At 46.0% G+C, this 241,346-nt stretch overlaps 3 protein-coding genes across 6 annotated transcripts; 2 read left to right on the forward strand and 1 right to left on the reverse strand.

Annotated features, from left to right (window-relative positions):
- The first annotated feature begins 33,078 nt into the window (after positions 1–33,078).
- Positions 33,079–58,618, forward strand: Cycy (cyclin Y). The gene is made up of 7 exons (XM_077687497.1): positions 33,079–33,266; positions 34,017–34,188; positions 35,059–35,133; positions 35,246–35,277; positions 40,641–41,036; positions 46,738–46,971; positions 56,921–58,618. The coding sequence occupies exons 2-7, from the start codon at positions 34,059–34,061 to the stop codon at positions 57,041–57,043; spliced, it is 990 nt and encodes a 329-aa protein (XP_077543623.1). The 5' UTR covers positions 33,079–33,266; positions 34,017–34,058; the 3' UTR covers positions 57,044–58,618.
- A 6,604-nt stretch (positions 58,619–65,222) lies between these two features.
- On the reverse strand, positions 65,223–191,583 carry LOC144155827 (uncharacterized). Of its 4 annotated transcripts, XM_077687498.1 has the most exons (20): positions 191,264–191,582; positions 180,447–181,535; positions 174,035–174,319; positions 171,714–171,880; positions 169,861–170,639; positions 161,724–161,848; positions 152,458–152,611; positions 147,644–147,867; positions 145,715–145,867; positions 108,716–108,924; positions 108,555–108,614; positions 104,547–104,600; positions 99,764–99,820; positions 99,547–99,585; positions 83,247–83,321; positions 83,096–83,164; positions 82,946–83,020; positions 82,786–82,854; positions 82,580–82,705; positions 65,224–65,479 (listed from the first exon to the last, which is right to left on the reverse strand). In XM_077687498.1, the coding sequence occupies exons 1-20, from the start codon at positions 191,381–191,383 to the stop codon at positions 65,461–65,463; spliced, it is 3,948 nt and encodes a 1,315-aa protein (XP_077543624.1). In that variant the 5' UTR covers positions 191,384–191,582; the 3' UTR covers positions 65,224–65,460. The 4 variants fall into 4 exon arrangements, 3 of the variants coding, with proteins under 3 accessions (XP_077543625.1, XP_077543624.1, XP_077543626.1); XM_077687499.1 differs by lacking the exon at positions 145,715–145,867 and having other exon boundaries at positions 65,223–65,479; positions 191,264–191,583; XR_013319650.1 differs by lacking the exons at positions 65,224–65,479; positions 82,580–82,705; positions 82,786–82,854; positions 82,946–83,020 and adding an exon at positions 84,995–85,056 and having other exon boundaries at positions 83,139–83,164; positions 191,264–191,580.
- A 7,318-nt stretch (positions 191,584–198,901) lies between these two features.
- On the forward strand, positions 198,902–229,089 carry Prim1 (DNA primase small subunit). The gene is made up of 10 exons (XM_077687501.1): positions 198,902–199,324; positions 199,397–199,551; positions 199,625–199,796; positions 205,953–206,089; positions 211,000–211,062; positions 213,841–213,949; positions 214,832–214,929; positions 220,590–220,786; positions 223,380–223,531; positions 228,950–229,089. The coding sequence occupies exons 1-10, from the start codon at positions 199,213–199,215 to the stop codon at positions 228,967–228,969; spliced, it is 1,215 nt and encodes a 404-aa protein (XP_077543627.1). The 5' UTR covers positions 198,902–199,212; the 3' UTR covers positions 228,970–229,089.
- The last annotated feature ends 12,257 nt before the right edge of the window (positions 229,090–241,346 follow it).

The raw sequence follows: 241,346 nt of genomic DNA on the forward strand, positions 1-241,346 counted from the left end.
TGTAATTCGGAGGGTTCCTTTACGCAGTGAAATTGTTCCTCATACATTGCGACCATCCCATTGTCCACGGGGAACTGGCAAACAAGCTAAACGTGCCTCGTCTTGCCGAAACCCAGACGGATTACACCGTTGCTGACAATAATTCCTCTACACATCTGCATATACCACCCATATCTTCCTAAAGGGATAACCCGAAGGTTTTCTGTTAAAACTTTTAGATCCGCCGTCCAGCGTTACCAGAAAAAAAAATACCAAGAAAAATATCGAGCGCACGTGAGCGTGCGCCTCGTGAGGAGCTCCCGGCGTCGTCCAGGCTTGCACCACGTGAGGAGCTCGCAAAAAATACCAGAAAAAATACCGAGCGCACGTGAGCGCCCGGCTTGTGAGGAGCGCCCGGCGTTAGCCAGCTCGACCTTCGAGAACACTCTACCCAGAGTTCGTGGCGTGACCTCTCGCGTGCTCTTCTGCTCGCCAGTTCACGTGGGTTCGCACTTGAAGTGGGGAGCACAGACGCCGAGTTCGCAAAGCCGGTTGCCGGGTGTTCTAGCGCGTGCTAACGCGGTCCACTTTGGGAGAGATGTGAAAGCCTGGGGACGAAAAGATCCGGGCGTGCCAGTCATGGAGAACTTTCAGCGGCAAGTTTGGAAATAAATGTGAGGTGCAACATCCCGGTCTCCTACGAAGGGAGAGAAGGTGCCAGCTCTGCTTTTCTCCAGCCTTAATTCATGTAAATAATTGCATTAGATGTAAAAATGTGGAGTTATAATTGGTGTTCTTGTCAGTTGTTCACAGAAACGCCCCGCTCATATCCCCTTACCAATCAGGGAGTGAGTGGGGAAGAGGTACGCGCCAGATGGGCACCAGTCTGTAATCGCCAGCCGTCTTAGCGCGCCTAAAGTTCACAGATAAAGGCTTCATCCAGGGACTTTCAGCGCGTCGGCAGGGTGCGGTGCGCGTATAAGGGGATCGCCTATCGCCCCGCCGATCTGAGCGCCCCAGCAATATCGCATGATAGCTAGCGTATTTAGGACTCGCACCCCGTTACTGAATCAAGCGTTACCTTTTTTTTTTTTAATGCGAAACAGTGCTCTGCACTGGGGCATCATACGGTGGAGAGAGAGAGAGAGACAAAACTTTATTAAACTGAGCCTGTCTTTAGCGTGCGAAGTTGGTAATCGTTGTACCTCCCTGTCGTGGGATGTCAGTGCTTCTCTCCACTGCTCAGCCGTGGTGATTCGGGGATAGGGATTTTGGGGACAGGCCCACAGAATGTGTGGTAGGGTGGCTGGGGCTGTGCAGAGGGTGCAGTTTGGGGATGGGACTTGGGTTGGGTGGATTAGGTGCACGCGGGTTGGGTGTGGGTATGTGTCTGTTTGTATGAGCCTCCAGTCTTGCTCTTGGGCTGTTGTGAGTCCCAGGTTCGGGAGTGCTAGCTTTCGGCGGCAGAGGCGGTAATGTTCCGTAATATCAGTATAGCCAGAGTCCTTCAAAGCATTGAAGGACTCTGGTATAGTTAAGGAGACTGTCTCTGGATGACCTTGCCCCTTGGTATGGGTCGGGCTCAACTCCAGCTCGGAGGGTAAGATCTCGAGCCTGAGAGAGTGCGGTTTCATTCCCTTCCTGTCCCGCGTGGGCCGGTGTCCAGAGTATGTCTACTGGGGTGAGGGGGGGATTCTTCTGAAGAATTTTGAGTGCCAGGGATGAAATGTTGCCCTGGGCGAAATTTTGAATAGCGGTTTTGGAATCTGATATAATTGTGGGTGGCGTGGGGCGTTGCGTCAATGCTACGGCTATTGCTGCCTCTTCCGCCTCTGCTGGGTTTTTCGTGCGGATGGATATTGCATGCACTGGTGGTTCGTCTGTGCCTTTCGTTACGACAATGGCGAATGCTGTTTTATGTCGGTATTCGGCGGCATCCACGAAGAGGGTGTTTTGACCTGGAGGGTATCTTTTTTGTAGATATTGTGCCCTAAGTTCTCGTCTGTATTGATGTGTTGGGTGCATATGCTTCGGCAGTGGTTTGATGATTAGGTTGTCTCTTATTTGTAATGGAATGGGCTATTTCGCAGCTATTATTGCCGGGGGGTTGATTCTGAGCTGTTTTAGTATATGTCAACCTGTGGGAGTTTTGGTCAGACGGACTGATTGATTAGTTAAATGGGCTTCTGTTAATTCCTCGCAATTGTTGTATATGCCTAGCTCATCGATTATAGTGTTAGATGTACTTAAAGGTATTCGTAATGCGGCTTTGTATGCTTTTCTAATTAGTGTATTTATTATTTTCATTTCTTGGGCGCTTATATCCTCCTCAGACCTGGTGGAATGTGTGGCCACACAGGGGCGAGAAAAGCACATTTTTGGAATGTCTGCAGATAGTTTATTGCACAATAAAAAAATTGCACTTCTAGATAAAGCGGATGTTGCGCATCAGGGTGTGCATTATAATGCACACTGGGTCTTAAAACATACTATTTGTACAACACTCATGTACAAAAGAATTCAGCTGCTGCTCCTTACAAACAGACCTCTTATTTCGAGTGGAACTGCTTGTAGCAGTTTCGCATTGCTGTTACGCACAGGAAAATGTTGCACGTTGTGCACACGATCAGCTTCTTTATCAGTGAGTCCTAGGAGAAATAAACACTAAATTTCACACCCAAGAGCAAGGAACACATGAGAGTGTAAAGCGGATAGGCATGCAAAAACATAAATTGAGACCGAGAGTGCATTATAATGCACACTGCAAGAAAACAGCTTGCGCGAACAAAAATGTAGGCATTTAAAGTTACAGTTCGTGCGGCAATTACTCCTAAACACTTTGCGAGTAGATTAAAACAATAATTAAAAAGTATTACCCGAGAAGTATAGCGTAAGTTGCAACTAACTTGGACGCCTCGAGTAGAACGTTGATGTCGAGAAAGACGCCATGTCACAGAACAGGGAGGATTTTAGAGAAGCAAAGGTCTAGCTTTGCCTGTAGTGCCAGAAAAAGCGTAGTGGCGGCGTCGTGAACTACCCAGTACGCCCGCTTGATGGCGCTGTAAACACGGCTTTGTAAACATGGCGGATGCTTTTTGCACAGGCCGCTTGAGCTCCTTAATAACATGGCTGCCCTCGCACGGCGGCCGCCGGCTCGCTGCTCCACGGCCGGACTCGACTCTCCTCCTCCCGCGCGCGAAAGGGGCGTCGAGTCCGGCCGTGGCTGCTCCTGCTGGCTCCTGGCTGGCACGCTGGTCGCGTGTTTACTTGCGCCGCGCTAGTGAAGTGATGTTACGCCAGGTGACCAGATGGCCTCGACTGGCACAGACCACAGTGAGCAGCAAGTGAGAACAAATCGTTTATTGACATCCGCAAGTTTACAGAGGCCAGGACATCATTTCATTTCGATCGCTGCAATTGTACGTCGCTTTCGTGACAACATTTTTTTTTTTTTTTTGCCATAACAACTCGTTCACTTGCGCTAAGATTTCGAACGAAGGGCACAAATGAAGTATTGACGGCGACAACGGTTTCCTTTGCACCGTCTTTCTAGCGGAGTGCATAACACTCACCTTCTGTTGGAAGAATCGAATATTCTGGCCTCGACAGCTGCCTTCCGATGCGGAATTTCCCACATTTGTCATTCCACAAGCACTCAATTCCCGTGTTTTGCCAGTCCTCTCAACAACTGATGGACGCAAAAGCACATAACAGCAATAAAAGTCACGAAACCGGTGCTCCGCGCACATTGAAACGGTCGGCCGTTGCAGCGGTTTCAATTTGAATTGGCGGCTTTGTGGTTGCGAATTCAGAAACGAGGTGGTGCACCAGTCGGCTGTTCGTAAAAAGTTGCGTACATTTTTGCTCAACGGATGTTTGATGCGGAACTTGTTAATAGTATTTTTAAATAACACATTGTAAGCGAACTGTGTGGGCTCTTTGAGTCACGGAATGAATGTTTTGTATTCTATACCAAAAGTAACATTTTGCCTGCGCCGTCTGGTGGGCTTGATGGTCGAAAACAGCGCTTTAGGTTGGTCACTTGGGGCGTCGATTTTTACGCCGCCTATAGGGAAGACAGGGAACGTCCAAGCTTGAGAGGCCTGCGTTTCTAAGCTCAGAACGGCGCTCCCGCTGCGGTGCGCTTCCTGAATTCGTGGGCAGATGGCAGCACATGATAGAGGATGTGGTCGCGCGCGCGGTCTTTGCTGCAGCAGTGGCGCGAAATTTAAAACCGAGGTTGAAGCAAATGTGCATTTTAATGCACGCGAGGTCTGAAGAGGATATGGAGGTAGGGGATGGAGTAGGTAATTCGGCTGATTACAAATGCTTGAATCAGGCGAATTCGGTCTCGCTCCTTAAGTCCTGCTCTTCGATTGGTGATTCTTTTCATAAGGCATATGGTTTGGTTTACATGTGTTGTGAGATTATTAATGTGTATTGTATTTGAGCGATTCGCTTGTATGTGCAATCCTAGTATTCTGATTGTTTTAACTATGGGTATCTGATGTTGTTGAATGTGGAGTGAAATCTGTGGAGGTGTTTTCTCTTTCTTTCTTTTGGGTGGGAGCAGGAGTAATTCTAACTTGTGAGGTGAGCAGGTTAATCCTGCTTCGTTTGCAGCTTTTGAGACTGCCTCTTTTCCTTTTTGAAGGGTGTGTTCTATGTGAGCGTCGCTGCCTCCATGTATCCACAATGTAATATCATCCGCGCATAAAGTGTATTTCAATGTGGGTATTTTGGTTAATTCTTTTGGGATGTTTAGTATTGTTAAGTTAAAGAGGAGTGGTGACAGCACAGCCCCTTGTGGGGTACCCTTAGCTGGTAGTGTTATGGTGTCTGACTGCACATCTCCTACTGATAGTGTTGCTGTTCTATTTGAGAGGAAATTTTGGATGTATCTGTAAGTTCCTTGTCCGGGGTTGGTTGCTTGTAAGTTGTTTAGAATAGCTGAGTGTTTAACGTTGTCGAACGCTTTGTGGAGGTCTAGGGCTAGGATTGCTGCTGTGTCAAGGTGATTTGCCGGGGTGATTATTTATTGTTTAAGTTTCAGTAGTATATCTTGTGTGGAAAGTCCCGCTTGAAAACCCATCATGGTCGGTGGTATGATTTGGAGTCTGCTTAAGTGCTGTGTCAATCTCGCATGTATTATGTGCTCTAATAGCTTGCCCAGGCATGACGTTAGAGATATTGGTCTGATATTCTCGATTTTGAGGGATTTTCCTGGTTTCGGTATAAACGTGACCTTTGCATGTTTCAATTCTTGGGGTAGTGTTTCTGTGGTCCAATGTGCGTTAAAAAGGGCTGTGAGGGTTGTTATTGAAGTGTCGTCTAGGTTTCTGAGGATTTTATTAGTGATTTTGCCTGGTCCTGGTGCGGACTGTGTGCGTAGTTTGTGCAAGGCTCCTCTTTGTTCCGATTCAGTTATTTCTTTGTCTAGTTCGTGGTTCACTCCTCCTCTGTATGGGTGGATTGGGTCCGGTGATGCTTCTGGGAAGTATGTATCTTCAATTTGGCTGATGAGATTTTTCTGTCCTCCTTTACGGCTTTGTACTAGGTGTGTTATTCGGTTTGTTGTTAGAGTTGTTAGGTTCAATGAGGGGTTTTAATAAATGCCATGTTCTTTTCGTGCCCAAGTTTCCTTGCATTTGGTTGCATATGTCATCCCATTGGGTTTGTGCTAGTTGAGCTGTGTACTTTTGTATTGTTTCGCCCAGCTTTGCTAGTTTCCTGCGTAGGCGATGGTTGAGTTTATTTTTTCGCCATCTTTTTTGGATGCTGTGGTATGCCCCTCTAAGGTGTAGGAGGTGGGGGTCCATTACTTCATCCGGGAGGGTTTCATCTGGCGTTTTCGTATGCAGCTTGACATCCTCTAGTAATTGCTGTGTCGATTTCTCTAGAGATGTCGTTTCTTGTGATTCCTGTTGGTTTTGTCTATGAAGTCTGAATTTCGGCCAGTCTGTTATGTTTGGTGATTTGCGTAGTTGTCTTAGCTTATTACCTATGGGTATTGTTATTTGTATTATGTAGCGGTCACTATTTAGTGTGTGTTCTGTAACTTGCCACGTTGCTTGTTTTATGCGATGGGTGAAGGTGAGATCGTGTGTAGTGTCTCGCTGTACGCTGTTTCCTATTCTGGTGGGTGTCTGGGGGTCATTTTCAAGTGTGAGATGTAGTTGTTGTACCTGTTCCCATAGGTTTCTTCCTTTTGCTGTGTCTGTAGGGTAACCGCAGGCTCGATGTGGTGCTTTGTAGAACGTCGCCTGTTATAATTAGAGGTTGTGACCCCGCTACATTTTTAGCTAGTGTGAAGAGGTTCTTAAAATTTTGGTAGTGCGCTTTTGGGGGTGTTGCAACCGTCTGATCCCACCGCTGCCACCAGTTGTTGGGACCGGGCGGGGGCACCCGATCCGAGCTCCGTGGCCTCCGGCATACGAGTGGTAGCGTGTATGATGCGAGCGGCCAGCCGCTGCTGCAGCCGTGAAGAAGTCCAGACGCCGTAGGCTAACGTAACTGTTTACTTCATAGCGAGAGGTGAGCCGAAGCCAAAGAACAATGCCCCGACGGGCGAGGTTACAATACAGGACTCGAGCAGAGCGACAGCATGGATTCGCTGCTCAAACAGGAATGAATTACAGCGCTTGGGCGGCCTCTATTTATACCCAAAAGCCGCAACGGTCAAAACGCCAACAAGTAGCACAGACACACACAGCGCTCTTTCCACAGTTCGTGAGTCGTCGGTAGCCTCGGCGCACGTTGAGTCCGAGAGAGGGGAGAGAGGAGGATTCCGCTGCGACTGACGGGGCCTCTGTGTCCTTGAAACATGCCTGGGCTTGTTCAATCGGCGCGCTATCGAATGTTGATCGCGCCGATAGCGAAGCGTCTGAGCCGGGCATGTCGAGGCGTGAATGTATGACTCGCCGACATGCTGGCGCCTGACAGCAGAAAGGCGCACGCCGTGGTTTTCACCGCCCAGCCGAGGAGTGATGCGGGAAAATACGGCGGCGCTGGCAGATTCGTAACAGGGGGCTGTATACGTTGAGTATGTGGAGCGTGTCTTCTTGTTTTTGGGTGGGATGAATTGTAACAAAGTCGTGTTTGACGTCTGTGTTTTCGAACTGTTCCCTTACTGCTGAGATGTTGCGGTGTACCAGTATTGCTGTGAGTGGACTGTTCCTGTTTTGAAATGCTCTGTACCCAGGGAGCGAGACCGTTTTGCCTGTTTACTGTAGCGTTATAATTTGGGGAGGGGATTGCTGAGCTTGGATAAGTAACTGTAGGCTCTGCTTTTTTTTAGAGTATCCTCGGCAATTCCACTGCCATAGCGTTATACACTTTTTAGGGTTGGCCATTAAGAGCAGGGAATGACATGTGATCTTGGCCCGTTATTGGTTGGATTGTTTCAAGTGGTTAAATGTACTGGAACGAGTTGTTCTTGGCAGCAAATCGCACCTCTCAATTCTAACGTGCTTGCCATCAATTCTAACGTGCCAACAAAGAAACACATGCCCGCAGAGGGAGATTGCCCAAGGCTTGGTAAAACACCTGATCATTTATATAATTTCAGCGAATCGATAACAATCAATCAATCAATCAATCAATCAATCAATCAATCAATCAAGAAAAACACGCGTACGTCTTCTCTAGAAGAAATAGTCTAACGAAGAAGGAGCCCCCGTCCAACTGCCAATTGTGAGCGTTAGAAATCGCTAGGAAGGCATGTCCGGCGCTTCGCCTATATATAGCGCATTGTTTTTCGCGCGCCTGTAAAGGGAGTCGTGTGTATTATGTCGCACCCGCCCACGCATACCGTGTGCATTCTCGTCTGTCGGCACCCTCTTGTTTGGCTTCGCAGGGAGGACGCCTTGTCACCATGCGGTGAGGTGCAGCGTCCCAAACGCGGCTTTTCACGCGCCTCAGCAACACCCCGCGGGTTCGTCTGCGTCACCAAACACTTTACGTATGCATTTCAACGGAATACGAAATGCAGGGTCCGCGGCTGAGGATTGAACGTTCCATTCAACCATACCAAATGCGTCCTCTCGCCTATAGAATTATGGATTCAAGAGCGAAGGCCGGTACACGGCTAGGTTGGCAAAACTTGTTGCTGAGCTAGTTGGTGCATAAGAAGAAAACGTGGCGCAAACTAGACGTGGACGAAAAACAGAGGATGCTACAGTATCTTCTCTTCTTCGTTCACGTCTAGTTTGCGCCACGTTTTCTTCTTCAAGGCTAGTTTAGTTCTGGTGTTACGGCGGCAGCTGTCAATCCTGTATTATATGGGAAACATTTAAAGCGAAAGCTTTCATAGTGGGATGGCGTCCTGTAAAAAAAAAAAAAAAAAAAAAAAAAAAAAAAACTAATGTATTTCCCCAAAACCGGTTGGTCGACCGAAAAGCTCTGATAATTAAGATCTCCGGACACACGGCGCATGCGTGAAAACGGGCTTCTAATATGGCAAAACGGTTACCCGAAAATCGCGAAAAAGGAAGGTTTCTATGGATAAGACAATACGCGCATCGATCATGAAGAAGGAGCACAATAGTGTACCTTTATCTAATAAACCACGTATTGGTGTGCATTTAGTTCGTTCGTATAGATGCGTTTACTTGGTGCGCGAAAAATGGTCGCATGGGTTCGTTCTTCGTTTGCGATTTGGGCATTTGAAGGTTGGATGATCGATTAGACGCGCTTTCAGCGAAGGCTGGGCGCACTTTTAGAGACGGTTTTGGCGCACATTTGATGCAGTTTTCATGTGATAAAGCTTTCGCGCTTCTCTCAACTTTCTTTAGGGAGGGATCGTAAAGTTTTTTTCTCGGCGTGTGTCTGTCGCCGTGTCTCTTTAGCCGGTGTACCACGGCGCATGCCCTGCCTATAGATGGATCGGAAAAAATTGGCGCATCCCACGCATATATGGGAATCGACACAAAGGGACGCTCTTAAAATGTTTACATGGTCATTAATGTCAGTGTCCTGAACTGCAAATGGAGTTCAAGTAGCACCGTTTGAAATGATTGCAAAGATGTCATGGCTGGGTTGCTACGAAAGTGCGCGTGCGGCCTTTTTGTTCCGCTCGTCGCTTCTGGGCGTTGTTCTCACGACCCTCGTCGTCTTTCCTTGCCGCACGCATTGTTGCCTTGACTCACATCTTCGACCCAGAAATACATTCGCGGTCTGCGCCACGTTTCGCGAAGACGTTCCTGTTCTGCGTGACACTTCTTTCAGGCCTGGATGTTTGAGAAAGGGTTTTGAGAAATTTTTATGGCGTGTTCACCTGCTTTTTTTTTATGTGTTCACCTGCTCTCCAGGAGCGTCGGCGGCGGGAGAACATCATCATGATGATGAGATGATGATGATGGTGGTGATGGTGATGATGATGCTAAGGTTTTCCTTTTGTATCGGGGCGTCGATTGTCAACAATCGACTTGCCTGTTTTACTCAACTGATTTGTACTACCCATAAAAATTTTATCGACTTGATTCTTCCTTCCCTCACTCTCGCCCCTCTGGATAAAAATTATCCATAGGGATAATTTTTATCCCCTTCCCGCTGTTCTAAATTCTCATCTGTCTGATTACTCCTCCTGCGCCCTCATCTCTTCTCCACTTTTCTTCCAACACCACTCCAGCCGCCTCTTCGTCACCTCTATGACTTTGTGTTCAGGCTACTCCTCACCCCAAATCCCAAAGCCTCCGTTAATGTCGTGTCCTCATTGTCCCGCCGCGGTCCAGGACAATATGCCTGTATATTAGGGTTGTTCGCTTTCGGGTAAAAGCCGATTTTACCCTATTTTCGCACACCGAACCTGTGTCAGGAGAACCGAGTTAAACCCGATTCGTCCCCGAATGGACCTTTCCAAACTATGGCGACGTGCACAATCGTGGGCTGACGGTCCGCCGTTCTCAACCAGTACTTGCTGGAAGCAAGCCCCACAAACACAGCTTTCAACCTCATTGAGTATTGGCATGACTGCACCGCTGGCTACACCGGGCTGGCAGATGCAGCACTGACATTGTTGGGCGTAGCTATTGGTCTCCTCGATTTGGCTACACTTTCTGCACCAGTTCAGGCGGTGCAGCACTCGCGCACTCGATTTGCCAGTGCACCTTGCGCCACCTGCACTTCGGCCCTCGATTTGACGCCGTGCTGCACCAGTTCTTCTACACTTCTGCACTAGCCCCTGTGCGAGTTCTCGTCTCGTGCAAGGTGTAGCGTGCGAAAGAACTGGCGCTGCACTTGCACGGCACTTTTGTGAACTAGTGCAGAAAGTGTAACCGAATCGAGGAGACCATATAGCTGAAATACGATCAACGATCAGACAGGCCTCGAATGGAGACCGCCATGTTGCGCACGCAGATGATAATGTATGTAAACAAGAATGTGTAAAAAATCGATGACCAGCTTTTCGTTAATAGAATTTTTTTTTCCTTTCTTAGACGTTATCAATGCTCTTCTGTAACCCTTGCCGATCCATTTCCAAACAAACACCAGAATTTGGAGAGTATTTGCTTGAAAACCCTGAAATCCCCCCGATTACCAACTTGAAACAAACACCAATTTTAACGCGCTAAAGTTAAAAGGCTCGTGATACCTACTGATAAAATAAAGTGAGTGTATTATCAGTAGATTTAACCCGAAAAAACACAAATTTCCCAATGGCCTTAGAATAAAACCTGATTTCTCCCCGGTTACCAGTTTAAAAAATAGCCCCAGATTTTGACCCCCCATTTTAAAAAAATATAAAAACGAAAACGAACAACCCTAAATATGCCGTATGGTTTCCCGATCCCTGCCGCAGCGTTCACGTGGGGTGCCTCCAGGATGTTCATTCTCGAGAAACACGCAGACACCCTAAACTCACGGAGACCAGCACGTCATTTGGTGGTTTTACCAGAAAGCCAGGATACTTCTCGCCACTGGAGATACATTTCGCTGTACCGGAGAGGCGGGCGAGGATGAGCCACAGGGCACTAGCGGCGCATTCGGGGAACAGCAGCAACAACATCCCTCAAAAAGACGCGAGAGATGCAAGTGAAGCTTCGCTTTAAAGCGAAATGCTTTTGCCGCTGCGGAAGTTTTGGGGATCGTGCCCAGGCCCTTCAGGGGCTGGTCCATGGTAGCATCGACGGGGAGCCCTCGCTACAATTGCACAGCAGAGAACGGGAAGGCGCGGAGAGTGAGACTAAAGTTGCGCTTGAAGAAAACCACGCAAATGCTGAATTTCTTTAGTGCCGTTGTTCTAACTTTGCGTGCGTCATGCATGCTGGTTGTAAATGTGCAGCAGAAAATAAACCGCGCGGCGCTAGATAACGGTTTTAGAAATGCGAAAGGCTATTTTTGCCTGAAAACAAGCACGCAGTGTCTACGTGCGACTGGTCAGTTACAGCCGCAGTGTGAGCACGTCGGTCATGATTTCTTTAGGTTGTAGTGAGCTGCAAGTACAGTCTTGCGACCCAAGTTAAATAAGAATTTACTTTATATATGCTATGTATAGGAATGAACAGAAAGCAAGAAAGAGTTAGTATACTTTGTTGTGGTAGTTTATTTAGCGCAATATAAGCCCCGGCAACTGAACCACAACGCAAAAAAAAAAAAAACGCGCAAACAAAAATTTTATTCTGGCATACGACATACTTTAAGACAAACATGAAATCGCTCAAGCACCAGATGAAGTACATGTGGTCATGACTTTCAAACGAGAGCTTATGACCGCATAGAATGAAGACGTCCGTTAAGCCCAAATAAACATTTCGAATAAATTCCTCGGCTTCTAAACAAAAAATTATGGATGTGAATGACGAGAAATATGCATAAAATATCGCACTCTACACAAGAAATAAATCTACAGCTATTCGTTTTACCCCTGTAGACGAATTAGAGAGAGAGAGAGAGAATAACTTATTACAGCAACAATCAGTTCCCAATATGAGCAAATCGCTTATAATTACACTTGGTATCTGTGTTGAGTACGATTTATGGTTTGCGAAGCGGCTCCGAGAAAGGGAATGTGGTGCGTGTATTCCTTCGGCAGCCATTGAGGCTTTCGGCACATGCGGCAATGACATTTCCCCGACCGTTCACACTCCAAGTATGCTGCCGATGGGCGTTGAGACAGAAGAGGGGTGCTTTTCAACTCTTCGTGACCGAAGACGTTGATTCGGTCCGGTGTGTGCGAAGATAGATTGTTAGGACTTGCTTTAGTTTTGAACTGATTGAATTTTACGATGAGTGGCCGATTATGGCCTTCTGTATGGCGTCCTAGGCGATGCGCACGTTCAATGTGATTCGGGTCAACGGCGAACTCCAAGTGATCATTACAATGACGGATGACGATGTCTTCAGATTCTGCGAATGTTTCTTTAGGGTTTGGGTCGGGAATGTTATAAAATATTAGGTTATTCCGACGTGACCTGTTTTCGGTATCATCCATCTGTGCAGCAAGACGGACGATCTGGTTAGCCATTTCAGTGGTATCTGTTTTTATAGTGTCCAGGTCGGTTCGGATGGTTGAAATGGCTTGATAATGTCCTTCTAAATCAGTCATGCGTTTATTTAGGTCCGACAGGGTTTTGTCTGTTGTCAGTAGCTGGTTTTTAATGTCTAGTATATCTATAATCAGCTTAGACTGACCAGCCGATAGCTTTCCTAACTCGTTCATTACGTCCTCAATACTGGGAGGGCCAGGGTTAGATTCAATATCTCCCGCCAAAAGCAAAAGAGACTGCATGGCATGAACACATTCGACAACAATTGTAGCGCAGCACCGTGGGCTCGGTAGCTGTATAAGAAAGTAATTGATAGATTTTTTTTTCAAAAGAATGATACATTCTACTAACCTGCATGGCGAAATGAAACGGATTAGTGGTCTGCGCTGAAGCACAGCCACCGAGCCCACAGAGCGCGCGAGACGACAGGGGCGGTTTTATAGCTGACATGGCGGATGATGTTGCTGACGATGCCGCTTTCCAAGGTGATTCGGCAACCAAAGAGGGTAGTGGCGGCGCTGTTGGGCACGATGAACCGGTGAAGTTAAGCCCTCGCACCTAGATTGAGCTCCGTATCGATAGCGAAGCTCGGCTGCTGTCCCAGTCCCACCACCGCGGAGTAGGGCCCAGCAATTGTCCCTGCAGGAAAAATACAACTTATCTGGCTATTTCGTTCATGGAGCTTCATACATGTCCTCTATCTAAACTTGCGGAGAAAATTTCCCAAAACGAACCGTGGAATGAGTAGTTTTGGACTATTTAATTGCGCACGTAACGCTGTCGTGGGGGGTTTTCGTTGTCCAGTAACACGATACCTCCCATTCTAGGCTAAGCTGTTACACATCTTTATTTATCCGCCGTATCTAAATTTACCATTGGTACTTGACGTCGTTCACGTATGTAAACTTGTTCTGACTGTTTATTTTGTTGCCCAATTGCTTGAAAGCGTACGCAACTCTGCGGTGATATCAGCTGCAGGCTGTGCCAGAAAACGCCCTTTTATAGGAGGCTAACAGATATTATTGCGTTTCCCAAGAGCGTGAAACGCCCAGGGAAGGGGTCACGGCTCATGCTCCACACGTCAGTCTGTTCGTGCAAGAAGCTTGATCATGTCTCTTCGTGTCCGTTTCTTGCCCTTTTCGCCTTTTAAAGGCTATTCACCATGAAAATAGGTACACTTTTAGCTGTGAAGCACTTTCGCTTATACAGTTCAAAAATAAATGCATAAAAATGTCTTGTTTTGCCTTTCACCTTCTCCATTCATGGATAGTAAAAAACTAGGGAAACATGCGGTGTCGAAATTATGATAAATTCTTTTATTAGGAAGGGGAGGACCGAAGGTCGGTGGAGGGGGAAGAGGGGGAATAGGGAGGGAGGTAGACGCCCACTAAATCACGCTCGCCAGGCCACTGGCAATGCCAAACTGGGCTAAGGTCACCAGGTGTTGAGGATGCTCGAGAATGTCCCTATGTAATGCTTCTATATCTGAATTTTGAAAAAAAAAAAACATTATGGTTCAGTCTATGAATAGCAAAAGCGGAGCAGAGCCAATAAATACTTAAACTGAGAATTAGTCCCGTTCACATTTTGGAGGAGGTGACCTCTGCGCCCCGCGTATACGTCTACAGGGGGCGGGGTGCACGTGGTTGTGGAATATTTTTAGGTGGGTGCCGAAATCCTCCGGGGGGAAAGGGGGGGGGGGGTCTTATTGGGGTGTATGAATCCCTGTGATCGTGGACATCCACATTGTCCAACAGAGGCCCATAGATGCAGTATTAAGTTCGTCCCGAGCAAGCTTGTCGTTTTGGTGCCCGCTGCAAGTGGAGATCTGTTCCGGTCTCCTCATCGAGTGCAGTGGTCTCGTTAAAAATGGTCCAAAATCCGCTTTCGCTAAACCGTCGCTCTTCCCGCAGTCCTGTCACCACGTCTTGTACAGCGTACTAACATCTATCGATTACTTTTTACACAACTTGCTGACAGGTTTAGTGTGTGCCAAAAGATCACTTAGTACCCCCAAAGCAATAACGAAGTGGCTATCAGATATCCCGGCCAGAAGTGGCGCAGCTCTGAAGGCACTCTGGCGCGTCCTCCAATGGGCGGTATTACCTAACATTTCGAAAAATTTCGGGAGAGAGCTGCGGGGCTGCTGAACGCTTTCGTTGCTTTCGGCCCATCGGGTTTCGTAGAATCCTATAGCGCTAACCACATGGAGCGATTTTGCAAGCGACTTGGGGAGCGACGCGACTAGCGACGAACTACTTTTCGCCGCGGACCAAGTCGCTCATCGAATCGCTCGGTTCTGGGTCGCCAGAAACAGTCGCTCGCCTCCCGGAAGTGGCCTCAGCGACTAGCCAATAGGAGAGCCCCTAGGTAAGTACGCAACCTCTGGTTTTGGAAGAGAACGGGAGGGAGATTTGTCGCGCGCGCAAAATCCGCGCAGACTGCGTTTGCGATGCAGCGGCAAAGAAAGCTTTGCATGGCAAAGCTTGTGTACATGCTGAAGCAGAAGCAAGAAGACTCCCGCACACACTGGGTGAGACCCGTGTGGCAAAAACGACGTCAAGAAAGCGAATTCTTCACGGCGTTCTGTTGGAGCCAAGAGACGAGGCGCAGAAGGAAAAGCGCGCGCTATCGATAACCCAAACCAGTTTTAGAGATGCAATGAAGTGCAAAAAGCAAGGTAGAAGGGCGTAATACTTTTTAGTCATGCTTTTATGACAAATGAACAGAAAAAAATATTTGTAAACAACCAGCGTACCAAGCGCGTTACTATGCGCAGTGCGGCAACATTGAAATCGCCGTCCTCAGTTGCTCTAGCCGTCGCTGTCATGTGGTTGCTTCGGCGACCGACTTCGGATCAGCGACTGCGGATCCTATAGTCGCGTCGCTCGTCGCGTGGGTGAGAAAATCGCTCCATGTGGTTAGCGCTTATGAGGTGCCCTCCAAACATTTGTTCGAGAGCGAGAAAGAGAGAAATAGTTTATTGTTTGCCCAGGATGGGTTCAGGGTGGTGGTGGTGGTTTGTTTAGAAAGGACGGAAGAGAAAAAAAACTGGAGATATTTTTGAACTCAACGGGGAGTTCACCTTCGTACAACCCAGTCCAGGGAAGGGGAGTGGCGGTTTCAAAGGATTGGAAGAGCAGGAAGAAAGAGGAGAGAGGGAGAAGAGTGGGGGACAGTCTATGTCGCGTTCGTCAAGGCTCGACGGCTACAAACGCTGCACTAGTCATGTCACGACCAGGAAGTTAAGTGCTGGAAGACCTCCCGTCGGATGGCGTCCGGTCCCGTGGGGAACAGGAAGTCCTCCAGCTTGTGGCTTGGCGCACCGAGTCGCTGGAGTGCGGCCCGGAGTTCATCCCTCGCGGTGTCATGCTGGTGGGGTAGGCTGGAAGTCCCTTCCCTCCCTCCTCAACCATCAGCCAGGAGCCCTTGCTCCTTGCGGCGGCCTCGGCCATCCGGACAGCCCAAGACTGAGACTCGGCGTCCGAGCTGAGCAGTATCGTCTCCCACGGCTCCGGTGTAGTTATCATACTTGCTTTATCTGTGGCGATGATAGCAGGGCAGGCCCAAAGCATGTGTTTCAGGTCCGTCTTTCCTGTGTAGTGTTTACATCTGTCGCTGTGCAGTTCTGGATAATAGTGACTGCACAGTACGGGGTTGGGGTACATCCCCGTGTGTATTAGTCTCCAAGCAACTGATTGTCTTTTATCTAATGTTTTGTGAGCCTCTGGGTATTGTAGCCTCCCTAATCGGTAATGATCTATAATTTCTTTGTAAATGACCACGCGTTAACTGCCGGTTCTGGACGAGGGCTGCTCCGTTGTGCTTCTTGCGCAAGCTCGGCCGGTTAGACCTCGAGCTACGTTGTGCCACGTCCTCGTTGCCGGCTAGGGCTGTGTGAGCTGGTGCCCATATTAGTCTTCTGAGCCTTTCTCCGCTATATCCATTCATAATTTTCAGCGCTTCAGCAGATATGAGTCCTCTCAAGAAGTTTCTGACTGCCGTATTGGAGTCACTGATTATATATCTTGCTTGGGTTGTTGCTAGCGCCATGGCAATATGACAGCGTCTTCCCCAGTCTCAAGTGTGCTTGCGCGGACTGAGCCTGAGATTACCAGGTGGCCGTGCTGGTCAACCGCCGTTATTGTCATGGCAGTGCGGTCCCAGTATTCAGCAGCGTCAATGTATATCGCGTCCTTGGTTTTTTTCAAAGTCCTTGTGGATACCTTTGGCTCTTTCTTATCTGCGTTTTTGGTTATGCACTGCAGGTGCTTGTTCCTGGGTGAAAGAAGAATGTGCAGATGTGCTCGTGCTTCGAGGTGAACGTAAACTTTATTTCCGTGTTGCAAATCATAACCAATGCTTAAGGATCGAAGCCCATGTCTTCCAGTCTGCCTTTTGATGAGACGCTCCAACTGGAGATTTGTTGGGCTTTGATTAGCTCGTCGAGCGAATTGTGCACCCCTAACGCATCGAATTTGTTGGTCGGCGTTGTTATGGGTATGCCTAAGGCCTGTTTGTATACTTTTTGAATCATATTATTGATCTTTGTTCTTTCGTCTGTCTTGAGTGAGAGGAATGGTGCTACGTAGACCACCCTGCTGAGGACGAAGGCCTGGATCAGTCTGATTAGATTGGCTTCTTTGAATCCTTGGTGTCTATTGGCGACTCTGGAAATCAATCTGGTCGCTGAGGTAGGCTTTTTTCTAGTATCCTGATGGCTTCGGTGTTATAACCATTCGCTTGAATTCGCAGTACCGGGACTTTGATGATCGGCACTATTGGTATGAGCCCACTTCTTGTTTGTAGAATTATATATCTCCCCCTGTTTGCCTGATGTAGTAGTACTTCTAATTTTTCTGGCGAGCATACGACACCCCTTGGTTCGGCGTATGTTTCTATAATATTAATTGCTTCCTGTAAGGTGTCTTGTATTACGCCATCACTGCCACCGGTTACCCAGAGCGTGAGGTCATCTGCGTAGATGCTATGGTGCAGGCCTTGAATTTTCTTCAATTCCGCAGGCAGTCCGATCTAACATTACTGAATAAGAAGGTGGAGAGGATAGAACCCTGCGGTGTACCTTACTCACAGTTCGAGTTCGTTCGATTCAATGCTGCCGATTTTTATTTTTGCCGTTCTGTCAGAGAGGAAATTCTTCACGTAATTGTGCGTCATAGACCCAATTCCTAGCATCCACATGGTATTCTAAGATGGCGCTGTGGCGCACGTTATCGAAGGCCTTTGTTAGCTCTAGGCCTAAGATGACTTTTGTCTCTCGATGATGTGCCATTTCCGTCTACGATCTGATGTTTGAGTTGTAATAGGACGTCTTGAGTCGATAACTCTGCTGGTTTAAAGCCGATCATACTGTGGGGATATAAATCCTTGTCTTCCGTGTATTTATTAAGTCTTCTGAGTAGAACGTGCTCCATAAGCTTTACCATGCATGAAGTCAGGGAAATGAGGTTCTCTAGCCCTAACTTCATTCCTGGCTTGGGGATCATGATGATATTGGCCGTTTTCCATTGCTTCTGGATTATCCCCATTGACATCTTAGATTCATTTACTGTGTTAGCGCTTGTACGGAATTGTCATCGAGATTTCTTACAATTTTGTTTGCAATCCCATCCTGTCCCAGTGCGGATTTTATCCGAAGGTCCTGGATGGCTGCTTCCCAGACTTCCGCTGTTATAATGGGGCGGTCGAGTTCGGGGTTTGCAGTTTCTTCGTACGCTTTGGTGTTCTTCGGGTTTGATTTCTTCTATGAGGTCCTTGTCCGATCTCGTATAATCATGTATGATATTGCTGAGGTTCTGTCTCTGGGTGGTCTTGCATTTCTGGGAATCTATCAGGCAGTGAAGTAAATTCCAGGTTTTCCCAAGTTCCATTGCTGTACCAATTCTGGCGGGTCAGTTCGTTTGCATACTCTTCTATTTCCCTGCTTAAATACGTGATTTGCCTTCGTAGGTTGCCGTTTAGCTTCTATTTCCTTAGCTGTCTCTGAAGGCTCTGTTTCGCCTCCCACATGTGCAAGAGTTTGGTGTCGGCTTGCTTGAGCTCGCCTTCTTCGGGTATTGTTTTCGTCGCTTTTTTTGCATGTGTGTGCAGCTTCTCGACAAATTCCTCAATGTCTGCTATGCTTCCTGTCTTTTCCGATATATGCCATTCGGCCACCCTGACTCTTGTGAATTCATCTTAGTTTGTAATCTTGATTAGGTTCCCCCTTTTGGGACGGGCTGGGCCCGAGCCGTGTGGCCACTATGAAGTGGCCCCTGCCGAGGTGTTCCTTCAGGTTGATCCACTCTGCGCCATCGACCATGTTTTTTGTGAAGGTCAAATCCGGCGTCGTGTCCATGCTGACGCTGTTGCCTAGTCTGGTGAGGTACGTTGGGTCGGTGGTTAGAGAGAGGCCAGCTTTTTGGGCGTCTTCCTTGGCCGTCTCCCGTTTGCAGCCCTAGGCGGAGTGGTGTGCATTAAAGTCCCCCGTTATGATCAGGGCATTTCTCTTGGTTATGTCTATCGCCTTGCGAAACAGCTTTGCAAACTTGTGGTTACTACGGGGGCTGCTGTACACGTTGAGTATAAAAAGACTTCCTCCCCCTCTTTTTTTGGTTGAATGATTTCTGTGAGGACATGGTCGATTGCTTCTATGCCTGTGTCGTGTTGTATTACTGGTAGATTGCGCTTGATGAGGGTGGCGACCACCGTTTTCTTATCGCTATCGCTAGAGGAGTGTTCATTTTGTGGACCGAAGGTTTTATAATTCGGTAGTTTGTCTGGGCTTCCCGTTTCTTGCAGGTAGATTACATCGGGTCTTTCCTCTATGCAGTTATTAAGTATGAATTGATCTAGGTTTCCTCTCTTCCGCAGAAAGCCCCTGCAATTTCATTGACATATAACGTATTTGTCGTAGCGATCATTGGCCATAAGTGATGTCTTGAGCGTCTTCAAGGTTGCTCCTGGTACTTTCTGTCACAGGTGGCCTGGCGTAGGGCTTGGTCGTTCTGATGGGACCTATTTGTCCGCGGTCTCCTTCAATGAAGAGGGCATTTTCCAGTGCAGAAATTCTCGCTTTTATGCTTCCTGCAAATTTTTTAAGCATGTTCCCAATCTGTTCCTCAAACTGCTGTGGCCTAGTGTCAAGAATCTTTCCTTGAAGTGTAATGTTGACGTTTAATTCTGTTTGCTTGCTATGGGTTGTGGCCCTTGTCTTCTGAGGGGGAGACTCCGTTTATGGGTTCCCTTCCGTCGTATGTATGAGCCTGTGGTATCAGGTTGCTTGGCAACTTCCATCTTTGTTCCCTTTTCGAAAGACTCAGTTGCTGGATGGTCCTTGTTGGCTTGTTTAAGGCTTTGTATCTCTGCCTTCAGTGCCTTGTTTTCCTCCTTTATTATCTCTGACATTTCTCGAATTTTAGCGATTTCCGACTGGTTATCTGGTGGCTTTGATTATTGATGTGCGTGTGCTGTGTGGAGCCGTGAGAAATGACACCAGCCCAGCTCACCTTGTTTTGTTAGGGCTCTTCTTTTTGTCGACATCCCTTCTGCTGCGCCCTTGGAGGTGTCTTCAGGGAGGAGTAAACGATTCCTTCCCAAGATTTTATTCACAATGTCGATTGCATCACGAGTTAAAGCGCTTGAAAAAGCAGTTCGAATGCCACGCCGAGAGTACGATTTCTCTTCCCTAAACGAATAACCCTACTTATTCCATTATGTTCGATCTTCGAAAGGGACAAAGCCGTGTTTATTTATTTTTATTTATTTGTTTATTTATTTATTTATTTACAGTGCCCCTACGGGCCCCCAACAGGGGGCATTACATGGGGGCTGCCTAAAATAAATGATTTTTGACTGAAGATTTAGTTCCAAAAGCCAAGGCCGACCTCTGTATAAAAAACTTTCAATTTCATCATTACCACCACCATCATCGTAACCATCATAATCATCATCAGCAGCATCAGCGCACTAGGTCCACTGCAGGACGAAGGTCCCTCCCATTGACTTCCAACCACTCCTGTGCTGCGCGGCTTGAGTCCATTCTTTGCCTCCGAAATTCCTTATTTTGTCCCTCCATCGAATAATCGGCCTTCCCCTCCTTCAAGACCCGTCCCTCAGTACACATTCTTTTTCAGAGGAAAAAAAAAAACACTACAGTTTCTATACCCACAAAAGCATCATCACCATCGTCATGATCGTCGCCGTCGTCGTCGTCGTCGATCGCCTGCGTGTGTGTACGCGTAAGTGAGGAAAACACGTGCGTTTTCCTCGTGAAAGGAACTCGGGACTTGCGCCCGAGCGCGGAACACGCCACGAATGCGTCCAGAACGCATTTCTTTCATTAATGCCACTTAACCTGCAGGAAGGCGTGCCCAGAGGGCAGCACACACATAGGCTAGGCTTCCGTGCATTTTTGTTCTGCATGTGTAAAAAACCTTTGCCGCAAAGCCAATTTTATCGCGAATGCTCAGCAGAAACGGCTACTATAACTGGGCGCGCCTTGCGCACCTTTCTCGTAAATTCTGTAGAACCTCTATATCGTGCGATAAAAAACTTCGCTGATCATCCACACTCACGGAATGGGATGGATCACGACTTTTAAATTTCTTTCTGACATTTTTCTTGCCTATGGACTACGCGATGAGTTACGGAGTCAGAAAAGGTCCTTGTGCAGCTTTCCAGTACATCTCGAGCTCCCTGGCGTTTCCTGGCTTGTTCTCTGTTCTTTGAAAAAATGTGGTTGATCCTTCTTTCATAGGAATCGGTAATACACGAAAGTGAAATATGCCTTCACAGGAGCATTTGAATGTTTATTGTGCATTAATATGAACTTGCACATCGCTATTTATATTTCGTCCGTATGGCACCGTTAGACGAATCAACATTACACACTGGATTAGACGCGCCGGAGCATTGCGTAAATCCCATTGAAACTCCAGGCGCTCGAAAACCGTGCGAACGAAACCGAACGGGTTGTCAGCGAATCGTTTAGTGAAGCCACAGTACGCTACATCGAAAGGAGCGTGATTTGCCGGTCGGCAGCAGTCTTGTGGGTGTGCTTGGCGAGCGACGTCCTGCTGGCGGATTGCTTAGGCAAAGGTGCGACCACATTGGTCCTTAGGCAGAGGCGCTTAGGCAGAGAGGCGCTTAGGCAGAGGCGCTTAGGCAGAGGTGCGACCACATCGTGGCGTGTACGCCAGGCGCTTGCGTTGTGACGAGCTCAGCTTGTGCAACGCGGCAGCGGCGTTCCACAAGCTGAGCGGCGTTCCACATTTAACGAAACAGTGCGATGCACAGGACAAAAGGAAGACAAGACGCCACAAGCGCTGACAAACAACTGTTTAGCGACATGCGGGCGACTGCCACACCGGAAACGCCGCAAGAAAGCCGCAAGAAAAAAGCGGTAATTCCATACATTCATGGCGTCAGCCACAAGCTCAAAAAGATAATGGGACGGTCGGGTGTGCATCTACTGTTCTCTGCCCCCAACAACCTGGGCGGGCTCTGCAGAAGAGTTAATATTGAGCAAGCAGCGGAGAAAGGATGCCAGGCAAATCACACCAAGCCCTATGCCAAATGTCAGGAAGCAGCTGCTTTACGAGATCCCCTTGGTACCTTGTGGCAAGTCGTATACGTAAGACAAACCGGGCGTAGCATCAACGACAGGTTAAACGAGCATGCAACACACTGAAGACCGTCACGGGCAGCATGCTTCCTCTACACGTCAAGGCTTGCCGATGTACACCACAGTTCGAGAAATGCAGTATCTTACGAAGATACAAAGGCCAGAGCACGCGCGAAATCTGTGAAGCGTTTGCGATACACAAGAGAGGAACCTCGTGTGTAAGCACCCCTTCAGTAGCACACCTGGAAAAATAAATATCATACTTGTCATGACTGTGTCTTCCATTGAATGTAACATTCCCTCCGTTTGCAAATAACCTAATTCGTTCACTGACCATGCGCATGGCTACTCCTCGATAACATTTCGCCTCTATATTCCGTTCTTTATTTTCAAATAAACAGTTGTTAGTCAGCGCTTGTGTCGTATTTTCTTCCATTTGTAGCCGGTGCATCGCGCTGTTTCGATAAATGATGTACCAACTTGCCCAACTACAAACACTGCTGCGTTCCACATATATGCGGCGGACGGGTAAACACAGCAGCCTCCACTGCTACACGCTGCCATATCGAGGCGCCAACTATCGGCGCTCATTAGCGTCATGACGCACTACTTCGCTTCACCTCTCCTACACGGCAGCAAGTTAGAGGGAATGACATAAGGCGCGTTCGTACAGCTACCCGGGCATGATGGTATCGCTGTTTTTTTGTAGTGATAGGAAAAGTGTGAGTGAGGTGGTGAATGATCTAAAGCGATTTTGCGAGTTGTCTGCCAGTGCAGTTAACTGGAACAAGTGCATAGGATTTTGGCACGGTGACTGGCAAAGTAGGCCAATGTTTTTCGAGAACATGCCTTGGACGACAACTCCGGCCAGGTATCTGGGCATCCCACTTGAAAACTACCAGGACGCTAGAGAGTACTGGAACGGAGAAACTGATAGAGTTAGGGAGAAATTAACACAATGGAAGGGGGGGGGGATCTGTCAATGTTTGCCCGTGGATCAGTATGTAATGTGTTTGCCGTTGCCAAGGTATGGTACGTCCTACAGGCGATTTGTATGTCAAGAAGGAACATAGAAAAGCTGCATAGAGTTTTCGCGGTGTTTTTGTGGGGCTCAAGTTGAAAGCGCATGAGTCGAACTAATTTGTTTCGCTCGGTGAAAAGTAGTGGATTGGGACTGGCACATTTGTTTATCCGACAAATAGTTTCTAGGTTTATGTTTCTGAGAGAGCAGAGAGATTGCTTTCTACGTACTGTGGTACAAGTCCGACTACGTGATGTTATTCCAGACTATGTAGTTTCAACTTCTGAAATGCGATGTGTACGTGTGCGTGGGTTCTTGCGTGAAGTCGTGGATGCTTTTAGGATTTTAAGGGCTAGGTTTTTCGCGGAGTATTTGAGTAGTGTACCGCGGAAACGTTTGTACAAAGATATAATTGATGTGTGTCTACCTGTTCCGGTTTATCGTCAGTTGTATGCAGTGGGTTCAGGAAAAGATGTTCCAAAAAGAGTAAAACGAATGCCAGTACGTTCATCTGTTAAATCTTTCTTCTTTAAACTTCGTAACGGCACGCAACCGGTAAAACCCTGGCTGCAGGAAAAAGGACTATATGTACACCTATGGACACTCAACTGTCGATTATGCAAAAAGCTGGAAACAATTGAGCACATATTTCTAGACTGTTGGGATTCGGTATTCCACTGAGGCATCCTCCAACGAACCTTGAAAAAAGACTTACCATTAACGCCTTATGGCATTCGCTTTTTGCCCGTAAACAATGATGGAGGCGTGCCCTATGATATGTTCATGGCACTTAGTCTGCATTCTGTGGAAAACTCGCATGGCGGTTCAAAATGCCGCAGAGGATGCTCGCACAGTTCAAGAGTACTTCATTGAAAGTGTTGCTTATATAAGAGAAGTTTATAGAGTCAGGTCGGAAGAACGTGAGTGGTTACCCATTCTGGATGTTCTAGCGCAATTTAAGATGTTTTAAGTCATTCCCTTCAGCCGATTGGTGGCTGGAGCTACTAATTTGTGTACTGGGCAGTGCGTTTTGTGTTGTCGCCAAGCAGGCAATAAAGAAAAAAAAAAAAGACTTTGTGGCTCAGCCGGTAGAGCGCTTCACACCTCCCGTTGCGGCCGGAGTGATCGTAGGCTCGAAACCTAGCCGCGCCAATGGAACTTTTTTTGGTGATGTCATTTCCGTGACCGATATGACGTCGGTTAGGATTGTGTACCCCGCCATAAAACACTTTCGTGTTAAAACAAACAAACAAACAACGCCGTCGCCAGCGTCATCAACACGAGCGTAATATCTCGTGACAAACGTCAAAAGACGGCGAGGAAGAAAAGGAACCTGCACGCGCGCTGCGTTGTTAGGGTCCGCCATGGAATTCGATGACTTGCCTCCGGAGGTGATTCTCATGATATTTTCATATCTACCTAAGAAAGTCCTTGAAGAAATCATCCGGGTTTCCCAGCGATGGATGCAGCTGGCTTCGGACCCGTCCTTCTTCACCGTGCTTTGCATCGACCCATGGCTTACCGCCCATCCGCAGCGAGTGACGAGAACCCTCGAACGCGCCACCATGTTGCACAGCCTGCAAATAACCACGGAAGTCGTCGACTGGGACATCATAGCCTCGGCGTCAACTGGATTTCGGGTCTTGAAGCACCTGGTGATACCCGGCAGTGGACTTTCGCATCAAGCCGTGCCGGTCATCCTTGAACATTGCGAGTCCCTCAGAACCATCGTGCTCTTGGGCCGGTACAGGCTGGCCGCAAACGATGTCCGCAGGCTGGAAACGCTTCATCATCTCAAGAGGCTCGTGACCAGGGATCACCTGCAGATTCACGACGATGCTCTGCACCAGATATGTTGCAGCTGCCCTCAACTTGAATGTCTCGAGCTTAACTTGCAGCAAATTTCTCGCAGCAAAAGCTGGACCTGTATCAAGAGGCTGGTCCACCTTCGTCATTTATCGGTGAGTGTGATCTCCACCGCCGGATTAATTCAAGTGTCAAAGAGCTGCCCGAGCCTCGTATCGCTAAAAATCGGCTCGGTTTGGAACGAAAGCAACGTCAGCATGGCCCAGGCTCTTCAGGGCTTCCTGCGACTCAGGTCGCTGCGCGTGATCGACCATTGTGGAGAATGGTTGCGAAACCGGCAATTCCGCACGCCACCCTTACTCGAGCATTTGGAAGTTCCCGGTCTGGTCATGGGCACGCAGCTATTCACGCAGCTGATGTTGAGCTTCAGGGAGACACTGCGGCACGTCCACATCGACGTAAGCAAGCTTCCGGACGATTCGCTTCGCGTACTGCGAGCCTGCAAGAAGCTCGAAAGCTTGCACGTGCAGGGCCTGGGAGGCAACACCGTTGTTTGCTCAATCTTACGTCACCTGCCGGAACTACTTCGTGTTTCTCTTCACATAGTGGCCGACCCCGCCGAAGCCGTCTGTCAGCTGAGGTCAATTGTGGACGCTCAGGACAGATCCCCGCGAGGCAAAACCCGGCTGCTGTTAAACATACTCTGCGCATCTCGTGATGCGCATGTCAGGATAAGGCACGCGGCAAATGCATTCGTCGACTGCCTTACTCTGAACACCTTCATGACCACGCGGCACATCTTGGAGTTTGAAGGACAGTTTTCGACTGGTGGCGAGCTCTCCTATCTGCCCTGGAAGCTGGAGACCTCATTTCCGACTGTGATCTCAACTCTGAAGTACTTCACCCTAACGTTGGACGGCGTGTGATTAACATCCCCTACCGCGCCCTACCAGTCTTCTGGCGAATAAAAAATGATGCGAGTGACATTCTGTGTAGAGGAAGGCGTTTGTTTACTTCATCGCACTTTGTGCGCACCCGTTCCTTTGGCCTGTCGTCGTGTCTCACCCCTCCCCTTCTTTCGGGAACTATACGAAGGTACAAATTAACGACAGCGAATAAGGGCCCAACACATATACTCTGCCATCAGAGCTATTAGTCGTAGCTGTAAAAACATTAACAGAGGGTGTGGCTTCGTCAACCACAGGATATTGTGCGAAATCCAGCATGCATTCGGGCTTCTAAAGCGTGGCCACTCCCCCCACAGCGGTAATGCTTCTGTGAGCATGTAACACTCTGGTAGGCTTCTGCTGACGCACGCAGTATTTAGAGTGCTGCCACAGATTTCATGTGGTCTACACTCCTAGCGCTCAAAGTAACTGGTGTAGCAATTCGTTGATTGCTTGGTGTATCACATGTGCCACGCTTATAGAGCGCTTTTCAGTACCCGACTGCGGGTACGGGCTCCTCTGTGGGTATGTCTCTTTTTGCTCTACATATAGCAGCAACTGTCGGGTATGCGCCAGCAGAGGCATAACGCCATAACGCGCCCCAAGTTGTCCGAGCGGCGCTGGCTACCATCCTCAAGTGCAGCATGCAATTACGTTGAAACAATTCAAATACCCAAGAAAGAGGAAGGGAGCCAATCCTCCTCCGTAGTATAGTTCTTACGGCATCACAGCGGTATTCTGAAGGTCGTGGGCTCGGATCCCACCCGGGGCGCGGATGTCTTTGTCCGCTTTCTTTTTTTTTTTTTTTTCAAGCATTTCAGAAAATGAATAAGTCGCAGGTGAGATCTACGTTAAGGACTTACGCGATAGCGTTACTCCGGCGTCGAGAGAGAGAGAGAGAGAAATAACTTTATTCACATAAAGGGTTAGGGCGCGGTGGGCACGACCCGGAGGGTTGCGACGACTTCAGCCGCTCGAGTCACGAGCTCCTTCTGGAGCTGGGGGGTCCGAGCGGCCCAACGCCTCCATCCACTGGTCAGGAGAATTAATTGGAGGGAATGGGTCCTCATCACAAGTCGAGGGAGCATTTTGAAACGGTGTTGCTGCATTTAGCATTTATGTTTTACAAGCAGTCAAGTCCAATGACGAGAGCTAGGCTAGGCGCAACTGTTTTTAATCACCGTGGAACAGAAGCGGCGTAGGCCATCTACGCTTTGTGTGGCCCAAAGTATGAGCATGAAAAGTTGCGGCTGAGTACTGTTACTGGTCAGTTTGAGCGACAAGGCGAGGGTGCCAGGGTTTAAAAGTGTTTATTCTGAACCGCCCTGGCCTGACTGCACGTTCTGGTTTTACTGCTCTAATCCGCCAAGGAGATTTTCGTGTCCTCGTCAGCAGAGAACTTCCAGGCTACTACTGGCTACACAAACATACATCCCAGGCTACTACTGCATGGCTACTGGCTACACCCTGGCTACACAATTAAACTGCTGGTACCACCAGGGATCGAAGCTGGGCCCGCGTAGAGAAGATGAGCGAGAGCACGTGGTTGTTTGGATTCAGAGTCTGGGGAGGGGGAGGGCGCTCTTTGGCGGTGACGCATGAAACAAGAGTGAGGGGAAAGCAGTGAGAGATATGGCGCCACAGACGCGGTGTCGCCCCTCGAAAGACGCCAAAAGTGGCCGCCAGAAACGGCGCGTTCCAACTGCGGGGCGCGTGAGCACTGCGGAGGAGGAGGAATAAACATTTATTAACTGTATTAGTTCCGTTGTGGGAGGCCTCCTTAGTCCAGGAAGCCTTGGTCCTTGGCTGCCCGGCGGGCCCTGTCCACCAGTCGTTGCTGGTCTTGAGGGCGCGAGCTGCGAGTGTACAAACCCCTGCTCAATTCATCAAGAGAAGAGTGAGAGGCGAAGAGCGTAATGGGTGGTAGCAGTGAGCGGGTGCCACGTGTGCGAATTCAAGTGACGCCGCATGGGTAATCGTTGTGTGTGTCGTTTACAGCTTTGCAGTCCAACCACCTTCACAGCGTGGACTGGAACCCTTTTTTTTTATACGACACTTGTTAAGTACGATTTAGTAAAAGTTTGGAAAATGGGAGATAAAGAGGTGGTAGTCCCCAAGGTTTAACCCAAAGTCTAGGAAGCCACAGTTATAGCTCACGCTAATCTTGAATTGACAAGCAGCAGAGGACAGCCTCCGATGAATCGATATAACTGCAGTGTGTAATGCTTTAATTGTTCACCCCTGAAAGAAAGAAGAAAACGTGGCACAAACTAGACGTGGACGAAGAAAACAAGGTAAGACATATACTGGCGCCTGTATATGTCTTACCTTGTTTTCTTCGTCCACGTCTAGCTTGCGCCACGTTTTCTTCTTTCTTTAATAAGTATGTACCAACTAGCTCAGCAACAAGTTTTGTTAGTTCACCCCTGAGAATATCCTTGGATAGGACGAGGCTGCGTAGAAGAGAGTGGGTGTCTTCCCGAATTTAGCACAGGGTTAAGTTAATGTCGAACGTTTTCTATAAAACACCTTCGCTTATCTAGATTTGGGGATAGATATATGTGCTGGTTTGTACCCTGCACAGAGTTTGCGATTCTCCGCCGTTGAGATCCCGAGGAAGGATGGGGCACGAGGAACGATGCTGTTCCTATAGATGGCATTCACTGAAAAGTTTAGCGGACGATTTCTTCGCTTGGAAACACTGAAAACCGCCACAACAGTGCACGCTGTGTCGACTTTGCGCCAAAAGTTGTTGCCTTCGTACTTTCCAACGGCCCGACTTGGGCGAATACTGTGTTTTCACGGTTTTGGAACTTTCCACGGAGGCGCATTTGATACTGACTGGTCACCTCTCCTTGCGTGAGTTTAGATCTATGTTTTTCGATGATGAGCACATCCGGCTGCATGCAGGCAGAATACCTAAGTGCTTCTGTAAGATACTATACCTTCCACAATTCAGGAAATTAATAACGTCATCTGGACGTCTAGACACAATGGTCTGGAAGAGAACGAGGCACCGACCAAGAGGAACGTGAACTCACATACTGTGCTCCTTGCGATCCCGACTACCACGCTCCCCTCCAAGAAAAACGCCAAGAATGTCTTCTCATCCTACGACTAGGATCACAATTTTTTTCCCCCTCGGGTCTCACTGCCGAGGAATCGCAAAATCTGTGGAGGATAACCCAACACAAGTATCTACAAATCAATGTGGGCGAGGATGTTTTTTGGGAACATCACACTGAACCTAACTCTGCTAAAATCAGAGAAACGTCCACCCTCTTCCACGCAAACTAGCTATGTCCAAGCGTATGCTCACAGGAGAACAACTCAAACATCACATATTCCACTGCTATCAAGACATGGGAGACAGCTTTGACCAGCTCGTTACCTCAAGGTCAGCGCGAGCTGATTAGAGGACAAGGGGAAAGGAGCTGCTACATCTGGCAACCTAGACTTCAGGTTCCACCCATGAGCTCCCTACCACCTTTATACCCCCTTTTTCCTAAAGCTCAATGATTTCTTCCGTATACATACACACTCTCTCTCTTCGCAAAAAGCAAATGTTCAGTCCGGCTTAAGCACCACAGAATAAACCCTTTGAAACACTGACATAAACACCTTGTTGCTCAAACTGACCAACAATCAATCTACCAGCGCACCCTTTTACGCTTACATCTTAAGCCACAGAAAGGCAAACGGACTTTGTCTTTCCTGGGCCACGGCGATTAAAAACCCTCCTTGATAGTCTTTCTCTCTTCGCTGACTTTCAGTGCTTGTAAGCATATATGTCGTAAATACAGTAACTGCGTTCGAAAACGCTCCCTGGCTGTGGAAGTAACGCTATCTGTCTTACATCTTAAGACCCATACGTAGATGTCACCTGCAACTTTTTTTTCTTTCTTGCCTGCGACAAAATACAGAAATTCAACACAAACACTTCAGCCTAACTTTGGCTATTCCTTCGCACCAAACCTTCTTCAGGCATACGAGTACATCAAGAATTTTCGTCCACTCAGGAGGTTCTGCTTGGGTCAAAAAATATTTCGAATATACGGAATACTTCCAATAGTGTTTTCGTGCACAGGGCGAGCGTTCACATCTGCGTTATTCACAGCCATCTTGGTCTTCCATAGGCAGTGGAGTACAAGCAGCGCCATGTCATAAGGGGTGCCATATGTCATTTTCTATGGGTATGCACCGTATATTATGTGGTGTTTTCGTCAACTCCATTTTAAGTGTCCTTTGTAAGGTATAGCGCAAGATTGGATCCCAACACTCAATGAACACATGTTATATTGTTTCCGGTTTCCTGCAGTCTACAATTTGTGGTACACAGAATAAAAAATAATTTTTCATCCATCCATGTGCTTACTTTCAAAGTGTTTGTGTGCAATATAAAAAGAAGACTTTACAGACGGCCTGACAGGCATCTTTTTAACTCTCTTAACCCTTTATTGTCATTTTTTTTCTCCAAATGCGACCCCCCAGCGTCGATTTTTTATTGCTGATATAAGTTAATAAAACGAATACGAATCTAATCGTGAAAAAAAAATGTCGTACTTTTTTAGGGTGATCATAGAGTGACAAAAAAAAAACCATTTGTGTTGTTACATTCGTGTGGTTTATCCACGAGTAACATAAAAAAAAACATTATAAAAAACTACCATCTCCCCTCGCGGGAACCCCTGTGTAGATGCGACGCATAGGCGGAGCGGCGAAGGGACCGCGTTTTATAGCGCGCATAACGTTGAGGGGACTGCGTAAGCCGGTCCCAGTCGATGACGACGTTGGCGTACTTGTAAAGCGGCGTGGACTCTAGGTGTTTGGGCCAAGCGTGGATGTTGCTTCGCCGGAGAACGGCACACCGGTTATATGCGCAGCGCGCCCGAAGGGGAGGAAACCGCGGAAGAGAGAGTACTGCACATGCGCCGGCCCCAGCGCGTCTGCCGCGGTTATGACGCAACGTGCCGCGGCTATGACGCAACACAATCCACTTTAATCAAATCCAATCCAATCCAAATCCAATCCAATCCAATCCAATCCAATGCCCCTCGCGAGAGAGTGTTCGCTATCAGAGAGGAGAGGGGGTGAGCGGCGGAGAGCGCAGCTGGCGCGGCGAGGAGAATGGCGGAGGGGTGGACAACGCCGACGACGACGACGACGACGCCGGAGGGACAAGGCGAGTGAATCAGATGCTCTGCATCTAAAAGTTTCGCGGGCGCAAGAAGTGTGAGAAGCGCACAGAGCGCATTAGTTTCGCGAACGCAAGAAGAGGGAAGCGCCCGGAGGACGAAACCGAAACCAACCGCCGCGCGCCCAGCTAGATAAGGCCATTATCAACGTTACTAGAATAAACTAGTAACGTTGGCCATTATTCCCCCGCAAGAATGCGACTGGCGTTTATTGCGACCAGCACAGCGAAATCCTCACTGCTAATGTATTTGGGTACAGCGTTGTAACAAGACCAGTGACTACGTGCGAAGGTGGATATTATTCATCTTTAATTAGTATAATTATGGAAATGAGACTATAAAATCTGTAAATGATGTGCATTTTTGCACTAGCTAATCTCTATTTCAATTGATACGTTCAAGTAATTTGTCGCGCATATGTACGTTACTGAATTTATTTTGTGCATGATTTCCCTCGTTATGTTTTATTAGTGTCGCGTTCATTGCAATTATTGTTTTTCGTTGCTTTCATAATTCCCAACCATGAACAGATCAAGCCATTTATGATTATACGTGCGTGATTTACTCTGAGTTTATTTGCGAATAAAATTTGCGTTTATTTTATTCAACCCCTAAACCTGGCACAACTAGGTCAGAGGGGGAGCGACAGATAGCATGTTGTTGTATACGTGGTCTAGCGGACAATACAGACACTAGAGTGCAGCAGCACCTTTACGGACCATTTATTCAATATGTATTTATATTGCTGCGTTAAATGCTTTTTTAAGTGCCTTGTTTGCGTGTGCCATTTACAGTTTGGCAGGCCACAGCCCCACTACCGCATTGTCCCTTTATTTTCGCACACAGGCCAGTGCTTACAGCGGCAATAACAATTCATGCAATAGAAACACTGCAGCATACAAATTACACCGAAATAAAGTTTCAAAAATTTGTTCTAAATAGGTCCTCAAATTCATGGCCTCAAATTTTCTGAAATCGGCCATTTTAGCCGAGCATGAACTAGTTTATTCGGCAATTTAACGTAAGATACCTACTAATTTGCAGTAGGATAGCCAAAACATATATGAGCCAAAATGATGTAACAAGGAATCTAGTCCGTGCATTGCCTTTGAATAAACCTAAACTTTCTTTGTTCTCGATAGGAAAGGGTGAAATTGACGTAGAATACGCAGAAAATTTTTATTTAACTACTTGTAATATATAGTTACGCAGTTGTATTTCCTGCAGAACAAACATAACTTGACTGAGCATGCAAAGCAGGGGCGTTTCCTGCATAGAGTTTCTCACTAATATTGAGAAACTCTATGGTTTCCTGGTCGCCGTCAATGCGGCCGGGGGCGCGGCCGGCCGGAGCTTTCAGTTGCGTTTGACTACAGCGCCGCCACCTTTTTTTTACGCCACCTGCCCGGACCGCCGTTCAAGCTACTAACAAGATTCTAGAGCCACCAACGCTTGTAATCGAACTAGCGACCTCGCGTCTTATATAGCGCGACGCCTTCGTTAGCAACTTGTGCCCTCCGCGGTGGGTAAAAAATGTGCATATATAGCCTAACATAACGGAGGTTATCCAAACTCAGAAATATTTCAGCGCAGATTCGTACAGCTGACGCGCTGCATGTCGAGCCACACGGCCAACACCACCTATGCCGCCTGTAATTTTTTTTAGGGTGTGTGCTTAGCTTCTAGTTGTCCTGAACTCGCCATAAAAGAATTTCGATCTAACAAGGGAAAAAAATAAGTGGCATTTGTGTAAAACTATTGAATGAAATGAGTGTGACTGTAACCGAGGTTTCCAGTTCACGGACACTTTTCAATCCAGCTTTTTTGAAAGCCTGGTGGGCTTTTAGTTCGTCATGTATAGTTTCTCAGAACGAAGTTTTTGCAAGGCAATTTATGGTTAACGATCGGCAATGTTTGGTGCATTTTCCCGACGACAGGCAACCCGACACAGCGCCCCCTCCGCTCATCCATGCCCCCACCACAGAAGAGCATGCTCAACGCCCTCTATTGCTCTAACCAGTACCTCCTTTATCAGCAGTGTTCTAACACATTCGACCTGTCTAGGCCTAATCTCTGTGCTGCTTTCGTAATGGCAACGTAGGAGTGCCCGTGAGTTAGAAGGAATAGTATGCGATTCTGGTCACTATAAGTTAACGGATGACGATTATTATGCCGTTACACATATCAAGCTATCCTCCGTGTGCAAGGGTGAGGAATGTCTCATCGATTGCTCAAAAAGGTTCGGGCTGCCTCCGGCCCGGCATGCATCAATGGAATACGATCTCGCGAATTGTTTGCTTATTTCCGTGAAGCCCCCAGGCCCCACTTCCTTAACGTTCGTCAAGCATGCACCATGTCGCACAGCGCATTACGTTCTTACCACTAGGAAGGACCAGATCGTAGCTTCATCGCAAAAACAGGTGGCATTTCATTGTCGGCTTTTGTTGATGCCGGCTAGGTTCAATCAATGAATGACTTGTCGGCGCTACCCGCATCACCGCGATATTATCCCAGTTTAGCCAAGCGCGTTGCTAGTGACTTATTGCCAATTGGCATGTGACCACATTTTTTTTTTTTTTTTGCTTCGTGTCATTCACTACACATTAGCCGTGAAGCTAAAGCTTCGCGCGAGAAAAAAAATGTCGCGATTGACCGTAGCCGAGTGAGTACCGCAATCGAGTATGTGAAAGTTTCTGATGATCGCTTGCTGTCTACCCAGCTGATGCTTGCTTTGGCGGCGGCGATTGTTTCCGGGAGGGTGTCGTAGCCGATCGAGTACGACAAGTGAGTCAGTAAAGCTGAGGTTGCGATGAGGGCATGCCGTTGACATTGTCGATGCTTTCTTCGGGCGCGGGGATTGTGCCCGAGCGGGTGCCCTGTGTTGTGAAGTCGCTGTAGTGCTCAGACCTCCGCGGCCCGCGTCGTAGGGTGCATAAGTAGCATGTTCGTTCCTCGCAGGGGTGCCATGTTGCCAGTGTTTTGTAGAGAGCGTGATGAAAAATGGGCGGGAGCCTGTCGTGCTGCTCTGCGCCGAGCCCGAGGCCCCATCGTAAGAAGGACAGCGCCGACCCCCCACACTCCGAGGAGAGCGCCTCGAACCTGCAGCACATCAGTGAAAGGGAACCTGAAGGTTTGCACTACACTGTCGCCTTCCTCTCGCGAAACACCGCCACGGCACATTGCAGCGTTAGGAAATAATTGGGCGGGTGGAAACTAGTGATTTCATAGTGACATTATGTGCCTGCCGACAGAACTAGCTGCCCTTAGTAGTCAAAAGGGAAAAAGAGCAGTAACAGCTTTAAAAAAAGCTTTTACAGTACTTTTGTCGCGAAAAATCAATTTTATTGCGGTGTCATTACAGCCAGCATCCCCACTAAGATTATAACCTAGACCGAGTGCAACAGAAGTAACATATGCGGGTAAAATGAAAATAGCTTAACAATGTGGTAAAGCTTGAGTGTGTGAAAAGGTATTGAAATTGTGTATTTCAGTAACCTCAGCAGACTGAGGGTACTGCAATGCACAGCCCCTCAGCAAACTGAAACTCAGTTTGCTGAGGGGCTGTGCATTGCACTGGTATGTTGCAGCCAAAAGAAAATGCTTTGTTTTAAAGCTGTCATTTTCTCGTGTAGTTCTTCGTAATAATGGAATATTTTGCAGTGTTTGCAATGTATGCACCGTCTATTTATTAATATAGCCAACAACAGGCCATCCAAGTATCATAAACTTGTGGGGACTCACTTGCCAAGACATTATTCACTTCTGAGCTCAGTGTATTGTCGCAGTGCTTCTGCTTTGGTTGTGAAACATACGACCTCTTCTACTGGGACTTTCTGCTATGCGACGTTTGTCACAGTCAAAATGCAGTTTCGGCTTGTAGAATACAAATCAGACTGACCGACTGGATGGCAGCTGTTGATGGCTCAACTTCTTATGCACTTGTATCCACTGCGTCTTCAAGCACTGTTTGGAAACTTATTGGTGTTACTTTTTCTTCCAGATTTTGATCAGGACCCTTCAACACACCCAACAGCAGGCCCCCTTTTTATGCAGAGATCAAGGAGTGATGTCAGAAGTATGATCATTAACTAGTTGCATTTTTTTTTTCATTTAATAAGTTGACAAGGTTTACTAATGTACCTACCTGTCTCTTTTTTTTTACTCCCTCGCCCTTTGCTTTTTTCTAGATTGCAAGGAGAAGAGAAGAAGTCAGATTAATGTATGTATTATATTTATTAGCTGTGTTCGTAATGACACAATGTTTTCTGAGCATGCATGCTGGAGGAAATAAGTTTGTATCATAAGTAACGCTATTGTCAAATGCCTGGAGGACTGGTTTGCTCTTTGCTGGGTACTCCAGCAAAGAGAATGCTGGTGCTTCTATTGCAACTTTAGTTTTGCATCAGCTTTAGAGCTTTGCTAAGTTATAAAGATAGCTGCCCAGAGCTACAGGATGTTCCGTGCAGAGGTAAGCTACTACAGTTGCCAAACAGCAGCTTCCCTTTCCTCTGTGCTGCTGGTATTGTAAGTGTGGCCGAAGGGGAGATTGAAGCAAATACTGAATAAACAGATCGAACACACTTTCATTGTGTTTTTCACTTCTGAAATTTGCGTGCGAACTTCGCTGAGTTTTATTTGGCTATTTTTTAACCCTTTTGCATGCTGTGTACGACTGGGTTATAGACAGGGCGACTACCAAAACAGAGAGAGAAAAACAAATACTAGGAAAACTTAGATTTTTCGGGAAATTTTAAGAAGAAATATGGGAAGTTTGGAGAACTTTCTCACCCTGCCTTTTTTTGCCCCATTCAGGGAGAACGAATGTTCTTTTCTTTAAGCGTAAGTAAAAGGTGCATGCTGATGTTTTTACAAGTGCCCTAGCCACTAAGGCCATAGAGTCTCTGCTCAGAGGATCACATTCGGCAGCTTGTGCACTGTGAACAAACAACCTCCTCTACATCTTTCTTCTTAAATGAGATGTACTGTACATATGATGAATGCGTTTTACTCCTTTTAAAACTGGTGAGAATTGTGGATACTCTGTTTGCAAGAGGTATTTTCCTGTGTACTTATTTAGTTTTTTAAGGGGGCAGACTGGTCTTAGAGCTATATTTTTTATTTACCAACCAATATTAATGAAACTGCACTGCGTTATAGAGTTTTTTGTGCTGATTTCAAATCTCCTATTAGATGTTTTGTAAGCTGATTATATTTTGAGTTAATTAATGATTAATTGCCATTATTTTGGGACACAGTTACAAAATAACCACTCTATGCAGAATGGCAATTACCACGTGGCTAGGCAGACAAATGACTAAAGAATACAACATAGGAAGAACTTTATTGATTTAGCTATTTTTGGTCATTTTACAACACAGGGAACTTCGCTTCTCCCGCGCTCTGCCAGAAATGGCTCGCAGGTGGTGCCAATTGAACACAATAATAATTTTCCAAAGCCTCCATTTAAAAAAATTGTTTCCTATATTGTATTCTCCACACATTTTGGTATCAGAAGCAAAAAGAATTAAAGTTGTACCTGCTCTGGGTGCCAAGATATCTGAGGATGAAATGCTAGCTTTGCATTGCAAGAAAAGTGCCGTTTCACCATCGAATTCTGTGCTAACTGAGCTGTAGAGTGCACTTTAAAATGCTATTATAATATAATAACAACAAAATATGATGCCTTTTGATGAAGAAATTTACAGACTGTTAGAAAAATGGCCGTGGAGGCCAAAAATTCGATTTTTGAGAAAACGCTTTTTTTGACCGTTTTTCGGCCCCAAAGACCCAACTGCCCCCTTAAACTACAGTAATCGCCCAGTGCCTATCACAGGCACTGCCCCAAGCTTTATTTGTTGCTGATAAATTAGGAAAGAAGATGTAAACTATGGCATGAACACGAGAACTGTTGCTTAAAAATCCAATTACAGTATAAATACATTATTACAAGTTTTACTGTGCCTCACACTGTCCTATTCAAGGCTAGAGCTTGCTCTAATGCCAAGTAAACTTACCTTGAAGATTCGAGACTACCCTAAATGTCATAGCCAGTAGGCATTGAAAGTAATCACAGAGCAAACATTGTGCTCTATTCCCAATGTAAGCAACTAGTGAAGTTTTCAAAAAGTAAACTGAATGCAAATAATCTTTGCTGCGATAATTTTGCATAGCAACCCCTTTTTATGTTTGTTTTTTTTTTTGCCAGCTTGTCTTTGTTTGCGCAACTTAAGCATACTCCCTTGAGTCAATCCCTGTGACCGGAGGAGTGCATTTAGAAAATGGTGAAGCTGAACATATGTGATTTCCCTCTAAATGGCATCTGCGCTGTGGCCATACAGCATGATGGTGTTTCACAATGCGCAGTGCCACAGTGTGTGCAAACTTTTGAGTCAAATTGTAAGCTTGGCATTGTAGTTGATGAATATTCTGTCAATTGAATGGGTTGGTCATTTGGGGGCGTTGTCAACTTGTGTATGTAAAAAGTGTGTCAAATTCGTATCCATTTAACTGCCATAATATAGAAGTGGTTAATGATAGACTGAATTGAAAATCCTGTTTATTTCACCAAAACTTTATACTCACCGGCTAAGATGTGGGTGGCCCTAAAAGCTGGTAATGTGATTTTCTGGCGCAGTGTGCTGGCTTTCGTCTTATGCCCCTGCTACACTGACGTCCCAATGTCATTCGACTCAAATGCGAAGTGCTGCTCCGCTGGGTTTTGAAATGGCATTTGGCTCAAATGACATTCGAGTCAAACGAGCACCCCGAGAGACATGGGCTCTCAAATGCCATTTCTTGCACTCTTGCGCACAGTGTTCCAAGTCAGCATTAACAAATATACTACTGGCGTACTTAAAACAAACAAAATATTCCTGATTGTGGGAATTTTACTTTTCATTCACTTAAATAATGATATCAAGATGCAATAATTCCATACTCTCAGCACCAGTGCAAGCAAGCAACAAACCAGTGTGGCAAGAGAGCACGAAACATGCACCCAAAAGTATAAAAAAAACTTGATTGCAATTCAGAATCAAGCAAAAACTGTGTCAAAGGTTGCGTTATTTATAATCTGATAATTTTACTGCAAAAGACTGCTGCAAAATGTGATTGTTGCATTATTATGTAAAAACAGAACTCGACAGCAGCAGCGCCATGCAACACGGTGAGTGATTGTTGAAGCTTTTAAATGCCATCGAAATTGTGGTGAAGCACAATGGATTCTGAATGGCATTTGAAGTTCCTCATGTGAGTCAAATGACATTCGGTTCCAATGGCATTCGGACGGCAATGTAGTAGGGGTATTTGGCCTCGGTATTCACTAGTGTCGCAACATGAATGATGATTCCATTTCTAGTTCTGACGTCACGTCTGTTTGTAAAGAATTATAGAAAGCAAATGAGTGTGCCGAGATGAACTTGCAAGGCATGAAACCTCCGGTGTTCAGCAGAGGTTTTATATCCATGAGTTTTTTGTAGTGGAAGTAGGGCTGCCTTCTCTGCGCAGAGGCAACAAAAGATTAAAGCTCTACTGTGTGTATTTTTAATCAAAGAGTAGGATGTTCTAAGGGAACCCTTGTGGCACTCTGCTGTTAATGCTGGTGGAATAGATCAATCTACACAAAGGTTGTGTAGGAAAATTTTCCACATTTCTGCCCCTGGTGTCACATTTCAGGGCACTGGGGATGTGGTACCCGGGGGATCGTGCGCTTGAACTGAAGCTAACAATCCCTTTTAAAAGTGCCACGCAGACAACATACAAGTGTGGAGACGACATTGTTCCAATAAGAGGGATGCCAATTTTAGCACAAGCTTCCAGCCAATTTCTCGCCGGGTCTTAGTGACGTCACAGCAACTTATTCGTGCGATTGGTGTCACCGCCTAGAAACATGACCGTCCAATTGCATTGGTGCCTCTATTCCCATTTGATCACACCACTAATGGGCAGTTAGCACACTGACTCTGTTTTTAGTACTTCCCCTAGTTTGTCACCGCTGACATTGTGTAGCGTGAAATATGAAAAGTATTTTCTTTTTTCTGTTAAAAATGTCTGGGCCTGGAATGGAGTTGAGTGGTTGCAAAAGGCTAGTTCTTTTAAATTAATCAAGTTGTTTTTTGCCTTCATGGCCCGTGTAGTTGGGAAGGGTGTTCTTTGCGTTCATGTTTCAGTTTCGTGCTAGTGGTGCGTAGCACCGCTATTTCATGTTTTGGTTGCTTACACCACTTTCCAACAGGGCAAGGAAAGGGAGTGCTTGTGGCATAGAGCTTGTCTCAGCTTGATGTGCTGTGTGCGTGATTTTTGGGGCTTTTAGAAATCGTGTATATTAATAGCTCTTTTAAGGTGGCAGTCCTGCGCATCATTTTGCAGTGCCCTTAAAAATAGCAAATGTACAGGTGATGAAATATAGTTTATGACACAGTAAGGATCTTCTTTGCTGACAGAACATGTAGTTTCTAGGGTGTCATTGATTTTTTGGTGACTGAAGGTGGATCAGTGAAGGTTGTAGGGAAACTGGATGTGTAGTAGCATTAACTGGACTAGGGAGACATAATGAAAGTAGGGTTTTGTAGAGTAGGAGTGCTATGAACTGGTGTTGGAGAATCTATGGAAGGCATGGAAAATTTCTGCATCTGCTCCACATGGCACCTTACACATTTCCAAGGTGGAACTGAAATATAAAATAGAAGGATGGAAGTGGAAACACACGCAAAAAGCCTTTGCCAACCTTCAGTGTGGTGCTGTCATTCTAGGAAAAAAGAAAAAAAAGATAGTGCAGCTCTCCGCTGTAGTGACTCTTTGGGTATTATGATGAAGATTAAGACACTTGAAAATTAGTTGTGTTAAGTAGCGAAGTTTTAGCTGCCTACAAGTAGCGAAGCTTGCATAACCACATGTGCTGTCAAGTGGTAGCTTTGAGAAACAGGTAGCTGCTTGTATGCAAGAGCTAATGGAACCACTTTTCCGGACCGATTTCTGGCATCCAAGATAGCGAACGCCCGCACTGCATTATTAGCAGTGTGATGCAAGGTGTTAGTGAAGCTCTACTGTTGTTGCTGCTACTGCACTTGGTTCATTTTTTGTTGTTGTTGTATTGCTCCCCCTACATGAGTCCCCACTCCCCTCTGTAATGCTGTTGGCCTTGAGGGAAAAATAAATAAATAAATATAAATTTTTGTTCTTTTGCGATATGCAAAGTAGACACCCATTAGATGAGGCTATTTGCTGAAATGAATCAGTGAAGCAGCTTTGTGGCACTTTTAAGTACTTTTCACATGTCAAGAGACTTACGAAAAAGGATACAAGGTGATAGACACCTCACATGACGGGAGTTTTAAGAAGGAAAAAAGGTGCTGGGCTGGCAATAGGCAATCATGATATCCTGCTACCATTAAATGGAAGGTTGGCATTGCCAAGTGGGCCAATGTATTGTTAACCAATATCCAGCTTCATGTTGTAGGCAGGGTGGGGGTGATAGGAAGGCTGGGGGTTGTATCTTCTTTATAGAACTAATGAGTGAACAACGTTCCATAAGCTCTCTGTGCCCAAGAAAGAACGTGCCTCTTCCTCCCTCTGCTGCCGCAGCTGCAGGAGAAGGCCCCTCTAAAGAAGTCCAACTCGTGCTCGACCATCTACCTGGACGACAGCACAGTGAGCCAGCCGAACCTGCGCTGCACCATCAAGTGCGTGACACTGGCCATCTACTACCACATCCGCGACCGGGGCGGCCAGCAGCGCACGTGCGACATCTTCGATGAGCGGCTGCACCCGCTGAGCAAGGAGCCCCCCGAGATGCGCGACCCGGACCACCGCACCATCTACCGCTTTGTGCGCACCCTGTTCAACGCCGCCCAGCTGAGCGCCGAGTGCGCCATCATCACCCTCGTCTACCTCGAGCGGCTGCTCACCTACGCCGAGATGGACATCTCCCCGTGCAGCTGGCGGCGGGTGGTGCTGGGCGCTGTGCTGCTCGCCTCCAAGGTGGGTGGCTCAGCTGGCTACTTGTCTCACTGGGCCGGCTGGCTGGACTGATCTGTTCTCCTTTTTGAAGTTTTTTGATGCACTAGGAGTGCCCTCTCACTGTCCTCACGATTTTAATACAATTGAATAGTAATTCCTCTCGGTTGGTGGAAGATTTTGAGTGCCTCTTGGGTGCCCTGTTGACCTCCATGAGGACCAGTCAGAAACAAGGCAAAATGGAGGCTTTCAACTGTTTCTGCAGCAACACATAAGATGAATTGATCTTATACCCCTGCTACACTGACGTCTCAAATGTCTTTGAACCGAATGTCATTCGACTCAAATGCAAAGTTGTGCTGCCACACTGGATTTTGATATGGCATTTGGCTCAAATGACATTCGATTCAAATGAGCACCCCGAGAGACATTTGGGGCTCGCGAATGCCATTTCAGGCATTCTTGCACACAGTGTTTCAAGTCAGCGTTAAAGGAGCCATGAAGAGATAATGCAAGTTGGTTTTATTCGAAAGATTTCGTGTTTTATAGTGCCCCCAGTGCTTGTCTGGATACAAACGGTGCTTTATTCACTGAGAAATTAAACAATTTAGGTTAAAATTTTGATTTTCCCGCTCAATCGTGCGTTTTCGTGGTCCCAAATGACATCACAGGAACCGACCGCTCTGCAGCCTAGAGTACCTTCATTCACGCATCCGCCGTACAGGGTAGAGACATGTATACGTATACGTTATTCCATTTTCGGTTGCTCGCTCGCCGCCGAAGCAAGTCATTGTGTCAAAACCGCGCTAAAATTATCGCCGCAACGCAGTTTACTGAAGAAGTTTGAATCATATTGTCTGTTTCGCGTTGCTAGGTCTCGTGGGAAACGAAAAGAATAACGCGTTGAGCCCGTTGGCCCAATCCGCCTCTTTCACAACCCCACTGCGCATGCGCAATCCCCTAGCGGCCAAGTCCCTAAGCAGTCCAGTAGGGGCAGCAGACGACATTCCCCACAGCTACCGCACAAGCGGGAAGGGGTCGTGGTTGTATTTACATCGTTTGATTTTTTGTGTGTGCTCGTTATGCGCGGAACAATGTCCACAACTTGTGCTGCGTTCCGCTGTAACTCGGAGTGCCGAAAAGGGAACGGTGTCGGCTTCTATCGCTTCCCGTCGGCCGCACGCGATCGGCTACGGCGGCTTGCGTCGCTCGCGTCGGCTCGGGTGATGAGAAGTTTAGGCTTAGCATCCTGGCGGATATTTGATCGCTGCTATCTGTGCAGCTGCGAATGACAATCCGCAACACAACTTTTCACTACACTATCACCCCCTTTCTCGCATGTGGAACTGTATTTAAGTTATGGCTGCCGTTTGAGCGATCGGTGACCAAGACATCTGCGTAGCCTGTTTCGATGCTTCCGCGCAGGTATCGCCATCTCTCGGCCGCTCGGCGCACCGCGCGCCGCGGCGACCGGTCAGCGTAGGTTCCATCGCGGCAGATATATCTGATCGCCGCTTTTAAAATAAGCCCTGACAACAATCCCTAGCACAATTTTTCACCACACTAACACCTACTTTCTCGCATGTGGAACTTTTTAGCGATCAGATTGATTCAGAAGAGCAGCGACAAGCGCGGTTGCTACCGTGGTCTGCGCCGGTTCGAGCCGCTGAGTGTGCCGAGCTGGCAGGCGCGGCCGGCGTGTGCGCGGACTGTTTCCGAAGGCAGAAAACGCTTCACGATTGCTTGCTTTATCCATTTCTTGCGAACAAACGCGCAGAATCTACAAATTCAGCTCAGCGATCATCGTAGTTGACCATGGAGCAAAAACAATGGGCGGAGCGACGCCGACGACGCATCTCATGCGCGCATCGGGCCGTCTCAAATTCACGCGTACGACTAGTCGTGGCGACAGTCGTAACGATCAGTCGCATGCGAATCGCGTGTACCAATCGTACATGTGTCCAGCGCTTAAAGGCATTTTGCGAACTACCGGCCTTTGTTGAGCTGGCGATCGCACTTCATGCCAGACGACTCCAAGTACTGCTCGCTCTGCTACTCGGACGGCACACGGATCTGTCCGAGATTTCTCTGCCAGCCCTCATTCAGTGATAAGAAGCCGCCTGGTATTAGGTGATGACCAGGGGCTGTCATCTTAAGGCGTTATAACACCAACACAGAAGAAAAACTTTGGCTGCTCCTCGCCGTAATGTGGGATTGCCGTGCATACAACGAGAATGCAGCCGGGGGAAACGCGGGCTAACCCTACGGCTTCAACTTCCGCTAGGCACGCGAGGTGGCAGCACACCGCAATGAAAGAGGCGGATTGCGGCGGCACGGGACCGTTCAAAGGTTGTCTCCACCCTGTACAGCGGTGTTGGTTTGTTCCCGCGTTTCTTTACGTTCCGTAACCTAGATGGCGCCACCATACCGTGGCAAGCGTTTGGTTTGTTTTTGCCCGCATTTAAACCTGGCTTGTTTTTGTTCTGGGAGAAAATATTCGTTCCCTGAAACAGTGCTCGCTCGACAAATGGGGTCACGTAAGACACCGTTGCTTGCGTCAATCGGCCAGTGTCGTCTGAGACAACCCCAAGCCCCGTAGTGCTGTGCAGCTAAACCAAGCATGCTGTACGCAGTACGAACAGCAGAACGCATCAGTACTTCTATGTTTACATGTGCTTTCGTAACTTCCACTGTTTGTCCCATCATTTTTATTGCTTTGTAAAGAATGTGCCCTAAATTTAAGCGCAAATCGCTCGTTCGTCTAGTTTGTAAGCTCTACCTAATTTGCGTCTGCTTCTGCCAGCCTCCGCCAATCGCAGAGCTTAGATGTGACATCATAGGTTCTGTTGCGGGAAATGAGCTGGTGGGTCGCATGACCATTCCCGTTTTTCCTAATTATGTAGCTTATTTGAGCGAAGTTTATGTTAAAAGTGGTGTCAGTATGATTCTAACGAGACAATCTTTTGAATGAACCAAACTTGTGTTTTCTCTTCATGGCTCCTTAAAGCAGAAAATCTGAAAGCTAGAACGTGGACTCCTTATCTGAGAATGTTGCGCAATACTCATTTTCGTGAGTCTTATAAGTACTCGACAGTTTACTTGTACCCTAAGATTGCAAATAGCCTGTGAGCATAAATTTATAGCATTTTGTAGTTCATATTCTTTTATTTGCACGAGTTTGAAGAATAAGGTGCTTACGCGACAATGCCTTACTAATGTTTCCCAACATACTCGTTAAATTTCAGTAGACAAGCGGAAACAAACGTTGCAAGAGCAGTCGCGGACCAACAGTTTTAATCGTTTATGGCCCTTCTTGTTAATGTGTCAAGAAATGAAATAGTTTAAAAGATAATTCCAATAGTATAATGATGTGAATTATGCTAAACTTAAATCTTGTATCGTTCAGCAGCCTTACGTAATTATCTAGGTGGAATGGCCAGTTAAATGACCTATGTAGACCACGTGCTTCTGCTGTAGTGTGGCTTCAGTTACTTCAGGCACTGTGTTGTGTCCTGTTTTCGCCGGCACCACTGTTGAGAAACACCGACGCCAACGCCACACCCTTGATATTTTGAAGTAAATAAATTAAACTACTTCATTATAATGAAATTTAATTGCTGCAGAAATCTGTGCAGAGCATGCAGAAACATTATCAATGACCTTTCCAGAGTTGAGTACTCGTTCAGAAGACCCTCTATATTTCTTCTGAAGGCGATATGTGACCTCCTGTTGCATCTGTTTTGGTGTTGGAGACGGCCTCACACTGTATTCATAGGTCCACAGGGATTGCAATGCAGCTTGCTGCCCAGTTGAACTCGTGTAGCACCGCAGCACATCAATTGTGTCTTGGGGCCTTGCCTACCTCAACGTCAGTGTCACTTGCTCGGTAGCAGTAATGCTAGAGTTGGCACAGAGAAAGTCCTCCAAAGCGAGATCTTGAGGAACAACCCTGTCGCTTTCCAAGCACCTCCATGCTTATTCTAAGATTGACCTGGTCATCTTCCTTACCACATCCGAGTGCATGGGCAGCAAACAAAGCCTCTTCTTTAGACTGCATGCTGTCACGCCTCCAGGGGCACCTGCAGTTGCAGCCACCTCGAACCCTGCTTTTCGGGTACAGTTCTGTATGATTTCTTTCGGCGTCACTTCCCAGCATGTTTAAGAAACATATCCAAAGCTTGAAAAATGTCCACTTTACATGCCTCATTATATCACGATTAAATATACATGGTTTCCAATGGGTGGTAGGTTACTTATGTCTTGTAACTTCTTTATGTCGAGGTTTTGCTGTACTGTATTCACAAACCTGCATGTAACTGAGTGTACTGATATCATGTGACCCAATACTTACGCACTAACATAATTGTCTGGGATGAAGCACATGTTTGAAAGACAGGGGCACCTGTTAAATATTTTCTTCGGCTGGAAAGTTAATTTATGTTGCATTTTCACTCATGATTTGTGCAGCTAGTGTGGACAGCCATTCAGGTTTGGGATATTCAAAGAATGTTTAGGGCAAGCTGGTAAAATTTGCTGGGTGCAGTGGACCCTGCAGTAGCCCGCGGTACACTGTAAAATGATTTACACCCTGAAGGGGAATTTTCACTGTCTATAACTAACACCCTCACACCCAAGCAAAAAAAAAACGAAGGAAAACACCCTTTAAAGGTGTTTTGTTGTTTATTACACCTTTCTACCCTTGCAAAAAAACAGGAATACACCCTTTTAAAGGGCATTTTATTGTTAATTGCACCTTTTCAAAATGATTTTTTTGTTTTTTTGATAGGTTGTAAGGGCGTTGTTATAGGCAAAAAGGGTGTAAATCATTTTACAGTGTAGGGTCATTAAATAGTAGTTTATTTAGTGGCTTTATATGAGACTGTGGTAGAAGGTCAGAAGTGCAGAGCCTTTCTTGTTTGAGGTGCAGTGCTTTGTAGGGAGCGGCATTGAAAAGCACCCTTACACCCCTCCCTTATACTGTGTGCTTTGCAGGTATGGCGGTGTTTTTGCACCACATAATCTACAGTAAGGGCAAATGAAACAGCAATGCAAAAATAGGGAGCTAAAAGGCTCTTATTCCAAGATTTTAGATGCGACTGCATCTCATTCACTCGCCTTGTCCCTCCATACGGCGCTGTTGTCCGTCCACACCCCTCCCCCATTCTCCTCACCGCGCGAGCTGCGCTCTCCGCCGCTCACACCCCCTCTCCTCACCGATAGTGAACACTCTCTCGCGAGGGGCATTGCATTGGATTGGCTTGGATTTGATTAGTTTGGATTGGATTGGACTAAAGTGGATTGTGTTGCGTCATAGCCGCGGCAGGGGGTTCACGGCACGTTTCATGCGATGGGAGAATCAACCTAAAGGAAACAACAAGGGAACCCCCTATGCGTCGCATCTACACGGGTTCCCGCGAGGGGAGGTGGGAGAAATTTTAATTTATGGAGGTATAATGGGGCTACTTGGGTACACCTGACATGTAATGGCTGCTCTTTGTTGTTATAAATGATTCATCTATTAAATTTGTTATGAAACAAAATTTGCGAAAGTTGCATGCTAAGGTTCATATGTCTGTGTTTACTGTGACACACTCAGTGCACACACATCAGCACTTCTTATGGTGGGTGCAGTTACTAACAGGGATCAGAAGCAAATGCTGTGATGGTGCTGTGCTGTCTGTGCTCTTTGTAGCAAAATGGTTCCGCCTTTGTCGTCGCTCTGCAGGTTTGGGATGACCAAGCTGTTTGGAATGTCGACTACTGCCAGATCCTCAAGGAGATTACGGTGGAAGATATGAATGAGCTTGAGCGGCAGTTTTTAGAGCTGCTCCAGTTCAACATCAATGTGCCAGCCAGTGTTTACGCCAAGTACTACTTCGACCTCAGAACACTGGCTGACCACAATGACATGGCTTTCCCATCCGAGCCGCTAAGTAAAGAGCGGGCACAAAAACTTGAGGTAAGCTTCTGTGCCGTGTGTTTAAAGGGCAGGGTTTGTACAGGTCCTTGAAAACTTTGAAAAGCCTTGAAATTGAAACTTCAGTTTTCAAGGGCCGTGAAACCCTTGAATTTTTTTCCTTCTCTTTGAAAACCCTTGAATTCTTAAGGCAATAGAGAAGAGGCCTGGTTATGTGACCTGCTTTTCATGGCTCATCAGCACACTCCCCATTCAAAACATGCTTTTACAATTTCAAGCCAGCTTGGCAGTACAGGCATCCTGCCTTATACAACTGCTCATACGGAACGGAATCTGCATCGGATGAGGCAGAAATTAGCATGGGTCCCCTTCCCTTATTTTATACTGATTTCTGCATTGCCTTGTCGTTTTATTCATTTTGCATATCTTCCCATTGTTGTGCCCCACCTTAGTTATGCCCCACTACGTTTTGAACTTCAGGGTGAAGTAAAAATGAGCACAGATAAGCAAAACTCTGAATGTGAGAACACAGTGCATCTAGCTCCTAAGCTTTACTGGAATATCTTATTTTGACAGGTGTGATGGTGGGCAGACCCAGTGGAATTGTCATCCCCCCCCCCCCCCCCTTATGAACACAAATTTAGAGAATGAGAATGGCAGGGGTATTAAGCTATGTTCCTCGCTATTTGAGAATGTGTATTAAAAGCATTTTCAAAGCTCAATAAAATTTATGATGGCATGGCTTTTGTGAAGCTCCCTCAGTATAACTGTGGGTGGGGGTAAACTTGTCCACTTCCAAAATTGTGGAGCTCTTCCAAAGAGATGTTTCTTGAGGTCACTCTTTTGAGAAGTAAAGCAGATGTTTAGCATGTGAACAGTACGTAGTGAAGCGTTAGTACACATGCTCCTGCACCCTTGAAAATGCCTTGGCAGGGCCTTGAAAATCCTTGAATATCCTTGAATTCTTGTCCCTGAATCCTGTACGAACCTTGAAAATGGAATGGCTTCCTTAAAGCTCCCTCAGTATTTGGGGGTGACACTAAACTTCACCTCTTCTAAAGGGTGGTGTTGTTGTAAGGATACTTTTGAAGTTATTTTTGCAAACGTAAAGAAGCAAATATTTAGCGTGTGGGAAGAACAGTGGTAAAAAGATGGTACACGTTCTCCCTTGCACCCTTGAAAATGCCTTGATAGGGCCTTGAAAGTCCTTGAATATCCTTGAATTCGTCTCGGAACCCTGTACGAACCCTGAAAGGGACACTGAAGACAACTCATCAAACTTCTGCTTTTGTTTGCATTGCATAGATGGCTCAAATAAACACACTTTTTATCGTTTATCCGGTCAAGGCAGCATTTAATTTATAAAGGCTGAAAGAAGAAAAATTACTATGCGACATTTGCGGCAGCCACAACAACAACTAAGAGCAGTGACGCGTATTCAAGATGCGATGTGATTGGATGATGTCCAAGATTGGAAGCCAAACCAGTTTTGGTTTCAGACGTTATCGTTAGTTGGGCATTCTGGCTGTCAGGTACATCGGCGGTTCCGTTGGCTCCGGCATTATGTTTAGGGTCGCGTGCGATTTCTTCTGTTTCCACTGATGCAGGATGCTTCTTGATGTTATTCACTTGCCACTTTTTTCTTTTCTTGCCATATTTCTTCCGTATATATTTTTTCGCTGAACCAGGCATCGCCCCGCGTTTTCACTGCTGATCGCACACAAGAGAGATGGCGGCGGCACATCCGGGCAACCGATGCATCTGCGCGCAAAGCAAGGCGACCCGCGCTGCACTCCACCAATCCAATCGCGTCTTGGTGTCACGTGCACCCAACATCCAATCAGGCCATGGGTTATACTTTTTTTTTAATGATTTTTTTTATTTTCTCTACGACGAGCGGGTGAAGTGGGACAGCAGTGGCGGGAGTGGCGCAAGCAATAGCGGGCGCACCGCTGTAGTAAAGTATAAAAAAGAAAAGAGCCATTGGCGCGAAAAAATATTTCACGTATTTCCACAGTGTGGCAGCACATGCCAAGCGAGAAAAATGATCGAAAAAGGCGCGCTTTTTAAACATACCAGCGATGACATACATGTACGTCGTTGACCATTTTGAAGGTGTTTGCCGGGGACATTGACCCTGAAAGGGTTAAATTGGGTTTAGTTAAATCGAGTTTTGACTGTATAAAGTATATATCGTATAGCCTGTTTATTATTTTAGACACAGGATTCCCAGCAGCTTAGATGACTATTTATTGACTAACGCTGGTACAGTGAGCATCCCCCAAATTCCCACGTATGTATTATCTCTAGTGACTGCATTCCGTATGCAGAAAAAGCAATCGCAAACGTGTGGTCATGCTGCTACCGCTGTGCTAGTTGCCTCCCACTCCTTGGTTTTTCGCTTTATAATAAAATTGTTGGTTGATTTTAATTTTTTAGTACCAATATTAACATTGCTGACCTTATCCCACCTTTTGCCTTAGGTTTTCTACTAGTGTACCAGTGAGCGAAGTGTCACATGTGCACTTGTGCAGAGGGACTTTGGCTTCAAAGACTAATAATAGTCTACAAACTAACAAAATAAAGGCACATTCTTCCAGGCAAAAATCATGTTGTGGCTTAGTTTTAACCATGTGAATGATTTGTGACGACCCGCCGGTGGCCGGCCGATTAACTCTGTCGGAGGGTCGGCCAGCCTCGCAGTAGTGCACTCAAGCCAAGCCTGCCTGAGTAAGCGTCATACGGAATGTCATAGGAAATCGGCCAGGAGGATACAGAGAGGAGGGCAGCACTTTCGAATTGATATTTTTACTAAATAATGTCGCATAAACGCACTGCGAGTGGTCAAAACATGGCCTAGGGATTCCAGACTACAATTTGCACAAGTAATCTCACAAGGTCTACAAATTACTTCAGTGTCCCTTTAACTAGGGACACGCTCCATGTGCTTCAGCCACAAAGCTTGTTTCAATCGGAGCTTATCGAGCATATGCTACCGTAATATCTTAACTTCGGTGGTAAGCTTTCCATGCTATATATACACCAGAATTTAATTTTCTGGCCATCTCAGGACCCTGCCATTTTATTACGATCATTGCGTGCCTTGCGGGCACTCTGTGGAGGATTGCGAAAAGAGCAACTGTCGCTGCTGCCACAGGCCACTGCTTGTGTTGGACTGACTGCATACCATGGGGTTGTTCAAGTGCCCAGTCTGCATGGAAATGAAAATGGACCTTTTTATTCGGCGTGTCAGCGATTTACAGTTTTAACAGTGCACTATGAGTGGGCGTTCAAGGTGACTGGGAACTTAACTGTATGCCATACATGCATTATTTTATCGGGATCACGGCCTGTAATGTCATATTTTGCTACCCAGCCCCTTTGCTTCACTGGTACATGTCTGGGCGTCACTCCCGGACGAAATTTCAGCTGCCCAACACTTAGTGACTCAGCCACCGTGTAGGTTGCGGGCTGCACACGGGGCTCGCAGCAAATATCTGAAGTGAATAGACCCTGCACATGCAGATGCCCTTCACAACTGTGTTGCATCGAGATATTGCATCTGTGTTAGTTGCCCGAATGAGTAGCAATTGTACATCGCTCATTTCAGCAGGGCACATCAACCTGTGTGAGATTGAAAAGGATTTACCACAAAAAAAGTCTTGTATGGCAAAGCCAGGTACAGCAATCGACCACAAAAAGCTTTGCATGGCAAAATATAACCTCACAGGTGGTTAATCTGGCTTGATCAGTGCATGATGGCAAACCTGGTGTAGAGTCAAACTGTGGATTGCTGACAAGCCGGATGAAAAGGTACCCATTTTCAAAGCAGGTTAGGCGCCCAAACAACCTGCGTGGTATGCAGTCCAACACAAGCAGCAGCCTGTGGCAGTGGTGGCAGCTGCTCTTTCTGCATATCCCCGTGAAGTGCCCGCATGGCAGTATGCCTATCGCAGGAAAGTGGCGGCACCCTGAGAGGGCCAGAAAATTGTGGTGTGCAGTACTGAAGTGTTCACATTTTGATATTTTCATGGATATAACCCACTCCAGGAATTACCCAATCGTAAGAGTAAAGTTGGAGTGTGAGTAATGTGCAAATTTATCTTTGAAGTGCAGCTTCACTGCAATGCTCATTTCACCACATTGTGATGGATGTGTCATCACACCCATCCTTGAATTCTCTCCTTTATCTTGCTGGCTTGCTGTCGAAAGCAAAAGTTTGCTGTTCACTCTTGGACTTAGTGTTATCCTATCTTTATTGTGAATGTGCTTGCCTGTCCAAGGTCAGATGCCACCATGCCTGCGTATCAGATACAGAACATCATGTACACAAGGATGCAGCCAGAGGGGAAGCTTTGGGGGTTTGAACCCCCCACTCCCTGAAATCTTTTCGGCCATCGTGTGAGCGAGTGCTAGTGCTCATTTGGGGAAAACTTCTCTTTTTCCAAAACCTATAACGCCCCTGAAAAATAACTAAGGCGGTAAGTTGGGCGAGTTGGTTACTAACTAAGGAAATCATCGTACTAGCGAACAATAAACAGACAAAGGTAAAAGAGGCGGCAAGACACACGCTAGAACTTCAACTCAGTTTATGCAACAGAAACACAAAAAAGGCTATACGTACAGGAAACGTGGAAAGGGTGAAGAAGCAGCGAACAAATAAAACAAAATAAAAATAAAATAAAATAGTATCGCACTCGTCACACTTGCTCATATCACAAAGCCGGGCACAACCTGCTCCCCCTCTACAAAAAACCGATTTCCTTTGCGGACAGTGCCAAGGATGGTGAACTGATGCATCTTTTCCCTTCTCTGCCTATCATGAAGGCCTCAAAAATTTCTCGTTCTGTTTGCGAGGAAGATCTGTACAGGATGTGCGTCTGCAGAAAATCTGGAGTGCAATCCTTACAGCTCACGTTCAAAAAGTAACAATAAATAATAATTTCATTTCCTGTTGCATTACATCAGGGGTACCCAGGGTCAGTGTTAGGGCCTTTATTATTTCTTGTATATATTAGTGACATTGCGAACAATATAACTTCACCAATACGGTCGTTGGCCGATGGCTGTATAATTTATAGGCAGATCTCCACCCCCGACGATGTAGCTGTTTTGCAAAGCGATTTAAATACCCTAGCGGAATGGTGCAACGCGTGGAAAATGGAAATCAATACAGAAAAAACAAAGGTCATGACAGTTTCAGGGGTGCAACAGCTGCACCGATTGCCCCATTTTGATACAATTTCATATTTTTGAGCCAAGCTGCGCCAAAACCATGAAATCGAAATTGCACCACGCTGCGCCAGAAGACCCGAAAAGGCGCAAAATGTCTGTTTCACTAATTTCAATAAAAGATAAAGGATGCGTTGGAAACCTCACGTTTGTACATCATCCAATCCAATCCAGTCACGCAGATAGCCCTTCATACAGAGTCATGGAGGAAAGGAAAGCTTTCTTTCCTTGATGTATGCAGGCCATAGCCTGTGCTGTCTACGCCTCTTCTAGTTCACTGTACCTATGTCAAAACTGGTCACTCAAAAGAACGTGAAGGGACTTAAACGCAGACAAGTGCTTGGCGCGCCGTCGGTGTATCCGATGAAAACATTCCCCATTTGGAGGTCAGGTGGAGTGCTGTTCCACACTCTGCCTCTTTAGTAGTAGAAGAGCTCAGTCGCGCGGAACGTCATTAATATGTGCCCGTTTTGCGTACTAATGGCTGAAACGCAAAGACTGGTGGACTAATAATTTTGACTTCAGTGGGAGTATTGTGACCCCTGTACTGTTAAATGGGAAAATTGCAAAGGCATATATGACAGTGGGAACCAACGAGCACACCAGTACAGCTTATCTCCAACAACCGGATCTCTGAAGCATCTTAGCTATCTGCTTGGAAGTGCATGTGGCGTAGTGCTGCTGTGAATGTACTGCGCACGTTTAATATGTAACAACCTAAATGTGGCATTCGCTGCCGCCTCCTTGCGCAGGACCGCCAAGTGCATCGTGGAGGCACGGAGTGCCTTTCGTTTGCAGTAACGAAAGCCACTTGCTGTATACATGCACGCGGTTGCGAGAGGAGCGGGTGTGAATAATTTTCCCACGCAAATGCGCTGGTACGGTACATACAGCAAGCGCCCTGGGTGTGACGGCGTGAGCTCAATAGGCGACGCACTGCGCAAAACTAGCAGGCGATAGGAAGCGTTGAGCAAATGCTTCAATAGCATGGTGAACTCTAAATGTCATCTGCACTAGTCATATCTGCTGCTAGTTACCTTCTGATAATATTGAAGAGCAGTTTCATCTTATTTGTATCCAGTGCAGCCAGATGCTGCTCAGAGAACAGCTATTTGATGGACAATTAGGTTAGAGCTGGTCATTTATAAGGGCACTTTGGAGTACAGATAAAAATATCGGGTGCAGTTTTTATACCATTCTCTTTTTATTTGTTTTTCTTTTCTTGCAAATATTGCAAAAACTTCAAGCACTTAGATGAACACGATTTGCACCCGCCACGGTGGCTCAGTGGCTAAGGCGTTGCGCTGCTGAGCACGAAAATGCGGGTTCGATTCCCAGCCGCGGCGGCCACTTTTCTGATGGAGGCTAAAAGCAAAAACGCCCGTGTGTACGAGATTTTGGCACACGTTAAAGATCCCCAGAAGGTCAAAATTAATCCCCCCCACTACGGTGTGCCTTATCGCCTGCGTTGTGTTGGCGCATTAAACCCTGCAATCAATCAACATGCTTTGCAGGTTGGCAGACACGTACCATGCCTTGCAGCTTTCTGTAGAATTCATTGGTCACATTTGCAAGACCTGCTCCACTGAAGCTATAGAGCATATCTGCACTGACTTTAAATTGTTTGCGCATCTTTTGTGTTAAAATGCTCCAAATTTGGGATTTGGTGCTCCGAAATGAGGGCATCCACTTCCCGCCGCTTGCTACAAATTGGGATTTTCCTGCTTCAAAAATTGCTCCAAATCCTATTTGGGCTGATGCACCCCTGCATTTCGTGTGAAACTTAATACATCATCTAATTAGCCAACACATGTTTATGCAGTTCCATAATTGAAAGAACCTATTCTTTCAAATATCTAGGTCTGATCTTTACTCCCAACATAAACTGGGCTTGCATATTGAACACATAACAAGGCACTAAAAAATCTTGGCTTTCTAAAGCGCCATTTGTATCTTGCGAACCATGACACTAGGCTTCGCGCATACATTTACCTCATCCGTGCAACTTTCGATTATTCGTCAATTATTTGGAACCTTCACACAGCTATTCTATCCGACTGTGTCGAATCCATTCAAAATAAGGCTGCCCGCTTCAGTATATGCCTTTAGTTTGTTAATTTGTAGACAGTATCAAGCTCGCTGACTGGTATGCTAGTAGAAAAATCTAAGGCCAATTGAAGGCGGGAGAAGAGTCATCGAAGTTAGTATAGGTACTAAAAAGTTGAAATCAACCGCTACTTTTATTGTACAGTGTAAAACCAAGGTGCGGGATGCACTTTTTGCGCTGGGTGAACTAGCACAGCAGTCAGCAGCACGACCAAACATCTGCAAACGCTTTTCCGCCTAATGAATGCAGTTGCTAGAAACGAGATAGTTGTGGAAATTTGGGGGACGCTTACTGCACGAGTGCTATTCAAGAAATGGGCATTTAAGCTGCTTGGAATGCTGAAACTAAATAAGTGTAAACTGGCTATACTTATATACTATATATTTCCGCCTCTGGCAGTGCTGGCTTGTGGCCGAGTGGTCTTGTGCGTTGTTTTGCAATTTGCAAGTTCGAATCCTCGATAGCACGTTTTTCTTTTCTTTTTTTGCAGTCGATTTATTTGTGTTTGGGCAATGTTTTCTATACCGAATTCACCATTTTTGCGCAGTAAGGTTCATTGCTCCACGAGCGAGCTCGCAGAATGCATGCAGAGTGGCACTGATATGCTGGCGAGTTCTCATTGGCGTGGTGTTGCCATAAGCACTGACTGCTTAAGGGCACAGCCCCGAGTCAGCCAACCCTTGGCCTGGTGCAAACACGCCTCTTATGATGCAGGCACATGCCAGGCAAGCTCCAAAGGTGGAGGAAAAGCGCATCGCATTTGAGCATCTCTGCTGTCGCGGAGGGCGTTCAGCCATTGCGTACACCTCGTCTAGTGATTGTTACGATTCCAAGCCGTGCTGGTAGGCTTACCTGACACGTTTTACAGCCAACAATATGGCAGAAGCGCGGTATGCCGGTTACTGAGATATCGAGAATGTCCAGCCAGTGATAACGTTGGATACCAAGCATGTTGTTTCACAGCACCGAAACCGAAACTGCCGTAAATTGTAATATTAGACATCGTCCAATCATGTAGCACCTTGTATGGACGTCACTACTTTAGTTCGTGCGGCCGCCGCAGACCGTGCATGGTAATTTTTTTTCTTTCAGGCTTTATAAAATAAATACAGCCTTATCAACCAGACGAATGATGAAAAGCGTGTTGATTTGAGCCAGTCCATGCAGTGCAAGAAAAAACAGGAGCTTGACAAATTCACTTCGGTGTCCCTTTAATGCGGCTTTCTTATGCTAATTCCCCCTGAAATCTGTCTGTCTGCTGCCCGTTTATCTGTAATGCTTGACACGATACACTCCGTAGGTATATGCATGGGCCATGTGGGGTATGTAATACAACGCCCTAGGACCTTTTATGTATAAGCGGCTGCTTATTTAATAAAAAGCCCCGTAATAAATAGTCTAGGGCCTCCAAGGCAAACATATGTAGTGGCGTCTGTGCAGATACGGGTGAGAAGAGTGCCTGCGCACTATCTGGGCACTATCTGGAGCTTTTAAAATTTTATACTCTAGTTACCACCCTTTTTTTTCTATGTCTGGTTTCAGGGTGGAGCTTTATTAACTCCTTCGTTACCACACTTATTCAAAATCATTCCATTTGAATCATAACTTCAGTGCACTTTTTCATTGCATTCCAAGCATTTCTGAAACAAGTGAAGCTACTTGGTGGTTAGCTCAGAGAATGCCCTTTCAGAATCAGTTTCATTTTTATTTGTGTGACAAGAATGTGATGTTTTAATGGGCGTAGTTGTTGCTCACCACTACTACCGAAGAGAAAAGCATGCCACTCGTAATTACTGCGCATCAGCATTTGGTTTTTGTTATCAGGGAACCGTTAGTGGCTCTGAAAATGATTTTTAGTTGTCAGATTTGCACTCGGGCGTATGATACCGTATTTACTCGCGTAATGATCACACTTTTTTCCCAAAAAATTTAATGCAAATTTAGGGGTGCGTTCATTACGCAGGGTAAATTTTTCGCGAAAAACTTTTCAGCACAGAAAACGCAAGCAAGTTGCGGGTCAGAATTTTTACGATTGGTCTCATGGACATAATAAAAATAATAAAAACTTAATAAACACTCCGCACACCGCCGCCAGCTGCTTTGCAAAGTGACGCAAAATGCAGTGTTGTTATGAATTAGGGAATGCGCCGGAACGAGTTTGCTGCGAGGTGACAACAGGGCAACCAATAAGTGGCTGCCGCTGTCACAGTGCAGGACATCAAAACAGACATGGGGGCCGACACAGCAAAATGGGCGCATTTTTTTCTTTGTCTTGTGAGTACATTACGTGCATTTAGTGATAGTTTCTTCCTCGTCCATATTGAACGCATGCTTGCCGATATCACTAATATCATCATGTCTGCGGCAATAACGTAGCCACGTCTGCTTTGAAAGGGAAGGGAACAGAGGTAAGCACGATCATCATCAGCTAGACTAGGCACACATGACGTACTGCTACGGCAAGTTCAGTGTGCGATCACTACGCGAGTGAAATCGGCTGAAAATATGTAGTAGTGCCGGATTGTAATGTTAGCTTTTGATCCTAGGCAGTTTTATGGCCACTCTGCATGTTGTTGAACATCGTATTGTAGTTCTGAATGCCACAGGGCCATTCACTGTCTGAGCCTCCAATTTCCCTTGTTTCCACTGCAGGCCATGTCAAGGGTGTGTGAAGACAAGCTGGGTGAACTCCATAGGAATGGCTTCAAAAAGTGGTCCAGTCTGGACAATGTGAACAATATTTCTGTTCGCAGGAGCACAGCCATCCTGTCCTGATGCTACTGTCGTCCATATTTGCTCCTTTTTGTCAATTACTCCTTGCCAAACGCGCCGTAATGTTATGGATATTTTTTATACACCCTTTTTTTTTTTTTTCTCTTTCTTTCTGTCTTCCCACAGCTGGTGCTTTAATGTGCACCTCAGGAACTGGAGTAAGGAAATGAGCACACCTAGGGACAGCTGTTAGGGAATTCTTCGTAAGAGGAATCCACAGCTGTCTGTGAACTAACTTTTTACATGTCTTGCTAGCTTTCTTTCAAACATGTTTTAAAATGTACCTAAAGTGGGATATGGAAGTGACAGCTGTTTGCTGATTGTTTAAAAGAACCCACACTGTCTGCTGCAAACATATTTTTTTGTTGGTTTTTCTTTTACAAAATGTTTAGGAAACTGACATAAGGAAGTGAGCTTGCTTAGTGACAGCTGTTTGGGAAGTCTGCTTTACAGGAGTCAACACTGTCTGCAAATTATTTTAAGGTTTTCTTGCGTGCTTAAAATTCACCTCGAAAGTGGAGCAAGGAAATGAGCATACCTAGTGACAGATGTTAGGCAATTCCTCTTAAAAGGAATTCACAGCTGTCTGCAAACATGTTTTTTACAAGTACTGTTACTCTTCTCTCAAACATATTTTAATGTGTATGTAAAACTGGAAGATGGAAGTGACAGCTGCTTGCTGAATGTTTAAATGAGTCCACGCACTGTGCAAACATATTTTTTGTTTGTTACTTTTTTTTTTTACATGTTTAACGTGCACTTTAAAACCGACGTAAAGAAGTGACCATGTATAGTGACATCTGTTTGGGGAATTTAGTTTAAAGGACTGTCTACAAAATATTTTTTTTGTTAGTGTGAGCATGCTTTTAATGTACGTTCTCCAATGTAATGAAGCGAGCATGCGTAGTGACAGCTGTTTGGGAATTGTTAAAAGGATTCCACACTGTCTGGTTGTTTTGTTTTTTCTATGGTTTAATGTGCATACCTTGAAACTTGAATAAGGAAGTGTTTGACCAGAGACAGCTGCTGGGATATCTTGTTTAAAGGATTACACGCTGCCCAGAAACGTATTTTTACATGTTTTGTTGTCTTTCAACATGTTCTAAAGTTAACATGTTTAATTGTGCACCTTAAAACTAGAGTACGGGAGCAACCATGCAGAGTGAAAGTGGTTTTGGGGAGTTGTTATTGCTTGTTTTTCCTTCTAAGGTGCTTCAATGTGCACCTCAAAGCCTAAGTAAAAAAGTGAGCATGCGTTGTGACAATTGCTTGGAAAGTCTTGTTTGAAGGAATTTATGCTGTCTGCAAATTTACCATGTGTACATGTATTGTTAGTTTTTTATTTTACTGTTATATTGCAACATGATGCTTTTTCCTACGTCTCGTGTGTTATCATTTCACACTGAGGGGGATCGAAAAGCACAATCCGCCACTTTTTATTTTAATCAGGCAAGGGACTTTGTTTTGTCATGTTACATCAATAAAATTTCATTTACAACTGTTTATGCATGTTTTTTTTTTTTTGAGATCGTAATACTTGTACAAATATGAAAATAAACCTGTAAATTCTTGCTTGAATAGTGCCTGGTTCTTTTTGTCCTCATAGTGGATTAAGCATGATTCTTTGCTCCTACTGCTGGAACATATACGTACTTAGGTGCAGGCTTATGGTCGGCACATAATACGCAATTTGCTGGTGGATTATTTTTTCAAATTACCTAAGAGACCTCAATCTCAGACCTCAAGAAAACAACAAACTCGATGCCCTAATCAGTGAAACATGCACGGTGTTATGATGATAATTGGAACAAAAAGATTTTTTTCTGAGCGAACCGCTGCTCGGTTGGCACTCAAACTTCACACGAAGGTCGCATTTTGTGATTTTTTTGTTTGAAGCCGAGAGCGACGACGGTACTTACCTGTTTATTCTGAAAATATGGATTTTTGCCTGTGAGAAAACGGCAGCTGATTTGGATGCGCGAGCCAGTGCAAGCTGATCTTGGAACGACAGCGCCACCAGAGGTATGCAAAGCAAAACGGACATGGAAGGAGTCACATTAGGTAGCAGATGATCAGAAAATCTTTCATCCCTAGTTTACGATGATCGCAAATAGTTGCTTAACAGCTGATACCAATCAATAAAATATCCACGCAGTTCATCATTACCAAACGATGATCGCAAATAGTTGCTTAACAGCTGATACCAATCAATAAAATATCCACGCAGTTCATCATTACCAATAAACGTTGAATTTGTTTCCTCACCTGCTTTCACATTTTCTGATTGTCTGCTACTTCATTTGGCCCCTTCCTACCGTGGAGGGAGCATGAATCCCCATTGTCCGTTACGCTCTGCATGCCCAGGTGGCGCAGTCATTCCCATATCAGCTTGTACTGCCTCCCACATCCAAATAGGCCGCCATTTTCCCATAGGTGCATATAGTTTTTATATATTTTCAGAATGAAACAGGTAAGTACCGTCGTCGTTCCCGGTTTCAAACAAAATAGACCACAAAATTCGACCTTCGTGTGAAGTTTGAGTGCGAACCAAGCAGCGGTTCGCTCAGGGAAAAAAAATTGAAGTGTTCCAATTACTAGTGCACACACTAGGCTTGTTATAGGTGTACAGCAGTCTGGTGCTTTGGGGTTCTCTCTCATGACATAGGCTGATGGTGTAAGCAACACTGTCATACATGACCCTGTTTGTAGAACCCCATGTTTCACAAAATGATTATTACCTACCGTAACAAAAACAAACCAGGTGCAAATATGGTCTGAAACACAGCAAAGGCAGACAGCGGTCCTGTGCAGTATGGTGGCGCCCTCTAGGAGGACTTATGGTAAAAAAGGCGTTCCGCAGTCTGCTGCAGATTAAACAGTGCACTAACATTCACTTGAAGACCTGTCCCTGTTACGTCATTGCGGACGTCGCGTTTTTAAGAACTGTAGGAAAAAAACTGTTCAACAAAAATTACCAGCAAGACATGGATACCAGAAGTTGTGAAGAGAAGCAGTTTTTTTTATTTTGCAATCACATACAAGTTTACGCCAATTCTGACTTCTAGGTTTGAACTACTCCTGCTAACCAAATAAAAAAATGCTAATTAAACAACTACTGAAACACAAAATGCAAAATCTGCTTCCCATATCGCATGGTTTACACATTCAGCTTCACAGTGCAAAATAAATGGTCTTCCTAGCTGCACTACATGCTGGGATGTACCTCTTGAGAATTCTGTATCACTGCAATACCACTCGAGGCGAAAAAGTGGGGAATTATGGGAAAATAATTTTGTTAAAAATCAGGCCTCTATGGCTTTCATAAGTACATGGCACCGTTACACATACAGAATTTTTGGAGGAAAAACTGAAAATAAAGAGAAAAGTGATACCTAAAAAAAATGCTTTTTTGGGCAATTTTTTAGTCCCAGAGACCCATGTGCCCCCTTAGGCGAACTTGTCAGAGTGCAACAAACGTCTCCACTCCAATGTCTGGCACTTACCCCTTCTGGCAGGAATGACCTTCACAACATCGGCCGTTCCACCCCTTCAGCAACCCGTGGACTTCAGTGCATCCCTCCTAACCTTTGCCAGTGGCTTAAACGTTGCCCCATCCCAAAACATACGCACACCATATTCAATAGGGGAAGACGAGAAGCTCGTCTTATAATGATCACAAAGCAAAGGAACAAATGTACTACACTACACCCTAGACATTACCCGCCACCTCTCCACTACAGCCACCTGCAAGCGCCTACCAGTTCACATGGCAAAGGCATGCCACCACCACGCACCAAAAACAGCCCCACCTGACCACCACCACCAATTCCCAGCAAGCATACGAATGGTATCAAGCAGTCCTGGCACCCCTTCAAGCTCTTTCCATTCTTCACGGTCTTCCCAAAGAGACCCAAGTAACAATTGTCTGGACCCCTGGCCACTCTGGCCTTGCCGGGAATCAAGTGGCCCATGCTGCAGCCCCTGCTCTCCATAATCAGGCATCCTTCTTTGCAAGACTAGACACCGCTGGATGGCTGAACTCTGCTGGCACTGATTTGGCACTCTACAGTTCTACAGCTACTTACAGCTCCTTACTTTCCCATTACACAAACAGCGGAAGAACATACCCTCCACCCCATCAAACCATTGCCCCATGTACTAAAACTTACATTTATTGCTGCCTTCAGACACTTTCTAAAATCACGCCATTCTTTTACACATCTCCCCATCCCTTTTCCCCATAACTGCCAAGCCTGTGACCTTCCCCTTACCATTTAACACCTAGTCTCCTGCCTACATCACCCAGCCCCACCCTTGAGCAGTGGGAGTCAGCTCTGACCAGCTCAGCACTGCAGTGACAACTAGCCCTGGTGCAACGCGCACTGGAATCAGCGCATGCTCACGGCCTTCCGGACATGGCAGGCAGACCACTTCCCCTTCCCCCCAAGCTCTAATAAAACGCTTAACCACCTACAAGACTAGAGCTACCATTTAGTTTTCCACCATTGGTAGGCAATTATACTTCAGATTTTAACAGTGCATGGTGCAACTTTGGCTTACTTGCTTTCAACTTGCATTTGTAGTGCTGATGGAAGTGTGAAAAAGTGCATAGGGGTTCTCCCATAATGGAACATTGGCTAATGGCCTCTGCACACTGAAAACGCCATGCTTTTGTGGTCAAAAGGTCCATTGTTTTAACTGGCCAAGGGAGCAAACATTTTAACGTGAAAGCATTAAATTGCGTCGCCTTTCGACATAGTAAGGTAATCGAGTTGAAAAAAACATTACACAAAAATCTGCGACCAGATGGGAATCAAACCCAGGGCCTCTGGCATGCCAGTTGAGCACATCCCCAAGAACACTAGAGCTCCATGGCACCAACTAAAGGTAGACCTGGTGAATGTGTCGTGAACTATGTCATTTGCCTCAAGGCTCAATATAGGCACAACATGCCCACTCAGGTTGGTTGGCCACTGGCAATGACAGCTTCAACCATTCCAGCAACGAACTTTCAGAACAGAACGGCAATTCCTGCAAGCAACTAGCACCATCTACTGGTTCATTTTTAACACTAGCGACATTAGGAGCGGAGCTGTTAACCTCGAGTTCCATCTGTGCCTGGTGTCGCTCAAAACTGCCACAGCAAAGGGAGAGGAGGAAAACGCGAGGCAAAATAGTGAAGAGAAAGTGGTGAGGAGGAAAGGAGCCCACGAACAGGTGTGGGGAGTGGGGAACCTCATGAAAAAAAAAAAAAGCTTCCCATTGTCGGAATCGAACCTGGGTCCCTTTGTATTATGAAACCGGTGTCTATCCAACTGTGCTACCACTCGTGGAATACAGGGGGTTCTTAGGGGTGACCTAGCTAGTTCTCCAGCGTAAGCCACCACGCTAGGTAGCTCCTGGGTGTAAACCACGTAGGACCCTGCATCTACATCAGCCCAGCAAGGTTCGTCGATAAGAGAACACAGTAGACAGTACCGAAGCACAGCCGTTTATTTGGGAACTCCCAAAGCATGCGAGCACAAAGCTCGACGGTGTTCACAAATCACGCTGTCTGGTTGTGATCGCGAACTGGAGGCAGGCACTTACGGCACACGACAACAGTCCCCACCTGAGATACATGTTCCACCATGGCTGCACTGTTTTGCCGATGTTACCCAGAGAAGCTTTCCAATCTTTATCGCATGCACCGTTCACGCAGCCAGTGCACGGAATGGTGGTGCGATCTCTTGGGGCACTGCGGAACCAGCAATGCGCCCAACTGGTTTTCGGAGCATTGCTTCTCTTCATGAAGCGCGCACCAGCTCAGGATCGCGGGTCTCGTGTTTCCACGATTCCCACACACTGCATTGGGGGCGCTCAATATTTCCTTTGGATTCCTAGCGTGGGCGTTGGCTTCGGACTATGGCAGTTTGGATTATGGACTTTAGGAGGGTGGACTGTGGTAAATTGTGCTAGACTAAGTGCGAGAGAAAGTGGAGACAAGGCAAGGAGCCGACGAGCAGGTGTGGAGAGGTGTGCTTCTAGGACTGGCTGCACCTAGTGATGACCTAAGCTCTGATGTGCATGTGTTGTCCTAGTTGAGAGTGATGGCGTGCGCTCGGCAGCATCCGTGTCCAATCTACCAATATGATGGGCTGACCTAAGAGAAGCAAAGTTAAAACTAGTCATCATCAGCAGCTCCACTGTTGCCTCAGTCTTTGCATCTCAAATGCAAAGGTAGCCAAATTTTTTTGACAAACTTAAAAAAGAACTCGACATTCGACCTCCGTCTTTAAGGAGGACTCTGGTTCCAACTGTAACATCTTGTGTTCAAAAGCACACAATGTCAAATTTTTTAGAATGCAGCTCTTGAGTCCCTGCCCCTGTGGTTTTGCGGCGTCCCTCACAGTCGGCTTTGTTGCAACCGAGAGAACGAGGAGGACACCGAAGATGGAGCAAGCAGGAAAGCAGAGGCAGTGAGTACGGTGATAATGTGAAGAAGGCGATATGACGAAGGCGCTGTGCGAGACGTGCTTTGCAGCGGCAACCCGTTATGAGATAATGCCACAGTAATGTGTGCAGGGGTGCGTTCGCAGATGATGTGATCACTTCCACCTGTCACTGCAGCTGAATGATCCACCGGAGCAGAGGCTCAGCACCACTGATGCCAGATTCCAAAGGTGTGTGTCCTGGTGAAACAGCAGCCATACACCATCACAGAGAAGACTGCAGTTCGCGCTGCGCTCGAATTTCGCATCAGGGGGTGTTGTAACAGTCTGCCAATTTTTTCGAAATTGTTTTCATGTAGGTTCTATGTTGCGACTTTTAATGAAAAGGTCAGTGGCCAGCAGGGCAGGGGCATGGGGAGGGAGTGAGGGATTCAGTCATTGTGGAGGTAGGCTTGAAGGATTACTTTAAAAAAACGCATAGACCACAACTAGATTGCCCATACCAGGCTTCTTTCCGTACTATAAATAATCTTGTAAATAACAGTTCGGTTATCTTGTAAATAACAGTTCGGTTTGTTTTATGCTGCTTTAGGTGCAGTGTGCATCCCATCACCATATGATTGATGCTTGTTGTGTAGGGTGCACCAGTTCTCACATACCCACTCAAGGCAGAACTTTAATTAACCTTGGTGATAGGCTCCTCTCTTCTGCACACCTAAACAGACCTAAAAGATACTAAACTGCCCTTACTTGCAAAAATATATGCGTAGAACTGATCTACAGGAATATTTTTTTAACAATTCTTGCTAGAGCTCGAACTAGGACTCTCTTTTTCCAATCCGTGTTTCTGCCATGCAGCATATGAAAGGAGGTTTAAACATCAGAAGCCGTGACACTATTGGCTAGGCCAAAGGGGCTGAACAGCAGGCTTGTTTTACAGCAGTTTTTTACAGCAGTTTTTTTACAGGCTTGTTTTACAGATTACAGCAATGTTCACTAGACTGCGCTAGGTGTAACAGGAAGTGCCCGTCCTGCACCTATTTGAAAACTAAATGTCTTGAGGTCAGAAGTTATTGGACAATTCACTGATTCTTATTGACAGCAACACAAAGAAAACAAACCTGAATTCTCACATATCCGCACTGGAATTGGCCAGTGATGATGACAGGATGACAGCTGCTGCCTGATGCTCCCAGACAAGTCATCAATTTTCAGTTGGACAGTGCTGCTTTCATATTCCCAACTCGTGTAAGGGGTGGTTAGGTGTACATAGGGTTTTTTTCCCACAGACCGTCAAATGTCCGATTAACTGCCACACTCCACAAACCAAAGTGCTGGGTGAGTAGCCCAATAATGTTTTATATTAGAAACCATTTTCAATGTGGAACCATTACCTGCTATGACAAAACTGTCACGCAAAAACCGTTTTTACCTGTACAACCTTTAGGTGCCAGATAGAAAAATGAGCACCGCGAAATGGTGGTGCCTTCTGACTTTTCCGTAGCATCAGGGATCCCGCGGAAAAAAAAAAAAAAAAAAGAGTGGAAATGAACAAGAGGTTTGCTTCTCAAGCACATTTTGATCAATAACAAGGTGACACAACCAGCTAACACAGGACAGAGTTTATTCTAAGAAGCAACTAGGCAGAGTTTATTCTAAGAAGCAACTATGCCCAGCTTCAATAAAAAAATATTTATATTTACAGCCCCCCCCCCCTAATAATTAGCAAACGCTAACAGTCAGGCAAAAAAAAAAGCAAGGAAAAACATGGCTGACTTCCTCCTACTAGGAGGAAAAAACTAACTGGGATCCCAAAAGGGTGCTGAGCAAAATAACCTTAACAAAAAATAAAAAATAAAATATGGCCGACTTCCTCCTTGTGACCAGAGCAGAGAAAAAACTGACTAGGATCCCAAAAAGAACAACAGCCAACTTTCTTGTGACCAGAGGAGGAAGAAAACTGAGCAGGATCCAAGGCACTGTCCTCGTCTATTTGTTCACTTCGCACCTGCGAGTAAGAGCACACAAATGTGCAACATGTTCATGACAAAAATGCCACCACAAATTGCTTGTACTCATGCACAAAGAGCACACAACATCGCCACTCCAAAGCACAATGCGAACCAGGCAACGACGAGAAAGCATGTGTGGGAAAAACAAAGGACATTACAGTGGATTCTGGGAATAAGCGCGAAAAAGACGACACGTAGAGAAGAACACACAGGACGGCACGCTCCTTCTCTACGAGTCGTCTTTCTCGTGCTTATTCCCAGAATGTATCACCAACTCGCCCAACTTTCATTACAGTGACAATTGTTCGGTGTAACACTTGTTCGGTTTCATTATATTCAAGCTCAACATCTAAACAAAACAAAAAAAAAAAAAGAAAAAGCAGGAACAGAGAATTACATCTACTCTACATGGTGCCAGGAGATTACAAGCAGATACAGTATGGTGTTGTGTTTAACTTGGTTGTTAGAAGTCTCACTGTGAATTTACCTTTCTATAAAAAGAAGCAACACGAGTCTCAGACTTCTTTATTGACAAAATTGAAACTTAACAGCATCGCTTAGCTTTCGGTGCGAGTTCAGATTACTTTTATGGTAGGTCAATTAGGTCAAGACAATACCAAAAGTATTAACATTTGGACGAGTTAGTACTGGTTAAGCATCTTGAACGGCAGCGTAGTAGACACAGACACAAGGGAAAGAATGAGACGACATCATCGTCCTGTCTTCTTTCCCTCACATCTGTGTCTACTACGCAGCCATTCAAGATGGTTAACAAATTTAGATAACTCCACACATGTTTAACCAGCTTTATGTATACCATACATACCTCAATAAATCAAATCAAACCTGGTGTTTTTTTCTTCCCCAACTGGCCTTTCAACCACACCCCACTATGCAACAAAACATCAAAGATGCCACAGAATGCACACAAGGCCCAGCCAAGTCCAGGATGCCATCTTTTTCCTCCAGGGAAGGCCCTTCCGAACTATTTCGTTACCACGGGAAATTAACCGATTTTTAGCAGTCTAAAAAAAAACAAATTTTTTCCGCTAAGTATATCGGTTAGGCACTAATTGCAGCAACGTAAAAGGCACACGATTTAACGTCCTTTCAACAACACCAGTTTTTTAAATGTTTTCATACATCATACTTGCGAAAACAATATCAAAGTTTCTGTCAAGTTGTCGTAGAAAATGATAAAAAAGGAGTTGTGTATAACAAACTACCAGTAGAGTAAAAAATTTCGAATGTACATTTTGTCGGGAAACATGTCAAAAACATGTCCTAGAAAAAAAATGTTGACTTGGGCGGCGAAACAGGTAGATAAAATGTTAGCAGACGTGGCACCCGCACCATGCGGTGAAGCCCTACTTTCATTTCAAAATCCGCAATTTTGGGTGGTTCCTTGGAAGAAATCTGGTGGTTTGCCATTTGCATTTATGGCCAGCACAGTATTCAGGACAAGCACGCAATGCAGAAAAATCTGCATGGAGTTGAAAACGAACCTCTGCAGTTGATGCTTGTTGACGTTCACTGTCAGTTACCTCTCAAAACAAACTTGCAGTTTATTATCATCTTTATCATCTGACTTGCTATTGTAGCTCTGCTTGCAGGAATGAAGTGTGATGTGCTAGAATCGTGCCCTGCAAGCTTTCGCTGAGCAGCAGCTGTGCGATGAAAGAGTTCAGCACTTCTGCACTGTAGCGCCAACTAACATTTTCGAAAAGAAAAATACCAAGCCTGTTGGAGACTCCGTCCAAATAGACAGTTCTACTAAGGAGCAACACTAGACCTCCGGAGATACCCTCATATGGAAACGAAACTAACCGGTGAACAGCTGGCGGTGTGCAAGGCCAGTTTGAAGCACTCTCCTTGTCGGAACTGATATCTGGCGACTTGGTGTTATCTTTTGACTTGCATTGGAAGTTCTTATCGCAGAAATCAGGTTAGGGTGGGATGAAATCGGGAGCGGCATGCTGTTTTCGAGGATCAGTAGCTGACGCTGAAGGCACCATGGCAGATAGGCTGGAAGCTGGGTAACTACATAGTAGCGCCAAATATGAATTTTGCGATGCAGAAACGAAACCAAAACTGTTGGAGACTGTTTGTGAATGGTCCTGTGGTAAGTAGAACAACAACACAGCTTCAAGCAATGCGTGCAAAAGAAAAGACTGTCAAGGCAGCCTCATCTTTGGGCTTCGGGTCAACAACGCAACAAAATGCGGTCGAACTTAGACCCAATCAACACCTTCCAGATAACAAAGCCTGCTCCACAGAACCACTTTTTATATCAAATGACGAAAATCTTTTGTCACACTCATTTTTGCAAGATATTTAGTAGAAAAATAACACTTCAAAGTGAGTGTACTTCTATAACATCTAAAAAATTTCATCTGTTCTTGATGCTGAAACGAAGGTGGCAGGCATCTATTACAGAGTCATCTCACCACTTTGTTTTCAAACATTACATCCTTTTGCGAAAACCCACATTTAAAAAATTAAACATGAAATGCCCCAGACACCCACCCCTGAAATCTTTAGGCCTGAAATATCAGATGTAAACCATTAGGAGCAAAATATTAGGCATGAATTTGTGGCCTCAGTGCATGTTCCAAGGCTCAAATTTTTGCATATCATGTGTGTGCGTGTGTGTGTGTAGACATTTGCGGCAGATATTTAAAATTAAAATTGATGCATCGTCAGTACTAATCGGAGCCACAAAAGGGGGGTCATGCCCCCTCATACGCTACTTCCTCAAAATGACAACCTTACGTGAATTGATCTTGACTTCGTTATTGTTAAATGCAAAAGGCTAACTTGCATTTATTGCTTTGCAAAATATCTCCACCCTTAGTTCCTCTTATCATTGTTGTTATACCAACTGTGAAGAGTTCAATCATTACCTTATCTATGTACAATTTCTATCCTTAGTTTTCTTTGCACATTACTCCTTTGTATGACTTGAGGGCACTCCCAAGGTTTTAAAAGCCTGGCCAAGTTCTGCCTCACAGGCATTTCCATATGTCCACTTTCCCTCCTAAAAAAATTGCACAAAATTTCATGACACTACCTGTCACTTTCCATTAGTGTTCAAGGGGAGTGCGATACCATAACTACTAAGAATAAGTTGTCTATCACTTAAGTTAAAATGTATACTCACTGTTGCATTGTTTTATATAACACAAAAAAGGTTTCACAAAGCTCTCGACTCAGCCTAATTTTTTTTACACCATTTACTGAAGCTCCCTTGGAAAATGGTGGATTTCAGTTTTCATGTTAGTGATCGTTGAGAGAAAAAAAAAAAATATCTGCTCACTTCATTGCAAATGTCATCAGAAGACTTGTAGTCTGCCGCCCCTGCCAAGTAAATTCTCTTCTCTTCCCACACACCTCTCATGCTCCTCCTCTCTGGTCTCAATCCTCCTATGATAAACCTGCTAGAGGCAAGTTAAATTTACCGCAAACCACTGCTCCACGCGTGTTCTACGCACCATCTACTGGAACCTTCGTCACTGTTGCCCTTTGACTTCTTGGAATGCCACCAGGAGGGCTAGCATTGCAGGCGATTTTTCTGGGCATATTTTTTTCGTTTATACAAGCAGATAGCCATGTGTTTTTATTAAAAAAAAAAAAAGACTGCAAATATGACTTATGTATTGATGTTTTGCCTCAAATATGCCTAATGTTTCCTTTCAGCTCAACAATGTTCACAAGTATGAACAATGCCACCAGATTTAGAAGTTTAGAAATGCTTCGCCTATATAAACGTCTCGTTAAACAACTTTTAACTTTGCCCGGGTGGCTGAATCACAGGACAGACAGACAGACAGACAAAAATTTCCGCGTTTAAGGGGGACTCACCTGATCACATTTCAATGGGAGTACCAATAAAAACGGTTTTGCGAATTCACAGAAATGCTCCAAACGGCCTAGTTTGCTTCTTTTAGACAAATATATTACTGCTTTACTGAGACAAAAAATAAATGTGACACAGTTTTATTTATACAGTTTTTCTGTTGCCTCACTTGCTTTTTGGTGCTTGCTAGCTGTATAGCAAGCAAGAGTTTTACTTTTACTTCAGTTCAGAAATGACATATTTCTAAAATAAACAAACAAGTCGTTAACACACGCATGTATTGAAAAAGCTTTTCGTATCGCTGCACAATGGTTCTTAAGTCCATCGGTCATGAAGTATTGAGTCGCATAGGAATGTTAACAGGTGAGCCCCCATTAAAGAGACACTGCAGTGAATTTGTGAAGCTCCTGCTTTAGCTTGCACTGCATAGACTGGCTCAAATAAACACACTTTTCATCATTTATCTGCGCGATAAGGCGGTATTTATTTTATAAAGCCTGAAAGAAGAAAACCTACCATGCCCGGTTTGTGACAGCCACACCAACACCAGTGATGTCAATACAAGGTGCTACGTGATTGGACAAGCCTAGAATTCAAACCAGTTTCGGTTTCGGTTCTGTGAAACAACATACTTGGCATCCGACGTTATCATTGGGTGGGCATTCTCAATATCTCAGTAATCAGCATATTGCGCTTGTGCCATGTTGACTGTAAAATGCACCTGATAAGCCTACCAGCACGGCTTGGAATCGTAACAATCACTAGACGAGGCGTACGCAGTGGATGAACGCCTTCCGCATCACTGCAGACGCTCAAATGCGATGCGCTATTCCCCCATCTTTGGAGCTTGCCTGGCTCGTGCTTGTATCGTAACATGTTCGCACCAGGCCAAGGGTCGGCTGATTTGGGACTGTGGCCGCAAGCAGTCGGTGTTTACGGCAACACCACTAGAACGAGAATTTGCCAGCGCGTCAGTGCCAGCCTGCATGCGTTCTGCAAACTCGTTACAGTGCAAAAACGAAAAGAAAAACATGCACTATTGGGGATTCGAACTAGCGACTTGCAAAACAATGTACCTAGGGCGCCAGACCTTTCAGCCATAAGCCAGCGCTGCCAGGGGTGAAAATGTACAGTATACTATAATGTATAGCCAGTTTACATTTTTATTTAGTTTTTGCATTTCAAGCAGCTTAGATGACTATTTCTTGTATAGTGCTCTAGCGTACCCCAAATTCTCCCGTATCTCATGTCTAGCAACTGCATTTCCTAGACGGAGAAGTGTTCGCAGATGTGTGGTCGTGCTGCTGATGACCACTGTGCTAGTTCACCCAGCGCCTAAAGTGCTTCCCAAACCCTGGTTTTACGCTGTACGATAAATGTTTTGGTTTTTTAATCCTTTGCCTATATTAACTTCGGCAACGCTTCTCCCATGTTCTATTGGCCTTCGATTTTAAGTGCACAGCACTTTATGGGCTCACCTTGTCGGCTTAGCTCGATAACGGTCAATGCGACTGCCGGAATCAGGTGGCGCAGCGAGATAACGGATCCAAGTAAAGCCTTCAGTACCGGGGTCAGGGAGTCACGCAAAGGCTTTGAAAACCATGTGGTTTAAATAGTCATAACTGTTCAAACCTTGTGAACTGCTGGCACCTGTCATACATCTCCCCGTTATTTAGCACAAAGAAAACTGCAGGTACATGTCAGGCAAAATCTGTGTACATAACCGGCAGCCCCCGCGTTCCCTTAATTAGGAACGATCGTTGGGTTGATTTTTACGATAGTAAGTGAGAAAAGCGGCCGTGCAAGAAATAAATGGCGTGTTCAAAATGACACAGAAGGGCTCCAGCCACGCAAGAAAAGAATGGTGCGTTCGAAATGCCGCAGAAAGGCTCCAAATCCAGCTGTGCAAGATAAGAATGGCGCATTCGATATGCCGCAGAAGGGCTCTAGCCGCGGAAGAAAAAAATTGCGTTTGAAATGACGCGAAACAGCTCCAGCATACGAAATTAAAGCAAGCGCAAGAAGAACAGAAATCCCGCTGGCGCAGTTTCAGGCAGGGGGCATGTGAGCACTGCGAAGGCGGAAAATTTGAAATGCAGCAGTGAGTAGATAACGGCGCTGCAGCCCATTATGGCGAATCACTGCTCTGCACTTCCGACAATTTTTCTACTAGCGTATTAGTCAGCGAAGCGCCGCATGTGCGCTTGTGTGGAGAGACTTGCACTTACAGCTTGATACAGTTTACAAACTAACAAACTAAAGGCACATTATTCCTGGCACAAACGTGCCGTGGCTAAGTTTCAACTGAGCAAACAAATTGCGACAACTCGCCGGCCGACTAGTGGCTGGGCTGACTGATTCTGTCTGAGGGTCAGCGAGCCGTGCAGTAGCGTAGTCAAGCAAGATATCTTATTTTGACGTCATACGAAACGTCAGAAAATCGGCAAGGAGGATGCACAGAGGAGGACAGCATTTGCAAATTGCTTTTTCTGCTGAATGAAGTCGCGTACACGCAGTGAGAGTGGTCGAAACATGGCCTAGAGACTCAAGACTACAATTTGCGCTAGTAAACCTGCAATGTTTACAAATCACCTCAGTGTTCCTCTATGTAGCCCAAGAAAGACTATAGTCTTTAAAACCACTATTTTCACGCACTCAATAAGGACTGAATAATCGCACGTAGACCAGCTAGCTGCTGGTTTTCAACCCATTTCAGCTACTTTCCTTATCTTCCATACTGGTGTGCGCAGATATGCCATAATGTCCCTGTGTAACAATTAACAGTTCCTCCAACACCCCAAATTTGATTGCCCTTGGGCCTTAGGGTAACTGAATAGATATATAAATACAGGCACGCACATAATTCTGCCTGTGTTGCAAGTGCTGCTTGCTTGGTGATACGTGGTTTTCACAGTACCTTTACCATCCATGTGGCGATCTTGCATTGTCTAAGCATTGTACCTGTTACCACAATTTTTTTTTTTATGAGCATGCGTTTTTACATAATCCCACGAACTCCTGCACGCTGGACAGCCCTCCCAGTTGCCATGGCTGCATATTAGTACACACCAGCAGCCACAGGTGCTCAGTGGGTGCACATTACCGGGCCACAGCAGGGCTGGCCGATGATGGCAACCGGGCTACGAAGCGGGGCTATGAATGCCACAGCCAGGAGCAAAGGTTGGTTACAACCGTGAACAATTAGCTGGGAGGGGCTGTAGGCAAGCTTTGCACCTACACAAAGGAAGCAAAGAAAGAAAGAAAAGAAAAGGAAGAAAGAAAAGAAAGAGGAGGAGAAGCAGAGGAAGACGAGGAGGAAGACAAGAAGGAGGAGGAGGAAGACGAGGAGGAGGAGGAGAAGATGAAGAAGAAGAAGAAGAAGAAGAAGAAGAAGAAGAAGAAGAAGAAGAGGAGGAGAGCAGTGTGAAGAAACACAACCAAAACTCAGGGGTAAAACAAAATTGACGCTCAGAAAAGGAGTGAAAATATGAGGTTAAGAACAAAACAAAAATTTAGGAAGTAAGGCAAAAATAGAGAGAACAAAAGCAAAGGCACAGTTTAGAAACTTTGGTGCAAAAATTTCGTTACAGAGAAGACTGATTTGTTTGATTGATTATGAGGTTTAACACGCAGATGCTACACAGGCGATGAGGCCCACCATGGTGGAGGGCTGCGGATTAATTTTGACCACCTGGGGATCTTTAATGTGTGCCGAAATCTCGAACACACAGGCATTTACGCTCCTCACCTCTACCAGAAAAGCAGCTGCCACGGCCGGGCATCGAACCCACACCCTCGGGCTCAGCAGCAAAACACCTTAGCCACTGAGCCACCACATCAGGTTTACAGAGAGGACAAACACTTGTGTAAGTAAGCAAAAGGTTAGGAGGGGGTTAGGAAATTTCAAATGTTATAGACAAATGGAGTTGTGAAGCAATAGCAAACACAGGATTTAGACAAAAACAAATATTGAGGTTTAGAATTGAACACCATGTCACAGGGCCACCCAAAAGACCACCAAGCCTGCGCAGTGCTACCACCTAGGAGCAAGTGTAGAAATAATTTTTTGGGGGGTGTTTTATGCACCAAAGCTACACCCGGGCCATGAGACACACCATAGTGGAGGGCTCCCAGTTAATTTTGACCACCTGGGGATATTTGAACATGCACTGAGATCTTGACACACGGCTGTATCTCTTTTTCGCCTTTATCTGAAAAGCAGCCGCCGTAGCCAGGACCCAAGCAACCACGGACGTCCGTGGGACGTCCGAAATACAGCCGGACATCCAAGGCCTAGTTTGGACGGCCACTGTACGTCCATTTTCGGACGTACAGTGGACATCCAGAAACGGATGTACAAGTTTGAATGACATCCGCCAACGGGCGTAAAAAGTTACTATGAAGCATCAAATAATGGCGTAAATTGGATATAAAAGCAAAAACGAAAAAGCTACTGTGCTTTTCAATTAAAAAGATTTTGTACATTAACACCCTGGCTTGTAGGTTGCAAGATTCATCTGCATATTTCTAATATTAAGCATAATTTTTTAATTGTTTTGAAGCACTTCACCAACTCCAACAACGATCTCTTTGGCGAAGGATATATAAGTATTGAGAACCGCTAACGAAACGTGAAGCAAGTTCACTGTGTTCATGTATGCCGTCTGCCCGGTAGTGCGCTAGCCTTGCGCGGTGTACTGTACTGTTCGTTGTAAGAACATTAGCTTGTCGTTATGTGATTCTGGAAATTTTTACTGAACATCCAAAATACAGCCAATTTCGGACGTCCGACTGGACGTACAGAAGTGTTAAAACCGGACGTCCAACGGACGTACATGGTACGTCCATCGGCCCTGAAACGGACGTCATACGGACGTCCGCTAGAGCCGGAATGGACGTACGGCGGACGGCCAACGGACGTCCGGTGGTTGCTTGGGGAAATGAACCCGCATCCTTGGACTCAGCAGCACAAGGCCTAGTTAATTAAGGGCAGAAACGGGCCAGCGTGGTGGTTAGCAAAGCTGATAGGTGAAGCAGTCACGTAGCACACTACACTAATACTCTGACTTTTGCCACTAACTGTTACATGCTGGCAGTTTAAAGGGACTTGTAGCCAGTTTAAGGCATGGGAGAGTGGTGCAACCACCCGGCCCCACACTTGTTGCAGGGCTCCATAGTTATGAGCGGCCCTCTGATACATATGGGTTACTCGACACCCCTTGCATGTATTTTGCTGTATTTATATTTGCAAAAGAGACGGCATATCTGCGGCGGCAAACTTCAACCACTGACAGAGAGATCGGAAGCTAACAAGACTGAACATTCTGCCATTCACACTTTCAATTGACTAGAGTTTCAAGTATAGTAAACCCTCATCATAACAAAGTCCTCTTCCGAATAAAGCAAAATTTCAAATACAGTGACTGCGTTTTAATGCTAGAACTCAAATACCCTTCCTTTAACTCTTTCGTTACCACGCCTATTCAAATCGATCACCGGTGATCGATGATTTACGTGGCCCATTTTGACAGGTTGTAGTCGTTTTTGGTACACCTAATGCGGCCAGTGGTTAGTATAGGCACTGCCCTTTTAGAATCAGTTTAAATTTTCCCGCTCCGGCGACACGGAGATTTTTGACGGCATTTTTTGCGAGCTGAGGTGCGTGTGTTTTTGAGGAAGGGGGCGTGGCTGCTGCACTTGACAAAAAAGGATGCAGATCGTGGTTAGGCTGCACTACCATAGTATTTTTTTGGTCAAAAGGCTCCCGGCAAGTCAAATACCAAATAATGTTGTCAGCTTTGTAATCCGACAGCGTTGAGAGGTGCTAATTACTTGAAAATGGCACCAGATACTCACTAATGATCTTTGGTTTCGACAAAGGGCAGGTTTATTCTCCCAAAGCTTATTTCTGATGGTCCCCCGCATGTCTAGCAAGTGTGTCTGGCATTCTCAACGAGTTTCCAGCAGTTTCGGTTTCGTTTTGGCATTGCGAAGTTCATATTTGCCGCTACTACGCAGTTACCCAACTAACAGCTCATTTGCCATGGTGCCTCCGTTGCCCGCTACTGCTCCTCAAAACAAGCATGCCGCTCGCGCTTTCACTTTATCCAAGCCTTGCTTCTGCGATAAGAGCTTCCGCTGAAAGTCAAACGATAACACCAAGTCGGGTATCAGTTCAGACAAGGAGAACGCTTCCAATTGGCATTGAACGCCGCCAGCTGTTCACCGGCCAGTTTCGGTTTCATACGAGGGTATTTCCGGAGGTCTAGTGTCGCTTCTTAGTAGTACTGTCTATTCTGACAAAGTTTCCAACAGCCTTGTATTTGCTTCTTTTCGAAATTGTTAGGTGGCGCTGCAATGTAGTAGGCTGGTAGTGCTGAACTCGCTTCATAGCCCGACGACGGCTTGGTGAAAGCTTGCTCGGCATGATTCTAGCGCATCGTACCTTATTCCTGCCAGCACGGCTGCCATAGTGAGTCAGAAAATGATTATAAACCGCAAATGAAAGTTCTGACTGATAAGTGATCATCAGAACGTCAACAAGCATTCACCAAAGAGTTTGGTTTTCAACTCCAAGCAGATTTTTTCACATCGCTTGCTTGCCTTCAATATTGCGCCGGTCATAATTACTGACAAGGTGCTTTTTACATCACGTGGAGGCTAATTGGGGCCTTTAATAACGTCAAACCACCAGATTTCTTCTAGAGAACCATCCAAAATAGCAAAATTTGAAATAATGGTTGGGCTTCACCACATAGCACAGGCACCACGCGGGCTAACATTTTCTTTTATATCTGACAAATTGTACTGCGCAACTCAATTTTTTTTCTAGGACGGGTTTTTGAAATGTTTACCTACAAAATGTATATTCCAATTTTTTTCTAATATTGGTGGTTCATTATACACAACTTAGTTTTTTTTTTATTTTCTTCGACGCGTGGACAAAAATTTCGTATTCGATCATTTTTTTCGCAATCATTATTTGGGAAAACATTATTAAAACTGGTGTCGTTGGAAAGCGCGTGGAATAATCTGAATAATCTGCAAAGAGTTCAGTCTTTGCGATGTGTGCTTAACCAATATGTATAGCACAGAAAAAATGTTTTGTTAGACCCCTCAAAATTGGTCAATTTCCCGCGGTAACGAAAGAGTTAATGAAAACCTGGTTAGGCAGTCCTCTTTATAAAGTGAAAATTTTATCTGTTGCTGAAAGGTACGTGCATTTTAATTACCATGTGTTTACTTCTGTACCTGTCGGTAGGCTCGCTCATAAACGCACGCGCTCACCACTCCCGAGTTTGTGTGTGGCGGTCACACTATTGAGCAACCGACCACTCACACTCGTGAGTGATCACTCGCCGCGAGAGTTTAAGTGGCACTCACAGCGAGTAGACACCCCCAGCATGTACTGGCACGTACTGGCAGGCCATAGCTTCGAGAAAGCGATTACATTGCGTGTTTAACTTGGTGTGCGTCTTTTCAGGTTAAATTTCAGTCTTGCGGTTTTAAACGGTTTCATCTAAGGATTCACAAATTGCTTGCTAAGGCATCATTGAGAGCAGTTCTCTGGCAGTCTTGCCCCTGTATAAAGCAACCTAGGCAAGCTTTACATGCACACTGTTCTTGCAAGCAACATTTTATTTCTTTTGTGGCAACAACGTGAACAATTAGAGTTGGATTATGCTTAAACTTAAATGCCTTTATTTACTCTTTACAGTGGTTATTACCTGTACCAGACAACAACGATGCTGGTTTTTCACACAATAAGGCACTGAAGCCTTTACCTTCGGAACTTAAAAACAAAAACAAAATCCTAGGCCATCTCCACTAACGTTAAACCTGCGGAGGGGCGAAGCATGCAGTGTATAAGTGCATTCAAAGATTGTAAGTCTCTCTCTTGCTACATGGCGCGCGCTGATTGGGCGCTGGAGAAGCGCCGGTGGGAGCAGCGATTGCGCACTTGCTGAGGCGGTGGCGCCCTCCCTTGCGTCGAACCGGATTTAAGCAATTAAATGAGTGAGAGACAGACTGGCCGTAAGCTGTCTTTGTGTTGCACGCTGCAGCATGCGTTATAGTGCGAGGCGTTGGAGAACGAGTGTCCCAGTGTGTTCTTCTAGTGCGCGTTTTTCTCCATGGAGGTGAAACGTTCTAGCGCGAGGAGAACTCATCAGCACTACCTAACTAGCAAAGACAGCTACTGCTGGGATGCAGACGAAACATTTAAATGCATCTAAATAAATGTGCAGCTTTCATGCATAGGCTCCGTGCGCTGGTATGGTGGCGACACCAGCGCCTGAACAACCAGCGCCACCTACGGCCAGTGGAGGCATTTATCGGATGTTGTTGACATCGCTTGCGCGCTGCGCCGCAATGGCCGTGCTACGCTGCAATGAGAGATTGCTCAAACCAGTGCAATCGTTTAAACGGTTTTAGAGAAACGGAAAATATTTGCACGTTCTTTTATAAGAAAACCGCAAAATCTGGTCGCCAACAACACGCCACAAGCGATGCTGACTGCGTCCGGGAGGAGCTAGCGAGCGCAACGGAGCCGTTCGATGGGCATGGCCTCTGGCTACAACTTTTAGTTAAATGAGGGTACAGTGAACTGTTGTGAGTTCTGTCGAGAACACGCGGCTCACGCATCACTGCACTCTATCAAGAGTTCAGTGAATCTAAGCGAGGTAGGCAGGGCAAGCTGCAGGCGCAAGGCCGAGTGCCGCGGCTCGTGTAAACATGCTGATGCAGTTGCTATGTTCGTCAACTCATAACTGTGAACACCGGGCAGCTACTGCCCAATTTAGCACCCTCTGTTTGAGTCAACGAAATGTTAGACGCACAGAGTTGGCCACACTATCGGCGTCAAAGCAGCCGCCGAGGCTACACGGGCAGAAGCTCAACGCATACATGTAGTAAGGGGTAAGCAGCGGAATAAACCATACAGATTGTTAAAGCATAAGCAACACACAAAACTAAAATGCCGGGGGAGAGGCATAAGCTCAGCGACAAAAAAAAAAAAAAAAAAAAAAGAACGACAGACACCGTCACGGCTTCAACATGACTGACGCGCATATTAATGGCCCATTCGTTTAGCTGCGGTGGTTGCCTGTGGGATCACTGCAGTTTCGGGTCAACCGTTACTTTGCGTCATATTCCGTAGTATTCAGGGAACATTGCTGGGGTGTATGCTAGCGCACTGTTTTTGTTCCCGACGAAGTTCGTTTTGCCTACACAAGTTTCGCCAAGCACCGTCGCAGGTCCCCCCCCCCCTTCCGAAGATGATAGCGGGGGTGCACAGAAACAAGATCCCCGAGTATAAACCACATTCACACAAAACAGCAAAAAAGAACATTTATGACCAGAAGTCGATCGGCGTTGTTTACATTGCACGTCGCACTCTGCGGATTCATAGCTGTCGCCTTTCCGCTTCATTTCAAGAGAACCGAGATAAAACTATTTTTTCAGCAGCCTGCTTGCGACCTTTTTAAAAATGTTGCGGTAGCCGTAGGCCCAGCAGTACACAAAAATACGCAGTACTAATTCGACTTCTTCGCAACGAATGCGGCATCTCTGCCACGCACAGCCGCTCCTTCGGGCTGACCAACATCCGATTTTTCACGGCGCCGCTGTTCGGCGGCGCTGCGGTCGCTCTCGAAACACCAGCGCACGGAGCCTATAAATGCTTACAAGGGCACAGCAGCGCTGGAAAGGGGTACCAGCAAGTAGCGAATTAGCTGTGCACTTAGCAGCCGATGCTGCTAGAGCTAACAATGCAGGCTAATCAAGCACGTGCTGAAATGGTCAGAAAACAGAGTTGCAAACTTACAAGTGGCCTGGGCTTAGAGTAAACGGTAGCTGATACCAGCTACCATTTTCTCTAGGGGGATTGTGCACCATACAACAAATAGACAAAAACTCTACTGGCAGTGGGCCGGCACAGCAGCCCATGGATAAACTTTGCAAATCAGATTCCACAAGTTTTGAAAGTTTTGAAAAGGACAGCGTTGTCTGTCAACCATTTTCTCCGAACAAAAACACCCGTCAAAAGCCCTCCACAGCTGCTGGACATGTTTAGCAACGAAGGGCACTTGACAACTTATTTTGTCGAACAGCTTACAGTAAGAAACAAACTTCCAACACTTGGGAAGCTTCCTCTTCAGCACCATTGCTTTTAGGAACAAAGGAGAAGGATCAGATGGGAAGCTCCACACTGCCAAATCCAGAATGCAAGACCTGAATTTTTCAGCAAGTGCTGGAAAGTTGAACTGAGATAAGCACGCGAGATTTGAGAGGCACGAATGCTGGCTTGAAGCCCTGGCAACTAACAAGAGAGCCACCAGAAGTTGCAAGATCTCCTATGAAGCCAATTTTCTGTGTCACCACACAGGCAAGGAGAAGGGAAGAAATGCATAAAACTGGCCTTGCAAATTGACCGAAATTTAGCGATATGGAAGTAGAGTCAGTGATATAAATGGCTGTTGGTTTTTCCCCTCCACAACGTGCCCATCTATAAAATGATCAATTCTAACATGCATGCACTTATAACACTACCATTTAGTTGCCCAAACTAACTGTCACATACCTCATGCCCATAACAGCCACTGTGCAGGCTGACACAAGTAAAAAAAAAAAAAAAAAAAAAAAAAAAGAAGAAGAAGAAGAAAGGTGTGCCTTTTGTTTTAATCCCAAGGGAGAACTTCAGCAGTGCATATTGAGTTGCAACGGCACAACACTGACAGCTGCAGGGCTGCTGCCTGGCTGTTGGCCCCCGTGCACATGACACAAGCCGTGCGCTTGCACTTTTACACGTCATTCACTTGGTCTCATTTTCGACTGCACTTCAACACCGCTTTAGCAGTGCACCAGGACAGCTGTGATGCCGAAGCGTATCTTCTACCATTTGAACATGTGTGCTCACTGCCTGCCACTTGGCTACACAGTAGTTGGCGCCACTGCAGGGATCACTGCACCTTCCTCAAACGACTGATTTCACCATGCCAAGTGTGCTTGCATGCCATTTCCACTTGAGCCGTGCTGCCAATAATTTTTGTGCAAAATGTGGCCTAATAGGTATTTTAGATAGCCACTCAAACATGCAACTTTTCAAACAAACCAATGACAGCCTGTTTGAACATGAATGTGATGCCAATAGCAGTTTCTTTTGATGCCCAGCAAAAAAAATTATGCCCAAAACGATTGGCGGTTTAATAAAACTTACGGCTGAGCTAGTTGGTCCATAGTATTCACAAGAATTTGGAGGGAACACCACACAAGTGCCACTTGCGCGGTGGAAGGCAGGAGAGCTCTTCTGTCCTCTTCCTGCCCTGTACTACAAGAAACCTAGTTCTAGCTCAATGCTCCATTAAATGTGCTGACCAACAAACAGGTTAACAAATAGCCCCCACCTCCTGGCAGATACATTCTTCAGCAGGCCAGGTGTAGCACTCTCTGCAGGTGCACCAGCCACAGGGTCAAACCACATTCTCCTCAAAGGGGCACTCAGTGACAATGTTGCCGCAGTGCCTACAAAGTTCATTCTGTGGTATTTGAGGGTATCAAGTTTACCAGCTTCTCCTAGCATGCTCAAAAAAAGTTCTCCCAGCTGGTGCTGGACAGCCTCGGTCATCCTTCATTAAGTCTACACTGAAGTCCAGTTGCAGAATTTGCAATGGTTTTTGGTTAATCAGGCCTTTGACTAGCCTGTCGTAGACTAACCCCTTGCAGGGCTCTCCATGGTTAAAAGTCTCTGCTAGTGCATGAAGGGCTGTCGTGGAATCAACAAACTCGCCTTCTAGCTGGCATCCTCGAAACTCGTAATTAGGCACTGCGCAAAAGCTAGCATTAAATGCGTCCTCGGCCTGGGGTCCCATGAGGTAGACCAGTGCGTCGACCTGGCACTTTTCAAACTGGTCATTGAGCCTCGAAGCAACCTGATAGCAGTAAAAGCAAGTGAGTCGGGTGGCCTGATCATAAACGAGGCAGCACACCTCTCCTGGCTATGCTAGTTGGCCATCAAGTACAGGTCATATGGAAAGGCCTCGGGCAGGTTGATAGATGAAGGAAGGCCTCTGATCCAGGCAGAAGCACTGGAGCACCAGGTAGAGGCATAGCCACAATTACAGGATGAGGCTATAGTCCGGGCGTGCTGACATGTCTGCACGCACTGACAAGATTCGACTGATTGATTGATTGTAGGGGTTTAACGCGCCGACGCAACGCAGGCGATGAGGCGCGCCGTAGTGGAGGGCTCCGGATTAATTTTGACCACCTGGGGATCTTTAACGTGCACCGAAATCTCGTACACACGGGCGTTTTTGCTTTTCGCCTCCATCAGAAAAGCGGCCGCCGCGGCCGGGAATCGAACCCGCGACCTCGTGCTCAGCAGCACAACGCCTTATCCACTGAGCCACCACGACGGGTAACTGACAAGATTCGCAGGAGGAAAGCAGTGCCATTCAGTCTGCCAAAGTGTCGGAAGGAATGCCAGAGGCACAATGCGCATAGTGAAGGACAGGAGACTTGAACTGCCTTCTTGCCCTGCGCGATTTACAAAATACGCAGACGCAGGAACACCCTGCAGGAACACCATGCAGGAACTTATGCAGAAACCCACGAATTGGTTTCTAGAGAGCTATGGCATGGTGAAAGCAGCAGTGACATCAGTGTCTTGGTGGCATAAAAAAAAACGTGGGAGCAAAACGAGGGCAATTTTTGCTGTTAACTATATTGACAATTTATGCCTAAACAAACAAAGCATCCTTTGGGCTGAAGCTGACACTGAAAAAGGTATAAAAAAATCTCTCTTAGCACAAACAGTTATTTGATCCTTGAGGTCCCTTAATAAAATTGCCAACAGATGGGAGTTTTAATGTGTATATGCAAGAGCATTACTTGTTGCTGAGTGTTGCAGCATGGTGGTGAATGAATGTTTCACTGCAGCACGTCACTTTTGCACCTTCTTGTGCACTGCAGTGAAGAACTGGCACAGTGGAACAGCAGCTCTGGCCTCCACTTTTTCACGAGGCTCTGTGCATGCCCAGGCACTGCTTAGAGGCGCACACTCTTCCTCTGTGTTTTATTCCCGAGGCCGATAAAAAGAATGTTTGTGCATTTTTTGGCCTTTGGGATTTTGCACACAATGACCCAGGTAATGCTCTTGCGTTTATACCAGTAGGTCTCATTCAGTTGCAATTTCCATGCCCAATACGACACAAACTTTCAAGGCTAAGGCAAGTATACCCACAGTGGAGCCACAGGCATGGCTTGTGGAGGATTCGGCATTGAGGATGGCACAGCGTGACTGCTCCAGGCGAGCACAGGAGTCTGCGGGGTCCACACAAGTGGAGTGGCTGGGGACCACTCGACCGCACTGAAATGTATTCACAGGCTGTACCCACAATTCTTGCATCATACAGCTGGCCTAGGGTGAAGCAAAACACGCATGCGCACCTCTGAGCAGGCCAGCCTTGCATGTCCGTGGTTGGGAGAGGCGCAGCAGCAGCACCGGGACCTTGAATGCTGCAACAGATTGACATTCTGTAACCACAATTCTGGCACCTGGAGAAAATAAAGTGGTGCATTTTTAGGATGAAATGGTATGCAGACACACCCAACAGCCTGCCATTCCTGTCCCGCCGGTGGGGCAAAGTAGGTTGTCATTTGTGTGGTGGTCTGAACAGTGGTCCTGAAACACATTACCACACTGCACCCAAAATTCTTGAACCTGGCATGCACAGAACAAACAAGTATGCATGCCCACCATTGCGTAGACCAGACGTGAACAGCAGTTACTGGTTGTGCCGCAACAGTAAAGCTGGGCCCTTGTGTGCTGCAGTACATTAACATGCTGTAAACATCATTCTGACATCTGCAGAGACGTATTTTTGCAACTAAAATGTACAAGTACGCACCTCAGATCTTCCCATCCTTCAGTAACTGGTGGAGCAAAGTAGGTCGCAGCTTCTGCGGTGGACTCGTACGGCGGCCTGTAACAAACACATTAGGGGGGGACATGACAAGTAAAACAACTTATTTACAGACCAAATCTAATCAAATTATGAGTATTTATGTAACTAACCCTTTTAACAACAAAACTGAAATCGGTTTCAGTATATCTTCTATACTTTTGAGTAACACGAGTAACTACGTAAAAGTTGCATTAAACCTAATTACCGAATTAGGCAAGAACTCACCCTTGAGCTCTCTACTGTCTGTTCACCCCCACTTCTGAACTCCCACTATTTCTTACTCAACAAAGGTGTTCTCTCTCTCTCTCTCTCTGTCTGTCTTCCTCTATCTGCCTCTCTGTCTCCCTCTCTCTCTCCTCTTTCTCCCCCTCTCTTGATCAGGAAGGTCTTGTGTACAAGGAAGTATGTATAGGTTATTGTTTTATATCCTTTAGGTATAAAAGAAGAAGAAAAGTTTCACCTACCTTCACCTCAGATACCTACAGGAAATAAAGTGATAATCTAATATAGCTTACATGCACAAAATAGACCTTCCTGATCACAGTGACAAAATCTTCCGGAGTTCTTGCCTAATTAAGTAATTAATCTTGCGGCAACTTTCTGAAGGTAATTAGCCTTGTAACTCAAAGAATAGAAGATATTTTTAAGCTAATTTCAGATTTGTTATTAGGATAACTAACTACATAAATGCTCCTAATTTGATTAGACTTGGTCCATAAAAAAACAAAAATAGTTTTGCCACAACTCCCATTATTACCACGTTGTACCCACTATTCTTTAATCTGGTGTGAACAAAATTCAATTATTTCAGAGAGTCCACTACTGCGATGCTATCCAGCCCTGGTGTAACGACCATCAGTTGGATTGCTGGATAATTACACTTTTGTTTTTTTGCATAGTTTGTATGTTTTCAGCCAGACAGCATTTTTTAAAACCTGCTGATGGACAGAAGCAACCATTGCCCGGAGGGATGGGTTTGAAGAGATGTGCTTGACAGACGCTCAACTGCAGGCCTGGGCCGAACGACACTATGCTGGAGCTTCACCGGGTTGATCACTGGACGAAGAGTTGTTCCCCCGGAACGCCGCTGGCTTGGTCAGGCAAGCGACAGAACAACACCGAAAACACAACCACATCGCCGGCAAGTGCAAAGACAACCCACACTGAAGCTTTACCAGGCTTTTAGTTGTGACAAAAACACACGATTAACTAACTACACTAGTTGCATTTTAGCCTAGCAGTCAGTCAGTGCCGGTCTTAGAGGCGGGCAACCAGGGCGGTCGCACAGGGTGACGGCGATAAAGGGGTGCTGATCTGCACTGAACCCCCCCACCCCCTTCCCTCCCTGTTCTCTCTTGCCGGGTCTCTCCCGTCCATCAAAAGAAGAGACTTCAGCGGTGCACTTTGAAGTGAGGTAGAAAACGCGTCAGTCCAAATAACCCGAAATTATTAGGCCTATAGATGGTAGTCACTGAAAAGTTTAGCGGGTGATTTCTTCGCTTGGCAACCTTGAAAACCGCCATGACCATGCCTGCTATACCTGCACATGCACTTTGTGCCCTCACCTCGCAGAAAAAAGAAAAAAAAAAGAAAGAAAAAGAAAGAAAGAAAACACCAGCGTGCATTATCTGCCGCGTTTCAACCCGATTCTCGGCGGTGGCGTCTACAGATATATTATTAATCGCACTCACATTATGTGGTGGTGCTCTACTTGCCGTCGAGCACTTCGCATCCCCGGAGAACGAAACCGCAGCTGCGAACAAAAGTGACACAGCGCACAAGAGGCCGACACTGCAGTTGCCTGTGACCACGGATGTCGCAACAAGTTCCGTCTAATGCGTAGTTGAGTACAAAAACTAAATAACGGTTTTGAAGAAATGTGCATGCATACGCTGTTTAGACAATATGGTAGCGTAGCAGCTAGTGCACGCGAGGCCGCCTCCCGAGCCAAGCCATGCTAGCACTACCCAGCCGGCACAAGCGCTGGCAAATTGCACGCAACCTTTCAACAAATCACTTGTTTGGCTTCCGCGCGGCCCAATCTTCGGCAATATTTCTGTTGTCCTTGAACAGGTGACAGACCTTTAGTGGCAATCGGCTTTCACTTGCATACGCATGCGACTCAGTCCGTCACGATACTGCCACGCAGTTGTGCGCATACGCTCAAGTTTTTTTACCGTTCTACCTAGTTGTGCAACAATTTCAATCGTGTCTGGCAACAAGTAGATCGTATAGTGCTGCACATAACAGTATTTGGCATCGAGGTATTACTTCGCGTTCGGTGGTGCGCAGTTTGGAACACAGAACAACTCACTGTAGTCATGTGCTACAGTGTACGAGAAGATACAGGTGTGTTGTGCGGGGGAAGAACCAATGGAGAGCGCACATCCCTTTTGCGATGAAAAAATCTCATGGGGAGCAGGTGTTCCCTGGAGAACTCCTGTTGCAGCCAGTGCTGCCTAAAAGTTCTTAAATCAAGCTCATACCTGCCAGGTTTGCCGGGGTGGCATTAGGGAGATCTGACGGGGGGCTTGTAGCAACAACAGAATGGGTAACCTTAGACTTTTTTTATTTACTTACAACATAGCAGGAAATGAACTGTTTCTTTGTCCAAACTACCAACAAGCTACACCACTTACGTGTTCGACGTGGCTACCGCCGCCCCTTTCAGAAAGTCCTGGAAATAGTACCGCAAGCGCAATACAGAACAGCAGGAACTGAACTGTTTTGTTCTTTCGTCTAAACTAACAACAAGCTACACCACTGGAGAATTGCTAAATCTACAGAACTGCCGTCCAGAACGGCCGTGCTCGTGCGTAAATGAAAGCGGCGGTAGCACTGCGCTTCTATCAACAGTAAACTAACAATGGGACGAACAGGTTCACCGTCTGTGCATGGTTGACTACGCTTTTTAAGCACTTCACTGATAAGATGCCGATTGGTGTCGGGTTCAGGTATACCTCCGGCGCATTGTGGCCAGACTGAAAAAAAGATTTGGCCAAAGACGGGTGCGTTTTCGGGAGATTTTTGTTTCGGTCGTACAATCGTACAAAACCGTGAAAATTTGGGAGTCTCCCGGAAAATACGGGAAACCTGGCAGGTATGCAAACTCCAACAGTTTTTTAAAGAATTTTGAAAAACTTTATGCTATAAAAATATCAAACTCAAACAGTTTTTAAAGAATTTTGTAAAACTTTATGCCACAAAATGATAAAATAAGACTAAGGTAATAAATGAGGATTAATTTATTAAACAAAACTTCTGAAACTAACTGGTAAGCAGCGACCACCAGGGGCGCTACTTACAACAGGAGTTCCTCTGTAGAAATTTTCATCGCAAAAGGGACACCACCAATCGGCCCCAAACGACACACCTCTCCCTTCTAGTACATTGTACATGTGCTGTGCTTTTTCGGGCAACAGCACAGACAAGTACTGCCATCTCATGGAGCCAAACGCAACCAGTGCAGCACCACCTCTGCAACACAGGTGCTCGGGCAAATGCTTGGCAGCGCACGCGCATGGTTGCCCGCATGCATGCCCCACCGGTGAATACAACCTATATCGAGAAACATGGACCCACAATGTCACACCCAAGACGAGGGTGCAAAGGTGCAACTGGCCTTCCGAGAAACCGCCTGAGAAGGCTTCGGGCGAACGTATTCACAAAACTAACTCAAGTGCAACTTTTGTCTTCCAATTTATGCTGAAACAAAAGGTTGAAGAAAGAACAAAGCTTATGCTGAAAAGGCGCCTTGTCGCGACGTTATCAGCCCAAAAAGTAACTATACTTAAAGGAGTACTGACACCAAATTTTGACACCTAAAAAATGATATAATTGGCTTCATTATTTTGTGCAGATGCCTCACAGAAATTTTTGCAGCGATCCGAGGCCGGAATCACATCTAAAATTGATTTTGATTGTCCCGGCCGCGAGCTTCCACAATTCGGCAGCACTAGCGAAATCGCTTTCGGCGTGACGAAAAATCGGCCGGCGTGGCAGGCCTGTTCAGGGTGACGTCATATAGTCGTTTTCGTAACCGGAAACGATATCCTGCGCTGCTGTTGTCGGTGGTATTCGTTTGGGCAGGAGACGTACAGGTGTAGCTGTGTGAGCAATGCTTGTAAACTTTGTGCACGTTGCGTGTTCGACGTCTTTGCTCTTCAGTTCGTGGCCGGCGCATGGTGTTCCCTTGCACTGGTGCCGAAAACTGCGCGGTGCCAGCACCGCGGGATGTTGACGCGCAGCGGTGCGCTTTGTCGAGCTCGCCCTAGTTGTGCTATGGCAAGCTCGCGGAATGCGAAGTACTGCTCGTGGAAGCCTCTCCGAGCAAATCGACGACGCCAAGATGCATTATTTTCCACGCGACGCATTATTTTCCACGCGACGACATGCGGCGCTAAACGTGGACTGAGTTCGTGCACCGCGGCGGCCGCAAGAACTGTCGCCCAAGCCAGCAGGCTCGGCGTTGCTCGCGTCAGCTTGGGTGTTGGGAACTTCAGGCTTAGTATCGTGGCGAATATTTGATCGCCGGTATCTGTACAACTGCGAATGACCATCCCTTACACAACTTTTCACCCCACTATCATCCCCTTTTTCGCATACTGAGCTTTATTTTGGCGATAATTGCCGTTTCAGTGATCGGTGACTAAGACATCTGCCGTGGCCTGTTTTGATTCTAGCGCGCAGGTGGCGCCGTCTTTCGGCCGCTCGCCACATCGCGGTGCCGGCAGTGCTGGGTCGGAGTGGTCGGAGCGCCGAACCTCTGCTGCCGGTCAGCGTAGGCTTACCATCGCGGCAAATATCTGAACGCCGCTTTAAAATTCAGCGCTGATAACAACCCCTAGCACAATTTTTCACCACACTAACATCTACTTTCTCGCATGTGGAACTTCTTTTTCGCGATCAGAATGATTATAAGAGTGGCGACAAGCTGTTGCTATCATGGTCTGCGCCGGTTCGAGCCGCAGTGATATTAAGAAACGGACGACGGCGAAGACACCGCCGGCCTAATCGCCTGGCAAAATAAAGTTGCTCTGTCTGTCGGGTGGCAGCGACTCATCCGAGTCTGACGATTCAGACGACGTGTCGACTGCTCGGGCGAGTGCGGACCATGTGCAATCGTAGCAGACGATGCGGCGAACGTCCCTGACGTCACGGGTGAGACTGCCGTCAGACTGGCGCGCTTGCAGGCTGGCCTTCGAACGGCCGTTTTCCCGCGCGGCGACCGAATTTGAAACTGGTTGCAACAAACGTGCTATAATTGATTCTGTATTGGCCGCTGACGGCTTTCGGTTCGATTTTCGTAATTACTGGGCCAATAGGTATTCTTTACAGCAGTGGTTCTCAGCCATGACTGCCCCGGGGACCCCTTTTGGGCTTGCTAAAGTGATGGGGGAGCCCACGATGGAGCATATGTTGTTTGGTGTCATAACGTCAAACAATTTCTACTTGCAGCTTACGCAGCCTACACACTTATTCGATGCCCGCCTTTTATGGTTGACGCTAATGATGATTTGCACCATGTTAAACAATCTGGTCTTGAATCTAAAATTCTTCTTAACACCTATATATTGCCTCTTCTGTGTATGCTTTTTTCCTTCTCATAGCTGGCTTGTCGTGCAAAAAGCAGTTGTTAAAATAGGTGCTACGTGGAGAAACTAAACGTACATGTAATGCGACAAAGCTACATTTTTTGCATTGCAAGAAAGTGCTGGCAAAATCGAGAAAAAGCTTTGAGTAAAAGCTTTGAGGTAGGCTTCGCGGACCCCTCAAGTGCTCTCGCGGACCCCCATTTGAGAATCACTGCTTTACAGCATAAGAACTGAAAGCGAGAAATTTAGTGTCAGTACTCCTTTAAAGGAGCCATGAAGAGAAAACACAAGTTTGGTTCATTCAAAAGATTGTCTCGTTAGAATCATACTGACACCACTTTTAACGTAAACTTCGCTCAAATAAGCTACATAATTAGGAAAAACGGGAATGGTCATGCGACCCACCAGCTCATTTCCCGCAACAGAACCTGTGATGTCACATGGGCTAAGCTCTGCGATTGGCGGAGGCTGGCAGAAGCAGACGCAAATTAGGTAGAGCTTACAAACTAGACGAACGAGCGATTTGCGCTTAAATTTAGGGCACATTCTTTGCAAAGCAATAAGAATGATGGGACAAACAGTGGAAGTTACGAAAGCACATGTAAAAATAGAAGTACTGATGCGTTCTGCTGTTCGTACTGCGCACAGCATGCTTTGGTTTAGCTGCACAGCACTACGGGGCTTGGGGTTGTCTCAGACGACACTGGCCGATTGAAGCAAGCGACGGTGTCTTACGTGACCCCATTTGTCGAGCGAGCATTGTTTCAGGGAACGAATATTTTCTCCCAGAACAAAAACAAGGCAGGTTTAAATGCGGGCAAAAACAAACCAAACGCTTGCCACGGTATGGTGGCGCCATCTAGGTTACGGAACGTAAAGAAACGCGGGAACAAACCAACACCGCTGTACAGGGTGGAGACAACCTTTGAACGGTCCCGTGCCGCCACAATTGGGCAAACGGGCTCAACGCGTTATTCTTTTCGTTTCCCACAAGACCTAGCAACGCAAAACAGACAATATGATTCAAACTTCTTCAGTAAACCGCGTTGCGGCGATAATTTTAGCGCGGTTTTGACACAATGACTTGCTTCGGCGGCGAGCGAGCAACCGAACATGGCGGCGCCAGCGTATACGTGTCTCTACCCTGTACGGCGGATGCGTGAATGAAGGTACTCTAGGCTGCAGAGCGGTCGGTTCCTGCAATCAGGGGTGAGACAGCTGAATCAAGTTTGGGAGCAGTTTTTGGAGCAGCAAAATCGCGATTTTGGAGCAGAAGAACCTTGGTTTGGCGCAGTTAACAACATTTATTATGTCACCTTAGGTGCCCAAAAAATCAAATTTTTGGCAACTCAGGGGGAAAAGAGCACTTTAATCGGTTTTGAATGTATATAATACTGAAACAGCCTCTTAATAAAGTTTTCCTACCGGAATATCACGAGGTACCAAATGCACTACCTTTTTTTTACAAACCATTTTTTAAATTCTTAGGCTCTATGTATAGATAGCATGGAGTTCCGTTGAAAATATCAAATTGAAAAACTAAGCAATCGTAAGGCATTTTTATTATCATGGGAATGCCGAAATTATTAAGTGCGAATGCACTTTATAAGCGACCCTGAATTCCGGTGACCACCGTCCGTCCACATAGCAACAGCTGCGGGTGCGTGCGCTCCTCGTCTTCCTTGGCAACGGGGGGAGATGGACGCGCGCTGCCTGGCCGCTGACATGGCACATACCCACGTGGGTGATTGGCCAGGAATCTCCTCGTCTTCCTTGGCAACGGGGGGAGATGGGCGCGCGCTGCCTGGCCGCTGACATGGCACATACCCACGTGGGGGATTGGCCAGGAATCGGGCGTGAGAAGGGCTAATGCACCCGCTTAAAGGAGTACTGACACGAAATTTCAAAGCTGAAATCCGCTCTAGCAATCAAGTACAACGACAACACAAATAGGTGTCTGTGAATAAATGCATCTTTCTTTCTTTGTAGTTGTGTGTGTGTGTGATCTCTCTTTCGCGAACATTACCGAACCGCGCAAATTCAACTCCTGCATTCGCACTTTCACATTCTTTCCCTCGGGGAAATGCGGGGAAATTTTTATTTTTGTAATCCCAGACTCGGCTTTAAGCACAAGTGTAGAGCCACGGCAAAAGTTGCGCAAAGCGAGGTGACAGTCGTCGCACCCAGCTTTCCGATTTCACACTAAGGTGCACGCTCACTACGATCGATCGTAATTTGAGTAACGTTGATATGTTTAGCCATCTCCCTTTTGGCATTAAATTTCACTTCAGATAGATGAACCATTATTACTAGCATGCAATAATAGCCCGCCCCGCTATCGGACACTGCTTGAGAATTTTGCGGCGATGTAGCCTGCGCCGCCCTTTTTGAAGTGTCGACCGTCCCATTCCTGCCGCTCGCAAGCTCGCTGTCAAAGGCAGCAATAACTCCACATTTTATAACAACGCAATGAGTCCGAAATTTCACTTCAAGCGCAAACCGAGCCTCACACGAAACTCCACCTTTTGAGTGGCGCTACTTCGCGTAACAGATCAAACTAAATGTAAACCTAGCCACCCCCATAACAAAAAGCACGGTAGAAATCTGCGAAAAGCGGTCTGCCTGAACTAGCGTGAACTAGTCTAAACTATGAGCAACTGCTTCACCCGCTGGCCATGTTTTCCGATCCTCACCATACCAAGATGGCGTCGCCCCGTGTACGTACGTAATGTCGTTCCGGAGATACGGCGCTCAGAAAATTGCCGTTTTGTCATTAACTTCAACACGTTTTGTCGCCTCAGTAAACATTAGTATTTTTATACAGGACTTTGCAATGATTTTAGATGGGTTAGCTTTAAAAACGTACAGAATATAACATGTGCAAGCCGACATTGTGACTTCTGAAAAAACTATTTCGGGGACCATTTTATGCGGGTTTTTTATTGAATGATCAGTCAATTAATTTTTACAAACAGCATCACCTTGGGGGTAATGGAAAATTATGCAGTCAGTAAGCACTTTTCCCCACTGAAAGTGATCGGAGCGTTAAAATCGTTGGCTCTCAGACTGTTTTGGAGCAGTTTGGCGCAATTTTACCAATTTTCAAGCTTTTGGAGCAGCCTGGCGCAGGAAAAGAAATTTGTATCAAATCTGCGCAATATGCGCCGCTGTCTCACCCCTGTGCGATGTCATTTGGGACCACGAAAACGCACGATTGAGCGGGAAAATAAAAATTTTAACCTGAATTGTTTAATTTCTTAGTGAATAAAGCACCGTTTGTATCCGGACAAGCGCTGGGGGCACTATAAAACACGAAATCTTTCGAATAAAACCAACTTGCATTTTCTCTTCATGGCTCCTTTAAGGCAGAAAAAAGTGACACACAAAATTGAATTATCTTATTTTTGAGTAAAGAAAAAATTTTTTTTTTGCTACGATTGTTACTGCGTGCATATGGAAAAAATTTCGTACAATGGTCTGGCTACCTTGGAAAGAGTGGTCGCATTTTCGGGGAGTGGTTTCATTTTAAGAGGGAGAAAGAGAGTAAATCATTATTTATTAAGCAAAGGCTGATGTTAAGCTTCGACCCGTGGAAGGCATCCCTGGGATTCTTTGAGTTCAAATTGAAATCTTCTCCCTCCCGTGTTTCAAACAAACAGAAGAAAAACTATCACGGCAATCATGGCTACAGCTGTCTCCTCGCATGCACGTTTCTAAGCAGGGCTGTTTGTAAAAGAAAAGAAAGACAGAAATGCTAAAATAACTGGCATGTGTCGAAACCTTTGAAGAGAAACATAAGAGACTGAAGAATGCCCTTAAAGAACGAGAGCCTAATTTTTGTATCAGGCTAACTAACCTTATCTATCCTGACAAACCTCGCACGGTCTACAACATTACTTGAGGAGGTTGTACTCATATTGCAGCGATCACATGGCGCCGCTGGACTTTTTCCCACGTGTGAGGAAAAGCGGTGTGCCAAACTTTCTCAACCCTCGACCACAGCAGACACTTTTATACAGCACCGAATAAATTCATGATTATAGCAAGAATATATGTGCATTGTCTATATAAAAGCAAAAGATGCCACCACTCCACTATCATCAAGTTTAACATTGAAACGTCATTCTCTGTCAATATGTTGCCTGAGCTGTCTACCTGGAGCTAATGCACCCGCTGTTCTAGTTTTTTGGTACTAAGACTCCCCCTTCCGTAAATATATGTGCATTGTCTATATAAAAGCAAAAGATGCCCCACTCCACTATCATCAAGTTTAACGTTCAAACGTTGTCATTCTGTCAATATGTTGCCTGAGCTGTCTACCTGGAGCTAGTGCACCCGCTGCTCTAGTTTTTTAATACTAAGACCCCCCCCCCCCCCCCCCCTTCAGTATTTCAGCGATGTTTCCTTGTCTGTCTCGTCTTCTGCACAGCACGCTTAAGCAATGACGAGGCGCACACGTGGTACTGTAGAAAACTAATTTTAAGGGCATATTCTATGGGAAAAAAAAAACAGAAGCTTTATTGGTCTGTTTAGCATGGAGGTCCTATTCCTGCTTCTGCTCTTTAAGAGTAGCTATAGTACTACTTGTTTCGCTTTAATGCCCGTCGTATTAAACTTTATAACACTCGTTGGTTGCTTAGGCTTAAAATCAGAGTCAACATAAGGTTTAAAGTCAGACAGACAAAATCAGACAGCCAATCAGACTATATTGGGGTTTTATGAGTGGCTGCTAGCATTTGAGGAATAACTGCAAACATGTGACATTTTGGTTAACTAACCTTTTTTTTACTGGCAAGTCTCTTTTTGTTTGTGCATTTTAAGCAGCATTATCTGCTTGAAATGCACACGGTCTGTGACCTGATCGGACCTTAGGCGGCGTCATGCATAAGAACCCAATTCTGGCTGGCGCCTTGATTCGCAGTCCCTGTTGCAGGCTTCAGACCCCGAAATACATATCTCGCACGAATGAACTGTCAAACACAATTTTGTTTTTCAATAACACATCTTCCAAATAAAAAAAACGAAAAGAATCATTCGTAAAAAGGTAATCTATAATTCCTCAAGAAAGTTGAGAGAAATGCGAAAACGACGATTTTTTCGCGCTAAGAAGACACCTGATCTACAATCTACAAGCGATCTAAATGTATACCGTTACGTGATTTATGAGACAAAGATATACTATTGCACTCCTTCATGATCAGTGCATTTATTGTCTTATTCAGAACCATTCATTTTCTGCGATTTTCAACTGACCTTTTTTACACAATATAAGCCCGGTTTCACGCACGTAGAGTCGTCTTAGCGGGTAATTGTCATGTAATTTGCTTCGGGATACTTTCAAAAGCTTTTGCTTTAAAGAAATTCAGTGTCCTTCCTCCCTGTGAAGAAGGATGACCTGCGAAGCTGTGATGCCAAGCCTCAACGTGAGCAACAATATGCTTTTACAGGGGCGCAGTGCACGGAGAGCACGAAACAGAACACATTTGTTGGCAATTTGCGATTGAGCATACTTCCTTGTCGACTACCTGAATGAAACTTGGATGGACTAGAATTTTATTCCAGCGGACAAACATAGGCTGTCCGTCTCCCTCCCGTAGAAGCCCATGTATGGACAGCATACGGGAATTCCCCAATATTTACAACTTCACTGTGCAGTATGCAATTTTGAAACAAATGAAATTTCACGTAATAGTTGTGCCGCACTAGCGGCCAACTGTCATATACTATATTTACTGGCGTAATGATCACACTTTTTTTCCAAAAATATGATGAAAAGTTAGGGGTGCGATCATTACGCGAGGTAAATTTTTCGGGAAAAAGTTTCAGCGCAGAAAATGCAAGTTGCAGGTCAGAATGTTTACAATAAGTCGCATGAACATAATAAACATACCAAATAAAAACATAATGAAAACTCCACTGGCCACCGAATGACCACCGAATGATGCAAAATGCAGTATTTTCATTACGGAACGCGCCGGAGAACAGGTTGACCAATAAGTGGCTGCTGCTGTCACAGTGTGGGACATCAAGACACGGCTGCTGATGCAGCAAGGCGAGTGCGTTTTTTTATGTTTTGTGAGCACATTAAGTGCATTTAGTGAGTCTCTTCCGCACCAATATTGAACTCATGCACGCTTGCCAATATCACTAACATCATCACGTCCGCAGCAATAACGTAGCCATGTCCGCTTTGAAAGAGGAGGAAACTAACGTAAGCAGGACCATCGTCGTCTAGACTTGGCACACGACATATGGCTGCGGCAAGTTCAGAAGGCGATCATTGCGCGGGAAATAAAAAGAGTCATATTTTGACGACGAACTTCAGGGGTGCGATCATTACGAGTGCGATCATTATGCGAGTAAATACGGTAATTGAGTTTGGGATAGTTTCAATGAAACAGGAGTTATAGCCGTTTTCTGTAATCATACTTCCTCCCAAGATGGATGTGCCAATATATAGTGCCGATTAAAGTGATCTTCACCTCTAAGCAAAACTTCATTGGTGGGAAAACATTTTTTTCAGGGACAATATAAGCGTGCTATATCAAAATACAAAGGTCATATAGGCCATTTTTATGACTTTTTATTTTTTTTTTACGCTGAAGGTGTGGTGCACAGTTTATGATTACACGGATTTTAGCGGGCATCGCAATATGGTGCTACGCTTGCATAGCATCCTTGTCTACATCGCTCTGTAGTCGGAGACGGTCTGCTGGATCCTAGCCATAGACAGCTCCGCTGTAAAAATGAGTTTGAACAGTGAGGGGCGGGGTCGCCTTGGCAGCAGTTCGCACAAGGCGCCAAACGAGGTAAGGCCGGCACTGCCAGAAGTACTTTAGCAAAGCACACGAATCTGAAAGGGTGATGGAAATGTCCAACACAAAAGAAATGCAATCCAAAAGTGCGAAACCTGCATCAGGAAAAACAAAACAATCGAGAAAGTCAGGCGTCTACAGGTTACTTCCAGCATTGACGGCAGCAACTTGATGTCTCAGCAATGCCCTAAGCTTTCCTCTTTTTGAATCGCACCTTAGGTGTGCCCATTCTTTGAAAGCTGCTGCGGCTGGTTGGAGAGGACAACAATCATTCTCTGAGACACACTTGGAGTGCGCGGAGAAAACTGCCCAAATTTCCGCAGCTTGAGCAAGGTGCGCGGACTCGTTCTCGGAGGCCCCAAATTCGGTGAAGGCACTGCGCAACAGGAGCGTGCAAAGCTGCCACTCGGCGTGCTCACATGGGGACTTTGGCCGCAGGTATGTCTGCAAGTTTTTCTCTCCTGCCGCCCCTCGCCTTTTTTGCAACACCCACGGTAAGCAAACACTGAGGGGCATTATCATTGTCCTTTCGCACTGTCAGGCCTAAACTAGATCTGTACTGCCCGGTCTCAGACGACAGTGCAGCAGCAGGGGTGGAACAGCTAGGGTACATAGGTTTGGGAGCAGTCCTGGGAACAATCAAAAATGCTTTTTGTAGCAGGTTTAAAGCAGCCAAAAAGGCCTTTTGGCGAATTTCTACCTCGAGACGCTTCAACTCAATTTCATGCTGTCACTTTTCGAGTTGGGTTTCCCGTTCTGCAGTGTCTAGAGTTACATCCGACGGAACTTTAAGCCAGTTTCTAGAGTTATGTCCGACGGAACTCAGAATTTGATACTAGGGTTACGTCCGACGGAACCCAGAATTGAAAACTAGAGTTACGTCCAAAGGAACTTTAGGCCAATGTTTTGAGTTACGTCTGGCGTAACGTAAAGCACACAAAAAATTTTACAGCTAACGGCACCACATACCGTGATGCTCTATATGTGTAATCTACATGCAACATTATTGAAATTTGTACTTATACATTCTGTACTTGCTGACGTACACTTCTTTCCATATCCACCACATTGCAAGCAAAGGAGAAGACGGGAATTATCAAAAAAGAACCGCCTGCCGTGGGCACAGTGCCAGTTTGTAGCGTCTGCAGTTTGTGCCGAGAACGAATTTACATGGGTCAAGACTCTTTTAACAAATGTAATTAATAGTTCTGGGCGCATAAAGCCAGCTGATCAATCGGGTTAAAATATTTAACCAACGCCCAGACCTATTATTTACATTTGTTAAAAGACTCGACCCATCTAAATTTATTCTCGGCACAAACTGCAGACGCTACAAACTGGCACTGTGCCCACGGCAGCAGGTTCTATTTTCATAATTCCCGTCTTCTGCTTTGCTTGCATGTGTTGGATATGGAAAGCAGTGCACGTCGACAAGTACAGAAAAATCTCAATCCCTTAATTAAAAAAAAAACTATCAGGTGAGATTCGAACCCACATCGCTGCAGTAGTGTGGGCGCTTGTATCACGCTCCTGTCCACTCGACCGCCGGGGAACCGGCGCTGTCACACGTTACCTGTGATTTATTCATTCCGAACCAGTTTGGCCGTTAAGCAGCAACCTTTGTTTTCGAATTTGACGTCATGTATCGTACAAGCGACAATTTCAATAATGCTGTGCGTAGATTACACATATAGAGCATCAGGGTACTTGGTGCCGCTAGCTGCAAACTTTTTTGTGTGCTTTACGTTACGGCGGACGCAACTCAAAACATTGGCCTAAAGTTCCCTCGGACGTAATCTAGTTTTCAATTCTGGGTTCCGTCGGACGTAACCCTAGAAACTGGCTTAAAGTTCCGTCAGACGTAACCTAGTTTTAAATTCTGGGTTCCGTTGGACGTAACTCTAGAAACTGGCTTAAAGTTCCGTCGGACGTAACTCTAGACACTGCGTTCCCATTCCTGCTTTTTTTTTTCTTCCAGCTGAAGGTTTTCTCGCTCCAGCTGCATTTCTCTGTCTCGCTTTTCTGCCGCTGTAGCCTGACGTCTGGCGGTTTCCAGTTCATTGATCAGCTCAATGCATTCTGACAGCTCATTATCATCAGCCCCAGCAGCGAGTATAGCCCGTATCAGCTCTGGCTTTCTCAGTGCATCCATCTAAGCGCAACTTTTTTGTAAGCTCCAACAACTGAAGTTTTTTCGACACTTTCAAATTCATGGCTGCCTAAAGTACTGCTTTCCCACTCCACCAATATAGTCCTCCACAAATAACCTACATGACAAATGCACGACCCACCAGCTATCCTCAGAAGCCTGGTAAAACTCAGTGAAGAAAGGTTGAAGGCGTCCCCGCACAGCATCCCCGACCAGGCTCCGTTGCCTCCATCATGTAGTGTTAGCGTGGCGAACGAGCGACAAGCAGAAGCAGAAGAAGGCTTGTTGTTGGCGACAAAAAGCCGAAAGCAAAACTTAAAATGGTTTACTGCATGGCGAGAGATGAGCAGCGACAGTACAGTAACAGCACCCCTCCGGGTGAGCTTACAGCATAGCTCAAACAGCTACCGCGTGATCCAATGCTGCCAATTGAACAAATAATGCGCTCGGAAGAAACACGTATTTATCCCCCGAAGTGCCAACGGTCAAACACCTCTGCACACGGCTCGAAAACAGTACAGACACACACGAACACTCTTTGCCGTGTTCAAGAGAGCCGGCAGTACCAGCGCACATTGAGTCTGCGAGAGGGGGCAGAGGACATCCGGTGAGCGGCGTTCGCTGGCAGGTTTAAGTCTCTAGATCCCCCGCTCATCCCGGATTTTGCAACTGCCGTGGCGTGAGTCACCACCAACCTGCTCCACCACCACCAACCCACCGCCTGGGCATGGACACACTCGGGTCTGTCATAGAATGTAGAGTAAGGCAGGCTTTTCCGTAAAGAACAGGAGAACTTCATAACACCACAACTTGTAGCCAGCGCGAACAGGGTAGTGGCGCGCTGAATCATAACACCATGTGGTCTAACGCGTCACTCTGGAGAGACGACAAAAAGTTTGAAGTACATGGGTTCAAGACATTTTTTTTGCTCTTTATCTCGTTTTCTATTATCTGATTTTGAAATGTTTGTCAGTAACTTTGTCGGCCAGTTTGTCGGTGACTGACCGATGCACCCAACATACTTTATTGGAGAGCCAATAAATGTTTTCACTGGATATTTATTTGTTGCGAGAGCTCCTGGCTGTTTTCTACCACTGCACCAGTTGGGGGATTGTGGTGCAGTTCAGCAGAGCTGGCATGTAGCTTATTAGTCTCGGAAGTGAGTTTGGTTGCTGTAAGAACTGCTATACCCACACACAGCAGATAAAAAGGCAGCCTGTTTGACCCCAGTGGAAAGTGTCATAACAAGATGTGACGAGCACAGACATACACGGACACAATAAAAGTAAAATGATAACAAATGAAGTATGAAGAAAGAATCGAGGGCCTGATTTCAGAAAGCTGGGAAATCTGGCAATGCAGACAATAGACTATCCAAAAGCAGATAAGAAGATATCCAATGTTTATTAGCTTTGGTAACAATAAAAAAACCTAGCTTTATTGGTAAAAACGAACCATTGGAATATTTTATTTTGATTCTTATCAACTGTATCTATGTTATCATCCTGAACTAGCAAAACTGGAGATGAAAAGAGGTTTTTATCTGCAGCCACATTTGGCTTATTCCCCTCCCACACTGGCATCACGATTCTTTCTGCATACCACAGGTGGCTCTCCAATCTTCCAAGTTGGTCATAATGACCAAGATGGCCTTGTAGCAGCCCGTTTAGTGGCCAAATACATACCTTGTCTGCCAGCTCTGTGAATCGTCCTGGTCCTTGCCACTGTAAACAACCAAAGGCACTCATTAGAGCACGAAATGTCACTCTTAAAACTAACATATGCGTCCCTACGCAAGTCCAGCTATTTTTATTAAATGCACAAGAAAGAACGAGACAAGTTGCCATATTTAGGCAGATTAAAGGCCATGCAGGAATAGATCGAAATACCACGCACACATACCTTTCCAATGGGCAATCCTGCTGACTATCATCTGGCACACAGCCGCTGTCTTCCTCACTGTAAATACCAGAAGGCTCTAATTAAAGTGCACAAAAGGATACACTCTGCAACACAATATGCAAAAAAAAAAAAAAAAAAAACACACTCCATCTGCACAATCATAATAGCAAAATTATGCTTTTTAAAAGGACCATAGCAACAACACACTACACCTCTGCCCCCTGCAATTTTAACACAACTTTCAATCAAATTATTTGTAAAAAATTGGGTTAGGTTATTGATGTAATTAGGTTGTAGTGGTAATGGGGCAACTCGTCAGCTTCTTTCCCACACCCAATGCTGCAAACTAAGTTTTCCCTATTAGCTGTTGCTGACAAAATCAACCACATAGCAAAATGGTTTTGTGGGCTTGCAGCTTGAACCTAGTGTTTCAAATTAAGTATAACCTTATTCTGCAGCAATGAAGCAGCTAACAAACAGCCACAGAACAAAAATGTACCGGAAATCAACACGAGTCTGATTTGAACGCTATGGGCACCGAGGACATGTCCCCACCTCTGAGTGGCTGCCACAACATAAATCACACCAGCATTTTAACTCGAAGTACTGCGCCCTCATTTCTTCAGAAGGCACCAATCATGCAAGTTTAAAGGGACACTAAAGGCCAAATGAAATTTTGTTTTAAGTGAAAGACCATACGTTTCGTAGCACTCTCAGCTTTTGTTCGACGAGAACAATGCTTTATTCCTGAGAAATCTGTAAAGAAAGCTGGCATTTCTCTCTCTCACTTTCCTTTCATTTTTTCGTGACGTAGACATCACGTCATTAAAGGGGCCCTGAAAGGCATTTTGAGCACACTAAATGAACTAGCGCAATCGTTAGATTGGGTCGTCAACGTCAGCTGTGCCAAGTATTACTCTTTTACGCGCATCGGAAAGCTCACACTTTTGTTGCAAAGTTTGTCGCTTTTTTCTCACCCTTTCCTTCGTGTTTTTGGACGCCGCCATCTTCACATGTCTACATCATCGATTCCCATATGTTCGTCATGAGCTAGACATCCTGCTATTGGGCGGCTTTTTCACGCACTTCCGGCAAAAAGATGAGTCGTCTGCTCAGCGTCGGCTCGCCGGCTGATCTGCCAGCGGAGTGGAGTGCTTGGACATTTTACGACAAACGAAACAAGTGTAAACAAACGCTTAACCGTTCGTATTGAATGCAACACGGCCATAACACGACATGGATATTCTCTTACCTGAGTACCTTCCCTAAAGAAAGCGTTGAAGCCCCGTGGCACTTCTTTCGTGCAATCGCAGAGAACGCCCTGAGCCGAATGCCCGGGTTTGACGGATACATTTTATTCAACTTCATAACAAACCAGAGATGCGTTTCGAACGAACACAACGTCACAACATGCGTTGCAAGTCTGAACCGCGATTGACAGACGATCGGTTGCTTCCTCCTGACCGTCGTAAATTCGGCACTCACCTCGCGCCTTGTTTGCGGGGACGAACAGCAAGTCACTGAACTCTGGCACGCAAGCGAGAAGGCTTTTAGCCAGGCACACTACACATACCCCATGCGAGGTTGAGTCGTTCGTCGTTCGAGAAAGATAATCCAGACCAAGGGAAGCACTATCCACCCGCAGAAGTACAACGTCGCATTTCATCGCGAAACGAACGCTACACATAGGAGGCGATGCACACACACACACACAGCTTCGGTCGCTGCATTGGCTTAGCTTCAAGCTTCGTTCGGACAGTCAGCGATGATTCGACGATACAGAGCTGCGTGAGGGCGACGTGCTAACCACTTCACGTATTTAAAAACACAGGGGCAAAGAACTTGGTTCATCGGAAGCAAAAGATCTTTCCTCCATTATTGTGCCTGAAATATACTGGCTAGTGTTGCTAGTGTGCCGAGGGCGGGCCCCAGGCGGGCGCCGGGAGCGATGTACGCGGCCGGCTGCCGCTTGGGGCGCTGCCGTACGGGAGTGTGCGCGTTCGTCCGGCCCGAGCAGATCGCGCGGTTGCCTCCGCGCTGCGTAGCAGACGGCAGGGGCAGAACTTTCCAATCACGCTTGCGACGAAAGCGAGCGAAAGCGACGGGAATTCTGTCGCGCGAAGAAAATTTCTCCCGACAGTTCGACAAACACGATCGTCGCGCGACAAAGCGACGAAATTCCCATCGCTTTCGCTCGCTTTCGTCGCAAGTGCGAACGGGCCTTTATGCGCAATCTCCGTCCCACATAAAATAAGCTCTTGCTTGTCGCCTGAGCATACGGTTGATATGTGACTACGTTACACTGTGCTTGCGAGTGTACTTAAACGATGTCACTAGGTTTGAAACGTAAGCGCTCGGCGTGCAGCTTTGTAAACGCAAGCAGCCTCACGTACGCACGCTATTTTGCTGCTAATAGAGAGTTTTAGTACAGCGTTTGTGCCTTTGCATACGCTAAACGCTAAATTTTTGCGTCCCGCTACGTAAACATCGCGAGGGGAGTTTTAGTAGAACGTCTCATCAGTTTTGCGTTGCGACATGCTAATGCATACGGCGCCATCTGTTAAATGTTTTCCGAAATGACTCGGCGGCTGTTCTGCTAGCGGAGTGCCGGAGTGCCGGAGTGTCTGAACATTTTACGACTATCAGAACACGGATGCGCTCGAGTGCGGCGTTGGTTTGCTCTGCGCCTTCCCGTTCATCGCCACTGATAAAGCAATCCGATCCGGCGCGTTTTGTGCACGGGTTCTGTGTCGGTTTAAAATGTCTTTTTTTCACATGCCGCCGGTAGTAGGAATTACAACCGCCGCAAAAGAAGACCCGGCACCAGCGGGCCCACATCTGAGACCGCGCTTTTTGGATAAACAGTGCGCGGTGCACCAAAGGGAACGAGCGCACGATTCTCCCTGCGCTGCTGCGAGTTCGCCGCGAAAGGGCAAGGCCAGGCTGCACACATGCGGCCAGGTCTTTCGTTCGCTTTTCCAGCCTTAGAGGAGTGTCCATGGTGTCAACAAAGATGAAAAAGCCGAAAGAGCTGGCCCGTAGCAGACGGCAGTCTGTGGGAGCGCAATAGCGGAAGTACGTCATTGCTGAATAGCGAAGCATCATGGGAGGGGAGGCCAACAGAGAAGAAACAGTTGAAAGGAGGAGGAAATACGGCGCGACGATAATGCGCGGTTTTCGATTTACGATTTCTCAGCTAATACTCATCGCTTTAACAAAATTCTTGCAGGAGGAGATTGCTAATACATTGCTTTATTTGGTTACATGTACATCCATGCATCGGCGGAAGGCATTTCAGGACCCCTTTAAGTAGGAGCGAGGCAATGGGGCGGCCTAGAGCGTAAACGGTTGGTGCTAGGCAACAGTAGCTTTGACGTCGCCAAGCCATGGCCGACCGCTGAGAACGTTTGCTGGCTTTCACTTTTACTATTTATCACCGATGGAACGAGAAATTCTTTTCACCGCTCCACCGGCCGGTGTGCCCGCCTACACCGGACACCAAGACCGCATCACGCTGACTGCCACAGCAGAGAAAAGTGCCGTTTCAAATATCGTGCAGCCATGGCTGCAGGCTCGCCGTCCCTCAAGCAGGAGCCTTCATCGAGTGTCGTCCGGCGATCACGTCAATCTCATATTCTCTTCTCTCACGTGACGCACCAACCTGGCGTGAAATACACTCCATTCCCACCTCCGTCTCGAAGAGTTTTCGTGGCCAAGGCTCTTCCTGGCCCAAACATACCAAGGGTAGAGCTACGCGTGCACAATTTACAAATTATTTATCAACGGCTCGCAATGAAAGGAAAAGCACAAGTTTGGATCACTCAGATAACCGCCAGAAGTACCCTAACCTTTCACGAGCGATAAGGTTCGAATCAGGCGCAGGCACACTTCTTGCATGGGATATTGCTTGCAAAAGCTCAGGCACCGATACTTTTCCAAAGCGAAACTGAAAGCATGATGGCCAACCCTGAAGCATGAGGAAAGCAGCCTGTCTCGTAATGTACAAGAGCTGTAGTCTATGTTTTTCAAATTAGATCAGCTCACGAAAAGTTTTGATTTATTTCCTGTTCTCAAGCATTTAGGACCTGTTTATGTCAGGAAAAAATTTTTAGATGCTTCTCCAATGAGCTCTCGCCGTTCCCCGCTTTTGTGACGTCACAAACCGTGGTACCCAAAAGTGTACGGGCGCCGTTGCCTGTTTTCACATTTCTAGCGTTTTCTGCCTTATTAAACATCTGCTGGTTGCGAGAATGGTGTATTTAGATTCTCAGCACCGTAATCTACTGATACAGGCCAACTTGTTTCCACCCTTAGGTGTCCCTTCAAGTGATTCCTGCAGTTTCATCGCCCAAGGCAAGATCAAAACCCGCCGTTACGTGGCGTAGGGTTATTACACAGTGAAATACCCCCCTAGCTTGTACTAGGTTTGACCAGCAATTCTAAACTTGCAAACTTTCAGCACCTCCACGATGGCATCAAGTCAGGCCACTGAGTGCTAATTTTTTGGCTGTTCCCATAAAAATGTCACTGAGCCCCTCCCATTGGATTTTATGGCGCATAAGCATGCGAACAGAAATCTTGCCACGTTAGACAACTTCTTCTGCAATGGCAGCGACATTAATTCTCACCAAACAGAATTGTGTGGTATGCACTACACAATATTTCGAACAAACAAAACGCATTTACGTTGTCTTCATGGCCCTTCTAAACACTGCCGTGAACTGGCATTTTCATTTAACAGGGCATCAACTGTTCATTTCAAAACCAAGGTATGCACCCATACCTCAGAACTGTGCCATCACTTGGAATATTCCATCCAATGCCAGGCTCTGGCTCACTGCAAATACAACCCATACACAAAATTATGTTCCACGTTTCATCATAAGGTTGTGTTAGCCCTCCAACTGTAAACAGCAGTGCAGGTGCAAACACACAGCAATGTGTACGTGCCCGTCTAGCCACACACAATGTATGCAAACTATTAGAGAATGCGAACTAGTAGAGAACACAACTTCAGCAAGCTTAAATGCCCTAAATTTAACTTCCACACCTTCAATTACTATGACATGTATAGTACTTGCACAACACCACGTTCTCCGACTAGCTCGGGCACTGCTGGAGAAAAACGACACTAGTTAACCTTCACGGGTAGATTAACCTTAGCTGATGTCACAGACCCTTGTCTTGGACCCAAGTTTAAGATTGGGACAACGAAAAGTTGCACCCCGAGCCCTTGGGTCTGGTCCAGCAAGTGTCCATCTGGAGAGAAACGCACTAGTTAACCTTCACGGGTAGATTAACTCTTTCGGGACCGCCGGAAAAAGTGATAAAAAAGGGAGGTCTCGGTACGAAGTTTTTATTACATAAAGCAAAGGCACCATCCTGCCTTAGCATATACCAAAAATGCAGCTAATTATATGTTCTTTGGCATACAATACCAAGTTTTACTTCAACACTGACGATTGAACCATGAAAAAATCTAAAAGTAAGAACTTCGTCAAAAAAACTACAGAAAAATATAAAAAAAGCGTAAATATAAAAATATTAAAAAGAATAAAATTTCAGGATATACAAAATCTAACACAATGCTTTGTTTCTTCATCGCGAAAGTTTGATGCGGCTAGGTGTAACTGGTTTTTTGTTTTGTGTGTGATCTTTTCGGCACTAGGGCCATGGCAACGTCGTCGCCCAGGTACACGCAGGGCTCTCATCTCGGCGAAAACTTGATCTGTTTCTGCGCTGGTGGCAGGAGATCAACACCATAGGTAGTTAACACCCTAGCGAACAAATATAAACCAGCCAGAACATATTTCGAGCGCACATACCTACTCCAGAGCCAATTGAAACCGAAACCAACACCCACCTTTGAGCGCGATTTGATGTTCCAGGCTGATTGACACCCGAATCCTCACCCGAGCTGAAATCTGATCTCTAAAGCCGCATTCCGACTCTTCACTGCCACTCTCATCGTTAAAATCCACAGTAGAAGGCAAAAATATGCGAGACGAGACGAGGCGCATTTTTTATGGCGCTCGCGCGAATATGACGCCTTGTTTACATTCAAAACCACTGCCCGTCAGAACAAATTATCTGATGCGTTGCCGCCTGGCGATAAAAAAACCTTCACAAGAGAAAACTCCAGTTTTCAAACTATCTCCTAGATGTCGCTAGGTGTTCCATCGAGCGAAAATTTGTATTTTGCAGGCTCGCGAAACCATCGATCATATGTGATCGATGGCCTATGGAGCGGTCCTGAAAGAGTTAACCTTAGCTCATGTCACAGACCCTTGTCTTGGACCCAAGTTTAAGATTGAGCCAAAGAAAAGTTGCACCCTGAGCCTGAGCCAGGGACTCCTGGACTAAGGAGTCTCCCCACTGGTCTGGCTCCACACACAGTCTCCCCACTGGTCTGGCTCCACACACAGAGTCGGATTAGGCCTCAATAAGGTCCAGCAAGTGTCCATCTGGAGAGTTTTTGCCCACAGAGATGAAACTGTTGGGGAGTAGAGGTATACAGCTTTGCTGAAAAAGTCTCATGTCTTTCAATCACGAAGCATTCTAGCACGAGGCGTTGGAAAAAGAGCCTCCCGGTGTTTAATACCGTGACTACAATAAACGATGACGACAGCCCACAGGGCTTCGCCCCTAAAAGTTAGCTTTCATTTCCACCCCCCCCCCCCCCCTTAAAGACAAACATGTAAAAAATTACTCCCACCTCCCCTCGCGGGAACCCTGGTGTGATGCGACGCTGAGGGGGGTTCAAGCGCAAGCGGAGAGCAATCGTTGACCGAAAGGCCGCCGGAGAGCGGCACACCGGTTATATGCGCAGCGCGCCCAAAGGAGAGGAGACCGTGGAGAGAGAGAGTACTGCACATGCGCAGCACCGCGTGCAGCGCCACCCACCGGCGGAGTGTGAGTGCACTGGGCCGCACACCCGCAGATGTTGAGAGAGTGTGTTCGCTCTCACCTGGGCATGCGCCGGCGCCAGTGCGTCTGCCGCGGCTATGACGCAACACAATCCACTTTAATCCAAGCTAAGCCAATCCAATCCAATCGAATCCAATCCAATGCCCCTCGCGAGAGAGTGTTCACTATCGGAGAGGAGAGGGGAGAATGGAAAGGCTACGGGCAACAACGGACGCACGCAGGAAGGACAGGGCCGCCGACAAGAGATGCTCTCAGCGTCGCATCTAAAATAAAGACTGATGTAAAAAGGATCGACGTGCAAAAAGTCTCCTACAGCCAAGGTAGTAAAGTACTAAACAAGCTGGATGAATAACTATGTTGCACAACTTGTCAGTGCAAACACAAACTACGAGAAAAATCAGGCATGGAATTAGATTAGGCTAGGATGCAACTGGCAAGCACTACCAAGTAATCAGCAATAGGCTACCTCTGTCACTGCCTGTTACTAAAAATTATGGTATGTACAACTAATGTGTACTTTCAGTGATGCCTTAAAGGAGCCATGAAGAGAAAATGCAAGTTGGTTTTATTCGAAAGATTTCGTGTTTTATAGTGCCCCCAGCGCTTGTCCGGATACAAACGGTGCTTTATTCACTGAGAAATTAAACAATTTAGGTTAAAATTTTGATTTTCCCGCTCAATCGTGCGTTTTCGTGGTCCCAAATGACATCACAGGAACCGACCGCTCTGCAGCCTAGAGTACCTTCATTCACGCATCCGCCGTACAGGGTAGAGACACGTATACGCTGGCGCCGCCATTTTCGGTTGCTCGCTCGCCGCCGAAGCAAGTCATTGTGTCAAAACCGCGCTAAAATTATCGCCGCAACGCGGTTTACTGAAGAAGTTTGAATCATATTGTCTGTTTCGCGTTGCTAGGTCTCGTGGGAAACGAAAAGAATAACGCGTTGAGCCCGTTGGCCCAATTGCGGCGGCACGGGACCGTTCAAAGGTTGTCTCCACCCTGTATAGCGGTGTTGGTTTGTTCCCGCGTTTCTTTACGTTCCGTAACCTAGATGGCGCCCCCATACCGTGGCAAGCGTTTGGTTTGTTTTTGCCCGCATTTAAACCTGGCTTGTTTTTGTTCTGGGAGAAAATATTCGTTCCCTGAAACAGTGCTCGCTCGACAAATGGGGTCACGTACGACACCGTTGCTTGCGTCAATCGGCCAGTGTCGTCTGAGACAACCCCAAGCCCCGTAGTGCTGTGCAGATAAACCAAGCATGCTGTGCGCAGTACGACTGCGCACAAACAGCAGAACGCATCAGTACTTCCATGTTTACATGTGCTTTCGTAACTTCCACTGTTTGTCCCATCATTCTTATTGCTTTGTAAAGAATGTGCCCTAAATTTAAGCGCAAATCGCTGGTTCGTCTAGTTTGTAAGCTCTACCTAATTTGCGTCTGCTTCTGCCAGCCTCCGCCAATCGCAGAGCTTAGCTCATGTGACATCACAGGTTCTGTTGCGGGAAATGAGCTGGTGGGTCGCATGACCATTCCCGTTTTTCCTAATTATGTAGCTTATTTGAACGAAGTTTACGTTAAAAGTGGTGTCAGTATGATTCTAACGAGACAATCTTTTGAATGAACCAAACTTGTGTTTTCTCTTCATGGCTCCTTTAAAGACAAATTTGGACTCCTCAACATACATATACAAAAAAAGAAACAACTTGCATCAACTTAACAAGTTACAGAAAATGAGATGATAAGAGTAACACAAAACAACAGAAAAAAAAGTGTCGGTTAGGCAATAAACTCGGGTGGAAGCCGTCCTTGCTGAAATCAAATACCATAAATGTCATTTTTAAAACAGAAATATGTGCACACACCTTGGCTCTTCACTCCAGTCTAATACTTCCTGTAGGGGACTGACACGGTCTTTTGTTGAGCTGTAACAACAGATGTGATACAATTACAGTCTTCCACACTGCACAAACAGATCGTAGCTCAAGCACAAAATTTCACAGAGAACTAAAATATGCCTTCACACCTTTCTGCATCGTCACCATTCCTTTGGAGTGCACTGTTTAAATCACTGAGCTCATCACTCGTAGAAGGCTGCAAAGGTGGGCTCCCAGGAGTGGTGCTGCTGAGATCATTTAGGCTTTCCTCCGCGACAGCCTTAGGAGGCGGCGACTGTAGCCACCGAAATGGGCCTCCCGTGTTTTCAAGGTCCTCCTCCGTGGTATGCTCAGACGCCTGAAACATGAAGTTTGATAATCAGTGCAACATCGCTAACCGGACCACGAGTATGCCTGCCACTTTCTCTGGAAACAGAGGAGCAAGTGGGAGGCACAGCTATTAGAAAAGCATAACAGATCAGCTTATGGGAACATACAGGGTGTGCAAAGTATCTGAGAACAGAACGTTGGCTTCAGGCGCAACATATCCCCGGCAGAATCACAAATTTTCACCAAACTCTGCGACATATTTCTCTTATGGTTTATCTCCATGAATCCGCCATAGGCAGCAATAAGTGATTCAATTCAGAAATGGCTGCATGCACGGATCGGGAGGGTCATTTCAGATAAGGTCGAACAAAGCATGGCTGGTCGACCTCTTCAATTCGCTTGAAATTTTTTTACCTCATTCCCGCATGTATGTAATGTGCGGATTCACAAATATTTTCGGCGGAAAAAATTTTGGCCGACTGAAAAAAAATTTGGAACCCACCCGCGTGGACCCCGGCCGCTACCTGCCCATGCACCGCGGCCAAATTTAGCGACGTCTAGCAAAAAATATACTAATCAGGCGGGAATGGTAATTTTTATGCTTAATCTACGTCTGGTGTACATTTCACGCCCAAAATATCGTTGGCTAGAAGAACATATATTTTTTGTAATAAATTTCCAAATCTTGCTCAGAGCGCATTTTGTTGTGTACTTTGCGGGCCAGTATTATCGTAAGTAATGGAGCTAGAGCGTTAAAATTTGAGTGAGGGCTGCTCCTGGCAAGCACAAATAAGGGCCGTAAATATCGTGTCTGCGCACACTACGGTTAAAAAGTAAATGGCGCACAATTGTGAAGAAAAAACTCCGAGTTCAGAGGCTTATTAAAAAAAAAAATACTTCGATTTTGCTGAAATTCTCCCCAGATGTTAACCTGTGAATGTACTTCAATGATCATTAAAAACATGTTGCATCATTTTGTTCCTGACACGCCTACAGCGCGCGAGAAAAAAGCCTGGTCGGCCAGGTCTTCACAAGATCCTGAGACACAAAACAGTGAGAGCAACTTCCAGTGAATGTGCAGACGTTTGATAATTTTTTTGTACCAAAGGCAAACTGTTACTTATTGATAGTATTACAGAGAATTCAGAAGCAAAACTGAAATTTTTATGTCAATTTTGGAACGAAAATAAACAATCTGCGCACCGCTAAACGTGTACTCTTCGAAGAAAAAACGGAGGAACTCCAGATTCACGTGCATTTACAAAAACCCTTCTTCGAGTTTTATGAAGCTTTCCATGGATATTTTCCTCCTACTTTAATTGCGTGAGCCATTAAAAAAACTCGCATCATTTTGATCACTGAAAAGCAAAAGAGCCTAGTCAAGCATGCTCGTCACAAGGAGCTGAGACATAAAACGACGATTGTGACTTTCTCCAGATTTCTCTTATTTATTTTGTAGAAAGGGCAGAATATCTTCTGAGATAAGGAGAATAGAATAACCAAGTGACACTAACGAAGTCAACGTTTGACATGACAGAGTTCTATCGGCACCCCATTAATACCGTGCAGCTACTAGCTGTTTATTTACACGTTGCTTGCTGCATCAATGTTCACAGTTTCCTCAAAGGGGCACAAACAGTCCGCGCTGCACATAGTTTGCATATATCTGCTTCTGATGACTTCCTTAAACGCCACACGTGCCAGGACTGTATGCCGGGAAAGGCACGCACTGTTCGCCATTCTTCCTTTTCTGTTTCGCGATAGCTGGAAACTTCGTTGCGAGGTATATGAAGTGAACGCCCTTGACCTTCTCAGACAACACAGTTACCATGTCTTTTGCCGTCTGAATCGCATTTCTTAGTGGTTCTCTTAGGTTGTAAAGTGTCGCCTGGTGTTTGACGATTCCCCCAACTCTGTCGCAGGCATTCTTTCCGTGCCCTGTTGCGGAGAATATCCATTGCGTTTCAAGAAGCTGGTGAAACGCAATAAAACTCATGAAGCTGGTGCCTGTTTTTAAAGTGACTGGCAGCTCCGTCACTCACATAAGTCACCTTGGAGTACAGTGGCAGATTGTCGTCTACCCACAGCCTGATTTTTGCTAAAGCCAAGCAGGCATGCGCAGTCATGGCAGACGTCATCACTTGCAACCACAAAACTATGACAAAAGAGACTGAGTAACAAGCTAAATATATACAAAAAGAATAATAAAATCAGAATACTTAAAAGGAATAATAAAAAGTGATGAAATGAAGATTAAAATGCGACCGTGGTCAAATAGTGGGGAGGTAGCGCAAGGCACTCTCCCAATGTGACAGAACTGAAAACTTGTAACCGTTCGAACGCATGCAGCCCCTTTTCTTCCAGTCCCCTCTTTCGCTCTTTCTGTCAGCCAAGTCCCCGCCGCCGCATACGGTTGAAAAAGCCCAAAAAACACTCGACTCAAACAAAAAAATGAAGATCCCACATGTGTCGTCCTGGACCCCACCGGGCTCAAGGGCGTTTGCCTTCCTGTTTGGTCGCTAATTCGGTAATTGAATCAGTGTGTCCGGAGAAGGACCGAAGAGGGGTGTGCTACCTGGAGACGATACCCGCGCCGGGGTCGTGTGTGGCCGATGTCCGTTTTTAATACTTGCCATGTGTACTGCCGACCGGACGAGCTTCCGTTGAACCTTTGATTTCAGGCGAACGAAAGTTACGTCCAGGCGAGTTAAAAAACAAGACTGCGTGCACCTTGTCAAATAGGTATCTTATGAACCAAATACAGCGCATCACGGCAGCAGTGCGCACAAAAAAAGAGCGTTGATAATGTAAGACAAAGAGTGACCGCGGTTGGGGAAATCTAGAGGAAGCTATAAAAATAGACCCGAAAACCTTCATATTGCGCGTTTTACCACCATACATTGCAGCGGTTTCGCCATCGCACGAATGTATCCGCGCTGTGCCTAGAATGACGCACGATATTTCTAGGGCTCGCACAAGTACGTTTAGAGGAAAATATCTGTGGAATGCTTCATAAAACTCGAAGAAGGGTTTTTTTTAAATGCGCGTGAATCTGGAGTTCCTCCGTTTTTTCTTCGAAGAGTACACGTTTAGCGGTGCGCAGATTGTTTATTTTCGTTCCAAAATTGACATAAAAATTTGTTTTGCTTCTGAATTCTCTGTAATACTATCAATAAGTAACAGTTTGCCTTTGGTACAAAAAAATTATCAAACGTCTGCACATTCACTGGAAGTTGCTCTCACTGTTTTGTGTCTCAGGATCTTGTGAAGACCTGGCCGACCAGGCTTTTTTCTCGCGCGCTGTAGGCGCGTCAGGAACAAAATGATGCAACATGTTTTTAATGATCATTGAAGTACATTCACAGGTTAACATCTGGGGAGAATTTCAGCAAAATCGAAGTATTTTTTTTTTTAATAAGCCTCTGAACTCGGAGTGTTTTAGTTTTTTCTTCACAATTGTGCGCCATTTACTTTTTAACCGTAGTGTGCGCAGACACGATATTTACGGCCCTTATTTGTGCTTGCCAGGAGCAGCCCTCACTCAAATTTTAACGCTCTAGCTCCGTTACTTACGATAATACTGGCCCGCAAAGTACACAACAAAATGCGCTCTGAGCAAGATTTGGAAATTTATTACAAAAAATATATGTTCTTCTAGCCAACGATATTTTGGGCGCGAAATGTACACCAGACGTAGATTAAGCATAAAAATTACCATTCCCACCTGATTAGTATATTTTTTGCTAGACGTCGCTAAATTTGGCCGCGGCGCATGGGCAGGTAGCGGCCGGGGTCCACGCGGGTGGGTTCCAAATTTTTTTTCAGTCGGCCAAAATTTTTTCCGCCGAAAATATTTGTGAATCTGCACATTACATACATGCGGGAATGAGGTAAAAAAATTTCAAGCGAATTGAAGAGGTCGACCAGCCATGCTTTGTTCGACCTTATCTGAAATGACCCAGGAGCTCCTTAGAGAAGTTGGCCATTGAGTGAGCAATGGCGCCCTTCCGTGAGAATTTCCTATCACGCGGCTGCCTTTTCGCCACGGATACCACGTCACCACCACAACACATCAGCTCTATCCGCACCTTGCAAACGAAGGAATTCGCTACCTTCAGAAAGGTGGAAATTTTCGAGTCGCTGTGGTGCATTTGATTGACTGATTGATTGATTGATTGATTGATTGTAGGGTTAAACGCGCCAACGCAACGCAGCCGATGAGGCGCGCTGTAGTGGAGGGCTCTGGATTAATTTTGACCACCTGGGGATCTTTAACGTGCTCCGAAATCTTGAACACAGGGGCGATTTTGCTTTTCGCCTCCATCAGAAAAGCAGCCGCTGCAGCCAGGAATCGAACCCACGACCTCGTGCTCAGCAGCACAAGACGAGGACTCAGGAGGTTTCATTTCCTGTGTCAATTTGTACGCTTCCATCTTTGAACAAACTGTGCAGGATGAATGATGAGGGGTCAACGAATAAGAAGCAGCACGCATAGATATATATAAGCCTTCTGGTGTCTATGGGGATAAGGAATAGCGTTCTCGAATACCTCGCGCACCCTGTATATGCATGCGTGTACAAGTGTTGCGAGTGAAAATTTTCACTGCACACATTAACTAACAGATGCGCTTGCTTGTTTACTGCCCTTGTCTGCAACACATTTTGTATTGCCCGAAAGTTATAGAAAGAACCCAACACCAGCAGGAAAGAACACCGCTCTTTCTTCTTGAACGATGGCACACATGGAAAAAAAACATAATTGGAGGCATTTGTTTCAAGATATAACAAAAATATGAACGCAAAGATGACGTTAGGAATGACTGCACAGTACCCCAAACATCAGTTGAGTGTAAAGCTATGCGGTGTACACATGCAGGCGGGTCAGGCTGGAAGATGCGTAAATATAATAAGGAAGCATAACGAGGCGGCCAGCATGCGCCCTGTCTGTTTCCAGCAACCGCACCAATTGGATTGAACAGTCAAAACTCGGACTCGAAAAGAGCAACCAGCCAGGACGATGCCAGGACGATGTTCACAGTATGACAGCACTCAACCACTAATTCCCGCACCACCGACAGCACAGAACTAAGTATTGTATATGCACCCAAAATGGCGTGGCCTCAAAACATGGCCTAAGAAAGTCTTGGGTGCTGCCTGTGAAGCAAATTCATTTCGTGCCTCATATGCTCTCACTTCTCCCATAGCACCACCTGGCACTGATGTCAACAGCCCAAGTCATAAAAGATGGATCCTCAGGGCATTTGTGAGAAAAGTGAGTCATTACTCACATGGCAAAAATCAAGTTCAGAACTCAGTTGTAAAACTTGCAAGGCAGATCACCATGCTTTTGTCCCTTAGATGTTTGCTTCGTCTCAATCACCATGTAATGTTTTCTTTTACTATTTCTAGTTAGTTGCAACAGTTAACCACATATAACAGCTTTCTATTAACTGAGAGAATACATTAGATTCAGAAATGTTCATTGACAATAGATCACATTCATACCATTAAACCAGGCATTAGAGAAATGCATGGAATATAGCAAACCTATATAGATTATGAAAACTTCCTGGAAATGGCACACAAGCAAACAGAAGAGAAAGAAAGGGATGAAGGCATTGTCCCTAACAACAAAACAAGTGCCACTGTACACTTCCTTTGTACGTTTTTTTTTCTTTTGCGCCATTTTCCAGATGTGACCATACCAACTTGCCCTGCTTACTACCCTTTTACAGATTATGATAAAGTGATTTGGTGGAAACTGGCATCATTGTGTAAGCATTGCAGGACAAGTGTTGAGGATACCTACACAGGGCTCTGGGAAAGCTCTTTATCAGGAACTTCAGTGTCAGACAAGGAGACACCATGCCTACTAAGTTATTCAGTCTCTACAGGATATATTTAGGAGGCTTGGTTTGGAGAAACAAGAGATGAATAAATGGGCAATGCTTGAGTCCCTTGAGGCTCATGAACAACACCGACTCATTCAGTGAGCCCAGAAAAGACCTATTTTGTAATGTGTGTTGGAATTCTGGTTTATATTCTTGTCTATTCTGCACTGTTATTACCAACTGAATTTTTCATTTTCGTATTTTTCAAGCTTACAGTCTCTAGTTATTTGCATTTTCAGTTTGAACCTTCCTAATTTGTTGGTTTTTCTTTCTTTCCCCTTGTTTTCATTACACTAATACAATACGTGTGTGCTTTGCATATGTAACCCCCTATGTAGCAATAACCTTTCACTATTGTGAATACATAAATAAACAAAACTTAAAGAACTACATTCGGAAAGCTAGAGGTAAATTTAAAGAAATTGAAAATGTAAAATAGCCAAGCAGTGAGGCATCTATTCAGTCTGGAAAACATTTTGTAGAAGAAGTGGCTGAATACAACTATCTGTGACAATCGTAACAAGAAAGAAATCAGGTGCAAAGTCAGCATCGGTTCAGATGCATTTGAAAATTGCCAATACATAATGAAGAAGTATGTTAAGCCTATCATACAAAAGAAATGCATAATGCCAGTGCTAAATTATAGGGCAGACTCTGACCTTACTACATGTCATATAAGGGAACGTCAGCTCAAAGGCCATAAAATAACAGACGATAGGAGTGACTCTTAGGAATAGGAAACGAGCATCATGAATGAGGAACAAACTGGAGTGGAAGACATGCAGATTCCGATGAAGAAAAGCAAGCAGAGTTGGGCTGGCCATGTGATGCAGAGTACGGACAGCAGGTTAATAATCACCCAAGCAACAGAATGGCTACCAAAGGACAGGCTGAGAAGTAGGGAGAGAAAGAAGACTAAGTCCGAATAATAGTAGGACGGGCCTTCGCCCTACAGCGGACACCAGCAGGATTATACATTTCAAGCCCATTAGACTCAATTAACGGTTGTCAAAAGTAAAAGTTTCTTCCTTGCTTGATTTAAATTTTAGCCATTTTAAGGGGGGACGTGTCTTTCAAAATCAACTTTTTTATTTCTTTGTGGATTTTGATGAAAATTGGCACAGCAACTGGAAATGCTTCTGTGATAACACCATAAAAATTTGAAGTTAATATTTTGATAACTTTTTTATGTATGAAATTTTCTTTCTGTTCCGCTTGTACCGAGCTTGAGCGGCTTATAAAACACGATAGAAAACTTGTTCGAAGTGCTTTGCATTCTCAAATGAATGGACGAGGTCGTGACAGTTTTAGAATTTTTTTTTTACAACACAATGTTTTTTAGTTTTCATTTTTTTAGAGGTTAATGTGCAACAGGCATGTCAACTGTGAACGATTATTTGAATAAAAAAATCACAAAAAACAAATCTGGAAAACTAAAAGTGTCACGACCTGAACAGTTCATCAAGGAATGTAATGCAAGAAACGGAATCAAAATAGACCCAGCAGTCACGAAGAAATCCCTGGGACAAGCGACACAGGTGGCAAAAAAAACTGTTTTGAGAAAACGGCTTCCGAAGTTGCAACATAGGTTTCACATATCAAAAGTCGTCACGGTTGTAGCCTTTCATGTACTTTTGAACATGGGGCTTCTGGAAGGCCTTGCCTTGAAATTGGAGTGCCTTTTCAGCCTTTCTCTTTCCAGAAAACATCATTTTCAGCTCCTCCGTGAAGAGTACATACCCCCCTTTGCAAACCAAACGGAGGGGAGATGGGTTTCAATGGGCTTTCAATGCAAAGTAGGTTAGTTGGTTGGCTGTATCGCACTGGACAACCTCCTTTTGCAGTGTTGTCACCATGGCAACAAGTTAAGCATTTTTTTAACTTAAATTTGAACATTTTTGGCTTTTTTTTCATGTTTTATCTTGCCTGGCACAGCAACTTAGTAGTGCAGGTGTTCATTGCCAAAAGTTTGCATACCACAAGGTTGAAAATGAGCTACTTTGAAGCTTGGTAGAGTATTCTGCATAACTCCCAACTTCAATGCAAGAGCATATTTTTTTTTACTACTTTTGACATTCAAGGCATCCAATATTTCTCGCAGCACAGCCAGTATGCCCTGAGCAATGGTATCAATAATTTCCCTAAAAAAATCACTGTTAAATGCTGCGACAGTAACGTACATTTTTAATGCAGAGAGCATATTTTTATTCCTATATTACTAACTCAAACCTGTTTGCATGAAAATTACAAGTGCACGGGAAACATTGCGCAAGAAAGGCGATATGGCTCGCGCGCATCGCAGCGCACGCTTACCGCGACATATCGAGCTTTGATTATACCTGATATGGCTGGTCAGGTCGCTTTTAAGATTAAAACTAACGTCGCAGGCATTAATTACAACTACTGGCGTTCAATCGTAACCGGTTGCCCAGTCATGTGATGCTCCAATGCGCGTCGGCTATGCCGTGCGCGCCGCAGCGTTTGACGCGTCGACCGTTTCTTTCTCAAGGCTAGCGAGCCCACAGTCAAAACACAGCACTAACTAAGCGTGTAAACATCGCAAATCCGACTAAAAGTTCACTTCACGAACCGCTATCGCAAGCGCGCACACCGCGTCACCCTCCGGGGTCTGGCGACGGTAGAGTCACGCGCACCACGAAGCGTTCGATGACCTCCGCCTTTCGAGCCACACAACTTCCCGTAATCTGACTCGTTATCTCTGGCATTCCCATCGCGATAACGTCCGTGTTGAATACCACAGATTGAACAGAAACTCGGCCGAGCGAAGCGGCGAAAATGAACTCAATCCGCTCGCTACGCAGCTCAGGCGGCCGCCATCTTGCGTTGCGCCCGCGACATCCAATCAGGAGGGTCGTCGTTCTGCGCCCCGACCGGAGGACCAATAGCGCTTCAGCATTTATTTCTAGCTTCGTTTGTGCGTCGTTTCTTTTCTGCCGTTTGTGCGTTTGTGAATGAACGAAGATAAAAAGAGACAAGCGGAACCGGAAAAACGATCGCTCGGCCGATCTAACCATATCAAAATGGCCGCGCCCGGTGGCACCGTTGCGGAGATAGAGCGCTCCGAAAATTGCCGTTTTTTCGCCCTTTTGCGCTGATAGTTTGTCACCGCGCCTGACAAAAGTATTTTTTTATGCCACTTTGCGACGCTTTTCAGCGTAAAAACTTTGCAGACGCACAGAATAGGAAACATAGAAGCCGAATATGCGGGTTTCAAAAAAAACGATGTTTTGGTCATTTTTCCGAAGTTGAAAGCCGCGTCCCCCCTTAACTCGCACATACGCCGAAATGAGGATGGCGGCTAAATACTTGCTGTTTGCTCAGCAAACAGCACACAGTAAGCTATTTTTATGGGAAGCACATATGCACTATCTCACAGAACAAACATGATGCAAGATGCAAACAAGCTGTTACAAATGCACATTAAAAATTAGCATAAAAATTAGCAACAGCAAGCCCATCCACATTACACCTGTGATGTAAAAATGAGTTGCAAACAATATGTCTTAGAAGTAAATGAGTGCTCAGTTTAATTACATATAGCCGTTTCCTTCCCTTTAACAGCTTTAAATTCGCACAAGTTAACACCTTAAATCCACACAAGTTAACACCTTACAAAACACTGCCACATCTGCAAGTTGGAAAGCACAAACTTTTCAAAAAAGCCCCTAATTTCCCCGTTTACATTTTTAAACATTGAAAATAAGTGAGCAGTGCGTTAAAAATGTGTTGCATACAAAGAAGTCATTTGAAATTGTACAAGGAAATTGAAGCATTAGTACAGCCATGGGCAAAAGTTTACGGACCACGAAAAAGGCAATTTTATGTTATTTCTCTTCCGGAAGCAGGCCACAAACTGTGGTATGCACGTGAGATGTCATATAATTACTGAAATGTTGCATAAATACCCCACGCATTAATAATCCAAAATTTCTGCTTCCGTGGTCTGTAAACTTTTGCTCTTGGGGGTACGTTTGGCAGCAGAATAAGTCGGGGCACACAAGCGTGTGGCAAATTGCATCGCCACGCAATCTGATTATCTGCTTCTGGTGTCAAGATGCCGCTGTGCACATGCACATCCTTGTATGTTTGCCACCATGCCTATTTCTCGCTTGCAGTAGGAAGACTGACTACATGTAGTATTTCCTTGCTAGAGTTGATTTCTCTGATTCCACAGGGGGGGAGTGCAATTCACCACAGCACAGCAAGGTTGAAGCGTGTGCTGCTTGCTTTGCCGTGATTGACAGATAAAGCACTGCCGAAAGACATTTGTTCTTAATGTTCAATTGCTCATTGCTGCCGATGGGTAGTTACTCTCTATATTCGTACCACGATAGGCACATTGCACTTGTCTGCTACACATGCGCAAGCGTCTAACAAGATCATGATTAGGCCCGATGTTTTCAGCATTGTGCTCCCAAGATGGAGTTCCTTTTCGGGCCACAGAGCAGGGAAGGCACGTATTAAAACCCTGAATAAAGCAAAAACGAAAGGAAAACCACTGAAGCCCTTCGAAAGAAATACCACATGAGAAAGTTCCTAAAGAAAGCGATTCCTATTGCCAAACTGCACGTAATCAGCTTTCCTGCAGCAACAGAGGAAAGTGTCATGTTAGTAAGCACAAAGGGATATGCATGTGCACTGCAATGTCTCGACACCAGCAAGGCGCTGCGACGATGCATTTTTGCAACCGCCTGTGTGCTTAGGCTGATTTGTAAGAAAATACTTACAACCTTGGGCCAGATTTTGGAACAATTCTTTCTTAATTTTATCTTTCTGGCCTGGACACGAGAGCAGTGCAGTGGGGTCAAGACACCGACGAAAAATAACAATAATAATATGGAAAAACCCGGAAGTCTTGCCCTTGCCCGATTTAAAAAACAAATGCAAACTTTTTTTTTTTTTTTGAGTGCACAAAGAAATAGGCTGGCTTCACCACAATGCCCTAAAACAAATTAATGCCACCGAAAGTATGCAGACATGGAGAATGATGAGGGACAACATATAACTTAAAAAGGAAAAATAGGATCTGAGCAAGGACACGGCGCAATACAAAGATGTTGTGCATGCCTTGTGAAGGCATGATGGTTGCCATTCATTCCATTTGACACAGAAATTGACTGAGCTGTTGGCACCACTGTTTTCGGTAGCAGAACGCTTCACATGGATTGCTCGTGTTTTTGTGACACAAGGCACAATCACTTTTTTTCTTACACTCACTAGGTACCAAGGCAAAGAATGGGATATGGCTAAGACTTCATTAAAGCTGGTCTCAACAATACATAAGTGCCTGAAAGCTGCTTAATATTACCGGAATTACAACCATAATGATTGAAAGTTACAGCAAAATATTTCAAAATTAAAGGAATAAAGAGGGCTGGCAGAGCAGACCCTTAAAAAGACTCCTCCCCTAAACCGCCAGTCCCAGCTTTATCACGGAGCTTTCCTTTTCTTTGATAATTTTTGAAGCTGAGAGCAAAATGAATCTCGACCCTCTCCAAACACTTAGGCAATCTTGGTTCACCCTTGAAATCCTCCACTGTTACTATATGCCGACTTAAAGGAGCCATGAAGACAAAATACAAGTTGGGTTTATGAGAAAGACTGCTTAGTCCCGATAACAATGATACCAATATCATCGCAATCTCCGAACAAATAACGGAGTTATTAAAGAAAACGTGTGAAGCAGTCGCGACCCCCTAGCCAATTTCCCGCAACTTTTCTATGACGTCACGGAACCTCGTTTGCGCGATTGGCGGCCGCCTAACTGACCTGTCGCGACGACACATGACTGGACGTCTGTAATGGGGCCTCTAGTTCCATTTGACCGCATCACTTGAATGCTAACGTGCAGTTAACGCACTGAAAATTATGTTTTATTGTTGGCCCGTATGACGTCATTCTTGCTCATAACATGCCACTGTGGCGCAAAATTTGAAAGTTTTTAAATACTTTTTGCTTTAATTTCGTTAAAAAAACATCTTTTGTGGCTGTAATGGAGCTGAGTGAGATAGTGAATCCTAGTTCTTTCAAATTAAACAAAGTTGTATTTTCTCTTCATGGCTCCTTTAAATCAGAGTAGGGAGGATGAATCCGTACACATGTACGCAGCTAGCAGACTGCATGCTGTGAAGCTGCCCTCTATGTGGCCTCACTCTCACGAGCTCCCATCTCTTAACATGAACTTTAATGCCCCAAATATTCCAAGGGGCACTTTTGAACTTCAATCTCCCAGTTTTCACTCCCTTCAATGTCAGGCTCCCAGTTTTCACTCCCTTCAATTTCACGCTCCCTGTCCTTGCCCTTTTTAATGTCAAGCACCTTGTTTTCGCTCTGCTCAATTTCAAGCTCCATTGAGACAGAGAGGCTCCAGAGGCTCCAATGGAGGCTCCAGCCTCCATTGAGACAGAGAAGTGACCCAGTTAGAGCAAAGAAGAAAAAAAAAATAATTATTAAGCTTCCTGCAGTGCTACACGAAAATTACAAGATAGGAGAACTATAATTAGTTGAAAATCTAGTCTGCCATTTTTCCAATTTCCTTGGCCTCTTTCAGTGAAGTCAGGCTCCTTTTTATACATTGCTGCAATGCCAAATGATGTGCACTGGTACACACTATACGCACCATGGAGTAAGATGGGAGGGAAACAACGCTTTATCTGGCAGCCAGATAATATCACAAGCACTTGGCACACATTTAACTAGTGGGATCTGTTGTGGGAGAAGCAACTGTGTGGCTGCAGCTGCACAATTGCGGCCGATGTAATCTCATTCATCAGGTGTCGCTATAATCTTCTTCACTACTGCAGCCGTGAAGCTGCATAATCCGCGTTAGTTTTCATTGTGACATTATCTGGTTTCTCACTACTTCCCGCCGAAATGGGCATTTCCCCGTCGTATATTTTTTCTCGGGGATACGCACTCTTTACTCTTTACTGAAGACAAAAAAAAATTGTACTTGAACAGACTAACAGCACGGCTTCCGTGTTGACAGGCTATCAAGTTAGCACACCACGGCAAGGCTTCCACATTGACAGGCTATCAAGTTGGCCAACACCAGAAAAAAATGCATGCCATAAACACCAGAAAAAAATGCATGCCATAACCAAAGAAATTTTTCACATAAAAACATACGAGGCAATTAGGGCAAGAACAATTTTGTCTATGACCAGACACACACACTCATCGCCATTCCCCGACCACCAGGCTCAAGCGGTCAGCACAGTCAATGCAGCAGTCAAAGAACTATCAGCAGCGACCACCCTAACAAACTCGACGGTGACAGCATAAGAAGTCACAAATACCCTTGCGGCCATCACTGGAGAATAATACACTACAATCATCAAACTCACAGATGGCCTGTTGCAGCTACACATAGAATTTCACAACCCACATTGCACATACTGTAAAGGCACCCCAAGTTGCCAACTATGGCCATTACTGTATATGGTCACCAGGACACACCGGCCTTGAAGGAAATGAGGTGGCCCACGCCACAGCCCGAGAACATTCACACCGGGCCTTCTCCAAGAGGGAAAGCAACCAAGAGATTAGAATTTGAAGCCCACAATACCAGAAATATCGTCACACTACAGAAAGGCTCGTAAATACCCAGTCCCACACCAGCAACTAGTGAAAGAATAAGCCACCATGCTACGAAGACTTCAGACCAACATATCCTCACAACAGCATACTCGGCAACATGCACCCATCACAGTACAATGCCAACTGCAAATACTGCACACGGGTCAACACCATGTACCACATGTATCGTTTGGGAGTGCCCTTAAACGCCGGCACTCGCATCACACCCAAATCCTTCCTTTCACAATGGGTGGAGCTGAACAGCCCTGGCCTCTCTGACCAGACTAACATGGTTGGGAGGGCGAGGACAGCCAGAAGACTTCAAGAACCTTGGACTGAGGACTCATTTCATCAGACAGGTCCCCCTAACACCAGCACCTTGCTGTTTAGAAGTTTGTTTATCAAAGGAGAATGTCAAACAGGAAGTACATCCACTGCAAGTCTATACAAGCTCCCTGGTAAACCTACCTATCCGTTCATGCATAACCATTTAATTAAAAGGACTAGGATTAGGACCTAGCAGTGTGGATTAGGCTACATGGTAGAAAAGAGCAATGCATTCACAGACGGGTAAAGCAGGCCATCGGGGCTGAAGGCACAGTTATTTCATTTGTAAATATGTTTTGCTCCACAACACAGCCTGGCTTCAATCACCCCTATAGCTTTCTTTCTTTCGTTTTTTTTTAAATACAAGCACTAACATTACGAGCATGTTTACTTGTGCAAGTATGTTGACTATTAATTCCTCCGGTAAAATGTGAGAATCACCCTTGCACCTACAATTTACCTATCCTAATGTACAGATATGGATCATGTGCCAATTTCATACAAAGTATAGATTCTCTGCAATGCTTGCGGTCAGTCTGCACTCCGTCACTGCATCCTCTTAATGGCGTTGATCCCATATTCTCCCCTCCTCTTCCCTAGCTGGTACGTAAACTGCCAGATTTTGCTTCACTGTGCCTTGTGCACACCCTTTATCGCAAGCCACCCTTAACACACCTTCATATATCTACTGCAAGCCACCGCTTCACAGAAAATCAAATAAGTGGACCAATACCCGCTTAACTCAGGAAAGCATGTTTTCACCAACGCAGCTGCTGTCCACAAGGCATCACCTTGATGGGCATGCTGGAATGCAAGGCGTTGGTATACATTCATATCATCGCAAGTGGGATAATGGTAAATTTCATTTTGCAAAAACATCACTAAATGCATAGTCTTTCATCATGACTGGATTTGAACACTGTATAGGTGAGTCATATGTATATATATTTTTTGGGGGGTTGCTGCACGGCAGTGCAGGGCAGATTGTATGCGAGAAAATCCGGAAATGCCGTTGGGCGTCGATATTCCCCTTCCCAATAAAAAAAAAAGCCATTTTCATCCTGCATAAAAGGGAGTTTTGTTGCACCATTATGTTAAAGGGGCCCTGAAAGGCGTTTTGAGCACACTAAATGAACTAGCGCAATCGTTAGATTGGGTCGTCAACATCAGGTGTGCCCGTCAGCTGTGCCAAGAATTACTCTTCTACGTGCAGCGGAAAGCTCACACTTTTGTTGCAAAGTTTGTCACCCTCACCCTTTTCTCACCCATCCCTGCGCGTTTTTGGACGCCGCCATCTTCACATGTCTCAGTCATCGATTCCCAGATGTTCGTCATGAGGTAGACATTCTGCTATTGGGCGGCTTTTTCACGAACTTCCAGCAAGGAGATGTGTCGTCTGCTCAGCGCCGGCTCACCAGCTGATCTGCCAGCGGAGTGCCGTAGTGCTTGGACATTATACGACACACGAAATAAGTGTAAACAAACACTTAACCGTTTGTATTCAATGCAACGCGGCCATAACATGACATGGATATTATCTTACGTGAGTACGTACCATAAAGAAAGCGTCGAAGCCCCGTGGCACTTCTTTTGTGCAATCGCAGAGAACGCCCTGAGCCAGATGCCCGGGTTCGACGCATACATTTTATTCAACTTCAAAACAATCCAGAGATGCGTTTCGAACGAACACAACGTCACAACATGCATTGCAAGTCTGAACTGTGATTGACAGACGATCGGTTGCTTCCTCCTGCCCGTCGTAAATTCGGCACTCACCTCGCACCCGGTTTACGGGGACGAACAGCAAGTCACTTAACTCTGGCGCGCAAGCCGAGAAGGCTTTTAGCCAGGCACACTGCACATACCCCATGCGAGGTTGAGTCGTACGTCGCTCGAGAAAGATAATCCAGACAATGGGAAGCACTATCCACCCGCAGAAGTACAAAGTCTCATTTCATCGCGAAACGAACGCGTCCACAACACAGAAGGCGATGCACACGCACACAGCTTCGGTCGCTGCCTTGGCTTAGCTGCAAGCTTTGTTTGGACAGTCAGCGATGTTACGACGATAGAGTTGCGTGAGTGCGACGTGCTAACCACTTAACGTATTTAAAAACACAGGGACAAAGAACTTGGTTCATCGGAAGCAAAAAATCTTTCCTCCTTCTCGCGCTACTTGCCACCATGTTGCAGCCTCACGTACGCACGCTATTTTGCTGCTAATAGAGAGTTTTAGTGCAGCGTTTGTTGCCTTTGCATACGCGAAACGCTAAATTTTTGCGTCCCGCTACATAAACACCGCGAGGGGAGTTTTAGTTGAGCGTCTCATCAGTTTTGCGTAGCGACACACTAATGCATACGGCGCCATCTGTCTAATGTTTTGCAAAATGACTCGCCGGCTGATCTGCTAGCGGAGTGCCGGAGTGAACATTTTAAGACTATGCAAACAAGTGCAAACAAACGCTTTACCGTCAGTGTTGAATGCAACACATGGGTGCAGCTTGCAAGAACACGGGTGCTCGCTGCTCGAGTGCAGCGCTGATTTGCTCTGCGCCTTCCCGTTCATCGCCACTGATAAAGCGATCCGATCCAGCACGTTTTGTGCATGGGTTCTGTGTCGGTTTAAAATGTATTTTTCCCATGCCGCCGGTACGTATTACCACCGCCGCAAAATAAGACCCGGCACAAGCGGGGCCCATCTGAGACGGCTTTTTGGATAAACAGTGCGCGGTGCATCAAAGGGAACGAGCGCACGACTCTCCCCGTGCGGCTGCGAGTTCGCCGCCGATAAAAAGTCACGTGCTGCCGATAGCAACTGCAGCAACGTACACCGCGAAAGGGAAAGGCCAGGCCACACACATGTGGCCAGGTCTTTCGTTCGCTTTTCCAGCCTTGAGCGGAGTGTGGGATCCATGTCCATGGTGTCAACAAAGATGAAAAAAAAAAAAAGCCGGAAGAGCTTGCTCGTAGCAGACGGCAGTCTGAGGAGTGCAATAGCGGAAGTACGTCACCGCTGAGGAGCGCAGCATCATGGGAGGGAAGGCTCGTGCGCCGACAACAGCGAAGAAAAAGTTGAAAGGAGGAGGAAATACGGCGCGACAATAATGCGCAGTTCTTGATTTACGATTTCTCAGCTAATTCTTGCAGGAGGAGATTGCTAATACATTGCTCTATTTGGTTACACGTACATCCATGCATCGGCGGAAGGTATTTCAGGACCCCTTTAAGCTTTTATAAACTCATAAGTGATGACCACAGCCAGCACATTATTTACTTTGAAGAGGCCCACATGTTGCACAGCCTTGCTCTATAGGATATACCTTTTTGCTACATTTGTCATACCAGCTCATTAACGAATTCCGGTGCTGCTAAGAGCCACCTACGAAAATGCACTTAAAGGAGTACTGACACCAAATTTTGATGCCTAAAAAATGATATAATTGGCTTCATTATTTTGTACAGACGCCTCGCAGAAATTTTTGCAGCGATCCGAGGCGGGAATCACATGTAAAATCGATTTTGATTGTCCCGCACGCGAGCTTCCACAAATCGGCAGCACGAGCGAAATCACTTTCGGCGTGACGAAACATCAGCCGGCGTGTCTGGCCGGTTCAGGGTGACGTCATATAGTCGTTTTCGGAACCGGAAACGATATCCTGCGCTGCTGTTGTCGGTGGTATTCGTTTGGGCAGGAGACGTACGGGTGTAGCTGTGTAAGCAATGCTTGTAAACTTTGCGCACTTTGCGTGTTCGACGTCTTTGCTCTTCAGTTTGTGGCCGGCGCATGGTGTTCCCTTGCACTGGTGCCGACAACTGCGCGGTGCGCGTCGCCAAGTTCGCCCAAGTTGTGCTATGGCAAGCTCGCGGAATGCGAAGTACTGCTCGTGGAAGCCTGTCCGAGCAAATCGACGACGACGCCAAGATGCATTATTTTCCACGCGACGACATGCAGCGCTAAACGTGGACCGAGTTCGTGCGCGGCGGCCGCCGCAAGAGCTGTCGCCCAAGCCAGCGGGCTCGGCGTTGCTCGGGTCAGCTTGGGTGTTGGGAACTTCAGGCTTAGTATCGTCACAGAACAGGGAGGATGTATCGTGGCGAATATTTGATCGCCGGTATCTGTAAAACTGCGAATGACCATCCCTTACACAACTTTTCACCACACTACCATCCCCTTTTTCGCATACTGAGCTTTATTTTGGCGATAACTGCCGTTTCAGCGATCGGTGACCAAGACATCTGTCGTGGCCTGTTTTGATCACGACCGGCTATCCGGTCGTGGTTTTGATTCTAGCGCGCAGGTGGCGCCATCTTTCAGCCGCACCGCGGTGCCGGCAGTGCTGGGTCGGAGCGCCGAACCTCCGCTGCCGGTCAATGTAGGCTTACCATCGCGGCAAATATCTGAACGCCGCTTTTGGGAAGGTCCTTTCAAGGCCCCTTTCACGGCGAGTTAGGCGTGCTCAGTGGGTGAGTGGGTGGAGAAGCTGCATGCAGCTTCTGAAATGCACTATAGTTTGGATTTTATCATATATGTTGTCTGCCCATTCCAGTCTTCCTGCCAATGGCCATACAGTCTCTCACACACATGTTTTAAGATCCTTGTAGGGGACGCACTGAATATCTAGGTCAGTCCGAAAAGCAGCAGCAACAGTGCTCCTCTCTGCTTCCTCATTTCCGGCTATGCCGCAGTGCCGCAGCAATTTCCAGTTTTTGCTACTACGCTAAGCAGAGCAGTTTTAGAAGCTCATTAAAAACTGGATTAAAGAAGCTCATTAAAAACTTTTCACAAGGGCTCTGGCTGGGCCCTTGAGCATCAGGATCAGGGATCACGATTTCTTGTAGTACGTCTTGTGCACAAGAGTGCAAAAAGTGCCACAGGAAGATTACAAACCACATATATGTACAGCACCCTGGCCCCATACAGACGTCATTTCCTTACATGAAAAACCGCAATTTTTTGAGACAGAACCATTACAACCAAAATCCCTACACCAGACTTCATTTTTGATGAAGGCCATTGGCTGGATGCTCAAGTAATGACAAATTCTACTAAATGCCAGGTCTCAGATGCAAGGCCAAGTAGCTAGTTTGTTGCTTGAAGTAGCAGCTACTTGTAGCAGTCTGAAAGCCAACGAAAACTGTTTTCACGATTTTCATAAGTAGGTGCCAGAGTTCACCTGAGTGCGCAGGTTTTCGAGAGCACAAAGATGGCTATGCAAGATTGTGTGCTTCAAGTGCAAGTTCCACTAAGGCCTTGACATGACCTAAAGCTATACCAGAAAAGCAGATTATGTCCAGCTTCTTTTGCAATGAAAAAAAAAAGTCTAGTATATTGTATAGTTATCACATGAAAACTGCAGTACTTACTGTTATCCAAATTTTTTTTGCAGGGCTTTTAATAGCTTCCTAACCAGAAAAAAATACCCCCCCCCCCCCCTATTTTTGTGGTACAGCATGAATTCAGGATTAAAAGGGATATTACCACCATGCAGACAAAAGCATTCGTATACTTGCTTTCACACCTTTGTTCACCCACAACTTGAATTCGTTGAATCTATCTGGTCCTCTTATGAAATCTAAGTAGGGCAGCCCATTTCACTTTACATAACTATAAATATCACAACATAACACATAGTATTAAGCTCTCTTCAACCCTTCAGTACTCACCACGATATTGCTTTTTCTATACCTCTTCCATAAATACGCTTGGAGCAACACACCATTCCCACTTCAACTTTACGTCAGTTGTATTACATCCCGTATATCTCATAATTAAGATTCATACCATTATACAGGGCAACTGAAGCCTTTAACTCATCTGCTCTTCATAGCATCATCCATTTGTGGAACAATCTTTTGAACATGACACCTTAACCAGATTTCAGTAAATTCCTTCTGCATTCTTTGTTTTTGTAAATAAGAATTCCCCGCTAGCTTTCATACCTTGTTTAATAACTGCCTTTCGCAACCCTCGAATGTGCTTTTTTTTTTTCCAGTGTCCAAATTTCAAGACCTAAGGTATCTGTCCTCTCTGTACCACAGCATGTGCTTTCTTTTTCCAGGATTTCACTTTGCGCTCACTTCCATTTCCTTTAGATTGAATAATGTCCTTAGTATATACGAGGTTAGGTTCGGTATCTTCATTGTCCTTACACTTGCGCACCTTAAAACTAATACCGATTGCTCTGTATGTGTAGCATCCACACATTTTGGTTGTCTATATTTAGAAGTTTTGTTTGTTATCCCGATTTTTATTTGTTGTATTTTTACATACTTCTTGTCCGCAGTATGCCCCAGTGCCTGACTTGACAACATTTTGTCACCTTTTGCTCTCACACTTGTACTGCTGACATACTATGTCGTCATCAAATGTTTCATTACTTTTTGTTCATTGAAATTTGAGCTGAATGTTCAAACATTCGTCAATACCTTTCAACTATTACCTTTCAAACAAAACCAAAAAATTCTCATGCCCCGTTCCGTGCCTGCACCAGCAAACACAGCCATATCATAATGTGGGTGTATAACACATTGTTCTTAACAGTGGCACACACCCTAAGTGCAAAAGTTTTACCCACAACTTGCATGCACGAAGTAACCCTCCAAGTGGCTCCCATTTTAACCCATTCCCTCCTTATAGTTTCTTTCTGGTTTGGCCTAGCACAAAACTTTTCCGTTTAATTGTTTCCCATTGTGGCTCTTCCTAGAATAACCCTCCCAATTTGACTTGGGTGGCTCAGACAGAGGCACACAAACCACATGCAGCCCAGGTGCATTACGTCGGGGACGGTAGATCAGTGACAGTCATTTCAAACGTTGCCTAGCCTTAACCCCCTGATAATGTTTATCAGACCAGAATTAACCAGATGCAAGTTTCTTTATTTTGGGGAGGGGGGGGGGGGGGGGGGAAGAGAGGTGGGTCTGCAAATATTTCTTTTAGGTTTATTTTTGTTTCACCACGATTGCTCCCTTTCTGAGGGCCGTGAAAAACAAACTTCCATTGACTCCATACAGAATCATAAAAACCTGAAATGCTTAGCAAACAAGCTTGTCAAACAATTTTTTAGATGCGACGCATCTCTTTCACCCGCCCTGTCCCTCCGGCGGCGTCCGCATCCCTCCCCCATTCTCCTCGCCGCGCCGGCTGCGCGCGAGCGCCGCTCTAACCGCAGCGCCATCTGCGTGTTAGCACTTGCCGGCGCTCGCTCCGTCGCTGTGCCAGCTGTGCGTGGGTGCGGGTTAGCGCGCAGCTTGCGCTCGGTTAACACATGCGCTGCTATGCACTGCTCTCTCTCATTCCGCTGCATATAAACGCGGTAACTGCGCGGCTCCGCTCAGCCGATGACATCCTCCGATGACCACCAATGATTTGAGTGGAGACTAACAGGCCTGCTATCGCGATGGTCGGCGCAACCGTAACAAGCACCGGCCACCCCGATAAATATGGACACACAACAACAATCGACACGCTAACATAACGGAAACGCAACGGAAACCCCCGATGCGTCGCATCTACCCCATGGTTCCCTTGCGGGAAGATGGTGTAAATTTTTTTAGGCAGTGAGGGATGATGGGAAGTGGAGAAAAGCAGCACAAGGGGAAATGTGAAACCACAGCTGGGCCGTGCTGCAACACTGCCACCGAGCAGCCATTATGTCATAGGGCCACACAAGATGCCCTCGTTTTCTGCTACCAATTTCTTGAAGACAAATAGAAAGATGCGCTCTACGCAATGTACAAACCATTCTGCATTCCAGCTGCACCTACAGACACTATCTGTGGCAAAGCAGGTATCTTTTGCCCAAGGCTACCACAGCTGGACATCATGCATCAAGAGCATGATATGTGCATTAGGCATTCGCCATCTTTTATACGCTGCATGTGCCTTATGACCAATCTGCAATTACTGTCTAAAAATCAAAAGGATTTAGAGTAAAGAATGGCCTAGTCAGTGAATGCACATTTTGCGGACCACTTTCAGAAACCAATGCATATATTCAGACATGGGAAACTGGAATGGGTTGAGACGAGACCAGCTCAAATGGGAAGGGCCAATGGAAAGCTGGTTGAAACAAGACGGGTTCAAACAGAAATGGCATTTCAGGATTGGGTGGGTGGACAAGGGACGGATTAAAACCGGAATACTGTTTCGAGAATGGTTTGACACGCTGTAGGTTGAAACAGGAATGTTGTTTCATGGTACACCCAAGCCTCCTGTACAAAAAACATGAGCTCCTGAACCAAATTCCAGCAAAATATTGCTGTCTTGTTGCACTGCAAACCTCGCCAAAGCAAGCACCTCGCATACGCAAGACACCTGTTGCCAACTGCTGTGAACGGCCTGAATTTGCCAGGCACCCAATTTTCGAGAATTTCTGGAGCTGCCAACTCTCCCCAATAACGCATGTAAAATATCAATGCTGTGGAAACAAATGATATCGGTGCACCTGGACCCTTTAGTGATAGTGTAAATGCTAAATACATCCTCGTTTTTTTTTTTTTTTTTTTTTTTTTAGGGGGGGGGGGGCAGGGGTAGTGATTTTAATGCCAAAGCTACACATGGACTAGGAGGCACACTGCAGTGGAGGGCTCCGAATTATGACCACCTGGGGATCTTCAACGTCAGCTAAATGCCTGACACATGGGTACTTTCACTTTTCGCCTCCATCATCTGAAAAGCAGCCATTGTGGCCGGAATCAAACTCATCCCGAATTATAATTTTAATTAGTAAACGCACATGGATTTGTTGTGGCACTTATCTCTACCGCACAGTATCATACAGAGGACATGAGTGCTGCAACAAATTCAAGCTTATCAGGCGAACATTTACACCTTTCCCGATTGGGGCAGAAACGGGACACGATTTCAAGTGTACTTCGCGCTACCTCTATAACTTTACCTCTACCACACATCCAGTCTATGAAAAGGATCACCGGCCCCTGTAGCGCACACAATGGCAAGTAGACAGTGGAATATGATCAGTGCTGAGATGAGAAAATACAAGGATTTTCTCTTCCCGCTCATTCCTGATAGCACAGGTGTTAACTTTGCCACTTAAAGAGCTTCCCTGATAATTCACAGAAAGCTAACATAGCGAATGCACTGTCAAGGTTGCAAAAATGTCAGGTTGTAATTTCCACAAAACGTTCAGTTCCACAAGGCACCTCGCTTCTGTTTCTGTTATGAACGAGACTGCGTCACTCCTGGTCGAGGTACACAGCCTTTTAAAGGCAGTTCCCCTTCCCCGCAAATGTCCAACCAAAACATTTTCTCAGTATGCAGTAAGGTGCACAACACCCACTTTAACACATTAATATTTATTTGCTTCTTGACACAGCATTAGACTGCATGAGAAGTACATAGAAAAGACCTAGGTGTTTAATAGCAATAAATGCTACTCGCTCAATATATACATGTGATAAAAATTATTAAGCTTAGTAAAAAAACTACTCGCCACGTCAACAAGCTAAGTAAAAAACGTCTCGCCACATGAACTGCTCACATGCAAAAATAGAAAACGCTGCCTGACATACAAGGACACAAAGGCAACAAAACCAATCGCACAAGAATAAATTACACACATACAACAAACATCCACCACGCACAAAACCAGAAAAAGAAAACACAACGGCTTTCACATTCAACGTAACGTGCCCACAGGCATATCAAACAGAGATAGGATGCCAGCAGAGCTGCCTTGGTGGTGTAGCCACCATGGCAGCAACTCTTCCTGCCACTTTACATTCACACAAATAATGTCAACACGAAAGATACCTATTGCCTACTAAACTGCAACATCTCACCATAGTTCAAGCACACTGCTTTATATTCAAAGGCACACAACGATGTCACAGAGCAAACATGCCCCACAAGCAGGAAGACACCAGATGGCCTCGCTCGGAGGTAGAATAAGTTGAGATTGGCTACCTGGCATGCAGACTACCAACAGTGGAGAGATTAACAAGCCTACAACTGAAGTACGATCCTCCGAAGACGCAAACGATGGCTACAGATTAATGCATTGGGCCCTGCTGCTTGATTAATCAAGCTTTCTGAATTGGTGGACTGCTCATGACGCCTACAAGCTCACTTAAGAGAGGATCTGGCTTTCAGTATCTCATGAGCCGATCAGTTCTGTGCCTGGTTGAAGCCACCCACTGCTCATGCACCCCAAACATCTGATCCCAGAGTCGACCCCTACAATTCTGAAAATTCTCCACCGGCCACGCAGCTTCTGCAGTAACAAAAAAATCCCCTGCCCCATCATGTTGCTGTGTTTCATAATTCCAATGGGTTTAGTAGCTGATTCCAGCATCAACAGTAACTGCAACAGCATTAACCCGGGTATTGAGTATTCAAATAAAACAAGCATTCATCTTCCTCAACAAATTTTGCAGCATGGTCCTCTTTACATCTACTGGATCCACCCAACTGTTCCAAGACAGAACACAAGGTGTTTTCTCTTGAACACCAACACAGCGTGGGACAGGTCCACACACAGAGGAAAAACGGTTACGCAAATGCTACCCAAGTCAGTGAAAGCTTATCTTTACTAGACTACAAAATGACCCTTCCTGTTGCGATGTTCGACATTAAATATGGCCCATACAAATTCAGCCTTGCAGGGGCATAGCCAGAGGGGGTGTTTCGGTGTCAGAACACTCCCCAAAATTAATTCATCGAGAAAAATATTTAATATATTGTTTGGGCATCGAGCACGGTCTCTATCTCCTTTTTCTTTTTACAGTGGCGTATAAAACCGCCCGAAATATATTTCTGGCTACACCACTGCAGTCTGGAAATAAAATTTGAAAGACAAGCAAAAACTAAGTAAATTACAGTGCTTGAGCATCCTGTAATCATGTGTACAGGTGCCCCAAAAAGTAAGTGGAGCATGGCTTCGTGAAATTAGAATAATTTCTATTTTATGCGGCTGCCGGGATAAATAGAATATGTGCGGCCCGATCTTATTCTAGAATGACTTTCTTGAAAAGCGACTTTTGCTCGCTAGGCACAGGACGCAGAAATCCCCTCAAAATCTCAAACCTGTGTTCCGTTTACTTTTTGGGGCACCTGTACATACAGATGCTGTAACAGAAACTGAGCCCCTTTTGATTTAATTGCTCACTAAGTTGCACCCAAATTTCTCGCAATTCAGATCACACTTCACGGCCCAATTTTTTAGACTAGGATGGGGGCTGCACTTAGCTGATTAGTTTGATATCAAATAGAAATTGCTCCCAATGGCTGCCCCGCCACAACTGCTGGTGGATGCCATGCAACGATGTCTGCTGCTTCCGCCGAAAACATACTCCACCTCTTAACAAGAACTTCATGCTCCCTTGCACAATTTTACGAATAACAATGCTTCTTCCTGAAATTATGAGTCAGAGTTGGATGTTTATAAAAATACAGGATTGACTAATTTTGTGTACATCCTAGCCCTAAAAGAAAACTGCAACACAGCCACTACTGCTCCCACACAAAAAAAAGCGTTAAAGCTAAGCACAATAAATACATCTTCAATGCACCTTGTATGCACCTTTTTGTATACAAAGAGCAAAAATGAAATCCTGTGCAGAACATTTTCTCGCACACAACCACGCTAGGGCACATGCTGATAGACAGTGACGTGTTGCTACCTAGAGGCAAAACATGCCAGAAAAACTTCAGCTACGCAGAATCTCAACATGACAACAAATCAGAGAACATCCGTCACTTCAAAAGAGCACTCTTAGATAGAAATATGTTGCAGTAAGCCTAAAGTAGTTGCCTGAAAAGACATGCATAGGGTGATTCTCTATGTTCAGGTAACAAGGACAAGACTGTGCATCTTAAGACATCTTAAGACAAAATAGGAAAGCAGCCATGGCTTCTTTAAACGCAAATCCATTTTATCATGTAAAACCCTCGTTCATTGACATAGCACACTACCTTTAGCTACCCCGTTGCTATATAGCCCTTTGTGCTTCTACACCAATCCGTTCCGCTCAAACAAAACCCTGTCTTAATAAGCGTCCGACATCACGGAGGCTTTGGAAGATATCCTAAAAAAGCCTTGTTTTTACTACATTTATAGAAGATTAAGCCAAGAAGCAACGAATCAAAAGTCGCCCAGCTGCAGAAAAAAAAAAAAAACGCATTGCAAAACATGTGCTCTAGAGTGCCCCTTCACTGAGAATAACAAGATAGACGCACAGACACTGAGCTGCCCCTTTCAAGCAGGTAGGATTTCATATGCACAGTACTGCACCAAGGTTGCTTGCCCAATGCCGAACAGAACAGTTCCAATACTTGCACCCACAACTTCTGCAATCAAAGCAGAATGCGTGTCATACTAGTTAGTCTGTGTGCACAATTTCTGGCTTGGCAAACTGATGCAGTCATTACCTCGCACACCTTGCGCCGTCCCATTGGTCACACACTGCTCAAAATCAGTTCAAAATCCTTTACAATTTCGGGATTAATGCTTGCATACTAAACTCATATGACGTTACTGTTTTACCCGCACATTAATCACAGGCAGCGTCCTATTTTGCACACCTAACAGACGGAAGTTCACAGTGGGCAACCCAACATTTTTATTCCCCCACATTATAAAAATTATCTGAATGCAAACACGATTATTTTGATTTTTCTGTGCTACTTTCGGCCTTTTAGTGACCATCATGTGGTGCAACAACCTAATAACAAAAACTAACCCTCTCCTCAAAAGGGTGCAACTCAGGGGGGCTGGGAAGAAAATGAAAAGAATTTCAAATCGTGCAACATTTCGTCCTCCTGAACTTAACAGAGACAATTTTCAGTAATGGGGGGAGGATGGCCAGAGAATGGCTTCTGCTTGCCCCTCCTGTGATAAGAGCCTCCACTTCGTTCGCGGTGGATTCACTATTCACCCAGCACATCATGAAGGCTCAATGAAAGGGGCAATTAAAATCCTGGGCTTCAATTTGGCTTGCATATAATCTGTAGGCATGTTTATACAACTGCTGCATGCACTGCTCACATGCACAAGAGGTGCTCACGCTAACGTATGCTAATGCAACTTCTCAGATCCCACATGAAGTGCCTTCGTGTAACACTTGACACATCTAAATAGCGGCTCCATCAAGCAACACAGAATAAAAGAAGCATGTGGACGGAGAGATACAAGCATGTACTGTACACTCATCTTGAATACGCGCTGTGCTGGCATTCTTGTTGGCGCTGGCATTTGGCATTCTTGTAGGCCAGAACACTATCTTTTGGTTCAGGGCCACTCAAAGTGAAATAGAACAAATCAGAACGTATAAAATATCCAAGTAAAAATTTTTGTAATGCGAAAAAGCCAATCATTCAGCAGTTAAACAGACCCAGATGTTTGTTCTCTTAGGTGCTTGTTTCAATTTGTTCGGTATAGCTACCCTTAAGCGTTTTTTACACCTCACAATCTAAATTTATGCTTTACATGAAAGATCATTCCAAAAATATCATAGCTTGATATTGCCCAATAGGACTGTTGCTTTACACCTAACTTCTCTTGCTTTCAGTTATTACGTGTTAAAACCAGAATACAGTCAAAAAAAATGTATACATCAGTAGTACGAGTATTTTAAGTATGTAAAACTGATGCTTGGGTGTCACCTAAGGCTGTGAAAATATTTTTGCCCCGTACTGCATAAAAAATCCCCTTACTCAGAGGAAAACTGTAGCTCAGAGCAGAACATCTTTGCTTAGCAGTTGAATAATACCCCTGTCACACGGGCACTTTCTATCGTGATTGAGTCGATCTGGATCAACCTATTAATCCAGATCCAGTGCTACTACATGGCCAATTTCAATCACGATCGAGTTTGATCCCGCTCAAACTCAAACCTTAAGCGCAATCAGGCAGCAGGCAGCTTTATCGAGTATGCCAGTTTTTGTTAGTTCACCTTACAGTACTGTCGATATTGGGACAAATGTGAAGGAACAATCTGGTGGATGCCACCTGTCATCGCAAAAGAAGCGCTCACCGACCACAACACAAAGCGTTGCACCTGTTGCTACAAACGACGACGCTACAATAGATGACCTTGGCACGGCGATGAATTCGGCTGATACCGGCTATGGCTGCACAGGGTTATCAGACCCCAGCCCCAAAATAGCTTTTTTGGTGCCATCTGGCATATGTGAGTGCAACCCGCAACTTCTCCATCAGGATTGAAACAGGCTGCGCAGCAGCGGCAATGCGTCAAGCACGCTCAAAAAATCAATCCCACTTCGCTTCAATCTGGATTGAAAGTGCCCGTGTGACAAGGGTATAAAACTGGCTGCATTTAGAATTTTGAGATATTAAAGGAGTACTGACACCAAATTTTGATGCCTAAAAAATGATATAATTGGCTTCAGTAGTTTGTACAGATGCCTCACAGAAATTTTTGCAGCGATCCGAGGCCGCAATCACATCTAAAATCAAGTTTGATTGTCCCGGCCGCGAGCTTCCACAAATCGGCAGCACTAGCGAAATCGCTTTCAGCGTGACGAAACATCGGCCTGCGTGTCTGGCCGGTTCAGGGTGACGTCATATAGTCGTTTTCGGAACCGGAAACGATATCCTGTGCTGCTGTTGTCGGTGGTATTCACTTGGGCAGGAGACGTGGGTGTAGCTGTGTGAGCAATGCTTGTAAACTTTGCGCACTTAGCGTGTTCGACGTCTTTGCTCTTCAGTTCGTAGCCGGCGCATGGTGTTGCCTTGCACTGGTGCCGAAAACTGCGCGGTGCCGGCACCGCGCGGTGCGCGATGTCGACGCGCACCGCAGCGACACGGCGGTGCGCGTCGCCGAGCTCGCCCGAGTTGTGCTATGGCAAGCTCGCGGAATGCGAAGTACTGCTCGTGGAAGCCTCTCCGAGCAAATCGACGACGACGCCAAGATGCATTATTTTCCACACGATGACATGCAGCGCTAAACATGGACCGAGTTCATGCGCGGCGGCGGCCGCAAGAACTGTTGCCCAAGCCAGGGGCTCGGCGTTTCTCGGTTCAGCTTGGGTGTTGGGAACTTTAGGCTTAGTATCGTGGCGAATATTTGATCGCCGGTATCTGTACAACTGCGAATGGCCATCCCTTACACAACTTTTCAATCCACTATCGTCCCCTTTGTCGCATATAGAGCTTTATTTTGGCGATAACTCCCGTTTCAGCGATCGGTGATCAAGACATCTGCCGTGGCCTGTTTTGATTCTAGCGCGGAGGTGGCGGCATCTTTCGGCCGCTTGCCGCACCGCGGTGCCAGCAGTGCTGGGTCAGAGCGCCGAACCTCCGCTACCGGTCAGCGTAGGCTTACCATCGCGGCATATATCTGAACGCCGCTTTTAAATTCAGCGCTGATAACAACCCCTAGCACAATTTTTCACCACACTAACATCTACTTTCTCACATGTGGAACTTCTTTTTCGCGATCAGATTGATTATAAGAGTGGCGACAAGCTGTTGCTATCACGGTCTGCGCCGGTTCGAGCCGCAGTGATATTAAAAAACGGACGACGGCGAAGACATCGCCGGCCTAATCGCCTGGCCAAATAAAGTTGTTCTGTCTGTCGGGTGGCAGCGATTCATCCGAGTCTTGACGATTCAGATGACATGTTGACTGCACGGGCGAGTGTGGACCATGTGCAATCGTAGCAGACGATGCGACAAATGTCCCTGACGTCACGGGTGAGACCGTGACGTAAGGCTTACCGCTTGCAGACTGGCCTTCGAACGGCCATTTTCCCGAAAGGCGACCGACTTTGAAACTGGTTGCAATAAACGTGCTATAATTAATTCTATGCTGGCGGCTGACGGCTTTCGGTTCGATTTTCGTAATTACTGGGCCAATAGGTATTCTTTACACCATAAAACCTGAAAGCGAGAAATTTCGTGTCAGTACTCCTTTAACAAAAATGAAATTTTGGTTACCTTTCACCCCTTAAAAAATTGAGGACTGGTAAAAACTGGCTGCCTACCTCCTCAAAACCAATAACGATCTTGCAAGTGCCATGTCATATGGTTAAAATTATTTGCTTTTAAATGCTCAAACAAGTTTTATTTACATTTTTTGCACAGCTATTATGCATTCAAAATTGGCTTTGCCAAATCTGCTATTTGGTGAATGCTTTTTCTTTGCAAGGGCCTAGATGCCACCAATTCTGGTCTTTCATTAAGGTAAGACTCTATGCCTGCAATGTGCTCCACATGGGAAAGCCACCAAAGCCAAGAATCAGTACATGCAACGACCAGCTCTCTACAGCCCGACCTGGTGGTGGGACAAGTGTACCAACGTTAGTACCCCGAAACAATGGTTAAAAACCTTTTTACGACACAATAGTAACCACACCACACAACGAGCTAACATTTCCAGTGAACAGCAAAACAATAAACTAAGTTATTTAACGCGAGTCATTCACATTCTCCCGCACTTTCGTGCGAGTGCCTAGGTTCTGTAATGCCATTAGTGACACACTTTCCTTGCAAGAGAGCTGCAAGGAGAGCCGGTGCAAAAGGGACAATGAAAAAGCACTCCTAGAAAACGCCGTGCACCAAAAAATAGAGACGGCAGTCGTGTGGCACTTTGGATTCAAACGAACAACACGAGCTGTGCTACAATCCTCCAACCGCTTGCTGTCCAGTCAGGCCTTCTTGGACAGAGGGTCCTGCGCCAATAATGTCTCTCTCCTCAAGCTCCTCATCCAATCTGTTCGGGTGAGAGACGCAGCCATCTGGCTCACAGGAGCCCTCCTGTGAACAAAGAAGGCAACACAAGTGGTCAAAACTCAAAAAGGCTGGAGCAGTTTTTTTTTTTTTCAGTGCCTCTATATTTCATCATTTGGGGGAAAAGAGGGTCCTAAACTAAAACTTTATAATTGCAGTTATGATGAACATCTGGAAAAGGGGGGGAAGGGGGGGGGGGGGCATACTTAGTGTCTTATTCTGATTGTAGGTATGGACTTTGTTTTCATGTGAAACACGTATTTTAGAATTTGTTCGCAATTTTAGGTTTAAATTTCACAGCTATCTATTGCAGAAAATTTGGGCAGAGATGCAGCTAAACATGGTTCAAGTGAATTGTGCAAAGTCAAAGACTGCAGCGAAATTAAGATCATTCTGTGTTGGAGCAGAAGCTTTAACCCTCCGTATTCTATGCTTGAAAAGGGAGACCCAAACAAACCGACAAACCAGTTTCGTCTTCGAAGTCTAAACTTCAAATGGTCGTAACTTCTATTGTTACAGAAACAGAATAGCCATGTTAGTCTCATTGCAATCCTCGACTTGTGCACGGTTCACGGTACCGTGTTCAACTGCAAATATCCAGGGGGGCTTTTTTTTTTTTTTTTTTTTTTTACAAACGCTGTCACAGGCATGTTTAAAATTGTGAACCAAATTTAAAATACCTGTTTTTTTACACAAAAACAAAATTCATATACACAATAGAACAAAAACACTTTGCATCTCAGAACTTTCATCATCAAAACTGTAGTAATATTTTCAGTCCAAGACCTCTTTTCTCTTTAGTTGCTTAAATTGCTGCTTTTCTTTTCACCTTTTGTACTTTTAACTCATTTCTTGATTGATTGTGGGGTTTAACGCGCCGACGCAACGCAGGCGATGAGGCGCGCCGTAGTGGAGGGCTCCGGATTAATTTTGACCACCTGGGGATCTTTATCGTGCGCCGAAATCTCGTACACACGGGCGTTTTTGCTTTTCGCCTCCATCAGAAAAGCGGCCGCCGCGGCCGGGAATCGAACCCGCGACCTCGTGCTCAGCAGCGCAACGCCTTAGCTTTTAACTCATTTCGACGCAGAAATGCAGTTACAAAATAGTCGAAACGAAAATGAGCTTGCAGACACCTCTCATACTAATATAAAAACTGATCAAAGACGTAGGACAAACGCAGCGAAGACACGGCGCAAAATAGGAACTGATCAGCAGCAGAAAAAAGCCATTATATACACTAAGAGATCATGTACGAAGTGAAAATTGCTGCACGCTATAAAAAAAAAAGGACAAAAAATGAAAGAAAGGTGATGCAGAGAAGCAAGACATTGCGAGGTTACGCATGTGCAATTGTTGCGCGAGGAATCAACAGACAAAATAAGCCAATGCAGTCCAGTCACACACATTACCTTTGTTGAGAATCACCTGTGCATAGAAAATTTCTCGTGTCCATTGCATCCTTGGTGCGTCTGATAACAATGCAGGCCTCAAAGCAAGGACTACATCTGCAGGCTTTGCAGTTGATGGTCGAGTTGTCGTTGGTGAAGGCTACAGGCATGCTCCTTCAGGAAAACCCTGATACATCACCAGCATTACAGAAGTGTTTCCTAAACCCCACAACCCTGGTAGTCAACAAAGTGCCTCGCATGTTTTTTCCGGCATCCTCCCGCTGCACCGTCTTGGGGAATTTACGCTCATGTACAGCCTGTATACCTTGTTTGGCGCCGAAAACAGCATGCACTCCTGCCCTTTCACTTGCCTTCTCCATGCTAAGAAAAATGCCATAAAAATAGGGCAACATGGCTGTTTTGTTACTTCTGGTGCAAGACTCCACAAGCTGATTCTCACCACTTGCAAAGAGAAGCTCAGATGGAAATCCTGCAGCAATCAGCTGCTCCCCCTGAGAACACAAACTTGCCTCAGCCTGGTGTGGACACAAACACAGCAACAAATTCCTTAGAGCTAATGTGATGACTTCACAAGAGCAGCAGCAGCCCTTAGCAAATCACGGAGAGTAGCTTTAACAAACATGCTTGCTGGTTCAGCTGCCCTCAACTGCTTTCTACCGGTGTTTCATTTGTCAGCCCAGTCACACCAAAGGTGGAATGAAATAGGCCAAATACTTCAACTTGCTAAGCACTGCCCTCAGAATCGAGATTGCAAGGCATTGAGACGTTGCCTACGCAAAAAAGCCTTCAAAACTTTGTACCGAAGCCCAGAAAGCAATTGATCCAACTTCCTGTGAGAATGCACATGGAGATCGCTCAGTAATAGGACCAGGCACGCCCCTATACATGCCCTGTCCCTCTGAATGAGTAGGTCATCCTTGTAAACTTTGTGTCTTTGCATTCAAGCGCATCGTTGCACTCTGGAATCATCAAAGAAAACAAAAGAACAAAATGGACATAACAGCGATGTTTCTCTATGTTCATGGCATTGCCCTTAGAACAAGATGGCGACTGAAAGGGCATAAGTACAGGGAGTGTTTAGTATTTTCAGCACATATTTTCAGCTGTGCACGAGAGTAAATTTTCATGACAATAAAGGAAGAGGTCAGTAAAAACGTAAAGTGCTTCGCTTACTCCCAGGGTTGTGTGGTTTATGAAATCCCCGTCATGCAGGGCAATGTATAAATGCTCAGCTGATGGAACACACCTGCAGGGTACGCAACTTCACCACCAGTAACTTGGCCATCCACTGCAAAACTTGCAAATGGAGTCCATGCTCTGAGGCCTGCAATGTTACCAAAAACTGCAATGATGCACGTAAATGAAATTTTTTAGGCACAGGTGATTCTCAACAAAGGCGATGCGTGCGCAAGTTTTCCTTCCATGTTCCCACGAAGTGGCAAACCACATTTAACAGGAGTATTGGGTGCGACTGATGAAGCTCTTGGAGCATGTTGGTATCTGTCAATTTTTGGTGAAAAAACAATCGCAAGTGAGCAGTCTTGCAATGTATTCTTTTTCCATATAGCCTTTTCTTAGTTTCTGCCCTTTTTCACACGTGCGTAGCATGCATTCTTGTGTTGATACATGATAAGCTTCCTTTCTGCAAATAGAAATTATAGTCTGCACCATGTCAGTCTTCTCCCCAGTTTTTGTCAAGAGTTTGCATAGTACTTAACTTTTTACCCCCTTCAGTAATGAAAGCAACTATACCAACGAATTCATCTATTCATTATGGGGTTAATTAGCCCTTTCTTGGACATGTCTTTTTCTAGAAAGATGCACCTCCATGGAGCTGGGTTGTCTTCTCTAAAAAGCATGATAGTCTGACTCAAAAATCGTGGGATCGGACCATGACTGCACAATAATCGGAGTATTTGATTTTGATTGATTGGAGTATTTGCTTGAGAAGCATGCTGGTTTCCCAGCAGGCCACAAATTTTCCGACGCATGGCCACTGCTGTACTTGTACAGGTGCCGTCAAAAGTAATTGGAGCACGGGAGCTGTGGCCGAGCCGCATAGGAGCGCCGTGTAGCTGCACTGGCGGTAAACTACAGGAGCAGAACACGCATGCGTGCCTGCCGATGTAGATGGCCCTTCTATGAATCTCAACCCACTTCTTTTAACGCGGCTTCGAGTGTTGTTCGCGGCATACTAGTCTCAGCGTTGGCGCTGATAGCATACCCAGCTAGAAATATTAGAAAAGAAAAATTGTCACTTCAGATCCCTGCGATTGCGACTCTTCTCCAGCAGCTCGCGTGCGCTGAAAGTGTGTGAGCGATGCTGCCAGATACCGCCTCTACTATCAGCGCCATCGCTGAGGCCACTATGCTGCGAATAATGCTCGAAGCCACGTTAAAATAAGTTGGTTGAGAAGTATAGATGGGCTATCACCGTGAGCAGGCACGCATGCGTGCCTGCTCCTTTCGTTTACAGCTGGTGCAGCTACACGGCGCTCCTATGCAGTTCGGCCACAGCTCCCGTGCTCCATTTACTTATGACGGCACCTGTACATCAGGTGACCAAGCTTGACAAGCCACTGCTGACGTACTTGGTTACCGGTCAAATCCTTAATCTTATGTTTTTGCCACTGCATTCAAAATGAGGTACTTGGTGCCAGAAAGCTGCTGCTTTTATTTATGCCGCCTTGATAGTGATGACAAAATCGGCCCTTTCAGCAATTATTTTTCCACCACACACATCTGGCCTTGACCTGAGCACAGGGGCAAAATTCTCAGTTTTGTCCATTTCAAAGTGTCCACTTCGGGCGAGGTCTGATTGGCTGAGGCCAGACGACATGATGCGAGGCAAGATAAGCAAGGCAGGCGTTGGCTTCTGTGCAGTGGTGGTGGTGGTCAGAGGCACCGCAACAGGAACCACAGCTCATTCTAAGCATGCGAAATGGACATTTTTGTAACAGACACCGCTCGGAATTCCGCCCCAGTGGTCTGCCCCACAAGCAGTGTGCAAGGGCAACTGGCCGAAACAAGACAAACACAGCGAGCAGGAGTGAGGGGTGCGTGCTGCACAGCTGCCTGTCACCCCCACCAATAAGCACAGACATGCACGCGCTTGGTGCTCATGCGCGTGCAGAGCCCGTGCTGCTGATACACGCCATCAGGCACGTTTTGGCAGAACAGTCATGCTCCTCACAGGATGACAAAAGTCGCAGGCCTTGCAGGACTATAACTGCAGTGGGGCAGGACTGTGCCAACTGAATCAGGGTTCGTACAGGCTTCAAAAGCAAAAATTCAAGGGTTTTCAAGGACCAGAAAACACATTTTCAAGGTTCCCATCTAATGTTTTACCTGGGATTATTCATAACATTTCCAACACAATGCAAAAGTTTTTTATTGAACAATACCTAAGCACATTAGTGCACATTTAGATAGGTGTTAACAGGTTCGTAAATGCTTCCCCAGCTCAATTTTTTTTTTTATTTCATGGCTGGTATTTACAGGGTTTTCTTTTTTCTTTGTGTTTTTCTGAGGCTGTTTGATTTCAAAACTTAGTTCATGTTGCCTGCATCTTCTGTTTTGTCAGCAAGAGCATCAGCTGGAGCAAGTGTTGCTTCAAGGCAGGATGAACTATGTGCACGTCCACCATTTGCACGTAAAAGCAAATGCAGATGGAGCGTATGAGGCACAGATTAGATGGAAGATGCAAGATAGAGAACAGAAGCTGGCTTTCACTGGATTGTATCATGATGTGGATTGGATTGACAAGTGCCTGCTCCCAATGTTGCCTTGTAATAATGAAAATCCACCAAACTTGCAATTTCACGCAATACACTGAAACTTGATTGCTACAATGTTTCTTTACATTTGTTAACACCTAAAATCCATGACAAACACTTTAAATTCTTGTGAAAAGGCAGGGCCATTGATTCTCTCCGGAAAAATCAAGGGTATTCAAGGACCATTTAAAAATTCCAGGACTTTCCAGGCCTTGAAATTGACACTTCTAAATTCAAGGGTTTTCAAGGTTTTCAAGGACCTGTGCGAACCCTGTGAATTAGGGCGACAGATTTCTGTCTACAAAGTAACAGAGGTGCTATCACTTCACCCGTATGCAAACCTACATGTGGCTTTTGAGTTTCATCAGACACAGTTTTAAAAATTTCACAACTCCTTTACTGTGCACAAGTACAGAGGGCAACACACGTCCGTAACACAGGTTTCGTACTTATAGCCTTATCTTGCCTCGGCCGAAAAGCATTTGAAGAAAACTATTGTGTCATTCTGAAGTATGAACCGTATATTTTGACCTCAACGCTTTTTTGTGAAAAGTTTGAGTCGGCAGTTTTGAGAGGTAACTAGTTGAACTTTAACTCAGTGTTATAGACAAGGGTGTTGCGCACTGTACAAGTAAACACACAAAACAACAACCAGTGACAGTCTCTAGAAACACTGAGGACAATGCACAGGGATAAGGTGCAAAAAGAAGGGCAGCGTGCTTACCTGGATGTTTGTGCGTGCTGGCAAGCTTGGCAGTGCGCAGTGAAGCAGAAACTACCACCATGAGTGTCATGCCTTAGAAAATGAAGCCCTACGAGTGCATGTCAAGATGAACCAAAACCAAAGGCAGAAGCACACAGTCGTTGCAGGCGGGAAGGTGCGTACAAAGAGTGTGGCGGGAGTAGCTACGATGTAAAGGGTTGCGGCGGAAAGGGACGCACAAATGGGTACAGTGCGCGAAGCACCCAAGCCACGAAGGAAGCGAGCCATGCGCATGGGACCTTCCCCACAAAAACACCGACTGCAACAGAGTGCAGACAATGCAGTTGGTGCACTGGGGTGACAGCAAAGCACTAGACACCCCTGTAGGCCGCTACGCCTACCTGAGCCCCGCCACGGCTGTCAGGTGGAGGCACGATTGGGATGGCAGCCTTGGGCCTCCGTGGAGGCGTGGGTCGCTGCTTGTGCTGCTGGCTTTGCGTGTTGTAGTAGATTATGTCGCCATGATAGTAAGGGGGCTTCTGGGCCTGTGTCTGCTGCACACCGGAAAAAGGAGTCACGGTAAGCACAACCGCTGTCTACACAGGCGTGCGGAGAAGGCCCACAGCACCGTGACAGCCCCTGGTCAGAGCCCAGGTTTACCAAGTGGCACCTAAGTCAAACAAAGACCCATCTCACAATGTCCCCATAATTCTCCAAAAAATACCCCAGGAGGAGCGTCCCCCTTCAAAGGGGGGACGCGTTTTGCAGTCCAGCTTTCGTTCGACATCAAACGAAGCCTTGTTTGCAGAGAAAAACAATTTGAGCTTCCCTTCGATGTTTCCGTGACATTTCAGAACATGTCGCAAAGCGCCAAGAGTGAGCCAGATCCAGAATATCTTCTTGAAAGCCTGTTCGCACTGGTTTTCACTTTCGTCACATAAGCTGGAAGTGAATCAGAAAGGGTCTTTTCACAGCCATTTTGATTTGGCAAAGCATTCCCAGGTGATGCTGCCGCCTGGGAGAAGGTGTAGAAAATGTGCAGGCAATGGGCTAGCTGTGAAGTCTGCTGCAACCACATCCCTGTAGCATAGCCTATTGTGCTAATAATCTGACTTTTGTCGCTAGGTTTTGTATGTACATACATATACGCGCCAGTACTAAGAAAGTACAGTAGGCTCTCCCATTCATTCGCATACACCTTTTGATTGAGCTTGAACCTTGTGGTGAAACATTTAGAAGAAATTGCAACTAGAACAAAACCTCCCGGTTACTTCATGTATGCATAAACAAATGAGACAACAATGTGAATGATGCAACCTAGACACCCCCAACTGTGTGCCCATAACAGACACGGACTGGCCCACCATGAGACCCCATAGCATTGCACAAGGGGCCAAATCAAGGCCCCTTACTCGTACATGCAGGTGTTCACTGGCAAAAGTCTAGATGCAGAGCATCACAAGAAGTATACAAACGAGCTACCTGGAAGCTTGGTATAATATTTTGCTCAACTCCTCCAACTTCAATGCATGCACATTTTTTTTTTTTCAATGCTCTTGACATGTAAGCCAGCCAAGATTTTTAACAGCACAACCGATATGAAGTAAACTGTATACATTAGTATTATCAATTTCACTAAAACAACTCAATCTCTAAAACTCTGCGACCATAAGGTACATTTTTAATGGCATGAACAGGCTTTTATTCCAAACTCAGACCACTTTGTATGATCACATCAATCGCTTCCAAAGCTTGCGAGCCTGCTGTCAAACACAGACGCACACACCACTATTCACACAATGGGGAGAGGCGACAGTTAAATCGCAAGCATCCCATTGCATTCTATGACCTCCACCTTTCGAGCCACGCAACTGCTCATAATCTGTGTCATAGTCTCAGGCATTCCAGTTGCGATAACGTCCGTGTTAGATACCACAGGAGATAAAATGACAGCACGGAAGCTTGGCAGACTAAAGCAGCAAAAACGAACTGTTTGCGCACTACGCAGTTACCATTATCTTGCACTGCTGAAGCAACACCCAATCAGGAATGCAGTTTCAGAGCACGCTAACCAGAGGGCCTATAGCACTTGAGAATCTATTGCTGGCTTCGTCGTTCTGGTCATTTTCATCACCAAGTTGAAAGCCGTGTCCCCCTTTAATTGCCATTTCCTTTCAAAACATGAGTGCGCATTGACATCCAGGTCCACCGCTTCGGCAGAGTGACACTCTACATGAGCTATTGCCATTCTTAATTTGCACCCTGGTACAGAGTGTGCTCCACCCCTCTCTCATGGCTTACATCATGAGTGGTAAGATTGCTGTAGTTACCGGGATGTTGGCTCCCGAGACGTGGCTCACAGCCGGAGCAGCAGGGGCTGGCGGGGCGTACTGCGCTGGGAAAGTGTACGGCGGTGGGTACTGCGGGGGAAAGCTGACGAGGCCCGTTGGAGCAGGCAGATAGGAGCCCGGAATCTGGCCAGGAGGCGCCATGACAGGAGGCGGCTGATTCTGCGGAGGCAGCACAGCTGGCGCCTGTCCAGGAGGTGGAAGCACTGCAAGGGGGCGGCACTTAGCTCAGCAATATTCCAGCACCAAAGAAAGAGGAGCAAATACGGAAGCTTCCTGCATGGCCTGGAAAGTACAGGCAGCCCTCGTTATATTGAACACAATTATATCAAATCGTGGCATACACTCAACTGTTACAGATTTTAAACTTTACATCAAACTTGGTCGGGCATGCAATAGATCTAAAGTGAAACCTCTCATAACAGTGCAGGGATGGCAAAAGTTTGAAACGGCCAAAGTTCTACATCTGCCAAAAAACGCTATGAAGGGCATTGCAATTCTATCAGCAGACAGCATGTGACATATTAAATACTTACATAGCGTGCTAATAACTTATTCCCTTTGATGCAAAAAACAGCAGCAGCAGCCTACAGCAGCAGCATAGGCTGCTTCTTTGTCGCGATAGCATACTTCCAAGGCTTGCTCCACGAAATCCAAGCAGCTTGAGACCACCTTCCTTCATTGCAGTGCAAAAGCTGCTCCACTGAAGTCGGAAAGCTGCTCCATTGAACTGCACCACGGACCGCCGACTGGCGTAGTGGCAGAGAACTGCCAGGAGCACACACGACACAGCAATGGCCAACACAAGCATTTAATGGCTCTCCAATAAAGCATGTTGGGTGTATCACTCAATCACTGACAAGACCAACTGGTTAGGCCGGAAGAAAAGCATGAGGGCCGGACAAAGGACGGCAATATGGAGCAAGCGTACCTGCGTTTGCCCCGCTCACCGGCTCGTATCCAAAGATACGAGCCACGGAGCCTCTGTCCACACAGCCGGACCAGGCTGCTACACTTTTAATCAAACCAGTCATGTGGGAGGGAGCTCCGTGACGCACTTGCCCACAGCACGAGCACGCAGCTGCTCGACAGGAGAGAGGGACCTCCTGCTCTCACCTCCACGGTGCACCATGAGGAATACAGAACATGGCAGAACTCCGCGGTTTCCTTAAGATCCCCAGATCCCAAGCACATCTTGGCATTTCGGTTGCACCTAAAAGGTACACCTTGAGCTTCCCCTTAATTCAAAGAATCATGAGCAACCCTTCATTCAGTCAGTGCCTGTACAGTGCTTCAAACACTCGAATCATCCCCTCAGATGATAACGGCAATCTTCACGCGATAAATAGCAGCACGCACTTAAGCTCTAAGTTGCCAAGCAGCACATCTGTGTGGTGTGCTGCAATGTTGTCAACAAGCAGGCATATTTTGTGACTGTTCCTTGAAAGCTTGGTGTTCCAGCCATTTTGTGAAAGTACTACAGGTCATCCATGGCCTTCGATACCACACGACACGGGAACCTTGCGGCAGTTGTGCTTGGAACTTGCCGATAACAAAGGGGCAGAACTTTGTGTTACCCTTCTTGCTTGCTGCCAGAACAGCAATGCAGGCCTTGCTTCGTATGCTCCCATGACGTCCTACAGGAGTCAGCATGTGCCAAAAACAGGTTCGTTTCGTTTGTACTGAGAATGTTTTTCGGTTCGTACTTTGCAAACACCGGAGGCCATTCCCCTAAAACCCTTTTTATTTCTTCACGCCTCCTTCATCAGCACCCTCACTTTTTCCTCAGACAACCTTCCCAACTATGCTGTGGCGGGCTTTGAATCCCTGTTGTCACCCGGTACTTGCAGCAAAGTCTTTCACCCTAAAGATAAATTCATAGCTCTGTGCCCTTCCTTGGATCATTGGTCCCAAAACCAGAATATTTTGAATTCTCCTGTCTATAAATGACTTCTGAGGCAATTTTTTTGAAGTCTTCAAAGGCCAGCTTTCGCACACGCCATACACCACATGGCCTCAATGTCCTTCTTTGGCTTAAATAACACCCTTAAAGTACTTCGAAGCATTTTAAATAAAAGACATTGGCAACAATTGCAGACACAGGCTGCACTCGAGAGCAGTTAGGAAAGCTACTCTCACTGCTAAACAGGGCGACAAAAAAATGGCACTTTCAGCACTACACAGATGCACGCGAAAATTTGCAAACCTTTGCCACACCACTGCTATCCCTCCATAAAACCCAGGAAAGCCTGCTGCCTGCCCAAGGAGCACACACACACCTTGTACTGCCGAGTTCGATACACACTGGAATCCACTTATAACAATCCCACATAATACGAATGGTTTTTTCAGAACTCAATTTTCCGACAAAAGCTATGTTAAAAAAAGACAATGATACAATTTTCCTCAACACATTGCTTATAGGGACCAGCCACTGCTCAGAGGGCGCGACGAATAAGTACACCCAGCGCCGCCCCGCGGAAGCTGGAGCTAACTTTGGGTTGGTGAGAGCCAGACGGCGGGCGCACCTTCATATATTCGGCACCTCTCGGTTTTGTTTTTGCGATTCTGCGATTGTTTTTGAAAGGTGTCTCGTGCTTGAAAATTGTTCTGGCAAATACTTTTCCCACGTCTCAAGTGCTTCTGTGCGATTTCCGGACAATTACGGGGCTGAACTACTACTGCCATCCTCGCGTGCGCAAGAAGTTAGATTGTACGTTCCCGCGCGCGTGTACGCCATGAAAGAAATTGACGGGACAGACATCGTTGCGAAGTCCCATTCGCAGCAAGGGAAGCTTATTTACAGCGCCAATTCAGGTCAGTATTAATTTTTTCTTGTATCACAGCCTAATAAAGTGACCCCAGCGTATACAACGGCGCTCCACGACAGAAGGGTGTCTGTGTTGTTTCCTCTGTTCGCGCAACCACACTACAGTTACTTTTTCGGTTGCCCTTCTTCAGCTCGGTTGGTGTTGTCACTAATTACCAACGGATTCCAGACATTATTAGCTGATGACAAAGTAAACGCAGTTCCACACAGTTGGAAATCTGCTGCGGAGCTGCGATTGTCTTTACAAAGATATTCCGTTTAGTTTTCTTGTGGGTAATGTTAGAGTCGTCTTAGCGGCTAATCGTGATACGGTTTGTTCAGGCCGTTCAGAATTCTCCAAAAAAGTATTTCCTCCTCCTCCCCATCCTCTGCTTACTCTGAAGTTGAGGTTATTATTGCGCAATATTCAGAGTACGCAAAACGCATTAAAGAAGTCTGAGCGAGTGAATGCAACCTGGCCTCTGATAGCTTGCCACGCTCTCACTTGGAATGCGTGGCCGAACTCTGTACACTTTGGGGAACAAAGTAGGGCAGTAAGCAGGATGCGTATTGACCGTCTTGACATTGCTTTTGGCATCACCCGCGAAGTTCTGTGAACATAATCTTGTGCCGCCTTTTGGCATCCATTCGGTGCCATGAATGTCGCTAAAAAAAAGTTACTCCTGATAAAACAACAGTGTCAGAAGCCATAATACCTTGTGTTAATGCAAATACTACAACGGCATGCGATTCATCGCAGCGTGCAATGTGTATGGAACACTGAAAGCAAATGTTTTAGTTTTACGGCCCTTCGTGTCTCCGCTGTGCATAAACAGTCATTGTACTCATAATTTTACTCCTTCCACTGACGAAAAATGCCATGGCTTTCTTACTGCTAAAATCCATTTCTTGCGACGCTTATTCTCCCCGGCTGCCTGACAAACCTGTACAGAACAATGGCAGGCTGCCTTTCGCGATTGTGGCCGTCCTTCACACAGCAGTAGCAGCACTGCCACTAATTCTTTCCTGGAGAGTTTTGATCCTTTCGGACCCTGCAACTTGCAATTATAACTATGTTTCTTAAAAAAATTCCACACACAACGTCGAACCACACGCAGCGTGCGTTTTTACGTGCACTGAATGGCCGGTCGCGGCATCCACCGACCCAGAGTTGCTAAGCGACGGCGAGAGGCGGGATTGCAGTCGTGCGTAAACTTCAGTGTCCGGTGCCTATAACGATCAAATCCTCGCCGCTTGGGGCATGCTTTGTGCTAAAGGAGCTTGTAGGCAAGGAGCTCACTCATGGACTCAGTATCTCGCTGCATCCACGGCATTGGGCGGATGCCGTTCACGTTTTATCAAGACCCCATTTCGCCCCTTGAGTCTCCCAAAATCACTTCCACTTACATTGAATTTCGGCAAATGGGACTTCGTTACACAGAGGGTGGAAATACATGGTGTGCATACAATTGAGTTTAAAAAAATTATGTGTTTCGTTACATCGGGGGTTTCATTACATTGAAGTTCATTCATCAAGGTTTGACTGTATAAAAATGTTGTGATGCAATTAAATGAATGAGCTTATTATTTTATTTTTTGTGAAAGCAATGTTATCTGCCGTACCCAATAAAAAGCTGGTGTCATCTGGAATTGCAATAAGTGAAGACACTGGTAGGTATTTACACCCTTTAAAATGCATGTTCAGCAAATGGTAAACAAGGTCAACTACGCCTAAATAACCTCTTCAGGTGCATGTACACAAAATTAAAATTAGTTATGCACTCCACTGTGTGCAAGCCTTGCAGGTTTTGACGATATGAAACTGTACTTGGTAGCTTACTTCATTAATTACTGAAAAAACTTAAACAAAAGCCAACCACCACACTATTTAAAGCCTGCTTTTTGTAGCAGCCATCCTATGCTGTTTAGTTTCCCCACCCATACGAGGCAACTGGCGAGACTACAAAGGTAGAAGTGAGGGGCTCACTGTAGCCTTCCGGATACGGCGAATAGGGTCCTTGAAAATGCGCTGGCGTCAAGATGGCTGGCTGTGGGGGATTGGGACCTGGTGGTGGTGGGGGCGCCTGTGTGCTGGCCATCTGGGGTGCAACCACACCGGGCTCCTGGGTGTACGAGGTGGCCTGGGCACACCAGACGCCGCTTCAACACACTTGCAAAGGTGCCCAAAAAAGAGCTGCCAAAGTGCACGCCACTTTGGATCACGCCCCACCCCCAACTTGCTTTGAGTGCTCAAACGGTGCCCGTATCACCAACAGTTGTATCACCCTCGGCTGTCTAGACGCTTAAAACTCGACCGTGAGCAAAGCATGGGCACAAATAACTGTGCATATTAACAGAAATAATTCTGTTTCGATAAACCAATATCTATGCAATATTCTGTAGGGCAATAAACCAACCTAAGGGACAGAAGCACACTCTACAGCACTTTGCAATTGGGGATACAGTAAAACCTCATCACAAGAGACACTCAAGGCAGCCAAAAAACGTCTCTTGTAACCAAGGTCTCTTGTATGCAATGTCACTAACATGGTGAACATTGGAAAACCAACCAAACCGCTTTCATTCAAATGTCTCTCATAACCAAGTGTCTCTTGTAACAGTGTCTCTTGTAACCAGATTTTACTGTACCACTGAAGAGTAGATAGCAACCTATATTCAAGTTTTGTGGCTGCACACCATTTTAGCTGGTCAACACAAAGGAACTCTCAGCTTACTCACACATAGAGGTACAAGAATTTTGCCACTGCTCATCAAAGCAAAAAAAAAAAAAGCAAGTCACTCCAGCACACACACACAAGCACACTGGTTGCTTGTGTGTTCCCAGAGCAGGGTATAAATGTAGAGCAACACACAAGAAAATGATGCACTCGTGTGGATACAAACTATGCTCATAACAGATATACGGAGCACATAGGAATTAAAAACTACTACTGATTTACACAACACACGTGCACTATAGTTGATGACAGGGTAAGAATGCAGCTCCGCCCACAAGCGTTGTTTGGCCGCTAGCTGACTCTCCGCCGTTAGAAAAAATAGTTCGTTATATTGCAGCTGTTTATACCCATGATTACTAATATGAGCGGCTGACAGTATAACCATCTGATTATGATGTCGTTTATATATGTTTCATTCCGAAGAATGAATGATTTTCACAGAAAAAAGAAAAAGTCATCTTCATTGAAAACTGGCTCAGGAGAAGAAAAAATTATTCACTAAAACAAAGGTTATTCTTGATAGAAACTATTTCCTGTGCATTTTATGCTTAAATCAAAGCTATCTGTGATTGTTTTACTGTTAGACAACAGAAATAAACATATAAACAACGCGCACACGATTTTTTGGGTCTGAATAGTTCGAATTTCGACCGCTGCACGTCGCTTAGCCGTCGTCTGCTTGGAGAAACATAATCAACATAATTAATGGTCGTCGTTATATTTTGTCGGGCTCGTCGCAGTTCGACTATTTCTTCACTTCGCGTGTGCAATCATTGTCAAGAAATGTAGTCGGTACAATATATTCCACAGCCATCGTCACCGCTAAATCAAGCGTCGTAAACGCACGGTGGAAGAACGGGGCGGTTCGTCGCCGCAATGGCTGGATGCAGTGCACGGACTGTGTAAGCCCAGGGTGAAAAGGAAACCAGCGGCGAAAATTCATCGGTGTCTTTCAGAAATCGGCCGCGATATCAACGGGCCACGCATTGTTCTATGCGACTGTTTCGAACGTAGTGACGCACTGCAAACACCTATCGCGGCGACGCACGCAACTGTGGAGGTCGCGATGCCGCATAAGGTGTCCTGCCTTGCGAAATCAGCTGTAGGTGCGAAGAAACAAGCGTTTTTTTATTCCGCTTAAACGAGACGACAACACCGTATGGCGCGAGCCGAGAACTGCGGGATGTGAAACGTTACAAGACTAAGCATTTCTACTTCACGAGACTCGCGAGTGGCAAGACGCTCTACGTCAGTTGGTTAGACTGACAGTATACAGTGTCATGCTTTCAATCCAGGCGACCATTTCCGAGGTGTTTCCCGGCGATGTAATAAAACAGCTGCCGGCGTTTCTTTAGTGTCATATCACCACCGCGCAGTTTACAGTGGAATGATAACGCAGAGAACCCCAACTGACGGTGAAAATTGATAGAAAAACACCCTTAAAGGGGGCCTGAGATGGATTTCAAAGTGTTTTTGTTTGTGTCAGAAATCTACTCTATAGTTCTTGTAGAAACAAGTCCAAAAATAGTAAGCATATTCGCTCACGCTAACAAAAGTTATTACCCCGACGAGACAGAACTATTTGTTGGCTCGGCGGCTTGCGATGACGACATAGTCCGACCTCGTCCGAGGCGAAGCACTCATTTCATGGTTGGCCGCCGGAATGTCCGCGGTTTTTGACGGCGGCGGTTTGGTTTAGAGCGTCGTCGTTACCATGGTTACTTCAGCGAGTGGGTCGCACATGAGACGACGACGTCCTTTTTTTTTTTTTTTTTTAAGCTACGTTTTCAGTCTTTACGGACTTTGAGCAGGAGATACTGGTGATTGCGGAAGTCGACCTTGCATGCGCGAGAGTTTTCGTGAACGGTAACTTATTTTTACCGTCGCTACATAGCGATACAGAGGCTAGAATTTCTACCGACTGTAGTAGCGAGCCCCCTGCGCCGGCGAAATGTACGCTCGCGTTTTGATTAGATTACCGGAAAGTTCCGAGTGAACGCCCTCCCCCGAAACATCGCCCACCCCCTTTTACGGGTGAAATATTCAATTTACTGAAAGACGCGCGCCCACCCCGTAAAATCCATGGCTTTAGCGCCGATGAGTGAACAAAACAAACCCGAATCATCTCTTCATGTGTAGATGCGGTCACTTATTCGTCCTTTCCGCGCTTGACCCGAAATTTCGCCAATCTCGTATTTTTCACTTGATATCACATGTACTTAAATTTGGGTGGGCGTTCTTCCGGAACTTTACGGCACAGCAAATGCGCTGTGCTCTGCGCTTCATGCAAGCAATTTTAGTTGATGTTGCTTACTACATTCTTGCTAAATGATGATCAGGAGCACGATAAATGACAATTTTTTTTAGAATGAGCGAGCAAAATTTCCGCCCCTACTCCAGCTTCCCACGCTTCCAATGGTTCAGATGCCTTTATGAACTAGCATAGCTCTTTTATGCTTTCAAAATCGTCTTGGGCAAGGTAATATAGGTAACTGCGGAATCATTACAATATATCTTACTCATTTTATATCGAAATATTTAGCGGTGGCGTGAATTCTGGTTAATGCAATACTTGGTCCTAATTCTTCCCACTAGATGGCGGCGTCAACGTCATGTTTTCGATTTTTTAAGCTCTACAGTAGAAGTATACGGCTCTTTTAAAAAAAAATATTGTATTGTGAGAGTTCAATCTAAGACGTCTAAGATTCAAGCCATTTCAAGCGTAAGCGAACAGTTCTGGGCAACAAACGTTTGTGTCATTTACTTTGCGACAAATTCGCCAGATGTCGCTACTCGGCAGAGCCGGTAAGCCGGAATGCAGAAACCGCAGAGTGCAATCCTTTCGTTTTCAGCGGCAAACGGCTACTCTTGCTTCATTTAACACGGTAAACGGTAAAGCGCGCTAAGGACACTAGGCAACAGGTTCATTCAGAAGGCCGGTGCAGCAAACCACACTTTCCTGCGATCATGACTTGATGGGAAGCAATGAAATGAAACTCTTTGGCAGTTGTCGTTACGGGATGAGCATGCTCTTGCCCTTGTCGCGACCGCCGCAGAGAATCAGCTGCGACAGCGTTTGGGCTTGAACTGATTTATTCAGCCCGCGTGAGCGCACTTGAGCGTGCGCCTCGTGATCACGAGCAGTGCCCGGCGTCGTCCAAGCGCTGCGTGCGGAGCTCCTCCTTCGTCGTCGGCGCGGCGCTCCCTTGGCGCGCCGTTCGTTACCACCTCTGAAACAACGTCGAGGCTACGCTCGAAACACAGATGGTGCAAAGAATCCTTTCGGGTACAGCGTCCAAGAAAGCAAATGCAAAGAAAACTGAGACACGGAGCGCTGAGCGATCACGCTGGCTGCAAGCGTCGTTGCTCCTGCGCTCACTGTATCCTTCCGCCGAGAACGGAGGAGCGTCAAGCCCGGTTTGGCCCGGTGTGTAAGTGCTTTACACTCCGGTATAAAACAAATATGTGTGACTGTGTAAAAGCACCCACACACAAAAGATGTTTTTTGTAGCTTTCTGATGTTTTTACGCTCGTAAAAAATTGACTAAATCAAGAGCGCACAAACACGTCACGATTAGTTCAAGAAATAGCCGTTGCGCTCCGATACCATCGACCCCCCAAAAACCCCCATCTCAGGGGCCCTTTAAGCACTAGCAGCCGCCTAAAAAAAGTACTGTTGCGAGCTTTTATGGAAAAAAAACGAATAGTGACCTACAAATGCATCCGTCCGAAGTTCGTTTCCAAGTTGTGCTACATTCAACTTTCATTGCATGGCTTTACACTGATGTGCAGCAGCCTACCGTGAAGATATTTTTATTGTTGATGAGGCTTTTGAAATAGCATACATAAAGAAAATATTCGGTTCAACATGTAGTTGCTTTGCAGCCATGTCATGTCAAGCTTTTGTGGAAGCATTTAAATTTCTGATAATCTTCCCGAAGCCAATAATCTTCCCCTATGTACACCAAACAGTGATCTCGAACACTGACTGCCCCATACGAAACCTGAACGAACAGCTATACAAGTGCACTCATTCTTACTGCACCTATTTAGACAACCACACTCAACAGGCCCAATGATATGAGTATGAACGTGAGATCTAAGTGAATTATTTAAAAATGTGCCGACATCTCCATGCAAGCATTTCTATTTTATCCACTTCTGCAACCAATCAGAGCACCAAACTGGAACAGGGAGAAGAAATATTTAATTCTCACTGCCCCTTGTCAACGTGTCATGGGCTACTGCACAAGCATTTTCTATTCTTACCACACTTTCCAGCCAGCAGCAGCAAAGTGGCACCCTGAAAGCCTGACATTGGATCCATTTTGATTTGCTGCACCAGTGTTTTCAATGCCTAAAGCAGCTTTAAAGCCAAAAGCAACAGTGTGTACGTGAAAAGCAGTGACTTCACAGCGTGAAGGTGTGGCATGAATTCATTCTAACGTACTACATAAGCATCTTCAACTCTCACCACAACTTCATGGCCATAAACTACAATGTGTGTGCGAGAGAAGCAGCGATTTCATAGCCTGAAAGTGTGCCATGAATTTATTCTAACGTACTATGTAAGTGTCTTCAACCCTCACCACAACTTCTTGGCTAGAAGCTACAATGTGTGCATAAAAAGCAGCGACATCACAGCTTGAAGGCCTGGCATAAACACGTTCCAACGTATTTTATTAGAGCTTTCACTTCTTACCATAGCTTTCTAGTCAGAAGGAACAGTTCAACCTTGTAAAGGAGTTACATAGCATCTTGAAGAAGTGACGTAAAATCGTTGCGACCTGCTGAGTAAGTTTTTCCAATTTTTATTGCGTCTGAATCAGCTGGAAGCAACAGTGCGCACGGAAAGCAGCGACATGACACTCTGGAGGCCTGAAGTTGAACAATTTTGATATGCCACATCACTGCTTTCTATTATTCTTGCAGCTGTATAACCAGAATCAACAGTGCATGCTTGAAAAGTATGAACATAGCATTCTGAAGGGGTGACGTATACCTCTTTTCTACCTGATAGACAAGTATTAGCAATTATTACTGCAGCTCTTCAACCTGAACCACCTTCAGTCACTGTTTGAAGGCTCTCCACAGTTGCTGGAACAATAAAAACATCTAAAAGTGGGAAGCGGTGTTGAATCTAATATAAAGTATGCTCCATGATAAGACGCTCAAACATGTCCTCCACTCTGTATAATAACAGTCTATCATGACAGAGACACTGGAAATCTGAATGTCTGCCAATACACGTAACCCCTTTGTTGAAATTTAAACTGCACAAGCACCAAAATGCAATAATTAAACTACAGCCATCACTATGAAACACAGCTGCAATAGACAAATTTTTATAACTCATAAAGCCCATCACACAAACTGCATGAAAATAAAGGGAAGATAAACTATTGGTTCATTCCTACTAAACGAATTCAGCTATTTCAAAACAACTTTAACAGCTCATGACACTTAATGAGAAATTCCACACTGCACACGAAATACGCAGCCTCAGTACATGCATAGTCAGTTTCTCTGATACCACTTATTGTAGCGATGGAAGCGTGCGCACCATAAGCTTAGCAGGCATAATAAAAAGCTGCGGGCGTGTGTATTTTTGGCAATGTATAAAAAACTACGTGGTCATGTTGCGGGACCACACATTTCCGGCTTCCTTCAACGACGTGGTTCAAAATCAAGCAATCATGCAGTTTCGATGTTTATTTAGCCATCTTATACGTTTCAAAAATGCTACTGATGATTACGACCAACCAATGAGTCAAGAAACGAAACGCTACCACATTTGATTATCTCAACAATACTCGCACTCGTTCATACTTTTGTATGTTCGATAACATGCCCATTGGCACAAACAGAACGCCATAGGCACCCGTCTCGCAAGAAGGCAGGTTCATACCGATTTTCTTAAAGCTACCCAACCCAGTCTCGGATAATTGTGCACGAACGTTTACTTCTTCGCGAGTCTCTGCAATAATGGTTTAATCATACCTGTTTACGCCAGGGGGAAAAAAACGCCACACCGCTGCTCCGTTCGTACCCCGGCAGGCTAAAGCAATGCGCGAATCGGCAAGGAAAGATACCTTACATTGTAAGATTTGGCAGTCGTCTTAATAACGTGTTCGGCTGTACGAGCGGCCGTATCCGGCCAAAAAACACGCCGCACACGTTTGCACGATCCGCGTCGGGCCGGACGGACACCACGTAGGCCTGCGCTCAACATCGGGCGCAGCCTACGCTCACAGCAACAAACGAAAACGCTTGCAACTTGTCACCGCTACTGCCGTATATGAAAGCAAATCGCATTATTTCTTCACAAAGGTTGCGTTACACCGACACAATTTCCACAATCACACCAGCAACAGATGCAGCTTCGACGCTTTGCCGTTCTTAGATCGAGTTCGTTGACGACGTTCCGAGTACGTAAAACAGCCCACCAGTGCTGCCACGATTTCCTCACGTACGTAAAAACCACGACGCGGCAAGACACACACGGGACAGGTGACGATAAGCGGCTCCTTGATGCACTACAGCACATTCGTAACACAAATCGCCTACAGAGCTGTTGGTTCTCGGCAACCTCGTTGTCGCTCGACAGCGCAGCAGCGGTGGGGAAGCGAGCGCGGCCATATTGGAAGTAGTTCTCCTTTCAAACGTACGTCGCAGGCGTCACACAAACGGCGAGACGCCATTGGTTGCGGATGAACACAAAATCCCTTTGATCTTGAAAAGCCGCTGCAGAGTTAAGCTGTCACCAACTATAGGCAAAAATACCACCCTACGAAACGGGAGAGCTAACAAGCCCTCTTGGTACAATGTATGCTATTATCAGTTTCCATTCTAAGCCTTCTCCATTGTGCAACGATGATGGAAACAAAACCAAAAGCCCCACAATGGGCTGAACAAGCCTACACTTGTGTCATCAGCATGAATATCGATGCTAGCATACCAAAGGGTGCCTGCCCTTGCTTGAGATAGGACAGCGATTGGCCTATATTGAGCATATAAACTCCTAACCTACATGTACTGGAAAACAACCACCAACAGGCCCACAGTGCACTAACAGCTTTATATCTAATGCAGCAAGACTTTGATCCAACGAGGCTACAAAGAGTAAGCAACCTAACGTCTACTGGAAGAAACCATGTATGTACAGTAAAACTCCATTACAAGAGACACTGTTACAAGCGACACTTGCTTATAATAGACATTTGAAAATGGTTTGGTTGGTTTCCCTATATTCACAACATTAGGAACATTGCATAGAAGAGAAGAGACATGGTTACAAGAGACCATCTGTTACTAAGGGCAACTTTTTTGGGCCCCTAGAGTAAAGCCCTCACTATATAGAAGAGACATGGAAAAGGGGCCTTATATGAAAGACCTTGTGGAAAACTGCCCTGAAGATAAGCTTGAGCCTGCATCCACGAGACTGCAAAGGTTCCAGAACCCTTTGAGGAGTTTGCGTCTGCGAATGTGGACCTTATATGCCCCGAGGAGCTTAATGATCATGTGATCCTGGTACACGTAACTGGTTCCCTAGAGGATGAACCAGAGAAGGATGACAAGGATCTTGCAGGGCAGAAAGCGTCAGCAGTTGAGGCTGATAAACGACTAAGAGCACTTTAATGGTATTGTGAGAACAGGAAGGCTTGCAAAGTGGTGGCTTACCTAAAAGATTGGGAAAGAAGCTCATAAACTCTGCAGTCCCTAAAACTACTATATGAATGACGTCTTTAAGCCACAGTAAGCGTTTTCTTGTCAACCTATCTAGATACGCTTTGATGCCGATGTATAACAAAGTGGTAATTTCCAATTCCACAGTGTGTTTAGGATTGTTTGTTATAAGTGACCTTGGTTACAAGAGACATGTTTCCTGGGTCCCTTGAGTGTCTTGTAACGAGGTTTTACAGTATTTTTATCTCGCTATAATAGAGTAACTGTTGCTGTAATTTCAATACAGCGAAGTCTCTTCTTGACCTCCACAAAAATTGACCCATAAGGACAATATTTCCCCGACAATGATGACTGATGGGGAAACATAGCTGGTGCGAGTAACTTCGGTAACCCACACGAGTGCACCTCTTGGAGTGCGCGTCTTTGCTCCGCCGGGAGCAGCAGGCATGACTGGAAATAAGCAGTCCCCCCCAACCCCTTTTTTTTTTTGCTTTGCCGCCAACATAGGAGGGCAACACCGCATGCGCTTTCCCCCTATCCTTGCCCTTTTGCTGACTACCTCTGCACAGCTGTTCTAACCCATGCGTAAGCGAAGGCTGCTATTCTTAATCCCGATCAACGTTGCAGGCTATGACAGTAGCTTAGCTGAATTTGTAGGTTTGACATGCAATTTGCAAAAAATGGACAACGATGAAAGCATGAAAAGTTTTTGCACATAGAATCACTTCACGTGTATGCCAGCCAGGTGGCGTATACAGCGCCTGTGGGACTCAGCGGCGTCATGGCGCTTGAAACACAGCCAATCTAATTTCCGAAAGTTGGGACCTACCTCTGCCATGGGCCGCTGACGCAGTGACGAGTAGCGCTTGGGCTTGGCCGTTGTCTCGGTGCTGCCCAGTGGCCCCGTTCTGGGGGCGACCACAGCGGTGCTTTTTGAATCTGCTCCATTACCCCCTGAACAGAAAGAAACCGCACCAAATATTAATACCAGGATTTCCTGACCCCACATAAACCGTGAAGAACTGGTAAACCAGGCCTAAAAGAAGTGAAGAACAATACATGAAGTTTATCAACCCACTGGCTTTGCCTCAAGGGAAAGCTCCAACTTCATTGAATTCCTGCTTGCCGTAGGAAAGGAGGTGCAAGGCAGAAAAAGTTTTGAAATAAATGAAATTGGTTTTACTTAAAACAAAATCTAGAAATCTGTTGTAAAGTACAGTAAAGTACGTTGTTGGGCTAGTTGGTCGATCATTATTAACAGGTGTATAGAGCAAAAAAGACGAAGGACAAAGAATGTACGAGGACGAAGTGCTAACTTGCAACTTGCAGTTAATAGAAATCTGTTGACTAGAAGGCTGTAACTATGACGGCTTACATACACTCCACTGGTACAAGTGAAATTGCTAGAATTTATATCTTCCTCCATGTTAGAATTTTTCACACGTGCACAAACATCTGCAGCGCCAAAATTAAAAATAAAACCCACGTGATGTCAGTACACACCCCTTGCAATAAACATACAAGGTGTTGTATCCTGCCCATAGGTGTGCCGTTTCAGTTTGTGCTTAGGTTGGCAACACTGTGTCCTTGTGTTGTACAGATTGTTCCGAAGTCTATTAAAGAGCAGTATGCCACACACGGCTGGTGAGGGTCACATCACTCCATCACACAATGGCAACGAGGTTTTAGAAGCGCATTTTGATGCAATTCCCAGGAGATAACCAGAAACTCCCACCCGATGGCTTTTGCCGGCATCGCTCCACCGTATCTGTTCCTACCAACAACACAGGTTGCCCTGTGCAGCCATGGTCCCGACGGCTCGACACGTTCGAGGTATAGCTGCCAGAATCTGGCACTTCGAAGTTCTCCCCAGAGTGGCGCAAGGCTCTTCTGCAATTTTTGGGACCCGAAGGTCAACATATTTTCTCCACCCTGTCTGTTTCACAGGTGGCAGGGAAGACAGGGGAGAAGAAAGGGTTCGTAGCTACGCCAGACGTGTATGCCTCCACAGTAGCGACATAGGCCAAGCACTTTGATACCACCTGCAACCTGGTCGTCAAGCGCCCCCATTTCACCGCCGGATGCAGTCCCCAGGAGAGTCTATTCAAAAGTTCAAGATTACCCTTACAGAGCTCGCCACGATCTGCTCGTTTAAAATCGCCAGAAGAGTCATGTGACCAGTTTGTTGATGGCGTGTCCTCGCATCGTATTCGGGAATGCCTTCTGTTAGAAAGGCCTTCGCTGTCGTTTGACAAGGCAGTTGCTCTCGCTATTCAAATTGAACAAGCGGCCACGGAAATGAAAGAATTTTCTGTTTCTGCGCAGCCAGTATCTGCGCAATCTTGCACAGAAGACAGTTCATTGTTGCCGCCATCGCATTCATGGCCGTGCGCTTGCACAGTGCTCTCAGTCAACGTGGCAAGGCACTGACGCATGGGAACCGCCCCGAATTCGAGCGCCGTCCATCCAATTTGCAGCAACACGCAAACTCCACACCATTGCTTCAGATGTGGTTCTAGACAGCATCGCGCTTCATGGCAACGCTGCCCAGCTAAAGGAAAGAAATGCTTCTTGTGCGACCGCATTGCGCATTTTCAAAAAGTCTGCAACCAGAAACAGTCGCAAACAGTTCACGAAGTTTCAGTTGCTAGCCCATCGCAGATGGAAACTGTATAGGTTCTTGTGGTTAAACAGCCTCTTTCATCTGGGGCTTTCACATTAAGTCGGGCAAATCACTTTGAATCTGTTAGTCAATTCTGCCTTTTCTGTTTCCATTATTTCAGGGAAGGTGTTTGACTAGCATTTTCCTGATATGTCATGTTCCTCGTCTAACACTTCTGAATTATTCCAAACGACCATATTGGTTCAAGGCTCCTTTTGTTTATGAAGTTTTCTTCGAGAATCACAGCGCACTGCTGTTGTTTTATGTCGTCAAACAGGGCTGTTCTCTCATAGGCTTGTATGGTATTAAGGCATTGAAGTTGCACATTGAAGGTTCTCAACTCCAGTGCTTTCAAACCAGTGCAGTATGGAATGCCGAAGTAGCTGTTACATGTCCGATCAAGCCGTTCACGCAGCTGCCACCACCACTTCAGCAAACGTTTGGCTCCCTCTTCACAAAGGAGCTGGGTCTTGCAAAAGGCTTTGTTCACGGGATTAGGACATGTGCGGGGATTCAGCCGGTAGCATCAAAACTTCGCCGCCTTCTTCTTACGTTACGACCACACGTGTAAGAACTGCAACGCTTAGAATGCTGGGACATCACTGAACGTATCAATGCATCAGAATGGGTGTCTCCTATTAGTCATTGAAAAGCAAGATGGCAGTATTAGGCTTTGTATAGACTTACGCGAACCTAACAAGGCTATTGTTCCGGACAACTTTCCGCTGCCACACATGGATGAGCTGCTTCATGCTTTGGTGGGGACAATGCACTTTTCGAACCTTACTTAGCTTCTGCCTATCCCCGAGTTCTCCTGGATCCTGAGAGTAGGGACTTGACAGCTTTCATTACACATAAAGGGCTGTACGCCCTTGAAGGGTTGTACGCGTTTGCTTTGGGGCTAGCGTCAGCAACTGCAGCTTTCCAGAGTATGATGTCTCTCATTCTTCACAATTGTGCTGGTGTCCTCTTTTACACTGACAGCGACAATTTTTTGGTGAATCGGCTGAGAAGCAGCTAAAGATACTGGAGACAGTGCTACAACATATCAAAGACGCAGGTCGGAAGCTGAACAGTAAATGTGTGCGAGTAATTTCTCACTTTAGTAATAAGTTGGGTCACACTGAAATTGCGAAAACATGAGGCGATTCTGCACACTAGTCATGCGCTACCACATGCGCTTCCACGAAGATTATCACATGAACAAGTATATAGGTAAAAATATATTTTTTCTTGTCTTATAGAGTGGTCAGAGGCAAAACGCAAATTGTAGCCTGGCAACAAGGTAAGTGCAGGCATCAATAAATATTAGGTCTCTTCAATTTGGCCTGCACATTCTGCATGAGTTCAGAATGAGTTCAGCCAGTTCAGTGCAGGCGCCGCCAGTGCAGAACCAGTCCTGCACTTTTGTCGTCTGCTTCTGCACCTCCTCCCTGGGAGGTGCAGGCAAAGCCGTGAACTCATCCTGGACTCTCTGCACCGTCGGTAATTGAATAGAAAAGTTCAGGCACCGCGCGCTGCACTAGAAAATCAGAGGCGAGTGCTGCACTACCTGAATGAGTGCAGCGAGTGCCGCAAAATCGAAGACACCTATAGCAATTTGGTATGCCGATATGCCTATGAACTGCAGTCAGGAAAAGGCATTTCATCATCATTTTTTGCTCACATTTATGCTGTTTTTGCTGCTGCCTCTACCATAACGAGTGGGAGAACCCAGTGCTAGCTCACCAGAAGGCGGAAAAAAAAAAAAAAGGAACATGGCAGTTCAGCATAATAAGTTTAGAAGAAACCAGCTGAACATGGAAACAAAGGATTAAGTGTTAACATCAAAAGGACTAAGTGTTAACATGCAGCAGTGTCCCTGTCACTTTTGTTAACCCTTAGTCCTCTGTTTATATGTTCAGCTGGTTTCTTCTAAACTTAATATGCACCAACTAGCCCAGCAACAAACTCCCCAGTTCAGCATAAGTTTGGCGTTGTGGACAAGCACCTGCAGTACTAAAGGGAGGCTGTTTAGTGTCCCCTGAAAACAAATCATTCGGTGGGATGTGGTGCACAGTGCACCTACATTGGAAAATACGGCTGCAAACTTTTGATGAAGCTGTGCCTGTTACCTCTCCTGCTGGCAGAAGCCACCCACAGCAAGGTGATCACCTCGGGCAAAACGGCAAATATCAATGAGTATACAGGGTGTTTCAGCTAACTTTTGCCAGAGTTTCAAAATATGCCGATTGACTAAGACGACAATCGCATGTTGCTCACTTTTGTATGTAGTGTGTCATGTATTTTTTATTTTGCTTGATTAGATAATTAGTCGAAATTGTTTAGCCAACTTCTGAAGCAAGGAAGCTAGGAAAAAAATTCCAATTAGAAAGTTGCAGAGTGGTTCGCAAAACGCCTGAATGAACAGTTTCTGTCGTTCTGTTCATTGAGTATTGGTGTTTTTCAGCTTATTCATGATGCCCGCAAAATACAAACACCACGTGACATGCCCGCTCGCGTGTTGTAATTGCAGTGCTCCCAAACGTTCCCCGCACAAACAATCATAGGCACGCTGCTGCTTAAGGGGGACCCACCTGTTGACATTCCTATGGGACTTGCTACTTTATGACCCACGGGCTTAAAAACAATCAAGCACGAATACAAGAAGTTTTACAAATACATACGAATGTTCACCACGGCCTAGTTTGCTTATTTTAGAGATGTCACTTCTGTATTGAACTAAAAAAAAAACTCTTGCTTGCTAGAATGGTAGCACCATCTAGTGAAAACTGGATGAACCAAAATGTTTCTTGCGTTTATTTTTTTATTATTATTTCAGTGAAGTGATAGATTTCCAAAGCAAGCAAACTAGGCTGGTAGGAACATTTCTATGGATTTGTAAACCTTTTTTGTATTGGTACACGATGCTTTTTATAAGCCCGTAGGTCACGAATTGACAAGTGCCATAAGAATGAGTCCACCTTTAAAGGCAACAGGGCAGCGACGCAAGCGTTGCCTGCGTCTGCTTATTGCTATACTCGGGGACAACTTTCTGTGGCAATGCAGTCAAGGCTACGGAGCCGGACCACGCCATTTCACTGCGCACCTGGAAGTAGTTCAACAAAAATAATTGGCTGGCGGTAACCTCAGCAATTCAAGAATATTTAGTTCTGAAGTTTTAGACTTGCAGTGATAATGCTACTAAATTGCGAGCCAGAGTAAATGAAACAGAGCATTTTTTTACATTTTCGGATATTTTTGGCGTCGCAATGGTTCCCTCCCGAAAAAAAAAAAACAAAAAAAACACGGCGTTCTTGACTGCTTTCGGCAGCTCGCCACTTCATTCTCCGCATAGGGTTTGTAAAGCTTCGCTGCCTAAACAAACGAAGCGAGTGGTTTGCAAAGTGTACGCCCAAGTGAGACTGATGCAACCGGGACTCTCCGCTGTTTTCGCAATCCGTTCGGTTAGCCAGTTTCCCGGCATAAGCGAGCGTGTGCGTAAGCATGTGTGCATGCTGCTCTTTCGGTATACCGCGACCGCGCTAGGTAAGTACACCGCACATGCCGGTGCTGCTGCCCAGTAGAAGAGTTTACAGATCGGTGCATTCAGTCAAAACTGCAGCGCTTACAAAATTCACTTCTTTTCTGAACGATACAGAGTCCACAGTCGGTCTGAGTTCTCCACTTCACGGACGCTCGGGCTGTGTCCAGTCAAAACGTTGGCCTGTTTACAAACAAATGAAGCGTGTGGAAGGAGACGCCAATATGCCTGCATGCTTGGTGATCGTGGTTCAGCGCATTCAACTATGGAGCTTATGCGAAGAAATGAACTGTATCAAATGCGTATCGGTCACGCCGAAACTGAAACCAAAACCAGTTTATTGGGAACTACTTCGCGTAGTAACACAGAGCAGTTAGTTTCCCCCTCCGCCTCCCTCCGTAGCTTTCGCTCCATTGCCACAGAAAGTTGTCCCCGAGTATAGTAACGAACTGTAACAAGGGAAGCACATTGATGGCGCAAATGGCCCAGCCAAACGCTTGCGTCACTGCCCTGTCGCTTTTGAAGCAGCTGCGCGTTTATGATTGTGCTCGGAAAGCTTTGGAGCACTGCAATCACGACGGTCAAGCGGGCACGTCACGTGGTGTGTTTTTGTATTTTGCGAACATCTTCAGTAAGCTGAAAAACACTAATGCTCAATAGATAGACAAAAACTGTTTGTTCGGAAGATTTAACAACCACCCGCCGCAGTGGCTCAGTGGCTAAGGCTGCCGAGCACGAGGATGCGGGTTCGATTCCCGGCCGCGGCGGCCGCTTTTCTGATGGAGACGAAAAGCAAAAACGCCTGTGTACGAGATTTCAACGTACGTTAAAGATCCCCAGGTGGTCAAAATTAATCCGGAGCCCTCCACTACGGCGCGCCTCATCGCCTGCATTGCGTCGGCATGTTAAACCCTACAATCAATCAGTTTTAACAACCACTCTGCAACTTTTTAATTGGAATTTTTTTCTAGCTTCATTGCTTCAGAAATTGGCTAAGTTATCTTGACTATTGATTTGATTGTAGGGTTTAACGCGCCGATGCAACGCAGGCGATGAGGCGCGCTGTAGTGGAGGGCTACGGATTAATTTTGACCACCTGGGGATTTTTAACGTGTGCCGAAATCTCGTACACACGAGCGTTTTTGCTTTTCGCCTCCATCAGAAAAGTGGCCGCTGCGGCCGGGAATCGAACCCGCGACCTCGTGCTCAGCAGCACAACGCCTTAGCCACTGAGCCACCGCGGGCGGGTAAGTTATCTTGACTAATTATCTAATTAACTCTTTCGGGACCGCTCCATAGGCCATCGATCACATATGATCGATGGTTTCACGAGCCTGCAGAATACAAATTTTCGCTCGATGGAACACCTAGCGACATCTAGGAGATAGTTTGAAAACTATAGTTTTCTCTTTTGTGAAGTTTCTTTTTTTATCGCCAGGCGGCAACGCATCAGATATTTTATTCTGACGGGCAGTGGTTTCGAATGTAAACAAACATGGCGTCATACTCGCGCGAGCGCGATAAGAAATCCACCTTATCTCGTCTCGCATATCTTCGCCTTCTACTGTGGATTTTAACGATGAGAGTGGCAGTGAAGAGTCGGAATGCGGCTTTAGAGATCGGATTTCAGCTCTAGTGAGGATTCAGGTGTCGATCAGCCTGGAACATCAAATCGCGCTCAAAGGTGGGTGTTGGTTTCGGTTTCAACTGTCTCTGGAGTAGGTATGTGCGCTTGAAATATGTTCTGGCTGGTTTATATTTGTTCGCTAGGGTGTTAACTACCTATGGTGGTGATCTCCTGCCACCATCTCAGAAAGGGATCAAGTTTTCGCCGAGACGAAAGCCTGGCGTGTACCCGGGCGACGACGTAGCCATGGCCCTAGTGCCAAAGAGATTACGCACAAAACAAAAAACCAGTTACACCCAGCCGCATCAAACTTTCGCAATGAAGAAACAAAGCATTGTGTTAGATTTTGTATATCCTGAAATAATTTTATTCTTTTTTAATATTTTTATATTTACGCTTTTTTTCATCTTTTTCTGTAGTTTTTTTTACAAAGTTCTTTAAGATTTTTTCATGGTTCTATTGTCAGTGTTGAAGTAAAACTTGGTATTGTATGTCAAAGAACATATAATTAGCTGCATTTTGGTATATGCTAAGGTAGGATGGTGCCTTTGCTTTATGTAATAAAAAATTTGTATCGAGACCTCACTTTTTCATCACTTTTTCGGGCGGTCCCGAAAGAGTTAAGCAAAATACTAAAAATAGCATCACACTACATACAAAAGTGAGCAACATGCACTTCGTCGCGTCGTCTTACAGTGCATAGGCATATTTTTAAATTCTGGCTGATGTTAGCTGAAACACCCTGTATAAAGTGCACTGTCTTGCCATGGTCCTTTTTTATGGTAGGGAGGGGGGTGCCTGAAGTAAACGGTGCATACCCATCCAACATAAGTACTGGTTCATATGGTGGTTCCCAAGAAAACAGGTGCACCTAATCCCCACTTCAAAATGAGCAGCAATTTTCAAAGCAAGTTATGCTGTCATGGTTCAAGAAATTTTGTTATGCTAATTTCATTTTTCACACACCAAAGAAAACTAACCCACAATGCTAGACATCACTCCCTCCCTTCACAAGATACCTTGACAACACACCCTTCACTCAGTGCACTGTCAATACAGTAGATCCCTTGTTGACTTCACACTTGAAGTAAAAGGTTTTCTATGTACGAATGACTTTCCCCCCAAAAAAATGTACAACAAAATCTCTTGCCTACCTTCCTTCACGTCCGTCTTAACGTCCCCTTTAGAGACAGGCTTGTCAGACAGCTCTCCACCTCTGACGTTTCGCTCTTGTTCAGTTGGAGTATGCTTTCCAGCTCGAACTTTGCTTGCTGCACCGTGGGGCAGGGGTTCACTCGCCTTCAACGAAGGCCGCGGTGCGGGCTTGCTCCCACCACGCTGGCTCAACGGAGCAACCTCCTTGACGGGCTCATTCTCTGGCCGCTTGGGCGACCCATCCGATGCCCTCCTGGGAGCCTGAGGACGCTTGCCCCAGCCCCGGCGGCCCTGTCCCGAACTCCTGGCCGAGTGGTCCCAATCCTGCTGCGGCGGGGGGCCATCCGAAATGCGATGCTCCGGGCCCTTGAAGGGCTTGTGGGCTGGCACGTGCATCTCGGTCCGGTCCCGGTTGGCGACACCCTCTGAGCTGGGTGGCTTGGCATTCAGGTCGGGGAAGTCCTCGTCACGGAAGGAGGGATTCCCCCCGTGGCCGCCCCGACCCCTGTGGCCACCGCGCGTGCCTCCACCTCGTCCAAAGCCCGGCCGGGCAGAGTAAGCGTCCTCGTCTTCCCAGTTGCGCTGGTACTTATTGGGGCCACGGCCATAACGGCGCCGCCTCCGAGCCCGAGGCGGCATCGTTTCTGACCGAATATCATAGCCGTAAGTTGCCACAAGCTCCTCTTTTGTCTTCGGACTTTGCTCATCCGCATTAAACATGTCGTGGGCCCAAAGTCCGTCGTCCTGCCAGAGCTTTTTCTTGTTCTTTTGAGAGCCCCTGTCAAGAAGGCATAAGGCATACTCACTACAACAACATTAAGCTTCAATGAAAAATGCCCAGAGGTATAACAACAAAATCCAGCTTTCTCTCCTTCCCCAACAATCTTCAGCCCGTAGCATTTCACAAAAAGACGGTCTTATGCTAACGCTGCATGAATGCATTTAGCCAGACTAATCTATTACAGTCAAACCTCGTTAATACGTACCCACTTAATTTCTAATTGCAGTTTAAACATAGTTGCACAGATTCCCACCCAGCCCCCGTTGAATCCCATGTATCGGCTGCGTGCTTAATTAAGCCGTAGTCGCTCATTGCGCATCAAGTGCGTACTATTTTCTTGTTCTACACGCACAGGCGCAAAATCGGCAAAACTACATGTGCGTAGACATTCCAATGCTCGAGCTGAGACACCCGGACGACAGTCGCCAGAAAGTCGTTAAAACATAGCCACCATGACGTATTTCTTGCTCATACAGCTGTTGCCAATTGCAGCGCACAAAAGCATGGCCTTTGAGATTAGCTTCCAGTAACGCAAAGCTGCTGGTAGGGGTGCAAATTTGCTGTCGCCGTCGAATATAATCCCACCCAGTTCAAGAAGTAACCGTGCAGAAGCGCATTTTTTTTTTCTCTTCAATCCGCCTGTGTGTTCACGGTCATGGTGGTGGTGTAGCATTCAAAGGTCTATGCTACGGCGTGTCGTGTTTTGTTTCTTTTTCTTGTTACGTGTGTGCATCTTGGGGACAAACTGGCTCATGGCCTTACTCACTTCGAAGATGCCATCACCTGGACAAGGCCACCACGGCGGCAAGTGAAGATGACGATTTCTTGCTGCCTACCCGCAAAATAAAGCCTGTCTGCGTTTGTGCGTGTTTAAGAGCAACGTGTCATAGTTCCTTTCCGGCCGAGAAGTACCCACTAAACTGGCATTAGCAGTTAATCTATACATTGTTTAGTGCATACCCATACGTTGTTCTTGGCCGACTACGCATTAACAGTGTTTGACTGAACCTTTACCCTCACCACATCAAAAAAGAAAAATACAGCAATGAAATGCTTCAACATGCAACTCACTTGTCATCTTCCTTCTTTTCTTCCTGAACTTCTGACACCTCTTCATCACCTACCATCCGATCATCGTGCTGGTAAAATGCACCCTTTTTGGGGATATACTGAGGGTTGCGCTTGTCTTCGTCAAAGTCCAGCTCTTTATCTACAACATCAGAGGGATCAACGCTTTCCTGAAAGATAAAAAAAGGATGGGTAGTTGTAGGCGCGCAACAGTTTGAATGGCATGCATGCTTCCAAATCTAAATACTGCGCACTAAAACGTGACCCAATTGGATGCCTCCCACACAAGGCCCCATTCCACTTCTGCCACCTCTCTGCTGGCATCCTCACGCCAGTACCTGGTGCGTCAACATGCCTGCACCAGTTTATAGTGGATCTATGCATGCAACTTTTACATTTCGCGACCAAATGTGGATCTGCCCACCGCATGTGATCCCACACCCTCATTTCCACTTGTGATCCGATAAAACAAAGTCTTTGAAGACTAGGCCCCTTAACTTGTGTTAAACCTCTCGCGGCATTCTTTTTTCAAACAAACATTTACCTGAATTCACCATTCATAAAAAATAGCCCACCACAGAAACTAAAATTCTCCTTACAAAAACCCTCTGCTCCTCAGATTTGAATCCCTACCTTTATATTGCACATTCATGAGTCATCACTTCATTTATGCGTAACGAAGGTTTCTGCTTTTGAACAGCTTTTCCATGCACTAATTGGGGAGGGAAGCGTCACCATTTAATTTGCTCACGCATGGACGCTTTTCCAAGCAGTTCTGGTGAGGGGAAGAGTTATCATTGCATCTGCTCGCCTATCTATGCTACTCCATGCACTTATGGCGAAGGCACTCATCAGCACTACATTTCCTCACCCATCGACATCAGCCAATTCAGCACACTGAAGCGCCACCACATTCGTCTAGGCGCCTAAATTCGTCTGTTGTCTAAATGGGCCATGCGGACAAAATACAAGTTTGCTCTATTTGAAAGATTTGGTGTCTTAGTGGCCCCTGTGCTTGTCCAGCAGCAAACGATGCTTCATTCACTGAGAAATTAATAAATTTAAGTTAAAATTTCGATTCACCCGCCAAATCATGTTTCGTGATGTTTGCGATGACGTAACCAGGCCAGATCTTCAAGAGAACATTAGTACGCTGTTTAGTCTGCAGCAGACTGCGGAACGCCTTGTTTACTGTTAGTCCAAGATGGCGCCACCATAGTGCGGCGGACCGCTGTCCACCTTCACTTTGTTTTTTACTGTATTTGCACCTGGCTTGTCGTGATCCTGTTTGTCCCTGTTTGTCGCGCACAGCGCGACAAACAGGGTCACGTAAGACTCGCTACGCCAATCGGGCAGTGTCGTGTGAGACAACCATAAACTGCCGGACAGCTCTGCAGCTATAACAAGCATAGTGTGCACAGTACCAACAGCAGTACGCAGTGGTGCTTCTGTGATTGCGTGTACTTTCGTAATTTCCATTGTTTAAACCACCATTATTACTGCTATAAAATGAATATGCATTACAATTAAGTGAAAATAACTTGTTCTGCAAGCTTATAAGCCCTGCCTAACTTTTTTGTTTTTTCGCTGGCCTCAGCCAATCCCACAGCTGCCCATAATACGTCACAGGTTCTAGTGCAGGAATTGAGCTAGTGGGTCGCATGGCCATCCTCCTCTCTTTTCCTAATTATATAGCTTATTTGAGTGAAGTTTGCATCAATAGTGGCGTGAGTATTTTTCTAACAAGGCAATCTTTTGAATGAACCAAACTTGCATTTTGTCTGCATGGCCCCTTTAAGCTGCCTCGTCGTACTCTTCCTAGTCACCAGACAGACAAACTGTCGAAATATGGATGCATACTGGCTGACTGCGCCCCCCCCCGTTTGCCCTGTGCCATCTTACAGAGGCCTCCTGTCACTGCTGATAAGGCAGCCTAAACGCATCACGGAACAGTGCGAAAAACATTAGTGGTTGCCATGGCAACATTTCCCTTGCTAGAGCAGCCCATATTTCAGAGCAGGACCTGGTTGCCATAGTGTCCGCAACACTGCAAGCTGAAATCTGCAATGATGTCCAACAAAGGGCTTTCACTTTAGGGAAAAACGAGCAACAGGTACACTCCTGAAATGTGTCATGCAGTGCACGCCACATCTGCCTCATACCAACGCAAAAGCACATGCCGTTGACTATTTGCATTCCTGGCCCACGTCCCTGGCAGAACACGAAAGCAACGACCATGAATGGCAGGAACACGACGTCTCACAAGCCCAGATTCTAGTCCAGCTAAAGGTTGGAGAGCAAACGCATTCACGGCAGAGCCCTACCTCGCCGTCCCCTTGCTGGCGCTCCCCCTCGATGCAATCCTCTTCCTCCTCCTCTTCCACCTCCTCCCCAGGGCCAGTGGTGCCGCTTTCCATGATGCCACTGTCATAGTCCAACTCATCCAGCTGCGTTGCATGAAGCTCTAGCTCCTCCCCAGCTTCTTCCTCTGACCCGTCGCCCGGGTGACCGGGGCTTGAGGGAAGACCTGTGGCCTCATGGCCACCCTCCAGATCAGGGATGGCTTCGTCTTTCTGCCCACTGGGCTCAGCCGCCAGCGGCTCATCGTCCTGGAAAGCAGGAGTTCAGCTTACTCCAGCAGAGCTCCACCACTTGGGTAGAGAAATCAGTAAATGAGTACACATCCCAGAAATAGTGGCAGCCAAAGCAAGGGCCCAGGTATTTCCCGCAGCAAAAAAAAAAAAAAAAAAAAAAAAGCGCAGCAGTTGATTTGCAGTGTATTATCAAGCCTGTTTCACATGCCGATACAGCCACGAAAACATCGCAAACTATGCTTGCTACAGGCTGAAAAACAGCAGTTTCAGCCATCGAGATTACCAACCATGCAAGCAACAAATTTCAGTGCTTCAAAAACAAAAGCTTCAAGCTGATTTTATGTTTGTAGTATATATGAGGGAAAATGGTGTAAGCACCGCATGGAACCTGTGCTTGTAAATGAAAATTTGTGATGTATACAATGAAATTCAAATAAAAATAAAGAGGATGCACAAAACACGAGCCAGCTCATCGTAGAGCTGCCAAATAAAGAAAGCTTTATTCGGTAGCCCCAGTTCTCTGCCGTGCAAAAGGCAGCTTTAACATTACCACTATGACTGTTTTGTCATAACGTAGTCATGTCTGCTCATAATATAGTCAGACCTTACAAAAATACATTGGCTCTGCTGAAAATTTGAACCACACACACTCAAGTACGGCTAATTTGGGACATGTACCTGGTATATTGAAGTGGATTAGTGAAATCCCACATGGCTGCTTTGTGCAGTCTGAACCCACACAACCAATTATTTTTACGATTTATCATGTCTGCAGCTTTCTTTATCTGCAATGCATGGCAGATCAGAAAACATCATGCACAATACACAGCCACGGCAATGATCTTGTAAAGAGGAGAGAACTCAGTCAGAAAACCTTCTCGGATCATGGCCTGTGCATTCTAACCTCCATCTCGTAAAAAGATTATGTAATGATTACACAAGGTGCATCCTGTGAAAGCATGAAAAGCAGGGTGGAAATTCAGTTTTGGTTTATCACAAGATTTTCAGATGAAAAGAATGTTTAGGCTGACGGCAAAGTGCTTAAATGTGGTGGAGAGCTAAGGTTTGAGTATCAAGATGTCACACACAGTATTTCCCCTTAAAATCTGTGGCCAGGAAACAAACCTGTGACTTTGTGACCAGCAGCCTTAGATGGAACCACTGCGAATGCAAATTTATTGTAGAATAAAAATATCTTGAAAAATGTCTTCTGCTATGCATGGGTCTCCTGGCTTCTGCAGTAAGATACTCCGGCAGAGTTCATGCATTGCTTTGCTCTTGACATCGATGCCTCGCCTTGCTGAATGCCTTTACAGGAACTTTCAGTACTAACAAAGCTGCACAAACTTGAGAAGAGCAGCAGAAAGACGGTGGACAGCACTGTTTGTTGTGCTCTACTGCCTCTCTCGATTTCAGTTTCGCTGATTTTTTTTTAATCGGTATATAGATGTGTGGCAGTCAGAATGTGCGCTGTGTTTATGTTGCTGGTTTCATCTATGTCAACACTTCAATTTCGCACGGTACAAAAGCCGGGACATGTGTAAATTTCTCTCAATCCACGTCTTCAACTCGCAACCATTTAGTTATTACGAGCCACCGCGGACATGTACTAGCAATGGTGTTAAATTGCTGCATGTGAGGCAGCAGATTAAACTCCCCGACATGCAGGCCACATTTCTGATGGGGGCAAAAAATGCTTGTATGTATGTGCAAGGTTTCAGCACACACTTAAAACCCCGAGGTGGTGGCACACGTTATTGCACAGCCTACCACTACCATCATTTCATAGCCCGGTGTTGATGACTGTCAATGCCAACTATTTCACATCTGACTGACCGACCATTACTGAAGCGTGAAAACCAGACTAGCGCAAATAGATACCACCACCCCAAGATTTGTCGGAGGCTGAACACTCTAATAAGAAAAAAAAAAAAGCCCCTCAACAATTGCCACCGCAGTAGAAGAATGGATCTTTGTCACATATGCATATTTTTGAAGGAGAAATTTTGGATATCAGTGGCTACAAGAGTGCAGGTCCTTTCCTGTACCCCCCTATGTCCTTCCTTGAGGGGCGAATTTTTGACATTTAATAGCGAATGGCTTGGAATTAGCAGTCAAGGTTTTAGGAACAACTGCCTGGTGTGTACAGCAAACCCATTATGACGGCTCGGCCAAAACCGATTGAGGTCTAAGCTTTATTACCACTCATTTGTTACACATACCGGGTCGGGTACGCGAGGTATTTGAGGATGCTATTCCCTATCGACATAAACACCAGCAGGCTCGTCATATACACCATTTTCCTTGCTAGAGATGGGCGCCGCCATTTGCTTTTTCTGACCAGACGCTAGCGCCGTCTATGAAGCGACCGCCGAAACCTCCGCGCTGGGCTGTTAAGTGCGCCGTTCTTTGCGTGCGTCTGCTCGGTATCCGTGCATTACCGAGTGAACCGTAGTGGTTTGGCGTTAAGTTAGCGGTTGCAGTGCTTGTGTGTGTGTGTTCTGTTTTGTTTTCATCATCTGCGGACGGATTTTAGGTCCTAATTTGCTGCCAGAGCAGGAAATTCCGACCCCGGCTGTTGCGAGCAGCAGTAGCAGTGTGGTGATGGTGCCGGTGGTGCTCCGCAGTTCCGCGATGCAAACGAACCGGTATGGCACCGACTGACATAGAAATCCATATCGTGGAGTAAATACGTGTTTTCAATGCCACCGTGCTTGTTATGTTCACCGATTAGTCATGTTTAGGGAAGCGCGGACGTCGAATGCGGAGCGCGCACAGCATATGTGGGTCACGACGATCCGTGCTCGCGATGGACTTTCGACGAGGCGATGGCTACGCTGTTGACATTGCAATGCAATATAATCTTTCTTAACTAGACTTATGACGGTTACTGACGAAACGAAATTACCTGGGCGGAAAAATAACACGACCGCAGAACCAGTCAAATTACTATTCGAAGGTTGAGCAAAAGGGTTGACGTTCGGGCGAGTTGATATTGGTTGATCATGATCGTGATCATGATTGACGTAACTCTGCGCAGCGCATGTGGCCTGTCGCTCGGAGCCCACCTTTGTGAAACCGCTGCTTGCACCACAAATGCTTTACGCGACCAGCAGTAACTGTTTTGTAATTGTAATACGTTAGATTCCGTGGCAACGCAAAAGGATTAGAAGCTTTTCCTTTGACCGCGTTGTGAACAGGTTGAGCTATTTTCCAAATGCAGCGTTCACGCGTATCTCGAGCTGCGTTTGCACATTTGGCTGCCTGCTTATCCTGCTATCGACCAGCAGTGTGCGATGGAGAAAGTAATCCTTTCATATCGTTTGGCAGTGTAATGCGTTGGCCTGAAAAAAAGTAAACAAAACGCCGTGATTTTAAAGGTTAGATTAGATGAAAAGGGGGATTGTTTAAGGCCAATCGGTTGTAATGACCAAACAATATATGGTATTTTAAATTTACTACAAGTAACCAGAAGTTATTGTAATGTTGTATTGTATCGGCGCTCGTGAAAGATCCCCAAGTGGTCAAAATTAACCCGCAGCCCTCCACTACGGCGCGCCTCATCACCCATGAAGCGTCGGGGCGTTAAACACCATAATGAATGAATGAATCAATCAATCAATCAACCAACCAACCAATCAATGCTGTATTGTAAAGGATAAAGTTGCTTCTAACATTTCAGTGGGTTCCGTTCCCTGCCGCAGCTTTGCGTGTGATACATGGATTTTGCTCCGTCTGTTTGCCGTCCAAGTGCACCCAACAAACCCTTGAGTTGGTCGTTGGTACAAAGTCGTTGCGATTTATCAACGGAATCCACCGATATCTCAACTCGGTGTGCGTTGGGAAGCGATGCCGCAAAAACACGCCGCAACCGCACTGCATTTTCTCCAGCTAGGCAGTGTCGTGCACATGCGTGCTGTCAGCGACTGTTTCTGTCAGCGACTGTTTGCGCCTTGGACGGCATCGCAGCATTGGCTAAAACAGTTGAAAGGTCCACAAAAACTAAGCACACGGTGCGAAACACTCCTGAACTTCGCAGCGGAGCACACCGCGCCAAGCGATGTTAGCAGCCCAGCGCGCTCAGGCAACACTGGTCGGCCGCCGAGAGAACTGGTTTGAGAGTATTTTCCTACTTTCCCGGCTGCTTATGGAAAATGGTGTATATGTTTAGGCGTACGGCTTCTTATTCGTCGACACATTATGCTTCATGCTGCGCAGTTTGCTCAGAGACGGAAGTGCACAAGTTGAAGCAGGAAATAAAACGCCATGCAGTCCTCGTCGCCCTCGAGCACCACAGCGACTTGGAAATTGCTACCTTTCTGAAAAGAGCGAAGTCGTTAGTTTACAAAGGGCAGATGGAGGTGGTGTGCTGTGGCAGTGACATGGCAGGTGTAGCGAAAAGTAAAAAGCACAGTCAGCGGTCAGACATCGTCAGACTTGCTTATTTTCTCTGGCGGTGGTGCTATCCGTTGTCCGCAATGAGGGTGACGGCATGCTGGCACACTTTTTTGGAGGACTCCGCGTTAATGCTGCCAGTTATGTGGATGTGCTTGCTACCGTTGTAAAGCTACGGACAGAGAGCGTTTCAAAAGAAAGATGATATGTCTTTCAGCAAGATTCGGCTCCTGCCCACACCGCCTGCGTCATCCAATAATGCCCAGCCAACAATGTCTGCGACCCCGTCACTAACTTGTGGCCTCCTAGCTCTCCAGATTTCAATCCTTTTTAAAACTTCTGGGGCGTCATTGAGAGAGAGGCCAACAAAGGACCGCATAATACAAAATACTGGCTGAGGGCCGCCATTTCTAACTCAATGGCCAATATCTCTAAGGAGCACCAGATCCGTGCACGCAGCTGCTTGCGAAGCCGAATCGAATCACTTAATGCTTCCGATGGCGGATTCATTGAGTAGTTATGGAATTAAATTATAATAGAAGTACTTTGCAAAGTTTGGTGAAAATATGTCTGATTTTGCTGGAGATATTCTCTTGTGCCTGACGCCATTGTTCTGTTATCAAATACCTCGCGCACCCTCTACAAAAGATTCTGTTCTCAACCTTACCTAATTACATTTTACCATTTTATTTAAACTTTGGAGCCCTGCTAGGGTACCAAGGTATGCATTTTGATCTTGGTTGATTTGAGTTTCCACTTAATTCCACCTAATTTAAACAGTCCGACCATTGGTGAAATTATGCGAGTCAAGAACCCCAAGTGAAGACGTATGCGAGGAAAATGGTGGGCACGCTTTATTTCCTACAAAGACAGCATGGTTTTTCCTTGCCACCCAACCTTCCCCCAGATATTTGATTAAAAGTTTACCTAATGCCACACTGCACAACTTTGGAGTACTACTGCCAAACAGTCCCATTTATAAGTAGTGCAGAGAGGGTAGTGTTTCTCTTAAAGGAGCAGTTACACCATTTTTTTTTGTCCACAGTGCCTGCCCTACCAAATAAAATGCAATGCAAGAGTTAAAGGGACACTGAAGACAACATATATATTGCTCTAGATCGAGAGATTAGCTCACCGAGAACATAAATGTACCACTTTTACACATAGCTTTCTGAAATAAGGTAGAAAAAAGCAAAAACGTGAAGACAGTTATCGCCACCACTGGCAGAAGTGGTTGAAATTGTGACACATTTTAACACTACACCTTTTCAAGTTTATAAAAACTTTGGTGGAAGTTTTTGCAGTGTCGTGCTTGAACATCAAGGAACAAAAAGAAAGCCGGAGACAATATGGGACCTTAGCCAATAGACCCCGTAACGACCCCAAACACCAACAAGTTTGTATTTGCAATACCTGGTGCAATACTCGTCCAGATAAGTGTGCAACCCTTGTACACAGTACTGAGTTCATAGTCACAAGAATACTGTCCTTGCAAACTTTCTAACTGAAGCCCAGCCATGAGGCAGATTATTAGCCCCCAAATGCAGTTGACCTAGGGTGACTGCAATTAGTGGAGCTTTCACTTCAGTGGTGCTTTGTTTTAGTTTAAACTACCAAAGCGATTCGATAAACTTCTGAACAACAAAGAGTAGCTAACCATACGAGGACCCCTCAATTGCAGAAAAAAGGGCAGACTTATACGTGGCTTTAACATGCAAATAGAATAAAATCTGTGACCGCTACTTACCGCCCAACTTTTGCCTTGAACATCCTGTGGAGGACTGCAGCTTGAGTTGACATGTGTGCCCTCCCCCACCTGGCCTTTGCCGTTAGGTGAAGCAACAGGCACAACAGGCGTCTCGTCCGGGTTACCATCAGGCAGTTGTTCCCCGGAAGTTGTACTGTCCACCTCATCGACAGGCACAGCAGGTATCTTCTCAACCTGAGCTACAACTGGAGGGTCCACATCTGGCCCATGAAAAGAAGTGTCCTCATGCTGAGGAGGAGAATCAGCGGGCAAACTATCTGGCACTTGTTCTTCCTCAACCGGACATGCAGAAGGCTTGGCCTCATCCCCTTTTAACTTGTCTTTGTCCAGTTCAAAGCACGCATCTTCATATTTCTGCTGTCCAGAATCCCCAGTCACCTCGTCATGCTGTGTGGCTTCTTTGCTTAGCGGGCTGGAGACAGAGTTTGCGTTGTCACCTTCATAGTCATCTTTGTCAGGACCAGTAGGAGCATCCTCAAAATGGTCAGAATCTTCACCGGTGTCATCATCCAGTCTGGAACTGTCAGTGACTGAATCAATCACCGGTTTAACCAGGCCAGGCTCTTCCTTGCCCTGCTCGCAACTTGCCCCTCCAGCAGGAGCATGCAAAGCAGATGTCTCTGCCACTTCTCTAACCAGTACTGCTTCTTCTTTTTCTGGATCAGAGGTAGGGCTAGCTTTGTCATTTCCAGACTCATTTTCAGACTTTTCTTCGCCTGATCCCCTATCCTTGACATCTTTCCTTTCCTTGGGATCTTTGGATGCTGGGTCCACAAACTCTGGGGATTCAATGAAAGGATCTTTTGTTTTGGAAAGACCTTCAGCATCTTCCGCCTTGACTTCTTCCCTTTCCTCATTTTTGGATGCTGCATCCGACGACTCTGGGGAGTCAATGAAAGGGTCAATGTCTGTTTTAGAAAGACACTGAGCATCTTCTGTCTCCACTGTTACAGGTGTGCTGCAAGAAGGTGCACCACCAGCACATGCCACAGTCTTTTGGTTTTCTGACGAGCTGTTGGCTTCAGCATCTGTGGGCTTCGTTTTGAACTCTGCACAGTCACCACCTCCCTGAATGAGTGCAAAAAAATAGACAAATAATGAACATGCAAGTCACCAACTCCCTCGATTATAAAAAAAAAAAAAACGTGTGCAAAAAAAAAGCAGGCTCTGCATATACAGCTACAACCCGATCTAATAAAGTCAATAGGGACCGTGAATTATTTCGTTAAACCGAGAACTTCGTAAAATCGGGACTGTCATTTTAGAAGCAGTTTATTCCATAAATTCGACGTCCAAAGGGAGGCGCATCCCAGCAACTACCATGACATCGTAATAGCGGCAGCCACGGTGCTTGCCTGCCGATAAATTAGCAATGCTTCAATTCCATGATGAAAACAATCACAATAAACACTTGGGGTTCACAGCGGGAAACAAATTTATTTTCTGGCAAAAAAAGCCTGCGATTGTCGCTTCTGTGCGCTTCATTAGCATTAGGCAGACAGACTTTTTGTAGCACATAAGCGCGTTCAAAATGTCCTCAGTTCCTTCAAGAGGATCCCCAGCAAAGCGCCTGAGGAAGTCAGTAGCGTTCATCACCTAGCCTGGAGCGGGCACAGGAGCTTCAGCAGTTTTTGGGTCATCAGCCTCCTTGACACCTCTTGTGCGCCGGAAAGTAACTACGATTTTTTAATCATTCAAAACCTCCGTCGTGTCGGCATCTGCATCAGCGTCGGCACTCAGGCAGTCACGGAAGCTCAGGTCTACTGCCAACTCATTCAGCCGACGAAACTGTTCCCAGGAACTGTGCACAATTTCTTCTTGCTAAATACTTTGTTAAATCGGGAACGACACCGAATCTATTTCGTTAATTTGAGTTCATAAAAGCATTGAGCCATATAGGCACCTGCGGGGGAATCGGTTTGTTAGATCGGCAAACTTGCAAAATCGGGTTTCCTTAGATCGAGTTTTGACTGTAGTAACATTTTCAGGATTGGGCTGAAACCTTCAAAAGGTAAGGTATGATCAAATTTGCCCTTATTAGGCATTCCTCACTAACCTGGAGGTTTGCTTTTCTTTGTAAAGAATGAGAAGCAAACTACAGAAACGTGCATAATTATGCAGTATTTTAACTTGACTAAATAAAGGACCTCCTTTTGCTGCCACTTCAATGCAGCAGTTTTCTGTGGCAGAGTTTCTGCAGTTTAGCATCAGCAATCTACAATTCTCAGGCTCCAAACAATTAGTAAAACATTGTGGTGCTAAAAAACGAGAACCCATGGAAGATAAAACAAATACACCAAACACTTAACAGGCACTCATTTGTTCCCATGCTTTCGGTGCTACACTGTGCTTTCGAAAGGGTGAGAATGCCAATACCATCAGCTCGCAATAAGTACAATATACAAATGCTTTTTAAGAATTTCTGAAATAAGCATGCACACACACAAAAATCACGAAGTGAAAATTATTGCGGACTACAAGAGCAACCATGTAAAACTAGTTCCCATGTTGCAGTGTGCAGCAATACTGTCACAAGTTTAGAGAATTGAGTAGCAGGCAGACAAACCCGTGCATTCTGATATGCTTTATAGAACCTTAAAATGTCATCAATCCCTCACAATCTTCCACAGCCACGGAAGCATCATTTTGAACAGAATAGCACCAGGCAAATTAGGCAATTCAGTACCAGTTGCAGCAACGAAGGTTCCTGATAACCACTATAAAGAGCGAGACAATGCAGAGCGGGCTATTCATGACGTATCTCCTGCATCAAGCCAACCACAGAGCACTTCCTTCCAATGGCAGCAGGACCACCATCAGTGCTGCCAGGCTTGAAGAAAATGAGAGCTTAGCGGCCACTTTCTAATGCTACAGTGTTACTAGGTTCATTACTGCGATCCCACCGCGCTACCCAGCCATCCTTGGAATAGACACACCACATCACGGTGGGAATGGCAACAGCTGCAATTATGTCACTCAACTAGAAAGAAGCCGTGCCAGGGGCAGGTACTGAACCCCCCCCCCCTGGCGCACTGTGCCAGGCAAGTTACTGTGCCACTACTCCACGCCACGCCGACTCTGAATGGTAGTGAAGCAACAAATTACATTATTTAGGCCATTTGTGCCATACATTGTCACTCAATGACATGAGCAGTATTGGGCATGACAATTGTTAGGGGGCTTGCGCATTACCACCCAAAGGCAGCACTTTCATCTGCGGCACTCCCATGAATATATTTTAGAAACCTTAGACACCAACAGAGATGTTGCTGGAAATTCTTAAAATGTTTGAAATTTTCATGAAATGCAATATCAACCTTTTAGTGTAATTTTTCCTAGGCTGCACCTACCCTGCGCCGTTCAAATACATTTTCTGGCGCCAAATTTCCTTGTGTCATCCCTCCACTAAAGGAGTACTGACACGAAATTTCAAAGCTGAGAACTATGTAAAAAGCTTCCTTTGTATATGGAGATATCTCCCAGGAAGTTTCAACTGCAAGTGTTCAGTATAACGTATCTTAAATCAATTTTAATCTTTGCATGCACGAGAAAGCTCAAAACAGATATTCTTTCGACATCGGCATCAGCATGACGCAATGAGTGCCTCACTCCAATTTCAGATGTCAGGGCTCCCATACGTAACCAACACAATGGCTGCTGTTGGCGTGCACTGTTCTGCCTTGGGCATCATGTCAGTTTTGAGACTGACATGCTGCCCGGGCGCGTGTGACTACAGCCAGTCTGGACGCGCGCGCGTACGAATACAGACCGGCCATAATGCCACAAGAACAGTGATGTCATGAGCGCCCTCCTGTCATGGTGGCCGCCTCGGTCTTCGTTTGGTCAAAACCGAAACTGACACGAATAAACGAGGCTGTAAATTATTTACGCTGCGCTCGAGCATCTAATGTGCCATTCCATGATTACTGGGCTGCTAGGCACCCACGGCAGCTACAAAAGAACACCAACACTGAAATTCCATGTCAGTGCTCCTTTAATACTTCTGGTCCCATCTCATTATGCTACCCTGGTAGTCCACCAGTTGTCAGTTCTCATTACATGCCTGGCCCCCTCCACTTCCTCTGAATTTGAGCTAAGATGTCTTCCACAAGAGCTTGTTCCCTAATTCTTGACACTGGTTGCCTATCATGTTTCCATGGCTCATTGGGCTGGGCAATGTTTTCTTTCAAGGTGCTTTGCAAGTCCCCAATTTTCTGCCCTTTAAGCCATCACTGGAAGTACACATCGGTTATATACCTTTTGTTTTATGTGACAGCCTATCATCACTACTCAAAGTGCTTGTCAAATGGTAGCCAGCCTACAGTAATTCTAAACCCTATTTCCTTCTCATGGTTCAGATTGGCAGTGATAACTTGCCCAAAATATATACATTTCCCTCTTTTAGTATTTCATTACCTAGGCGGACATTTGCGGATAATAGACTTACCCTGTGCACATGCCAAATCTGATGACACTAAGAGTGAATGACACATTCAGTTGTCATCCAGTTTTACTGTGCAGGTCTACACAACAAAAAAAATGGCAGCATTGACCTAGCAAGCTCTGAACTACATACCCTCTCACTAAAGCGCACAGCTTCGGGGCGTTGTCGAGGTTACCCCAACAGCTGCTTCAGGCAACACCCGACACCTACACATTCCTCATTTCCAAGCACAATGATTTACATTTGCCGAGTAAACGCTTCAGGGCGTTGTCGAGGTTACCCCAACAGCTGCTTCAGGCAACACCCGACATCTATACATTCCTTATTTCCAAGTACAATGATTTACATATGCTGAGTAAACGCTTCCACATTTCCTACTACATGCTGTTGTAAAAGAAAATTCAGCTTTTTGCTTACAGGTTGTAATCTTTGCTAACAAAATACAAGTAGACATCGGCTATGTGTGTAGGCATCCCCCACTGCTGTTGATGCTCAGCCTGGTTATCAAAAACACTACATGCTTTAAATAGCTAATCAGTGGGGTTTAAATGTAAAGCCCCACGGCTCCCTCTCACTCCTTAACCTTTTACTTGCCAATGTTACAAAATTGGAACACACAAAACCTGATTTTCTATTTCCTTCCCAATATACCGAATTTCCATATTTTTGTTTTCGCATACTCACTGATGTTTGTGAAAAACATCACAATGTTTATTTTTGTTGACAGCCCATTTAGAGGCTTTGAATAAATGTTTACGAAAAGGCATATTTTGTGTTTCTTCACCACATGATTGTTGCGATATTTTGCTGGAAAATGTAATGTGTAATGTGCAAAGCAGAACCAAAATATCGGCAGATAGTTAGCGATTACTCTGCGAGTAATATAAAAATTAAAAAGACACTCTAGCTTCTGTTTCGGGAGTTTTGTGCGAATGTTCCTTTTTTGGAACATTGGCGTTTCATAGAGCCAGAAACACGGAGACCGACCACCGCACTTCGCGTCAATTTTTCTTCTCATTTTTCACGTGTTGGTGGTGCCCTCTAGTTAACACTTGCAGAAGCTTAAATTCTACCCTTCCCGCTTTTCCTTGGCATTATTTTGAGATTCTCTGGCACGTTGAAAGAGTGCCATTCAACTGCAGCAAATAGCCGGGTCAGTCCTCGTGAATGTAAGGGGGGAGCGACTTTATAGCTAGTGTTCTTTTGTGCTACCACAGTTCTGTACAACAAAATTTTCGTTTATAGGTTATGGCACAACGATTCCTGACTTTGGAGGCTGCAATTAACCTTTTGTTCAGCCTTTCCCACGATGAGCGCGAAGGTGCATCTGTATTCCAATTCCCGCCTGATGAAGATGGCAACATCACTGACGAGGAGCACGTGTAGGAAAACGACTTTTTTGAAGTTGTTCCCGATTACATTTGCGGGTGTGCAGAAGTTATGCAGTGCAGCGGTGAAGACGTGTCGCCTACTGAATGTTTGAGTCCTGAACCACGACGAAAAATGCCAGCAGGAAGGCAACTGACAGTAGAAAAAGGCCACAAATCTTCAGCCATGACCGGGAAAACAAAACCCTTGGAACAGGCTGGGGCGACCATGTCACATTCGATAAACCACTGGCCAGCCAGAACCCTCAGCTGTTGCTAGAGAGAGATACTGAGCTTGCGAACATGCGTCCATTTGAGTTGTTCAGCAAAATATTTTTTTTCGGAATACCTTGGTTTACTGGCTGACATGACTGCAATGTACGCACTCCAAAAGGGGGCAGAGGTACCAGCTACCTCGTACCAGCAACGCAGGGAAGGTATGCGCAGTTTAAAAAAAAACAAAAAACTAACCAGTGCCAAGGGGGCCAAAAACGGCTGCACAGCAAGTGCTTCACATTCTACCACAGTGTGTGAAATGCTGACTGACCTACTGCGAGGATGATTTTTCTAGATAATTTTTTTCACTCTTTATACTGTTCGCAGTCATCTCAGAAAGATGCCTTGCCTTCGGTTACTAAGAGCAAGCAATTCCACTTTGGAGCCAATAAAACTTGTACCAGAGAACTTTTGCGCTTTGTGTATTGAAAACGCCAATGTTCCAAAAATGGAACATTGCCAAAAACGTGCTTAGTCATTGTGAATGTGGCTATATTTTTTGTCGGAGGTAATTTATAAGCCAAATTGAAATTATCAACACGAATTTCAATTTTTTTAAATGTTGCTTCATAGACCGGCATTTAAAGGGTTAACAATGACGCCAGCTTATGAAAACTCGGGCACGCATCACATGACAGTGCAAACCGATCGCTTTCAGTGCCCATCACTCTTCGTACTTCAACTCAGTCTTCCTTATGCAAACACCCCGTGCGATGTCATGGCTGTCAAACGAGGGTATTCTCTAGCTGACAGCCACGGCTTCGATGTAGCTGTCCTTTACATGCGCTACCCCATTTTTCTATTATGAGTGTCATGCAAGCAGGCAGGTCATCTCGCAAGCAGCTGGCAGCTGCAAAAACCGTTGCAATGAAATTGCACATGCACAGCAAGGAAGGGCTTTTAAAACTAGCTTTTCGTTGAGCTAGGTTTAAAAACTTGTCTAAAAAAACCACAGCCACATATCCGTTCTGGCACCAGTCACCTTGGGAAGTTCCTTCTCCCCTAACCAATTATGCGAAAGAAAGGTCGGAGGACACATTGCCAACAATATTAAATAATCCTTTTCACTCAAAACAAGTTGACATTCTAACACTTCCACACAAGAATCTTGTCGAACCATTTGTTTAAGGAGTACATTGCATAAACTATTTTTTGTGAATATTATTCAATGCTGTAACAAAACGCTCATGTATGTTTTAATAATGTGTTATAGCCTTCATGTATATGGTTATGTTTACAGGAAATTGATGTGCATGAATAGGGCACTGTGATGCCACTCGCTACAGAAGCCTCTGACCAAGCCAAGCAGAAAGTGTTGAAAACACATGCCCCTTGCACTAGTGAATGCTGACACCTTGTTATGCTGTTATCACTTAATTTGTTCTTAGAAAAGCAAGCTCCCCCAATCTTGTTTGCCTTTCATCCCAGCAAAATAATTTATAGGGCGGGAACACCCATTTTTACAGATTTTGGCATTTTCTCATTAATTAACAAGCACTCACTACAGTGATGGGGCCCATTTTTTTTTTTGGTCTGCTTATGTATTCTGAGCAGTCCTAACCTAATATAATGTAATATAACCTGCTAACAAAACAATTACTGAAATTTTCAAAATCAATACCACAATGATCACTAAAATGTTGAGACAAAAAAAAAAGCACAAAAAAAATCTGGGATCAGAGTCGAAAGCGAGTCCTATGCATCAAGTGTCTCACATGCCAGAATTCATTAACTCTGCCTTATGAAATTACTTACATAATATGAAGCCTACCCCTCTCACTTCAGTGCCCCATGACTTTTTAGAGCTGCAGAGGATCCCGAACCAGTTTTGAGAGACGAGAACTTTTCTTTCGGCTCAGTTGCAGCTACTTGTTACAGACATACTGCTGTGCATTGCATGCACAGACCTTGAAGGCCAATTGAGACTGCAGGCGAGATTTCTAATGCATGCGCTATGGAACGTGAACTGAGGGAATTCAGAGATTTTTTTCTGAAGCATGCTATGGAACAGCATATGACAGCGTATCTATTTTTTCTGATGCACACGCCACTATGGTACACATTTAAGCCCACCGAGGGCTAGCAGTTTTGTGGACACTTTTGGAGGACACCAGCCGGATGCGCACTTTTGCCAACAGAACATTAATAACTGCCGATGCCACGAGTATTCCTATTTTCCGAGCCGCAATAAACCAACAAAAGCCTACTTGCTTTTGCACCATGTCCCTTTAGCATGACCCAGTACAGCATTAAAATTTTCGAGGACCACCGAATCAAACGAAGAATAGCCGCCCCTCTCAAATGGCTATCTCACCAAGAAGGTAGCTTACACACCAAATGGCAAATAGAAATAAAGGCGTTAATATTACAAGTTCAAAAACCATCAATCGCTGGTAGCCAAAAGTGGCCTTGTGACAGCTCCCAATCCCTATTCAGTTCACTGATTATTGGTTCAGATGACCACTGGTGGGGCTGTCCACTAGGGATACAACGCTACCAAAACGGCAAAACAAGATGTCTGCAATTCTGCGGGTCACATGAAGCGCCAACACAATAATGAAAAAGGTCCCAACGAGGCTCTACTGTTATTAGTACGTCAGATCTGGTACAGTAATTTGATACTGTGGTTTGTTGCAAGTTCATAAAAACATACACAGGCCTCCACCGTCAAAACATTGCTGTAGCGAGATGCCACCACGTGTTTCCAAGCAAATAGACCTTTTTCCAGTAGCAGTCTGCGCATGTGCGGGCTCCCAGTCTGCCATTCTCAGCGCAGTCACCTCGGGAAATGAAAACTAAAGGACGCACCCTCAGCTTGCTGGTCGGAGAGCGGCCATGCCTTCTAGTACTGCACATCTTTATTCCCCTTTTTTTTTTCTTCAACAGCTCGTGGAGAGTTCGTACTTGCACAAAAAAAAAAAGCTTATTACAAAGGAAAGGGGCAAGACGTTTGAGGCTGACCACGCTGCGAGCACATTAGAGAGGGAGTTCCAAAGATGAAAAAAAAAAGGTTAAGAAAAGGGCGTTTGGACCCGTGTAGATTAGTCACGGCAATGTGCACTTACCATGGCATTCATATTAAAGGAACAGGTTTGAGCACGAGACCGTTCCGTGCACGAACTTTACGATAGCAGCCCCAGTACCACAGACCTCGCAGAGAGGAGTGAGCGCCAGCACCGGCAAAGATATTGCCCATTCGCCCACACATCATGTATGTTGATGCAGCAGAATACCGCCATCACAGTGGCTACGCCCTTGTGGCCATCAACAGAATGGATAGCCCTCCTGTTACCTCCTTCACCATGCATACCACCTCCCAAGCGGTGGAGAAGGCTGCAATAGCACCCACGTTAACAACCCAGCCTACTCCAACGATTATAATCACAGATTTGAAAACAGCCATTCGAAATTCCGCAAGCGGGTCCATTTCCTTTGCGGCATCCAAAATCTTCTTCCAAAATCCCCCGAACTCTGTCGCACTCATTTGATCCCGGCGCACACTGGTCTGGGAGGAAAGAAGGCGGCCCATAATGTGGCACGAGGACTTGTCCCGATTTAGTGACGGGGCTAGCTTCACACCCTACAATGGTGCGAACCGCTAGGGACCGACTAATCACCTATCACGCCGTTGTCATGCAATATTGTCTCGCCCGCCACCGTCATCCCCCGCTCATCCAGGGAACTATCAGGAATGCCTCTGGCGTCTCCTGCAAACCCTCCTTGCAAATCAGGGTTTGCAAACCCTCCTGCAAACCCTCATTTGCCGGGTAGTACTCCACCGCATCTACCCCACTCAGCATCCCTCCCCGAATTGCCTCCTGTGTGGCGCCCCAGTCACACATGTCCGCTCTATGTGGGCATGCCCCCAAGATCCCTTCCCGTATGTAAATAGTGATGAGCAGTGGTAGGGTGCGCTGGGCAGCTCGGACCTGGAAGTCCAAGCATTCCTGGTCACTTGGGCTGCCACCGTCGCCGCCAGACTAACCGGCGGCCACCACGCACTACTAAACCACACGACTCAATAAATGTGTTTCTCTATCTCTCTCGACAGCAAGACTTTTGGGGGGCGTGCCTGACTGCCATATTTTAGTTTGCCGTGATGGCCGTTAGGAGGACCGGTACTGGAAAAAGGTTCATTCCGCCGACGCCTCAACACAATCTCAATAGTAAACAATTTCAATACGGACGCTTTATTGCGTAGCTAGTACGATTAGGACAGCATGAGGATTCGGCCAGGATTAATAAAGGGAGCCTCAGACACGATGCCATCATGACAGGAATCTAATTGTTTGAGGTAAGCTAACGCTTGTAACATGGGTGAACCAACGAGTTGCTCAGTGCCGTGTCATTTTATGCTCTATTATCGCCTGATTACGGCTGCGATGACACTGATAATGGCAAAGCTACTCAACGTCAAAACCAAAAACGACTGACATGCCACAAACGCGCACCAGCCAAAAGTCAAAGCACGAGGCAAGGATATCACGGTGCAAAAAAGCTTCGGTAAAAGGCTGTTCTTTTGGTAATGATCACTTACGAAAGCAGATTTTCGTAAGAAAACAATCGCTTAAATGTCATTCAGCACTGTGGTGTTTCGCAGCACGAGGAATTCCAAATGGATCGCTACCCGTAGGCCTCGCTACTATGACGTGATCCCTCGATTTTTCCTAGCGATGACAACTCAGGAAATGATACAAAGTTTGCCTTACCTCGTGGCTATAGGGAGCTTTCAAAGCTTCAGAACAAAGCGTTTCGGGCTCATCTTGGTCACATCGGAGTTTTTCAGAAAGACCGCAGTCGGCACCTTCCGATGCGGCTAAGTCCGCCATGCCGTCCCGCGTTCTTGTCTACTCGGATACTCGGAGCACACGGGTTTCCGCCTCAAAAACGATTGAACTCAAAAGCGCTGCCAGCCCCTGCGCGCCATCACCGCGACCACCGGCTGTTCCTCCGCACGGCGCAAAGAGTGCGTTACTGCGAGTATTTTTCTAAGCGCAAAACATAATCACCTGCAAAACCCAAACAAGCGGACTTAATGCTTTTACCGTAAATTTTCTGGCACAGTTCAACAACTATTTTTTTATAAAAACGTAGAAATGCCATAAGCATTTCATTATCAGTCAAAACCTGGTGTGAAAACGACGAAACACGAAACTGACGAAACGTACAGTTTAAAACATGGAGGAAAGAGTTTAAAAAAAAACGATGTTGCGTTTGCCTTTCTATGGCTATATTTACTTATGTAGCTATAATTTATTATCACTAGCGTTGTAATTACTACGTTTTAACGTATTGTTGCGGTGTAACCTTTTTGCTTCTCGCATAACGTTTTTTTTTGTTGATCCTATCCGCACTAAAAGTGCGGATAAGTTTTAAAATAGTCCGCACTCTTAGCGCGCGTGTGCCCAGGCCACAGAACAGGGAGGATGCCCAGGCTAAGCCTTACCCAGGCGAAGCGTGCTCGAAGTTGCTAAAGCCGCGTGCACGTGGCGTGCACGCCTCGCATGCATAGAGTTAATACTACGCTCGCATGGGTCGCTGTTTGCCTCTGCGTGTGCCACGGAGAAAGAAGTATTGCCGCTAACCATAAACTCTATGGTGCTAATGTCATGGCTAGCTGTTTGAACTTTTCTTTTCAGAGGGCGAAGTGCGCGCTGCGGCCGGTATACATAGCACATAAACGCAGTGCTGCTGTTATTCTTCGTACTGGTAGCTGTGCGTCATGCGTCAGTAGTAACTTTACCTTATTCAAAGCTTGTTAATCAGAACCATAACCTGATGTCACGACCCGAGCGGCTGCAGAATGGCGCATATACGTCTGTGTGCCGACCCATGGAATACTTTGCGACGGCATGTTGTACTAGTTTGGAACCCAGTACGTGCTATTCGGCTTTATCCACTCACAAAATCCTTTCAGATCTTATAAACCATAATTAATAGAAGCGTGGGTATTGCTCATGCGAAAAAGTGTGTCGTACCTGCATTTTTGCACCAAAAATTGTTCGGAGGATGCCGTCACGAACTTTCACCTTTTACGATCAGTCGTTCACCCGTTCAGTCACAGGTGCTTTCACCCACGTTTTGCCTTTCTGGGGTCAAACTGTCACGCTTCCTCCGTCCTTCAGGAATGGCAGATCCTTTGCTTGTTTGTCATCTCCTGTTGCATTTCGGATTTTCTCTTGCGTTTCTTTACGCACAGTCAGTTCACTCACCACGTTGATATGCTCTCAAGTTATTCCTCACTGCTGTCGTTCGGAAGAAAGAGACATCGTGTCGGCTAAGTGAAGTTCTTTCTTTCCCTGGTCGTTACTCGATGCTTATGTCGTACCTTAAGAATCTGCAGTCTGAAGAATCCTTCCTTGCAGTCGCCTTGGTACGTGATCGAGTTGTTTCCGACTGAATTGTGGCTTGTGATCAGTGGTGATCGTAGTGACTCTTCCGAAAGTGTGCTGATAAAATCTCTCCAGTGCAAAGATGATTGCTAGCATCTCCTACTCTATCTGTGCATGACGGATTTCTGCTGGTGTCAGCGCGTACGGCTTGCGAATGACACTGGCTGTTCGTTCTGGAGAAACGCCGCTCCCAGTACCGTCTCGCCTGCATCACGCTGAATTTCCCGTGGTTTGACGTCGCAGTACTCAAGTACTGGTGCTTTCGTCACTGATTCTTTGGCACTTCGAAATGCTTGTTCTTGTGGTTTTCCCCAGTACCATGGTTAATCTTTGAACATGAGCGTTCGCAGTGGTTCCATCATACGCAAGATGCTCGGGAGAAATCTGGCGGGGTAGTTTATCATTCCGCTGAAGCATCTGTACTCCATGCGCATCTGTTGGTCTGGGCATTTCTTGATTTGATTTGACTTTCCCTGGGTCAACTTTCAGTCCTTCTTTCGTTAGCAGGTGTCCCTGGAACACCGTTGTTGACGTTTTATTCCGTGTTTTTTCTTCGTCCGAACACTATCTTCTGATAACTCCACTGATAACTCCACTGAGATAACTCCACTGAGTTATCTAGCTCAGATAACTCCACTGAGCCCTTCAAGTGCCAGGTGAAGTCTCTTCTGGAAAATTTCACTGCTCACAGCAAGTCCAAAGCATAGGCGAAGCCACCGATAATATCCTTGAGGTGTTTGAGAGGTTGTCATACAGCTTGATTCTTCATCGAGAGAACATTGCCAGAAGCCCTCTCGCAAGTCAAATTTTGAGAAAATTTTGCCCTTGCTAGTTCAGGTAGCACGTCGTCAAGAATTAGCCGTGTAGTTCCCTTCCCAGGGCCTCATTCAATGCCTGTGGATCGATTCAAATCCTCATTTCGCCAGTCTTTGTTGCTATGACCATCTGCTCACCCATTGTGTTGGTTCCGAAACTTTCTTGGTTGCTTTCCTCTGCTCCAGTTTTTCCAAGGCTGTGTTCAGTTGCGGTTGTATGCTCACAGGAACTCTGCAGCTTGTTATCGCTTTTGGTCACCAAGCTAACTTTTCCCGGAAGCATTCCTAGAGAGCCTCCAAAAGCATCTCGGTATTTCTCCACCATACGACGTGGGAAGTTTTGTTCTGAGACCTCATCGATCCCGGTGACACCTCGTCACCGGAATCGATTAGGTTCCAGAACAAAACTTCACACGTCACATTGTTGTCTCTATTGTTGAGTGTCATCCGTAGCATGTTGCACCAGTGCCCTGCAGAACCACTTTAAAGGGGCACTGACACAAAAATGTTGAGTCTTGTTTTTTTTTTGTTGTTGTTGCGATAAGTAGCTAATGACCTATTTATCACGCGTGGAAACGTCATTTGGTTCATCACACGACGGTTGTTTGATTAGAGACGTTGTTCTTGGGGCCAGTCGCAATTTCGGTTTCAGTGGGTGCCGCGAAAGGTGGGATTTTGTATAAACAAATCTGCCCACGTGAGTCGTGACCGCACAAAACCACACAGAGCTGCCGTAGCACGGTCGATTCCACGTCGGTGGCAGCTTCTGCTAATGCCCCTACGTACTGATCTCGTCAGCTGCTTAATTAAAAAGCGACCGTGGACGTGGTGCTGCCGCGGCTAGAGAACGATGCGTGCCATGAAACAGTGGGTGGGGAGGCGCGCGCTGGGAGCAGCCGGCCGGTCTGCCTACAGGTCCGCGTACAGATGTGTTAGGCTTAACACTGCGGCGGATATTTGATTGCTGCTCTCGTAAGCAGTGCAGATGACGATTTTTAATGGAATTCGCCATCGCATCATTAGCTCCTTTCTCGTATGTGCTGCCTTGTTTGGGACTTGAGTTCCTTTCATGCAGCGGTAAGCTATCGCGATCGAGCTACCTGCGCCGGCCTGCGCCACTTCGCGGCCGTGGCCGTCGCCTTCGCAGCGACCATGCGGCTCGCTCAGTGCGCTTTTTCGTGTCCCCGGTGCGGTTTCGCGTCCAGTGTAATAGAAAGCAATAAAAATAGAGTGCCTCGAATTGCTGCAGAACTTAGGTCGCGGCCAGCTGCCCGCTGAGCCAACGATCAATCCCGGCGCCTCCGCCGCCAACATGGAGGAAAAAAAAGCTTAGGAGAGGCCCCCAGCTATCCCCGCGCATTGGCAAAAGTGTGGAGGAAGTCACGTGTTTTCGGCGGCCATTGGAAGTCGCGTTAGCAACGGCGTCCTAGCAACAGCCCGCCCGCCGTTCGCCAGTCATGGAGGAAAGGCAGCGCCTGCCTTGTCGTCCGATTGCGAAGATTGCTGCTTCGCTTTGCTGCGCTGTGGTCTTGCGGAACTCGAAAAGGATGCTGGGAGTTGCGACAGCTGCGCCGATGTGAATATGTCATTTAATTTCTACTTGCAAGTGCACCTTGTACCGCGTCAAGCTTTTGCTCCGGTCGCGACCACGACGCCCCTATATTGAAGTGCAGATATCGTGAACGCGCCGTCCCGTCGTACGCGCGGACACCCGTCAGGTATATTTTCGGGAAGTGATACACGGTGTGCAGTACGTAGGCGACTTGCAACCGAACGATTCGCAACTCAATTTTTTGGTTATCGCCGCTGCAATATATAGTTTGCTAGGCCGGCAATGCGCGGCAGTGCTTTTGCAACTGTTACAAGGTAGATTCCCAGTTGATATAATTCCATCGTCCTATTACCTTAGTAGGTGTCCGTCTGTTGACTGGAAGAGTGCTGGACCTGGAATCTGGATCTTTTTGTGGTCTCGCTCTGGATTTCGCTTTTCAACGCTTCATACTGCGAGGTTAGTGTATGAACGTTTTCAACTGATATCACCTTGAATTTATTGACACTGAGACAAGTTGAAACTTGGCGAAAAAAAGTTTATTGACGCCACCCACCCTCTCATTTTTTTTTACTCGATAAAACGTTTTGCCTCCTCCTCCTGCTCCTCCTTCGCAAAAAATTCTATCGAAGGCACGCGAACAACGGTAAAAACATTCCACAATTTTTTAGCGTGAAATCTGCATGAAGTACTGCTTACCTATATATATAGAACGGCCGTTTAATTGAGAAGTCATCTCTGGGATTGCCAGTGAAACTGCAACGCAAACGTGGGCACTTTCCAGTCCGGTAGCCGCACGGCGTTCGCCCACTGTTTGCGGCGTTCTCCATCGCTTGGGAACCTATAAACGGCGGCGATTGCAAACAAAGGATGAATGCACACCAATGTACAGCTATACTTGTCAGCGGAATGATGCACTAACCGGTGGAAAGTGACGCCCAATTCCTTGGGTACCGATCGCGACTTGCAGCCTGGCACCGAGCATTGCGGCATTGTTAGAGCGAGCCGCTTCGCAAACCTGCTGCGGCCACACTGAAGACGTGTAACAGTGTAACCGCGCGTTTAGGTTCACGGTCACGCGCTGCAAAACGGCCTTCTACCTGCCTATCAGCTGATTTCCGCCGGCTCGTCGCTGGCAGATGCAGACGACAAGAGAGGCGATACAGGACGGAGGAGGCGGAGAAGGTGCACCGAGAGAGAGAGGCAAAAAGAGTCCGCCAATGGCATGGAGGGCCAATGGTCCGCCATTCGACTTACAGAAATGGCGTTTCCGGCTGCGCTGGGTGTGACGTCAGGGCCTCTCCTAAGCTTTTCTTTCCTCCATGGCCGCCAACGATCAGGTCGTTCGTTGCTCGAGAGCAAAAGTTCCGAGCTCCGATCGTAGCGGCGAGCCGGTGAGAAACGCCGGCAGTGCGGAAGCGGCCAACGCAAACTCGTGACGTGTTGGATGTCGTTTATTTACTCCACATCCAAGCAGACGTCGATCTCGCGCGTGGACTTCCGCTGGCTGCTTGGTTGCGTTACGTACACATTAAAATTGATTTTAAATATTTTATAGGCTGTATTCGCCGCTGATATTTTGCAGATGATGTATGTGTGTTCACGTGAAGTCACACCAATCTCCGCAAAAACTTACGGGCAGCGCCAGAAGCCAAAAAAAGAACTCCTGGCAGCAAAGGAGGGGCCTAGCTATGAACCAGGTAAATTTTAACTTTCCAGGGCAAGGTCATCTGGTCTGTACACGGATAAAAAAAAACTTTATTCTTGTTTTTCTCAAAACGATTTTTTGCAGTTTCTTCTTGCGCGGACAGGTGTAACATCAAAATACAGAATTTTTTTTTCAAAAAAACTTCGCAGGCTGGTTCCTTTATAGAACTAGGATTTTTAAAAACGAATTGTAAGTTTTGATCTAATCATGATTTATATCAAGGAATGTACACAAAATGAATTTTGTTCTGTTTTCGTTGGAATTTTAACTATAACTTAATTACCAAGTATCGGGTGGCAAAAATCCTAGTTGGTTGCACAGCCAAGTTTGGGGCATTTGTTTGTCAATAACAAGCATAAATAAAATTATTTTCACTATTTCTAGATTTTGAATATCCTGAAATACGGTCATTTATAAGGTCCATGTGAAATAAAAAATTACCGGTCGAAATTTTAAAACATTTTGAAAAAGGTGGCGACATACCTTGAAACTTCTTTCAAAAGGCGCGCGCGGTGACGTCATGGAGGTCGTGCTTTGGCAAAGTGTGTATCCATCCGCCGATAAAAAGTAGATGTACTCAGGCCTCTCAAGCTTGGACGTTCCCTGTCTTCCCTATAGGCGGCGTAAAAATCGACGCCCCACGTGACCAACCTAAAGCGCTGTTTTCGACCATCAAGCCCACCAGACGGCGCAGGCAAAATGTTACTTTTGGTATAGAATACAAAACATTCATTCCGTGACTCAAAGAGCCCACACAGTTCGCTTACAATGTGTTATTTAAAAATACTATTAACAAGTTCCGCATCAAACATCCGTTGAGCAAAAATGTACGCAACTTTTTACGAACAGCCGACTGGTGCACCACCTCGTTTCTGAATTCGCAACCACAAAGCCGCCAATTCAAATTGAAACCGCTGCAACGGCCGACCGTTTCAATGTGCGCGGAGCACCGGTTTCGTGACTGTTATTGCTGTTATGTGCTTTTGCGTCCATCAGTTGTTGAGAGGACTGGCAAAACACGGGAATTGAGTGCTTGTGGAATGACAAATGTGGGAAATTCCGCATCGGAAGGCAGCCGTCGAGGCCAGAATATTCGATTCTTCCAACAGAAGGTGAGTGTTATGCACTCCGCTAGAAAGACGGTGCAAAGGAAACCGTTGTCGCCGTCAATACTTCATTTGTGCCCTTCGTTCGAAATCTTAGCGCAAGTGAACGAGTTGTTATGGCAAAAAAAAAATGTTGTCACGAAAGCGACGTACAATTGCAGCGATCGAAATGAAATGATGTCCTGGCCTCTGTAAACTTGCGGATGTCAATAAACGATTTGTTCTCACTTGCTGCTCACTGTGGTCTGTGCCAGTCGAGGCCATCTGGTCACCTGGCGTAACATCACTTCACTAGCGCGGCGCAAGTAAACACGCGACCAGCGTGCCAGCCAGGAGCCAGCAGGAGCAGCCACGGCCGGACTCGACGCCCCTTTCGCGCGCGGGAGGAGGAGAGTCGAGTCCGGCCGTGGAGCAGCGAGCCGGCGGCCGCCGTGCGAGGGCAGCCATGTTATTAAGGAGCTCAAGCGGCCTGTGCAAAAAGCATCCGCCATGTTTACAAAGCCGTGTTTACAGCGCCATCAAGCGGGCGTACTGGGTAGTTCACGACGCCGCCACTACGCTTTTTCTGGCACTACAGGCAAAGCTAGACCTTTGCTTCTCTAAAATCCTCCCTGTTCTGTGATGTACTCCTTTACTTTCAATGCCTGGCACGTCGGCCGTGATCCCAGTATTTGAGCAATTTGGTTAACTGCTAACATTGGTTAACAGTTAACATCTTTTAACACTATCAGACAGGATTTTTTGGATAAGGTCAGAACACAGCGCCGCTACACGGCGGCGGCGCGTCTAAACAGGAGAGAGATCGGCCGGTAGGCGCTGACGCGCCAGGCATGCTGGTGATGCTGGTACCCAGTTACCTTGTTTGCGCGGGAAAACTATTGGCGGTCGAGGGATGTGGCGTTTGTTGCGCGCGTATTCGTTCATTGCTTTTCCTTCGTGGCGCGCTTAGATCTGTGATGGCATTCCTGCTAGTGCGTGCTGATTTTGAGTTGTGCTTTTAGATCTCAAACTGCTTGTGGGGCTTTTATCTGTACTTCGTTCCGTACTGTTGTGCGCCGTTGACAACATTTCTTAAGAATCCCTGCGCCATGGCGCCAACGAACGTGAATTATAATCCTGAAATTCTGGATGACCTATTGCCACTGTACTATGGCAAATTGTTCCCTATTGACGCCTTTTACAAGTGGCTGACCTACTCTGGTAAAGTATTCCAGGACTTGCGTTTGATCGTCTTTCTATAGTTGATGTTGATTTGTTTCGTTTACTTAACAGACGAGCTTCGGGGGCCTTACCGCGAGGTTTCCTTTACTCTTCAAGACGACGTTTACATCAGGTTTCAGTCGTTCTCGACTAAAGAAGAGCTGGAGAAGGCACTGAAAGACAAGCGCCCTCACAAGATCGACATCGGCGCTTTCTACAACTCTAATGTAAGCCATGTGGCCTGCTTGTTCTCCAGGTAGTCACTTCCTAATACTTGCTGTCTTTGCTTTTTACATTTAGCCGAAAAACCACCATGAACCTTCGTTTCGGCCCGTCGAGAGGGAGCTGGTGCTGGACATCGACATGACTGATTACGACGACGTACGCACTTGCTGCCAAGGGGCCGACATCTGCAAAAGCTGTTGGACTTTCATGACGTTGGCCATGCAGATCTTGGACAGGCTGCTAAGAGGTACCTCATAAATGTTTTTTTAGTAGCTTCGTTTCTGGGACCGCCATTTTAGGCATTGTACCGTCTAGTCGGCTTTTCGTACCCGTCTGAGAAAAGGCGAAGACTACTCGCGTCATTCCGTCACTGCAATGGGTAAACCATCCTTTTAGTGAGGTACAAGCTTGGTTTTGCAGCAGCCGTTTAATTCTGGAAGTATCGCGGGCGTCAAAGAATTTCAAGTGGGCTTGTGCTCCCCTGTCGCAGCTCAGTAGTAAGATCCCGCTCGTCCGGTTACATCTCGAAGCGAGTGTCTTCTGAGAAGCATGAACACGGCCTGCGCCCCTTTTTTCGTGGGGAGCTTCGCGCTACCAGGGATATGATGACGCCGCTGCCTATGATGAGAAACAATCCTGCTCACCATTCCACCTTGGATTAAATGCCACTGCTCATCACTATTTACCTTGGGTCAGTGTGGAATTCGGTTGAAATGCCACTGGCCCTTGTTACGAGTGGGAACACGCTCCCGCTCCTTAGTTGTTTGTCACCTCATCACATTCAACTCGTGAAAGTTGTACCACGAAAGTAATGTGGGGCACCCATTCCGGGAGTCCTGTAGTGCTTCAGTCAACGCATGGTTGTGACTCGTTAATATGGACAACAAAAATATGCTGCCATGCCAAACTGTTGCCAGGTGGTTGCCATGCAGTTCTGCCCCTTTAATATGGGATCCCGCAACCTGACCTATGGGCTGCCTTTTTGAATGGAACAAGTTGAATAAATGCAAGCATGTAATGGGTAACCACGTGAAGCGATTTTGCGGAGTGATGCGACAAGCGAACTCAATGGGTGTCGAAATTCAGTAGTGAAGCAACAATCGATGATACACTGCCACCGGGCCCTTCGGTCACTGTTGCTTGCCATGGTGCTTGCTTCTGGCCGGCGAGCAAAGCAGCAAGCAACAGCGACTAAGGGGCTTGGTGGCAGTGTACTATCTTGTCGCTGTCACCTCAAGCACCAAAATTGCTCCCTGTGTAACCTTTTTATGGCCTGTTATTAGAAACCCAGGTCTACCCCCCCCAAGGGAGAAGTAAACCACTGAGGTCACAGTGTGCACCCAGAAATCACTATTGTTTGTTGCCTGTCTTCATATTTTGCAGGTCACTACAAGCCCAACAGAAAAAAGTATTAGTGAAGTACAGGGGCCATGAGGCAGAGATAATTAGAAGGCTTGGAGGCTCACTGAAAGGGTTCAACTTAAATTGAGGACGACTCAGCAAGCAATGGAACAGAAGATGATAGGTGTAACATTAAGGGACAAGAAGAGAATGGAGTGGGTCAGGGAACAAACGTGTGTTAAGGATATACTAGTAGAAATTAAGAAGAAATGGACGTGGGCAGGGCATGCAATGTGAAGGCAAGATAACCGTTGGTCATTAAGGGTAACAGAGTGGATCCCTAGAGAAGGCAAGCGTGGCAGGGGGTGACAGAAGGTTAGATGGGCAGATGAGATCAAGAATTTTGCGGGGATAAATTGGTCGCTGTTAGCACAGGACCGGGATTATTGTAGAATAATGGGGGAGGCCTTTGCCCTGCAGTGGGCGTAGATAGGCTGGTGATGATGATGATGAGGCCACAGAGTATATCCAGGGGGCACACTTAGAAGCGTCAGCTTTCAGTACTGGGATGGCTACACCTGGGATTGATGGCCGTCACAGAAATTTGTATGGCTATTGTACAGTTAGTTAATTTACTGCAGAAGCAAAAGCGCCCGTGTGTATGAGATTTCGGCGCATGTTAATCCCCAGGTGGTCAAAATTAATCTGGTGCCCTCCACTATGGCGTGCCTAATAGCCTGCATTGCATTGGCGCGTTAAACCCTACAATCAATCAATCAATTAATTTACTGCAGTGTTGCATATGACTTAGTACTGTCCATAGATACATACAGGGTGTTGAAACAATTAATGAGCGTCTTTAAACAAATTGCATTTATAAACCTCTGAATCCTTTGCACTGAAATTTTGTTTAAAGGTCTAATACCCCCCGGCTACACTAGTGTCCGAATGCCATTTGAACCAAATGTCATTTGACTCAAATGGGGTGCTTCAAATGCCATTCAGAATCCGCTGTGCTACACTACAATTTCGATGGCATTTGAACGCTTTCACAATTGCTCACCGTGCTGTAGTGGCGCTGTTTTCGCCCCGTTCTGTTTTCGTACAATAATACAACAATCAAATTTGGGAGCATTCTAAGGCAGTAAAATGATATCTAATAAAAGAGACACCAGTTTTGACTCTAATGTGGTGGCTGTTTGCGTGTGTGTTTTTTTTTTTTTTTTTGCAACTGACCCATTGGTTTTGAGAGTATGAAAATTAAATATGTTGATTTCATATTTTAAGTAAATGAACAGTGAACAAAGTTTCCCAAACAAAAATGTTTTGTTTGTTTTATGTACGGAAGTATGTTTTTTATTGCCGATCGAAGACGCGTGTGAAAGTGCTAGAAATGGCATTTGAAATCCCAAATGTCTCTCTCGGTGCTCATTTGGCTCGAATGTCATTTGAGCTGAATGGCATTTCAAAACCTAGTGTAGCAGCCCAAATTTGAGTCAAATGGCATTTGGTTCAAATGGCATTCGGATGCTAGTGTAGCAGGGGTATTACTTTGTTGTCTGTTTTACCTAAAAATAACTCGGGCAGCACCAGACAATTTGTATGGGGAAGAGAGGCCTGCATGTTAACAAGGAATAACTGTGCAATCACAAGAAACTGGGCACGTGGAAAGTGGCTCTGCACATGCCCAGGCATTGCCTAGCAGCAAGGTCCTTTTCTTGTGTTTTAGTAATGAGAATTACCTGCTATGGAACGTTTGTAGTCACGTGAGTTTAGGGGCCATTTTGCTGCTTCCGATTCCAGCTGTTTCACTTGGTCGGTCATTTGATAATTTCGCATTAAGAGGTCAAAAATAAGTGATAGGTGAAACTATGCTGAAACTTATTTTTACGTTTATAGCCAGTGCAGTGAAGATTACTGAAGCCGGGGCTACTAAGATGGACAGTGGGGAGCTAGTGCTCGCAAGTGATTTTACCAACTTGTGATTGTGCAAATTGAAGCATCAATGGGTGGATGGTTTTACACCCCAATAAATTATCACCGTGGTAAAGTGGGGTGATGTGTAGATGTGTAGTTTCCGAGTTCATATCAAATGACCCTTGCTTAATGTGAGACACATATCTGAAAATGTACTTTTTCGTTTTAATTTCGTAACAGCTTGTGAAAAGAAAACCTCCTGCATGTGTTTTGCTAAACCGAGGATTGATGAGTTGTGCACAGTGAGTAGTGTGATAATACGTCATTGTCCTCCCCGTCGAGAAGTGGAACCTATGGGTGTTTGAAATTCAAGTGTAGAAGGGCAAGTTATTTGTCCTTTGAAAATAACCTTTGATTTACAGCAACCTGCTTTTGTTAATTCAATGCAGCATGGTTGAACCTTCTCTGTACTTCAGGGAGACCTGTTGCATTGACAGTTGCATTTGACCTATGGAGTCCATGGAGTTGCCTTAGTGTCCTTCGTCAGAAAATCTTTTTGGGACTGTTGGGTTGCCCTGCATTGTTTTACCGTGAATCCTTTCTAGCCTGCATTGACCGTTGTGAATCTTAGGGAACCATTACAAGGCCTTAGCAGGCTGGTAGGTGGGCAAGCTATTTAGTAGGCATTGCTGTGCATACTGTGTAAAGGGCACCAAAGTTGAGAAGCAAGTTGGTCTCTATCGGGTGATTACATTGCCATAAATACAAGTATACCATTTGTTGCAGCAGCAATTTCTTATTAACGCTTCTTATTCACACTTTTGTGTGAAAAGACATGTTGCCATCCCACATATTTTCCCGCACTGATTTGGGCCACCACAAACTGTGATTTGTGATGCTGGATTCGTTCAGCTTCTCTGAATGGTTTTCTGAAATGCACTATAAGCCAGGAATGCCTAAAGTAAATGTGTGTGTGAATTCAAATTGGGTACATTATTTTTTGAAACACACAAACTTCAGCTTTTAAACATTATTGAACAGGTTCTCTTGCTACAACTTGTGGTCTAGCTTATGGGATCTCAGGGAAACGACCCTGACTAGCTTTGCTAGAGCAAGGACTAACAAGCCGTACAAAACATGTAGGACTGTCTGAAGACACGTGTGCACAATAGGCAGACTCTGGCAACAAAATGTGGCTTTGTTGCTGAAGGGCTACAGATAATATAAGAAACAAAAGTAAAACTGTAACTCACAGGATTCTGGTAGATCGCTAATACCCCTGTCACACGGGCACTTTCAATTACGATTGAGTCAATCCGGATCAAGCTCAATCCAGATCGGGCGCCGCTACATGGCAGTTTCACTCGTGATCGAGCCCAATCCTGCTTGAACTCAATCCTGGTTTCGCAAGCGCGATTTTCCAAGCGTGATCAGATGAAAGCGGTGATACTCTCGTCCTCGCTGACTAATGGCAGAAAAGTAGTGACAACTTCAACTGATGCCACATATTGTATCAAATGACTTTACCCAAATAAGTGCGCAGTAACATTTATGTAAAGTATACCTACGACCATGCAAAGTTACCAGACGCCGGCTGCGAAGTACATTTTTGGCGCCGTCTGGCGTACGTGAGTGCATCCAATGCAACTTCTCAATCAGGATTGCAACGTGACGTGTAGCAGCGGCGGTTCATCGAGTATGCTCGAAAAGTCAAAACGCTCTTCGTTTCAATCTGGATTGAAAGTGCCCGTGTGACAGGGGAGTCATGGGTGGGCTTAGACTAGGCTATCTCGCCGTCATGGCCGTGGAGACAAAGTACCCTTGGCAATTTAACACTGATGAAATCTCCGAGCAGTGTCTCTGCACAAACAGCTTGCGCATTTGAGCTTGGCTCGGTGGAGAGGTGGGCTCCTGCTTGAGTAGGGTGCCAGCGGGATCTAAATGGCATCCCCAATTTACCAGTTCTGGCTAGTTTGCGGGCAATTCGAGGATTGACTTTCAGACTGGAGGTCCCGTGGAAATGCACAGGAAAATCGAGGGCCATTTGTGGGCAGTTGGCGGGTAGTCCAGGACTGGGGAGGCCAAATGAGAGGCTGCCATCCAGCATTGCTGTTTGAAACTCAAGTGGTGTGCCAAGGTTGGTGCACCATGCACCCAGCGCAAGAGCTGGCACACATGTGGCCACACTGCTCACCAAGATGCCCTACCTCAACCGGGCTAATTCTAACCACATGTTCAAACCAAGGCATGGGTACCAAGAAGGGCCCTGCAAGCTGGTAATATTTGTAGCAGTTTCTTTTTTTGTCAAATGTTTTGCCTTTACACTAGTACAGTTAAGCGATTTATGTAGGTGAATGCAAGTTAGTTCTTTTTTACTGTTAGCATCTAATAGTACACAACAACCGATGGCTACAGTCTGAGATTACTGGCCTGTTCGGCTATGCATCCTGTCCGGCTGTCAGCGCTACTGGCTGTGATACTGGGGAATCGCGCGAGTATTTTCTGCACCTTCACCTAGGCAGTGGCACCATCCTTGCTTGATTTTGTTGGTGGTCCCTGGGAAGGATCAAGGGCCAAAATGCTGTGGGAGCCCTTCATCAAGCCTGTAGTGTGAATAACAAAGGCCCAGTCTTTGGAAGTAAACCAGGAGCTTTATGGAAATGAAAATAACAGAACTCCATTGTTTTAATGGGAAACATTCTTGCACTACGTCTCCTACTTTTGCACGCCATCAAACCTTGAAGGGTCCTCAGACATATGGAGAGAGCGTGCTGTGCTGAAGAATGAGTGACAGCCTGCTGCCAGGTGTTAGGGAGAAGGAAAGCCCAAATAGCATCACAAGCCATGTCGACACAATTGTAGTGGGAGTGGGGCCTGCGTGAGCAGCCTAACTTCCTGACCCCTCTAACACACCGCTTGCTTGACTGCGGTAGAGCTGCGAATCTCCATAGTTTGGTCTCGTACTGTAGTACTAAATGCTCTAGTACTGTAGGGGAAATGAGGCTCTTTCTCATGCCAAGGCCATTGCTGTGAGGCAATGGCCCAGCGGTCACACTAAATTACTGTATGTGCAAATAGTTTTGTTTTATTGCTTTTGTGGTGTTGGTGGCTGTGCTTAGTGCAATTTTGGTTTTGGTTGCTCCAGAGGACTTTGGCTTCAGGCACATTTTGTGGGTCTACTCTGGACGCCGTGGAGTGCACTGCTGGGTGTGTGACGTGAGAGCGAGGGGCCTTGGGTCCACGGCACGGGCAGCCATAGCCAACTACATCTCCATCCTCAAGGTTCTTGCATCTTTTCCTTCAAGTGGCATGCTCAAAAATATATTTGTATGTGGACGACAATTACACTCACTTTCTACATCTGGTTCTGGCCCCATGACAGTACTTAAAAACAATTACAGGCTAATTTTTTGTATCGAATGAATTTGTAAAATTTGTATATACATAAAATACAATGGGTAAGGGGGCGCATTCATGTGCCTGCACCCACTCAGCCACTCTAGATTTTCTCTTACAAGGTGCTAGGGAGGGGTGGGGGTACATGCCAAGTGCTGTCCCTGTTCAATGCCGTAAGCCTTTATTGTATTGTGAGCAGTGGGATGAAGCTCATTTTGCTCCCCATGAACACAAAAGGAACGAGGTGACCCTGGAGAGTCTTGGGAGTGGGAGCTCACTCCCACTCACCATGGCGAATGGGTCATCCTCTTGGTTAGTGAGGAGTAGGTTATGAGATCGGTGATGATGCAGTGTTATATGGTGCATCTGGGTATGCATTGTATTCTACGAGGCAAAAAATGACAGTAATGCTTACGTATTGCCCTCCATGCAGATATTCATGCTTAGGACACAAATTAATCGTGCCACACTGATAGCAGTCATGCATTGGCTAAATGTACACCAGCAAATGTGCACAGACAAAGACCAGAGTGCAGCATTCATCAAATACCATACAAGTCGGTTTTTGAGAGCATGCCCCCAATGGCTAAAAGTTTGTGTCTGGTATGCACCACATGTCCCACCCTAGACATCTCTTTTTTGGAAGGACTTTTGAATATTGCCGCAGACCATGCTGTGGGAATCATTTTTGTTTGTTTTGTTGCCAGCACCTGGCCACGCGTGGTTATCTTATCCCTTGCTGAAAGCAGTGCATCTGTTTACTCCTCTTGTTGTTGGCCGTGTGCGGCTGTCTTGTTTGATAGGGAAACAGTGCAGCTTGTTCATCACTGACGTAGACGGTTGTTGTTTGATCGACAATGCTGTCGATGTAGTTGGACGTTTCTGGAAAGAAAAATAAGTTTTATTCGAAAGATTAGGTATTTTATAGTGCCCCCAGTGCTTTTCCTGCAGCAAACGATGCTTTATTCACTGAGAAATTCATTTTAAGACAAAATTTCAATTCTCCCGCTAAATGGTATGTTTTGTGACGTCAGCGATGATGTATCCAGGGCAGGTATTTCGACTAGGGCTGCAGTGGGCGACAAAATGTCTTTCACTGCTTCTTTTACTGTCCGTCCTCTAGATGGCGTCACAATACCACTCGGGCTCCGCTGTCTGCAGTCGCTTTAATTTTGACTGGATTTGCACCTGGCCTATTTTTGTTACTGTTGATAGTAATCGTTTCGTGAAACATTGGATATGCTTGACAAACAGAGTGTTAGAGGACAATGTCGCTTATGCCAGTTCGCCAATGTAAGTTCAACACGCTGGACGGGTGTGCAGCTACAACCGGAATAGTGAGTGCAGTACGCACTATGAAGCACGTGTGTGTTCATAACTTGCGTTGTTTACCCCACCATTCTTACTGCTATTACAAGAATATGCACCAAGTTTAAGCGCAAATAGCTCGTTCTGCAAACTTGTGAGACCTTCCAACTTGTGTTTGCCTTTGCCAGCCCCCAGCCAATCGCACAACAGCCCATAATACGTCATAAGTTCTCGTGCCGGAAATGAGCTAGTGGGTCGCATGGCATTTCCCTTGTGTCTTAATTATATAGCTTATTTGAGTGAAGTTTGCGGTATGAGTGGTGTCAGCGTTATTATAACGAGGCAATCTTTTGAATGAACCAAGCTCTCATTTTGTCTTCATGGCCCCTTCACAAGCTGCTTGCTTACATCTGTACCACAAAGTACGGTGTCTGTAATGCACCAAATATGTGCACTTATAAACAATAGTTACAATACACATTTCAGCAGTGGCAGATCCGGGGTGACCACTAGATTCTAAAGGGATAATTGAGAAACTGCTTGGGGGCCATATACCCCTTTCCCCTTGAACCTTGAACTCACCAGGCCTCTTAACTAATACAAAGCCATTCAAACCGTCATTATGAAACCAATTATTACAAAGCCTTTCGCATCGCAGAGGTGGAAGTGCTGCGCCATTTGTGCCATGCTGCGCCAATCCATTTTTTCCTGCGCCATCCTGCTCCAAAATGCAGTATTGCACTGAAACTGCTCCCAAGCGTGGTTCTGCAAAATGTGGGGAAACAGTGAGATGATGTTTAGTGCCAATCGCATTGCTCAGGGAGCAGTAGAGGCTAATTCATCGACCAGTCATTAATGATGTGGTGTGCTCCAGTGTACTCCCTAAGGAACTAAGGCTCTGAATCACTCGCTACAGTTTCCCGCTCTCCACGCAGCGGCGCAGTTTCGCAGGTCTTGGTGGACTTGGGGTGCGGGCAATGCGCAAACATTGCCTCTAAATGCAGGTCATTTGCAAGATGTTTTTACGTCACGGGAGGACAAATTGGTGCCTCTGATAATGTCAAACCACCAGATTTCTCCCAGGGAAACACCCCAAAAAAATTGCCCATTTTGAAATGGAGGTTGGGCTTCATTCACTACAGGGCACGGGCTCCACACATGCTAACATTTTTTATATCTGACAAACTGTTCTCCGTAAGTCATTTTTTTTCTAGGACGACTTTTTGAAATGTTTCCCAACCAAATGTATATTCGAAATTTTTTTCACTATCAGTGGTTTGTTATACAAAACTCATTTTTTATCATTTTCTACAACCTGACATAAATTGATTTTGATAATTTTTTTCGCAACTATGTTCTATGAAAATATTAAAAAAACGTGTTGCTGGAAAGGGCATTAAATCATTTGCATTTTATGTTGCTTCAATTAGTGCCTAACGAATATGTTTAGCAAAAAAAATGTTTTCTGAGGCCCCCAAAAATCGGTCAATTTCCCGCGGTAACGAAAGAGTTAAAATAGCACTATTCCTGCTCCCTGAGCTGCTCCGAGAGGCTCAAGCCCGCTTCCACCCTGCATTCAGGCATGTTATGCAGTTTTTTTTTTTTTTTTTTTTTTTTTTTCCCCTTGAGCGTTATTGCATACCCTTTGCCATTAGTAAACGAGGCGCACATTCTTTCAGTGTGCAGCCTTCTGGTTTCGATTGTCGGGTATCAGGAGTGAGATCCTGGTCGTTGTGGTAGTGATGAACATTGTGATCGCTCTCTGCGAAAAGCGGATTGTGTAGGTCCTGCTTTTGTAGTGGGAAAGAAGGCCAGTCATTTACTTCGGTTTTGAATTCCTTTCATCCTGCTCTTTCACTGTCAATTTGTCTCGCCTTAATGTATCTTGGAAAAAAAAAACAACACGTGAAGTTTCCAAAAGCGCCTGTTTGCTTGTGCAAGTTCTCTTAAGGCTATAATTCTCAATTTACTATTTCTGATGAACGAACTTTGGGCCTGACATGTTATGGTCCTCCATCCAGCTGCAGTTTTAGCCAACGAGATGGAATGCCAATGATCAGTAGAAATCGTAGATGCATGCAAAGCCCTTTTCACTAATAAGTATGGTTGCCTTTTTAACACTACCGGGGAACGATCTGTGGTGACGCTACTATAAAAAAACATTTCATGCGATTTATTTTCTTGTTGCAAAGTTCTGAGCATCGATGTGGTGTAACGTTTAAATGCCTTTCAAGAAATCAGACGTTCTATCAGGCCTTGAAGTAAACTAGAGAACAGTAGGACATTTGGCCTTAGGCGCGCATGGAAAAACAACTAACGAAGCAGTTCAGGGAGATATGGGCTGGGCGTCGTTTGAGGTTAGAGAAGCTCAGAGTAAAATATGCTTTGAGATGAGGTTGAGGGCAATGGATCAACGAAGGTGGGCAGCTAAGGTTTTTAGGTACCTATACTTGAAAAGCGTGGACACGCAGTGGTTAAGAAAGACTAGAAGGCTAACGATGAAATACGGAAAGAACAGTGGGGAATCCAAAACAGCCAAGGTAACCAAAAAAGAGGCAAGGCAGATTGAAACGAATAAATGGAGGGAAAAAATGGAAGCTAAAATGTCGTTAGAGATGTACAGGGCTGAGAAGATGAACATCAGAAAGGAAAATTTCTACGATAATTCCCAGGGCAGTGCTTTGCTTTTTGAGGCTAGAGCAGGTTGCCTGCGAACTAAGAGTTTTGTTGGGAAGTATTCACAAAATGATGGGGTATGTGTGGTCTGCGGAAAAGAAACAGAAACTATGCGGCACATCGTGTTAGAATGTGAGGGTATCCATCCAAATCTACATGAAGGGAATATTGGGCTTTCAGAAGCCCTAGGATTTAAGGGTATCACAGAGGAAGTTACCTTCAAGGCTGTCGAGGGGACGAAAAGAAGATTAGAATGCTGGTGGACGAAAAGCAGAGAGGGGAATATTGCCTAGGACAGTTACCACCTGTAACAGAAAAAAAAAAGTATTTTGTGCCTAATAAGCTTTTTGTGCCTGCCCTAAGCAGCGCTAGTATTGAACCAAAAGTGTAAAACATGTGTATATTAGTCCTTTTTGGTAAGATGACATGTCATCACCCCGATACAAAGGGGAAACCAATATAAATCATCATCATCATCGTCAGGACACCTGATGATGATGATGCAAGATGAAAACAAACACTTCCCATGGTCGGAATTGTACCTGAGTCCCTCGCGTTATCAATGAAACTGACGTCTATCCGATTGTGCCGTCATCACATTCGGGTCGCTCAGAATTTTCTTTGGGTTTGTTGTGCAGACGTTGGCTTTGGACTTTGGCTGAGTTGAAGGGGACTTTGGCTTGGCTTTAGTTTGGCAGTTCAGATTTTGGTCTTTGATTTGACTTAGTTTGTGTGGAGAAAGCTTCGCATTTTAACCATCTTTCTCCTAAGAAAGAGGCTTTGATCTTTTTTATTTTTTGTGCTATTTTCAGCCACAGGCCCAGGGTTCCAAAAAGGTGTCGCTGTTCAAAAGTGTGCATCCACGTATTAGGCAAGTATTTTCATGCAAAATTAGTTTTTCTCTTGCCTTTTCCTTTTTGGAAGCACGTATGTATCTCTTTCCCTCACATCCCCCCCCCCCTTTTTTTTTTCTGGGATTGTTTTGTGCTATTACTTTCAACTCAAATTCTAATGCCCATATCTTTCTATAAATGTTGCTTGCTGGTTGTAATGGAGCTGCAAAAGCGGTCCTCCCCAGTTTTCAGTACATAGGCTTCTATGCGGGAAGCTCAGACCTGTAAACCATGCATCTTAAAACAAATTATACCGCACTTGTACATTATCTGTAAGACCTCTACAACAGTAGCGAGTTTCATCTCGCTTAGTATCTGAATAATGAGCAGTCTCGGTTTGAAAACGAAAGATGATGCCCCCACATCAGTGTCTGCACGGGGTTTAGGAAAACTGCTTATACATACGGTATGTATAATGTTTCTATTCACTGCACTTGTGTAATGTGCTTACGTGCACCTATCGATTTAACTTGTCTAAACAGTGCTTCCTGCATGGCTTGTTTCAAATATCCTGATATACACTAGTGTTGTGCTCTGCAGGTGGAAACCTGGTCAGCGGGCTCCTTACTTCCTGTTGTCTTGCCTTGTGGCTAATACCCTTGCTGCATGGATGTTTTATACCCCTGCTACACTAGTGTCCGAATGTCATTTGAACCAAATGTCATTTGACTCAAATGCCAAGTTGTGCTGCTCCACTGGGTTTTGAAATGCCATTCGAGCCAAATGAGCACCCAGAGAGACATTTGGGCTCTCAAATGCCATTTCTAGCACTCTCGCACTCAGCGTTCCAAGTCACCATAAACAAATACATTACTGGCGTACTTAAAACAAATGAAATATTCTTAATTGTGGGACTTTGTTTACTTCTGGTTCACTTAAATCGTGATATCAAGATGTAGTAATTCCGTACTCTCAGCACCAGTGTGAGCAAGTGACTCAACCAGTGTTGCCAGTGTGGCCAGACAGCACAAAAAACCTCGATTGCGATTCAGAATTAAGCAAAAACCGTGTCAAAGCTTATGTTAGTGGTAATTTGATATCATTTTAATGCCAAAAACTGCAGCCAAATTTGAATGTTGTATTATTGTGTAAAAACAGAACTCGGCAGCGGCATGCAGCACGGCAAGCGATTTTAAAGCTTTCAAATGCCATCGAAATTGTAGTGGAGCACGGCGGATTCTGAATGGCATCGGAAGCCCTCCATGTCAAATGACATTTAGTTTAAATGACATTCGGACTATAGTGTAGCCAGAGTATTACAGGACATTTGAGTTGAATGGCATTTCAAATTTTTTATGTTACTTGAACTTCCAGTGTCATTCAGGGAGTTCCACCTATCTACACTTTTCAGTGGCAGTTGCAAGCTTCACCCACCTTGTCTTGGTGTTACTTCTGCTGCCATGTTTCAGTCTCATAGCTTAGCTAAACCATTGAACCGCAGTCACATTGGGCAAGAAAGACATTGTTTTGTGTAGGAAAGGTGGTTATAATGGCAAATATAGGGGAGTTTTTTTCACTAAATGCTAATTACTTGGGAGAATTTGGCTGTAGTTAAGGGCACCACACTTTTTGTTGTCTGGCCACAGTGACCCTTTGTTGCTGTTTCTTCTTTTTTTTGCGTCACTGCTCTTTAGTTTTCTATCTAAGAACTTGCTCTTTGAAATGTAAATTTTTGTTATTGTGGCATGAAGATGCTGTGCACAATGGCATGGTTGTTTGTGTTTCAAAGGCAGTTGAAAGTCTAAGGGATTCGGATGGCTTTTCAACTCAATGTCCTTGAAATACATCATGTGGTGGCTTTTGAGCCGAATGACGTGTGCGTTCAAGGCCTTCAAAAGGTCCATGTAGCAGAGGTATTATACTCTGTCAGTAATAATTTTAAAGATTAAAGTTTCCTTCAACAAGTTGTGCCAAGTTTATGTGCTAAAATGAGAGTGGAACTTGAAAGTGAACATTTCGACAGACTTCTGTCTGGTTGGGAAGTTACTGAACTGAGATTTAATTAGGCTCCAACCATTAGGCATTGTATTGGTTGGAGCCTAATTAAATCTCAGTTCTGAGAGTGGAACTGTAACGGTTTCGGTCTGTGTAACGGCACAATGATGTAAGGGGGTGCTGAGAAGTAAGAAACATCAGTGATAATGCAAGAACCCATTTTTCGCACAGCCTTCTCTCCCTCTTTTTTCCCCCAGTGGTCGTATTACATGGGGCCTTCTGCTGTGGGGAGCATTTTCGTTCCAGGCAGGGTCAGCAGAGGTTTTGTTCTCGGCGCACACTAAAGATCCCCTGGTGGTCAAAATTAATCCGGACCCCTCCACTACGGCGCGCCTCATCGCCTGTGTAGCGTCAGCGCATTAAACCCCACAAGCAATCAATCAGGTGTTTTGTTCTATTGGGCGGCTCGTTAGCCACGCGCATGCGACATGTGCGGCGGGAGGGGGGGAGGGGGGGGGGGGGGGATGCAGCCGTTGCATTTTCTCAGTGGCCTGCACAAAAGGGGCACATTGACACATTGACATTTCAAGGAAGCTGGGAGGATTAGGAGGGAAATCTACGCAATGGACATCATGGAAGAGCTCAAGCTTTCCTGCACGCAAGTTTTTGCATCGAGCAGGCTGTCATTGATAGAGTGCTGCGTTGCACTCTCATGCCATCAAATAAATCGTTTCGTTTCTCTTTGCAGCACGCTGTACTGCGCATCTCACTAACTTTTCTTGCAGGAATCTTTCACAGTGTTTATCGTTTGTGTGTTTCAGGGAGACCTTGAAGCTTGTGAAAGAGTACTTCCCTGTGCTTGTTCTTCAGAACCAAAAGGTGCTTGAAGGTGACAAGTTTTGGCATGACTTGATCACTGCCTCCTCTGACAGCTGTATCCTTTACATGTACTGCTCAGCTAATGTGGCGTATGTTTTGTTCAGAAGTAGTGCGAGTTCGTTATGAAGAAATCTTTCTTTTCTTTTTTAATTTGGCAGAGGGGCTGATCTTTGCAACTAGCCAACATTTTTTGTGGCACTCTTGGGTAAGCTCTCCTGTGGTCCTCTGTACTGTTGGCATAGCATGACACTCGTGCAGTAAGTGGCCACACTGTCTGGTAAACTGAAAGCAGTTACGATTTCACTACTATCTGTGGTAGAGGGGTATAAATATCAAACTGTTTACTCAAAATGAAATACGAGTAATTAAAGGTGAATAGGATGAAATACATTTGCAAATACGAATATGGGGCTTAGTCAAGCTGCATCTGCGGAGCTTTTTCCCAATTTTCCACGCCACATTGCGTTGTTGTCTTTTTGCTTGTAATTCCTTTGTATGCGCGCGCACTGCTTTGTGGTCATATGAAGCAAACTTCTAAATGTGGCCTGGAAATATCGTTATTATTCTAAATGTGAGCAATTTCAGTTAAAAATTTCACTGCATATCTAAATTCTTTTTCAGCAAAATAATTTCACTAAGCAGTACGATTGTTAACGCTTGTATTGACATGCTTCAGCTTAAATTTTCTTTTAAATAGGCAATTGGGCGAGGCAGTCGAAGTATAATGCAGCAAATAAACATGGCAAGTTCAGTCGTTGAGGATTGGAGGTTTCTTGTTGTGAAATAAATGTGCTGCAGTTTTTAACAGGTTGCAATTCCTCCAGAAACTATGCCTTTTTATTTTATAATTCAGGCTGCATAGAAGTCAGGCTAGAACAGTTATTATTTTAGATGGAAGGATATATTTTTCGGAGTGAATCTTTGACACATTTTGTAGCTTTCAAGGAAGACATTGAGAATAATGTTTTGCCCAAGACAACCTCTGAGGAACGCTGGGAAGCTTTCGTCAGTGTGGCAGAAAAGGCTCAACAGAAAGTAAGTGTGGTGTTTATGGTACAACTTCATTGTATGAGATCCTTATTTGGGCAGTCCATACCATGGGAAATGTGCCCTTTCTTGTGGGAAGGTTTTTTTTTTTTTAATGCAAGAATTGTTGGTCTAAAAAATATGCAAGACACAAAGCGCAGCTTAATAGATATGCTTTTTATTGATGTAGTTTGAGATGAAGTAATGAGTCATAATAGAAAATGTATTTGTCAAGGACAAATTTTTTACACTTTGGAAAATTTTTAAGAGATGATTATATAGCTCAAAGAAAAAAATTGAAAATATTTTAGGGTATACAAAGTTTATTGTATGCATTAGCAATATCCTTAGTAAAAACTGGTCTTAGCTTAGCAGTTTGTTGGCTACAAAAACATTACTGCAGCTCTTTCAAACCCTAGGAAAACAATGTTTCAGCAGTTAGTGGGATATGAGGGGTTCCTCAGGGACCTTGCCAGCACTCTGGGGTAGGCCCCCACGCTAGCTCCCGGCATGTTAACCACGCGGGCTCCCATGCCTACGGCAGCCCAGCGAGGTTCGCCGATACAAGAACAGTAGACAGTAGTGCCGAAGCACAGCCGTTTTTTTGGGGAATCCCAAAGCATGCGAGCACAAGGCTCGACGGTGTTCACGAACCAGCCCCGACCGGGTCTCCAACGAGACTCTCTTGACTCCTGCGCGCACACGTTCGCGCCGTCCGCGCCCGCGCGCCTATGCCCGCACATATTGGTGGTGCCATCTCTTGGGGGCGCCGACGAACCAGCGGAGCGCCGGACCGGTTTCAGCGCACAAGCGTCTCTCCCGAAGCGCGCTTAGGGCTCGGGATCGCCGGCTGCAGTTCTCCACGATTCCCACAAGTTGCAGTAAAGTTTTTTAAATGCAAAAATGGTTGGGCTCAAAAGTGTCACAGGAACATAAAAATGAAGTTAAATAGATGTACTTTCTAATGTATTTTTCAAAATGAAGATGCATAGTCTAGATGCAAAATGTAATATGTCAGACGAAATTTTCAGAGCCATTCAGAAAAAAAAAATGCCGGTATGCTTTAGTTTCAATAAAAACTTTTTCAAACATACACTCTTCTTACGTGTATAAGTAGTAACCTTATGTTTCAGCTCAAGTGGTTGACCAGCAAAAAAAAAGATAAGTTAAGTCCTTTCCAAACACTGAAAATTTTTTTGTGGGGGCACCGGTAAAGAATTTTTAATGCAAATACTGTTAGACTAGAAAGCGTGCAAGGCATATAAAAATAATGCTGCATAGGTGGGCTTTTGAATAACATAGTTCTTTTTAGATGAAGTAAAAAGAGAAATGCAAAATTTTATTTTGCATTTTATTGCAATTTTGCAAAAATTTTACAAAATTTTTAGCAAACTCCAAAGAAAAATTGTCAGATATATGCTTGTCTCAAAAGAAAAATAAATTAAAAACAGTTTGGGATGTACAAAATCTTGCGTGTATTACAGACATTGGGTAAAATACAAAGCCTTAGCTTGAGCAGTTTTTCGGGCTACTACAAAACATGATCTCCAGATTTGCAGTGGCGCATGCCGACCAAAGCAGCCTACAGCTGGGTCTCTCCTCTGGCAAAATGCCAATCTTCATTAATGAGGAGGCAACAAATCCATTTACATTCTGTAGATAAGGTAAACAATATTGTGACATTAGTAATGCACTCGAACCAGATACAGAAAACTCCAAACAAACTAAAAGGGACCGAAACCTACTGATAACTGGTTAAAAATGTTCAAGTCCAGTACCTTTGATTACCACTCAAAAATAAATTCCAATAATGCCAAATTGTCCACAGGCTCACTGCTGCTGATGACAGTAGAAATCCAATGAAGAAGCTGTGGAATCACGCAATTTGCGGTGTTTAGAAACCCGCATCCTACTCGCCGCACGCAGCACTCTTGATCTGCAATCATACTATGGATTTTCGCAGTGGGTTTTAACGCTGCCGATCCAACAAAGTGTGAACTAAATTAAAAAAAAAAAAAAAAAAGAACAAAGTTCTTCAGCAGCACAGTGGAATGGCAACAGACCCAGGGTGTCTAACGACCAGGAAAACGGAAAAGTTGGAATTTCGAGCCACCGGGAAAAGTCAGGAAATTGTCACGGAATTTTTCAACCAAGCAGTACCAGTCAGGGAAAACCATTTAGAGGCCTGCCCACACTTTTAGAATAGGGGAAACCAGTGTTGGAGGCCCCCCAAAAGTTACTGAACGCAACATGTTCGCACGGGACGAAAGTGCGAACCACATGAAACGTTTTCTGGTTCTTCTGCAAGCAAAAACGCGCCGTGCACACCAGAGCATAGAGTTTCATACAGAGGTGCGCTGACGCCGCCGCGGAAACCACCTGCACAGTGCGTGCCTAGCGGCAGGCGTCGCCAACATGGCGGCGGCACCGGCCGCAGAGTAGTGTGGTAGCTCCAACGAATCTTCTAACTGCTCTTTAAAATGCTACTCAATGCACAAACAAGGGCGTCCGCAGAACTTTTTGCAAGGGGGGGCATCCATTAGCAGATGGGGGGGGCGTACGGTTGGATAGCACGAAAAAGGCGCTATTTGTGGTTACAACACTTACAAACAGCGAATTAGAACCAGACTTGAAGAATATACATTGGATTTTATTACCGAACAAAGAAATAAAGTTAATAAAGAACATTCGAAATGTGACTGTCACTTTGTTAAAACAACGCCGCCTGTATTAACATTGCCTGACGCGTCATGCGCTTTTCAATGGGAAGGGTAGGGGCGCTTAGTTCAGGCACTGATCTGCCACGTGGCGCGTGCCGGCGGACATCTCGCCTTACGTCACCGCTCGCGAGTCGCGAGCACCCACTTCTACGACGTGTGTCTGGCAGCTTGCCTGTTGGGCTTCCAGGGCCGTTTCGGTTACATCTTAGCCGCGACGGGGCACTAGTTCTGTGGCGCACCTGGGGATCTCATTCAACGTGTCACTCGCTTCATACTTGCTGCATTTTTCCAAAGATAAAGACGGAGGCGGACTGAAATAGTGTCAGAATATACTGATTGTCGGGTAGACATATAGCTAACAGAAAAACGATATTTTCTGCTGGGGCAGCCATTATTTTACTGATATTTTTCTTTCTGGAGTATTTAGAGAAGAAAAACTTGCGTGCACGTTTTTTGTTCAGGCGCTCACTTCTACCATTACTTTCCAATTATATCACGTGCTTGTAAACTTCAGAAAATTATAGGAAACAAAAGGATAAGCAGCTGAGATCCCACCACGCTGTCCGGGCGCTTCTACAGTACAGTCCTCAATTTTAGAAGTGCGTACCGATGCGGAGTGCGAACAGCGGGGTCAAAACAATACCTAAATGCGGAGGGGATAGATATGGGATGCCCCACTCAGAAAATTTCAGGGCCTGTGATCCGAGTAGATAAGCGCGCAAAGCCGGCATCAGCCTGCGGCAGCGCAAGGGATTTTGCTTCGTGACAAAGGAAGTTTTATCAGTGACAGACCAAGACAGACAGGCATGGTGAAAAACAAGAAGGCGTAGGAGCGCCGCCTCGGGAACGCTAAACAAACTTTCCACTATTTTGCATAGTTTCCGAGAAGCGGCGCTGGCTGGCGGACACGAAAGCACACTGGAAGGCTACGGACCGGGAAGGGTAGGAGAGAGCAACAGGAGAGTGGCTGTTTGGCCATTTTTCGCTCACGCGTTAGGCAATGTTTATACAGGCGGCGTTGGTTAAAAAGAGTGGTCAGTCTTGCTGCGTGAGGGTTCTCTCGCCTCGAGTTTTTCTGGGCAAATTGCGCGATGACATGTGTGATGAAGTCTGTTGAAATATCCCAATCTCCAAGGGGGGGCAGTTGCCCCCCCTTGCCCCTCCTTCCGGACACCCATGGGCACAAACGCACTTGCTTTTGCAGGAAAGGAGCCACGGCAGGCATGAAATCGTTGACGTGGCTGTGAAAATACCGCGCACGAATCGCGTGCAAAAACTTGCCGTGCGGTTCACGCAGCCGCAGCTGGCTTAGGTTGCTGGGTGCACTTGCGCAGAGCGACGATGTAGATGGTGCCCATATTGCAGATGGTGTAGATGGTGCCCCCCCCTTTTTTTTTTCAGCGAAATTTGGAAGGCAGTGCTTTTTGGGGGCTAATCTTGAAAGCACTTCTTTTTTATGACGTCAGGAGCCAGAATTGCATAATCAAAAAGGAATATAAATGGTTTCGGCGTCACCATGTCATAGACATGCCTTAGGGTCACGTTGCATATCAAACCAGGACAATCGAGAAAAAAAGGGGAAGGTGCTCGCTGAAGTGCAACTTGAAGCTTCTGCCCTGCAAGATGAAGTAAACTCTCTCAAGCCGTAAGTGGAGGCAAGCAAACCTCAAACTGAAGTTAAAGTGCATTTTGAGAATGAGGGCAGTTGCTGCAAATGTGTTTTTCCCTACGATAGAATGTGTTTTCTCTAGGGAATTTCAACTAAAATGGTCAGGGAAAACCTGGAAAAGTCAGGGAAATTGAATTAGGCAATTTGCTAGACACCCTGAGACCTGTTTTAGAATGCCCAGCCTGGTTTCAAATTTTGTGTTTGAATCAATGCCAAGCAACTGGAACAAAAAATCGAAATCTACTGATAACCGGCTGCCGATGTTCAAGGCTGGCACCTTTGATTATCCCTCTCAGAACTAAATTCTAATTATGGCACATGGTCTTCAGACTCATTGCTGCTGATACCACAATAGAAATCCATTGAAGATGCTGTGGAATTGCGATTTGTGGTGTTTATTAGCCCGGGTCATGTGGCCATCTGGAACTACTGCACAGTTCAGCTTTTTGTGGCAGGATTAAAGGAGTACTGACACGAAATTTTTGTGTTACATTTTTTTGCAGTTATAGGTGCCTATGAGCCCACTAATCATAGAATGGCACGTTAGATTGTCGAACGCAGCATAAATAATTACATATAGCTCCGTTTATTTGTGTCAGTTTCGGTTTCGGTTAAGAGAACACTGAGGCAGCTGCCATGACAGCAAGGCGGATTTGATGTCGCTGTTCCCGTCGCACCACAGCCGATGCTGGTCTGGACGCGCACACTAGAACAGCCCGACCAGCCGTAGTCGCATGTGACGTCAGTCCCAAAAACTTCTGTGATGCACAAGGTGGAAAAGCGTGCGCCAACAGCACCACGGCTGCCTCGATACGTCACGGGAGCCGTGACGCAAGCCGTGTGGGTCGAAGCGCAGATGATGTCATGAGCTTGCTCGATGATGAGCTGTCTCGTGCGCGCAAGGATTAAAATTGATTTAAATTATGTTCCACTGAACGGTTACGGTTTAAACTTCTGAGGGGGTATCTCCATATGCAAAGGAAGCTTTTTACATAGTTATCTGAGCTTTGAAATTTCGTGTTAGCACTCCTTTAAAAACCGTTGCTTAGCCGAGGAAATACAAATTATACAGAAAACGAAAGCGTGCTGCTCCTGCCACACAGCAACTGCACTAGGAGTTTTAACATGCCCAATGTGGTTTGAAAATCTGTATGTTGTTTGCTAGCTGATGATGTTCAATGGCTGCAATACAGAAAGAGTTGTCAAAATCCTGTTGCTTCAAGCCTCACACTATCCCCTTCCCCCTTCCCTTCCATTTTTTTTTTTTTTTAACTTTTCAGAGCAACAAATACCAGTTCTTGATTGATGAAGTAATGCTTGAATTGACCTACCCAAGGCTTGATGTTGCTGTCACAAAGGGAGCCACACATCTGCTTAAAGCCCCATTTTCAGTCCATCCAAAGACTGGTCGAATATGTGTGCCCATAGACATTGCCAATGTGTCTTCTTTCGACCCTTTTACTGTTCCCACAATCAGGTGAGAATGCAAACCAAACTTTTACGCTGCTTGGTGGGTTATCTTGTGTTTCCAGCAGAATGCAGTTTGCAATCAAGTTTTTAGTCTACATCACTTTTGAGTGAACATTCAAAATTTGTCTTTGTCCTATTAGTGTATTGTAGGGCCATTAGTGTAGAGTAAAAAATATCACCAAATACGTATATTCTAAAATAATTCCAATATGCTTATTGGGTATCCTGCTCACCCCTGCTCCTCCTCCCCCCCCTTCCCCTCCCCCCCTCCTTTCCGACCTCCTAATCCAAATGAAAGTTGTTCGGTAGCCTTCTAGTGAAGTGTTTCTTTTTTTCGCATCATGTTTTTTTATCGCTGGCGTTCTGGGTTGCACCAATAAACTTGTAGACTTTATTGATGGAGGGGCCAACATGACACAAAGCTATGTATTTTTTCTCTATCCGTAAAGCTGGAGAGGGTGATATCGGCCGTGTGGTGCTTTGGCAGAAGCAAACAAAGCAACATGAAACGATGACACGGTATGCCTGATACACACCCTTGCAATATTTCGATTGTTCTAGTAAAAGTCATGAATTCAAACTCCTCATTGGGTTTTCAGCTCTCGAGACATCGTAATCGATGGTGCATTCCATTCATTAATGTCACTTCTCATACACAGAAACGGGCATGAATTTTATACGGTTGCATATGCCAAGTACCATATTCAAATCAGACCACTATGTTCAAATTCAAATCAGACCTCTCAAATCAAATCATATTGAAATCAGACCACTATGAGCAACAGGCCCATGTTGCTCAGTCAGTGGCTCTGCAGTGAAGTTTATTTGCCGTTGAAGAGAAGTACAATTCTTGAAAAGAAGTATGAGTCAACAACGTATTTCGACAAGTGTACTCACATGGACCAGCTAATGCGTGGAAACATCGCGCAGCGTCTGAAATCGCATTTGCAAATAAAACATCCTCTTTAGCGGACTCAAAAACAATAAAGTACTGTTTCTTTTGAATCAGAACCTGCAGATCATGAGAAAGTTGTGCGGGCCAGTCAATGCGTGAAATATACCGCGCATGCATTTCCCTTTTTGGCGTCTTGCCAAGTCGTTTCAACCTTCCATCCCATACGCGAGTTCAACCGAGAAAATACATCTTCCTGCACTGTGTGGCAGAATTAATGTAGAATAGCGCAATATATTTTAAACATAAAAGGGGCTACTAATATGATTCACCGGGTGTGGCGAGAAGGGAGCACGTCCCAGTCACGAACGTGCTGGCGCTGGGTGTCACTGGCTCCGTGTCACCCTCTGGGCAGTGACCGATGGGGCCGGTAAATTTTTGTTGCAGTTGGTAAGAAACAACACTGCTGCATCAACATGCTAAGGCAGTGTTATTTCTGTGCAGCAGTGATAGCGGGTACTTTGTGCCATTGCAAACAAACGGGAATTGAAAAGACGTGTGTTCCAGCAGGGACAGTCAGCTTCGAGTTCGGAAGCCAGGAAGTGTATCGATTAAAAGCATATTAGCAAGGTCGTACTGTATTAGTTTTTATAGCCCTCACATCGCCGAGAAAATTGCTTCTCATCTATTTGACATCGTCTGCTTTATTTTGATGGGAGCATACATCGTCGGACTGGTTTCTGTAGAGCAATGTTTTTGTCCGTGCATCTGCTGCCCTCGCCGGTTGGAGCTGCTGCAGCTGCTCTTCCTATTGGCTGATTCCTACTGTAACCTTGAGCTTTCCCAACGCTGTACAAAGTTGGCAAAGCAGAGTACATATAGGTGACAGTGTTATTAGTCTACTCAGCAGTTTAGTTATTTCATTTAAAGACCATCATGTTGATTAGGGGGAAAGCTCGCCAGATTGGCACAGGTAGGGCTCAGTGCTTGGACAGTCTCTTTTCTGCTCTGCGTCACATCATTCTGCACTGGTAGCAACAAGCCTATTCGAACTCGCCGGGCTTTTTAGGCTGTAGGTATGCAGGTGCCAGCACACTGTGTAGAGCAATTTGGCAGTAATGGACCTTTTTCCAGTAGCGATATGCGCATGTGCGGGCTGCCAGTTCACCATTCTTGGCAGTCACCTCGGGCAAAATAAACAAAAGGGGACACCCTCAGCTTGCTGCTTGTAGAGCGGCTATGCTTTATGGCGCTGCACGTTTTTATTTCTTCTTTTTCGACAACTAGTGGTGAGTTCGTACGGGCACACAACAAAGGCTTACACAGGAAAGGAGTAAAGACGTTTAAGGCTGAGCCAGCTGTGAGCAAAAGGAGTAACAAAGCTGAAAGGAAAAAAAAAACGAAAGAAAAAGGCACTTCGCCGACTGTAGATTAGTCCCGGGAGTTCAGTGGCATCCGTGTGAAAGGTACGAGTGATTGGGGGGGGGGTACTGAAGGACGAGAATGTTCTGTGCACGAGTTTTCCAACCGCCAGACTTTCTTGGGGGCGTGCCTGACTGCCACTTTCAGTTCGCCGTGGCAGCTGCTAGGAGGATCGGTGCTGGAAAAAGGTCCATTGTCTCCTTCTCTCTCTCTATCATTATCATTGTGGAAGCAGTCTCTTTACAGTGTGTTTGTAATGTGGCAAGTCACTTGTTTCCCCCTCTAGTGAACTCTGCAATGAGATTGATGCCTATGATGCGGAGCACAAAGCTGCGGACACTACCAACTCAACCATAGAGGACTACAAGAAGACTAGTTTGGCTCCAAGTATCTCGTTGTTTCAGAGCTTTGTAGACGTGGCGATTACAACTAATGTAGGTGAGTATGTGTTCTTATCATCCCCGTAGGCCTTTTTCCGCAATTGAACTGCACACAGTTATTTTGCAGGTTCTTTCATGGAACCCTTTAAAACAGAAAAGTAGAAGTCTATTTAGAGCGCCATGACAACGATTTACAACTTTGCTTTATTTGAGAAATTTGAAAGTGCTGCTATCACTGAGTAATTAATGTTTAAAGAGGCAGAATTTAAATTTCTCGCTTGTTAACACCGTAATAGGTGTGGTAAAAGCCCTGTGGCCAGGGTTCTCCCCAGGAATTTTTGAGAATAAGAGTAGGGGGGAGGTGCAAGAAGCTTAAGAATTTCAAATTTTGAAAAACTGGTCAAATACCAGGCATCATGGTACTGCAGCGTAGTGAAAAGTGAAGTTCTTAAACAAAATAAGAAAGCGAAAAGCGTAAGCATTGACTGCAAGATTTGCATGCAGCTGGCAATCTGGGACTTCAAAGCCACTTGTTCAGACTCCTTTTCACGTAACCAGATGGCGAGAGGTCCAGCCCTCTGCCGATGGCGTTGCTCTCACGCAGTGGCTGTTTTTAGTTTTTGAGGTGCACGTTCATAGGTCAGTCGGAGCTGTGGACGGCCTACCGAAGGCAGTGGGCGCTGAAGGGAAGCAAGGGGCGGCATTTCCAGTGCCGCCTACCGTGGGGAGAACCATGCCTGTGGCATACTCGGGGGAGCAGCCAGAAATCGGCAGCTAGTACTCTGACGCACCCCCACCAAGAAGAAACATGAAGTTGGGAGTTTCTGACAGATCCTAGTTTAACCGAGAAGGGCGTTTCAGCATACAATAATTTTACACTGCGTAACGCTGCAGCCGTGCGTAACGCTGCAGCCGTGCTAACGCTGCAGCTCACTTGGACTCTCAGTGCCTTCCAAAGAAACAGCAAGCACGCAGTGCGAAAACCACTCAAGAGATGGCACAGCATCTCCATCACTTGAAACCATTTGTAGCGTTCGCCTCCAATTCATGCCTACTTCCCACTATAAACAGGGGTGATCCAGCTGCGCCATTTGCGCCATTTTGCTACAATTGTACTCTCCTGCGCCCTGCTGCGCCCAGTGGTGTTTTACTTGCGCCAAATGCTCCGAATCGCTTGCTTTCGGCCGAGAGTTGTCTTCTCAAACCAGCTGAAGCGAGAGACGATCATTCTGCCGCTAACCAGCACGATGGTTCCTAGGTTGGCAACTTGGAGGAAGCGATGCGCTCGATTATTCGGTTGCTCCAGCCGAGCTCTGCTCATGGTGCAGCCACAGTGCAGCAATAGTGCAGCCACGGTGCCGCTTCGGAGCAGAGATGGTGATTCGGCAAGTCGGCATGCATACACTCCGGTGGCGTGGACCGCAACGGAGTGGTTTCCCGCACTGCTGCAAACAAGCATAATGGAATTACTTCATGTGTATCGCTTGTAGAAAACTAGCGGAGAGTCTATTCTATTCTGCGCTCGCGGCGAATCGTTTTAGTACTGTGCGGCCTTATATTTAGGGCTACTGCAGTGGAGTAGTGCTAGCCAAAACTGCATCAGCGTAAGTTTAAACAACTTGCCGTTTGGGATTTTCGCAGCGGGTTTCTTTTTTTTTTTTTTTTTTTTTTCATTTCGCGTGACGGTATTGAAAATAAAGCCCCTTCATATTGCTCTTATGCACCGCCTGAGTGGCCGGGAATGTGGTGCTGATGTCGGCAATGAAAAGCGGCTCAGGTGGAATTTGGAAGAAAAGGGGATCTCATGCCGTGCGTTGCTGAAAAGGGCTGAAAACATTATTCCATCAGGGCAGGCTTTATTAGCAGAAGGCAACTCTGCCTTTAGCCACACCCTCTCCGAGCTGAATGAACTTAATAAGAAGGCGAGCAAGAAGCAATAGTATGGTGTGATGTGTGTGAAGTGCAATATTTTCTGTCTAAATATTGTCGAGCCGGACCCTCCAAGCTGGATGAACTGAACGAAACGGCAAGAAGCAACAAATCAGTGCAATATGTTTGAGATAGTGAAATAATTTTATTGTAAATAAAATGGGCCCCCGTTTAGTATCAGTAAGTTTTTGTAATGATTTCTTGGTGTTTTTTTTTCTAAGTTAAAGAAACGCTTGTCATCTGCTTCACTTGCAGCGGTGTCTAAAGGCTGTGGGGCACACATTTTTGGTGCTTTAGTTACCAGCTTCATAGTTTACAACTGTGGGGAAGTAATTGGCGTTGCCTGAGTGGTTGCCAGCCTTCTTTATCTCCAGATAAATGAAGTTGGAACACAAGTTTTGTGCTGCTCCCAAGCTGCTCCAAAATCAAGCTCTGATACAATAGTGCTCCAAAATAACATTTTTTCAGCTCCAAAAATTGCTCCAATAGTTCGAATGGCTGGATCACCCCTGTTAATAAACTATAACCACTATAACCACCGGGGGGTGGGGCGGCGTCAGGTTTCGGTGGCGACCCAGTGCAGCAACGCTGACCTGGCACCACCCCCGCCCCCCACTGGGTTGGCTTCTGCTGCCAAAATGTTGTACCACAGCCTGTGGATTCCACTGCGGCTGCGGTGGCAACGCGCACTGTAGGTGGAGACGGCTTTCCTTCCGCTCCTGCTGCGCTGTAGCCCATGGGCACAGTAGGCAGCGAGGTGGGGAGCCTTGCATCCACATCTACAGTCGAACACGGATATATCGAACTCCAAGGGGATCGCGAATTAGTTCGATATATGAAAAATTCGATATAAAAAATATGGGCTCTGAGACCTCACCTATGGCGGACGATCACTTACCGATCGTCGCATTCAAGAATGACAACTACAATTCCGCACTCACGACGGAACAGGACACTTTATTTCCGTGAAAAAAAAAAATCGCTCATCTTGGCCTGCTTCTTCGTCCTGAAAATGAAATAAAGACGCTGGTCTCGATATTCTCGAGGCTGCACAACTAGAAAATTCCAGCAGCACGCTGCGCCTTCGCACACCATGCACAACACGCGCGCAAAAGAAGAACAGCGCGCACGTACCACAAGAACTTTGAAGGTAACCATTCCAAGGCTCTCTGAACGGACTCCAACAAAGCGCTCGCGATGGTCATCTCCGAGAGAAACAGTGATCTCCGAAAGGTGCGGGACAACTCGCCAAACAGCAGCAACAGCAGCAAAATGCAAAAGAAGGAAGAGGCCGCCAGCGCCTTCATTCCCTCTTCCCTTTCCCGAGATGACATCGGGGGAAGACAGACCCGGAGAGAGAGAACTCTTTTTCGGCAAGCCGGGGAACGTACGCAGCCGAAAAAAAAAAAAGGACGTGCGCAGTCGGGGCATCCCTACCTCGCACTGTCATATTTTTCGAGCGTTCGGGCTCGTGTGCCTAGAGAGATTTAGCATGCCGGTCTCCGTCCGCTAACGCTACGGCGGCCGGTAGCGGGGCCCGACTGGGAAAGCGCAAATTCGTTCCGGTAGAAGGGATTAGTTCCGCGAGCCAGTCTTCGCCATGCCCGCGCATTCCTCCCCATACTCCTCAACCTCAACCGGGAGTGCAGCGACCGCCGAAGAGCACCTTCCAACTCGCGCGGCGTTCGATATACCCAATGTCGGGGAAAATACGGTTCGATATAAACGTACGAATTCCCATACTTTTACAGAGAATTTTCAAGGGGATAATTTATGAGTTCAATATAGACAATAATTCGATATATCCGTGTTCGACTGTACACGCACAACGCCGCTACAGCCGCCATTGGCCCGTGTGGCGAACACGAGTGCAACTCCCAAAGGTCCACGGCAAAAGGAGGGAGATCCTGCATTTACTCCTTTGCCGTCGGATGAAGAGATGGACGTAACACCCACGCCAGCTCGGTCAGCTGTTCAGCCAAACGAGCAGCGTGGCAACATCAGCCGCGGGAAAAAACCAGCTCCGCGCATAACTGGCCCTAATGCAGGCTCAGTAACATAGATAACACCACCCGTCTGCAACGCGCAGATACACGCTGCACTCTCTCTTTAAACACTTATGGTAGTACAATGCATTACACAATGGAACTGCAGGGGCTTAATGAAAAACTTGGATGATGTATACGAAATTCTTCATAGAAACCAATCAACCATCTTATGTCTTCAGGAAACGCACTTACAATCGAAACAAACAAACTTTATGAAGCGCTATTCTGTGTTTAGGAAAGATAGGAACGACTGTTCTCACTCCTCTGGTGGTGTAGCTATAGTTATACAACATTCTATTTCCTGTCAATTTGTCCCTTTGACCACAACCCTCGAAGTGGTTGCTGTACGTGTAATAATCGCCGACAGGTTAATTAATAACGATTGCTTCAATATATATTCCCCCTGACTTTTGCCTTTGCAGTCCAGAATTTGAATCCTTCATTAACCAGCTACCGGATCCATTCCTACTGGTGGGCGACTTTAATGCCCACAGCAAACTGGGGATCTGAACGCGAAGATGGCCGGGGCCGTTTAAATTGAAAAATTCTTACTCTCATCTGGTGCGTGTATATTTAATAAAAAGAAACCAACATACTACAGCACAACACACAACACCTACTCACACATCGACTTAGCAATAGGTTAGTCTATCCTCTTCCCTTTGTTCGAGTGGAATGTGGACTCCAACCCTTATGGAAGTGACCACTTCCCTGTCACTCTTAAGTGTGTAGATACACTCCCTGACAGTTCTATTTACCATAAAAGGTTTAAAGAAACCCGGGCAGACTGGGTGGCTTTTAAGCAAAGATCACAGCTGTCCTACACGTTTATAAAACACTTACATATCGATGAAGCTTGTAGAATTGTCACCGCCCACATTATAGAGGCTGCCAAGAGTTCAATCCTTCAAACCTCCGGTACTCCTCAAAATCCGAGAAGGCCCTGGTGGAATGAGGAGTGTCGAAACGCACGCAAAGCGCAAAACAAGGCCTGGGGGAACCTTTGAAGGTACCCAACCGCACAGAATCTAATTGCTTTCTAATACTTAAAGCAAGAATCTAATGCTTAAAGAAGGCAAGGGACAAAGGTCCCTTCGCAAGTAAAGAAGTTTGGCGCTCTCCAGTACAAGAACCAGGAGTAGCGTTTCTCATAATGCAAGAACAAAGCAGCTCAAAATAAACGCCGTTACCCCTTTCTGATCTCAGCCTCCAGTCTCAGTAATTTCTGAAATGCTAATGTACCCAAAATGACATCTGATTCCATAGCAGTTGCCTGCATGCCTCAGTAGGCTAAGTCCCTAGCCTGTTTGTCTACAACTCTTTCTGTCTTCTGGGAGTGCCTGAAGTGAGCATATGTCTTGTTGTGACGTATGTCAAGTCAGTGGGAAAGGTTGCCCCTGGTTTAAACAAGAGTGACATGAACTGTGTACAATTTTTCTGTTATTGTGAACTCGGGTGTCAATATTAGCCGAAGTTAATGATTTCATCCTTTCTTTCAGATCCAGGATTGGATTTCTAAGACATACAGCTCGGCTATTTATACTGACAAGTGGATGCCTGAAGACAAGTAGTCTTCTGGTGTTGTGCTGGTTCCAATTATTTAATTAAGCCTGTGAATGAATCCTTTTTGCACCAATCATTGTATGTTTTGTTCAGGGGTAGTATTCCAATGGTGATCCAATTTGCTTACGTGTGTTACACAGAATTTTCAAGGGGATAATTTATGAGTTCGATATAGACAATAATTCGATATATCCGTGTTCGACTGTACACGCACAACGCCGCTACAGCCGCCATTGGCCCGTGCGGCCAATCAACCATCTTATGTCTTCAGGAAACGCACTTACAATCGAAACAAACAAACTTTATGAAGCGCTATTCTGTGTTTAGGAAAGATAGGAACGACTGTTCTCACTCCTCTGGTGGTGTAGCTATAGTTATACAACATTCTATTCCCTGTCAATTTGTCCCTTTGACCACAACCAGGTCCAGAACAGCTTTGAACAAATCTTGTGCAGCCCAAACCTGCTCTCGCTATAGAACGCGGCGAATGCGGCATTCATTCACGGTGAACGCGCCGTTCCTTTTCGCCGGGCGCGAGACGAGTCACGTAGCCCGAGATGACCCAGCGGTGCATGCATGGGGAGCTGCGGGGGTGGTCAGCTTCCAATCAGCTGATCGGCCACTACCGCGGCCATATGTGCAGAACGACTGAAAACGAGTCCTTGTCGGCCGCTGCCCATACGTGCAGAACGACTGAAAACTAGGCCTTGTGAGCAGTGCCGAAAGCGGGCCCGGCGAATCACGTGATGCGCTTCGAGGGGTGTGCCGCCGGGGGTGTCTCTGGTCAAAAGGTTAACTTGCGCATCCTCCGCGAGGACGAAAGTAGTGCAGCTTTGCTTTAAAAGGTAGGGTGCCGGGATTTTTGCGTGTTCGTACGGCGGCGCTGGCGCTGGCACCCTATTAAAAACAGCATAACGCATGCTCTGCGCTGCCGCGACCGCTTGTTTCACTTCCACAGCAAGCGCTGCGCCGCCGGCTCACTGCTCCGGCGCATGCCGTTTCAGGTTTTCTTTGTGCCGCGTTCGCTGGTCTGGGCCCCACAATCTTGTAGTAGCGACTAATTCGTGATAACAAGTCCAGAAGTGGCTTAATTGTGTTCTGCCCACGCAGTGTGGCGCAGTGTCCATTCATTGTAGCGCCGGTCCGCTTATTAGAACTTTGCTTAATTCGAACAATTTTGTGGTCCCTTTTGAGTTCAAATTAACGAGCTTTTACTGTATCAGAAGACTTTCAGCGCAAATCGTGCTTCTCCCAACGCTTTTGCGCGTGACGATGGTCTGGCCGCAAGTAAACGAATTTTACAGTTTTTGCAGGGGAAGTCTGGGGATATGCGTAAGGTATTATAAAACAGGTTGTCCGGTACCTGCAACCCCTGTTTTTGTGCCTGCGTCAGCTGCTTTAGGACAGCGATATTTTAGTGCTCTGAGGCGAGTCAAAACATTGTTGGGCAATTGAATGACGCAGAGAAAGCGGACACACCTTCCCCTCTTCCACGTGAACAAGAAGAGAGCTGCGGGACGGCACTTGGATGCCGTTATAAAAGAGTTCGTGTCTGGAACAGCAGAACGAACACCAACCTTCGGATCCATTTGACAACCTAAACTTCCCAACGCCCTCTTGTCATCCCAGCCATGAAGCTCGTCAGCCTGCCATAATAGCTTTGTACCTAGAGCCTACTTTGTTGTCTACTTGTATCATATTTGTGCACTTGTGTCTGTTCACATTTGCTTCACTGTGACAGCCAATGCAGAAATATTAAGTGAATGCTCGCAGCTTTCGAGCCTGTTTTGCCATTTGCACGGTCTGTGTAGGTTTTCAGTACTTCTGAAACTTCCAATTTTAAAGTACCGTATTTACTCGCGTAATGATCACACTTTTTTTCCAGAAAATTTGATGCAAATTTAGAGGTGCGTTCATAACGCGGGTTCAATTTCTCGGGAAACATTTTTGTGGACAGAAAACGCAAGCAAATTGAGGGTCAGAATTTTTATGATAGGTCTCATGAACATAATAAAAATAATGAAAACATAATAAAAACTCCCCACACCGCCGCAAGCCGCTTTGCAAAGTGACGCAAAATGCAGAGTTTTGATTAATTACGGAATGCGCCGGAACGAGTTTGCTGCGAGGTGGCAACCGGGCTACCAATAAGTGGCTGCCGCTGTCACAGTGCGGGACATAAAAACAGACATGGGGGCCGACCCAGCAAGCAGAGCGCATTTTTTTCTGTCTTGTGGGTACATTATGTGCATTTAGTACGAGTTTCTTCCTCATCAATATTTAACGCACGCTTGCCAATATCACTAATATCAGCAAGTCTACGGCAATAACGTAGCCATGTCTGCTTTGAAAGGGAAGGAAACAGAGGTAAGCACGATCATTATCAGCTAGACTTGGCACACATATGACATACTGCTGCGGCAAGTTCAGGGTGCGTTCATTGCGCGGGAAATTAAAAAAAAAAAATCAAACTTTGACGACAAACTTCCAGGGTGCGATCATTATGCGAGTAAATAGGGTATACCAATGCAGAATAAGCGAGGATGCAAAATGCATTAGAACATTTATAATTGATGCCATTAAAATTATACAAATTATTAAATCAATAAATTGTAATGTAAGTAAATAAAAAATGGCAAATATTGTAAAAAATTGCGGCCACCTCCCCGTGAGGGGAGCCCTGTGTAGATGCGACGCATCGTGGGGTTCACTTGGTGTTTCCGTTGGATTGATTCTGAAATCGCGTGAAATGTGTCGAGAACGCGTGTGATTATTATGTTTTATGATTATTATTATGTTTTATTGGCCAATCTTGGTCAATCTCTCTAAGTGGTATGCTTGGGGCTTCGCTGTCGCAACGACCTTTACTCCATCATTGTTGCTGTAAGTGGGAGCTTCTTTTCTTTTATTGCAAGTGTTAATCATTGCCCCATCATGCGTTGTATCAGTAGCTTCTTGACGTAGTTTGAATGAGTCAAGGATATAAGGCGCGTTCGTAGCATTTCATTCTGTTTCGGTTTTGTGGCGCAGTGGGAAGAGCACCATGTACCTCGCGTCCGCCCACAGGGTCGTGGGATCGAAATCGGGCGCCGCTAACTATTATTTTTTTTTATAGTGTTGGGGAGGGGTGTGGACGAGAGAGGGGCATCGGAGAGGAGAGGGGGTGAGCGGCGGAGAGCGCAGCTCGCGCGGCGAGGAGAATGGGGGAGGGGCGCACGACAACAACACCGACGCTGCATGGACAAGGCGAGTGAATGAGATGCAGTCGCATCTAAAACAAACAAACACAACATACAAAGGCAACAGTACTTGCCCCCCTACTCCCAAAAATGTTCCGGAGTCCCTGCGTTCACGTCTCGGGGGAGAAGACTCGCGAAAGTCACGTGTCATGACTAGACCGGGCTCTTCGTAAGTGCGTCAAACTATCTTTGGGCCTCCAGTATCTACGTCCAACGAGCGCCTAATGGCTCTGGGGGTCCATAATAACACGAAAGAGCTCATAGATGATCGGAGAATAGCGCAACAGGTGCGCCTCACGAGGACAAAAACAGGCAGCGCCATCCTAAATAGACTAGACATAACCCCTCCGACCACGGTGCAAGATAGATTCGACATCCCCCGAGAAATAAGAGAACGCATTCACGTCCATCCCCTCCCCAGTCACATGTACGCGGAACACGATCAAGCCCGCAGAACACTCCAGGCCCAATACCTCTCCAAAACGTGGGACTCCCACCCTGCTACAATCTACGTGGACGGTGCCGGCCCCACCAATGGGGTAACCACAGCAGCAGCCTGCTCGTCCAATGGTAACCCCTTTGCAATGACATCCATCAAAACGACGGATCCGACCCACGTGGAAGAGGTCGCCATCGCCCTGGCCATCTCTGCCCATCCTCGTGCCATTATACTAACCGATTCCCAAGAGGCTTGCCGAAATTTTCTCAGGCGCAGGATATGTCGCCAGGCCCTTCGCATAATTGCGAATCAGCCGCCTGAAGGGGCACAGATCATATGGTTCCCGGGTCATCAGGGACAGACCGGGGGGAATGTCGCCGCGCACGCGTTAGCCCGCGATTCCTTATTCCGGGCATTCACCCCCGCTGGTTGCTCCCCAGGCAAGGGAGCCAGCCGATCACCTTCACGCCCTTCACTGCGTACCACCTACAGAAAGATACTGCTTGAATAGAGGCTCGGCATTAGGAGATTTCCAGCCTCTCATCCCTCGCTCACAAGATTGGAGGTGTTACTCCGACAGCTTCACACAAACACACTTCCAATTCCCGCAACCCTACATAAATACAGGGGGAGACAGCTCCACATATTGTAGAGTTTTGATACAAATTTATTTCCTTGCTCCAGGCTGCTCCAAAAGCTTGAATATTGCAAAAATTGCGCCAAAGTGCTCCAAAACAGTCTGAGGGCCAAGGGTTTTAACGCTTCTGTCAGTTTCAGTGGGGACAGATGCTTACTGATGGCATACTTTTCCAGCATCTCCAAGGTGATGCTGTTTAAAGGTTTAATTAATTGATCATACAATTAAAAAAAAACAAAATTGTCCCCGAGATAGCTTTTTCGAAAGTAAAAATGTTGGGTTGCACGTTATATTTTCTGAGTTCTTAAAGTTTTCCCGTCGAGAACCATTGCAAAGTCCTGTAGAAAGAATATTTCTGTGTACTGAGGCAACAAACTACTTGTGCAAGTTGATAAAAAAATGGCAATTTTCGGGAGCATTATATCTCCGGAACGACATTACTGGGCGCCGCGCCGCCATCTTGGTGTGGTGAAGATTGGAAAATATGGCCACCGGGCGAAGCAGTTGCTCATGGTCCTAGCAGAGTGCTCTTTGCCGACTTCTACCATGGTTTTGTTTTTCGGGGTGGCAGGGTGTGTATTTAGTTTGATCTGTTGCCGGAAGTTGCAGGACTTGAAAGATGGGAGGGAGTTCATCAAAAACAACGTGGTGCCCGCGAATTCGCCGTGTGTCGGCCTTGACTGTGAGGCACGGTGCGCGCTTGAAGTGAAATTTCGGACTCATTGCGGTGTTATAAAACGCCGAGTTATTGCTGCCTTTGACAGCGAGCTTGCGAGCAGCAGGAATGGGACGATTGGCGCTGCAGAAGTGGCGGCGCAGGCTACATCACATCAATATGTTCAAGCACTGTCCGATAGTGGGACTGGCTCTTAATCTTATTGCAGGCTAGTAATAATGGTTCATCTATCTGAAGTGAAATTTAATGCCAAGGGGAGGTGGCTAAACAAACCAACGTTACTGAAATTACGATTGTAGTGAACGTGCACCTTGGGGATTGAAATGGTGGAGTGCGACGACTGTCACCTCGCTTCGTGCAACTTTTGCCATGGCTATACTTGTGCATAAAGCCGAGTGTGGGAATTCAAAAAGATTAATTTCAGCATTCACATCATTCAGCATTCACATCAGCATTCACATCAACTAAGCATTTCGATTGCTTAGTTTTTCAATTCGACTCCACGCTACCTATGCATATGGTCCCTAGGGACCATACTATGCATAAAGCCTAAGAATTTAAAAATGGCGTGCAAAAAGGTAGTGCAGTTCATACCTTGTGATACTCTGGTAGAAGAAACTTTGTTGAAAGGCTGTTTCAGTGTTATGTACGTTCAAAACCAACTAAAAAGTGCACTTTCCCCCCCAGAATTGGCAAAAATTAGATTTTTTTAGGCTCCTGAGGTGAGACACTAATTACCCGATTCTAACGCGTACCTTTTTTTTTTTTTTTTCGGAAAAATAGGTTGAAAAATTGCATGCGCGTTAGAATCGGATACGAAACCGAAACTGCCGAAACAACGGGAATTTCGTCCCGCCCGTCGCTGTCAAGATGGCGCCGAAGCTTTTAGCAACGATTTTTCGGACGCAGGAAGAATAAGCGCCTAGGCTTTTCTGTCGGCGTTCACACAAATCGGCAAATCGTTCCGTCTGCGCGCTTGATAACAGCAATGGCAGCATCGGCTCTCACGCGTTCAAAACGAGCGTTCGGCTGAAGCGTGCGCCTCTCGAGAAGCTTGCAGGATGGGCGTGCGAGGCGTGGGCCACGATCCCATCGACCGTGGTTGAACGTTCGTTATGAAGTGTGGCATCGCGAACGCGCTTGACGGCACCAAGGACGAGATGTTGTGGTCAGCGGAGAGCGACGAGGAGTGAGATTACTTCGAGAAATAAATCGCCCGTTTCTCTCGCATTCGTTTTTCTTGCTTACAAAGTTCCGTGCGCGTTACAAATGGAGGTGCAAGTTTTTTTGGTTTTTTTTGCCAGGAAAATCGGGTGCGCGTTAGAATTGGGTAATTACGGTAATAAATGTCATTCTTCTGCTCCAAAATTGAAATTTCGCTGCTCCAAAAACTGCTCCCAAATCTGATTGAGCTGTCTCACCCCTGTAAATACTACCCGGACATGTACCCAACACCACAGTGCCCGCACTGCGACCAGACGGGAGATTTATTCCACACTATGTAGCACTGCACACAATATCTCAACATGAACATTACTCCGAGCACATGGGAGGCCACCCTGCTCAACCCGCATCCAGCTTGCCAAAAATGGCTCACGGACCGGGCTGAGAGAGCTACTCGTCGGCCACCGGAATCCCTGGATTAGAGGGCCCGACCATGGCTCTGAGCAAATAAAGTTTTGTCTCTCTCTCTCAAGTATTTTTCCTTCATCGCTGGCAGCGACCAGGTGGAATGCGAGATGTGTTGCTGCCGAGCGGCGGCGGCTGCGGCGAAGATATGCGCGCGGAGGCTGTGCCATCTAGCCGAGCCGCGCATCCGGCCAGGACGCAGCAGCAACTGTAGCGCCCGAAAAGCCGGAGGCAAATAGGGTTGCCACCTGCCCGGTTTTGGACCGGCCCGACCGTTTTTTAAACTGCGGGCCGGTTGCCGGTCCATATCTAAAACCGGCCGTCATTTGCCGGTTTTTTGGCCCTTGTGCCGTGATTATGTCCGTTTTGGCGTTTTATAAGCGTCAATTCAACAACTAAGACGATGAATATGTGTCTACAAGCTGCGCAAAGACACGCGAGCAGAGAAAATATGCGGGCGAGCGCGCTGCCTGAGATGGAGGGGGACAAGGGAGGAACAAAACGAAATGCTACCGCCGCGGTCAGCAATCACGGTTACTTTTCAGTGAAATCACTTTCAGTACAAACGTTATGTTGATTTCTCTCTAAGAAAACACTACAATAAATGGCACTGCATGTCAAAAAACATGACGGCTTTTTTTCAACGCAAATTAAACATTCTATATAGCCCCCCGAAGGGCCGGTTTTTTTTTTTTTTCGGGGAAAGGTGGCAACCCTAGAGGCAAAGCAAGCTCTGCTTTATAAAACTAAGTAAAGTCCGCGTGGCGCCCTCAGTCCAGGATAAGCATGGATCAGTCGTAGCAGGTTCCGATGTGTGAGCTGCTCTGCCCAGCCTTGGCGGAAAGGTGGGAGCGTCTTCACAGAAGGGGCACTCTGGGGGTGCCCCTTCTGTGACGCGGGGAATAGGAAATTAATCTGTGCCACATTGCCTTCATCAGTGGCGCGGGGAATAGGAATTTAGTCTGTTTGCCACATTGCCTTCACAGCGATGGGGAGGTCTGAGATGGTGACCCGAAGAGAATGCCCGTCGGTAGAGCCGGGCGTGGATGCAAACATCTGCGTACCAGGGTTCTAAAAGCGTGGGCTAGCCCCCAGCATCTCGGGTGCTCCGCTGGGTGAGTTCTCGGGCCAATACGTGAGTGCACTCGTTACCCGGAGCGTGTCCAGGAATCCACACCAGGGCAGCGTCTCGCTTGAGGTTTTGGAGCAGGGATTTATGCGCATCCCTCCAACACCCCCAAAACTTCCAGAATCCCTCCTTCCCCCAGTCTACAGAAATTGCCTTTGTTCAAAATGTGAGCGGGACTAGTTCGCAGTTTAATTATATATCCGCTCTTCGAGACCGTATGTTTCCCTAGTTTTGTACTATAACTACATGTTATAGTGTGATGAACTGGTATAAATTATTTTAAGGCATTTTTTTACTTAAAGTGAAAGTGTTTATTGTATCTACCTATACCTCTATAATATGCTTGCTTGGCAGTTATTTATAGCGCAACTGGTATAAATTATTTTAAGGCATTTTTTTACTGAAAGTGAAAGTGTTTATTGTATCTACCTATACCTCTATAATGTGCTTGCTTGGCAGTTATTTATAGCGCTTTCCATTGGGCGAACAGGAGCACTTCTAACTGCACCCAAAGTGCTCTCGCGAGTTCTGGCGTCTTCCAGTGGTCGGGCAGGAGCAGGGGCGTTGTGTTTCATTGGTCGATGAGGAGCACTTTTTTGGCGCCGAGAGCAGTTCTCGGTGCTCCGTCGCCAGCGGCGGAGTAACAGGGAACGCCGAGGAAGTCACATGACCTGTTTTGCGTCACTTCTGGTTTTATCCCCGGGTGGCGGAGGAAAAATGGCGGAATCCAGCAGCCGCGGTAGTCGCTCTGTGCGTACGGCAGTAGCTAAGCGCGGCCGTCTGGACAAGGAATTGCTGCTACTTTTAGATGATGAAAGCACCACATATTCAAGCGCAAGCTCATCATCGGACAGCAGCAGCAGCGACGACGACGATTTGACATTGCATGAGTTAATGTTCGAGCACCTGTTCACCCCGCCGGAGCAGCGACCGAAGGTAGAGTCGTATCTGGAAAAGACGCTGTTATCGTTCGCAGCTCATTTTTGGGAGACACGATGGTGACCTCTTTATCGTGAACATGAACTTCCGCTCGGCTTCTTCATTCGTCGCCATGCGGAAGGCAGACACAAAACCACCGGCACGTATCTGGCAAAACTGGCGAGGAATAACTGCGTGCGGACATCACGAGCGCGCGAAATGCTCCGGGAAGCGAGCGCGGGAAACGTTTGGTCACATGACTCTTGACATCTCGCCCTCCCCCTCTTTTCACTGCTCCCGGAGCAGCGCGAATGTTTCATTCGCGGAACGAAAGTACACGTCCCCGTTACTTCCGTGTGCTGCTGTGGCTGCCCGCTCCACTTGCTCCTGTTCGCCCAATGGAATTCGCCATTAGTGTACATTTGCTAATTAGCAGCTTTTACATCACCATTTGTTGACAAAAAATTGGCGCAACTTGCACTAGTGGTGCAAGGCTGGAGAAACAGCAGAGCTGGCAGCCCATCTCGATCCCTTCGTCGGAGACCCGGCTGTTGCACCTCACGTTTATTTCCGAACTTGCCGCTCGCGCCGGGAAGAACGGAAGATTTCCGTATATCTTATCTGGGCCGATGCGGTCAACCAAGAGCAAGAGTAACGGACCAGGCACTCTTATCGAAAAAAACGTAACACGAAAATTTCGTGTCAGTACTCCTATTGGCGGTGAGATGTTTGAGTGGCGCCCCCTGGCTCTGACGTCGGCTTAGGGACTCGCGCCGCTGTCGTCTGCTACACCCCGCTTGCGAGGGGCAGCAGTGTCTGTGCTAGGATTCGCCCGCTTTGTTGCTTTAACGCATTAAAAATCGTATTTCTAGTAATTCTGATTCAGTTGCAGTAAAGATCGTTTCCCCGAAGTCCGGTGTCGATCAGGAACCCAATCGCCCGGGCTCCGGTTGATTTGGCAGGAGGCTGGCAGGGCGATGGTGTTGAAGTTCTTGGAGGCGGCAGTCGAATTGACGAACTCGAGGAGTTGGGGTTGATTAGGTGAAACGGAAGTTTATATACAGCTATTTACAGTAGGATAACTGAGTATATTAGTAATAAAAAGAAAAACTTCAAACTTCCGCTAGATGCTAGCTCCGAGTGCGCACAAATCACTCGAGCTCTTCAACTTCGTCTAACTCTCCTATTCTCGGAGCGTACACAAACCGCTCGAGAAACGACGGCCGAGACTCTGTCTCGCCGCAAGATCCGTCTAGTTGCCCGGCACGGCGCTGCACGCTAAACCTCCGACGCGATCTTAACCTCGACTAGGGGGCCCATAAATCCCAACCTAGCTTTAACGGTCGAGACTCCTTGTCCCTCCGGGAACTGCCAGCTCAGCGCTCAGACAAGAACCATCTCCAACGGCCAAGTTCGGCCTTATAAAGCCTCGAGATCACACTCTCTCGGGAATGCCCCTGTAGCGTTCGTACACGCGTATGGGAGTGCCCAAATTCACGTAGACAGCTGTCACTCAGCACGCCACGGAATATTCAATGAGTCGCCGCCATCTCTGGGTCAACGGACCGCCCGCGGGCCAGCAGGCGCGTACGACCCCGAGGGATGAGCGCGAAAGACGCTGGCGCAGTGCACTGCGCCGGCGGGGGCGCTTTAACAATGGTTTCTTGCACGGTGCGCGCTCGTCCCGACGCCGGTAATCCCTCCACCTCCGCGCGTCTAGCAGACGTTCCCGGAATCCGGCGGCGCGGTCTGCTTTCTCAATGGGGGATTATCCTTGTGGTATGCGGTGGGCCAGACAATCCGTCTCCCGTGCACGCCGTGACGAATTGGCGGCGGTTGCAGCGCAGTGTTGGCAGCGCTACGTCGCTAGACACAGCGGCGGGTTCTCACGCGCAGCACGGGCGCCCGGCCGCTAATCTCATAAGTGGACCTTACAGTTGCTTTGACACATCTGAATAATTTGAAACTGTTTCCCCCACAAGTTTGCAACACACGATGAGAGAACAACTTTCTTCAGAGCATTGGTCAGAAGATCCTGTGTTACTCGTCCTTTCTAGCTTACAGCGCTCAGAGCTCCTCGATAAGCATTCAAACTGCATAGGCTTCCCTGCAGTATTTTTGAGATGCTCTTATGAAGACTCAACAGTCTAGTGCTACGTACCAAGTAGCGGGCCCGTACACGCGCATCGCACAGCAGGAAACAAAACGGCTGTCTTCTATTTGTTTCGTTGTTGTGGTGTATCAGATCAGATTAAAGGTTTTTTTTTCAACGCATTAATTTTTGTGCACCGTCACAAACGTCTTTTTAGGATGTTTGGGAGGCTCACAAAGATATTGGATATTTTCTTCAGGTTGTATGACATACAATCCATTCTTTACAAATTGGCTTTCGTTACGGCTGCGTGCAAGAAGGTGCATGTCCGCAGCGTGCTTTGTTCATTCACATGCAAATACAATGAGAAGGCTTGTGCTACGCCTCCGCGATCGCGCTCCAAACAACGTCCACAGTATTCGAAGGCGGCTTTTGTGTTCCGAATTTTTATCGTAACCATCGTTATCATGACGAACTGACTCTCAACCCGAACAATGATCACATGATTACGGTGTTGGAGGCATTATATGCTCGCTAACTAACGCAATAAACGGTATACATGCAAGAATCGAAACCGATTAATATTTCCAAGCAGCTCTTTATTGCTTTCCAACCCTTCAAGGCGCCAAGAACAAATCCTTTTCTACTCGTCTATGAATTGAAGAAAATTACTTTTACTCTCTTGTCCTGAACCAGGCCCACAATGAGCTCGATTTCATTGTTAAATAAAGTTTTTTCCTCCTCTTGAGTGCAGTTTTGGTATAACGCATATCCGAATATTGGGAAAATATGGCTGTGGGAAACGTACCGAAATATCCCTCCAGACGTGACTCGTTTTGCGCAATAAACCTCCATACTGCTTAGAAGCCTGGTATAAAACCAGCACGCGCCTATACACACAGTGGGTAATTTGGAACTAAACCTACAGTTTTTGCAGCCCATAGTGCATGTCGGCAAACTTGCATGCCATGACAGCGTAAAGTGATGTGATACAATACTTTCGAGCGTTCGGCACGGTTGCAAAAACTCTTTTACCTTGCATATGATTACCGGGAATCGTAATGCCTTCTGCCAAAGCAGACAGCCCTGAACGCCTAGAATTTGTTTTGGTCTTGTACTTTCGCTGTTGTCGCCTACTAGCAGTTGGCTGTTCCCTTTGTTCGAAAGATTGCTTAAAGGGACCCTGCAACACGTCTTCTTGCAGTGCAAGTAAACCTGCGCGACGTTTAGATTAGACTTCCAGGAACACCCGAGCCAAATATTACGCGTGCACGTGAAGCGGCAAGCGCGCAAATCGCCGTGAAAGACGCGGAAAAACCAACCGCGCTCTCTTCAATTCTCATTATGCACCCCTGGCATGGCCTCTGCGACGTCAATCGGGCCATGGCTGTCCTGGCTCTCCCATTGGCTGTCGCTGGTCAACTTCGCGGCTAAATTCTGGCATTTCCTGTGACGATCAGCCGTCGTCGGCGCTGTGTATGAACCTCTTCTATGTCTGAACCTGTCCGCATGCTTTTGGTGTTTCTTTTGCTTAGAGTGCGCGCGGAGTTTGAGTGACGAACTAAATATTCCAC

This window comes from Haemaphysalis longicornis, unplaced genomic scaffold, assembly GCF_048455015.1.
Source record: "Haemaphysalis longicornis isolate Haplotype H1 unplaced genomic scaffold, Haemaphysalis longicornis Haplotype H1 scaffold_1, whole genome shotgun sequence".
Lineage (NCBI taxonomy): Eukaryota > Metazoa > Arthropoda > Arachnida > Ixodida > Ixodidae > Haemaphysalis > Haemaphysalis longicornis.

Coding starts and splice junctions, on each gene's coding strand:
- Cycy (XM_077687497.1), top strand. CDS start 34,059: ATGGGCGGGAGCCTGTCGTGCTGCTCTGCGCCGAGCCCGAGGCCCCAT. Junction 35,134..35,245: donor ATCAAGGAGTGATGTCAGAA/GTATGATCATTA, acceptor GCTTTTTTCTAG/ATTGCAAGGAGAAGAGAAGA. Junction 35,278..40,640: donor AGAGAAGAAGTCAGATTAAT/GTATGTATTATA, acceptor CTGCTGCCGCAG/CTGCAGGAGAAGGCCCCTCT.
- LOC144155827 (XM_077687498.1), bottom strand. CDS start 191,383: ATGGCGGACTTAGCCGCATCGGAAGGTGCCGACTGCGGTCTTTCTGAA. Junction 171,881..174,034: donor GCCAGCAAGGGGACGGCGAG/GTAGGGCTCTGC, acceptor TTTATCTTTCAG/GAAAGCGTTGATCCCTCTGA. Junction 99,821..104,546: donor AGTGATGGCACAGTTCTGAG/GTATGGGTGCAT, acceptor TGGTATTTACAG/TGAGGAAGACAGCGGCTGTG.
- Prim1 (XM_077687501.1), top strand. CDS start 199,213: ATGGCGCCAACGAACGTGAATTATAATCCTGAAATTCTGGATGACCTA. Junction 211,063..213,840: donor TGCATCCACGTATTAGGCAA/GTATTTTCATGC, acceptor TGTTTCAGGGAG/ACCTTGAAGCTTGTGAAAGA. Junction 220,787..223,379: donor TTTACTGTTCCCACAATCAG/GTGAGAATGCAA, acceptor TTCCCCCTCTAG/TGAACTCTGCAATGAGATTG.